Source organism: Scleropages formosus, chromosome 5 (assembly GCF_900964775.1).
Source record: "Scleropages formosus chromosome 5, fSclFor1.1, whole genome shotgun sequence".
Lineage (NCBI taxonomy): Eukaryota > Metazoa > Chordata > Actinopteri > Osteoglossiformes > Osteoglossidae > Scleropages > Scleropages formosus.
The window spans coordinates 34,466,339-34,754,696 of NC_041810.1; the positions used below are offsets into that span (position 1 = coordinate 34,466,339).

The window sequence follows — 288,358 nt, forward strand, 5'->3', positions numbered from 1 at the left end:
GAAGTTACTGAGGAAGTTGGAAAGCTCCACAGTGGCAAAGCACCAGTAGTGGATAAGATTTGCCTGGAACTGCTTAAGGCCCTGGATGTTGTGGGGCTGTCATGGCTGATCCGCCTCTGCAATGTTGCATGGACCTTGGGAACAGTGCCTTTGGACTGGCAAACTGGAGTGGTGGTCCCTATGTTTAAGAAAGGGGACTGGAGAGTGTGTGCCAACTATCGGGTATCACACTTCTCAGCCTCCATGGGAAAGTCTATGCCAGGGTGCTGGAAAGGAGGCTCCAGCTGATACTTGAACCTCAGATTGAAGAGGAACAGCACAGATTCCGTCCTGGCCTTGGAACAGTGGACCAGCTTTTTACCCTCTCACAGATAATTGAGGGGGCATGGGATTTCGCTAATCCAGTCTACATGTTTTTTGTGGACTTGGAGAAGGCCTACAGCCATGTTCCCCAAGAAATTCTGTGGGAGGCACTTTAGGACTATGGGGTACCGGGCCACTATTGTGAGCCATTTGGTCTCTGTACAGGTGAAGCACGAGCTGTGTCCACATACTCAGCATTAAGTCAAGACCGTTCAGTGTGGGTGTTGGGCTCCGCTAAGGTTGTGCCTTGTCCCCACTCCTGTCTCTGGTTTTCATGGACAGGATATCAAGGCGCAGCTGAGGTCAAGAGTGCTTTATATGTGGGGGCTGGAAGGTAATGTCTGTCACACCCGCAACCTCATGCTTCACCTCCACACCTGCAGACAATCAGGGGGGCCAAGAATAAAAGGACACAACCAAGCCACAGCAGATCACGGAACCTCCATGAGCGACATCAGAACTGTGCCTAGCACCCTATTCCTTCTCGAGATGTTTTCTCAACCCTTTCTCTTATTCCTAGTTCCTCCCTTTCAATGACTCCCTTGGCTCCCTGACCTTTTGTTTGTACTTTGACTCTGATATCTGTCTAATCTTTCTGATGATTGCAAATCGCTTGACCCTTGCCTGTCCCTGACTATTCTTCTTGGAATATCATTCAGCACAATCTCCAGCACTTCAGTCCACCTCGGCCGTGATCTGGCCATCAGCATGACAATGTTCCTGCTTTTTGCGGATGATGTTGTCCTTTTGGCACCATCACATGGATGCATCCAGCATGAACTAGAATGGTTTGCAGCTGAGTGTGAAGTTGTTGGTATGAGGATCAATACATCCAAATCTGAGTCCATGGTTCTCTCACAGAAAATGATAGCATGCCCCCTTCAGGTAGGGGAAGAGAATTTGCCCCAGGTGGAGGAGTTTAAGTATTCTGGGGTGTTATTCACAAGTGAAGGCAGAAGGGAGTGTGAGATCAACAGCAGACTGAGAGCAGTGGCAGCAGTAATACAGTTGCTGAACTGGACTGTAGTGGTGAAGGGGGAGCTGAGCCATGAGGGAAAGTTCTCTATTTACCAGTTGGTCTATGTCCCTACCCTCACCTATGATCATGAACTCTGTGTAATGACCGAAAGAATAAGATCGTGGATACAAGCAGCTGAAATGAGTTTTCTCTGAAGGGTGGTGGAACTCACTCTCCATGACAGAGTGAGGAGTATGGCCATCCAGAAGGAACTCAGAGTAGTGCCGCTCTGCTGTCCCTGCTGCTCTCCCTAATCTCACCTCTGGCTGTACTATTCTTGAGGAAGGTACTTATCCTAAATTTCTCCAGTTGAATTACCCTAACTGTATAAATGGGTAAATGGATTATCATTGTAAGTTGCTTAGGGGGGCATGGTGGCCCAGTAGATTGAATCAGGTCCTGCTTTCTGATGGGTCTGGGGTTGAGTCCTGCTTGGGATGCCTTGTGACAGACTGGTGTCTGGTCCTGGGTGTGTACCCTCTCCCTCCAGCCTTGCGCCCTGTGTTGCCGGGTTAGGCTCCTGCTTGCTGCGACCCCACTTGGAACAAGTGGTTTCAGCCATTGTGTGTGTGTATCTGTGTGTGTGTGTGTGTGTGTGTAAGTTGCTTTGGAGAAAAGCATCAGCCAAATGAATAAATGTGAATAATTCCTACTGCTAGAGAAGACTTCAATAAAAGGTGATGTGTATATTGTCCCTCCTGCTTTTGCACTGCCATGGGTACAATTGTATAAACAGGTTGAAAGCCCTTACACCAGTGTAAATAAAGCTTTAATATTGTGGTCAAATGAAGATCATCTAGTGTCAAACTTGTAACACCACACAGTGCCTCATTGTTGAGCATAAAGTTTATTTTGATTATTAATTTTAGGTAAGATGGCAATAATGTTAATTTGATCCCCTCAAAGCAGGAATTCAATTAACAGGATGATTTCACAGAAAAATTAATCCTGTTAGGCAAGGGATGGATGTACTTCGACTGAACCTATTTTTAATTACCAGGTAACATAGTAGTTATAGAATCACTGCCTAAACTTTGATGGTGCAATTCAAACACAAGAAATATCATGTAATGACCTTCAGCAAGATACATTGCTCCAGTGAAATAAATACATATATCAAAAGGGTAAAATTGTCTAAATTGCAAGGAATAAGTATTAGAAAAGAAACAAATGAATACACTGTATCCTTCAGTTACAGGAGCTGAAATCCAGCTTTGGAGAGATATTAACATTCCACGGTTTATATTTGTTTGGATTTTACTAATCAATAAACTTTCTAAAATGTCTGCTGAGGACTGAAAGCCACCTGCATTTTCACACCACTTATTTTCTGTGGAATGCATGCAAACAGGAGGGCAGTTCTACCTTAAATCAGTTCATTTTCAGGATTTACAGCTTGCGACTATAAAAATAAAGTGTTAAGTTTAAAATTTCAAGTGGTAAAATGTGTAGAATTCTCTTCAAAGACATTATTTTTGAAATGACTGTGCAATTTGATTAACTTTTCATTTATAGGATGTAATATGGGTATCTCAAGCCAAGAACAGTCACAACTGTTATGAGTGACAAAAATTGAATTATGAGAATTACCTTGTTCGGTAGTGTTCAAATAACATCAATAATAGCCTTTTTTTATAGAACACTTTAAAGCACTTTAAAGTTGCAGTAAAAACAACCATATATAGCTACAACTCTAAAGCAATTTAAAGCAAATATAAGCATTTAAAAATGACAATGAAAAAACAATGGAATAACCTTTGAAAAAATATCGCCAAACTCTTTATTTTCATGGAAGGTACTTTTAAAAACATTTATCTGGTGAGTGACACCAGTTGCACGGCGAGTTAAAAAAAATAAAAGATTTTTGCTAATTCACACTGTCTTTGTGGCTCCATCATACATAATATGCTGCAATGTGTCAAAGAGCATGAATTATTACTTTTAGTCAATTGTTAAGATACTGGCGAAGTGGGTTGGACCAGGTCCTGCTTTCCGGTGGGTCTGGGGTTTGAGTCCCGCTTGGGGTGCCTTGCGATGGACTGGTGTCCTGTCCTGGGTGTGTCCCCTCCCCCTCCGGCCTTACGCCTTGTGTTGCCGGGTAGGCTCCGGTTCCCTGTGGCCCTTTATGGGATAAGCGGTTCAGAAAATGTGTGTGTGTGTGTGTTAAGATACTAGGAATAAAGGTAAAGCAAAGACTCAAATTTATGACAAAAAAGATTACCAAAAAGGACTTTAAGTCCCTCGTGATATTTTTCAGTAAACAATCACTCAGTCATTATTGATAACTGCTTATCCTAAAGCAATTCACAATTGTCCTTTGGAAGCACAGGGCAGGGCACACCCTGGGTGGGACACCAGTCTATGCCAAGGAAGTCACACAGTCACTCACACATTCTCCCACTGGTCTTTTAGACCATTTAGAATCACCAATCCTCTTGAAATACATCTCTTTGGGAAGAAACCAGGTACCTGGAAAAAACCCATACTAACACAGGAAGAACAAACAAACTGCACATGAACCTAATGGTGCAGACCAGGCACTGTGAAACCACTATCATCCATAAAATTAAACATCAATATCAAAAATAACACAATTTAAAAATTACAGCAATAAAAGGACAGAATCCATGCATTATTCATAACATAAATCCAAATGCATGACAAAATCTGCACCTCATTTAAACGCCTTATAAAAGAAGATCACCGAGCCACAATGGATACGGAATCTCAAAGAGCAACCACACGCTCAGCATTGTTTTTTACTCCTTGTCAATTGTCCTTTGGATCACGACTCTTCCTCTTTGAACCATGACTACGACACTTCAGACAACAATCTCCATGCTTGCATTCTGACTGCCACCACTCTAGAATCATGGCAGATGTAAAGTAGTTGTTTGACCACTGTGGGAGCTGACAGGGATTATAAAAAGGCAAGTGTCTGTTGGGCAGTGTCAGAAGGCTAAAAAATTAGTGAAATGGGCTGTAAAGGCTGGCTTAAGGTAGAAGTTTTTGAGGAAAGGTGTCCTTGAACCAGGAACATTGTTTTTATTGGTGTACACCGATACCTTTCGCTGTGTGCCAGTGTTCCAATAAACATTTGTAATGAACACTGTGCATGTGTCCTTCTTCAGCCCATCCGAATCCAGCGTGCAGCAGCCTGCAATGTTATAATATTTATTTACATGCACAATGTACATTATCAGAACTGACCCTGGATCTAATTAATCCAGTATGGTCAGGTATAATGATGTTTGGGAGGACAGTCTCAAGGCTACATGCCAAAATTTTGCTTAAAATTTTGAAAATATGTACTCAGCATGAAAGAACAACATCGCAGTTTATTTTTTTCTATCTTTAAAATTAAACTAATAAAAGCTGAATTCCAGGAGTGGGGGATACGTCCCTCTTTGACCATGTTATTAATTACGTGACAGAATTTCTTGCAGAATTCAACAGGAAAACTGTTAGAACCTGGCACTTTACCAGAAGACTAGTGTCCCAGATCTCTTTCTTACTTAATGATATGTTCAGGAAAAAATGGTAATCGACAGAGACACTAGACAGTGACAAACTTTTTAATTATGGTTGTATTTCATGTGAATGTCACCTGAATACAGTGCAATCATATTTTTTGTAATTTAAAGAAAGTAGCATCTAATTTCTTCCTTAGACCTCTGAGAATAACAAGTACACACACACACACACAGGGTTGCAGGAACCAGAGCCTACCCACTAACACAGGGCGTAGGGCCGGAAGAGGAGGGGACACACCCAGGGCAGGACACCGGTCCATCACAAAGCACCCCCAGCAGGACTTGAACCCCAGACCCACCAGAGAGCAGGACTGTGGTCCAACCCACTGCACCACCACGCCCCCCGCAGAATAACAAGTATGAAAGACTAATCTGTAGCACTGAAACCCTAAACCAGAGACTTAGAATTTTGTTTGCAGATTATGAAAAACCTGCATGGACTGCAACTTTAGTACTACAAAATTGTGTTCATGACGCTGCTCTTTTTGTGTTGTGCACTGTGATCTTTCTCGGTGGATTTGATGAACCATACAGAAGACTACAAGTGTGCTGACTGGCACCTCAGGAGAGGAAACATAAGAAACTCTGAGCAATGACAAAGGGCAGAAAAATAAATCGCTAGGGTGCCAAGTGCCAGTGGATGCCCACCAATCTTAAGCATTCTAATGTACTTACAGAGGACCTGTGTAAACTTGTCTATAGCTAAAATACAATGCAACAAGTAACAGAGAGCTAGAATCCATAGAAACACATGAAAATTTTCTAAGGTTAATCCAGCTGGGGTAGACAGCGGTTGCTGCTTCCTGGCTTCAGGTGACATCTGGAAGGTGTTGCTATGCTAGCTGGACTTCAGGCTTCTCAGGTGGTTCAGATGTTTTAAAGGATGCTGTCACACTCAGAAGAGATAGGAAAAGAGAGAACAACCAGTGAACATAGTATCAATGGTTAACATTTTCATCTGGAGTAAAAAAAAAAAAGGGTTTTCTGCCTAGATTTGAAAACAGCAACAGAGAAAACATCTTTTGTAGCAGCAGACACTGCTTTCCATAGCTCTGGAGCTTTGAAGCTGAATACACTGTCACCTACAATTTTCAGAAAGATCTCTCAAACTATAACCAGATTGGGATTTACTGAATGAAGGTGACGGGGGTGTGGTGGCGCAGTGGGTTGGACTGGGTCTTGTTCTCCAGGGGGTCTGGGGTTCGAGTCCTGCTTGGGGTGCCTTGCGGCGGACTGGCGTCCTGTCCTGTGTGTGTCCCCTCCCCTTCCGGCCTTATGCCCTGTGTTGCCGGGTAGGCTCCGGTTCCCCACGACCCTGTATGGGACAAGTGGTTCAGAAAATGTGCATGTGTGTGTGTGAATGAAGGGAACAATATGGAATGTAACTGGTGAGGAGATTGACAAACTAAAATGGAGTTATATCCCTCAGAGCCTTGAAGGTGATGAAAGTAAGTTCAAGTTTCATTTGTATGAGACTGGAAAACAATTTAGACAGCAGAGAATTTGAGTAATATTGCAGCATTTCTTGGAGGTGGTGGCAATCCTGGCTGCTGTTTTGTACTAGTTGATGATACAAGAAGAGCTTCCAGAGAGCAGTGAATTGCAGTAATCAAGCCTGCTAGAGATGAAGGCTCAAACTTCACAATGTACAATCTGGAGAGAAGGTGCTTTAATCTGGAGATATTTCTTAGCAACAGGAAGCAAGTCCTCATTACCAAGTTGAACTGAGGTTCTCAAGCAATGCATATCTCAGAGAACAACACAAAGAGTGGATTACATCAACAGAAAAACAGACACGTGATTCTTGAGTACAATGAATTTGTCACATTCCAGCTTATAAGCAATTACAGCAATCTGTCACTTTCCAGCATGTGAAACAATTACAAGTACTTGCTGAGTAACTGCATGAAATTTTATCCATTATTCAGCAAATTATTAAACATAAACACATGTTTATCATGCACATACAAGATCAGGGGAGAAGTCAGTCTGAACAAAGTGAAAAAGACAAATTCAGCAGTTCTGAGTGACATCATTCCACCACAACTGAAAACCTTTACAACACACAATATGTACTACTGCTTGTCCTGAACAGGGTTGCGGCAGACCGGAGCCCAGCCCAACAACACAGGGTGCAGGGAGGGGGGACACATCCCAGATGGGGCACCAGTCTGCTGCAAGGCACCCCAAGCAGGGCTCAAACCCCAGACCCACCATACAGCAGGTCCTGGTCAAACCCACTGCACCCCCCTGAAACCTGTTTTTAGTTCAATTCAATTTATTTTTACAAAGTGCTCTTCTCACACAGCGATATGGAGCACTGAACAAAAGCACAAGACTGATAGTTGGCTATACCTTAAATTACTACAATAACCATTATTAAAGCTGTAAGTAAACCTACTGGCCAAGGAAGAAGAACCCACCCCTCTTGCAACTTCTACATTAAAAAATCCATTTAAGTAAGCTTACAACTATTCATAACATTGTAGCTCAGTGTTAATAACCTGATGCTCCTATTCACATAGGCACATCTTGTTCACCATGGCATACATACAGTCATCAGCTTCTATCAACATGGAGTGCTGGTATCATGGCCTCCTCTGGTCTCATCAATATGAAACAATCCTCAACAAGGAATAAAAGGTTAGTAACTGATAACATTATTAAAATAGGAGTTTAATACAGAATAAAAAACAGAAAACACCACAACATGGAGGAATTACATTAGTCATTGGGACCATCAAGTAGGCAGAGGTGAGGAATGTAGCAGTCTGGTTTGGGTGCAGCCAGTGATCGGGTGTTGTAGATATCGGGAGCTGAGCTGTTAGTCTATTTTATCTGAATTTAAATGTTAAATTTTTGATTTTCCAGTAATTTAAGCCCTAGCTGCAAGATCTCTATTTTATCTGATTTTAAAGCAAGAGTGTTCATCCAAGCCCTAATATCATCAAGGCAGTGCAGCAGCTGCATCATAGTGAGCATGTCTGATGGCTTCAGAGACAGGTTTAGTTGTGTATCAGCAGCAGAAGAGTGAAAATTAATATTATTTTTAGAAATAATAACTAATGGTAGTATAAGAAAACTGGAAGTCCCAGCAACAAATCCTAAAGTATTCTATACCTGACAGAGGACAGCAAAGACAAAGAGATATAAACATATTGTAATGACCTGCATTACTGAAGCATGCCCCATTAAAGCGGGAACAGATGTTTGCTGTGTAATGGTGATGAATAACGGGAATTGTGGGAAATGGAAAAAAGTTCTTCAGCCGCAGTGAAGGCTGCCAAGAATTATAAGGGAGTGAGTGCCTCTTGGAGAGTGTGTAAAATGTGGTACAGGTCTTTAGAGAAAAAGTGTCTTCAGACCAAGAGCATTATTTCTTTGCGTACTCACTGATACTTGTTGCTGTGTGCCAGTGTTCCAATACATTTTAATCATGCTTCCTTCTTTACCGAATTGGAGCCCAAAGCCACGTGCACTACAGTATACATACTAAAATGTATTTGTAATGTAGCATCCACACCACTTGAGGACAGTATTAGAAAGGCCCAAGCTTATGTTAAAATGTTATAGAATGATGGAATGATCTATGGGGGATGTGGTGGTGCAATGGGTTGGACTGGGTCCTGCTCTCTGATGGGTCTGGGGTTCAAATCCTGCTTGAGGTGCCTTGTGAGGGACTGGTGCCCTGTCCTGGGTGTGTCCCCTCCCCCTCCAGTCTTATGCCTTGTGTGAGACTCTGGCTCCCTGCAACCTTCTATGGGACAAGTGGTTCAGACTGTGTGTGTAATGATCTATGATATTGATTTCTGAGATCCAGGAGGGCCTTGAAGGATGAGTACTATTTGAAAGCCTGCATCAGATGATGGGAAGATATCATTGGTGATTCTAACCAGTACAAGTTCATTATCAGGGGGTGGTTGAAACCCAGACTGATATTTTTCCATCACATTACATCATTAGTACCTAGGTATGAGAATAACTTCTGTGAGACAACCCATTCCAGAATTTTAGAAACAAAAGGCAGAGTAAAACTTGGCCAGCAACTTCTCAGGGCAAAGGGATCCTAGATGGTTTTCATGGATAATGGTTTTAGAAGTGACCTTGACAATGCGTTTGTGTCCATTCCAGTTGATAGAGAGGTACTGATTTTATTAAATACAGAACTGATGACAGAGGTAAGTGAAGATTCCAAGGGACTCCCCAGGTAACTCCAAGGGGGCAGTTAGTGGATTTGGATGAGAGAATCAATGCAGCAAAATTCTGCTCACCAACATGCTCGAATGACAAAACGCAATGGTTGTGCTGAAATGCTTGCCAGAGATTGCATCCGGATAGAGATTCTTCTGTATGATTTGAAAGATATATTATCCATTTCTGCGTTTAAAAAAATGTCACTCTGTTGAACAAATGGGTAAGTGCAATAGTAAAATTATTGTCAGTTTGACTGGATATTGTTTGGAATAGAAAATTCCAGGTTACTATTGTTCCTGTCAATTAATTTGATACCAATTTGACACCAAAGGTCCAGAGCGTCTTTTGAGTACATAGGAAAGTGTCTACTGAAGCCCTGTACTGGAGACTCTATCATTGTGCCATCCAAATCACGTAACTGATGACAAATGATGCTTTGCTTTCTGTGGAACCACATGACCTAGTGACCACATGACTATCTTGTGTTTTGATTTGTGGATATAAGTCCTCAAAACATGAAACTACTTTGTACATTGTTGTAGATTGGTTGGTTTGCACATTCCGTTTCTGAATAAAAATCAATAAAAATTCGTGTGTTCTCTTTCCACACTCACTGCTAAGTTGCAGTAGCACTTCCAGTCCCCAATCACATAAGCACTTTGCCCACCTTGATCCCACAGAAATGTTGTCCATCAATATTTAAATAATCCATCCATCCATCCATCTTCCTCCGCTTTTATCTGGGGCCGGGTCGCGGGGCAGCAGTCCGAACAGAGTCCTCCAGACTTCCCTCTCCCCGCACACCTCCTCCAGTTCCTCTGGGGAAACCCCAAGGCGTTCCCAGGACAGCCGGGAGACATAGTCTCTCCAACGTGTCCTGGGTCTGCCCCGAGGCCTCCTCCCAGTGGGACAAACCCGAAACACCTTCCCAGGGAGGCGTCCAGGAGGCATCCGGAACAGATGCCCGAGCCACCTCGACTGGCTCCTCTCGATGCGGAGGAGCAGCGGCTCTACTCCGAGCTCCTCCCGGGTGACTGAGCTCCTCACCCTATCCCTAAGGGTGCGCCCAGCCACTCTGCGGAGGAAACTCATTTCTGCCGCTTGTATCCGCGATCTCATTCTTTCGGTCATGATTCAGAGTTCATGACCATAGGTGAGGGTAGGAACGTAGATCGACCGGTAAATTGAGAGCTTCGCCTTACGACTCAGCTCCCTCTTCACCACAACACACCGGTACAATGACCGCATTACTGCGGACGCCGCACCGATCCGTCTGTCAACCTGCCGCTCCATTTTTCCTTCACTCGTGAACAAGACCCCGAGATACTTAAACTCCTCCACTTGAGGGAGCAACTCCCCCCTAACCCGGAGGGGGCAATCCACCTTTTTCCGACTGAGAACCATGGCCTCGGATTTGGAGGTGCTGATTCTCATCCCCGCCGCTTCGCACTCGGCTGCAAACCTCCCCAGCGCACGCTGCAAGTCTTGACCTGATGAAGCCAACAGGACCACATCGTCCGCAAAAAGCAGAGACGAGATCTTGCGGCCACCAAAACAGACACCCTCCGTTCCCTGGCTGCGCCTAGAAATTCTGTCCATGAAGATAATGAACAGAATCGGTGACAAAGGGCAGCCCTGGCGGAGTCCAACATGCACCAGGAACAGGTCTGACTTACTGCCGGCAATGCGAACCAAGCTCCTGCTCCGGTCATACAGGGACCGAACAGCCCGTAGCAGCGAGCCCCGAACCCCATAATCCCGAAGTACCTCCCATAGGATGCCACGAGGAACACGGTCGAATGCCTTCTCCAGGTCCACAAAACACATATGGACTGGTTGGGCAAACTCCCACGAACCCTCCAGCACCCTAGTGAGGGTATAGAGCTGGTCCAGTGTTCCACGGCCAGGGCGAAAACCGCATTGCTCCTCCTGAATCCGAGGTTCGACCATCGGTCGGATTCTCCTTTCCAGTACCCCGGCATAGACTTTCCCAGGGAGGCTAAGGAGTGTGATCCCCCGGTAGTTGGAACACAATCTCCAGCCCCCCTTCTTAAAAAGAGGGACCACCACCCCGGTCTGCCAGTCCAGAGGCACCGTTCCCGAACTCCACGCAATGCTGCAGAGGCGTGTCAGCCAAGACAGCCCCACAACATCCAGAGACTTGAGAAACTCGGGGCGGATCTCATCCACCCCCGGAGCCTTGCCACCGAGGAGTTTTTTGCACACCTCAGCAACTTCAGCCAGGGTAATGGACGAGTCCCCCTCCAAGTCCCCAGCCTCAGCTTCCTCTACGGAAGGCGTGTCGGAGGGATTGAGGAGATCCTCAAAGTACTCCTTCCACCGCCCGAGGACATCCTCAGCTGAGGTCAGCAGTGCACCACTTCCACTGTAAACAGTGTTTGTGGAACACCGCTTCCCCCCTCTGAGTTGCCGGACGGTTTGCCAGAATCTCTTTGAGGCCGACCGAAGGTCTTCCTCCATGGCCTCACCGAACTCCTCCCAAGCCCGAGTTTTTGCCGCGGCAACTGCCAGAGCCGCACTCCGTTTGGCCCGTCGGTACCTGTCAGCTGCTTCAGGAGTCCCATGAGCCAGCCAGGCCCGATAGAACTCCTTCTTCAGCTTGACGGCATCCCTTACTTCCGGTGTCCACCACCGTGTTCGGGGATTGCTGCCGTGACAGGCGCCGGAGATTTTATGGCCGCAGCTCCGAACCGCCACCCCGACAATGGAGACGCGGAACATAGTCCATTCAGACTCGATGTCCCCAGTCTCCCTCGGGACCTGGTTGAAGCTCTGTCGGAGGTGGGAGTTGAAGACCTCTCTGACAGGGGCCTCCGCCAAACGTTCCCAACAGACCCTCACTATGCGTTTGGGCCTGCCAGGTCTGTCCAGCTTTTTCCCCCGCCATCGAATCCAACTCACCACCAGGTGGTGATCAGTTGACAGCTCAGCCCCTCTCTTCACCCGAGCGTCCAAGACATATGGCCGAAGGTCAGAAGAAACGACTACAAAGTCGATCATCGACCTCTGACCTAGGGTGTCCTGGTGCCAAGTGCACTGATGGACACCCTTATGCATGAACATGGTGTTCGTTATGGACAAACCGTGACTAGCACAGAAATCCAATAACAACTCACCGCTCAGGTTCAGATCAGGGAGGCCGTTCTTCCCAATCACGCCCCTCCAGGTGACACTGTCGCTGCCCACGTGGGCGTTAAAGTCCCCCAGTAGAACGACAGAGTCCCCAGTGGGAGCGCTTTCCAGCACCCCCTCCAGGGTCTCCAAGAAGGCCGGATACTCTACACTGCCACTAGGCGCATAAGCACAAACGACAGTGAGAGACCGTTCCCTGACCCGAAGGCGCAAGGAGATGACCCCCTCATTCACCGGGGTAGACTCCAACACATGGCGGCTAAACTGGGGGGCTATTAAGAAGCCCACACCCGCCCGCCGCCTCTCACCTTGGGCAACGCCAGAATAGTGGAGAGTCCACCGTTGATCGAGAAGAGTGGTTCCAGAACCCAAGCTGTGAGTGGAAGTGAGCCCGACTATATCTAGACGGTATCTCTCAACTTCCCGCACCAGCTCAGGCTCCTTCCCCGCCAGTGAGGTGACATTCCAAGTCCCAAATACCAGAGTTGGCGCCCGAGGTTTGGGTCGGCCGGGCACTCGGCCCCGACCACCGCCCAAATCACAATGCACCGGCCCCTTACGGTCTCTCCGGCAGGTGGTGAGCCCACCAAATATATTTAAATAATGAACAGTAAAAATTTTTTATTTATTTTATTTTTTACTGTTCATTATTTAAATAATGAACAGTAAAAAAAAATGTGAATAATTGTATCATTTACCAATTTCCAAACATGTTTAGTAATACATTAATGGATGTGACATCTATCAAGACAGATGCATAGATAGATATCTTAACACAGGGTATAATGTACATAGGGAATGATTAGAAAAGTAAAATTAGCCAAGTGACAATAAATACTACAGTTTGAGTATATTAAATTATGATATCACAAGAGTCCTTATTGGTTGCTCCAGTGGTACAATTTGCTTTTACCACAAGTTAGTTACGTTTGCGCTACGTCAGTGGCTCTTGATCGTTGGTTGATTTGACTGCTGTAAATTACTTTTACCAGTAGATGACACTAGTGTACCCAGTGTTGAATGAGGTTTTTTTGCTTAATGAACCTTTGGGTGAATCAATAGACCAGAAAGCCTCATTTCACCATCACTACAGTTTTCATTATCCTGTCAAGTTTCATCCATTGGTGAGCTTTTACTTGAGGACCACTCTTCTTCTTTGCCCATGCAGTTTGTCCAAGCTCATTATATGCTTTCATTGTTCTTGAAATTGTTCCCCTTGCCACATTAAATAACTTTGCAGTTCTTGTGACTGATGCACATGCAATTATATACTGACAATTTGGATTCTTTAGAACAAAGTTAGCTCATATTGCTTTGAAAATTTTTTCAAATGTTAATTGCTAGACATGTTTTACAGCTGACACATACTGGTAATTGGAAATTAACCGATTATGGTTCACCTTTGTACCTGCGTTTGAAACTGTGACTTCAAACTTAAACTTCTTTGTATGTAATAAGATTTTGCCTGGATACTGTGTATAACCAGTAGAGGGGAGTGAACGCTTAGAAATCTGTAATTGCACTTGGAAGATATTGCAGGAAATTGGGTTTAATTGATAACAACGGAGTAGTTCATGTTTATTTGTTCTGTAAAGACAGAAATAAAATTTAGTTTACCATTGTTATTATACATTTAGTATCCCGTCATTTAATTTATTCTACACAGTAAATACATATGACAAATGCATTTAAGTTGTGTTACATCAGTATAAATGCATTAAGCTAGTAAGAATATAACTAAGAGTTATTTCAGAAAACTCCACAACTGCAAGAAGAAAACATTAAATTAATTACACACACACACACACACACACACACATATTCAGTTCCCCATAGAGCTACTGGAGACAGATTCAGGAGACAAGGTTCCAGGAAAATGCTCTTTATTGACCATGTGCATGTCTTCTCAGTTGCAGTCTTGACAAAGACACCACAAACAGTACAAGGCAGTCCCTAAACACTGGTGAGTTCCCCCAGGTCACTCTAAGACTCTGTCATGCGGAACCGAGGGAACCGGGACGGCTGGACCCAAGTGCAGAGTCGTTCGTCTGGATTTGGGGGATCAGGCAAGTTCTTGGTGACAGGGACAGGCGAATGGTCGGTTGATCGACGGTCGGAGTTGAAACGAAGATCCGTGGACGTGGTCGGGAAACAAAGTGAAGGGACGAAAACCGGAGGACGAGAACTGAGAACAAGGGTTGTGTGTGGACTGGACGTCACGAAGGAGGGTGGTTGTCTCTGACGAGATTCTGCAAAGGTATGGGCGCTGAGGAGGGTCTTTTAAAGGGTGAGCAGTTAGTCAGGAACTGGAGTCAGGTGGTGTCAAATGGGTTGTGGGTGTGAACGTGACAGACTCCCTACTCCACACAATGGTTAAGGGGTTGCCCGTTGAACCCCCCAGAATTCCCCCGTGGCAGACTAAGCATAAGCAACATAACAGCCAATCAGACTATGTACAGGAATAAACACTAACATCAACTATTTACATCAATTCAATTCATTTTTATAGAGCACTCTTCTCACGCAGTGACACAGAGTGCTTTAACACAGGCATAAGGCAAGAAAAACAGATACAAACAAAGAAGACAGTCAACTACACACACACACACACACACACACACACACACACACTTTCTGAACCGCTTGTCCCACACAGGATCATGGGGAACTGGAGCGTACCCAGCAACTCAGGGCGTAAGGCCAGAGGGGGCGGGGACACACCCAGGACGGGACACCAGTCCTCCGCAAGGCACCCCAAGCAGTTTTTACGAAGGTGGTTTTAAAAATTACCAAAGCAAGTGCAATTACATTTCAAGGTGGAATGCCTGAGTGAACATGTAAGTCTTTAGTCAGGATTTGAAAACAGAAACAGATGGGGCATTTCTGACAGTAACTGGCAGACTATTCTACAGTTCAGGTGCTCTATAACTAAAGGCGTGACCTTCTACTAAGGTCTTATTGATCACAGGTACTTTAAGGTAACCTGCATCTAATGAACGGAGATATCGTCCTAGGATATAAGAATCAATAATCTCACAAAGGTAAGCCGGAGCAATGCCATGTATTGCCTTATAGGTCAAAAGTAGAATTTTATAATCAACTCTATAAGAGACCGGGAGCCAATGCAAGGATTTAAGTACCGGTGTTATATGGTCAGACTTACTACTTCTAATGACAATTCTCGCAGCAGCATTTCAGAATCAGAACGAGCTTTATTGCCAAGTATGTTCACACATACAAGGAATTTGTCTTGGTGACAGAAACTTCCACAGCACAGACAGAATGAGAGTGACAGGACGCAGATGAGAAGATTGAATATGTGAATAAAGGATAAAAAATATATAAAAAATATAAAGTACACAATATACAAAAATAGTCACTAGACATTATATGTATGTACAGGTATGTTCTATACAAATACAAGGGAATGTGAGTAAGAGATATGATGTGATAAATAGAAATAATTATAAATATAAATAGTGTTGTGTATTGCACTGGTTTACTCTCTAGGGGGTAATTTAGCTGTTCATGAGGTAGATGGCCTGAGGAAAGAAACTTTTCTTGTGCCTGGCTGTCCTGGTGTTCAGTGCTCTGTAGTGCCTGCCAGATGGCAAACGTTCAAAGAGGAAGTGGCCTGGATGTGAGGGGTCTAGAATGATTTTGCTAGCCCTTTTACTGACTCTGGACGAGTACAGTTCTTGGAGAGCTGGGGGGGGGGGGTGTGCCGATGATTCTTCCAGCACTCCAAACTATCTGCTGTAATCTTCTGATATCTGATTTTGTAGCTGAGCCGAACCAGACAGTTGTAGAGGTACAGAGGACAGACTCAATGACTGCAGAGTGGAATTGCATCAGTAGCTCCTGTGGTAGGTTGAACTTCCTCAGCTGGCATTACATTTGGCACCAACTATAGCCTGGATACAGTCTGGTATGGACAACCTGACAATAAAGCATTACAGTAAACCAGCCTGCTGGAAACAAAAGCATGAACCAGTTTCTCAGCATCCTGTCCACATAGGAATTGCTGAAATTTAGCTATCTTTCTTAACTGGAGGAAGCACGACTTAGGCAAAACATTTACATGAGATACAAATGACAGCTTTCCATCCAGCAGGACACCCAAATCCTTGACAAAATCTATACGCTTGAAGCTAATACCATTCGATGTAAAGATTGACGTGATTCTGTTGAGAGTTTTGGCATCACCACCCACCACCAGTACCTCTGTTTTACTAGCATTTAGAGACAAAAAATTTTTATTCATCCATAATTTTATACTGGTAAAACAATTAACTAACGACACCACATGTGATGTCAGCATGTCAGCATGTCAGCATGATCAGGCTTAAATGATACATATAGCTGTGTGTCATCGGCATACAAATGGAAATTCACATTGTGTTTGCGAATAATGTCACCCAATGGTAACATATAGAGTGAGAACAGTGATTGCCCCAACACAGAGCCCTGTGGCACACCATACTGAACCGTAGTTGAGATGCAGGGGGTGCAGTCATCAGATTTCAGATTTTCTTCATTATGGTAGCCATTGGTAGACTGTCTTGTTTGTACCAATTTTTCTTGCTGTATGCCTGTGTTAAAGTGCTCTGTGTCACTATGTGAGAAGAGCGCTCTGTAAAAAATAAAAATAAAATAATAATAATTTCAGTAGAAATTGTTCACGGTTAGCTAGATACGATTCCAACCACTTCAGAACAGTACCTCTTAGTCCAACCAGGTTTTCAAGTCTACTCAGTAGAACACTATGGTCTATAGTATCAAATGCAGCACTCAAGTCCAGTAACATAAGAATAGAGATCTGACCAGCATCAGAAGAGATGAGAATTTCATTAACAACACGTGTGAGCGCCGTTTTGGTGCTGTGACCAGTGCGGAAACCAGACTGAAATTTTTCAAATATATTATGATGATTAAGATATTTTACAGTTTGGGAAGCTACGATTTTTTCTAGAATTTTGGATAAAAATAGTAGATTGGAGATAGGTCTATAATTACATGGGTTATTACAATCCAGATCCAATTTCTTTAGTAGGGGCCTAATAACGGCGATTTTAAAAGCTTTTGGAACACACATCCATTAGTAACGACATATTAACAATATTAACAATAGGGTTTGCGAGCACAGAAACTGCAGCTTTCAGTAGTTTAGTGGGGATTGGGTCTAAAGGACAGGTTGTACCTTTCATAGAGCAAATTAGCACAATAATTTCCTACAGATATTATGTCGAAGCTACTGAGATAGTGCAGACAACTAATATTATCATCATCAGAAGCGCTTATGCTGGCTAAAACCCAACTAGAGGGCACTATGGATTTGCAGATATTCTCTAGTTTTTTATGAAAAAACGACATAAATTCATCATTAGTAATGGTAGCAGAAATACATTGTTTATCTTGTGTTGACCAGTTAAGTAAGCGATGGTATTAAACAGGAAGCAAGGGTTCTTCTGATTTTCATCAATTAACTTTGCGTAGTATTCGGATCTGTCATGAAAAACAAAAAGTGCTTTGTTATATTTTTTTAGACAGTCGGACCAGCCTACTAATAAACATTTAGTTCAGTTGAACACCATTTACGCTCTAATTTACGACATTCTAACTTTATTGATTCATTGAACCACGGCGAGTTTCTTATACAGTTCGATTCGAATAAGTTGAGTTTTTGGTGGAGCCACAGAGCCTAGGGCAAATTTTATCACCGAATTATAATCTAAAGCCATTTGATCAATATCTATGCTCGTTCCAAAATCTGCTTCTAAATAATCAACAATTTTAACAGTAGTATTTTCACCATGCTGCACGAATTTGGTCTTACTATTATCAGACGGGGGGGCGCGGGGGCGCGGTGGCGCAGTGGGTTGGACCGGGTCCTGCTCTCTGGTGGGTCTGGGGTTCAATTCCCGCTTGGGGTGCCTTGCGGAGGACTGGCGTCCCGTCCGGGGTGTGTCCCCTCCCCCTCCGGCCCTACGCCCTGTGTTGCCGGGTAGGCTCCGGTTCCCCGTGACCCCGTATGGGACGAGCGGTTCTGAAAGTGTGTGTGTGTGTGTGTGTGTGTGTGTCTGTTATCAGACGGCACCGGCAGGTATAGATCAAAGGTTAATAAGTAATGATCAGAAATAGGCTCGTTTAAACAAGGAATAATATTAACATGATGAACATCTACGTCGTAGGTTATGACGAGATCGAGTATGGTTACGGGAATGAGTAGGACCGGTAACAACTTGAGTAAAACTGACAGAGTTTAAGAGAGACGTAAAACTATTAGTGAGAGTATCCGAAAACACGTCTATGAATATTGAGATCACTCAGCAGGATTATTTTGTCATGATTAATGACTAAATCGGTTATAAAGTTACTAAATTCCTCGAGAAAAGAGGAGTCGGTCAAGGTGGATAATAGATTAAATAAGGAATATAATTATTGGGTTTTGACTTGAAATCTAGCTGTAGATCTTCAATGAGTTAAAATTATCACGATTACTCGGTGTTATTTGTAATCTATTATCGAAAAGAACGCCGACTCCACCTCCACGACGTACAGAACGAGATTTATGGAAATAATCATACGTCCGGAGTGCCTTAGCCAGGTTTCGGTAAGAAAGAATAGATCGGACTTAATATTAAGCATTTACTAGAACATCTTTACTTGTTAGTGAACGAATATTTAACAGACAGCATTTTATATTACACTTTGGCCTCGGTGGTAAGCTGAGAAAGTTTGTTTTAATGTATTTTAGGTGTCTGGTGCAAGTACTCCTACCACTCAGTCTCGTTAAATGCCGTGGCCTTATAATAGTTTGTATGTTTTGGCTGCACTTAACGCTTTTATTTAAAGTTTTGAGGCTCACACTGGACACAGTACAAGAAACCACATCATATGAGAAATGACCACTAGTTTCCAGACGAGTAACAGACCCATCCACACACACCATATGGGGTCACAGGGAGCCAGACCCTGGCAATACAGGGTGTAAAGCTGGAGGGGACACACCCAGGATGGGACACCAGTCTGTCACAAGGCACCCCAAGCAGGACTCAAACCCCAGACCCACCAGAGAGCAGGACCTGGTCCAATCCACTGCACCACTGTGCCCCCCTCCCTATCAATACACACACACACACACTTTCTGAACCGCTTGTCCCATACAGGGTCACAGGGAACCGGAGCCTACCCGGTAACATAGGGCGTAGGGCCAGAGGGGGAGGGGACACACCCAGGACGGGACACCAGTCCGTCACGAGGCACCCCAAGCAGGACTCGAACCCCAGACCCACTGGAGAGCAGGACTGTGGTCCAACCCACTGCACCACCACACCCCTCAGCTATCAATACACACAGCTGCTAAAGGAGATGACCCACGGATGAGTCAGCCCTGCAGCTTGCAGGCCAAGTTCTGGGACAGAACAAACAAACCCTCCAGCTGAGGTGTACACCATCACGCATGAAAAACCTTGGCCTTTCCCAGAAATCATCCCAGGTATTAACAAATGATATACGATTAGAATGGCACCATGTCTCCAACCACGTGTTAAAGGACACCAGTCTACTGTACACTATGTCCCCCATGAAGAGTCTAGGTAAAGGACCAGACAGTATTAGATTACAACATTAGCTTCTGGCCTTATCACACATAGAAATAAAGTGGCTCTTTAATACCTCAGACTGTTGAAAACGAATATCATTACCACCAACATGCACCATCATAGTCGACACAGCATTATCGGCCAGAGAACTGACACGAGCCTCCATGTCGGACACATGTGCGCATGGGAAACACTATACCTTGTTACAGTTTGATTCCCAGGCCCCCGAACCTTAACATTTCGGATAGCCGAATCCTCCAAAATGAGCACATCATCATTATTATTAGGTGAACTGCTTAGAGCCAAATATCTATTTTGGGTTTGAACTGGAGAACCCAAACCAGGAACCCGTGGCTTGGGCTTCGCTTTATTTGATTCCTTACTCTGAGCAGTAACCCAGTCTCCGTGAGAGCACTCCGGGGTACCCGGCTTCTTATTAGCTGTACTGGGGCCTGTAAGTGTCGACGCCAAGTTCGACATTACGGAGGCATCAGGACACACCGAGTCCAACCAACTCCCCATTTCTCGGATAGAAATCAAATTCTTAATACGCTCTTCTAAATCACGAACCTTCCGCACCAAGTCATTATTTGTCACGCATTTCAAGCTAATGAAATGTTCGACAATGTCAGCAGGTGCAACTAAGCAATACATGTTACATGATACACAACACACAGGTGTGCCGTCAGATTATATATTCAGGATGGAACTTATGTCGAACAGGGACTCCATTCTTTCCAAAGATACCGTCACAGCTACTGGTGTTTGACTCATCGCTCTGGACGCTCTGCCATATCATTAATCCACATCAACCTCTTTCAGCACCGTTACATTGCCCCTGTGATGAGCGAGCAGTTAAAACGCTCCACCAGATTGTCGCTCTGTTGGTGGAGAGGCATGGTATGCATCTTCTGCACCCCCAGCTGGTTGCACACCTCTCTCATGACTTGAGGCTCGATGTTCCTGTCTTGGTCACTGTGCAGCTCCTCCGGTGCCCTGAAGCAGCAGAACATTTCCACCAAACATTTTGCCATAGTAGCGGCGCTCTGGTCCGGTACCGCATTCACCTCGGGCCACTTGGTGAAGTAGTCCATTGCCATAAGCACATAGCAGTTTCTCCGATCAGTGCATGGAAAGGGTCTAAGGGCGTCCAAGCCCACATGCTCCTTCGGGGTGCCTGACTGAAGTCATTGCAAGGGGGCAAGCGACCGGTCGCTGGGGCCCATATGTGCTAGTGCACGAACACCTCCAAGTCCTGACAGCATCCCATCCAGTGGAACCGCTGATATAACCAGTACAATGTCTTCGCTGAACCACGGTGCCTGACACCGGCGGGTCCGTGTACATGCACCAGCCCTTCCTAATGTCAGTACAATAGCTCCCCTCACAGGGCGACACTATTCTGCTGCGAGCAGTACAACTTGGCGGTGGGCCCGTGCAGCTTAACGGCGGTCCAAGGTAGATGTTGCCCCAACTGCAGGAAGCCCTGCACCACTGCCAGCACCCACTCAGTCACCTGGGCCTGGCGGAACAGTCCTGCATTGTCAGTGGACAACCCATCGCTTGCCAAGTCTACTGCCAGCACAGTGCAGGACTCAACTGTGGTCCCTCAATGCTCCTCTAGCCAATCACAGTTTTTGCATGACCCTGTGCTGCAGGGTGCCAGGAGAGTGCATCAGCATTGGCATGCAAGAGTCCTGGCTGTGTCGAACCTCAAAGTTGTACCCCTTCAGGAGCTCCAGCCACCATGCTGTCAGCCCCTTAGGCTCCTTGAAGTTCAGGAGACACGTGAGCGAGGCGTGGTTGGTCCACAGAAGAAAACTGGTCCCGTAGTGGTAGGGGTGAAAATGCTTAATACCTGCCACCATGGCTAGGAGGTCACGGTAGGTGATGCAGCAATTTTTCTTTGGGTGGCTCAGCCGGCAACTGTAAAACATAACCACTTTCTTGCCCTCACCTCGTGCCTATGACAGCATGGCTCTGATATCCCAGTCGTTGGCATCCATGTCCACGATGATAGGCTTCCCCAGGACTGGCAAGGCCAGATGAAGGCAGATGCCAGTGCTTCTCTCAGGTGGTGAAATGCGGCAGCACACTCTGAGCTCCACTCAGACATGGTCCCCTTAGCAGTGAGGCAACATAGCAATGTCGGTGAAACCGTGCACTAAGCAGCAGTAACAGGATGCCAGCCCCAGGAAACTCTACAATTCTGACACGCCCCATTGAGTGGGCCAGCCTCGCAGCTGCTTCACTTTATCGAGGTCCATAGCCACTCCATTCGCGTCCACAATGTGGCTCAGGAAATTCTCTTGTTGCTGGAGGAGGCTGTACTTCGCTGGGTGCAGCCTCAGCCCAGCTGCACGGACTGCAGCGAAAACCTCCTCTAAGGTTACTAGGGTGGACTCGAAGGAGGAGGTGTGGACCAGCAGATCGTCCAGGTAAACGATGCACCTTCTCTTGGGCACATTTGACAGGACTCCCTCCATTAGTCACTCCAAGGTTGGAGCCACATTGTAGAGACCGAAGGGCATGACCAGAAAGTGCCAGAGCCCCCACCCCAGGATGAATGCCATCTTCTTGTGAGTCTCCAGTGCCAAAGAAACCTGCCAGTAGTCCGTCCACAGGTTCAGGAAGGTGAACCTCTGCGATCCTGGGATACAGTTCAGCACATCGACAATGTGTAGCACCAGATATGAGTCCAACTGGGTCACAGCTTTTAGGCAGCGATAGTCCATGCAAAACTGCCAGCTCCCATCCGTTTTTTGTACCAGGACTGCCAGTGCTGACTAGGGGCTGCTAGAGGGTTTGATAATTCCTGCCAGGCCATCTCCTTCACTTTTTCCTCTGCAATCTGCATTTTTTGCCAGAGCTAAGCAATGCGGTCATAAGCAGATTGGGGTTGCATCACCTGTCTTGATGTAGTACTGCACCAGTATGGATCTGGTGCAGTCTTCATCCCTGGCCACAAAGATATCTGCAAAGGCCTCCAGGAGCTCCCTCATCTGCTCTTGCTGGCCCTCCTCCAACCCTACCCCACTGTACTGCCACAACATCCACACTACTTTACAAGTCTTCACAGAGGGCTGAGGTCGTGTGCCATGCCTGCGACATCTCCACTGCACCATCTGGGTCCCGCCTTGCTGTGTGCCTGGGTTACTCCATCCACCACCCCATCACGCACAGCCCTGGGTTTATCTACCCACAAAATGGTGTGGGGGACCTGAGCCTTGTGAGTCTGCTGCCATCGCCACGAAGGGGGTGTCATAGTTTCCCCTTTGAGCTGGAGTGATCTTCTGCCCAGATCCAGGACCGCTCCCATCTTGGCTAGGAGGTCCATTTCGACAACGTACGGATCCTGGATCTCCACGAGCTAGAACTCATGCTCTAGCTGCAGGCTGCCCACAAACACAAGCAAGAGTTGCCAAAGTACCGTGGGCAGTCTTGTGGGAGACTACTCCCGTGACCATGTGCAGGTTTGCCGACTAATCGGTTCATCTCTTGTGGGGATAGCATGCAGTTCCGGGCAGTACCCCAGTGCAGAAGGTAGTAATTGTAGACCCCATCTCCAGGAGGGCTTTGAAAGGTACACCCTCTACAAGGCAGGGCAGGCAGACGGGACAGTGTGGCTTGAGAGGGGATATAGTGAAAGGGTGAAGTCCTCACGGCACCAACCCTCTGGCATTTCCCTGAGACGAGACGGGGTGGTGACCTGCAGTGACGCACCTGTTGCCCTCGCTTCTGGCAATGCCAGGAGATGGTGGACAACCAGCATCACAGGAGCGACACTTCAACTTGGTGGGAAACTTCTTCTTCCTCCATCTTTTCATCAGTGATGCCCACCGGCGTGCTGGCTCTACAGCGTCCCTCTGGATGGCTTCCAAGTGCTCCAGTTCATGCAGCGCATCCAGGTTAGATGGGGCAGCAAGCTTGATGTGCTGCTGCAGGGGCTCAGGGACAAGTGTCTGGAGGAAAACCTGCAGCACCAAGTCTTCCTGGATGGCTGAGGGGTATTCAGGGTACTCCCACTGCACCAGAAGCTGAATGTCAGTGGCTAGCACCCCTAAAGCTTCTCCTTTGCTGTGAAGTCTGGTTGTGAGCTGCCTGTGATAATGGTCCGTTGTTTCTTGGTGGCTAAAGTGGTGCCTCAGGGCAGCCATGAGCACTGACAGCTCGTGATGTTGGTCCACCCTTACGTTCAGCAGGACGGTCAGCACCTTGCCTTCCAGGGCTAGTCCCAGTCATGCCGCCGTAGTCGCCATGCTCGAGCTGTTGTGCTGAGCTGCTAGCTGAAGCTGCGCCTTGTAGGTCTCCCATGGCTCTGCCCCTGAATATCGCGGCAGATGGAGCACAGGTCACTGCAACGATTCCGCCAAGGCTGTTATCCTGGGGTCTGGCTGGGGAGCATTGGTGTCTTCTGAAGGCATCGCAGCAGGAGCCGCTTCCTGGTTCTTCGGCAGTTTCCCCACAGGGAGGCAAGCAGCTCCGTGGTATTCTGTTGCAGACCCCGCATCTCCGATGTCCAGATCTGGTCTGCATGCATGAACCCTGCTCCGTCCTACCTCTGACACCAGTGTAGTGTCCCCGAATGGAGCTACTGGAAACAGATTCAAGAGACAGGGTCCCAGGAAAATCCTCTTTATTGACTGCATACATGTCTTTTCAACTGCACTCTTGAAAAAAATGCCATAGACAGCACAAGGCATTATGTCACAGTCGTGGACAGGAGACGAGAGGTAGGTTTGGACCCAAGTGCGGGTGCTGTTGTTTCGGCACCAAAACGCGGGAGCAATCAGAGACTGAGATAGGGGACAAGCGAGGATCTTCCGAGGTGCGAAGATCATTGTAAGGGGCGAAGTAATACTCAAGGAACTGGTAAACAATCTGAGGTCAAAAAGCCAGGAGAAGCAGGAACTGTAAACAAGGAATAGGGTACTGGGGAAACAGGATGCTGAATGTACAAGCCAAAGGATGGGCGCTGTAGATTCCGCACCCATTGCCATGTTGGCACTGCTTTTATACCAAGCCCTGCTAATCGGCAACAGGTGTTATCAGTGAACCGGTGGGTGTGAGTGTGACACATTACCTCATCACTGGAGAGTTTCTCCAGGTCACTGTAAGCCTCCTTAATCCACACAATGGTTAAGAAGTCGTCCCTTGAACTCTCCAGAATTCCCCCAAGACAGACAGGAACACAATAATACTTATTAATATATATAAAATCACTTTAACATATATAATACACACACATTGTCTGAAACCTCTCATCCCACACAGGGTTGTGGTGAACTGGAGGCTAGCCTGGCAACACAGGGCACAGGGACACACTCCGTCACAAGACACCCCAAGCAGGACTTGAACCCCAGACCCAGCAAAGAGCAGGCTCCAGCCAAACCCATTGTGCCACCATGCCCTCATATATTATATATATATTATATACATAACACACACACACACACACACACACACACACACACACACACACACACACACACACACACACACACACACACACACACACACACACACACACACACACACACACACATTTTCAGAACCGCTTGTCCCATACAGGGTCGCAGGGAACCGGAGCCAACCCGGTAACACAGGGCGTAAGGCTGGAGGGGGAGGGGACACACCCAGGACAGGACGCCAGTCCGTTGCAAGGCACCCCAAGCAGGACTCGAACCCCAGACCCACCAGAGAGCAGGACTGCAGTCCAACCCACTGCACCACCACACTCCCTCTATATAATATATATATATAGAAAATATTTTCATATTTTATATATATAAAATACACCTGGTGGGACAGTGGTTACATTTGCTGCCTTTGAACATAAAAGTTGCAGGTTTGAATTTCATCTCTGGCTGTAGTACCCTTGAGCAAGGTCCTTAGGCTAAATTGCTCCTGTTTGGGAGGGGGGAGGGATGAAAATACTCATTTGTTTAATTGGGGAAGCAATCTATCTAGACTAAAGTCTATGTAAGTGATGTATATATATATATATAAAATAACATGTGACTTTTGATCACAGTCATTTCCGAATTTGTAAAATTATTGTCATTTGGGAAATGTGTGTGGGGGGCGCGGTGACGCAACGGGCTTAGCCGGTCCGAGTCCTGCTTGAGGTGCCTTGCGACGGACAGGCTTGGGACGTCTGGGGTGTGTCCCCGGCCCTGCGCCCTGTGTTTGACAGGTTAGGCTCCGGTTCGCCGCGACCCCCCTTGGGGCAAGTGGTTTCAGACAGTGTGAGTGTGTGTGAGCATGCTCCATTCCTACGGGCTCGCGTAACTCGTGGTATCTCTTGTCCACCAATCCGCAGAAGCCGTGACGACAGTAGGCAATCTTTCGAGCATCTACTGAAAGTCGGTGAATATTAGTACAGTACTGAAGCTGCTAAGTGTCATACACGAAAAGGGGGTGAGGGACGCCTCTCAAAATTTCACTACTCTGTTTGAAATAGGAGTCTGTTTGTAATTGCTCATCTGGAAACTAATGTGCAGTGCAGGAGACGGTTTTTAAACGACATCCTTGGGAATTACAATATGAATACTTGACTTTTGCAACTTGGAAAGGTTTTGGAAATTTAGCTGTTTTCTCAAAATGTAAAGACTGTCTATCGAAATGTCTCCCCGCAGCAAACCGGGCTGCTCATTTGATTTGGAACACTTGTATTAGCCTAGGCAACCTTTGCTTTTCAGTCGCGTATTTGATAATTTCTTGCCACCGCTGTGGATATAAGACTTCGATTAAGAAACAATGTCAGAAAATCGTCATTAACCATTTTCTCGTTTTTCTGAATTTCTGTAATCCGTGGATTTATCGGTGCAGTTGCAGCAAGCCAAGGTGATAGATTATTGCTGTCCAGCGCGAGATCATCGCTGAAAGCATGTGTGGCAATTTCTTCGTGAGGATCACTGCTGTCAGAGATGGCATATTGGTCCTCCACTTCATTTTTTACCTCTAAAGTGCCTCGCAAGATCTTGTTCATATCCGCTCTTTCCCTCGCCCTTACCTGCCTGTTTTATTGGTTGATGAGCTGTTACAAAACGCTCCAGTTCCCTTCTCAGGAAAGCGACGTGTACCAAGCGAGAGAGCTGAGCGATAGAACGGCGTTCGCTACACTGAGAGAGAAACTTTCCTTCGCCACCTCTGAAGACCATCATGGACCAGAGTCTGAGCAAAAGAACGCTCGCGATCCCACGGGCACAGAAAATAAGGTGTCTAGCATGAGCCTTGCGGTTGCGGAGATGGAAGAGAGGACAACAACGTGGGTTAACGTTATGACTGCTTCGCCTACATCCGTGACAGAGACTCAAGGGAGAATGCTGAAGAGAGAACACCAGGAACTTGGCAGCACCACCGACGACGATCTGAACAGACAGGTGGACTGCACCTTGGATTATGGCCAGAAAAAGCTCCCACAAGCCATCATTATAGGGGTTAAGAAAGGCGGTACCAGAGCGCTACTGGAAGCTTTACGGATCCATCCTGACGTCAGGGCAGTGGGGAACGAGCCCCATTTTTTTGACAGGAACTATGACAAAGGACTCGATTGGTACAGGTGCGCACTTTACATTCTTTCTTTGCGGATTTTCGTGCCTTAAAACACCGCAGTTTCTCCAATCGAGGCATGATTGAACACTTGTTTTTGGGTTCTTGGTGAGCAATGAGAATTGACTTAAATTTAAAATCTAAATACTGTAAGGATAGTTTGAGAAAAAGGGAGAGGATAACCTGGATGTCATCGATCAAGTTTTTAATTAAACTGATTTGGTGGAAAATTCGTTGTAAACAAAATGTTACCATTGCCCAGTATTGCTGTGTTTAAAAAGCGTGATCAGACAGGGAAACCATAATGACAGAGGAAAGTAACTAAAAAATTATATATATATATATATATATAGGTGCCCTGACTCTAGTTTATTATATTGAGCATTTCCAAGTTTGACTTGTATATATTCTGTAGTTATACAAAAAACATATAGTGGTGAGTATGCAACAAAATCATCATGTATCTGCGGTATTTCATGTTTGTCAGCTGTTTGGAGACAAACAATAATTTGCAGCAGTGCTCAACGGAACTGCGTACTACGCAGCGTAGACTTGCTAAAATATTAGTTTTGCTCGTTGCCAATTAATTGAACTGCATTTATGCTTTAGATGTAAGGCAGTAATCGTATATTAACCATGCAATAAGATCTTATTCGTTCTAGGTAAACTATTGGGTGGAATAATTAATAATTATTTAATTAATGTGTGCAAGAAGTGTCGGCATAATACAGTTGTTGCGAGACACGGCACACTCGCTGGTGCTCGTGATTCACCTGTGGAAGCGCTGGTGCTCTTTTCCCGCCTTCTTTCTCAGGTCCGTGGTACAGCGGGGCGCAACTGGTGCGAGAAACACACACACACACACACTTTATGAACCGCTTGTCCTATACGGGGTCGCGGGGAAGCAGAGCCTAACCTGGCAACTCAGGGCGTAAGACTGGAGAGGGAGGGGACACGCCCAGGACGGGACGCCAGTCCACCACAAGGCACCCCCAGTGGGACTCGAACCCCAGACCCACCGGAAAGTAGGACCCAGGCCAACCCACTGCGCCACCGCACCACGCCACCCACTGCCTAAGAAAAGCGCTGTGATACATTAGTACTAAAAACAACTTTAAGTGCTTTCACTACAGTAAATTAGTTAAACTTGATACCTCTTAGGGCCCTACCTAATTCCGTGAAAGGAATGACTGGAGTGATAATATGAGAAAATAATTTTAAACCGCAGAAAGACCACTGTATAGTCACAGTCACAGTATAGAAAGTTGCATGGAAACTTCTTTGGAACTTAAGCTCTGGAAGGCATGCGTTAAAGAATTGTCCTGTATGTACCATCCACTGTGATGTACCTTTATTGAAACCATTACATGACACATTCTTGGACAGTATGTGTGTATACTTGCAAGATTTTTCTCCACTCCACTCATATTTTAAAATCTTTTATTGGCTTTTGAACATGTATTTATTATCACTATTTTCTGTCTTCTGTGATATATTTTAAGATATGGAGGAGTGGAAAAACATCCGAACTCTGAGCAAAAAAGCGAGCATAAACAATGTAATTAAAATATTAAAAGGTTGTAACAAGAAAGGTTGTTATGGGGTGGAGTAGAATAACACCAGCAATGAGCATCTTGGACTTGTACCTTTGCTTGAAGTAGAAGATCACAGCAGGGGACTCTTCTCACACATTGTGTTCTCAGATTTCTACCACCACCCCCTTTTGTTTCACAACCCTCTTTTACATCAATGTTTGCAAGCTTGCCAAGTGTTTTCACTATAGACATTACATTTATTAAGCTACCTGATACTTCTCACCAAACTGACTTGCAATGTTAAGGTTACAATTATTTACCCATTTATACAGCTGGGTAATTTTACTGGAGCAATTCAGGGTAAGTACCATACTCAAGGGTACTACAGGTAGAGGTGAGGGTTAAACCTACAACCTTTGGGTCCAAAGACAGTGGCTTTAACCACTACACTACCAGCTGACTGATGTTCTGGGGATCTACTTTTCTGGCCATTTCTTAAAATTAAGATACCCCTTAAAAGGAGCCATGGTAAGACTTAGATAGTTTACCCTCAGATATTACTTATACATTCTGTATCAGTTAATACACAGAGGTGTGTTTCACTCCACATTTACCACATGTGGGTCATGTGCAACAGATGGGTGCTGTACCCATACAATTGTTCCATCATATATTGCATATTGGAAATGTTCCATAAGATCATTTGTTTGTCATGTGCCAGGTTTATGTACGGAGACAATACACTGTTCCCTCATATATTGCACTGTGGTGGGTGCTATCATATGTAGTATTAACTCATCATATGCATGGTTTGTGCATCGCAGGAAGCTTTTCAGAGAGTTTAATTGTGTATGAATACAAGGAGAAGATCACAATAACACCCTTAGTAATGACTGACCTGGGGGGAGAGAGGGGGCAATGAGACAAAAAACAAAACCTACCTCTGTGATAACTGTGATTTCAGTGGACACAGCACAGAGACCAAGGCAGAATATCTCACAGAACTTCAGTTATGTCCTATTGTCCTATGTGTTGGTAAGAAGACATAAATGACAAAATCTAGCAGGATCAATAAGCACAGACAATAATTTAAGAGGAACAATTGCAACATGTATTGTCCAGTGCTATCTATCTGCAAGATCTGTGCATAAAAGAGTAGTGAACCAAGAAATATCTCAAGGGTTGCAAGTCTTGATTTTTTTTGGGTATTTATTCATTTATTATTTTATTTTACATATGTCAATGTGAGCCCACAATCATAGTTAAACATATAATCATACTTTGTTTTTAGGTGGATACATGTTCTCACTATGCACAACAATTTTCTGGCCTGAAAAATTACATTTGATTGGGGGTAAGTTCTAACAGAGTTATAAAAATCAAGTCCTGAAGACTGCTCTCAGGCCCTTATCATTGCAGTAATGGAGTCACACAGCTTTAACTTCAGTGAAGACACAGGGGTTGAGGGATTGATGGGCATCTGTAAAGCTCTGCCAGGCAGGGATATGTGCTGTCCGCTGTTCATTTACTGGTTGTTATTGTGAGCTGCTCCATAATATTTTGGATTTGTGGTTCATTAGATAGGAAGATAAGTCCTACACTAAAAAGAAAAAAGCACATATTTGTGTTTTAGAGTACCCATATGTGACAAATCCCTTAAACTGGGATTTTGCTTCTGATAACACATTGAGTGACATTAAATCCAGCCATGCAAGCAATACAGACTTGATTTCAGTAGTTCAGTGCACATACAACTGAGAGAAGTTCTCAGTCCTGTAAGCCCATTTTTATCTGCTAAATGTAAAAGCATGATCATTTCTCATGAAGAAGGGGCCACCTGAAGTGAAGGCTTTCCTATGTACCCAAATCTGGTACCCTGTAGTACTTATCCGAAATCTATATACAAATTATTCTTGGTCTTATTCTTGGGCTTTTCTTTTTTATCCATAAACACTAAATGCAGTCATGTTGAACTGTGGAAGTTTTAGGACCAGCGATTTTTGTTATGGCAGTTAATGTTGGTTTTCACACTGTTAGAGCTCTTTGCTGTGATGCTACAGAATAGACAGAAGACCATGAAATTACTATGAGCCTTTCAGCAACCATGAGCCTGTAGAAGAATTAAGTTTCCTGGCCACAAATGATAGTGGATTACAGAGTTTAAAGTACAAAATATGCATAATTTCTTTGTTTATTATCAGTTAATGTTGCAGCAAGGCCATGCTTTAAGGGCTTGTCAGTGTGGGTCAGGTGTCTTATTAAGCTTCTTATTATTCTCAGGAAATTACAGAATTTTGCACATACTTTTGCTGTCAGATTTTTTAAAGAAATGCAGTTTTTACTCCTGTTGTCAGTGTCATGTCTGCCATGAGCAGTAATGAAAGTAATCACCATAAGTCTGGGTGCAAATCATGAGGCAGAATGCGGTACAGTTGTTCTCAATGATACAACTGGAGAAGTAGCTTTCAAAGTCAAATAAGAAACCTGCAGAGTTGTGAGTCCTCGATAAGCAATGTACTTCCTTCAGCTGTGATTCTCCAGCAATTCTTGTTCCCTGTTGGTTTCCAAAGTTCTTGTCACAGTGCATTTCTGTGCCAGTACTGAGTTTCTCTTGTGACTGTGCTTGCTCATGGTACACCGGTCCAGTCTCTCAGCCCCCTTTAAGCCCTGTTCTTGGTATACTTGTCGTGTTCTATTCAGACTCATTTTTTAAAATGTCTGCGATTTGCCTTGCACTGTTTCTCCATACTTTGGTCACTCATTTACACTGTGCACTCATATTTTCACTCTATACATGAGTTTCACACCCCTATGTCTATATAGGGATTTTACAAGAATAGATGTCTGTGTGACCTGAGATGGACATGACAGCCAGTGTCTGGTATCATTAATGAGTTTGCTTCAAAAATTAAAGTTTTACATTCTGCTATAAAATATAGAGGACATTTAAATAAGTGTCATGTTAAATGGACCTTTTTTCTATAACTATTCTTCTTTTTTTCTCTCTCTCTCTTTGTATCCTGCTGGAAAAGACACTATTTTACTTCCCTTAAGTAATTTAAGGGAATACATATGTTTAGGATATGTACTTATTGCAGAGATTTAACTTTTTTAATGTGAAACTGTCAATAAATGAAGTTTGTCAGTCATCTTTCTTGGAGGACTTTTGCTTTTGCAAAGCCACATTTCAGCAGTTTAAATGTTTTATAAAATTATAAACATATTTTCAGTGATGACTTACAAGAAATGTAGAAAAGTTATCAGAAACTTCTTTATCCAGTGCATTTTAAAAGTATAAGGACACCATTTTTTTTTTTTTTCCCCATATAAAGTCCTCTTGACTTAAATGTACTCCAATTTGGTACATTTATGCTAGAACATTCAGTGTCAGAAGTCATTTTGGATGGAAATGTACATAATTTTCTTTTTATACTTGCACTTTGTGTTATGAAGATTGGGTTTATGAAGGTTTTGAAGATAGTAACATTCCTAGGTTTAGCTATTAATTTTTAATTTCTTTTTCTTCAGTGGTGTGTTTAATAAAATGTAACTGTTGCAGAGCGAAAATTGCCTGCAGTTTTGCTTTCTACTATTAATGGCATAAAAATGTTTTGAAAATCAAACTGTGGGGGGAGGGGGCGGAAACAGAGGACTGTAAAAGGTGACAGAAAAGGAGTAAACTTATGCTCACATTTATAATCAACACAATGTTAATTGCAGAGAAAAAAACTCCTCAACACAACATCCCCTTGTTAGCTGTATTCCCCTTGTTCCATTGTGTTCCTTTCACAGGATGCAGTGATTTTTGTAACACCGCTCTTTCAAAGGGACATGTAGTTCCCATAAAATACCCATTATATGATGTCTTCCCAACAAAATAAAGCATATTAACCTTAACATTTAGAATTTCTTAGTTTACTCACAAGCATTCTATATCTTAACTGTTTAACTCAGGTATTAAGTTCATAGGTTTTCCATTTTCTCCCACCCTACCAAAAACACAGTTAATTCATTTTGTAACATCTTTATGTTACTTCCAGTGTTGTGAATGTGTGTTTCTTCACAGTTTTAACCTGTCCACTGCTTTAATCAGTCTGAAATACTGGGTGGATAGCAATTCTGTTCTGTCTCTGGGGGGTCTGACACTCAAAGAAGAAATGGGATGTGGGATGTGATTCCTTCCTGGACAGGCCGCTATATAACAGCATTAGGTTGTTGTTCACTGAAAGCCAAATATAGTGTGCCTATTGCTGGTGCATGTACTGTACATGCTGCAGGTTGCAACGGGATTTTTGGAGTGTTGTTCCCTGGAATGTTTAAATGACATAAGACATAATATATTCACTGGTAAGAGTGGCAGATGTTTCCCAACATTTCTGACGGTCCAACTTTCTGAGGACAACATCATTTCACTGCAGCAATGGTAGGAGTCTTGATGTACGTTGACAATGAAAGTAAAAAGCCTGTTTCTGCTCTAGCCTTGTACCCTTCCTTAAGGGCTGGAAGATTAACAAAAAACTTCTAACACTCAAGACAAACCCTAATGGCCAAGTCTGGAACATTTTAAGAATTGTTATGGGTGATAAAGATTGAATAAAGGTGGATCCTGCAGATGGTATGCAGGAAGTATCTGCAGGACAGGGTTATGGCTTTGATATGTTGAGAGAAGGAGACACTGGAGTCGATCATTACTCTTAGCTGATGCAGTTAGGGAGATGACCAAATTGTCCAGTGATGCATTTATTTTAGCTATATCCAAGATTTTCACAGAACATGCCCAATGAAGAAGTTAATGTATGTATCTGTTATTATACTTTTTGATTGTGTGGATAATATAGTGTGTGAGTGTCACAGAGAGAGTGTGTTTCACTGATGTGTGGATGAGTGACCCATTGTAAGTAGTGTATCTAGCAGTGTAAGTCACCTTGTGAATAAGGTGTTTGTGCTAGTAACACTACATAGTATTCATTGTAAGTCGCTTTGGAGGAAAGCATGTGCTAAGTGAATAAATGTAAATGTATTAAGGCAAACTGAAAGTGAGCAGATGCTGACAAACCTTTTACATTGCTTCTGTGATGAATTGGTCCATCCATGTTGCCAGCTTCGTTGTGTCCTCAGTCCAGAATGAGAGACACTATCAAGATTTATGATCAAACACCTTTCAGTGCAATCTCCCTCTGCTATTCTCAGTCACACTCCAAGTTACTCTTGTTTCTTTTCTCTGCTGTTTCATTGTCCTTTGCCACCTGAGCAGGAGTACAGTACTGAACTGCCTGTCAAAAACATAACAACACACTGTATAGGAGGTTGTGGATATAAATTATTTTAAAACTGAAACTCTATATTAGATAAACTGAAAATGGAAAAAGTCTAAAATATAATTTTTAATTCATTATAGCATCACCTGATGTATTTTTTTAGAGAACCAAACCTGTGAATAAATCAAACCACATCTGAATTATTAAACTTTGTCATGTACATGCCAGCATCACATTCGACAACACCTGACACCAATCAAACACAAAATACCAATCAGTACACGCACCCTTAAAAGACCTTCCTCAGCTCCCGTGCAATTGCAGAATCTCGCTGAGACAACCATCCCTCCTGCGCTATGTCTAGTTCTTCCTTGATCCTTCCTTCCTGTCTCTGTTTCCTGGCTTTTGATCCTTCGCTTTGTCCCCTGACCACGAACTTGGATCCTCGCTCTCACCCGGATCGCCGATCGACCAACTCTTTGCCCATCCCTAACAACGAGAACTTGCCTGATCCCTGATGACCGATCCTGCACTTGGGTCCAGCCGCCCCCGCGTTTTCAGTACCGTGTAACAAACGTTTATCGATTGTGGTTGTACTTGCTACCAATTCAGGTTACAGTGTTCCTGTCCCAGCTGTGTTTTTAAGTTAAGAACCCAGTATATATGTTTGTGTTTCTGTGGAGGTGATTTGTTGTGGATTCTAATACTCTTATAAACCACAAAGAAGCACAAAAAAGTTAAATCTTTATTCAGGAATTGCAGTCATTTGTGATTTGTCAGCATTCTGTGATTAGAATCCTGTCAGAAGAATCTAGATTTGATGAGTGTGGAATATTATATAGTACCGTGTATCTCTTTGTAAATCATTACTAAGATCATCCAAAAGACATCCCTCAAAAAAATTATTTAACTTCTGCACTAATTATTTTTAAAAGATAATCTTGCAGGTTATCTGTTATTTTTTTAATTGCATCACAAGTGCAATGGTGGAACTCTAGTTCTGCTTCCATTGTCGCTGAAAATGGTCTCTGTAGCAACAGTGCAACTGTGAAGAACCTGAACAGTTAAACTGAATGTTTTGCCATAATTTCTTCTTCACTCCTCCGACTTAACACTCAGGCACTTCTGACACATTATTTGCCCTTCTTGCTGTGTAGGATACTATAGTCAGTCATTGAAGACAGCAGAAAGCCAATTACAGAGAGTCATCCTCCGTTTCTTGAATGTGTGCAATTTCATCTATCAGAACCAAAGACTGTGAACAAAACTATTTGGCTATTTACTACCAGCTACTGCCTTCAGGATTATTTAGTGGAACTTTAATGTATCGTCTAGGAATAAGTTTTAGGGATCCAAGTTCATTTAGGTAAAAATTGTGATTTGCATAGATATATAGTCTTCATTTTACAATCGATTTACAGTCTCCATTGACTTTCTGACTGATATCTAACATCATAGTTTCTTGAATTTCTTGTCCCAGTTGCTTCAAAAAACAACTTTTCAAAACAGATTCAGCATACACCGAATTTGCAGACATTATGCTGATTATAGCCTTGGTCTTGTAACCTGAGGTCACACTGGAAAATTGTATGATTTTCTGTCATCACAAAACTGATAAAGCCAAAATGTGACAAACGGGCTAGTGTTTGGACAGAAAAAATGACCAGGTGTTAAGTGGCACAAGGAGGATTAATTACTGGTTTTATATTACTTCTATCCACATTTACAAACTCAAACAAAATGGTCAAATAATGATCAGAGAACAGCATAGCTACAGAGGGCTAACAGAGAGGACTGGAACATATTACTTACTTATGCCTACTACCCCTCTTGGGGCATAGGCTGTCAACAAGGGCTCTCCAGGCATCTCTGTCCTGGGCCATTTTTTCCAGTTTTCCCCAAGTGTGGCCCATCCTCTTGGCTTCTGTATCCAGGTGGCGTCGCCATGTGTTTTTTGGCCGGCCTCGCTTCCTCTTGCCTTGGGGGTTCCACGTGAGGGCTCTTCTTGTAGTGTTTGAAGCTGGCTTTCGCAGAGTATAGCCTATCTATCGCCAGCGTCTTTGCAGGATATCATCTTCTACTGGTTGTTGTCCTGATCTCTGCCATAGCTCTTGGTTGCTGATGATCACGGACCAGTGGATCCTGAGATTCTGTCGCAAACAGTTGTTGATGAATGTCTGTATCTTTTTTGTGGTCGTGACGGGGGTCCTCCAGGTCTCTGCTCCGTAAAGTAGGACTGACTTTACGTTGGAGTTGAAGATTCGGGTCTTGGTCTTGACTGTCAGAACTCTGAACCCCCACACATTCTTCAGTTGCAGGAAAGCTGCCCTTGCCTTGCCTATTCTGACTCTGACGTCGACATCTGTCCCACCCTGCTTGTCAACATGAGACATTACGGAATACCAGAGAAGTTTACCAACATCATCAGGAACTCCTATGACGGGATGACCTGCAGGGTGGTGCATGGTCAGCAGCTCACTAGCGCTTTCCAGGTGCGAACAGGAGTTAGACGACGTTGCCTAGGTAGGTGAAGCTGTCCACCTCTTCTAATGCTTCACCTTCAAGTGTGATTGGAGAGTCCTTGCCTGCATTGACCCTCAGTATCTTGCTCTTCCCTCTGTGGATGATGAGACCCACTCGTGCTGAGTTCTCTGCCGCAGTGCTGGTCTTCTCCTGCATTTGTTGGTGGGTGTGTGAGAGAAGGGCGAGGTCATCTGCAAAATCCAAGTCATCCAACTGTTCCCAAGGTGTCCATTGGATCCCAAGTCGCTTCTCGGCTGTGGAGGTCTTCATCACCCAGTCGATCACAAGCAGGAACAAAAATGGTGACAGGAGGCATCCTTGTCTAACTCCTGTTCGTACCTGGAAAGCACTAGTGAGCTGCTGACCATGCACCACCCTGCAGGTCATCCCGTCGTAGGAGTTCCTGATGATGTTGGTAAACTTCTCTGGTATTCCGTAATGTCTCATCAGCTTCCACAGGGTGTCTCTGTCTACACTGTCAAAGGCTTTCTCATAGTCAATGAAGTTTATGTAGAGTGGTGAGTTCCATTCTATTGACTGCTCCAATATAATACGCAGCGTGGCTATTTGATCTGTGCAGGATCGCTCTTTCCGGAATCCTGCCTGCTGGTCTCGGAGCTGTTGGTCAACTGTGTCCTTCATTCTGTTGAGGAGGATCCTGTTAAACACCTTGCCTGGAACCGACAAGAGTGTTATGCCTCTATAGTTGGAGCAGCTGCTGAGGTCGCCTTTCTTGGGTAGCTTGATGAGGTATCCCTCCTTCCATTCTGTCGGGACAAGTTCTTCCTCCCAGATTTTCTTGAAAAGGGGGTATAGCATCTCCACTGCGGTTTTGATGTCAGCTTTCTATGCCTCTGCTAGAATGTTGTCAGGTCCAGCTGCCTTGCCAATTTTCAGCAGTTTGATAGCTTTACGGATCTCCTCCTAGTAGGCTCTCTGCAATCGATAGGCCTGAGTGGCTGGTCTATTAAGCAGCTCTTCAAAGTGTTCTACCCATCTTTTCTTCTGTCCCTCATCTCCAGTGATGGTCCTTCCCTCCTTGTCCTTTATAGGCCTTTCTAGTTTGTTGAACTTTCCAGACAGCTTTTTTGTAGTGGTGTATAGATCTTTCATATTCCCTTGTCGAGCTGCTTCTTCAGCCTCAGTAGCCAGAGAGTCAAAGTATTTCTTTTTGTCAATCTTGATGCTCCTCTTTGTACTTTTGTTGGCCTCCCTGTATGCTTCCTGTGCTCTGGCTTTCTCGGCCCATGTACGGCTGTTGTTAAGAGCTATCCTCTTTTCCTTCCTTTCCTGTATCTTCTTCATGGTCTCTACTGAGATCCACTCCTTGTGGCTGTGTTTCCTGGGGCCTAGTACTTCCTGGCATGTTGTTATCATTGCCTCCTTCACTGCCTTCCATTTCACGTCAATAGTCTCCTCATTCAGAAGTTCCTACAGAGCCTGGAACTTGTTGATGAGGGTTAGTCTGTATTCCTCTAACTTTGTCGCCTCCTTGAGAAGGGCGGTGTTGTATCTCTGGCGCTGGTTTGTCTGTCCTGTCCATGCCTTCTTTAGCTTGAGCCTGAGGCGAGCCACAAGGAGGTGATAGTCTGAGGCAACATCTGCTCCTTGCTTGGCGCGTACGTCCTGCAGGGATCTCCGGAACCTCCTTGTGATACACACATGGTCTATCTGGTTCTCTGTAGATAGATCTGGTGAAACCCAGGTTGTCTTATGAATCCTTCGATGAGGGAAGATACTTCTGCCAATGACCAGGTTGCTTGTGGCACATAGGTTGACAAATCTTTCTCCATTGTCATTCATCTCACCTAGTCCTTGCTGCCCCATAATCTCCTCATAGCCCCTGTTGTCGCTGCCAATCTTGGCATTGAGGTCTCCCATGACAATGGTGATTTCTCTTCCTGGCAAACTCTGGATGACGGTCTGCAGTCTGTCGTAGAATTCCTCCTTCTGCTCTTTATCGCTGTCATTAGTTGGGGTGTAGCACTGCACCACATTCATGTTAATCCTTCTCATCTTAGTTCTAAAGGTTCCTGTGATGATGCGTGGTCCATGGGCCTCCCATCCGGTGAAAGCTCTCTGGGCTGTCTTATTTAACATCAGAGCCACACCTTGGCTGTGGGGGGCGTTGTCTTCCTCGTGTCCTGAAAACAGCAGCATTTCTCCTGATGATAGCCTCTTCTGGCCTGAGCCAGTCCACCGTGACTTGCTGATTCCCAAGATGACAAGTCTGTATGCCCTCATTTCTGCGGCCACCTGTGCCGCCTTTCCAGCTTCGTACATGGTCCTCACATTCCACGTCCTGATGTTAAGGGTGGCCTTGGTTGAAAGGATGGTGATCGGCTGAGCAGCTTCCAGATGCTTCTGGCTTTCACCACTCCGCATCATAAGACTTCCAGCTGGAAGTCCATCTTTGCCCAAGGCCGAGATGTCTGAGATGTCTTGAGTACTTGTTGACGTTTCTGTAGCGGTGTGGGTTTTTTATGGGATGGGGTCGCTAGCCCCATGCCCAACCCTCCTCCTTTATCCGGGCTTGGGTCTGGCAGGGGACCCCGAAGGAATCCCTCAGCGGAGTTTCAAGTCCGGCAACACAAGAATAAAGATCTGACCAGCATCAGAAGAGATGAGAATATCACTGACAACATGTGTGAGCACCATTTCAGTGCTGTGAGCAGTGTGGAAACCAGACTGAAATTTTTCAAATTTATCATGGTGATTAAGATGGTGATTTTACAATTTGGGAAGCTACGATCTTTTCTAGAATTTTGGATTAAAGCGGTAGATTGGAGATGGGTCTATAATTACATGGGTTATTACAGTCCAGATCGTTATTAAAATCCATTTCTTTAGTGGGGGTGTAATAACGGCCATTTTAAAAGGCCTCTAAAAATAAAATACAAACAATTTGAGAACTTGGGTCATGATAGTTTGTAATATAAATAAATAAAGCTAGCTTAGTTTTTCGCTACAACGGGTGTGATGGTGCAGTGGGTTTGGCCTGTGCCTGTTGTATGGGGGGGTCTGGGGTTCAAGTCCTGCTTGGGGTGCCTTGTGGCTTTTGTATGGCCTCCACGTGCTTGTATGCATGCCTGACAGCGTTGGGGCATGCTCCTAATAAGATGACGGATGGTGTCCTGGGGTATTCCCTCCCAGATCTGGACCAGGGCATCACTGAGCTCCTGGACAGTATGAGGCGCAACCTGGCGGTGTCGGATGGACCGAAACATAATGTCCCAGAGGTGTTCTATTAGATTTAGGTCAGGCGAGCGTGGGGGCCATTCAATGGTATCAATTCCTTCAGGAAATGCCTGCATACTCTCACCACATGGGGCCGGGCATTCTCGTGCACCAGGAGGAACCCAGGACCCACTGCACCAGCGTAGGGTCTGACAATGGGTCCAAGGATTTCATCCCGATACCTAATGGCAGTCAGGGTGCCATTGTCTAGCCTGTAGAGGTCTGTGCGTCCCTCCGTGGATATGCCTCCCCAGACCATCACTGACCCACCACCAAACCGGTCATGCTGAACGATGTTACAGGCAGCATAACGTTCTCTACGGCTTCTCCAGACCCTTTCACGTCTGTCACATGTCCTCAGGGTGAACCTGCTCTCATTTGTGAATAGCACAGGGCACCAGTGGCGGACCTGCCAATTCTGGTGTTCTATGGCAAATGCCAATCAAGCTCCACGGTACCGGGCAGTGAGCACAGGGCCCACTAGAGAATGTTGGACCCTCAGGCCACCCTTATGAAGTCTGTTTCTGATTGTTTGGTCAGAGACATTCACACCAGTGGCCTGCTGCAGGTCATTTTGTAGGGCTCTGGCAGTGCTCATCCTGTTGCTCCTTGCACAAAGGAGCAGATGCCGGTCCTGCTGATGGGTTAAGGACTTTCTACGGCCCTGTCCAGCTCCCCTAGAGTAACTGCCTGTCTCCTGGAATCTCATCCATGCTCTTGAGACTGTGCTGGGAGACACAGCAAACCTTCTGGTAATGGCACGTATTGATGTGCCATCCTGGAGGAGTTGGACTGCCTGTGCAACCTCTGTAGGGTCCAGGTATCGCCTCATGCTACCAGTAGTGACACTGACCCTAGCCAAATGCAAAACTAGTGAAAAACAGTCAGAAAAGATGAGGAGGGAAAAAAATGTCAGTGGCCTCCACCTGTAAAACCATTCCTGTTTTGGGGGGCATCTCATTGTTGCCCCTCTAGTGCACCTGTTGTTAATTTCATTAACACCAAAGCAGCTGAAACTGATTAACAACCCCCCCTGCTACTTAACTGACCAGATCAATATCCCAGGAGTTTAAACTGACTTGATGCATTACTCTGATTAAAAAGTGTTCCTTTAATTTTTTTGAGGAGTGTATATATACATATATATATATATATATATATATACTTTTGCACTCTAGATCATGCACATGCTATACAGGTAAAAGCGCAGTGTAGCCTTACTAACAAATATTTAGTTATTCTTTAAATGTTATACTACTAATAACACAATTCTTATTTTATATTAATGCACATACACACACACTTTCAGAACCGCTTGTCCCATATGGGGTCACGGGAAACTGGAGCTGGAGCCTACCCGGCAACACAGGGCGTAAGGCCAGAGGGGGAAGGGGACACACCCAGGACGGGACGCCAGTCCGCCGCAAGGCACCCCAAGCGGGACTCAAACCCCAGACTCACCGGAGAAGAGGATTGTGGTCCAACCCACTGTGCCACCGCACCCTCATTTTATATTAATGTTTTTTTATAATACAGTCATGTGAAAAAGTAAGTAGACCCCATAGAAAATTTTGCCTTTTTAAACAAATTTGGACATGTGGGCCTTTTGTCTGCATAATGGCACAACAAGTAACGCTGCTGTTTCACAGTGCCCGGGTGGTGTAAGAGGAGGTGGGTTTGATCCCCGCTCAGTCTGTGTGGTGTTGGCCTGTTCTCCCCATGTCTCCGTGGGTTTCCTCCAGGTGCTCCATTTTCTTCCCACAGTCGAAAGACATGCTCTTCAGGTTCACCCATCGTGTGTGAGTGACAGATAGTGTGTTCCACTGATGTATGGATGAGTAACCCATTATAAGTAGTGTCTCTAGCAGTGTAAATCACCTTGGTGAATAAGGTGTGTGGGCTAGTAACACTACATAGTATCTGTTGTAAGTTGCTTCGGAGAAAAGCATCTGCTAAGTAAATAAATGTAAATGTCAATCTTCATTTAATCACTGCCTATATATGAAGGTGATATACTTGAACAAATGACACCTCAAACTCTGATTATAAGACACTTTATTGTCACTGTATACAATACAATGACATTTGGCAACTCTCAGAAGAACAGCAGCACAAAGAACACTCAATACAAAAAAACCAAGAAGTAAATAAATAAATATAAATAAATATGAATTAGGACGGAATAAATAAGAATTGCTCTGAAAATCTTTGGAGTCTTCAATCCTTACCATCCTTGGGAGGCTTTGTGATCAGCCTCCTTGCCCAAAGGTGTGATGGAGACCACAGCTCTGGGAAAGAAGCAGATCCTCAGTCTGCTGGTGCGGGCTTTTATAGTGCTGAACCATTTGCCAGATGGCAGAGGGCGAAATAGGGAGTGACTGGGGTGTGTGATGTCTTTGATGATACTGCCAGCCTTCTTTCTCTGTTGGCTAGCATAGATTGTGTCCAAGTTGGGGAGCTCCATTCCAACAATGCGCTGGGACGCCTTCACCACACAATGCAGATCTTTCCGCTCGGTGGCTGTACAGCTGGCATACCACACAACAGCACAGTTGGTCAGGATCCTCTCAATGGCGATCCTGTAGAAATTTAGCAGGAGTTTTTGTGGGAGCTGGGCTTGTTTCAGCTTCACGAGGAAGGAGAGTCATTGTTGGGCCTTTTTGACCAGGTATGAGGTGTTTCAGGTTGAACTTTTTGACAAGGTATGAGATGTTGAACTTTAGGCTTTCCACGCTTTCCACTCCTTCTCCTTGTATGTAGAGGGGGGCTGGTCTATTGCCTTTGTTCTCCTGAAGTCCAGAATCATCTCCTTTATCTCAGAGAACAACAACCTTGTCCTTAACACCTCTAAGACAAAGGAGGCCACTGGGTGATAGTCATTCACACACTTCACAGTTGGTTTCTTTGGCACTGGGATGATGGTGGAGGATTTAAGGCATGTTGCTGAGATGTTCGTTGCTTTGGATAAAAGCATCTACTAAATGAATAAATGTAAATGTAATGTTGCAAATGCAGCTTGTTGTAATGAGAGGTTGAATATTTTAGTAAACACTTCTATAAGTTGGTTGGCACATACTTTCAGTACCCGGCCAGGCTCTCCATCTGGGCCTGCCGCCTTGCCTACATTAACTTTCTTCAGGGTAGTCCTTGCCCTGGTGGTGCTGTACAACCAGTGTTGACTCTCCTGCAGGTGGGTTGATGGGTTGAACAGACCCTCTGCACTGAGTATCGAAGCGTGAAAATACTGGTTTAGAGCATCAGGCAGTTTTGCATCATCTCTGGGCAGTAGATTGATGGTCTTGTTAGTTAGTGCCTTGATGGCGTTCCACATACTACAGGGGTGGTTGTTGTCGAATTCATCCTAAATGCGCTGTTTGTACTTGTTCTTTGCTTTCTCGATTCCTTTCTTGAGTTTCCCCTGTGCTTTACTGTAGGCTTGTCACCTGACCTGAAAGCTGCATCCTGCTCCCTGAATAATGTTCTTTGTGTTAACACATTTCCCGTGCAAAAGTTTATATATCCCAGTACTATTTCAGCATATAGGGGTGCGGTGGTGCAGTGGGTTGGACCACAGTCCTGCTCTCTGGTGGGTCTGGGGTTCAAGTCCCGCTTGGGGTGCCTTGCGACGGACTGGCGTCCCGTCCTGGGTGTGTCCCCTCCCCCTCCGGCCTTACGCCCTGTGTTGCCGGGTAGGCTCCGGTTCCCCGCGACCCTGTATGGGACAAGCGGTTCTGAAAATGTGTGTGTGTGTGTGTGTGTGTGTGTGTGTATTTCAGCATATTCCTCAAGGTCTGTTCCCTCTGCAAACAAATCCCAGTCTGTGTTACCAAAGCAGTCCTGCAGCATTGAGGTGGCTTCCTCAGACATTATGTAGTCCTTTTTCTAATTGAAATAAGCAAAAATACAGACTTGTTACATGTACACCTCTACACACCTTCAAATGCACAAAATGAGAATCAGGTGTACCAGATGAAGTGCCAGTGATTTGAACATTTTTAGGGAGTATTCTGGACGAACTTGTGTTCCTTAAACCTTAGACATCTAGGGTGTGGTTTGCACTTTGTTACTGAATTATGTGGTGTCATCATGACTTAATCAAAGAAGCTCTGAGACCTTCAGAAAGAAGATTGTGGGTGCCCAAAAGTCTGGCAAGGGATTTTAAAATATCTCTAAATTATCTGAAATCAATTATTCCACTGTGATGGGGACGCGGTGGCATGGCGGGCTTGGCTGGGTCCTGCTCTCTGGTGGGTCTGGGGTTCTAGTCCTGCTTGGGGTGCCTTGGGATGAACTGGTGCCCCATCCTGGTTGTGTTCCCTCCCCCTCCAGCCCTGTGCCCTGTTTTTCCGGGTTAGGCTCCGGTTCGCTGTGACCCAGCAAATTCATCTTACATTTACATTTATTCATTTAGCAGACACTTTTGTCCAAAGCGACATACATCTCAGCAAAAATACAATTTGTGCATTACATTAAGAGAAAAAGACATGGCTGCAGACATGTGACTCTTGAGTAAACTAGTTTGTTACCTTCCACTTGATGCATCAATAGTCTTTGTTTGAGTAAGTGTATAAAATGCTGGATAGATGAATCCTGATAACCTCTTATCAATTTTTTTTTTTTTAAATTACATACACAATCACATACAGTGCCGGAGTAGCAGCTGTAGAAAGGCATATCTGGGGATGCTCATGAAGTTACGGTGCATGAACATTTACACCATAAATGAGCTGGAGGGAGCTTGGGAGAAATGGGTCCGGAAAAGGTGAGTTTTCAAACCCTTCTTCAATGTAGACAGAGTTCTGAGTGAGAGGGGAAGGTCATTCCACCAAAACAGAGCCAGAACTGAGAACCTACGTGCTTTACCTTTTGTGCACGGGACCACCAAGCGAGCAGAAGTAGACAAGCAAAGGGGTCCGGCTGGGATGTAGCAGTTGATTGTAAAGTCCTGTAAATAGCTGGGAACAGTTCTATTGATGCATTTGTAGACAATAACCAGGGTCTTGAATTTGACTTGGGCAGCTATAGAAAGCCAGCGCAGAAAAGTGAGTCAAGGAGATACGTGGGAATGCTTTGGCAAATCAAACACAACTCGTGCATCAGCATTCTATAATAGCTGCAGAGGTTTGATGGCAGGAGCAGGAAGGCCACACAGGAGAGAGTTGCAGTAGTCCAGACTGGAAGTCACCATGGCCTGGACAAGTAGTTGGGCAGAGTCAATTGTGAGGTAGGGATGGATCCTACAAATATTATGCAGGATGCATCTGCAGGACCGAGTTGCGGCTTCGATGTGTTGAGAGAGAGACGGACAGGCCAGCTGGGAGGTGAAGAATATGTTTTGGAGAGGTTTAGTTGGAGGTGGTGATCAGACATCCATGAAGAGATGTCCGACAGGCAGGCAGCAATGCATGCGGAAATGTCTGATGCACCAGCTGGAAAGGAGAGGAAGAGCTGGGTATCATCAGCATAGAAGTGGTATTTGAATCCATGGGAGGCTATGACCGTACTGAGGGAGGAGGTGTAGATCGAGAAGAGAAGAGGACCCAATACCAAGTGCTGCGCGACACCGGTTGAGAGAGGCAGAGGAGAAGAAAGAGAGCTCTGCCAGACCACTTGATAGGATCTGTCAAATAACTAGGACTCAAACCATCTTAGTGCTGCTACTTTGATCCCAACCTGACTAAGAGAGGAGAGTAGAATCTGGTGGTTGACTGTGTCAAACACTGCAGACAAATTGAGGAAGATGAGGACCGAGGAGAGGGAGGCAGCTCTAGCGGCTTGGAAAGCATCAGACACCTCCAGAAGGGCCATCTCAGTGGAGTGACTAACTTTGAAACCAGACTGATAACTATTGAGGAGATGGTTCTGGGTGAGGAAATCAGACAGTTGATCACAGGCTGCCGGCTCTAGAGTTTTAGACAGGAAGGAAAGGAGGGAGACCGGTCTGTAGTTTTGGACCAGATTTGGATCCAGGGAGGGTTTCTTTAACAGAGGTGAAATGAGAGCGGTTTTGAAGGCAGCTGGGAAACAGCCAGAGGAGAGTGAGAAGTTGATAATCTTAGAGATGAAGGTGGAGAGTTGCGGGGAAATGTTCTGTAGGAGTGACGATAGGATCGGATCAAGCGAGTAGGTGGTGGCTCTGCGCGATATCAGAAGGTCAGAGATTTAACATTCAGAGAGCAACTTGAATTTGGAGAGGATCGCTTCGCAGGGAGGTCCAGCACAAACCGGGCAGGGTGATGCTGAGAACTTGTCAGTGATTGCTTTGACTTTGTCTGAAAAACAAAGCAAAGTCATCAGCAATGAGAGAAGAGGGAGGAGGAGGTGGCAGAGGACACAGAAGGGATGAGAAGGTGGCAAAGAGTCTGTGTGTTTTTTTTAGTTGCAGACTGTATTTTGTTTGGGTAGAAGGAGGTTTTAGCTGAAGAGACAGCAGAGTGAAAAGTAGTTAAGAGTGACTGGTAGGCATCCAGGTCCAAGCGAGTCTTGGATTTACGCCATCTTCGCTCTGCAGACCGGAGTTTGGTCCTGTTAGCTCGTAACGCATCAGACAGCTATGGGGTGGTAGTGGGGCGTGCTGGTCTAGAAGACAGTGGACAGAGAGAGTCAAGGATGGAAGATAGGGCAGAGAGGAAAATGTTAGTGGCATTGTCTGTTGATAGATCTGAGAATTATGCAGCAGATGGGACAGCGGGCAGCGTAGCAGAGGCAAAGCAGGAAGGTGAGAGAGATTTTATGTTGCGGGAGAAGGTGACAACAGGTGTAGAAAGAGGCAAGGAATTAGTGGTGAGGGAGGGTTGAAAGGAAATGAAGAAGTGGTCAGAGACAAGCAGCGGATTGACAGAGAGGACGGGACATCCACAGCTGCGGGAAAATACAAAGTCAAGACAATTCCCTCCTTTGTGAGTAGCAGGGGATTGGGACAGGGAGAGATCGAAGGACTGTAGAAGCAGCAGGAGGCCGCTTGCATGAATGTCGTCGACATGCAGGTTGATGTCACCCAGGAGGATCACCAGAGCATTGTCCCCTTGATGGATATCTCAACAAGATGTTAAGGTCATCCAAGAAGCCGCTGAGAGGGCCAGGAGAGTGATAAAGAACAACCACAAGAGTGATCGGGACATTAAGCTTAAGAGCTTACTGTAGGATGTTTAAAAAAGTCTCTAAGAACCCTCAGATTTCATCCCAGGATCTGCAGGTAATTCTTGCAACTGTTGGTGTCAACATGCATGCATCTACCATCAGAGAAAGACTGCTTTCATTTGCATGGGAGGTGTGCCGGGAGGAAGCCTTTCCCTGGAACCCTGGATCAGTCGGTCCATCAACTGTGCCGATCACAACACGCTCTCCATTTGTCCCTTCTCCTTGCTTTTCTCCTCCACAGATGGCCTTCCCATCTTATGAGATTGTCTTCCTATCTCCTTGGAGGTCGTCCGGGTGGTCGTTTTCAATGTTTTGGGTACCACTCAGCTAGGAGTGTGCTTCAGTAGTTGTCCACTGTCTGCGCTTTGTGTCCTCTCCGTCTCATCTTATTCCACCGGTATTCTACTACAATGTCCTTTACTCTGCTGCATTCTCTCAGCGCTTTGTTGGTTATGTGGTCTAGGCATGTCTTGGCGACAGTTCCGCTTTCCATCGCCCTTCCGGCAACTGACAACTTTTGCTTCTCTTCTTTTGCTAATGCCCATGTTTTGTTGCCATGCAGCATGGACTGAAATTAAAGCACCAGGCAAAAAGATAACCAAGAAAAACAGGGAGGTTTTTAGGCTTGCCTGCTGGAATGTACGGTCTATGCTAACTGGCCTGACTGATAATCTACAAAATGTGAGTGACGCACGGAAGACTGCCGTAATCAACAATGAACTGAAGAGGGTTCGTGTTGACGTTGCCGCACTGCAGGAGACAAGGCTAGCTGCGTCAGGACCCCTTATGGAGGCTGACTACACATTTCTCTGGCAAGGGAAATCAGACGGTGAACCAAGAGAACACGGGGTGGGTTTCGCTATCAGAAACGGTCTCTTGCAACTGGTGGAACTATGTCCGAGTGGATCAGAATGGATACTTTGCATCAAGCTACAAACCTGTGCCGGCTGTGCTCACCTAGTTAGCGCCTATGCACCAACCCTCGGTGCTTCGCCCGAAACCAAAGACCGGTTTTACGACGATCTCCATGCCGTCCTGGAACGCATACCTGCAAATGAGCAAGTATACCTTCTGGGTGATTTTAATGCAAGAGTAGGAGCTAATCGGGATTCTTGGCCCTCATGCTTAGGCTATTTCGGTGTGGGAAAAATGAATGAAAACGGACAGCACCTTCTGGAACTCTGCACATATCACAACCTGTGCATTACTAACACCTTCTTCAACGCAAAACCATAGCACAGGGTTTCCTGGAGACATCCACGCTCGAAGCACTGGCACCAGCTGGACTTGGTGATCACTAGGCGTGCAAACTTGAACAATGTCCTCTTTACACGCAGCTTCCAGAGCGCTGACTGCGACACGGATCACTCGCTTGTGTGTTCAAAAGTTAAGCTGATGCCCATGCAGTTACATCATTCGAAACCATATGGGAAGCCCCGCATCGATGGAAACAAAGCACTGCATGTAGAGACGGCAAAGATATTCCGTGACTGCCTTGAGAAAACGCTACCCACCAGATGCGTTACAGAAAGCGTCACCTCGAAGTGGGATCACCTAAGGGACACAATTCGCGACACGGCCTTGGCAGTTTTCGGGAGGAAGTCTAGAAAAGTGAATGATTGGTTTGAGGAGTACTCTGACGTGATGATTCCAGCTGTTGAGAAGAAACGTGCTGCCTTTCTGGAACACAAACGATCACCCTACGAGAACACCAAGCGAGCACTGAGAGCAGCCAGAGCAGAAGTTCAGCGAACAGCCAGATGGTGTGCGAACGATTACTGGCTCAACTTGTATAACAAGATTCAGATCCATGCCAGCTTCGGTCATCTCCGGGAGATGTATGATGGCATCAAGCAAGCTATCGGTCCCAGGCAGAATAAGACAGCTCCTCTGAAGTCCAAGTCAGGTGATATTATAACCGACAAAACCAAACAGATGGAGCGCTGGCTGGAATATTTCTCCGAACTGTATGACCTCGAGAGCACAGTGTCAGACACCGCTCTTGAAGCCATTGAACAGTTGCCACTCATGAGTGAGCTGGATGACCTGCCCACGGTGGAGGAACTCAAAAATGCCATCAACCACCTAGTTGCTGGTCAAGCTCCAGGACAGGATGGCATACCGCCAGAAGTCATCAAGTGTGCGAGAGACACTCTTCTGCAACCTCTCCATGAGTTACTGTGTCAGTGCTGGTACCACAGGATATGCGAGATGCCACGATTGTTCCCCTCCGCGAACTGCCACCTTACCGAGGTGGAGGGGTTTGAGTGCCTGAATGATCTCAGGAGCTATCTTGCCTGGGGCTATATGCCCCTGGTTGGGTCTCCCAAGGCAAACAGGTCCTGGGTGACAGACGAGACAAAGCACGGTTCAAAATCCCCTTATGACTATTAAATCAAGGATCTCGTTCACCCCGCCCGGTATGGGGTCACCGGGGCCCCACCCTGGAGCCAGGCCCAGGGGGGGCTCGCATGCAAGCGCCTGGTGGCCAGGTCTATGCCCACGGGGCCTGACCGGGCTTAGCCCGAAGCCAAGACGTGGAGCCGCTCTTCGGTGGGCTCACCACCTACCGGAGAGGACATAAGGGGCCGGTGCATTGTGATTTGGGCGGTGGTCGGGCCGAGTGCCCGGCCGACCCAAACCTCGGGCGCCAACTCTGGTATTTGGGACTTGGAATGTCACCTCACTGGCGGGGAAGGAGCCTGAGCTAGTGCAGGAGGTTGAGAGATACCGTCTAGATATAGTCGGGCTTACTTCCACTCACAGCTTGGGTTCTGGAACCACTCTTCTCGATCAAGGGTGGACTCTCCACTATTCTGGCGTTGCCCAAGGTGAGAGGCGGCGGGCGGGTGTGGGCTTATTAATAGCCCCCCAGTTCAGCCGCCATGTGTTGGAGTCTACCCCGGTGAATGAGGGGGTCGTGTCCCTACAGGGTCGGGTCTCTCACTGTCGTTTGTGCTTTTGCGCCTAGTGGCAGTGTAGAGTACCCGGCCTTTTTACAGTCCCTGGGGGGCGTGCTGGAAAGCGCTCCCACTGGGGACTCTGTCATTCTACTGGGGGACTTTAACGCCCACGTGGGCAGCGACAGTGATACCTGGAGGGGTGTGATTGGGAGGAACGGCCTCCCTGATCTGAACCCGAGCGGTGAGTTGTTATTGGATTTCTGTGCTAGTCACGGTTTGTCCATAACAAACACCATGTTCATGCATAAGGGTGTCCATCAGTGCACTTGGCACCAGGACACCCTAGGTCGGAGGTCGATGATCGACTTTGTAGTCGTTTCTTCTGACCTTCGGCCATATGTCTTGGACGCTCGGGTGAAGAGAGGGGCTGAGCTGTCAACTGATCACCACCTGGTGGTGAGTTGGATTCGATGGCGGGGGAAAAAGCTGGACAGACCTGGCAGGCCCAAACGCATAGTGAGGGTCTGTTGGGAACGTTTGGCGGAGGCTCCTGTCAGAGAGGTCTTCAACTCCCACCTCCGACAGAGCTTCAACCATTTCCCGAGGGAGACTGGGGACATTGAGTCAGAATGGACTATATTCCACACCTCCATTGTCGGGGCGGCAGTTCGGAGCTGCGGCCATAAAATCTCCGGCACCTGTCGCGGCGGCAATCCCCGAACACGGTGGTGGACACCGGATGTAAGGGATGTCGTCAAGCTGAAGAAGGAGTTCTATCGGGCCTGGCTGGCTCATGGGACTCCTGAAGCAGCTGACAGGTACCGGCGGGCCAGACGGAGCGCAGCTCTGGCAGTCGCCACGGCAAAAACTCGGGCCTGGGAGGAGTTCGGTGAGGCCATGGAGGAAGACTTTCGGTCGGCCTCAGAGAGATTCTGGCAAACCGTCCGGCGACTCAGAGGGGAGAAGCAGTGTTCCGCCAACACTGTTTACAGTGGAAGTGGTGCGCTGCTGACCTCAACTGAGGATGTCCTCGGGCGGTGGAAGGAGTACTTTGAGGATCTCCTCAATCCCTCCGACACGCCTTCCGTAGAGGAAGCTGAGGCTGGGGACTTGGAGGGGGACTCGTCCATTACCCTGGCTGAAGTTGCTGAGGTGTGCAAAAAACTCCTCGGTGGCAAGGCTCCAGGGGTGGATGAGATCCGCCCCGAGTTTCTCAAGTCTCTGGATGCTGTGGGGTTGTCTTGGCTGACACGCCTCTGCAGCATCGCGTGGAGTTTGGGGACGGTGCCTCTGGACTGGCAGACCGGGGTGGTGGTCCCTCTTTTTAAGAAGGGGCATGAGAGATTGTGTTCCAACTACCGGGGGATCACACTCCTTAGCCTCCCTGGGAAAGTCTATGCCGAGGTACTGGAGAGGAGAATCCGACCGATAGTCGAACCTCGGATTCAGGAGGAGCAATGCAGTTTTCGCCCTGGCCGTGGAACACTGGACCAGCTCTATACCCTCACTAGGGTGTTGGAGGGTTCATGGGAGTTTGCCCAACCAATCCATATGTGTTTTGTGAACCTGGAGAAGGCATTCGACCGTGTTCCTCGTGGCATCCTGTGGGGGTACTTCGGGATTATGGGGTTCAGGGCTCGTTGCTATGGACTGTTCGTTCCCTCTATGACCGGAGCAGGAGCTTGGTTCGCATTGCCGGCAGTAAGTCAGACCTGTTCCCGGTGCATGTTGGACTCCGCCAGGGCTGCCCTTTGTCACCGATTCTGTTCATTATCTTTATGGACAGAATTTCTAGGCACAGCCAGGGAACGGAGGGTGTCTGTTTTGGTGGCTGCAGGATCTCGTCTCTGCTTTTTGCGGACGATGTGGTGCTGTTGGCTTCATGGAATCAAGATTTACAGCGTGCACTGGAGGGGTTTGCAGCCGAGTGCGAAGCAGCGGGGATGAGAATAAGCACCTCCAAATCCGAGACCATGGTCCTCAGTCGGAAAAAGGTGGATTGCCCCCTCCAGGTTAGGGGGGGAGCTCCTCCCTCAAGTGGAGGAGTTTAAGTATCTCGGGGTCTTGTTCACGAGTGAGGGAAAAATTAAGCAGCAGGTTGACAGACGGATCGGTGCGGTGTCCGCAGTAATGCGGCCATTGTACCAGTCTGTTGTGGTGAAGAAGGAGCTGAGTTGTAAGGCGAAGCTCTCAATTTACCGGTCGATCTACGTTCCTACCCTCACCTATGGTCATGAACTCTGGATCATGACCGAAAGAATGAGATCGCGGATACAAGCGGCAGAAATTAGTTTTCTCCGCAGAGTGGCTGGGCGCACCCTTATGGATAGGGTCAGGAGCTCAGTCACCCGGGAGGAGCTCGGAGTAGAGCCGCTGCTCCTCCGCATCGAGAGGAGCCAGTCGAGGTGGCTCGGGCATCTGTTCTGGATGTCTCCTGGACGCCTCCCTGGGGAGGTGTTCTGGGGATGTCCCACTGGGGGGAGTCCTCGGGGCAGACCCAGGACACGTTGGAGAGACTATGTCTCCCGGCTGTCCTGGGAACGCCTTGGTGTTCCCCCAGAGGAGCTGGAGGAGGTGTGCGGGGAGAAGGAAGTCTGGGGGGCTCTGCTTAGACTACTGCCCCCGCGACCCGGTCCCGGATAAGCGGAGGAAGATGGATGGATGGATGGATGGATGGATATATTTGCACTTAGATGGTGTGCTTTTTTGGTTGTGTTGTAACAGTGGAGACAGGCCTCAGTGCTGTTGGTCTAAGACCATTTTGCAACCCCTACTCCTATACTTCATCCTTTTGCTAAAGAACCAATAAACCATGAAAAAGAATCTATAGGAAAAGGGAGATGGCTTCAGTACTGTAACTGATGTTATTTATTTATTTATTTATTTATTTATTTATTTATTTATTTTAAATTAATGCAGGTTTATTCTAAACTTGAGCTCTTTGGGTGATTTCGGATACACCTGGTAATGATTACCTTACTTTGTCTGGTACTCACTGGTTTGAAAAATGGTCATAAAAGGTGACCAGTCACTTAGAGTTCTAAACGGCATTTGTTTTCAGTATGCACTTGTGTTTCTATTCAAAACGTGTATGACTTGAAGGGCTGTAGAATGTATTTTGAAAGAATGAGTGTAGCAGGTTCAAATGCAGACTCCATTTGTAGTACCCTTGAACAAAGTACTTAACCTTGAATTGCTCATGTAAAAACCTACCTTGCTATATAAATAGTTAAATAATTGACAGTAGCTTGACATTGTACTTTGCAACTTGACATGTTGCTTTGGAGAAAAGCATTGTCTTAGCAAATAAATGTAAGTGTCCCAATAGTGATAAGGATATCTGTGATAATTGATAAAGTATATGTATGAATAACTCATTCTCCCTTTCTGTGCAGCGTTAAATCAGTTTGCTGCAACGCATTCACTTGCCTTATGGTGAAAAAAATTTATATATCAGTGATATAGTTTGGGGCTAAACCATTTAGCGATTTGTAAACAATAAGTAAGACTTTGAAGTCAATTCTGTAGGAGACAGGAAGCCAGTGCAGGAATCTAAGAGCTGTAGTAATGTGGTCTCTCTTCTTGGTATTTGTTAAGATTCTGGCAGCAGCGTTTTGAATGCGTTGGAGGTCTCTGATGGTCTTTTGGGGAAGACCAGTCAGGCGAGCATTACAATAGTCCGATCTATTGGAGATAAATACATGTATGAGTTTATCTATGTCCTGTTTAGGGACACAGCCTCTGATTTTGGCTATGTTAACTTGGGCTGTTTTCTTTGGCAGTAGTTGCTGAGGAGTGCTGCTGTGTTCCTGCCCCATATCAATACAGCTCTTATCATTAGATACGAACTCAGCCAAGATTGTGTCCTTGGCTGCTAAGCACCAATTAGCTGTGTCAGTGTGTTCCTATGGTGCTCTCTGCTGTGAGTCATCCTGTTGTGCCATTGCAGAATGACTGTTTTGTGGCTGGGATGCACCCATATGGTCATCCGTGGGGTACTCATCATCCAGGTGTTGCCCAGGATTCTACGCCCTGACAGAGTTGGACCAGTTGGCCCATTGAGAAGTGTTTGAATAAAGAAAGTTATCTGTCAGCATTTTTCCTTCAGTCTTGTTAGGACTACACAGGATCCCAGCACTACTGCTTCACCCTCACTATTTCAGAATAATACCCATGCTAGAAAGCAGGCAAGAACAAGAGTGCAGGCTCCTCAGAAATCATTCCAAAGCTTGTCTTTAGCACAATTGGAACAAATCGAGATCAACAGAAACTTTGGAGGGCCAAACCGAACACACGAAGGTACAGAGCAGAGAGAGCACTGGGTTACATTCTGAGAGTTGTTAGAGCTCCTGGAGGAAGACAGCAACTCAGAATGGCATGTGGAGCATGTCAACAAGATCTGGCTTAACAGTGTCAGGGTTGGACTGTGCAGCCAGGCTGGAAATAGTGGGACAACAATCCTGCCACTATGATGTCATGTTCTAGAATGAACTGTAGCGTAAAATTGTATTGTTAAAGCTTCTCAGACTAACAGTAGAGTGGGCAGTATTCACATACCCGATGTGGACAGAAATTCTGTGAGGTCCTAGTGGTCTGTCCACAGTCTGAATGCATGTCCATAGAGGAACCTGAGTGATCGCTTGCATGCCCAGACACAGGCCAGGACCTCATGCTCACTCACAGTTCTTTTGGTCTTTAGAAATGAGGTGGTGGGAGGCAAAAGTAATGGGCTATTCCACTCCAATGCAAAATAGGGACATTACAACACCTTGTGCTATGTTGGAAGGATCATATGTGATGAATGTGGGACTGAGTGATTAAATTGTACCAAGACAGGTGGTGAGGTGAGTTGGCACTTCAGGAGGTAGACACCTTCAGTAAAGCTGACTTCCAGACCCAAGGTTTTCATTCCGCAGGAGCTGACACAGTGGGGCCATAGTAGCTGAGTAGTGAGGCATGAACTTAAGCTAATAAGCTGTCATCCCAGTTAAAAGAAGCAACTTGAGCTGGTATAGTAGGGTCTTTGATGTTCAGGACAGCCTCAGTGTTGGACTGCAGTGGTGTGAGGCTGGCTGGTGTTAAGGGTTGTACAGCCTTTTGCTTTAACTGAAAAAGGACCCTCCCTCTTCTTAAACACACACACACACACACACACACACATTTTCAGAACCGCTTGTCCCTTACGGGGTCACGGAGCCTACCCGGCAACACAGGGCGTAAGGCCAGAGGGGGAAGGGGACACACCCAGGACGGGACGCCAGTCCACCGCAAGGCACCCCAAGCGGGACTTGAACCCCAGACCCACTGGAGAGCAGGACTGCGGTCCAACCCACTGCGCCACCGCACCCCTCTCTTCTTAAACAGAACCTCTTAATTCATCTAAAGTATAGGTCATCAGTCCATCCCTGTCTCTGCACATCTCTTAGGGAAAACAGCTGAAGAGGTTCATCAAGGCTAGCTGTAATCATCAAACTTTCACCAGAGTGCTTTCCTCAGTGTTCCCACGGCAGTCATCTTTCAACCCTCGATCTCGGCTGGGTCACTATCCTTGGGTCACTGTGACAGGAAGAAGAAGAGATTGTTTACAATAGCAGTGTGCCTCCTTGACAATCTCCTGCTTGCTCATGATGCATTTTAACTGTCCTGCAGTGAAGAGCCAGTTGCTGACAGCTGGGTGTTGTTAACATGGCTCTCGGTGCTGTTGGGGCTGGCGCCAGTGACCTGTCTGTGGGGCTGTTTTTTCCCGCTTGTTTTGCAGTGTCACAACTCTCAAACCTCAACTCACAAACCCAGTTGGTGTCAGAACTCCATAAAAAAATTTTTTTCTAAATCAAACCACTAATTCATAATAAATTAAAAACTTAATAATAATTCCTTAATTTATTAATCCCTTTATTAATCCCTTAAATTATTCATGGGTTAATTTCTGTAGCATGTGGAAAAGTTATATTGAATTAGATATTTGCTGTTAGAGTTTTGTTTCTTACTTTTTTATGAACCTCTTTTCCGATGAAGGGTCTCTGTGTCTTGGAGTCTGTAGGACAGGAAAAATAGGGCTAAGATTCATGCATGAGACACCAGTCCATCTCCAGACATTTATTGCTTTATCTCTTATTAACTACAACCAACACTGTCCGCTTTAAAATTACAAAAAAAAACCCCTCTTGCCACAACACTTGTCAGACAAGTTAACTTGACTGATTTTACTATACAAGTAACATTAGTATATGCAGATTCAACCTGCCCTCACACCCCCACGTCGCTAGCCATTTGTGGTGATTGAGCCTAGATAACACATTTCCTTATTTTCATTGGTTGGTGAAACAACAGGGGGTCTGTTCTCCTTGGTGCTGCCCACAGCAGTTAGCTGGAAACATTGAAGGTTGTTAGAATCAGGCTATCTTCCTATCTTTTCATGCTGCCAAGAGAAGGTTGAAGCCTGTAAAGCGAAAAGAAGTGGGTGGCTCACAACATGCACGCAGGAGGAGGTATGTACTTATATTTTCACCTTTCCCAAGCTTGTATAGGTATTATATTTTGCCGGAGATAAATAGAATTGGCTTGTAACAACACTAAAAGAAAAATGCTAAAATTCTTTAAAAACAGAGCAGCATTTGAATCTGGTTGATGCTAACCCAGGCTGCCACATTTTAACTGTCAGCATTTTAATCCTGAGTTGATTTAACAGATGACGATAGCACACGTTGTATTCTTTTGTTATTGCCTGGTTGATGTCATATGTGCTCAGCAGTGGCACACTGTAATGACTTCAAAGTGCCATTTTTTGACCACATTTGCTAATGCTTCAGTTACAGACTACTCACATAAGTACAGCACCTTGCAAAAGTATTCAAGCCCCTTGAAAATTAGTACCATTTTCTAGATTTCAAAAGACAGATACAAATGTTCTCCAAATCACTATTATTACTTAGGTCTATTTCATACTAACAGTTTATTTAAAACAACAAAATGATTTATTTGACCTCAGATTTTAAAAATGAACAGTAAAACTGAAATGTACTGCTTCAATCAGTATTCAAACCCCTGTGCTCCAAAAGCTTAAAGTGGCTAATTGTACCAAAACAAGATACATTTGCCTCTTATTTGGACACAATATGAAATAATTAGTTTCCGCCAGTAAGAAATTAAAAGTCAGATTTTCTGGAAATAAAAATCAATCTGTTTCAGGATCATTAGTAACCTCTGCAAAAATAAAGACTAAAGACAATATCACAGAAGTATGAGATAAAGTGAACCAAATGTATAACTCCATTAAAGGGTACAAAAAAATCAAAGTGTTTGGATTTCCGGCCAAGCACTATTGGATCCTTCATCAGGAAGCTGAAGGTATATCACACCAACCACTGTGTAACGAAGGCTGTCTTTCAAAATTTAGTGACAAAGCAAGACAGTCAGCTAAGTAAAACTGGTAAAGGAAACAGCAAAGAAGCCAGTCATAACTTTGAAGGAACTACAGAAGTCACACACATGCACGCACACACACACACACACACACATACATATTGGCTGAAGCCGCTTGTCCCAAGCAGGGTTGGAGCAAGCCAGAGCCTAACCCGGCAACACAGGGCGTAAGGCTGGAGGGGAAGGGGACACACCTGGGATAGGACACCAGTCCATCACAAGGCACCCCAAGCGGGACCCAAATCCCAGACCCACCAAAGCGCAGGACGTGGCCAAGCCCACTGCACCACTGTACTCCTGAAGTCAGTTGCTGAAACTGGTGTACATGTGCATGAATCCACAATATCAAGAGCTCTCCATAACACAGCCCTATTTAGAAAGGTGACAATAAAGAGCATCAAGAATATCCATAAAAAGCTATGCCTGGAGTTCATTCAAAGACATGAGAGGGACCCAGTTAAGATGTGGGAAAAGGTAGTGTGGTCATTTGAAACCAGAACACCCATCTCTACAGAAGAATGGTGGTGGCAGTATAATGCTGTGGGACGTTTTTTCATCTGAATGGACTGGTAATCTTGTTAATACTGATGGAAGAAGGAGTGGAACTAAATACTGGAAGAGAACCTGTTCCAGTCAGCTCAGAAACTGAGGCTTGACTGAAGGTTCACCATCCAGCAAGACAATGATCCCAAGTACAAGGCTAGGACAAAACTGGACTGGCTCAAAAGCAAAAAAAGTGAATGTCCTAGCTTAGTCAAAGACTTGATCTCAGCTCCATTGAAAATCTGTGGCACCACAGTGCCATCCAACCAACCTTAATGAGCTACAGAAAGTCTGCCAGAAAGAATGGGACAAAATCACGTCTGAGTAGTGTTCAAAGATGCTTATAATAATAATAATAATAATAATAATAATAATAATAATAATTTAGCTAAAAGCTAAAATTTAAAACAACCTTTTTCAGCCCTTTTCAGTAATCCTTCATGATGAAAAATAAAGGAAAAACAATAAATAATGGTCAGCTTCTGTCAGTGTCAAGGACAGGAGACAGAAGGTAAGGTTTGGGCCAAAGTGCAGGTGCTTTTATTTCTGTGCCAAAACACAGGAGCAATCAGGGGCTGGGGCATCGGGCAATCCGGGTGGTCCCTGTGGAAGGCTGAGGTCGGGGCGGGGTCCAGGATGTCTACCGCCAGCACCCAACAGCGCTCCTCCGGGCCATACCCTTCCCAATCCACCAGGTACAGCTGCGACGGCGTCGGGAGTCCAGGAGCTCCTGAACCGCATATGCTGGAGCCCCATCCACCTGCATCAGTGGGGGAGGCGCCGACTCACGAGGAATCAGGAAGGAAGACACTTTATATGGTTTGAGGAGGGGAGACATGGAAGGAAGGACAGACCTGAAGATTTGGCGGCACACGCAGCCGATAACTGACGGGGTTGATCCAACGGATGAGCCTGTAGGGGCCTATGCAACGTGAGCTGAGCTTTCGGGATGGGAGTCGTAATTTCAGGTCTCTGGTGGACAACCAGTCCTATTGGCCAGGATGGAAGGAAATGGGGCGACGGAGACGATCGGCCTGCTGCTTATCTAGCTAACTAGATAAATCATCCTTGTCTTCTATGTTAAATTTAAAGTCCTCTGCTACTCCCAGGAATATGAGCTCTAGTTTCGGTTTGGTCAGTATCTGGAAGGAATTGCACCCCAACATTAAGGATTACTCTTTTTTTTTCTAGCCTCATAAATCTTATTCCAGACTCTATTATATAAACAGTTTTCAGCCAACGATCCTGCATCAGTGTGGAAAGGCCTGAAAGACATCACAAATTACAAGACACCACCCCCCAGCACTGTGTCAACTCAACAACTAGCCGACGATTTGAACTAGTTTTACTGCAGGTTTGATAAACCCTGTCTCACACCCCACACCCTACCCCACACCACACCCATTCAGACCCTCTCTCCACGAATCAATTAACACCTCCAGTAACCCCCACCTTCCCCCCTCCTGCACCTTTGATCTGTGAAGAGGAGGTGCGTCGGGTCTTCGTCAAACAGAAGACAAGGAAAGCACCAAGCCCAGATGGTGTCTCACCGGCCTGCCTAAAAACCTGTGCTGACCAGCTGGCCCCTATCTTCACAAAGATCTTCAACAGATCACTGGAGATGTACGAAGTTCCTTCCTGGTTCAAACGCTCCACCATCATCCCCATCCCAAAGAAACCCAAAATCACAGGACTTAATGACTACAGACCTGTCGCCTTAACGTCTGTGGTCATGAAGTCACTTGAAAAACTGGTGTTGGACTACCTGAAAGACATCACTGGACACTTGCTGGACCCCCTGCAGTTTGCTTACCGAGCAAACAGGTCTGTGGATGATGCAGTCAACATGGGACTGCACTACATCCTGCAACATCTGGACAAACCAGGGACTTATGCAAGAATCCTGTTCGTGGACTTCAGCTCAGCCTTCAACACCATCATCCCACACCTCCTCCTGTCCAAATCTACCCAACTCTCTGTGCCCACCTCCATCTGTCGGTGGATCAGCAACTTTCTGACAGACAGGCAGCAGATAGTGATGCTGGGAAAATTCTCATCCAATACTCGCACAATCAGTACTGGCGCACCCCAGGGATGTGTGCTCTCCCCACTGCTCTTCTCCCTGTACACCAACGACTGCACCGCTAAAGACCCCTCTGTCAAACTCCTGAAGTTTGCAGATGACACCACACTCATTGGCCTCATCCGGGATGGTAATGAGTCTGCTTACAGACAGGAGGTCCAAGAGCTGGCTGTCTGGTGCAGTCATAACAACCTGGAGCTGAACACGCTCAAAATAGTGGAGATGATCATAGACTTCAGGAGAAACACCTCAGCATTATCCCCACTCACCATCATGAACAGCACTGTGGCAACAGTGGAGTCATTCAGGTTCCTAGGCACCACCATCTCACAGGACCTGAAGTGGGAGCCCCACATAGACTCCATTGTGAAGAAGGCCCAGCAGAGGTTGTACTTCCTTCGCCAGCTGAGGAAGTTCAACCTGCCACAGGAGCTACTGATGCAATTCTACTCCGCAGTCATTGAGTCTGTCTTCTGCACCTCTATAACTGTCTGCTTCGGCTCAGCTACGAAGTCAGACATCAGAAGACTACAGCAGATAGTTCGGACTGCAGGAAGAATCATCGGCACATCCCCCCAGCTCTCCAAGAACTGCACTCGTCCAGAGTCAGTAAAAGGCTAGCAAAATCATTCTAGACCCCTCACATCCAGGCCACTTCCTCTTCGAACCCTTGAGCACTGAGCACCAGGACAGCCAGGCATAAGAAAAGTTTCTTTCCTCAGGCCATCTACCTCATGAACACCTAAATCTCTCCCCTAGAGAGTAAACCAGTGCAATACATAATGCTATTTATATTTATAGTTATAACTTTTTATCACATCATATCTCTGACTCACACTCCCTTGCATTTGTAACTAGTGACTATTTTTGTATATAATATTGGGTACTGTATATTTTTATATATTTTTCATCCCTTATTTGCATACTAGGGGGTGCGGTGGCGCAGTGGGTTGGCCCACAGTCCTTCTCTCCGGTGGGTCTGGGGTTCGAGTCTCGCTTGGGGTGCCTTGTGACGGATTGGCATCCCGTCCTGGGTGTGTCTCCTTCCCCCTCCGGCCTTATGCCCTGTGTTGCCGGGTTAGGCTCCGTGACCCCGTATGGGACAAGCGGTTCTGAAAATGTGTGTGTGTGTGTGTATTCACATACTCTATCTTGTCACTGTCATTCTGTCTGTGCTGTGGAAGTTTCTGCCACCAAGACAAATTCCTTGTATGTGTGAACATACTTGGCAATAAAGCTTGTTCTGATTCTGATATATCTTCATCCCCAATAGCTTTATTTTTGCTTGAAATTGAAGTAACTTTATTTGTGCTTGTGTTTGAAATATTGTATGTTACAGTTTGTGACTTCCGATTGATTTTGATTTCCAACTGTGAGTCCCATAAAGAAGATGTCAGAAAAGCCACAGCAAAGAATCATAAAGATTCCCATCTGTGATTCTCTCCCATCTGCTAGCTGAAATCCTGCAGAGAAGAAATTCTTATTTCCTTTGATATTGCCAGAGCTTTTACAGAATACAAAATTTACCAAGGTTTCTCTTTCCCTTCCTGACTAGGGTGTCTATACAGGGGGAATGGTCTTACAGTTCAACTACCCAGCATCCACCACTGTGTTTCCAGAAAATAGGAAAGGCTGAGATTGATTCATACAAGGTCTTAGATAAAACTGAGTTTCTTTCTGTTTCTGTTCTAGTTGTCTGATGAGGAGTAGAGTGGGTGAACTGACTGAGCTTTTTGTTTTTCTTCATAGCTTGTTGTTGGGTTTGGGATTTTAATATCGCTTGCTCTCTTTCTCTTTTTCTTTCTCTTTCTCTTTCTCTTTCTATCTGTGTGATACCTCACTGGGTCACATGTTATATTCCTTCTTTTGTTAGTGTTACATACTGTATTACTCTAGTTACATTCTTGGTTTACCATTTTACATTAAAATTATTTGTGTTTCCTTGTAAAATCACTATTTTATCATTACATTACCATTTTTAACATAATTCAAAATGGGAGGAATTTAAAATGTTCAAATGCTCTTAAACTAAGTGTAAAATGATGCATTTGAAACTTTTTATAAGTTGTATTATTTTTATTTCCATTATCTTTATTAATTTGTGTGTTTTGTGTGTAATAGTGTGTTTTGTTGTTGGGATTTATACCTAAAAGTTTCCTCTTATATATAACAGTGGCAGGCCATGAATTTCACACCTAGGCCTTCAGTGGTGTCCTACCTGAATTAATCCACCTCTTAATACCATCATTATGACGCCATGGCTATAGAAACCATCAATATTATACAGAAACGTAGTATAATAGGGTGTTGCATCACAGACAGGTATCTCATGCAGCGAGAATGAATGCCATTACTAAAGCAAGAAACCCAATTAACACAATTTAACAAGTCTCCTTTTACTGCAGCCACAGCTGCGCCACATACATCATCTCTAGCAGAAGCATCAATATTAACCTAATAAAATGTCAAAAATACAGTCCACCCCAGGTTTTCCATGCATTTTTGTAGTACCTTTTGAGTTCTCTGACCACGGAAACCCTGGAGATTACGGTTTTCCTGGGGATTTGAAATTAAGGCAAATTGTGTGTTTTTCTGCAAATTCTACAGGAAAGAAAACGCAAAAGCATAAATGGTTCTTGAAAAAGCTTACCAACTGTTTATATTTTAGCTTGTACAGTTTGCTAGAGATGTGGTTTCCTAGCTGTGACTAGTATGCTCCCTGACCATCCAATCAAAGGACGTAAAAATGCCGATGTTATTGTACGCCTGCTCGATGGCCCCGGTGTCGCCAACTCGAAATCTGATTGGTTAAAGCAACAGTTTCATTACCATTTATATTAAGCTACAGGCGCCCACACTGTTGATTCTGAAGGCCTCAAGGCAGATTTCTTTGACCCTGGCAACACATGATGGCTGAAATATGATTGGATAAAAGCTCTGAAGCAGCGCAACCAAGAGAAAAGTTTTGAAATGAAGAGAATAGACTATTGGGAATAATTTAATACACATTCATGGAAAAAATATATTAAAACATAAGTCAGTGATTCTGATTTAGGCCAGCAGAGAAGGCCTTGCTGGCCCTGACGGCCCGCCACTGATATATATAACGTTATCGGAATGTGATATCTCATCCTGTGCCTGTTGAATGAATGACTCAAGAAATGAAGTTAGAAATATTAATATGTAGCCTGTAATTTCTGTGGATGCTGGATACGCCCTCAGATAGTGGCCTTGCTGACAATTGCCGTTGGTTACATTATGTAAATATTGCAATTTTATCCATGTTATGTATGCGGGTCAATCCATAATATGCTATTATGACCCAGTGTGTCATGATCTCTGAGAACTATACTCATAAACATAAATAAGGATAAACATAGTGAGCATCGCTCCAAATCTGCTCATCAGCATCAGCACACCTAAACTCAATGAACACCGGATCCCTAGCACTATAAATGGAGTGAAAGACAAACATATAGTTGCCAATCAACTTTACTGCATTTCCTGGTGATCTCATAGCAATTCTTGTTCTGTGTTTACTGACCTGTGTCCAAAGTCCCAAGTATGTTTGTGCTCCAGTCCAGAGCTCCAGTCCCGTCTGCAACAGTCCTCTGCGCTCTTGAACCAGTTCCATGTCCCAACCCTGTCTAAGTTATGTGTCTGTGCACTAGTTTACGAACATTCATGGTCCTTTGTGAGGGCAACTCTTTGTTCTGTGTTCCTTGTGTCACATCAGCACTTCATTCTTTACAATGTGCATTTACAGTATATATATATATATATATATATATACACAGTATATACAGTATAATATGTATGGGCTACTGGAACTAGAAGAAGGCATGCATGGACAAGAGATGAGAATAAGGAACTGTTGGAATGCTACTACACAAGTAACCCCAGTGAAAGGGGTTATATGAAGAGGATGTGGGACCTATGGATACTTCGAAACCCAACACCAAGACTAACGCCTAAACAACTAATAGCTCAATGTTACAACATCCGCAAGAAACAACTGCTATCACAACTAGAGATTGACGAGGTACAACACAAATGTTATGGCAAGGGGGAGCCAGGACAGGTCAGGGGGGAGATATCATCATCCCCACACTCTGAGATTGGGTACCAAGCCCTAATAACAATGAGCCCTTGTAAGCTGAATGCAAGAGCAGCTGACCTAAGAGATAAGATCATGGCTAACAAGGACGCCTGGAGCCCCCGTGGCCGATTACCAAGACCAAGTGAAATACCTACTGAAAGTCTACTAGAAGATGTGAATGCAAAACTACGAACAATCCCTACTGCAACCATCACTGAGACCAACCAGCTGATGTACAACACAGCAACAGTGATCCTTGAGATGCTTGGATACAAGATGAATACCAAGCATAAGAAGCAGTATCCTCCATGGAAAAGAAGGCTAGAGGCCAAGATCAAGGCAGCACGAAGGGAAGTTAGCCAGCTATCGGAACTGCAGAAAGGCGTGATGAAGACCCTGCCTAAGAAGTACAGCAAGCTGTCTATACCTGAGGCCTTAGAAACTGCCAAGCAAAGACTCACAGCCTTGGCTAACTGCCTGAAGAGGTACACAAGAGAGATAGAGGGCAGAAGAATAAACCAGATGTTCTCCACAGAACCATCCAAAGTGTACTCTCAGTGGCAGGGTAATAACATGAGAGCGGACCCACCAAGGTTGGAGACTGAGCAATACTGGAAAAACATATGGGAGAAGGAGGCATCACATAACAACAAAGCCCAGTGGCTAGTGGATCTAAGAGCAGACCACAGCAACCTCCTTGAACAGGATCCCGTAATCATCACAGTGGCAGACATCCAGGAAAAAGTCTCAAGTATGAAGAACTGGACAGCACCAGGCCCTGACATGATCCACGCCTTCTGGCTAAAGAAGCTAACTGCACTCCATGAGCGCCTGGCAACACAAATGAACCAGCTGCTGATGGATGGGATCCACCCTGAATGGTTAAAAGAAGGCCAGACAGTCCTGATCCTGAAGGACCCCCAGAAAGGAGCAGTCCCATCCAACTATCGCCCGATAACCTGCCTCTGCACAACATGGAAGCTGCTCTCAGGTATCATAGCGGCTAAGATGAACAGGCATATGGCTCAATACATGAGCGGGGCCCAAAAAGGAATTGGTAGAAACACCAGAGGAGCAAAACACCAGCTACTGGTAGACAGAATAGTCACTCGAGACTGCAAGACCAGACAGACCAACCTGTGCACCGCCTGGATTGACTACAAGAAAGCCTATGACTCGATGCATCACTCATGGATCCTGGAATGCTTAGAACTATACAAGATCAACAGGACACTAAGAGCCTTCATCAGGAACTCAATGGGGCAGTGGAAAACAACCCTAGAGGCTAACTCCAGGCAAATTGCGCAAGTCACCATCAAGTGCGGCATCTACCAAGGAGATGCATTGTCCCCACTGCTGTTCTGCATAGACCTGAGCCCCCTCAGCCAGATCATCACCAAGACTGGCTACGGATACCGACTACAGAATGGAGTAAACATCAGTCACCTCCTCTACATGGATGACATCAAGCTGTATGCCAAGAGTGAACGAGACATCGATTCCCTGATCCACACCACCAGGATCTACAGCAATGACATCGGAATGTCATTCGGATTGGATAAGTGTAGTCGGATGGTAACAAAGAGAGGGAAGGTAGTCAGAACTGAGGGGTTGTACTACCAGAAGGCAACATAGCAGATGTTGAGGACAGCTACAAGTACCTTGGAATCCCACAGGTGCATGGGAATCATGAAGAGGCCGCAAGGAAAGCAGCAACCACCAAATACCTGCAGAGAGTAAGGCAAGTCCTGAGAAGTCAGCTGAATGGGAAGAACAAGGTCCTGGCTATCAACACCTACGCCCTGCCGGTCATCAGATACCCCGCTGGCATAATAAGCTGGCCAAAAGAGGAGATAGAAGCCACTGACATCAAGACAAGGAAGCTCCTGACAATGCATGGAGGGTTTCACCCAAAATCCAGCACCCTGAGGCTGTACGCTAAGCGGAAAGAAGGAGGCCGAGGACTAGTGAGCGTCAGAGCCACTATCCAGGATGAAACAACAAAGATCCTTGACTACATCAGGAAGACGGCCCCGACTGATGAGATGCTTAGTGAATACCTCAGGCAGCAGAAACCCGAGAAGGAGGGCGAGGAAGAACAGGAACCGTCATGGAAGGACAAACCCCTAGACGGTATGTACCACTGGCAGATTGAAGTGGCTGATATCGAAAAATCATACCAGTGGCTGGACAAAGCTGGACTGAAAGACAGCACAGAGGCACTAATCATAGCAGCACAGGAACAAGCTCTAAGTACAAGATCAATAGAGACCGGGGTCTACCACACCAGGCAGGACCCCAGGTGCAGGCTGTGCAAAGATGCCTCTGAGACAGTCCAGTACATAACAGCAGGGTGTAAGATGCTAGCGGGCAAGGCATACATGGAACACCATAACCAAGTGGCTAGCACAGTGTACAGGAACATCCGTGCCGAGTATGGGCTGGAAGTCCCAGGATCAAAGTGGGATACACCCCCAAGGGTGGTCGAGAATGACCAAGCCAAGATCCTGTGCGACTTCCAGATCCAGACTGACAAACTGGTAACGGCTAACCAACTGGACATAGTAGTGGTGGACAAACAGAGGAAGAAAACCATAGTGATAGATGTCGCCATCCCAAGCGATGGCAACATCAGAAAGAAAGAACATGAGAAGCTTGAGAAATACCAAGGACTGAGAGAGGAGCTAGAAAAGATCTGGAAGGTGAAGGCAACAGTGGTCCCCGTGGTAATCGGAACACTTGGGGCTGTGACCCCTAAGCTGGGAGAGTGGCTTCAGCAGATCCCGGGAACAACATCCGAGATCTCTGTCCAGAAGAGCGCGGTCCTAGGAACAGCTAAGATACTGCGCAGAACCCTCAAGCTCCCAGGCCTCTGGTAGAGGACCCGAGCTTGAAGGAGTAAGACCGCCCTCAAAAGGGGGCGAGTGGGGAATTTTCTTTATTTTTTTTTTTAATATGTATGTACAGTATGCATATCTACTCTGCACTTGAGAATATCTTCCTTTTCGTCCGTATTTCGATGTATGGTAACACGTCCGTGTTTGTCTTACCATTTGACATAACACAGTATTCCTGTTCTTGCAAATAAATAAATTCATCCATACATAAATACATACATAGATTTTGTGTTCCAGCCATTCAATATGTGTTTTAAGTATTATTAAAACACTTGGCCTGACTAATCTGCATTAAGTTCTGCTGCTGTGTTTATACATTGTTTGGTTTAGGGGATCTAAACCAGTTGGGAGTGTTTGTAGTTTTTATTTGTTTGGATTTGTTTGTAACATTGTCAAGATAGGTTGCAGCATAACTGACATGGGCCTTAGAGACTTAGAGTCCATGAGCCACTAGAAGATGGCTGGAGTCCCATGTAACCCAAACAGGAATGTGACGAATTGGTGCAGTTTATCTACCTGGGGCCTGGGATACACATTTTGAATTTTGTGACCGCGTTTACTTTTTAGTAATCCACACAAAGTGAATGAGCCATCTGGTTTCAGTACCAACTTCACCGGGTTACTCCAGTCACTGTGGGATTCCTCGGTGATTCCTATTTGCAGTATTTTCTCAATATATTCTTGAACTGCACTGCACTTGTGAACAGGAAGGTTAACACACCACCTTGCTCATTACTCGCTGTTTGCGATGCATTTGGCCCAGAATAGTGGAAAATACATCAGCAACATTCTCCTGAATACAGTTCACATTCCATTGCTGTTCCTCTGAGAGACAGGAACACAGGAAAACTGGTGAGGGTGTGGCAGAGGTGGAAACCTCTGGCCCCAACTCAATCTGCATAGCAAGTGAGTAGCAAGGATGGCATGTTCCAGACCGTGCCCCTGTTTAAGGAGGCTGAGGTGAAAAATTTTCTGGGCATCACCTATGTCAAACTGAATGATCAACATCCCTCACCCACTGTGTGACCAGAAATGCTCTGTGCCACTTAGGGAACAATTCCAACAGCAAATCTGGGAGCAGCACCAGAACTAGTGACGGTGAACTGAAGCCTTCTAAAGTACAGCAGCTTTCCAGCCCAGTGATTCGCAAAAGGTTCCTTCATTCAACTCTGTGTACACTAATGTTATCTACTGGGAAAAGCAATTTACAGCAGTCAAATCAATCGGTGATCATAAGCCACTGACGTAGCATAAACATTACTAAACTGTGATAACAGCCAACTGTACCACTGCAGAAAGCAATAAGGACTCTTAAATGATATCATTCTAGCAGTTATTCTCAACAGGAATATTTTACTGTTGTAATTATTCCCTTAAGTATTATACATTAACCCTGTGTTAAGATATCTGTCTAGATAAATATTGATGTCATATGCATTAATGTATTATGAAACACACTTTGAAATTTGTAAATAATATATCTATTCACATTTTTTAAGATTTATGATTTAAATACATTCCCAAAAACCAGAGCTGGCACCCGAGGTTTGGGTCGGCCGGGCACTCGGCCCCGACCACCGCCCAAATCACAATGCACCGGCCCCTTACGGTCTCTCCGGCAGGTGGTGAGCCCACCGAAGAGGTGGGTTTTCAGAGGTGGGCCATGGTTCTCAGTCGGAAAAAGATGGATTGCCCCCTCCGGGTTAGGGGGAGTTGCTCCCTCAAGTGGAGGAGTTTAAGTATCTCGGGGTCTCGTTCACGAATGAGGGAAAAATGAAGCAGCAGGTTGACAGACGGATCGGTGCGGTGTCCGCAGTAATGCGGTCATTGTACCGGTCTGTTGTGGTGAAGAGGGAGCTGAGTCGTAAGGCGAAGCTCTCAATTTACCGGTCGATCTACGTTTCTACCCTCACCTATGGTCATGAACTCTGGATCATGACCGAAAGAATGAGATCGCGGATACAAGCGGCAGAAATGAGTTTCCTCCGCAGAGTGGCTGGGCGCACCCTTAGGGATAGGGTGAGGAGCTCAGTCACCCGGGAGGAGCTCGGAGTAGAGCCGCTGCTCCTCCGTATCGAGAGGAGCCAATTGAGGTGGCTCGGGCATCTGTTCCGGATGCCTCCTGGACGCCTCCCTGGGGCTTGTCCCACTGGGAGGAGGCCTCGGGGCAGACCCAGGACACGTTGGAGAGACTATGTCTCCCGGCTGTCCTGGGAACGCCTTGGGGTTTCCCCCAGAGGAACTGGAGGAGGTGTGCGGGGAGAGGGAAGTCTGGAGGACTCTGCTCGGACTGCTGCCCTCGCGACCCGGCCCCGGATAGCGGAGGAAGATGAAGATTTAAATACAGAAGGACAAAATTTGTGTGAGGTTAAGGTGGGCAAAATGCTTATGTGACTGGGGACTAGAAGTGCTACTGCAACTTAGCAGTGAGTGTGGGAAGAGAAGAGAGAAGAATTTTTATTGATTTTTCTTCAAAAACAGAAGTTTCTTCATTATGTTCAGGCTGAGATCTGCCTCTTCTTAGACACAACTTCCCTGGCCTTGGAGACCAGTGTCTCACATGTGACAAAGAATGCTGGTGAGCACAAAAACTCAAGAACCAACTGGTAGAGACGGGGCTACATGTTATTATTTACTCCAGTACGGAAGTGGATCCTCTGTTCTTGGAAGTTTGTTTCAGTCAAGTAACGTTCGATTTCAATTGTAGCATCAGCAGTGGCATTTGAGCTCCTTCTGCTCTGATCAGCTGTGCTGCCTAGCAGGAGAAATACATTACCTAAGAAATATTAAGAGAGTTGATCATACTTCACATGATATGTCCTGTTTGAATATATCAGTAGTTTTCTGGAGGTTTTGTTCTTCTGGTCAGTTGACTCTAACTGCGGAAGCCTACAGTTTTTGATATCAGTAGCTTTGTTAATATTTCACAAAAGCAGAAAAAATAGCTTTGTGTAGGTCCTACAGCTTCTGTGGAGGCTGACAGCTGAACTGGTGGTGTATTGGATGTTTGTTGGATTAGCATTATAAATATAATTGCACATTCTGCTTTAAGCTGCTTGACTGCCTCACTGGCCTTGGTTTGGCTTTAGAACCCAAGGGTTTTGAACCTTGGGTCTAGCATGGACGTCATTGCCATCACAGTCACTAGAGGACTGATACATTTTCCCTTAGATGTCTGGCCAGATTCTCACTTAGACTGATGAGTGTCACATGTCAGGTTTGCTGGTTGGCACATTATTGAGAGCTGTAGCATTTTCATCAAGGGTATGACTTTTCAAGCAGATACTCTTTTCTCCTCTTACAGTTCGACTGTGTCCTGATGGAACAGGGCCAGTACCTGTAGAGTGTCTTCTATTGCCTCATATTGTAGAACATTATGTGGGGTGAGTTCTGTCTTCAGAGAGGCCAGGGCTGTTCCAGCTAGCTCTCTTTGATGATAGAGACATTCAAGCATATGGAAGGTGCTGTTCTATCATCTTGAGAGTCAGTCTTCCCCTCCTCTCCTGTACCTGGGCCAGTCTCTCTATTGGAGTGGTACTGGATCAGAAATATGTCACAATTTTTCAGGTTTAGCTTTGTATTCCATTAAGGCCAGGGACGTGATCAAATGTCTTGCATACTATTAAATTAAGTAAGTGTGCTATTGCAGCTCTAACAAGTAATGCCTTGGCACAAGCAGTCATGTTTGCAGTAAAATCTGTGACAAGGCATTTCACCTTTCCCTTTATGCCCCAGTCCTGCATTAGTCTTGCCAGCACTAAAGTAATATTCTCTGCAGTGTGGCTGCTGAGAAACTTCTCTACTTCCAACAAAACAGTGCCGAGCTTGTCATTCTCATCAACAAAATGGCAAGTTACAGTGAAGTAAGCATCTTTAGTAATGGATGTCCGCATGTCAGATGTGAGGCTGACTGCCACAACCCTCTGAAGTTTTGCCTTGGCCTCGTATTTTGCCTCTACCATGGCCTTTAATACCTGAAGATAAGATGAGCACTTATAGAGATAAGCACTAAAATAAGACAGGAGATATTAAGCCTAATGAATCGAATCTTTGCTGACAAGCCTTTTCTCTAACTCAAGCTTGGAAACAAGAAAGGGTCAAAACTTAAAACTAAGTCTTCTGCTATGTTGCTAACTTCATTATTTTTATACTATCTAAAGAAAGAAAACAAACAACCAGCCAAACAGGTGTAGTATTATAGAAGTTATACAAACAAACAAAGAAGCAAAAACATCAAAGAACCAGAAAGAATAAACATTTCTGTTTTCATAGCGCAAGAGCACTATTAAAATCAGACTAAAACATTCTTTCCATGAGCAGGCTCTTCAAATAGCCTCCAGGAAGTTGCTTTTCAACATGTGGCAAGTCCCATCTTTCCAGTTCAGCAAATCACATCCATCACTCTTAGATTTGCAATATACATAGAGGACATGCACAAATAGATATAAGTACACATTGTAAAGTAAAGAATGAAGTGGTGATATTTACATTTAGCTGACACTTTTCTCTAAAGCCACTTACAATTATTTACCCATTTATACAATAGGGTAATTTTACTGGAGTAATTTAGGGTAAGTTCCTTGTTCAAGGGTACTACAATCAGATGTGGAAATTAAATCTAGAACCCTTTAAGGCAAAGGATGCAACACTATCCACTACACTACCAGCTGTCCCTGACATGATATAAGGAACACGGAACAAAGAGTGGCACTGTGATAAAGCAGGTAACACTCGTCTCTCAGCATGTGGTCTGTTCACGTGTAGGTTTAAATTCAGCTCAGTCTGTGGGGAGTTTGCATGTACTTTTTAGTTTGCATGTTTGCATGGGCAGCATGGTGACACAGTAAGTAGTGCTGCTGTCTCACAGTGCCTGGGTGGTGTGAGAGGACATGGGTTCAGTCCCAACTCAGTCTGTGTGCTGTTTACATGCTCTCCCTGTGTGGGTTTCTTCCAGATGCTCCTGTCTCTTCCCGCTGTTCAGATTCACCCATAGTGGGTGAGTGACAGAAAGATAGTGTTCTACTGAGAAACTTTTCTCTTGAGTTGATTTTCTAATGGAAAACAGAAAGTAATTTTTTTTTTTTACGTTTTTCCAATTTTGGAAAAATGTGTAATGTATATTTTATTTTCTGTGATGATTTACTGAGAAAAACTGTTACACTGTTGTTTCTGTCTGCCTAAGTGTCAATGCATGTGATTCTCACTCTGTCCAGGGGCAGACGGAGAACATGTTCACATTTTCATGTGCTCGAAATGCACTTTTATTTTGGCCTCCTAAAATGACTATCGCTACTGTATTATTATTATTTTATTTTTTAATAGAAGGCTCTTCTCACGCAGTGACACAGAGCGCTTTAACACAGACATAAGGCAAGAAAAACAGATACAAACAAAGAAGACGGTCAACTAATGGCTACCATAATGAAGAACTTATTATAGAGCTATAAGTATACCTACTGGCCATCGGGGAAAGGAACAAAAACTCCCAACTGAAAGTTGAGGAAGAAAAAAAAAAACCTCTGGGGGTGCATGGGCCAGTGGTAGCCCACCCCTCCTGGGCATTCTAGAAAATAACAATTTGTAAGCCAGTGTGTAACAAGTAATTATAATGTTGGTGAATGGCATCTTGGATCGCCGACTCGGCATGGAACATCTCGATCGTCACGGCAGATGGACATCATCCTGTGTCCGCATGGGATTCGACTGTCACCACTGGCCAGCCTCCTCAGGTCTTATGTAGCAAGGTAGTGCTCAACGAGAAAATAGGACAGAGTTAGTAATTTGTTACTTAAGTAAATTTAAAATGCATTTTTGTAAAGGTGATAAAATAAATAATCAGGGCAGGTTGAATTACATTACAAGGTGTAATGCCTGAGTGAACATGTAAGTCTTAAGTTGGGATTTGAAAACAGAAATAGACAGGGCATTTCTGACAGTAACTGGTAGACTATTCCACAGTTTAGGTGCTCTATAACTACTGAGGAGTTATTGATCACAGGTACTTTAAGGTAACCTGCATCTAATGAACGGAGGTATCGTCCTGGGATATAAAGATTAATGATCTTACAAAGGTAAGCCGGAGCAATGCCATGTATTGTCTTATAGGTCAAAAGTAGTCTGTAGTAGTACTGTACTGGTTGTTAATGAAGAATATTGGTTAACAAAGGTGTTAGGATAAAGTTTTGTACTTCAAGGGCTTTTGTCAGGTAGAATAAGACAGTTACACAGTTAATTTTGTAAATGTAAACATTCTTCAAAATGCTTTGACATAATTTCTCTTTTAATATAATGGGAAATATTAAAGACACATTGGGATTGATTTATTTAACAAGATGCTATTTACTGCCACTATTGTATGCAATTGTCTATTGTAATTATAATTTTAACCTTAGAGTGTTCCATTCAATTTATTGAAATATATTAAGGACTGTCTATTTTGTGACTGTATTATCATGAACTTCATGAGTAGAGAGTAATGTGGACACTTTAAAGAGTAAGTTGAACTCCTAAAACTGCACAAAAGATCTTTGGGTTACTGTGTTGGTAGTCGTGAATAGGAAAGAAGAGATGGCAGTTGCCCTGCAGATCAACTCGGCTTTTTTACTTTGTAATAAAGCCTACTTCAATTAACAAGCAACCCAAAGAGTCTGGTGTGTCTCCTCTGGAAACCACGACAAAAGCAGAGCAAAAACAGTTACACAAGCATAGTAACAGAAAATGCAGAAATCATGGTAATGTAAGGAAGCCATCCGTTGTCAACAACCAGTTGTCCTGAGCATGGTTGCGGTGAGTTGGAGCTTTACCCAGTAACAAAGGACACAAGGCTGAAGGAGGAGACAACTAGGACGGGATGCCAGTCTGTTGCAAGGCACCCCACATAGGGCTTAAACCCCAGACCCACCACATAACAAGCACCAGCTGAATCCACCACACCAATCACACCTCTAGCAAAGCCAATGAATATCAAAAGCAAATCAGAAAGATCAGCACAGCAGCCAGGTTGTAGGTCTATTCCTAACTGTGACATGTCTGGCATATCACCTGCCCCTGTTGAAATGGCATGTTCCCAACTCTTCCACTGTCTACTGATAATACCATCTGTTGACTCAATGCACTGGAATTTTCCCCACATTTTCTGCTTTGCATCCTGCAAAAGCTTGTCTGGAGTATTGAAACAACACAGAACAGCCTCCACAGGGCTGGTAGTACTGTACATTTATTCGGTAGCAGACTCTTCTCTCGAAAGTGATATATAACCCAGAGTAATCAGAAGTGCATTTCACCAACAGATGGATACAGACACACAGTTCATAACATACTGTCAATTAGTGAAATACCAGTATTTTTGCAAGAATGCATTAGTACCCACAACTGCCGCACACAGTGCAGAGAAAGCACTCTGAAGGAAAGACAAAAAATGGAATCAAACATTCCACTCCTGCTTGAATTCGTTGCAGTTATAATACATGAGATGAAATACATTACACAGAAAACCACAGCCGTGTGGGAAAAAAAAAACAGAACAGTAGCACAAAAAGCAACAAGAAAACAAAACACAATCATAACATTAAAGAGAAGTACAATTAAGAAAAGTAATGAATAGAACTCCAGAAAATACAAAAAACAACATGAAGAACTGTTTCTAAAACTGTGTCCAGCCTTTACAGTTATCAGTCTGGATTCAAGATCAGCCTCTGAGTAATGTCAAGAGCTGTCCAGTCAGATCCAGTTTTTCTTTCTTGGATAAAGGTACACCACTAAATGGTTTGAGTCTTGAGATCTTACAGGTACATCTTACCAGGTGGTTTGGTGTGGTTCCATGTCAAATCCTGCAGATACAGCCAACATAAAATCCATAGGAACTGCCCTTTTTTCACAGCACACAGTGTGCAAGTTGTAGACTAGGCCTTTTTAATATCTGGCCTGAACTTCTGCAACTTCATCTTTCATCCTCCACCAACAAGAATATTTATCTAATACAGAATGCTGCTGCATGAGCTGTGTTTGAGTACTTTCATCTATCTACCCTCCTCATCTCTCACCATTGACTTTAGCTTTCCGTTTAGAACTCTGCCTACAGACCAGCAGATCTGGTCCCTAATGCAGGACCAGATCACTTACAACACCCCAGTCACACTGCTGTGCTCTACCTCTGGCCACTAGGTGATTCTACAGACAAGAAGTAGAACATTGGTTGAATATTCTCAGCTGTGGCTCCATTATGGCTCAGGACTGCAGAATCCCTCTCAACATTCCATAAGTGTCTAAAACACATCTCTTTCAGACCCATTTCTTGCCCTACATTATTTGTATTCTGTATCATTTCTATATGCAGATATTTTTGTAATTTATGCTGGCAAAATAGCGATACTGGACAATGTCATATTTCCGACCACACCCCGGCCGAACACACCTAGCAGGAATCTGTAAGGCAGAGTATAAAAGCAACCAAACCACTGCTCTCAGGTTGCAGAATCTCCTAGAGATAACCGTCTCCTCTGCATTAGCTAATGATACCTCGACTCCTCAACCTGTCAACCTGTGTTCCTGCCTCATCGCTCCTGTCCTAATACCTTGCCCTATGTCCCAACTCCTTCAGCTTTGATCGCACACTATTTCAACAACGATCTTGGATTAGCCCACAGAACAACATTCGTTCCTTGATTCCTGGAAACAAGCCTGTCCCTAACCATGATTATCACCTTGTCTTTCAACAATAGAAGCTCCTGCACTTGGGTCCAACCTCCTGTGTCCTGACTTGTGACATTGACAGACAAATTGATTATACTTACAGAATCCTGGTCCTGCAGATGCATCCTGCGTAATATTTATAGGATCCGTCCCTACCTCACAACTGACTCTGCCCAACTACTTGTCCAGGCCATGGTGACATCCTGTCTGGACTACTGCAACTCTCTCCTGTGTGGCCTTCCTGCTACTGCCATCAAACCTCTGCAGCTGATACAGAATGCACAAGTTGTATTTGATTTGTCAAAGCGTTCCCACGTATCTCCTTGACTCATTTCTCTGCACTGGCTTCCTATAGCTGCCCAAATCAGATTCGAGACCCTAGTTATTGTCTACAGATACATCAATAGAACTGCTGTTATGGTGGAATGACCTTCCCCTCTCTCAGAACTGCAGAAACTGTCTACATTCAAGAAGGATCTGAAAACTCACCTTTTTCGGACTCACTTTGCTCAAGATCTCCCCAGCTGGTGTAATTGTTCATGCACCGTAACTTTATGATCATCCCCAGATAAGCCTTTACACAGCCATTACTCCGGCATTGTATGTGAATGTTTGTGTACCTTATTATTTAAAAAAAAAATGTAAGAAGGTTATCAGGATTCATCTGTCCTGTGTTTTAAGAACCTGCTTGAGTGATGAACATCGGTGTATCACATGGAAAGTAACAAACTAGGTTTACTTAAGAATCACATGTCTGCAGCCATGTCTCTCTTAATGTAATACACAAATTGTATTTTTTGCTGAGATGTACCTAGCTTTGGAGAAAAGCATCTGCTAAATGAATAAATGTAAAATCTCACATTTACATCTGTATCTTTGTTGGTAAAATGCACTTATGTTTACTTTAAGTTGTATGTCGCTATGGAGAAAACTGACAGATACATGAATAAATGTAAGTTATAAACTTATGATTGCAAGTGTAAATTTACCTTGTTTTGCTATTTGTACAACTTTTCAAAATGAGCATGAGCCCAATCTGCACTTTCCGTGAGGAAAGTAAAAAGGATAGAAAAAACATTTAGTTAATCCCTGCAGGCAAATCCACACACAGCAGTTCAACATGACACATAGTAGCAGTACAGTTCTACTGAGAAAGTCAGTAAATAATGAAAAAACCAATATTTGACTAAATCAAAAATTACAAGTTACAGATATACTACTACTAAACTAATAATTAAACCAGAGCAATGTTACTTATCCAACATCTTACCACATTGAAGGTACCCAAAGAAAGCTACAAAGAGATCATATGGAATATACCTCCAGGGAGAGTAAGTGACCCATAAACTTGAACCAAAGGTATTCAAAAGCAGGTTTTCTACAAAAATCAACAAGTGTGGCAAGGTGTTTAAGAACCTGCAAGGGTTGAAGATTCATCACACAACGATGAAATTTGCTAAAGCGCACAAGTAACACACTTGGTGAAATGAAAAAGGGTCTAGACCAAAAGACAACCCACAATTCTCAGAAACTCCGCATAATCCAAGTCCAAATCGCAGGCAGAGAAGTAAAAAGGTGTTGCATAAAGTGGGCTCAAGGTAACATGTGACCGATGTGATGCTGGTGCAATGAAGATGTAGAGAAGGTGTTGAAGGCAACCTTGGAAGGTGATGCTGGTAAGAGGCTTCAGACAGTGAGCATTGAAGTTCAGGGTTGCATGGTGGGGCAACACCTGGGTGGTGTGAGAGAATGTGGGTTCGGTCCCTGATCAGACTATGTGGAGTTTATATTGTCTCTCCAAGTTTGTGGGGGTTTTCTTCAGGAACTCAATTCAATTTATGCTTATAAATTAAACAAAGGCATACAAAAAATAGACAAGACAACTAGATAGTTAGAAATTGCTACAGTATCCATGCAGTTATTACAGCTTTAAGTAAGCCTACTGGCCACAGAGGAAAGGAACAAAAAGCTCCAGTTTTCTCCCACTGTTCAGGTGGACTGGAGACACTAAATTGTGTGTAAAGTGTGTGAATGGGTGAGAGAATGTGTATGGCTACCCATCCAGGGTGTACTCACTTTGCCTTGTATGCAGTGCTTCCAGGATAGGCTTTGATTCACCATGATCCTGCTCAGAAGAAGCAATTACTGAAACTGGATGGATGTTACCCATTAAAGATATTTGGATACATTCAAAACAACATATGGCTGTGCTGATGTTGATGCAGCAGTGCTTACAGCACATCTATTAGACCTTTTATCATGATACACCTTAAAATTTACTTAACAGTACATTGTCAAAACAAAATCTAGTCAAGTCCTTCTAGCTTGCATTCCCAGTCTGTGGAAATTAACCAAGTTGCATACATATTCTGTATTTAACTCTCTACAGTATGCAGTTGATGGTAATAAATAAAGGAAAAAAACACAAGCTAATAATTGTCACAGGGAACAGAGGACACAGAATGCTAGACCCAAGTGCAGGATCAATTATTAAGGACAGAGGGATCAGACATGTACTCATGGTAGAGGACAGGTGAATGGACGGTTGATCGGCAAGCAGGGTAGTAGCGAGGATAAAAAGTCATAATCAAGAGATGAAGCAGGGGTGGAAGGGAAGGGAAGGGAAGGGAAGGGAAGGGAAGGGAAGGGAAGGGAAGGGAAGGGAAGGGAAGGGAAGGGAAGGGAAGGGAAGGGAAGGGAAGGGAAGGGAAGGGAAGGGAAGGGAAGGGAAGGGAAGGGAAGGGAAGGGAAGGGAGTTACAGGCTGCAAAGAAGACATTTATCTCAGATGAGAGTCCATCTAGATTTCAACTGTGTAGTGGTGGAGTGCTGTATTTTATACCTGGTTGCTTTAATTATAGCCAGGTGGTCTAATTACAGCCATGTGCTCTAATTACACCCAGGTTCTCTAATTACAGGCAGGTGCTTCTGGTTAAGATGCAGGCATTGTCGTGACAATAATAAAGTAAAATAATTTTTAAAAAGTATGTACACTCCAACAACAGTCAACTGTTTCTGCATTTGTACAATGTAAATTTGAGAAGATTTGGAACCATAATCCTAAGACTGGGGTTGCAAAAAACAGTAGTACAAATCCAGTTTAAACAGTTTTGCCAGTTGCTTTATGTCACGCCCTCTCTTCCACACAAGAAGTGATCAAGGGACGGAAGCATAAAAGGCGACTCTGGACGCAATGGTTTCCAGAACCTGAGTTCAGCCTTGCATGACAACTGTGTTACAGCCTTGGTGGCCTGGTTTCCCTCTCAGTTGAATTCCAATCCCCCCCGCTCCCTGTTTCTTTGTCTGTTTGCCTCCTTGTCATTGTTGCCCCGGCTTCCCTAACTCACAGCTTGTTTCTTGGATTTTGTCTCTTGGATTCTCTTTGTAACTACGTTTGTGCCTTGGTGACCCTTTGCCTGTTTTTTGACTATGAAATTGAGCTGCCCTTTAAATAAACCACCTTGAGAACTGCAACTGGGTCTGACACGTCTCCTCTGCGTGGGAAACCATGACACTTTGAGGAAGTATGCATCTAGTAGGCACAATTTAAATGGAATGTCAAAGCTGAAATTGGAAATGTGGTAGATGCTGTGTTCATAGAAATGGGATGACATTCTTATACCAGAATGAACAGTTCAAGGCCTTAAAGTTTTGAAAGTGAAAAAGCAAATGTCTGTTGTGATTCTTCTCATGGGATCATGCATGCACTGGACTCAGTAAAAGACTTTCTTTACAAAAATATGGGGTGGGGGGGTGCAGTGTTCTGGTGTCCTGGCCAGGTGTGTCCCCTCCCCTTCAGCCATGCACCCTGTGTTGTCAGGTTAGGATTAGGCTCTGGTTTATCACAACCCTGCTTAGGAGAAGCGGTTGTAGACATTTGTGTGTGTCTGGTCCTGGTGAGGGACAAGCATTTGTAGACTGTGTGTGTGTGTGTGTGTGTGTGTGTGTGTGGTCCTGGTGAAAAGGTAAAATAGTTAAAATGTGCAGAAGAGACTTCAAATTCAGACTTATGGTCTCTGGTTACTCTGTTTCTCCCTGTGTCCATCAGAACCTTCTCACCTATATACCTATGAAGCAGGAGTTTAAGTGGAAAACTAGGGGTCTGTTGACTGTAGCTAGGAATGATATCCAGCATGACAACCAGGTCCAGGTTTTGGTTTTTGTTGCTGTGTGTGTATGTGAAGTATATAGAAAACAAAGTAATACAAACTCTTTGCTGCATGACAGAATTTATTTGAAAAATACATTTTATCCTTCACCATTATAGTAACTTCAGCTATTTTTGATTATATTGAGTAACTTTTGTCAGTGTGTAAATCATAGGTGCTCTGAGTGGTAGCCAGAATGTAAGCCTAATGTTTCTATCCAGTATTTCTGTGTAATTCCTTTAAGAACAATTTGTCATATTCCTGCATTTTTTCTGCATAAATATTATATCCCCGATACCTACTCGACAAGTTATGTGCTGGTGTAAACAGTTACTGAGCAAAAAGGCAGTATAAAAGAATGTATAAAGTTCAGCAAAAACTGCTTGCTGTTTCATATCTGCACACAGTATGATGTTATATTTCAAACCAAAGGCAACATAACAGATAGGGTTCTGGACTTTACTTGGATTATATTCCACATGGTTTATTTTGACATATTTCCCTAATTTTGCTTTCGGGATTATTCCAGTTAATCTGTTTATCTGAAATGCATTGCTCTACATACACATATCTGAGGACTGTTGTCCTCTAACATTGCGTAATGACTGACCCTATGACTGACAATTTATGTAGCAGTTTTGCAAAATATGTGGTCAGAGTTGCTGCTTCAGAAGACGTAGAACATTCTACCGGCATGTATTATGGTATACTATAGTCTGTGGATAGGCATGACAACTTTGCTGATCCTGTTTCAGATATCAAAGAAATTTGACTGCCACATTAATGGCTTCAATCTCAAGGATAAACAAATGAAAATTAAAATAGAAAGAGAAAAGCAAAGACTAAGAAAACAAACAAGGTTGGCATTCAGTAAATCCAGTCCAGCATTACAAATGACATTTAACAAAGAAACATGTACTTCAGCCCTGGGTGGACATCATATTTGTTTGGGTTTTTGCTGTTGTAACGAAACAGTTAATCTGTGGTACAGGGGTCCCTTTTGCGAAACTCCGTCTACCAAGAATGCATTTTTTCTTGTTTTCAGGTTGTGAAGGGAATGCATAATGGATGGATGGTACATCATTGCAGGGCTCATATACTGTAAGCACTAACTTGATTCTAATGGTCAGTGCACAGTGGCACAGCGGGCTTGGCTGAGTCCTGCTCTCTGGTGGGTCCTGGGGTTTGAATCCTGCTTGGGGTGCCTTGTGACGGACTGGCGTCCTGTCCCAGGTGTGTCCCCTCCCCCTCCAGCCTTGTGCCCTGTGTTGCTGGGTTAGGCGATGGTTCTCTGGGACCCTGGTCAGGACAAGCGGTTTCAGCCAATGCGTGTGTGTGTGTGTGGTCAGTGCACAAAAATTTTAGTTCAGTTCCAGTAGACTTTCCCCATTGTTATTCATTTAATGTCATGCCCTCCAACCCTGCCTCAATTACACACACCTGGCAGGAATCAATGGGACAGGGTTTACAAGCAGTCCAATCACTGCTCTTGGATTGTGGAATCTCCCAAAGACAACCATCCACTCTAGTCTTGCTTGTGTCCCACGACTCTTTGCCTGTTTCTCCTGCCTCCTCTCCCCTTCTCTGTTTCCTTGTCCCACGACTTGACTACTCGGGTTTTGATCATCTCTCCCCACCTCAACTACTACTTTGAATTATCTTGCTGAATGATGTTTGTATCTCAGTTCCTGAAACTTGGTCTGTCCCTGAGCACAAGTCTTATCTTACCCCGCAATCATAAATAAAACACCACCGCAACTGGGTCCAACCTCTTGCCTCCTGTCTCGTGGTTGTGACATTTAACAAATGAAATGTAACTATTCATTATCACTCTGTCATTGACACAAAACGGTATTGATAAAAAAGCATTGTACTTTTGATATGCATAACTCCAAATTTACTTTTACCACATTACAATTAATAAAAGCTGAATAATTCATATTGCCACCCACTTTTTAACCCTTTAGGTTCTGTTAAAACCTCAGACCATGCACACACACATACGCACACACACTGTCTGAAACCGCTTGTCCTGAGCAGGGACCCAGCCAAGCCCACCATGCCACTGTGCCCTCAGACCATGCAATAACTAAAAATAAAGCAATAAAAATATAAAAATAGTACAATGAAATAGCAGTTCAATAGTTCAGTGGTTCAATTAAATAATGCACTTTGGCTGACTTGTTCTGAGCATGATGTTGGGTTTCATTTATAGCATTCCATTAAGCCTTTGGGTAGAGGCAGCTGGTAGAGTAATGGTTAGAGTTGTTGCTTTCGGATCTAAAGGTTTAAATTCCACTTCCAACTGTAGTACCCATGAGTAAGACAAATACACTAAATTGCAGCAGTAAAATTACCCCGCTGTATAAAGGGTAAATAACTGTAGGTAATTTAACATTGTAAGCTGCAATAGAGAAATAGATACAATAAATGTAAATGTAGAGCCATTCTCAAAAAGCCACATACAGTATCTAATGCAAGGTTATGGTGGTTTGCTGTGTCCTGTAACCAGGATGCAAGACAGGCTATAGTCTTTTGGATATGATGGTACTACAGTTTAACACTTTTATTTTACTAAACAAAATTATAATTAAAATTTGTTTAAAATTATTTGATTAAAAATGTTTAATTACTCCCGTCCTGGGTGTGTCCCCTTCCCCCTCCGGCCTTACGCCCTGTGTTGCCGGGTAGGCTCCGGTTTCCCGTGACCCCGTGAGGGACAAGCGGTTCTGAAAATGTGTGTGTGTGTGTGTGTTTAATTACTTCTTATTCAATAACACTGTCCAGTTCATAACATTAAAGATGTCTAGTGTTTTCCAGCTTTCTAGAGCACCTGGGAGATACCCACACAGACATAAGGAGAACATACAAACTCCCCACAGAGTGAGCTAGATTCAAACCTATACCTGAACTGTGCAAGAAATATAAACATAAAAAGATGTCTCAGTTTATTAAAAGGTAAGGTTATACAAAAATCGTGGTATCTCTAATAAATAAACATCAAATTAAATGATTACATGTAAATGAATCCTAAGCATTTCAAGTTGTCATTGAAGGTTGTGCTGCTTCAAAATTTAGATTTTCCAAAACTTTGAGAATGACACCAGGCTGATTATCAAGAAATTTCATATATGAACTCAAAGGAGGAGATGTATTTATCCCAAAAATTCAAATTATAGATTTGAGTTAAGTACCAACATTTCCCTCTCAGAGTTAGGTTTGCCAAGTCCATTTATCATTTTCAGGGTCAAACACTAAAGATGGTTGACTTGAACCTGGAGTCATCACACTTTTTACATGGACAATTTTGTTAGACGCTCCTGTGATGGAATGTCATCTCCATAGCTCTGCTGCTGAAGGAAAAACTAAGAATATGTGCAAAGCAGCTTTCCAACACTAAAAACACTATGCACCAAATGCATAAAGTTTATGGATTATAGAGCTCACCGATATATAATTTGTCACTTTTTGCTTTTCAGTCTTTCCATTTTCTTACTTGGGCAATACCAGGTAACAGTTTCTTTATACTTCTGACATGATTCCTAATTTAAATAGGACACTGAAAAAGTTAATAAACACACTTACTAGGTAGCAATTTGTTCATTCTCAACACAAATTTGCATATTTGTACCATTTCAGTAGATTTATATCCCTTTGGCCAAATTGTACAGTATGTGCTGGCTAAAGCTCTGTTTAGATTAACAGACATGTATCCTCTGCTATTTCAGCTTAGCCTTTAATGGAATGGTTTATGTCCTACCATTAAATGATGAATGAGTTTGGAGTCCTTAGTAGACTATGTTTTTGCCAGATGTTCACAGAAAAACAAAATATGTTTTGCTTTAATTTAAACTAATGCATCAGCTGATGTTTTCTGAGAGCTAATGTGATTTTTCATAGTAAATTATAATTCTTTGGATTTATTTTTTAGAAAGAAAATTACAACTGTGAAGTTGTTAAATGGCATTACGCAGCTCCTAAAAGGCAGCTGCAAATACATAGTGGTTATTGTAACGAAAATCTGTAAAGCAGTTCTTCAGACAAATGACAACATTGCTGTTTTGTTGAATCCAAAATTACAAAGAGAACATAGTACTGACATAGATACTGATGAAGCAACAGTCACTAAAGCAGTCAGTTACAGTAACAGTCGCTTAGTCTCACTTATGCTCACATAATTACAAACAGACTTCTATAACATATTGCTTTGCTCTCTGTCGTGCTGCACACAAGATTCCAGCAAACAAACTCAAGTGTGAGTGCTGTTTTATCTGAAGCGGCAGGCAAGCAAATGGTCAGGGACAGGCAGAGGTCAGTCGATATACAGATGTCTTTCCGAGGGACAGGCAGAGAGAAACCAAGAGGACAGAAGCAGGAGGTCAAGTAGCCGGGCAGGAGAAACACAAGAGCGAGATAGGGGACACGGTGATCATGGAGTGCTGTGGGTTGCTCAGACGAGGTTCTGCACGCAGGAACATCCAGGCTGCCTCTTTATCCCTTGCCTCCTGATCAGCTGCAGGTGTGGTCAGTCGGGCTGGTGGTTGGGAGCGTGACAGCACCCCCCCACGGGCGACTCCGGCCATCTGACCCTGAGGAAGACAGCTGCTGCGACGAGGCACGAGTCGATCTGGGTGGTACCTGTGAAAGTCAGCAATGAGAGCAGGATCTAACACATCCCGTGCAGGTACACAACACTGCCATTGCCTCGAGTCCAGTAGAACCCATATAGTATAAGCTGGTCACCTGTCTACCTGCGCTGGGAGAGGTAGAGCGGAGCTGTCAGTGGCCTGGAGAACTAACATCCCATAGGGCTTGAGCAGAGAAATGTGAAATGTGGGGTTGATGCATAATAAAAAGAGCAGTGTGTAGGAGACAGGGGTTACTCTGCAGAGAACCTTGAAGGGCCAATATAGCACGGACCGAGTTTCCTGGATGGGAGGTATAGTTTAAGGTCCAAAACCCCCAGCTTACTCCAGAACACCTTCTACACATGGGACATGAACTGGGGACCCCGGTCTGACATGATGTCTTCGGGCAATCCAAACAATCAAAATACCTGTTGGAACAGTGCATCAGCTGTCTCCAGAGCCGTAGGTAACTTAGGCAGGGGGATCAAACAACAGGCTTTTGAAAATCGGTCAACAAGGGTGAGTATTGTGGTCTTACGTCAGATGGGGGCAGGTCCACTAAAAAGTCTACTGCCACATGAGACTTTGGGCAAGAAAGTACTAGGAGAGTTTTGAGCAGCCCAGCAGGTTCCTGGGTTCAGGTCTTGGCATGGGAACATGATGTACAGGCTTCCACGTATTCCCAGACATCCTCCCACAAGGGCCACCAGAATTGCCCTTGTATGAGGGAGAGTGTCCATCACACACCTGGATACCCAGCTGCGGGAGAATCATGGGCCCACTAAAGGAGGGGGGTTCTCATTCCCACTGGCACGTACTCCTTGTTCTTGGGTTTGTCTGAGGGTCTGGGCTCGTTGGTCTGTGTGGCCTGGAGATCTTGAAAAACTACCACTGGACTGGGGCCACCACGCAGTTCTTGGGCAGGATCAACTCAGGACACTCAGGTGATTGGTTGGGATTGTGCAGGCATGAGAGGGGGTCTGCCTTGGTGTTTTTGGACCCTGGTCTGGCGAGTGTTGAGCCAGCATGCGGATTGGAGGTACTCAAGGTTTTGGTGGGCGGTGAGTACTAGGTTGGGATGCACAGCACTGTCCAGCCAATGCTGTCATTCTTCAAGGGCTAGCTTGATGTCCAATAACTCCCAGTTCCCTACATCATAGTTTTGTTTAGCTTGAGACAGTTTACGAGAGAAGTAAGCAGAGATGGAGTTTTGGGGGGTCCCCCTCTCTCTGGGATAGCACTTCCCCTACTCTTACTACTGAGCCATCCATCTCCACCAGGAAAGGCAGAGTGGGATTGGGGTGAGCAAAGTATGGGCGCTGATGTGAATTGGGTCTTCAGCTCCTGAAATGCACATTGCGCATTGTCAGTCCAGGCCAAACGGGGAACCTTAGCTGTCGTGAGGGCTGTCACGAGGGTAACGATGGTGCTGAACCCTCTGATAAACCGTCTATAAAAGTTAGCAAAGCGCAAGAATCACTGAAGGGCCGTAATGGTTGTCGTCTAGGCCATTCCAGCACCGCTCTAGTCTTTCTGGGGTACATGGCTACTACTTCTGTTGACAATGAACTCTAGGAAGGATACTTGGGACTGATGGAACAGATACTTCTCCCCCTTCAGGTAGAGGTGGTTCTGGAGAAGCCGCTGCAAAACCTCCCATCCTTGCTGCCTGCGTTGGTCCCAGGTCCTAAAGAAGATCAGTATATCATCAAGATACACAATAACACAATTGTTGACCAGGTCCCCAAGAATGTGGTTCATGAAAGCCTGGAATGCGGTGGGAGTGTTTGATAACCTAAATGGCAGAACCAGGTATTCATAATGCCCCAGAGTGGTACTAAAGGTCAGCTTCCACTCATCCCCCTCACATATTCAAATCAGGTTATATGTGTTCCTGAGGTCGAGCTTCATGAACACCTTTGTGCCATGTACCCGTTCAAAGGTGGCTGTGATCAGGGACAGAAGGTGAGGGTACCTGACTGTGATGGCGTTCAGGCCTCGATACTCTATATAAGGATGTAGGCCCCCATCCTTCTTTCCAACAGAAAAGGACCCCACGGAGACCTGAGCAGTGGAAGGTCAGGTAATACCTGTGGCCAATGCTTAGGTGATGTAGTCTTTCATGGTCCTTTGTTCCAGGAGGGAGAGTGGATATATATCCGAAGCTGGGGTGGTGAGGTGCCAGGTAGGAGGTCTATGGTGCAATCCCATGGCCTATATGAGGGAAGGGCCACTGCTTGGGTGTTACTGAACACTTTGCTGAGGTCATAGTTCTCTGGAGGAATTGCCACCGGTTGTGTCCCCTCTGGACTTTCTACTGTAGTGGCGCAGCAGAGAAGGAGCATACATGTTCACTTGCATTGTTTTCCCCACTGGAACACCAGATCATGCCTGACAAGCCAGGGGAAGCCCGGGATCACCGGTGTGTCAGGAGCTTTAATAACGAAAAACGCAAGCTCTTCTTGATTAAACACGCCGACCGTTAAATGTAACACGTCCATACAACAATCCATCACCCCGGTTGCCAGTGGCTACCCGTCCAGCACACTGACCTGTAACGATACAGCACAGCCCCGCTCCAGAATGTTATGGGTCCTGGTGAACTTGGCATCCAGAAAATACCCTGCAGCTCCAGAATCTACCAAAGCGCATGTATGTATCTGACCCCCCTTCCAGGCAATCATGACTGGCACACTTAGTTGCGATTCGGTTTGGTGAGAGGCACTAACCTTGGGGTCTGGGCAGGCTTCTCACTGAGCTTGAACAGGAAGCGCAGAAGTGTCCAGGAGCACCACAACAGAGACAAGCCGGTCCTGAAAGTGGTGTCGAATCTTGTTGGAAGTGAGCTGACCATGTCCGATCTGCATCAGTTCCGGGGCGTCGTGAGGCCATCCATGATCGGGGGGTCTGCTCCCTGGCAAGGCTGTCGATGGTGATGGCTGTTTTTACAAAGCAGTCAAGGTCTCAGTCTTCCCCGAGATAAGCAAGCTCAGCCTGGATTCGGGGGTGTAGCTCATTATGGAAGCTCATCAGGAGAGAGGCGGGGTTCCAACCACTTTGTTCAACCAGTGTCCAGAACTCTATGAAATACTCTGCCACCGAGCAATTTCCCTGCCAGATCCTTATGAGGCGATTAACGAGCAGAGACCGACTGATCAAACACTACTATGAAGCGTTTCTTGAATTCCGCATAGGTGCTCCGAGTGCGGAACCAGTGAGAAGAGAAATCAGGTATGCGATTTTTGTATCATCAGCATGATTAGTCTGCAGCAAGCTGGAGAAAACAAGCTCGCATTACATTAGGAATCCCTGGCAATTATTCGGCGAGCCATCATACTGTTCTGGTGTGGCCAGGCGGGGATCTCTGGGTGGTAAGTTTGGCGCAGGAGCTGCCGCAGCAGTCTGCGTGCTGTTTGGTTCTGCTGCAGTACAATTTTGGGTCATTTGAACAACTGGCATCCTGTCCTGGGTGTATCCCCTGGGTGTATCCTCCAGCCTTGTGCCCTGTGTTGTCAGGTTAGGCTCTGGTTCGTCTTGGGACAAGCGGTTTCAACCAGTGTGTGTGTCTCCAGGACTTAAAATACCCAAAGAAAAAGTGTTCTTTTTCCACAATAACACATATTTTGCATATTTTACAGTATATCTGTATCAAGATTCTTAGGAGGCAATGGACCCAAGTGCAGTTGCACCATTTTATTTTGCGCTAGGCGGAGAAAATCATCAATAACAGGCAGGGGTCACCACTGAGCGAATGTCGAAGCAAAGGGAGAATCCGAAGTCACAGTCCAGGTAATGAAGCGAAAGGTCAGAACACTGGGAAATCATCGGGATAGGGATGCAGAGTCAGGAACACAGGCGATAGCACAGGAGAGCACAGGCATGAGTGAGTAGATGGTTCAAAGAGGTTCCGCAACTGGACAGTCCGGTGCCATCCTTTTTATGTTCCTTCTCCCTGATTAGCCACAGGTGCGTCGGTTCGTTGGGCATGACAGTACTCCCCCTGTACGAGTGGCACCAGCCACTCTATGGACCCTGGGGCGGCAATCAATGGGCCTGAGTGCTGGCCGGTCCGGGTGGTCCCTGTGAAAATGAGAAACCAAACAGGAGCCAACACATTTATTTATTTGTTTTTATTTTTACAGAGCACTCTTCTCACACAGTGAAACAGAGCGTTTTAACAAAGGCATACAGCAAAAAAAATTGATACAAACAAAGAAGACGGTCAACTAATGGCTACCATAATGAAAAAAATTATAGAGCTATAAGTATACCTACTGGCCACCAGGGAAAGGAACAAAAACTCCCAACTGAAGGTTGAGGGAGAAAAAACCTCTGGGGGTCCACAGGCCAGTAGTTGCCCACCCCTCCTGCGCATTCTAGAAAGTAACAATTTGTAAGCCAGTGTGTAAAAAGTAATTATAATGTTGGTAAATGGCATCTTGGATCCCCAGCTCGGCATGGAACGTCTCGATCATCATGGCAGATGGACATCATCCTCTGTCAGCATGGGATTCGTCTGTCACCACTGGCCAGCCTCCTCAGGTCTTATGTAGCGAGGTAGTGCTCAACAAGAGGAAAGAACAGAGTAAGTAATTTCTTACTTAAGTAAATTTAAATGCAGTTTAAAATAAATAACCAAGGCAGGTCGAATTACATTACGAGGTGGAATGCCTGAGTGAACATGTAAGTCTTTAGTCGGGATTTGAAAACAGAAACAGACGGGGCATTTCTGACAGTAACTGGTAGACTAGTCCACAGTCTAGGTGCTCTATAACTAAAGGCATTACCTCCTACTGAGGTCTTATTGATCACAGGTACTTTAAGGTAACCTGCATTTAATGAACGGAGTATCATCCTGGGATATAAAAATTAATGATCTCACAAAGGTAAGCCAGAGCAATACCATGTATTGCCTTATAGGTCAAAAGTAGGATTTTATAATCAACTCTATAAGAGACCGGGAGCCAATGCAAGGATTTAAGTACCGGTGTTATATGGTCAGACTTCCTAGTTCTAGTAATAATTCTTGCAGCAGCATTTTGTACCAACTGTAGCCTGGATACAGTCTGGTACGGACAACCCGACAATAAAGCATTACAGTAATCCAGCCTGCTGGAAACAAAAGCATGAACCAGTTTCTCAGAATCCCGTCTACAAAGGAATCGCCGCATTTTAGCTATGCTTCTTAGTTAAAGGAAGCACGACTTAGTCAAAGCATTTACACGCGATACAAATGACAGCTTTCTATCCAGCAGGACACCCAAATCCTTGACACAATCCGGACATTTGAAGGTAATACCATTTGTTGTAAAGATTGGTGTGATTATGTCGAGAGTTTTAGCATCACCACCCACAACAAGTACCCCTGTTTTACTGACATAAGGAGATGAAAAATTATTTCTCATCCATAATTTTATACTGGTAAAACAATTAGCTAATGACACCACATGTGATGGATCATCAGGCCTGAACGATACATAAAGCTGTATGTTATCACCATACGAATGGAAATTAACATTGTGCTTGCGAATAATATCACCCAGTGGTAGCATATAAAGTGAGAACAGTAGTGGATCCAACACAGAGCCCTGTGGCACACAATACTGAACCATAGTAGAGATGGAGGGGGTGCAGCAGTCAGATTTCAATACAAATTGTTCACGGTTAGCTAAATGCGATTCAAACTACTTCAGAATAGTACCTCTTAGTCCAACCAGGTTTCCAAGTCTACTCAGTAGGATACTATGGTCTACAGTATCAAACGCAGCACTCAAGTCTAGTAACATAAGAATAGAGATCTGACCAGCATCAGAAGAAATGAGAATATTATTAACAACACAAGTAAGTGCCGTTTCAGCGCTGTGACCAGTGCGGAAACCAGACTGAAATTTTTCAAATATATTATGGTGATGAAGGTATTTTGCAATTTGGGACGCTACGATTTTTTCTTGAATTTTGGATAAAAACGGTAGATTGAAGATCGGTCTATAATTACATGGGTTATTACAGTCCAGATCCGATTTCTTTAGTAGGGGTCTAATAACGGTGATTTTAAGAGCTTTTGGAACACAGTCATTTAGTAATGACGTATTAACAATATTAACAATAGGTTCTGCAAGCATGGAAACTGCGGCTTTCAGCAATTTAGTGGGGATTGGGTCTAAAGGACAGGTAGTACTATAGTACTTTTCATAGAGCGAATGAGCACAGTAATTTCCTCTACAGTTATTATGTCAAAGTTACTGAGTTGGTGCGGACAACTAATATCATTGTCAGAAGCGCTTATGTTTGCTAAAACCGGACTAGAGGGCACTATGGATTTGCGGATATTCACTAATTTATTATTGAAAAATTACATAAATTCATCATTAGTAATGGTAACAGAAATACATTGTTTAGCTTTGTGTTTACCAGTTAAGTAAGCGATGCGATGGTATTAAACAGGAAACGAGGGTTGTACTGTTCTCCCTGCGTGTTATGCACATCCAGTACGTTAACGCAGTTTAACAGCAAGCCAAACTCGATTCTCACGAGCCAGGATATGAGCGTCTTGCTCCGTTATTGTCTCCAAATGACAAGTGAAAATGCGAGTGAAACTATAATACACACACACATTTCCAGAACCGCTTGTCCCATACAGGGTTGTGGGGAACCAGAGCCTACCCAGTAACACAGGGCATAAGGCTGGAGGGAGAGGGGACACACCCAGGACAGGACACCAGTCCATCGCAAGCAGGACTCGAACCCCAGACCCACCGGAGAGCAGGACTGTGGTCCAACCCACTGCGCCACCACGCCCCCAACTACTATAATAAACGGAAACAGTAAAAGAAACTTAGTCTAATTACAACAATCATTATAATAACCAGTTAACTCATTTGCCGATAGCACACTTAGCATGACACAGTGCGAACTCACACATGCGTTTCACAAGGACAGTAAATTACTGTGGAGTTACAGCTGAATAAACAGAATTTACACTACAGAGATTAAATTTAAAAGCAAGTAAACATTTTAACCAATGTCTGCAAGAACTTCACAACTTACAGTTATTGCTTCCACGGGCGCAGGAAAAACACACAGAACTCAAGATGCTTCCGCTATGCCTATCCCGACAGTAGCGCATCATGGAAATAGCACATGTGCACAAATTGCGTATTAATTTATGGAAATAAAGGTTCCGCTCAACAAAGCAATTAATCACATGAACTAAACAAATCTGTGGGCAGAACACTCCCCGTCTGGCATGACTAATGCCACTAAATTTAAACTGTTTTCTTTCTGTCCCTTTCAATCCCTTTCTTCCCAGTCATTTTCAAGCAGAAGGACGACGTCGGAGATGGGCCACAGGTAAGTCTTCGAGGTGCCCTGAGATGATGTCCGCACTTCAACCGTGCGGACTTTTCCATCACTGCTTGGAGAGGTTGACATGACCAGAGCCATTGGCCACTCATTCCTAGGCGCTTGACTTTGGTGTAACAGCACAATGTCCCCAGGTTTCAGGTTGCGATGCGTTCTGTGCCACTTGTGTCTTGAATGGAGAGTGCTTAGGTATTCATTTCTCCAACGGCCCCAGAATTCATTCACAAGCGCTTGCACTTGTCTCCACTGGCCTTTCAGAAGATCTTTTCCAGTGAAGATTCCTGGTGGAGCATGTAGGCCTGGCTTTTGAGTTAGGAGCATGGCAGGGGATAGCAGAATTGGTGAGGAGGGATCTGATGAGATGGGGACCAGTGGCCTTGCGTTGATTATTGCTGAGGTCTCTGCCATAAGAGTACACAGAACCTCATGTGTCAGGTGAGTGTGTTTGTTTTGTAAAAGCATAGAGTCTAATATTCTGCGTGTCACCCCAATCACACACTCCCACACTCCTCCCATGTGGGAGGCGTGTGGGGGATTAAACTTCCATGTGCAGCCATTGCTGTGGAGATACTTCAGGATACTGGTCTGCCTCTCATCAAGACACCCCATGCCTAGTTCTGCACTGGCAGTGACGAAGTTAGTCCCCCTGTCTGACCTAAGCTGCTTTGCGGGGCCTCTAACTGCAAAGAATCTCCGCAATGCATTGATACAGCTGGTGGCATCCATAGACTCTATAACTTCGATGTGTACTCCCCTGGTACTCATACATGTGAACAGAATGGCCCACCTTTTGCTTTGTGCTGCACCTCCACAAGTGTGTTGAGTGACCACCGACCATGGTCCAAATATGTCCAGCCCCACGTACGTGAAGGGTGGAGATGTGTTGAGCCGCTCCGGAAGGAGGTCAGCCATATTTTGCACTTCTACCTTCCCCCTGAGCTTTCGGCATATTACACAGCGATGAAGGATAGAACTCACCAGCCTCTTGCCAGCAACAATCCACAATCCAGTCGCTCTGATGGCCCCTTCTGTGAACTGACGCCCCTGGTGTTTCACTTCCATGTGATGGTGTTTCACAAGCAGCTTGGTAACATGGCTATTCTTTGAAAGGATGAATGGGTTTTTTACCTCTGATTCAAGGGAAGCATGTCTGAGACGCCCTCCGACCCTCAGGAGGCCATCACTGATGTAGGGGTCAAGGGTCAGGATTGGACTTGAATTAGGGACTTCTGTGTTTGCTTGAAGAGCAGCATATTCGTTCGGATATGTGTCTCTTTGAACAGACTCTAGTATGAGCCTCCTGGCTGCTTCGAGTTCTCCAGGAGTGCAAGGCCTGGCTACATTGATGCCATCCTTTACACATGTGCTGCGATGTGTCGGTAGAGCCTGACTTGTGGGAACATGCCTGATGTATCAAGAGGGAAACAGCTCTCAACAAGGAGTTCCATGTGGAAAAACGCTGGAATCTTTCAGAGCCAAGTCGCTTAGTGTCAATGTGAGTAGCGAGAGCCGTTACTTGCGATCTGACGTCCACGTCCATTTCAGGTTCTATCAGTTCAAAGTGCTCGTGCTTTTCTGGCTTTGGAGGCTTATAGAGGAAGTCAGGTCCCTTGAACTACATTGTGTTCATGAGCTGTGATGCAGCCACAGATCTGGTGGCTAAGTCGGCTGGGTTCTCTTCTGAAGGGACGTAATGCCACTGCTCAGGGGACGTTGTCTGGCGTATGCGATGCACACGATTGTGTACATAGACAAAGAATCGCTTTGAGTCATTACAGATGTATCCGAGGACCACCCTGCTGTCGCAGTAGAATTGTACAGCGTCCGGCTTGTGGTCCAGTTCGTCTAAGATCAGCTCTGCTATCTCAACTGCTAGGACAGCTCCACAAAGCTCAAGGCGTGGGATTGTGGGCTCCGGCTGCAGTGATAGTTTTTCGTTTCCCAGGACAAATCCAACTTAACAACGGCCATCTTCAGTGACAGCTCTTAGATAAGCTACTGCCCCTATGGCCCAGTTTGAGGCATCAGAAAAAAGGCACAGTTCTGTGTACATAGGTTTTGAGAGTGACTTGGGTATATAGCAGCGAGGCACGTGGAGGCTGCTTAGCTCCTCGAGTGACAATTTCCACACTTCCTATTTGCTCATCTTTTCATCTGGCAGAGGAGCATCCCAATCCTGAACTCCACTGGACAGCTCCCGCAACAGCAATCTGCCTCTGATCGTCACTGGTGCTGCCAGACCCAAGGGGTCAAAGATGCTGTTGACGACTGATAGCACCCCATGACGGGTGTAAGGCTTGTCAGTGACAGCTACTTTAAAGGTGAACATATCTGTGCTGATGTCCCAGCATAAGCCTAGACTCCTTTGGGCTGGCAGAGTCTCATCATCTAGACCCAGGTCTTGGATGCCTGAGGCCAGTTCTTCTGGTTTGAAGGCTTTCATCACAGTGATGCTGTTTGATGCGATTTTGTGCAGCTTCAGGTTAGACTCTGCAAGTGATGCACAAGTACGCTTCAGTAGGTCTATAGCTGTAGACTCCGTAGGAAGGGATATGAGCCCATCGTCCACGCAGAAGTGTCTCTCAACAAAGTGCCTTGTGTCAGCTCCATACTTTGGTTCTCCTTTCTGAGCAGCTCGCCGCAGACCGTAGATAGCAACTGCCGGGGATAGGCCATTGCCAAAGACATGCATTCACATGTGATATTCTTCTATCTCTTTGGATAGGTCATTGTCTTTATGCCACAGGAATCTCAGGTAGTCTCTGTAGTCGTGCTTCACCAAGAATCCATACAACATCTGTTGGATATCAGCAGTGACTGCGATGAGATCCTTCCTAAACCGTAACAGCACACCCAGGAGAGTATTGTTCAGATCGGGGCCTGTAAGCAGCACTGAGTTGAGGGAGACACCGTGCTGTTGGGTGCTTGAGTCAAACACGACTCGTATCTGCCCTGGCTTCTGGGGATGGTACACCCCGAAAATGGGCAGGTACCAGCATTCTTGTTTCTCATGGATGGGCAGTGCCTTCTCTGCATGTTTGTTCTCGAAGAGCTTTTCCATGAAGGAGGAAAACTGCTGCTTCATCTCCATATTTTTGCTCAGAGTGCGTCTTAAAGACCTGAGGCAGGACAGTGCTTGCTCTCTGTTGTTCGGGAGTGGGGGACGAGGTGACTTGAACGGTAAGGGAGCTACCCAATTCTTCTTTATATCCTGATGGACTTCTTTCTCCATAATCTTTAGAAAGATCTCATCCTCGAAGGACATGGCACACTTGTTGTCATTATCTGTACGCTGAAAGACCATAAGCCTGAGCTTGTCTTCAGGTTGCATAGGTTTTGACTTGGACGTACAGAGACCATACCTGCACTCCCCGCCGTAGCACGGCTTTTCCTTTACCTTGATGCTGTTATGGCAAGGAGTGAGGAGAGACGGGCATCTGTTCTGTAGGATGTGGCTCCTGAAGACACTCAGAGTTGGTTTATGAGCATTGACAATACACACATCACCTACAATTACCCAGCCTAAGTCTAGACGCTGAGCAAAGGGTGCATTATGAGGTGCATTGAGTTGCTCTCGCACCTTGTGCACATGTATCATGTCTCTCCCTAGCAGGATCATCATCTGCACATCAGGATGTAGCTTGGGAATGTGGGGAGCAATGTGCCTTAGGTGAGCATGCGCGAGAGCGACCTCTGGAGTTGGAATTTCAGATCTATTGGTCATTATCTCATTGCACTCAATGAGTGGTGGAAGGTCCATGCACACACCTCCATTCACTGCTTCAATTTGAAAGCCTACTGCCTTTCTTCCAGTCATCTCCGTGGTGCCTGCGCACGTCTTCATCAGGTATGGTGACAGGTTGCTCTCAACCTGGAACAGGTGGAAAAATTCAGAGCGGGTCAGTGAGTGGTTACTCTGATCGTCAATGATGACATACATTTTGATGGAGTGCTCCGGTTGAGCCTGGGGGAAGACACGCACCAGGCACACCTTTGAGCAGGACCGCGTGAGGCTGCCCTTTCCACAGACCTTGGTGCATCGTGATGTCACCTCAAGTGGAGGACTGCCTCGTGCTTCTGCATCTGGTTCTAGAGTGGTCAGTGAAGCAGGAGGTTGGGAGGTGAGAGGGTGCATTGCAGAGCAGTGTCTTTTGCTCTCACACTCATCGCATTTCAACGTTGCTTGACAATCCTTGGCCTGGTGCTTTGGAGAGCAGCACTTAAAACAGCGTTTGTGCTCCTTTAGGATGCTTTTTCATTCCTTCAATGTTTTCATTCTGAATAACCTACATTTTTCCAAAGAATGAGTTTTCTGCACAGGGCAGTATCGGGCTAGATTACTGTCTCTTCTCTCAGCCTCTGTAGCGCTTGTGGAGTCTGCATCAACTCTGGCAGACACGTCTGTCTTTTGCACAGATATAGCAGTCTTGAATCCGCTGTGCTTTGATTGAGTTCTCTCACCTTTGTTGTAAGACTGACTGCTGCCAGACAAGATGAAACTTGGGTCATTTCTGGCCTTAGCCTGGTCATAGACAAAGTCAACAAAAAATGAAAAAGGAGGAAAAGTTACTCTATGCTGTTCCTTGTATAGTGAGCTGGTGAGGAGCCATTTGTCCTGCAGGGCTGGAGGCAACTTTTCCACTATGGGCTTTATCCCACAAGGAGTATCGAGGTAGGCCAGGCCAGGAAGATAGCCATCATTTTTAGCTGCGAGCAGCTCCATGAGAAGATCACTGAGCTCTCTCAGTTTTGTGTTGTCCTTAGCCGACAGACGGGGGAAGCTATCCAATCTTTTAAATAGGGCATTTTCCACTATTTCTGGTGTAGCATAGTATTCCTGAAGTCTTTCCCAGGACAGATGGAGGGCAGCTCTGGGGTCAGTAACATAAACAGCACGGATCCTTTTCACATGCTCAGATGACTCTTTACCCAGCCATTTCACGAGGAGGTCCAACTCTTCACTATATGTGAGCCACAAGCCCTGTGTCGCATTGAGGAATGAGGACTGCCATGCTCTGAAGTTCTCTGGCGTGTCATCGAATTTGGAGAGACCAGTGGTCACTAATTCTCTGCGTGCTAGGAACTTGGCAAAGTCTAACATGGTTGGAGTGTTAGCATGAGGAGGATGCTGACCATATCCTCTGCATGGGTAATCCGATGGTCTTGAAGTAAGTATGCGTTCAGTTGCACATGTGTGCTGATTTGCTGAGGGTCTGAAGAGATTGAGTGGAGGCTTCTCCTCTGCAGCTACAGGTGTTGTTTGCTGAGTATCATTGTTCGCAGCGTGCCAGATTTCATCAGGATGCGATAAAGCAGGAGTCTGAGTACTGACCTGTGACCGGCGCCGCACATATTCTTTTGTGCGCTGCTGAATCACTTGTGGCGGGACAGCGCTTCTCACACTTTGCATGTCATCATTTTCCATAGCTGCAGCTGCTTCTAAGATTTCAGCATTTACTCGCGCAGCTTCTGCTTCCTTTTCAATCTCCAATGCTTCTAATTCTAGATCTAGCCTAGCTCTCTGCTTTTTTATTTCTAGCTGTCTTTTAGCATAAGCCACCTTGGTAAGTGCTGCTTCAGCTGAGGCTCTAGCCTTGGCAGCAGCCTCCATGACAGATGCCTTAGAAGAAGATGAACGCTTAGAGCTCACTCTTGATGCTGCATGGACTGAAGAGTTGGGTGAAGATGGATGCTGCATGCTTGCGTTCTTGTATTTTTTCCTTGCACCCACCGCTGGTATAACTTTTCACTGTACTGTTCTCCCTGTGTGTTATGCACATCCAGTACGATAACGCAGTTTAACAGCAAGCCAAACTCGATTCTCACGAGCCAGGATATGAGCGTCTTGCTCCTTTATTGTCTCCAAATGACAAGTGAAAATGCGAGTGAAACTATAATAAACAGAAACAGTAAAAGAAACTTAGTCAAAGTACAACAATCGTTATAATAACCAGTTAACTCATTTGCCGATAGTACACTTAGCATGACACAGTGCAAACTCACACACGCGTTTCACAAGGACAGTAAATTACTGTGGAGTTACAGCTGAATAAACAGAATTTACACTACAGAGATTAAATTTAAAAGCAAGTAAACATTTTAACCAATGTCTGCAAGAACTTCACAACTTACAGTTATTGCTTCCACGGGCGCAGGAAAAACACACAGAACTCAAGATGCTTCCGCTATGCCTATCCCGACAGTAGCGCATCATGGAAATAGCACACGTGCACAAATTGCATATTAACTTATGGAAATAAAGGTTCCGCTCAACAAAGCAATTAATCAAATGAACTAAACAAATCTGCGGGCACAAGGGTTCTCGTGATTTTCATCAATTAACTTTGCGTAGTATTCGGATCTGGCATGATAAAGTGCTTTTTTATATTTTTTTAGACAGTCGGACCAGGCTACATAATAAACATTTAGTTTAGTTGAACGCCATTTTATGCTCTAATCTACGAAATTCTAACTTTATTGCAAGAGTTGATTCGTTGAACCATGGCGAGTTTCTCACAGTTCGAATAAGTTTAGTTTTTGGTGGAGCTGCAGAGTTTAGGGCAAACTTTACCACCGAATTATAATCTAAAGCCATCTGATCAATGTCCACTTGTCCAAAAATCAAGCTTCTAATATGATTAATAATTTTAACAGTAGTACTGTCATCAATATGCCGCACGATTTTGGTCTTACTATTGTCCGACGGCACGGGCAGGTATAGATCAAAGGTTACTAAATGATGATCAGAAATAGCCTCATTTAAAAGAATAATAATATCAACATGATGAACATCTACGCCATAGGTTATGATGAGATCGAGCGTATGGTTACAGGTACGAGTAGGACTGGTAACAACTTGGGTAAAACCAACGGAGTTTAAGAGAGACAGAAAACTATTAGCGAGAGTATCTGAAGACATGTCTACATGAATACTGAAATCACCCAGCAGGATAATTTTGTCATGATTAATGACTAAATTGGTTATGAAGTTGCTAAATTCCTTGAGAAAAGAGGAGTATGATCCAGGTGGACGGTAGATAAGGAATATAATTATATTGGGGTTTCAGCTGAAATTTAATTATAGAGCTTCAAACGAGGTGATATTATCACGATTTCTCTGTGTTATTTGTAATCTCTTATTGAAAAGAACGCCGACTCCACCTCCACGACGCACAGAACGAGATTTATGGAAATAATTATATCCATCCGGAGCAGCTTCTATTAGAGGAATTGTATCGGACTCACCGAGCCAGGTTTCAGTAAGAAAGAATAGATCGGACTTGTAACTTAATATTAAGAAGTTTACTAGGACAACTTTACTTGTTAGTGAACGAATATCTAACAGACAGCATTTTACATTACAGTTTGGCCTCGGTGGTAAGTTGAGAATGTTTGTTTTAATGTATTTTAGGTTTCTGGTGCAAATGCTCCTATCACTAAGTCTAGTTAAACGCCATGGCCTTATGATAGTTAGTATGTTTTGGCTGCACTTAACGCTTTTACTTAAAGTTTTTAGGCCCACACTGGACAAGGCACAAGAAACCAAATCACATGAGAAATGACTACTGATATCAGAACAAGCAACAGACCCATCAATACACAAAGCTGCTACAGGAGATGATCCATGGACCATGAGTCAGTCCTGCAACTTGCAGGCCAAGTTCTGGGATAAAACAAACGAACCCCTCCAGTTGAGGTGTACACCATTACGCGTGAAAAACCTGGGCCTTTCCCAGAAATCATCCCAGTTATTAACAAATGATATATGATTAGAGTCTCTAACCACCTGTTAAAAGATACCAATCTACTGTACACTATGTCCCCCATGAAGAGTCTAGGTAAAGGACCAGACACTATTAGATTACAACATTAGCTTCTGGCCTTATCACACATAGAAATAAAGTGGCTCTTTAATACCTCAGACTGTTGAAAACGAATATCATTACCACCAACATGCACCATCATAGTCGACACAGCATTATCAGCCAGAGAACTGACACGAGCTGCCATGTCAGACACACATGCGCATAGGAAACACTTTACCTTTACATTTACATTTCGATTCGCGGGTCCCCGAACCTTAACATTTCGGACAGCGAAACCCCCAAAATGAGCACATTATTATTATTAATATTATTATTATTATTAGGTGAACTGCTTAGAGCCGAAAATCTATTTTGGGTTTGGACAGGAGAACCCGAACCAGGAACCCGTGGCTTAGGCTTCGCTTTATTCCACTTCTTACTCCGAACAGTAACCCAGTCGCCGTGAGAGTGGTCTGGTGTACCCGCCGGCTTCTCGTTAGCTGTACTGGGGCCTGTAAGTGTCGATGCCAAGTTCGACACTACGAAGGCATCGGCACACACCGAGTCCAACCAACTCTCTGCTTCTCATATAGAAATCAAATTCTTAATGCGCTCTTCTAAATCACGAACCTTCCGCACCAAGTCATTATTTGTTACGCATTTCGAGCAAATGAAGTGTTCTATAATGTCAGCAGGTGCAACCAAACAAAACATGTTACATGATACACAACACACAAGTATGCCGTCAGAAGATGCATTCAGGATAGAACTTACGTCGAACGGGGATTCCATTCTTTCCAAAGAAGCCGTCTCAGCAACCGGTGTGTGACTCCACGCTCTGCCTCGCTCTGGATGCTCTGCCTCGCTCTGGATGCTCTGCCTCGCTCTGCCTCGCTCTGGACATCCTGCGTTGGCACCCAGCATTTCTCCTCTGGGCCATACACCTCTCAGTCTAAGAGGTATTGCAATTCCCGCCCGCCTGCGGCGGGAGTCAAGGAGTTCCCAGACAACATAAGCTGGCACCCTGTCAACTTGAACAGAAGGGGGCAGAGCCACGGGCGATTGGTGAAGGGACACTGCATGAGGTTTCAAGAGGGACATGTGGAATGTCGGGTTCACTTGCAACTGTTGTTCAAACTGAAGCCTGTAGGAAACTGGGGTAACATGGCGGAGAACCTTGAATGGGCTGATATACCGGGGGGCTGAGTTTCTGGGCCAGCAGCTTCAGCCGGAGATCCTTGGTGGACAGCCATACTCTCTGAACTGGCACAAAATAGAGCAGACGCCAGTGTCGGTCTGCTTGTTGCTTGTACCTACGGGTGCAGCGTTGGAGATAGTCTCGGACTACTCGCAAGGTCTCCACACTTTCCTTATACCAGGCATCCACTGCCAGCACATCACTCAAGCTGTTGACCGTGGTTGTGTGGGTCAATGTGTTGTGGGCATATTTGGCCCAGGGTAATTACCAAACTTACTGATGTTGTTTGTAGCCACAACAGCACCACAAGAAACAACCAATGTCTTGTTGTAGTCTCTCTATTTGCCCATTGGCCTGAGGGTGATAGCCCAAAGTCAGACTCACGAGATACCCACCTTTCACCAGAAAGTCTTTCGTACCTGGGAAGTGAACTGGGGTCCTCGGTTCGATGTGATGTCCTCTGGAAGGCTGTAGAGATGAAACACATGATCGCACAGCAGTTCTACTGTCTCCAAGGCTGTGGGGAGTCGATGGCAACATGGGACCAGGGACAGGCTGGGATTGGCAGGAGTTCGAGGAGTTCTGCTGGTTTTTGGGTCAGGGTCTTTGCTTGTGCACATGTGACACATGCACTAACATAATCCCAAACGTCTTCTCAAGTGGAGGGCCACCAGAACTGTTTTTTAACTGTTTTTGGAGGAAGGAGGGCATTTGACTGAGATCGGGGTGTCCTGCTGCTGGGAGTCGTGTGCCCACTTCAGGAGCATTGGCCGCATACTTGTGGGTATGTATGGTTTCCCCGTTGGTCTCTCAGAGGGTCCAGGTTCTGTCTCTTGAGTCTACTGCAGGTCCTGGAGGAATTGCCATTGCACAGGGGCGATCACACAGTGCTGGGGTAGGATGAGTTCTGGGTTGTCCAGGGGCGGAGAGCCCTCGTATATCCATGAGAGAGCCTAGGCCTTGGTGTTTTTGCTGCCTGGCCTGCCTGGTCTGTATGACAACATAAAGTGGAACCTTGTAAAGAAAAGGGCCCAATGGGCTTGTCTAGACGTTAGGCGTCTGGGCTTCTGTAGGTATTCTAGGTTCTTGTGGTTGGTGAGAACCAAGAAGGGGTGCACAGCCTCCTCCAACCAATGCCTCCACTCTTCAAGGGCCAGTTTTATGGCCAAGAGCTCCCGGTTCCCTATGTTGTATTTTTGCTCTGCTCATACACCTGCTGAGTGCCACAGTGATCAGGGGTAAAGGATGTGGAAAATTGACAATAATATTATTGAGACACCGATACATTTACATTCACATTTATTCATTTAGCAGATGTTTTCTCCAAAGTGAGGTACATCTCAGCAAAAATACAAATTTGTGCATATTAGGAGACATGGCTGCAGACATGTGACTCTTAAGTAAACTTAGTTTGTTACCTTCCACTTCATGCACTAATGTTCATCGCTCGAGTAGGTGCATAAAACGTAGGATAGATGAATCCTGATAACCTCCTACCAATTTTTTCTTTAATTATCCATCCATCCATCTTCCTCCGCTTTTATCCGGGGCCGGGTCGCGGGGGCAGCAGTCCGAGCAGAGTCCTCCAGACTTCCCTCTCCCCGCACACCTCCTCCAGTTCCTCTGGGGGAACCCCAAGGCGTTCCCAGGCCAGCCGGGAGACATAGTCTCTCCAACGTGTCCTGGGTCTGCCCCGAAGCCTCCTCCCAGTGGGACAAGCCCGGAACACCTCCCCAGGGAGGCGTCCAGGAGGCATCCGGAACAGATGCCCGAGCCACCCCAACTGGCTCCTCTCGATGCGGAGGAGCAGCGGCTCTACTCCGAGCTCCTCCCGGGTGACTGAGCTCCTCACCCTATCCCTAAGGGTGCGGCCAGCCACTCTGCGGAGGAAACTCATTTCTGCCGCTTGTATCCGCGATCTCATTCTTTCGGTCATGATCCAGAGTTCATGACCATAGGTGAGGGTAGGAACGTAGATCGACCGGTAAATTGAGAGCTTCGTCTTACGACTCAGCTCCCTCTTCACCACAACAGACCGGTACAATGACCGCATTACTGCGGACACCGCACCGATCCGTCTGTCAACCTGCCGCTCCATTTTTCCCTCACTCGTGAACAAGACCCCGAGATACTTAAACTCCTCCACTTGAGGGAGCAACTCCCCCCTAACCCGGAGGGGGCAATCCACCTTTTTCCGACTGAGAACCATGGCCTCGGATTTGGAGGTGCTGATTCTCATCCCCGCCGCTTCGCACTCGGCTGCAAACCTCCCCAGTGCACGCTGCAAGTCTTGACTTGATGAAGCCAACAGGACCACATCATCCGCAAAAAGCAGAGACGAGATCTCGCGGCCACCAAAACAGACACCCTCCGTTCGCTGACTGCGCCTAGAAATTCTGTCCATAAAGATAATGAACAGAATCGGTGACAAAGGGCAGCCCTGGCTGAGTCCAACATGCACCGGGAACAGGTCTGACTTACTGCCTGCAATGCGAACCAAGCTCCTGCTCCGGTCATACAGGGAACGAACAGCCCGTAGCAACGAGCCCCGAACCCCATAATCCCAAAGTACCACCCACAGGATGCCACGAGGGACACGGTCGAATGCCTTCTCCAGGTCCACAAAACACATGTGGACTGGTTGGGCAAACTCCCACGAACCCTCCAGAACCCTAGTAAGGGTATAGAGCTGGTCCAGTGTTCCACGGCCAGGGTGAAAACCGCATTGCTCCTCCTGAATCCGAGGTTCGACTATCGGTCGGATTCTCCTTTCCAGTACCCTGGCATAGACTTTCCCAGGGAGGCTAAGGAGTGTGATCCCCCTGTAGTTGGAACACAATCTCTGGTCCCCCTTCTTAAAAAGAGGGACCACCACCCCGGTCTGCCAGTCCAGAGGCACCGTTCCCAAACTCCACGCGATGCTGCAGAGGCGTGTCAGCCAAGACAGCCCCACAACATCCAGAGACTTGAGAAACTCGGGGCGGATCTCATCCACCCCCGGAGCCTTGCCGCCGAGGAGTTTTTTGACTACCTCAGCAACTTCAGCCAGGGTAATGGACGAGTCCCCCTCCAAGTCCCCAGCCTCAGCTTCCTCTACGGAAGGCGTGTCGGAGGGATTGAGGAGATCCTCAAAGTACTCCTTCCACCGCCCGAGAACATCCTCAGCTGAGGTCAGCAGTGCACCACTTCCACTGTAAACAGTGTACGTGGAACACCGCTTCCCCCTTCTGAGTCGCCGGACGGTTTGCCAGAATCTCTTTGAGGCCGACCGAAAGTCTTCCTCCATGGCCTCACCGAACTCCTCCCAAGCCCGAGATTTTGCCGCGGCGACTGCCAGAGCCGCGCTCCGTCTGGCCCGCCGGTACCCGTCAGCTGCTTCAGGAGTCCCATGAGCCAGCCAGGCCCGATAGAACTCCTTCTTCAGCTTGACGGCATCCCTTACTTCCAGTGTCCACCACCGTGTTCGGGGATTGCCGCCGCGACAGGCGCCGGAGATTTTATGGCCGCAGCTCCAAACCGCCGCCCCGACAATGGAGGCGCGGAACATAGTCCATTCAGACTCAATGTCCCCCACCTCCCTCGGGACCTGGTTGAAGCTCTGTCAGAGGTGGGAGTTGAAGACCTCTCTGACAGGGGCCTCCGCCAAACGTTCCCAACAGACCCTCACTATGCGTTTGGGCCTGCCAGGTCTGTCCAGCTTTTTCCCCTGCCATCGAATCCAACTCACCACCAGGTGGTGATCAGTTGACAGCTCAGCCCCTCTCTTCACCCGAGTGTCCAAGACATATGGCCGAAGGTCAGAAGAAACGACTACAAAGTCGATCATCGACCTCCGACCTAGGGTGTCCTGGTGCCAAGTGCACTGATGGACATCCTTATGCATGAACATGGTGTTCGTTATGGATAAACCGCAACTAGCACAGAAATCCAATAACAACTCACCGCTCGGGTTCAGATCAGAGAGGCCGTTCCTCCCAATCACGCCCCTCCAGGTATCACTGTCACTGCCCACGTGGGCGTTAAAGTCCCCCAGTAGAACGACAGAGTCCCCAGTGGGAGCGCTTTCCAGCACGCCCCCCAGGGACTCTAAAAAGGCCGGGTACTCTACACTGCCGCTAGGCGCATAAGCACAAACGACAGTGAGAGACCGTTCCCTAACCCGAAGGCGTAGGGAGACGACCCTCTCATTCACCGGGGTAGACTCCAACACATGGCGGCTGAACTGGGGGGCTATTAATAAGCCCACACCAGCCCGCTGCCTCTCACCCTGGGCAACGCCAGAATAGTGGAGAGTCCACCCTTGGTCGAGAAGAGTGGTTCCAGAACCCAAGCTGTGAGTGGAAGTGAGCCCGACTATATCTAGACAGTATCTCTCAACTTCCCGCAACAGCTCAGGCTCCTTCCCCGCCAGTGAGGTGATATTCCAAGTCCCAGAAACCAGAGTTGGCGCCCGAGGTTTGGGTCGGCCGGGCACTCGGCCCCGACCACCGCCCAAATCACAATGCACCGGCCCCTTACGGTTTCTCCGGCAGGTGGTGAGCCCACCGAAGAGCGGCTCCAAGTCATGGCTTCAGACTGAGCCCGGCCAGGCCCCGTGGGCATAGACCTGGCCACCAGGCGCTCGCATGCGAGCCCCCCCCCAGGCCTGCCTCCAGGGTGGGGCCCCGGTGACCCCATACCGGGCGGGGTAAACGAAAGCCTTGATTTTTCCTTCATAAGGGGTTTTTGAACCGCGCTTTGTCTCGTCTGTCATCCAGGACCTGTCTGCCATGGGAGACCCTACCAGGGGCATATAGCCCCAGACAACATAGCTCCTGGACTCATTCAGGCACTCAAACCCCTCCACCACAGTAAGGTGGCGGTTCACGGAGGAGTTCTTTAATTATTTTTATAATAATATACACAAAGAAACACATACAATGCTACAGTAGCAGCTGTATTAAGGCTTATCTGGGCTTGTAACACTACATAGTATCCGTTGTAAGTTGCTTTGGACAAAAGCATCTGCTAAGTGAATAAATGTAAATGTAAAATATAAATCTGGGGGTGCTGATGAAGTTACGGTGCATGAACATTTATAGCATACATGAGCTTGAGAGATATTGGGCGAAATGGGTCCGGAAGAGATGAGTTTTCAAACCCTTCTTGAATATAGACAAAGTTTCCGCGTTCTCGGTGAGAGGGGAAGGTCATTCCACCACAACGGAGTCAGAACCGAGAACCTCCGTGCTTTACCTTTTGTATGTGGGACCACCAAGCAAGCAGAAGTAGACAAGCAAAGGGGTCTGGCTGGGGTGTAGCAGTTGATCAAGTCCTGTAAATAGCTGGGAGCAGGGAGTGAGAAGGGAAGGTCATTCCACCACAACAGCAGTTCTGTTGATGTATTAGTAGACAATAACCAGAGCAGCTATAGAAAGCCAGTGCAGAGAAATGAGTCAAGGAGATACGTGGGAACACTTTGGCAAATCAAACACAACTCATGCAGCAGCATTCTGTAACAGCTGCAGAGGTTTGATGGCAGTAGTAGGAAGGCCACACAGGAGAGAGTTGCAGTAGTCCAGACAGAAAGTCACCATGGCCTGGACAAGTAGTTGTGCAGAGTCAATTGTGAGGTAGGGATGGATCCTACGAATATTATGCAGGATGCATCTGCAGGACTAGGTTGTGGCTTTGATGTGCTGAGAGAAAGACAGACTCATGTCAATTGTTTTTCCCAGACTCTTAGACAAGGAAGTAGGTGAAATGAGTTAGTTGTCCTGCCACGATAGATCGTGACAGGAGGACAGGCCAGGTGGGAGGTGAAGAATCTCTGTTTTGGAGAGGTTGAGTTGGAGGTGGTGATCAGACATCTATGAAGAGATGTCCGACAGGCAGGCAGCAATGCATGCAAAAATTTCTGATGCACCAGGTGGAAAGGAGAGGAAGAGCTGGGTATCATCAGCATAGCAGTGGTATTTGAATCCATCGGAGGCTGTGACCGGACTGAGGGAGGAGGTGTAGATCAAGAAGAGAAGAGGAACCAAAACCGAGCCCTGCGGGACACCAGTTGAGAGAAGCAGAGGAGAAGAACAGGAGCTCCGCCAGACCACTTGATAGGGTCTGTCAGATAGGTAGGAATCAAACCATCTTAGTGCCGTTCCTTCGATCCCAAGTTGACTAAGAGAGGAGAGTAGAATCCGGTGGTTAACTGTGTCGAATGCTGCAGACAGATTGAGGAGGATGAGGACCAAAGAGAAGGGCGTGGCTCTAGCCAACTGGAGAGCATCAGACACTGCAAGAAGCGCCATCTCAGTGGATTGACCAACTTTTGGTTTTCAGATAGTTGATCACAGGCTGCCTGCTCTAGAGTTTTAGGCAGGAAGGAGAGGAGATAGACTGGTCTGTACTTTTGAAACAAGTTGGGATCCAGGGAGAGTTTCTTTAACAGAAGTGAAATGAGAGTAGTTTTGAGAGCAGCTGGGAAACAGCTAGAGAAGAGCGAGGAGTTGATGATCTTAGAGATGAAGGTGGAGAGTTGCGGGGAGATGTTCTGTAGGAGTGACAATGGGATCGGATCAAGCAAGCAGGTAGTGACTCTGTGTGATATCAGGAGATCGGAGGGTTCAGATTCGGAGAGCAGTTTGAATTTAGAGAGCACAACTTCATGTGGAGGTCCTGCGTGAACTGGGCAGGGTGATGCTGAGAACTTGTCCGTGATTGCATTGGCTTTGTCTCTGAAAAACAAAGCAAAGTCATCAGCAGTGAGAGAAGAAGGAGGAGGGGGCAGCGGAGAGCACAGAAGGGATGAGAAGGTGGCAGAGAGTCTGTGTGGTTATTTTAGTTGCAGACTGTATTTTGTTGCAGTAGAAGGTACTTCTAGCTGAAGACACAGCAGAGTGAAAAGCAGCTAAGACTAGTTTGTAGGCACCCAGGTCCAAGCAAGTCTTGGATTTTTGCCATCTTCCCTCTGCAGCCAGGAGTTTGATCCTGTTAGCATGTACCGTATAAGTCAGCCATTGGGTGGCACTGGGGCATGCTGGTCTGGAATATGGAGGAAGAAAGGGCAAAGAGGAAAATGTTAGTGGCATCGTCTGTTGATAGATCCGAGAATTGTGCAGCAGAAGGGAGAGTGGACAGCGTGGCAGAGGCAAAGCAGGAAGGAGAGAGATTTGAAGGTGCGGCGGAAGGTGACAATGGGTGCAGAAAAAGGCGAGGGATCAGTGGTGAGGCAGGGTTGCAAGGAAATGAAGAAGTGATCAGAGACATGCAGAGGAGTAACAGAGAGGACGGGACAGCCACGGTTACGGGAAAATGATTGCTTTGTGAGTAGCAGGGGATCGGGACAAGGAGAGATCAAAAGACCGTAGGAGCCACAGAAGGCCGCTTGCATGAATGTTGCTGACATGCAAGTTGAAGTCATTCAGGAGAATCAACAGAGCGTCGTCCCCTGAGAGAGAGCTCAACAAGATGTCAAGGTCATCTAAGAAGTAGCCAAGAGGGCCAGGAGAGTGATAAAGAATAACCACAATAAGAGTGATTGGGATAGTGATAGAGACAGCATGCCATTCAAAGGAGGATAGATCGTGCAGGTGGAGAGGGTGAACAAAATATTCCCACCAAGGAGAGATGAGCAGGCCTATGCCTCCACTTCTGCCGGAGGGACGAGGGGTGTGAGAGAAGGAGTGATTAGTGGAGAGAGCTTCAGGTGTGGCTGTGTTGTCTGGGATGATCCAGGTTTCAGTTAAGGCTGGGAGGTCCAGTGAGAGATGGGATGCATAGACTGGTAGGAAGTCAGTCTTTCTCACTGCAGACTGGCAGCTGCAGAGTCCCGTGGAGAAATTAAAGCAGGATGGAGGGTTTGACAGACGAGGATAAACCAGGTTACTGTAGCAGTGGGAGTGTCCAGGACTTCTCAGTGATGTTTTAAATATAAAGACACTCTAGGTGAATTGATAATTATAGATACGTGATGAGATACAAGTTTACTTTTAAAAGATCATTAACAAAAAAGATTTTTCCACTTCAATATTAACATGTACTATATATGTTAAACCACAACCTAAATACTCACACACACACACATTTTCAGAACCGCTTGTCCCATACGGGGTCACAGGGGAACCGGAGCCTACCCGGCAACACAGGGCATAAGGCCAGAGGGTCAGGGGGCACACCCAGGACGGGACGCCAGTCCGTCACAAGGCACCCCAAGCGGGACTCAAACCCCAGACCCACCAGAGAGCAGGACTGTGATCCAACCCACTGCGCCACCGCACCCCCTTCTAAAGCATAGAATACACACACACATTTTCAGAACCGCTTGTCCCATACGGGGTCACGGGGAACCGGAGCCTACCCGGTAACACAGGGCGTAAGGCCAGAGGGAGAGGGGACACACCCAGGACGGGACGCCAGTCCGTCGCAAGGCACCCCAAGCGGGACTCAAACCCCAGACCCCCCGGAGAGCAGGACTGTGGTCCAACCCACTGCGCCACCGCACCCCCCCAACCTAAATACTCTTTCTGATGATTTTCAGGACGAGACTGCCATAAAAGCTTTCTCTTTCCTCATTTTGATTTATAGTTATGACTGAAACCATCAGGGATTACACAAATACAGAGCTGGAATTCAAGCCAAGTGCAGAGTTTATTGGAGCAAACCAGGAACTGAAGCAGGATGGGCATGAGGAGGTAGCAGCATGGGAGGGTTTTGGGTAGAGACCAGGTTTTCACTGCAGGAGGTGAAGTTGGGTTGGAGCTCCAGATCTGGGCTGAGTCAATAAAAAAGATAAGTCGATGCTCAGTGCTGGGCCAAGAGTCTACATCAAATTTTGGTTCAGGTCACAAGGCTATGTTAGGAGAACAGTTGCTTTCCAAGTTCAGGTACAGATCAAAATCGAGGTTGAGGGTCCAAATTGAGTTCAAGTACATGACTGAAGCTGAAGAGAAGAAGAAGCTCAAAGGGAGGTGTATGTTTTCAAAGAGATTTAATAATCTTATTGAGGTGACTGGGCTTCCTTTATTCCTCCTTCTGGGATTGTATCCAGGTGCAGTGGACAGATCTTTAACGTCAAATTGTCAGCGGCATGACAGCATCTGTGAGGGCAGGAGAAGAAGACAGTCATAATTCCTACTCTGAAAATTGTCTTGTACTTGAAAATTCTAAAAGCATCAGGGCTGGTAGTTCTAAAGGTAATTAACTACTTGAGCAAACTTTTAGGCTTTACAATTCATAATTTCTATTCTCTAGCAATGCAACTGAATACTCCTCCTAATTTTAATCAATGTTATCCCTTTCAACTGGCAAACAACAGCTCAACAGCTAGAAGTCAATTCAGTGTTAATTATGAAGTTTAAAGCTAGAGCAGCCTGGGTCTCTTTACCTATTTCATCCCTCAGGAACATCAGTGTTGATAAGGTTGAATATTTTATTGTATGTGCTTTACCTATATCAAAATAAGCCTTGATATTTGTGTGCTGAATTAAAAAATAAAAAAGACACCTACATTTTGAGATTTTTTTTTTTTAAATGCACAAACTCAAATCTTTCCAAAAAGAGAAAAATGAGACTTCTTTATTGCATAAAAGATTTGTGAAAGAAATTATATTTCCTCTTCTGGAACTCATCAGCTGCAGGAGATCCGTGCAAAACACTCAGACACGTAGAGACTTTTCACCACTGTCATGGTTGGGTCTGGAAGGAAGCGGCGGACCCAAGTGCAGAGCGGTATACGTGGTGTCTTCGGGGAAATCCAAGAGAGGAGGTCAGAGAACGGACAAATGGTCTTCGAGGTGCGAACGTCGTAACAGGGAGAATCCAAAATGCGAGGTCGGTAAACAGGCAAGAGGTCGATAATCAGAAAGAGGCAGTGGATCGGGGGAACAAGGGACGGGATCGGAGAAGGCATTCGGGAACAGGAAATGGCTAGAAGGTTGCTAACGAGGAGGCTGAACAAGGTTCCACATCAGCTGCTGGTCTGATGCAGCCTTTTATGCTGTAGTCTGCGTTGCGTCCCAGGTGTTCCGTGTCGGCTCGGAGGTGTGGGCGTGGCAGCACCCCCCCGAGGAGCGGCCCCGTACACCCGATGGCGACCAGGGGGACGGCCTCGAGGCCAGGGTGCGGGCCAATCCGGATGACTCCTGTGGAAGTCGGCGATGAGGCTCGGATCTAGGATGTCTCGTGCCGCCACCCAGCAACGTTCCTCAGACACTTATCCTTCCAAATCTACCAGATGCTGAAGGACTCCTCCACAGCGCCGGGAATCCAGGAGTGCCCGTACAGCATAAGTGGGTGCGCCACTGTCGGGCAGGAGTATTGGAGCTGGAAGCGCGGCTGCTGGCTGGTGTAGTGAGGTGGCCAAGGGCTTGAGGAAGGACACGTGGAACATTGGATGTGTTCGTAGATGTTGGGGCAGTTGCAGGCGATACGAGACCGGGGTTACTCTGCGGGTAATCTTAAAGGGTCCTATGTACCTTGGGCTGAGTTTCTTCGACATGTAGGTTCCTTGGAGACCCTGGGTTGATAGCCATACCCTCTGTCCTGGTGTGAAGGAGAGGTGCCGCCGATGTCGATGTGCTTGATGCTTGATACGGTTTTGCGATTCAAGGAGGTGTCATCTGACAGCTGCCCATACCTCGCTCCTGGTCCGGTACCAAGAGTCCACAGCTGACACATCGCTGGATCCCGGTTGCCATGGGAACAGTGGCGGCTGGTACCCTAGGATGCACTGGAACGGGGAGACACCTGGAGAAGTATGGGTGAGCGTATTGTGGGCATATTCTGCCCACGGAAGATATCGAACCCACTGAGTTGGGTGTTCAAGACAGTAGCTTCTGAGGTACCGACCGATATCTTGCTGTAGCCGTTCTACCTGCCCATTGGCTTGAGGGTGGTATCCCGATGTCATACTCACCGTGACTCCGAGTTTTTTCCAAAAAGCCCTCCAGACTCGCGATGTGAACTGAGGACCCCGGTCGGACACTATGTCTTCGGGTATACCGTAGAGCCGGAATACATGATGAAACAGCAACTCTGCGGTCTCCAAGGCAGAGGGGAGCTTGGGCAGAGGAATCAAGCGACAGCCCTTGGAAAATCGATCGATTACCGTCAATATGGAGGTCTTACCCTCGGACAGAGGGAGGTCCACCAAGAAGTCTAATGCTAGGTGCGTCCAGGGACAGTTGGGTACTGGCAGGGGTTCCAGGAGCCCCGCCGGACTCTGATTTGAAGCCTTGGACTGAGTACAGACTGGACACGCCCGGATGTAGTCCTGTACGTCCTCCCGGAGGGACGGCCACCAGTAGAGCTGCTGTATTCTTGCCTGGGTCTTCCCAAACCCTGGGTACCCTGCGGCTGGATGGTCATGGGCCCATTGTAGGAGTGTGGTTCTCAGACCTGGGGGAACGTATTGTTTTCCGGAAGGTTTACCTGGTGGTTCGGGGTCTGCTTGTTGTGCTTGGGCCAGCTCCTGGGTGAAGTCCCACTGAAAAGGTGCCATAAAACAGGATCTGGGCAGAATGTAGTCTGGTTCCGGTTTCTCCTGCATTTCGTCATGAAGCCGGGAAAGGGCGTCCGCTTTGATGTTTTTTGGACCTGGTCTGTAAGTGACAGTAAAGTTGAATCGAGAAAAGAACAGCGCCCACCTGGCCTGACGTGTGTTGAGACGCCGTGCTGTCTGCAGATATTGTAAATTCTTATGATCAGTAAGTACCAAAAAGGGTGTTGTGCCCCTTCCAGCCAATGTCTCCACTCTTCTAGGGCTAACTTGATTGCTAGCAGCTCTCTATTCCCTATGTCGTAGTTTCGTTCGGCATCAGACAGTTTCCTGGAAAAAAATGCACAAGGATATAATTTCACGGGCTTACCTTGCCTCTGTGAAAGAACAGCGCCTACCCCTGACTCTGAGGCGTCCACCTCAACCACGAATGGCAACTCTGGGTCGGGTTGATGCAGGATGGGGGCTGTAGAAAACTTGTGTTTGAGGGTCTCGAAGGCTCGTTGGGCTTCTTGGTTCCACAGGAGACGAGGGGTTTTACTCGCTGTAAGCACTGTCAGTGGTGCGACGATCATGCTGAAGTTCCTGATGAACCGGCGGTAAAAATTGGAGAACCCCAAAAATCGCTGGAGAGCCTTAGTGGTGGTCGGGCGAGGCCATTGCTGGATGGTCTGGACCTTACCAGCATCCATAGCAATGCCATCTCAGGTGAGTATGAACCCCAAGAAGGAGACTTGCTGCTTGTGGAATTCACACTTCTCCAACTTCACATATAATCTGTTTTGCAACAGTCTCTGGAGCACCTGTCAGACAGTCAGTACATGCCTGGCCAACGTATCAGAATAAATCAGGATATCGTCAAAATATACCAGGACGCCATTATTGATCATGTCCCCAAGCACATGATTTACAAACGCCTGAAAGACACTGGGTGCGTTCGCAAGACCAACAGGCATAACCAGGTATTCGTAATGACCCAGGGTGGTACTGAAAGCAGTCTTCCGTTCGTCACCCTCCCAGATACGGACTAAATTGTATGCACTTCTCAGGTCTAGCTTCGTGAACCATTGCGCCTGCTGGATGTTCTCAAGGGCGGCTGTGATCAAAGGCAGAGGGTGTGGGTATTTCACGCAAATGCTATTCAGCCCCCGATAGTCAATACAGGGGCGTAGCCCCCATCTTTCTTTTCGATGAAAAAACCCGGCAGACGCGGGGGACGTGGATGGCCGTATGATTCTTGTTTCTAAGGCTTCGGTGATATAGGTCTGGAGGGCTAATTGCTCGGGTCTGGACAAGGGATAAATGCGACTACGCGGAGGCGTGGTACCTGGCAGGAGATCAATTGCACAGTCCCACGGGCGATGCGGTGGTAGCTCGGATGTGTGTCTTTTGCTAAAAACCTCAGCAAGATCCTGATACTCGGGAGGAACTGGCACCTGTAGGGCAGATTCTGAGCCTTCTATGGACGTAGCTTGGCAGGGTAGCTTTAAGCATGTCCTCTCACATTGGGGTCCCCAAGCCACCAACTCCCCAGTACTCCACTGAAAAACCAGGTCATGCTGGGAGAGCCAAGGGAACCCTAGAATCAGGGGAAACTCCGGAGAAGTAATCAAATAGAAACTCAACTTCTCTTGGTGACATACACCCACACTCACAGTTACAGGGGCTGTCTGGTGGTCCACAAAGCCTTTCCCTAGGGGCTGGCCATCTAGAGCTTTCACTTTGAGACACCTCCCAATGGGTTTGGACAGGATACAATGAGTCCGAGCAAAACCAATGTCCATGAAGCACCCTGCTGCTCCCGAATCTACCATAGCTTGCGTCTTGACCTGTCCTGCGCCCCAGGATAACATAACGGGTACAACGAGGCGGTTACAACATAGGGTGCCACTCACCTTGGCCTCAGGGCGGACAGGGCACTGGAGACGGAAGTGACCGGGTTCACCGCAGTAAAGACATAGGTGCTTTTGCAGTCTCCGCTGCCGTTCTGTGGGGGACAGGCGCCCAAGCCCCAACCGTATTGGCTCTGCTTTCTCGTGAGTGGGACAGCATATTTCTGGGACAGGTTCTGAGGCTGGTTCCTGGGTTCGGATCTGGTGATCTAAGGCAACAGCGGTTTCTATGAACCGATCTAGGGTCCATCTTTCTCCTCAGAACGCCATTTCTCTGCGGATGTGTGGGTTTAGACCACGGCGAAAGCCAGCCAACAAAGCTTTCTCTCCCCAACCGCTGCGCTCAGCAAGGGTACGGAATTCTATGGCGTAATCTGCCACGGGTCGGTTACCTTGTCGTAGATTCATGAGTTTTTCATTCAGCTGTTCTTCTGGCTGAACCAGTCCGAAAATGGCGAGGAACCGGCTCTTGAACTGCGCATATGTGCTGGGTGAGTCATTAGTCCAGAGTGCTGTCGCCCAATCAAGCGCTCTGCCTGTGAGCAGAGAGAGTATGTAGGTGATCCGGCTCTGTTCGGTGCTGTAAACAAGGGGCATACTGGAAAAAACTAGTTCACATTGAAACAAGAAATCTGCACATTGCGCTGGAGTCCCGTCAAAGCGGGTCGGGGGAGACAAGTGGAAACCGCGTAATAAAGACAGTGTTGCGTTCGACGAGTCAGGCGCTGCAGGACCGGCTGCGCGTTTCTCACTGGGCGGTGTGAGCGCCTGCGACGTCTTCAGCACGCTTACCACTTGGTTGTAGGAGGTGATGAGGTTGTTGAGCGTCTGTTCTATACCAGTCAAGCGTGTTTCGCCAGAGCCCAACTCCGCCTGTAGACGGTTCAGCTCTGCTGGATCCCTATACCAGGCGGAACCTTCTGTCATGGTTAGGTCTGGAAGGAAGCGGCGGACCCAAGTGCAGAGCGGTATACGTGGTGTCTTCGGGGAAATCCAAGAGATGAGGTCAGAGAACGGACAAATGGTCTTCGAGGTGCGAACGTCGTAACAGGGAGAATCCAAAAGGCGAGGTCGGTACACAGGCAAGAGGTCAATGATCAGAAAGAGGCAGTGGATTGGGGGAACAAGGGACGGGATCGGGGAAGGCGTTCGGGAACAGGAAATGGCTAGAAGGTCACTAACGAGGAGGCTGAACAAGGTTCCGCATCAGCTGCTGGTCTGACGCAGCCTTTTATGCCCCAGTCTGCGTTGCGTCCCAGGTGTTCCGTGTTGGCTCGGATGTGTGGGCGTGGCAACCACAACATCGGCTGATAGGAAAACCCCGGACAGCTGGGTGTCTCTCCGATCGGTTTGCATTGCCTCCTTTTATTTGCAAGCTTATATATATGTCATTATAAGGCATGGCAACACTTTCGAAACTTCCCTTGCATCCCACACAAAAGCAATCTTTACTCCAAATAATTTGTTCCAGTTTAAGAAGGGTGGCGGGACACTTCCTAAAGGTTAAACTTTCTTTGCATTTTGTTTTCTCTATCAACATTTCTCCATTTCATTAAGTAGAAAACATACATTTTCTGAATGTCTTAACTCTTACATCACATTAGAACATAGTAATCACTTGACTACTTGAACATATTTTCACACCACACTTGAACAAATAATTTTTCACACCACAGATTCTATTATTGGGTTGTATCCTCAGACCTGTTCCAGAGTCATCATTGAGGAGCCATCCCCATCAATGTTTTCCTCATTTAATCCCAGAATATCTTCTGGTGGTGGGGCACTGGCATGGACATCTCCCTGCAGCTGACCTCACCATCCTTCCATACCAGGTCTTATTCTTTCTGCTACTGGCATCCCTCCATGGTGTACTCAAAACCGAAGAATTCTTCCTTCACCAAGTCCTGAGTGCCTCTCTGCACATGGGTCTCACATAAACTCATCAAGGAGAATTTTAAAAATGGAATCAAAAAAAGTCTTCATTAAATCTTGCTGTGTGTTCACCCAATCAATTTCAAACCGCTTCTCCTTTTCAGGGTCATGACACTCCAGAATCTATCCTGGAATCACTGGGTGCTACCAGTAGTACACCCTGGACAGGACACCAGTCCATCACAGATTAGCTACATATAAACACATTCATACACTATAGTTTAATATTATATTTAATATTCCTTTTAAAGATAGTCCCTGACTTACGATTTTTCAACTTTACAATGGTGAACTGGTGATAGACATTCAGTGGAAGCCGTACTTCGAATTTTGAATTTTAATTTTTTCCCAGGCAAGCGATGTGCAATGTAATACTCTCTCGCGATGCTGGGCAGCAGCAGCAATCTGCACCTCCCAGTCTCAGAAGTATCACGCCCACAGCCACCAATTAGAAAGGATGGGTGTAAAGGAACTTGTGCCAGTACACCTGCTCGTGGAACCTTTGTCTTGAGCAACCACATCTCCAGCACAGCTCTGCGACCAGTGTTTTCCTTCGTCCCTCTTCCTTGTTCCTGCCTTCTTCTTACAGACCTTTGCTTGCTTCTTGATCCCATCTACGAACTGCCCGACCCAAGCCTGTCCCTGACAGCAGTGTTTGCCTGCCCCTTTTGTTCTGTCTTCAATAAAACTCACCCTCATTTGGGATCAACAACAACAACGTCTTGCCTTCGCCTCATTCACAATGACAAGAGGTTTGTGTTAAGTGTATTAAATGCAGTTTCGACTTACAATATTTTCCACTTACGATGGGTTTTGTGGAATGTGTCTTGGTTTCCAGAGACAACACACTAGACTCTTCAGTTAGTTTGTAAATTCTAGTAGACTTTAATTACATAGTAACAAAGCCCAGTTGGTCTGCAGAGCAACTGCCAGACAGCTCAAAAACAGTACCTTTTGTACAATTTTAGATTAACCAGACACTCCCTTCTTAACATGGTCCAGATTCCTCTTTGATCTGACCATTAATTTTACAGCTATTTTGGTTAATGGTCCTTCAGTCACAGTGGCACCTACTATAGTCTGCCTGATTCTCATCTTGACACAGATTGTAACTTTGGGGTTCTACTTCCTCACATACTGTTCTCACTACTTCACTATTATGTTTTACAGGCACAGCTGTCTTCAAGGGATCCCCTTGATTGATTGTTACTGGTTTAAACATACCCTCATCCCAGGGCATATACCTCAGCTGTGTTTAAACTTGCCTGGGTTAGTTTCAGGTCACATACACAAATCACACTTAAGCTTTACCATCAACCTAACCCCATTATAAGTTGTGGACCACCTGTATTTGTCTTTAGTTTGTGAGTCACCACCTGTCACTTTGCACACATGCACATACACACTGTCTGAAACCGCTTGTCCCAAGCAGAGTCACAGCAAACTGGAGCCTAACCCTGCAACACAGGGCATAAGGCTGGGGGGTAGTGGACACACCCAGGACAGGACGCCAGTCCACCGCAAGGCACACCAAGCGGGACTCAAACCCCAGACCCCCCAAAGAGCAGGAACCAGCCAAACCCACTGCGTCACTTCCTGTCATTATAAATGAATGTAAATAAAACTGACACTTGCATCCACCATTAAATGTCCTCATTTTCATTTGACAGTGATTTGGGAATGATGTATAGACTGTAGTTTCAACAAAGGTGACCAATTTGTAGTGTTCCAAGGAGGGCTACCAGAGGTCATTTCTAAAAGCAGCCATCAGGCTTTACAATAAGTTTTCACACCTCCAGGGGGGGTGGTCTCAATAACATCTTAATTCACATACCACCACCGTATCTCTGCCTTCACTTGTGCAAATACACTTATTTATTTTTTCTAAAGAAGTTATGGACATAATGTCACGTCCCACGGGGTCACTGCCCCTCCTGGTCAGAGGCGGCGCCACTCAGTGCCGCTAGTTAACGCTCACGTATCACCTCACATTCTCATAGGACACGGAGGTATAAAAGGAGCCAGCGGAGCAGAACTACTTGTGGATTCTTAATCAGCGGTTCTATTGTGCTTTCTTAGCAATTCGTAGTCTCTTGTTCCCTCCCTCAGTCTGTTTCCTAGGTGTTCATGTTCCAGTCCCGAGTGCCCGTCCTGTCAGTTCCTCCCTCTTGTTCTTCAGTCCTGGTCCAGTGTTCCAGTCCGGTATTTCGTCACGTCTCGGGGTTGCGGTCATACTCACAGAGTAGCGTTTCACTGTTCACTGTAGTTCAAACATCATGTGTGTTTCCTGGTCTCGTGTTTCCTGTTTCACTTCCACCGAGTGTCTTACAATACGCACAGTGCACTTTTAACATAACACTGCACGTGAGGTCATTTTATATTTCGTATGTGTTTGGACGTAATAGCAATGCGTGTCCGTGTCAGACTCCCGTCCGGACGCTACACATAACTTATTTATCTACTTATTGTGTCTTCAATGCTCGTCTGTATATGTGTCGCATCTGGACACAAGACCAACACTGATGCAAAATGCTGTGACTTCTGGACACAAACGTAAAGTTTAATGATCACCCATGCAGAGTATATTTATAAGAGTGCATACTGGAAAATACAGTGTAGATGTAATTCAATGAACATGGTACAAGGGCATGAACGTGATATCCGTGCAAGTTATTAAATGAAACAGGAATATGTCATTAGAAGTCATTATTACGTTTTACTTGTCTGGGAAGTGACAGTATGTATGCATATATGTTATATTTTGTATGCTGCTACCAAACAGAACTTTTCCTCTAGGATTAATTCAAATCAGCTCAGCTTAACTTAGTTTTAAAACAGTCTGAATAACTCACACACCAGCTGTCTCAAAATCATTGAACTGAATTGAATTGAAATGAATTGAATTGGGGGGGGGTGCGGTGGTGCAGTGAGTTTAGCCTGTGCCTGCTCTCTGGTGGGTCTGGTGTTCAATTCCCCGCTTGGGGTGCCCTGTGACAGACCAATGTCCCATCTTGCATGTGTCCCTCCCCATCCAGTCTTGCGCTCTGTGTTGCTGGGTTATGCTCCAGCTTGTCTCGACCCCACTTGGGACAAGTGGTTATAGTCAACATGTTTGTGAATTGAATTGAAGACTTTATTGTTGTTTTACTGCTGTGCAATGAAATGAAATTATAGCGGTACTGTCATGCAGTGTGCAGGGATCAGAAGAGCAGACTCAAGTGCTGATGCTAACTTGCTTTATTTGTATCACACGGGGTTTGCTCCCAGAGAACAGAGCAGAACAATCAGTCTTAGAAGAGATAAGTAAGGAGAATGTCTCTCAGTTGAGGTTCCGTGGCCAGGTGTGCCGGAGCTTTTATACTGTGTCTCTGGGATCGTCGCCAGGGGAGTCGAGGTGGTGGTCAAGCACACGGTTGTTAGATGCGCAGTTGTCGGGCGAGTCGTTAAGCACACCATGAGTGACAGTGCCCCCTCCCCACATTTACATTTATTCATTTAGCATACGCTTTTGTCCAAAGCGACGTACATCTCAGCAAAAGTACAATTTATGCATTACATTAAGCGAAAGAGACATGGCTGCAGACATGTGACTCTACAGTAAACCTAGTTTGTTACTTTCTGCTTGCTGCACCAATGTTCATCGTTCAAGTAGGTGCACAAAACACAGGACAGACAAATCCTGAGACCCTACTACCAATTTTTTTTAAATTTTTTTTTTTATTATATGATACACAAACAATCACATACAGTGCTGGGGTAGCAGCTGAATAAAGGCTTATCTGGGGATGCTCATGAAGTTCGGTGCATGAACATTTAGACTGTTTATGAGCGGGGAAGATCTTGGGTGAAATGGTTCCGGAAAAGGTGAGTTGTCAGACCCTTCTTGAATGTAGACAGAGTTTCCGCAGTTCTTGGTGAGAGGGGAAGGTCATTCCACCACAATAGAGCCAGAATCGAGTACCTCCGTGCTTTACCTTTCGTGTGCGGGACCACCAAGAGAGCAGAAGTAGACGAGCGAAGGGGTCTGGCTGGGGTGTACTAGTTGATCAAGTCCTGTAAATAGCTGGGAGCAGTTCTATTGATACATCTGTAGACAACAAACAAGGTCCTGAATTTGATTCGGGCAGCTATAGGAAGCCAGTGCAAAGAAATGAGTCAAGAAGATATGTGGGAATGCTTTGGCAAATCAAACACAACTCATGCAGCAGCATTCTATAATAGCTGCAGAGGTTTCATGGCAGGAGCAGGAAGGCTGCACAGGAAGAGTTGCAGTAGTCCAGGCCATGGTGACTTTCTCTCTGGACAAGTAGTTGTGCAGAGTCAATTGTGAGGTAGGGATGGATCCTACGAATATTATGCAGGATGTATTTGTGGGACCGGGTTGTGGCTTCGATGTGCTGAGAGAAAAACAGTCGAGTCAATCGTTACTCCCAGACTCTTAGCCAAGGAGGCTGGCAAAATGAGTGAGTTGTCCAGTTCAATTCAATTTTTTTTTTATAGAGCGCTCTTCTCACACAGTGACACAGAGCGCTTTAACACAGGCATAAGGCAAAAAAAAAAAACATACGAAGAAGACAGTCAGCTAATGGCTACCATAATGAAGTACTTTCTATAGAGCTATAAATAAGCCTACTGGCCACTGGGGAAGGGAACAAAGACTCCCAACTGAAGTTTGAGGGAGAAAACCTCTGGGGGTCCAAGGGCAGTGGTTGCCCACCCCTCCTGGGCATTCTAGATACATAACGATTGTAAACCAGTGTGTAACAAGTAATCATGATATTGTTGCTAAATGTTATCTTGGATCTCCAGCTCAGCATGGAATGTCTTGATTCATCATGGCAGTTAGTCATCATCCTCAGTTAGCAAGGGATTCGTCTGTCACCACTGGCCAGCTTCCTCAGGTCTTATGTAGCGAGGTAGTGCTCAACAAGAAGAAAGAACAGAGTAATGTGTTACGTGAGTTAATTTATTATTCATTTTTATGAAGGTGGTAAACAACTCAGGCAAATGCAATTACATTTCAAGGTGGAATGCCTGAGCGAACATGTAAGTCTTTAGTCGGGATTTGAAAACAGAAACAGACGGGGCATTTCTGACAGTAACTGCTAGACTATTCCACAGTCTAGGTGCTCTATAACTAAATGCGCGACCTCCTACCGAGATCTTATTGATCACAGGTACTTTAAGGTAACCTGCACCTAATGAACGGAGATATCGTCCTGGGATATAAGAATTAATGATCTCGCAAAGGTAAGCCGGAGCAATACCATGTATTGCCTTATAGGTCAAAAGTAGGATTTTATAATCAACTCTATAAGCAACCGGGAGCCAGTGTAATGATTTAAGTACCGGTGTTATGTGGTCAAACTTCCTAGTTCTAGTGACAATTCTTACAGCAGCATTTTGTACCAACTGTAGCCTGGATACAGTCTGGTACGGACAACCTGACAATAAAACATTACAGTAATCTAGCCTGCTGGAAACAAAAGCATGAACCAGTTTTTCAGAATCCCATCTACATAGGAATCGCCACAATTTAGCTATGTTTCTTAACTGAAGGAAGCACAACTTAGTCAAAGCATTTACACGCGATACAAATGACAGCTTTCTATCCAGCAGGACACCCAAATCCTTGACACAATCACTATGCTTGAAGGTAATATCATTTGTTGTAAAGATTGGCGTGATTATGTCAAGAGTTTTGGCATCACCACTCACCACAAGTACCTCTGTTTTACTGACATAAGGAGATGAAAAATTTTTACTCATCCATAATTTTATACTGGTAAAACAATTAGCAATGACACCACATGTGATGGATCATCAGGCTTAAATGATACATAAAGCTGTGTGTCATCAGCATACGAATGGAAATTCACACTGTTTGCGAATAATGTCACCCAGTGGTAACATATAGAGTGAGAACAGTAGTGGACCCAACACAGAGCCCTGTGGCACACCATACTGAACCATAGTTGAAATGGAGGGGGTGCAGTCATCAGATTTGAATACAAATTGTTCATGGTTAGCTAAATGCGATTCAAACTACTTCAGAATAGTACCTCTTAGTCCAACCAGATTTCCAAGTCTACTCAGGGGGATACTATGGTCTACAGTATCAAATGCAGCACTCAAGTCCAGTAACATAAGAATAGCAATCTGACCAGCATCAGAAGAAATGAGAATATCATTAACAACACGTGTGAGCACCGTTTCAGTGCTGTGACCAGTACGGAAACCGGGTGAAATTTTTCAAATATATTATGATGATTACGATATTTTACTATTTGGGAAGCTACAATTTTTTTCTAGAATTTTGTATAAAAGCAGTAGATTGGAGATAGGTCTATAATTACATGAGTTATTGCAATCCAGATCTGATTTCTTTAGTAGGGGTCTAATAACAGTGATTTTAAAAGCTTTTGGAGCACAGCCATTTAGTAACAATGTATTAACAATATTAACAATAGGTTCTGCAAGCACGGAAACTGCGGCTTACAGTAATTTAGTGGGGATTGGGTCTAAAGGACAGGTTGTACCTTTCATACAGCGAAGTAGCATGGTTATTTCCTCTATAGTTATTACATCGAAGCTACTGAGATGGTGCGGACAACTAATATTATCGTCAGAAGTGCTTATGCTGGATAAAACCAAACCAGAGGGCACTATGGATTTGCGGATATTCTCCAATTTATTATTGAAAAACGACATAAATTCATCGTTAGTAATAGTAGCAGAAATAAATTGGTTATTTTGTGTTGACCAGTTAAGTAAGCGATGGTATTAAACAGGAAGCAAGGGTTCTTGTGATTTTTATCAATTAGCTTTACATAGTATTCGGATCTGGCATAAAAAAGTGCTTTTTTTTTTTATATTTTCTTAGACAATCGGACCAGGCTACATAATAAATGTTTAGCTTAGTTGAATGCCATTTATGCTCTAATCTACGACATTCTAACTTTATTGCACAAGTTGATTCATTGAACCACGGCGAGTTTCTTACAGTTTGAATGTTTAGTTTTTGATGGAGCCGCAGAGTTTAAGGCGAATTTTACCACCAAATTATAACCTCAAGCCATTTGATCAATATTTACGCTTGTTCCAAAATCCGAGCTTCTAATGTGATCAACAATTTTAGCAGTAGTATTTTCCTCAATATGCTGCACGATGTTGTCAGACAGCACTGGAAGGTATAGATCAAAGGTTAACAAATGATGATCAGAAATGGCTTCATCTGAAGGGATAATATTAACATGATGGACATCTACGCCGTAGGTTATGATAAGATCGAGCGTATGGTGACGGGAGCGAGTAGGACCAGTAAAAACGTGAGTAAAACTAACGGAGTTTGAGAGACGTAAAACTATTAGTGAGAGTATCCGATAACATGTCTATATGTGTTTTGAAATCACCCAGCAGGATAATTTTGTCATGATTTATGACTAAATCGGATTATGAAGTTGCTAAATTCCTTGAGAAAAGAGGAGTACGGTCCAGGTGGATGGTAGATAAGGAATATAATTATATTTGGTTTTCAGTTGAAATCTAGTTATAGAACTTCAAATGAGGTGGTATTATCACAATTTCTTGGTGTTATTTGTAATCTCTTATTGAAAAGAACACCCCCTCCACCTCCACGATGTACAGAAAGAGATTTGTGGAAATAATCATATCCGTCTGGAGCCGCTTCTATTAGCGGAATTGTATCGTACTCAGCGAGCCAGGTTTCAGTAAGAAAGAATAGATCAATCTTGTAACTTAATATTACGAACCCCATCACATGAGAAATGACCACGGATATCAGAACGAGTAACAGACCCATCAATACACACAGCTACCAAAGGAGATGACCCATGACTGAGTCAGTCCTGCAACTTGCAGGCCAAGTTCTGGGACAGAACAAACAAACCCCTCCAGCTGAGGTGTACACCATCACGTGTGGAAAAACCTGGGCCTTTCCCAGAAAGCATCCCAGTTATTAACAAATGATATACGATCAGAATGGCACCACGTCTCCAACCATGTGTTAAAGGACACCAGTCTACTGTACAATATGTCCCCCATGAAGAGTCTAGCTAAAGGACCAGACACTATTAGATTACAACATTTCCTTCTGGCCTCATTACACATAGAAATAAAGCAGCTCTTTAATACCTCAGACTGTTGAAAATGAATATCATTACCACCAACATGCACCATCATAGTAGACATGGCATTAACGGCGAACTGACACGAGCCTCCATGTTGGACACACATGCGTGTGGGAAACACTTTACCTTTACATTTCAATTCCCAGGCCCCCAACCTTAACATTTTGGATAGCCGAATCCCCCAATATGATCACATTATTATTATTATTATTATTATTCTTATTCTTATTAGGTGAACTGCTTAGAGCCGAAAATCTATTTTGGGTTTGGACGGGAGAACCCGAACCAGAAACCCGTGGCTTAGACTTTGCTTTTGACTTCCTACTCCGAACAGTAACCCAGTCACCGTGAGAGTGCTCCGGGGTACCCAGCTTCTCATTAGCTGTACTGGGGCCTGTAAGTGTTGATGCCGAGTTCGACACAATGGAGGCATCAGGACACACCGAGTTCAACCAGCGTTTCTCGTATAGAAATCAAATTCTTAATGCGCTCTTCTAAATTACAGACCTTCCGCACCAAGTCCTTATTTGTCACGCATTTCGAGCAAATGAAATGTTCTACAATGTCAGCAGGTGGAACTAAGCAATACATGTTACATGATACACAACACACCGGTGTGCTATCAGACAATACATTCAGGAGAGAACTTACATCAAACAGGGACTCCATTCTTTCCAAAGATGCCGTCTCAGCTACCAGTGTTTGACTCCACGCTCTGCCTCGCTCTGGATGCTCTGCCTATCATCAGTTTGATCGATAGATTGTGACAGGAGGACAGGCCAGCTGGGAGGGGAAGAATCTCTGTTTTGAAGAGGTTGAGTTGTGGTGATCAGACATCCATGAAGAGATGTCTGACAGGCAGGAAATGTCTGATGCACCAGGTGGAAAGGAAAGGAAGAGCTGGGTATCATCAGCACAGGAGTGGTATTTGAATCCATGGGAGACTATGACCGGACCGAGGGAGGAGTTGTAGGTAGAGAAAAGAAGAGGACCCAATACCGAGCCCTGCAGGACACCAGTTGAGAGAGGCAGAGAAGAATGAGAGCTATGCCACAGGCGGCACGTGTCGCCCTACAACGTGAAAGCGAACAGCCTTTGCAGCAGGGCCCGAGCCGGTCCAGATGGGATCTGTGGAAATTGGCAACAAGGAAAGGGTTGAGAACATCACGCACAGGCAGAAGAACAGAGAGAGGACCTGTAGGGTTTGAGCAAGGAAACGTGGACGGTGACATGGACTCGTAAGTCCAGGGGGCAACTGGAGCTTATAGGAGATGGGTGTGACCTGGCAAAGGACCTCAAAGGGGCCAGTGAAATGAGGGCTGAGCTTCCTGGAGGGGAGGAGTAACCTCAGGTCCCGGGTGGACAGCCACACTTTCTGCCCTGGCTGGAAGGTGAGGGGACGCCGGTGGCAGTCCACCTGCTGCTTGTAGCGGAGGGAGCTATGCTGGAAATGAGCCTTGGTGGCCCTTCCATATCTCCCCCCCTCTGGCCTGGTGCCAGGCGTTGACTACAGATATGTTGCTTGGGCCGGGGCACCAGGATAACAGAGCAGGTTGGTACCTTAAACCACACTGGAACAGTGACATACCTGTGGAGGAGTGGGTCAAGGCATTGTGAGCATACTTGGCCCAGGGCAGGTACTGGGTCCACTGGTGTTGCTGATAGGTACAGTAGCAATGGAGGAAGTGACTGACATCCTGCTGCAGGTGTTCCACCTGCCCATTGGACTGGGGGTGGTAACCAGAAGTGAGGCTGACCAAGACCTCCAGTTTCACCCAGAATGCTTTCCATACTTGAGAGGTGAATTGGGGCCCATGGTCAGACACAATGTCCTCAGGCAGACCGTATAGGCAGAAGACCTGTCGGAATAGCGCCTCCATTGTCTCCAGAGCCGTAGGAAACCGCGGTAAAGGGATTAGGTGGCAGGATTTGGAAAATCAGTCAGTCAAGGTTAGTATCGCAGTATTACTGTCCGAAGGTGGGAGGTCTACCAGGAAGTCCACTGCTACATGAGACAAAGGCCGTGAGGGTACTGGCAGCGGTTCCAGCAAGCCAGCAGGTCTCTGTGTTGGAGTTCTAGCTTGGGAGCAGATTGTGCAGGCCTCTACGTACTCCTGGAAGTCCTACAGCATGGAGGGCCACTAGAATCTCCCTTGGAGGAAGGACAGTATTTAGGCCACACCGGGGTGACCAGCCGTGGGAGAGTCGTGCGCCCACTGCAGGAGTGTTGGTCGCATTTTCAAAAGTACATACTCCTTACCTTCCGGTGTCACGGGTGGACTGGGTTTGGCTGCTTGTGCGTGTTGGAGCTCCTGAAAGAAGTGCCAATGTACTGGAGCCACAACACAGTGCTCGGGTAGGATCGGCTCTGGGCGTTCAGTTGGAGCGTCAGTGGCAAACAGCTGTGAGAGGGCGTCAGCCTTTGTGTTCTTAGAGCCCAGCCGATACGATACAGTGAAATCGAATCTGGTAAAGAACAAGGCCCATCGGGCCTGACATGGGTTCAGACGGCATGTTGTCTGTCTGAAGATACTCTAGGTTACGGTAGTCAGTTAATACCAGGAAGGGGTGTGAGGCCTCTTCTAACCAGTGCTTCCATTCCTCCAGGGCTAATTTAATGGCTAAGAGCTCTCAATTTCCAATGTCATAGTTCCGCTCGGCTGGTGACAGCTTTCGTGAGAAGTATGCACGGGGTACAGTTTTGGTGGGTTGCCCTGTCTTTGGGACAGCATGGCCCCGACTCCGACCTTTGAGGCATCCACCTCCACAGCAGTGTTGGGTCTGGGTGTCGTAATATCGGTGCTGTCGTGAAATGAGTCTTCAACTCTACAAACGCTAGGAACGCTCACTGTGCTTGCTCGCCACAAGGCAAGCGGGTCTCCTTGCCTGCCATAAGGTCCGTGAGGGGGCAGCGATGGAGCTGAATCTTCTGATGAATCTCCCATAGAAATTAGCAAAACCCAGGAACTGTTGTAGGGCTTTCACAGTTCACTGTCGTGGCCAGTCAATCACCGCCTGGACCTTCTCCAGGTCCATAGCCACAGCCGCATCGCTTAGGATGTAGCCCAGGAATGGCCGCTCAGGATGTAGCCTAGGAACAGCACTCTGGACTGGAAGAGATGTTTTTCCTCCTTGACATAGAGGCGATTTTGGAGGAGCCATTCTAACACTGTTCTTGCCTGGCGGGCATGCTCTTCCTGGGTCTTGGAGAAAATCAAGATGTTGTCCAAGTACACCAGGATGCAGTCAGCCACGAGATCTCCTAGTATGTGATTGACAAATGCCTGGAACACTGAGGGGACATTAGACAAACCAAAAGGCATGACCAAATACTCATAATGACCCAGGGTGCTGCTAAAAGCAGTCTTCCACTCATACCCCTCCCTGATGCGGACAAGGTTGTATGCACTCCAAAGGTCCAATTTCGTAAAAAGCATTGCACCATGCATTCATTATAAGGCTGCAGTGATCAAAGGCAGAAAGGATGGGGGTATCGCACCATGAGAGCGTTCAACCCCCGATAGTCAATGCAGGGGCGTATTCCCCCGTCCTTTTTTCCCACAAAAAAGAACCCTGCGGAGGCTGGCGACGTGGAAGGTCGTATATAGCCTGCCTTAAGTGCTTCGGTAATATACTCTTGCATGGCTTTTTATTCAGGGAGAGACAGGGAGTACACCCGCCCACAGGGAGGCGTTGTTCTGGGCAGGAGCTCAATGGCACAGTCCTATGGTCTGTGTGGAGGGAGGGCCACTGCCTGTAGCTTACTGAACACCTCACTCAGATCCTGATATTCAGGAGGAATCGCCACTGGTGGCGCATCTGTGACAGTCTCAACAGAGGTGATCCGGCAGGGAAGTGACAAACAAGATTGTTGACATTGCGGAACCCAGGAAACCAGGTCCCCGCTGCTCCAATGGAACACTGGATCATGCAGGGATAACCTAGTGAAACCCAAAATGATTGGGATGTCCGACGATCTGACAAGGTAAAACACAAGCTTTTCACGGTGGCACGCCCCCACGACATGTGTAACAGTTATGTATGCAAGTCCAGTCACTATCGGCTGCGCATCAAGGCTAACAACCCGCAATTTTGCATCACAAGCCCACCTGGGTATGCCGTGTGAAGTAGCAAAGCCGATGTCTATAAAACAGCTCGCAGCACTAGAATCCACCAGCGTGCATCTCTACCCGATTCCCTGCTCATTCCAGAGTCACAGACATGGTTACTTGTGGTTTACTAACCTGGGGGTCCAGGTTAGCTTTAGATGGTGGCAAGCGAACCGGGCAGGTTGCGCAGAAATGGCCAGGGATTCCGCAGTAGAGGCACAGGCGGTCCGGAGGCGGCGCTGTCTCTCCTCGGGGTCCAGTCAGCCTTGCCTGATCTGCATTGGTTCAGGAGCCTGCTTGGCAGGGCAGTGACCCGACGGAGTCAACCGTGGGCGGGGCATTCGCTCTCAGGCAAGATTGTCGATGGTTATCGCTGTCTCCACGAAGTGGTCGAAAGACCATTCCTTTTCCCAGTAGGCGAGCTCCACCTGAATCTGGGGGGTGGAACCCATTCCGGAAGCTGACTAAGAGAGGGGCGGAGTTCCACCCGCTCTGCTCGGCCAGGGTCCGGAATTCTAGGGAGTATTCGGTCACCGAGCAGCCACCCTGCCAGATCTTCATCAGGCGGTCACTGGCGGCATGAGCAGGGAGTGGATGATCGAACGCTGCCTCGAAGTGTGTCTTGAAAGCTTCGTAGGTGGAGGGGACATAAGATTTCCATCCGGCCGTGGCCCAGTGCCTTGCGGGCCCCATGAGGAGAGAGATCAGGTAGGCAATCTTGGTTTCATCTTCTTGATAGATTCGTGGAGAGTTTGCAAACACGAGCTCGCATTGCATTAGGAACCCCTGACAGTTGTCCAGCACTCCGTCATACTTATCCAGGCTGGCAAGGTGGGGGGTCTTGGCGGATTGCTTGATGGATGGCCCGGATCGCTTGCACTATCTCTTGGAGGGCGCAGGGACTGGTCATGCAAGCCCAGCAGGGCGCCATGCAAGGAGACGGCATGGTGTAGCTGATCCAGCATTGCTGAGTCCGCATAAGTGGCAGAACCTTCTGTCACGCAGTGTGCAGGGATCAGGAGCGCAGACTCAAGTGCTGATGCTAACTGGCTTTATTTGTATCACACGGGGTTGCACCCAGAAAACAGAGCAGAAATCAGCCTCGGAAGGGATAGGTGAGGAGAACGTCTCTCAGTTGGAGATTCTGCTGCCATGTGCGTCGGAGCGGGTGCTTTTATATTGCGTCTCCGGGGTCGTCTGTGGGGGTTGAGGTGGTCATCAAGCACGTGGTTGTTAGAGGCACAGTCGTCAGGCGCGTTGTCGGGAGTGCCAGGAATGAGAGGAGTGACAGATACTCCCTGAGTTCTTTAGACAACAATATAAAGCATAGACACTTGAGTATAAAAATAGAAAATGAAACAATTTAAATAGATAATACAGTAAATAAATAGGTAAATAGATAATACAGCATAATACAGTAAAAATCAGGTAGTGTTCAGTTGTTTCACAGCTCTGGAGAAGAAGCTGTTTTTCATTCTTGTGGTGCGTGAGTGAATTGTCCTATATCGCCTTGCAGAGGGGAACAGTTTAAAGAAGTGGTGTGCAGGGTGAGTGGAGTCCCTGATAATTTTGGAGGCTCTGCTCTGACATCTGGACAGATAAATGTCCACGACTGCGTGTAGCTGTGTGCCGATGATGTTTTGAGCTGTTCTGTTAACCCATTACAGAGCCTTCTGTTCCTCACATGTTCAGCTTTGTCAAAGCAGGCAAAGTGCGAGTTAAGTTCCTCCGCTATGGATAAATTACTATCTATAGGCAAATGATCACTCCTTTTGTAGTCTGTGAGAGCTTCTATGCTTTGCCACATACATCGGGGGGGGTATTGATATTAAAACTGTCCTCAGTCCTGAGTTTAAAGTTGACTTTTGCTGTATTAATGCCTTGCTTTAGATTAGCCCTGGCTAAACTATAAATTGCTGTGTTACCTGCCCTGTAAGCAGCATCTCTTTGTTTTCGTAAACTCCTGGTTTCTTTGGTCATCCAGGGTTTCTGGTTAGGGAACACGCAGGTTTTCTTAAGTGTGGTAACATTCTCTTTACATTAATTAACGTAGGACAGAACAGATGAGGTGTATTACTCTAGAGTTTTGTTTTTGGCAAATACACTCCACTCTGTGCGCTCAAAACAGTCCTGTAGGTGTAACATTGCACCCTCAGGCCATACTCTAACCATTTTGCTAATTGGTTTAATCCTGTTAATGAGTGGCTTGTAAACAGGCAACATTAACAAGGAAAGATGGTCAGATTGTCCTAGATGGGGACAGGGTAGGGCCTAATATGCATTATTAACATTTGTGTAAACATGGTCCAGTGTGTTCTTACCCCTGGTTGAGCATTTGACATTCTAGTGGAATTTTGGAAAAACTGACCTGAGGTTTGTTTGACTAAAATCCCCCGCTAAAATAAAGACTCCTTCTGGATGTGAGTTCTGTTGATAGCTAATAGCTGAGTTTAGTAACCCAAGTGCTAGCTTAACATTAGCATGCAGTGGGATGCAGAGGAGAACAGGGTAAGTTGAGCCAGTGGGTAAAATGAGCCAGTAGAGAGAGAGTAGATTTTTACTTGGAGGCCACACTGTTTTAATTATTCATGTAAATGGGAATGCATTTTTGACTTTCAAAAAGGCAAAGTTGCATGTTTCCAAATGGCATATACATAAAGCGTTAGAAATATTGTAACAACGCTAAGGGACATAAATGATGTAAATTAATGTAAATAGTTTGTGTTATTGTCTATTCTTGTACATAGTCCTGTCTTCCATTGGTTGTAATGTTACTGATGTTCTGTTTGCCACTAAGGGATTCTGGGGAGTTCAACAGGTGACACCCTAATCATTGTGGGAAGTGGAGAGGCTCATAGGGACCTGGGGGAACTCTCGCATGTTTGGATCTCGTATTGCTTATTGTACCTTTGTCAAGGTTGCCATTGAAAGCCATGTACATGTTCTATAAAGAGCACTTTTCCAAAATCTTGTCTTCTGAACCTGTCTCCAGTAGCTCTACAAGGGATGCTACAATATGATAATTTTATGATGAATTCAGTATACTACTGCCAGCACAGGTACCTACCAGTATACTCGGAGATCTTGGTCCCAGAAATGGGACAAACACATATTGTGAGTGACACATATTGTAATATTGTAGCATTGTAATTGTTGTAAGTGACAATAATACTTTCTAATATGAAGAATAATGTGTCATGGAGATAAGGAATGTTAGGTTGGCACCTCGTTCAAATGTCATGGTCGGGTCTTGAAGGAAGTGGCGGACCCAAGTGCAGAGCCGTAATCGTGGTGTCTTCGGGGAAATCCAAGAGAGGAGGTCAGAGAACGGGCAAAGGGTCTTCGAGGTGCGAACGTCGTAACAGGGAGGATCCAAAAGGCGAGGTCAGTACACAGGCAAGAGGTCGATGATCAGAAAGAGGCAGTAGATCGGGGGGAACAAGGGACGGGTTCGGGGAAGGCGTTCAGGAACAGGAAATGGCTAGAAGGTCGCTAACGAGGAGGCAGATCAAGGTTCCGCATCAGCTGGTGGTCTGACGCAGCCTTTTATGCTGTAGTCTGCGTTGCGTCCCAGGTGTTCCGTGTCGGCCCGGAGGTGTGGGCGTGGCAAAATGGTTTACATGGAGTTACATGGAATACTATAATCAAAGAACCATTCATGTTTTTTAAAGCTGGGGTGAGGAATGTGCTCATTGGTAATCAAAAATTTGCTTGTATATGAGGGTGAGTCAAAAAGAATCCACATTCTTTTAAAAAAAAAAAAAAATGTTAAAATATTATTGAATATACTTTTTGGCTTAGCCATGTAGAATAATATCTGTACTCAACAAGTTTAAAGTTATTCTTTTGTACTGTCTGTTTTGTGTTTACAGAATCTATATCAATTTCTGTCTCTCAGGGACCTAATGCCCTCCACACTGGACAGCCAGATCACCATGGAGAAAACACCCAGCTACTTTGTTACAAGCAGCGCTCCAAAACGTATCTACTCCATGGCAAGAGACATAAAGCTAATCATCGTTGTGCGCAACCCAGTGACAAGGGCCATCTCAGACTATACCCAGACCTTGTCAAAGAGGCCGGAAATCCCTACCTTCGAGGTGCTGGCTTTCAAGAACCGGACACTGGGGCTCATTGATGCTTCATGGAGTGCCCTACGAATTGGGATCTATGCACTACACTTGGAAGGCTGGCTGCAATACTTCCCACTCTCACAGATGCACTTCGTGAGTGGCGAGAGACTCATTGTCGACCCAGCAGGTGAGATGGAAAAGGTCCAAGACTTTCTGGGACTGAAGCGTATCATCACCGACAAACACTTTTACTTCAACAAAACTAAGGGCTTTCCTTGCCTGAAAAAGCCAGAGGACAGCAGCACCCCACGCTGCCTGGGCAAGTCCAAGGGTAGAACTCATCCTAACATTGACCCAGATGTGATCCATCGGCTGCAAAAGTTTTACAAGCCCTTTAACATGATGTTTTACCAAATGACCGGTCAGAACTTTCAGTGGGAACAGTTGGAGATGCAGTGATTTTGTGCCAGCCTGCAGGAGAGGATACATAAGCTGTATCACAGTTGAAACTTTCCAGACCACTATGTCCATTCCAACCAATCAATTACAACTCTTATTCTACTGTATCTCTGATACATTTTATTAATTTAATATACCCAGCCAGGGCTGTTTTTGTTTATGCGATCAAACTGTTAAATATACATAAAATATTTATTTTTCCTGTGTAAACATGTTTTAGTTACATGATATTTTTAAAGACAGAGGAGAGAGTAAATACAATTGCTTAAGTTTCATTAAAAGTGATTTGTTCCTAGAACAATGTTAACAATGTCCAGTTGTGTGCTACTTTTTAAGCAAGAAGGAAAGAAACGAGTGGAAAACTACAGTAAAAATAGAAATAACATTCTATCTCCCTAATACATCAAGGTTCACATTAAAATGAATATTATTAAAATGACTGGTATATGTTTCAATGGACAAGAGAAATACTTTTATTTTCACCATACATTAATCCTATGTTTAATTGTTTTCTGCACTGGAAAACATACTTAATACTACTGCTACTATTATTATTATTATTATTATTATTATTATTATATGCATAGTACGTGAACACTGCTTGCTGTGACAAATTTCACAGAAAGCAGTGAAAATAGAACATTCTTTTCTTGCAAATGGAACACTTTTCGTGTTGAGAGTGGATGATCAGGAGAGCAGATTCAAACGCTGGTGCTTAAGTTGCTTTATTTGTATCACACAAGGGTTGCACCCACAAAACAGAGCAGAACAGAACAGAATAGCAAACCTCAGAAGATAGGTGAGGAGAACGTCTCTCAGTTGAAAGTTCCACGGCCAGGTACGTCGGAGCGGGTGCTTTGGTTTTCAAGTACCGGGGGGGTCGTGGTGGCGTCAAGCACGCGGTTGCTAGGCACGCAGCCATCAGGCCTGCCAGGGGCGCCAGTGAAGGTGACAACACTAAATGGTGATTCTATTTTTTGGGCTCCATATCTCTGTATCAGGTGTCACCTTATTTATTTGGCAGTTTTATTCAAAGCAACCTATAAAATCTAAAGTTTCTATGCTAAACAACTGAGAATTATATAAACATTTATACTGCTAGGTAACTTCTACAAGAGCAATTAGAGTAGGTATCTTGCTCAGGGATACTACAGCAGGAGCACATCCTTTGAGTGTAAGATGAGGGTTCTAACCACTGTGTTACCTGCTACCCACACAAGACACTGACTCTGCCTACTGTTTCAAGGCAATCAAATCTACATCTGATAACTTATTCGGTCTCACTAGGTGAGGCTTCTTGTGGGGAAAAAAAAAGGGTAACTTCTGAATATGCAAAAATACACCGAATCTCCTTTCAATGTCAAATTGTAATATGTCATTTTACCATTTTTTATTAAAATATTTGTGTTTTTTCCATGTCTGTGTTTTAGAATAGCAATTCATAAGCCTCTGGAATCATAGAAGGGGCAATGAGTACTGTAAAATGTATATTTAACATTTAATATATCTCAAAACCAAAATTTAACTAATATTTTTCAGTAGCATGTTAAGCAGGAGTTCTTTCAGGTAATGACTTTGTTAAATGTTTACTTAATTTTGGGGAGAAACTGCAGAGGTCTGTGATGGACTGGCATCCCATCCAGGGGGTACACCTCTTTGTGAAGCATCCAGTTTTTCTGGGATATGTTCTGACCCTGAGAATTTGTGAGACCAATTCAGCAATTTGTATATGAAAATATATGTTCCATTTGTTCAGTCATAATTTCCTAAAGTGAGACACTGGTTTTTGTAAAGCTGAATGCATATATTTTCAATAGTCTCTATTGTTGCACCAAGAGTATCCACATTTCACACTAGAGAAATTGCCAGGATCCATCATCTGGGTAATTAAGGGGTAACTAAACATTCAGAGTCAAGTCTCCTATATCCTGACGAAATTTTTCCCAGTACTGTAAAATTATATGAAATCATTTTTTAATTTTTCTATTTTTTCTCTTAAAAGTTAATTTCAGTAATACATATACACATAATTAATACAAATAACGTCTAATATGTACTTCTAGTTAATAAGTGAGTTTAAAATTAATTGATACCTTTTAACTGCTTATCCACTAATTGTTGTGCCTGTATGCTTTATCTTTTCACAAAAATTGTTTTGCACGTAGCAGGAAGGCACTGATACTGTGTATTCAAGGGCAATACTACTTGGTCAGCACTCTGGAAATGAAAATGGAACCTTAGGAAATAGTAACTACAAAGAAAAAAAATTAATAGAACACACACACACACACACACACACACACACACACACACACACACACACACACATTCTCAGAACCGCTTGTCCCATACAGGGTCACGGGGAACTGGAGCCTACCCGGCAACACAGGGCGCAAGGCCGGAGGGGGAGGGGACACACCCAGGATGGGACGCCAGTCCATCGCAAGGCACCCCAAGCAGGACTCAAACCCCAGACCTACCAGAGAGGAGGACCTGGTCCAACCCACTGTGCCACCGCACCACCCATGAATAGAACAGCTTTTGTGAAAAAAAGAAACTATTCATATACCTTTCTGTCTGCAGAAATAAAATAAGGATCAAAAATATATATCAGTGGTGTGATCTGAAAACTTAACAGAATCTACATTCAAGTTTTGACATGCTTATTTCAGTTTTGTTACTGGTTCCTTTTATTAGTCTTAATGTCAACATGGTACCATGTGATCAGGTTGTGAAGCATTATTATGTGAATTTTCCATCTTCATTTTTTTATTTTCTTTGCAGGGCTTTATACTTCAATCAAAATAAGTTTCTCCATTCTTAAAAAAAGTCAATCAATTCAATTCCAAAAGAAGAAAGAATTTTAAGAGCTGTATTCTCAAGACAATCACTAATTGGAAAACAAGGACTTTTATGGTGCTTCTGTAAAAGAAAATATATTGTCGTAACTGTAAAGTACCAAATGTTTTATACAATTCTAAATAGCACAGGAGCTCAGATGTACAAATGAACAATATTTTAATGATGACAACACATATTTTGACATGGACTTGGACTTAAATTTTGTACAATGCACAGTGAAAAAATTACATTTATAGAAAGTATTTTTTTTTCAAAAGCTTTCAATATCTTGGTGAGCCATTTCTTAAGACTCCAAGAAGAGAAGGCAACTGGACCACTCAGAATTAGAACAATAGTGCTTAAGGCATGTGCAAATCAGCCATGTGGAGTTCTGTAGTATATGCGCAACGTGAGGCTAAGCCCAGTAAAAGCCTTCCAGGTGTGGAAATCCTCTTGCTTGGCACTTATCTCCAGGAAAGGGTGACCAACACATCTAAATTAATATCAGCCAGTAGCTCTGGCTTTACATATCACGAAGCCCTTTATTTGTTGGTCCTAGCATTGCTTAAACACCTTGTCAGGACTACACTGGACCCTTTCCAGTTTGCATTCCAGGACAACATTGTAGTGGAAGATGCCATCGTCTATCTGCAGAACAGAGCACACTCCCACCTGGACAAAGCAGCCTGCACAGTTAGGATCCATGTCTTTGATCTCTCTTTTTTTCAGTGCATTCAACACCATATAGCCTGGACCGTTGGGAGAGAAGCTTCAGTCTATGTAGGTGGATCCATCCATGATGTCCTGGATTCTGTAGTAAGTGATTAGTCACAACTTCTTAGAATTCCTAGCTGTGGGTCAGACACAGCCGTGTGTAGCATGGGAGGCCCACAAGGGACAATCCTGGTTTACTTCTTGTTCACCTATACACATCTGACTTCAAGCACAACGATTTTGGTGTCTTCTGAGAATTTCTGCAGATGACACAGCAATTGTTGGAAGCATCAGGGACGGGCAAGAGTACAGGAATTTGGTAAAGGACTTTTCTTGAGTGGTGCAAACTGAACAAGTTCAACATGCAAGGTTCCAGTGTTGGGTGTATCCAGTGGGAACTGATAGAGTGGAAGTGGAGTTAGTGGGGACATATAAGAATTTGGGGTGCACCTAGACAACACTGAACCAGACATGTAACACTTACTAGAGATGACAGAATCACTTTTACTTTCTGAGCATATTGAGGTCCGTTAGATTACACAAGTCACTATTGCAGATGTTCTATCAATCTCTTGTAGCTGGTGCAATCTTGTTTGCAGTGGAATACTGGTGTAGTAGCTGTACAACAGGTGATTCCAACAAACTCAACAAGTTAGTCGGAAAGGCTCAACTCCTTGGTGGGGGTCATACAGAAATAGACACCAAACAAACTCTGGTCCTTCGTGGACATCCATTTATATTCTCTGCATGCCACCTTAGTTAAAGAAAAAGGTACATTCAGCAGCAGCCTGGTACAGTTGAATTGTTCCAAGATGTGCTACCAGGGGTAATTTCTACCAAGGGCCATCAGGCCATGTAATGAGTCCTCAGTCTGCCAGGACTGTAACCTCTTAATGGTACTGAAAGCTTGCTTTGTGCTATATTATTACACCTTGCACCATCTCACTTCATTCTGCTCTTGCTTGTATCTAAATATTATTCTTTATTTATTTATTATTTATATATTCACTTAGCTCTGTATGGTCACTATATGTATGTATGTAAATATGTGGTATATATTTGTTGTATATTCTATGCAGCTCCAGCAGAGTGGAAATTCCCTCTGGGACTAATAAACTTTCAGTCATTCAATCTTGCATTAGTTTCGATTAGTTCTTTGGACAATATCTTCATTTTTTCTTTGACTGAAACCTGCCTCCTCGTTATTCCTACCTACTAGATGTTAATGGGATGCTCAGGACTTTGATATTGATGTTCTTTTGGATTTTGAGGCTGCTGGGAATTTTATATACAGCTCTTCAGCAGTCAGGCAGTGTGGATTCACATTACAGACGCTTGTCTTGGACAGTCAGCCCCTCGGTGCAGAAGCTATAGAATGTATGACTCACACAATTAGTGTGTAGGTGGGCCTCTGCAATAAGAAGTTTCTCTTTCTTTTTTCCCCCTCATCAAATTTCCAGACAGCCAAGTGACAGTAGATATCCATATTTTGCAGCAAATGACCTGAAGCCTTCCAAGAGTACAGGTGAATTGGTAGTCTGGGGTGACTGTTGTAAGCCTTTTGTTTGTATGTCCCTTATTACATTATTTCTATTGAAAGCCCTGATGTGTTGGATCCAATACCTATTTCTCCTACAGTATCAGGACTTTGGTGAGGTTTTTAGATATGCAAAAGCAGCAACATGACCCTCACATTTTGAGTAGGACAGTTGCATTGCTGTTTTATCAGGAGCTAGTCCCACACACACACACACACACACACACACACACACACACACACGCACACACACACACACACACACACATGCACACACACACACACACACACACACACGCACACACACACACACACACACAATGTCTGCTTGTCCCAAGGGGGCTCACGGCAAGCCAGGGGCTAACCCGGCAACGCAAGGCACACGGCTGGGGGAGGGGTTGATGAAACCCTAGGCATGACGTCAGTCCCACACGAGCCACCCCAAGCAGGAATCCAGCCCTAGACCAACCACAGAACAGGTCCCGACCTGCGCCACCACGCCCCCCGCACCCCTCTCCCTCAGGAATTACACCTCATTTGGAATCCACCTGTGGTAAATGCAGTTGACTGGAGATGATTTGCAAAGGCACACATCTGTCTGCATGAATACTCACTGTTAACGTGTACCAGAAAAAAGCCATGCCATGAGATCAAAGAATTGTCTGCAGAGGTTAAAGACAGGATTGTGATTTGGATCTGGGATAGGCAAAAAAATTGCAGCATTGAAGGTTCTAAAGAGCATAGTGACTCCATAACGCTTAAATGGAAGAAGTCTGGAACAACCACAGCTCTTCCTAGCGCTGGCTTCAGTGTAAGGCTGAAACATTTTAAAAAATTAAGGGTCTGAGTGCACTGCATGCTATGATTCAGAGGCAGCCATCGTTATGCACAGCTCAGTTTTTTAGAGATGAATGCAAATGAGAACTAGAACTAAAAAGAATGGAAAGAGGGATGTTACAAAGTTTCACTGTTTCTTCCAGTTCACTCTTTGTATTTGACCTCCAGAAGTCAAAGGGGAGAAAGCAAAGTCTCAAACTCCCCTTTGGAGTGTCTGTCACACCACAGGTCTATCAGCGCAAGTAACACAAACTACTTGCCAGCCTCTGTGATGCTGAACCTATATCTGAAACAGACGATAATTTTGAGTGTGACTATGACTGTCAACTCCTTTCCCTGCTGGACCACTGTAGACAGATAAAACAAAGGCTCAGTATGAAAATCTGCAGTTTAAACTGAAGGAACCTTGTTTTCACGGACAGATTGACATCTCATGGCCTAAAGATAAACCAGGAAAAATCCAGGGCCATCCAAGAAATGCTGACACCGACAGATGTTGAAGACCTACAGCTATTCATTAGGCTTGCGACCTACCTAGTAAAGTTCTTTTCTCCCCTTTCCTAAGTTTGTGAGCCCATGAGAAGGCTGCTGGGCAAGAAGGCAGTCAGGTATTGGCTCCCCAAGCATGATCAGGCAATTCAGGAAATAAAATAAGTGGTTACTGTTACCACTGTGCTAAAATACCACAATGTGAATAAGCCCATAACAGTGCAGAGTGATGCAAGCAAAATAGGGTACTCCGGGGCCACTGCAGTAGAGACAAAGGCCCTCCCTAAGCCGCTGTTGCCTCTCAGCAGTGGTCAGACATCCTCAGCTGATCTGCATCAGTTCCGGGGGTTTGAACAGAGGTCCAGAATCCATTGGGGCCCAGCAGGGGCATCACCGGCATTATTGGGCCACATCATCCAGGGTTATAGCTGGTAGCATCTAAGAGGCAACCTCTACAAGACTAAAGAGAGAAACGCCAGAGGGCACGGACCAGGCCCAAAGTGCAGTGAAAGCTGCAATGCCACATAGAGTCTGGGCCATATCATGCAGTCCTGTAATAGAGTACATGATAAACATGTGCTCAGATCTAATAATATCAACAAGGCTTTTATAGATTTAATAACATCAAGAGGTTACCAACCCATCCTACAACACCGTATGAAAACAAATGTGGGTATCAGAATTGCAAACCTAATATGTTATAATAAAAAGCAATTACATATAATTGATACTACTATCACTGCCGATGCCAACCTAGGCAATACACTTAGTAAGGCCTATAAAGAGAAGGAAGAGAAATATGATAGACCAAATGTTACAACAAAAGCAAGGAGATAGTCGGTGACCAAAACGCTGAGCTGGAAGTCAGTGTTGGAGCCTTAGTGTTTAATTGGAGAGGTGCACTCAGCAAGGACAGTCTGAACTTCTTTCATGGGACGGTTGGGTTGACTAAGGAAAGCATTTATTCCCTTGTAAAGCCCTTGGAGGGGAGCGTAGTAATGGTGGACACTTTTAAAAGACGTACCACAAAACCTCATATATTAAAATGAGAGGGTGCTGGCTTTAAGAGGGAGATTTATAATGAAGGTGACCTAAACTCTTTGGGAAGTCATCACCACAGTAGGGAGAGTACTTAGTTTGCTCTTTTTGCATGCCGACCGTACATTCTTAACACAACTGAAATATTGTCCAATCAGGCTGGGGTTTTAGTCAGTAAGAGTCCAAAAGTACCTGTGTATAACTTTTTGGCGGGTCTCCATGAGGATTTCCCCAGCCTTGACGAAAAAAAAGAAATTGCAGGTTCGATTTCCCCCCTCCAGCTGAAGTACCTTTAAACAAGGTACGTACCCTAATTGCTCCAGTAAAAATTACTCAGCTGTATAAATGGGTAAATAATTGTAAGCTTGTGATAATTTTAACATTGTAAGTCATTTTGGAGAAAAGCGTCAGCTAAATGAATATATTTAAATGCATTTTCTATTAATTGGTCCAAGGTCCAGTGGTCCCACCAGTAGGCTAGCTCGGCCTGGATTCTGGGATTTAGTCCTTGCTGAAAGCAAGCCAGCAGCAACACCCTGAGTACGGACGTTATGGTTGAAGGCGTACACTCCAGTATGGACAGATGGGCAACCATAAAGCAGTGTACTTTTTGCAATAGAGGCAAAGATTTTCTGAATTCACCAAGACCCTACTAGGACAAGCGGGACAGAAAATGGATGGATGGGTGGGTGGATGGACTTTCTGAATTATCTTTGTTTCTCTTCTGAGGTCAGATTTCTTCACCCAGTTTGCATGGTTTTAAATTCTTGTTGTAACAAGGAAGCTCAGACTGGATTCCTTCATTTAATATTCTACACAATAAGGACTAGAAAGGAACACCTATTAGGGTCTGAAATTCAAGGACATAATACACCAAGTGCCTTGAGGCCCTTGAGTGATGTTCAAGAGCCACCTTGCTTTGTGCCAAATGATTAAATATCCTTCCAAAGTCCTGCTGTGAAAAGAAAAAAGAAAATAGTGGGGTCTTGATGGTTTCAGGTTACTATAGTCCATTTCAGGGCTTTGCTGAACAAAAAGATCATGAATGCTACAAGGATGAACTGGAGCTGAAGTCTTTAGATTTCTCGGAGAAGAAAAGTGAACACTGGAACATAAAACCCTTCAATTTATCAGGTGAGCCACTGTAATTTTCAGGATAGGTTTATCTGGTCCTGCAAGCAGTCATGTAATGGTTGAACTTGAGCAATTGCAGGCCCCTTGGTGTCCTCTTGCAAATCTCACAACACCTTCTCCATTGACAAGAGAGTTACATAGTTGCCATTTTTGATTCTTGAGAAACACTCCCTTGTCTAGACCAAACCCAATGCTGATGGATCTACTGTACACACACACACACACACACACACACACACACACACACACACACACACACACACACACACACCGTCTGAACTGCCCGTCCCATACGGGGTCGCAGGGAGCCGGAGCCCAGCAGAGGGCGTAGGGGACACACCCACGACAGGACACCAGTCCACCATAAGGCACCCCAAGCAGGACTCAAACCCCAGACCCACCGGAGAGCAGGATGAGGTCCAACCCACTGCACCCCCGCACCCCGCCTCACCTCATGTATACAGTACTGTACCGTCCATCGTACACCTCTATAAGAGGAAGGGCAATCATCAGGTATGCGACAGTCACCATGGGATCTCACTGCTCTGCATGGCAGGGAAAGTCCTTGCAAGAGTCCTGTTGAACTGTCTGGTTACTCACCTGGAGCAGGGCTTACTGCCAGAAATGCAGTGTGGCTTCCTCAAGGAACATGGAACCATTGACATGATCTTGATATCAATGGACAAACAGCACTAACTAACACTCCCTTGCCATGACTCCCCTGTTCAAGGCCCTGTATGAGAGTGAAACAGGACTTGCTCTTTGGTAACAGACAGAGAAGGACAAAGATTGTACTCATCAGCTTCTTCCAGACACTTTGCCCACCCTAAGAGCTCCAGAATAAAGATCATTCAATCCAGAAATCTGAAGTAAGCGCCGTCTTGTTTCATTGAATAGTATATGTGTCACACTCAGTAACTACTTGGATGTCTTAAGCAACAATTACTGACTACCAACAATTACTACAAATAACTGTAGTGTGGTCTTTTTCAGGTTTCTATTCTATTTTCCTGAGTAAAAAAGTTATATAACACTGGAACTTTAAATAATATCATTTTGATAGTTGCTAACCTTAACACTAACGGTCCGTCAATCCTGAGAGATAGCCTAATATAATGTTTAGAACATAAATTATAGCTGCGTATAATTTCAGTCAGAACTTCTAAATGAAATCTGTAAGCCTTATGTGTTATCATTATTGTAATTGGTCTTGTGTTTAAAGGGGTGTGCGGTGGTGCAGTAGGTTTGACCGGGTCCTGCTCTCTAGTGGGTCTGAGGTTTAAGTCCTGCTTGGGGTGCCTTCCGACAGACTGGCGTCTCATCCTGTGTCCACTCCCCCTCCAGCCTTATGCCCTGAGTTGCCGGGTTAGGCTCCTGCGACTCTGTATGGGACAAGCGGTTCGGAAAGTGTGTGTGTGTGTGTCTCTTGTGCTCATAGTATTCTATGGATATAAGAAAATAAAACATTTTTTTAGAAACAACAGCTGTCTATTTCTATGGCCACAGTGTGATTTGTATACCAGTGACTTGTAATAATGTATTAAGGAAGGCCACTTGCAAGCCTCTGTGTACATATGTAGATTGCAAAATGAATTGTAACGCGAACACTCCACTAACCACACATGCAGTATTCTAGAGTGAGTCTAGAATGAAAAATAACACAGGAAAATAAAAAGCTAACAAAATGTACTAGTATTTTAGTACTTATAAAACGAATTTCACATTTTTGCTTGGAAGCAAAAAACACAGTATAAAGGGATGTGCAAATAATTTATGAGCACAATACTTTCATACAGTCTGTCTATGCTGTAATTTTGTATGTAAAAATTACGCAAACAACTTATGAACACGATGCTCTGTGTGTGCTGTTTGTTCTCATGAAACGCACACGCACACACACACACACACACACACACACACACACACACACACACATTTTCCAAACCACTTATCCCATACGGGGTCGCGGGGAACTGGAGCCTAACCTGGCAGCTCAGGGCGTAGGGCTGGAGGGGGAGGGGACACACCCAGGACAGGACGCCAGTCCGTCGCAAGGCACCCCAGGTGGGACTCGAGCCCCAGACCTACCGGAGAGCAGGACCCAGTCCAACCCACTGCGCCACCGCATCCCCCTTTTTATGAAACAATTCAGCCATTATATATTTTAATAGACTGAATCTGCAAAAATCTTCTGTGTATTAGTAACTGACTAGTTGCAAAATATGTTTTATTTCTGCAGCATGCCTGTGATCTGAATTAATAAAGGGTTTCTTCCTCTTAAAACAGGGATATAGTTTACAGATTTGATTCCTTCTGCTTTGGTTTATTTCACAATACAACATCACATATGAGGTCATAGATGCAACTGTAAGACTTATGCAGTGGTGAATGGTAGGGTAGTGCACAATATGTAAGGCATGTAGAACTATGTCATAACAAGTGAAACAGTGTATCTGTTTAATCTATAAAAGAAAATAACAGTGTACTGAAGCTGTCTGTTTTTCAGAATGAAAATCAAACTTTATTTTTAAATCTCAGTCATCTAGTGGTGTCATCAAGTGGAACTGTTTTTCCACAGAACTTGACTCTTCATCACCATGCTGGCCTTCACTGATTTTAATGAAATTGTGTTTGAGTGATAACATTTTACCTAGCTACCCAACTGAAGGTTTAAATACTGGTACAAGGGTATCTTAAGATAGTAAATGCAAAATATGTGTTGTTTTTTTCTTTTTTTTGTTGTAGTCTCAGGTGAAAGTAAGTTACATCAAAGCCCAACCATATGACGAAAGTGCTGCTGGAAAAAAAAAAAATCAATTACTCAGGTGAAAGTTGTCACATCCCTGGCATTCCCTCTGAATGAACTAGGTTGTCAATAAACATTAGACCCTGGTCAACAGCTGCAGGAAGCATTTAGTTGCAATCATTGCAGCTAAAAGTGCCACAGCCAGTTACTGACTGTGAAAAGGAAATTACTTTTCATACCCATGAGTAACTGCACATTTCACCAACTTCCCCTGCAAAGAAATTATATAAAAAAACAATACTGTTGTAGATTTCTTTCTCTGAGGCTCCACTGAGTTCCAGAAACAATAAAAATATCTGATCAAGTGTAAAGTCAAAAAGCAAGTCAATACTTTTTCACAGCACTTTTACTGTTAATTTTTCAGTGAACATAGACTGAATTTGAGACTGTGGTTTTTGCTATGAACCAAACAACTCTTCCTCCTTAAGAACTTCTCCACTACTCTCAATCTAGGGAAAACTACTAGCAGTAAGGCAGTAAGTGTCACTAATGGTTCCCAATAAAAGTGGCAGAATATGCACATGTAAAAATAAGTTCTGCAGCCACAAAGGGAAGCGTGAGGGGCTGAAAGAGGTTAAGCACCTGTTGTGTAACTTGAAAGACTAATTGAATTGGCTGGTCCTTCATGACAGGGATTTGCAGCATTGCTCTGTTAGATGAGCTGGCCCACCATTGTGTAGCAAACGGTTAATAATAGCAGGGGACTTTAACATTTTTCTTGAGGGCAAAGACAACGGTAGTATTAAAAATTTTTCAAGCTTTATTTGTAGTTTTAGCCTTAATGAAAGGTTTAGGAAATGCAATACCTGGTGCTACAGCCTTGGTGCCTGTAGCCATTCTAATTACATTTTAGCTTTATCCTCCGTTACTTTTAAAAACGTTCTCTTGACAGCCCAGTGGTGTAGAGATCACATGATGCTTGAGGCAACGAACTCCATCATGGCCCCAAACCATAGCCGAAGCTACTCGAAGTTCAACATGGATTTTTACCCCTCGGTGGCTGGTTGGTGGGACGGGGGTCAAGATGAAAGCTAAGACCTTGACCCTCAACTATTGTAGCCAACATCGCTTTGTGGTGTAAGGACATCAATGGAGGAGGAATTCCAGAGTATTATTCTTGCTGGGCTTTGATTACGATAGGGTCGATGAGATAAAGGCTTCTTTGAGGTGACTACATGAGCAGGACGCCAAAGCCTTTCCCTTTGATGAGAAAGTCAAAGAGAGGTAGAGAATCAATAACGAAAAAGTGTACTTCCTACTTTTTCCAAGAAGGACTCAAACAAAAAAAAAATGTTTTACCTGTGAAACCATCAAGTTTTCTACTACCCACTACCCAGATGTTGGAGGTTGCATCTTGTTTTCAAAAAATTTTATAAAGTTGTCAATCAATGTCAAACCAAAAAACTTGTGTATAACTTCAAACTTGTCTGTGCGTCTTTCTTTGACCCATCGAAACCATGCTCGCTACGGTACATTAATTCCTTTGAATTGGACTTGTGTAAAACTAAAAAAAATATCACTGCTAAAAAATCGGAAAAGTACAATCCCTCCAAAAATGCTTTCAATTAAATGCAGTTCGGTCACCGCGTGTTCATGCTTTTATTTTGAAATTTGCTCTCCAATCGTCTATCGGAACCGGATGTAATGTGACGTGTCGTGTCCTGTTTGCGGTAGTGTGCTTAACGTCCGGGCTGCCCTATTGTGGGAAGGCGACAAAAGCCAGAGTAAGTGTACGTTTTACTGTCCACGTGCAGAAAAATACACAGCATTCCGCATTCGTATTGAGCAGCTTTTGTGTTTCGTATTTTCTAACATTTAATCACTTATGTAATTTTAGAAGAATACAACACTCCGTAACATGAAGCATAACAAACTGATGATGTTTGACGTCATGATTATGCTAGTAACATAGCTATTAATTACGTGGGTGGCATGACTTTCCGGCTGCAAATTTGGGCATAAAGTTGAAATATGGCACTTTTGTTACTTTCTAAAGACGAAGTGGTCAGACTTAAAAGATCTTTTAAATTTACCCGCTACTAGTCGTCGAGAAATAATTTTGGTTATTATTTAAAATTATAATATCAATATCTAATAAATTAATTGCATATAATCACATGTGACGCGAGTTGTGTAAGCTTTGCTCTATTTAGTGACGAATCTGGTTTGTAATTTTTATCTACTGGAAATTGTAACAATCATTGTTGTGTAATTCAGTTAGGAATTGCACATTCTAGGGACCTGCTGGCAATTTTATGGTCCCACATGTGGAAAACATGGCAGTTCCCATAGTCCTGGCAAAGGTCAGTTACATGGAACATTGCAGTTCCCTGGAAGAGTGATCATAAGGCAGCTGCAGTCTAAGCACCACTTTTTTCATACAGCTGAAGTGTTGTGCCTTAGGTCATTAATCTTGGACAGCAGCCTTATTTGGACAAAGAATTTCCTGCTCACAAGTAGGATTCAGTCTAGGGTGGGGGATAGACATCATTGCTCTTGTGCAGTGGATTTCTGAAAACAGCATGATGAAAAATACTGGTTTCCAATTGTTGAAGTTGTCAAACAATGCTACAACCCCAATTCCAAAAAAGTTGGGATGCTGTGTAAATTGCAAATCTCATAAACCCATATTTTATTCACAATAGTCTAGAACATAGAAAACGTCAAATTTTTAAACTGGGGAAATATACCATTTTAAGGAAAATATAAGGTCATTTTGAATTTTATGGCAGCAACACGTCTCAAAAATTTGGGACGGGGCCATGTTTGCCACTGTGTAGCATCCCCTCTTCTTTTAACAACAGTCCGTATACATCTGGGAACTGAGGAGACCAGTTGCTGGAGTTTTGGGAGAGGATTGTTGTCCCATTCATGTCTGATACAGGATTCTAGCTGCTGAACAGTCCTTGGTCTTCTTTATCATTTTTTTTGTTTCATGATCCGCCAAATGTTTTCAATTAGTGAAAGGTCTAGACTGCAGGCAGGCCAGTTCAGACTCTTCTACTACAAAGCCATGCTGTTGTAATAGATACAGTATATGGTTTAGCATTGTCTTGCTGAAATATGCAAGGCCTTCCCTGAAGAAGTCATCATCTGGAAGGAAGTATATGTTGCTCTAAAACCTGTATATACCTTTCAGCGTTGATGGTGCTTTTCCAGGTGTGAAAGCTGCCCATTCTATAGGCACTAATGCACCCCCATACCATCAGAGATGCAGGCTTTTGAATTGAGCGCTGATAATAAGCCGGATGGTCCCTCTCCTCTTTAGTCCAGAGGATGCGGCATCCATGGTTTCCAGAAAGAATTTCAAATTTTGATTAGTCTGACCACAGAACAGTTTTCCACTTTGCCTCAGTTCATTTTAAATGAGCTTTGGCCCAGAGAAGACGGCGGCATTTCTGGATCATGTTTACGCATGACTTCTTCATATGATAGAGCTTTAACCTGCATTTGTGAATGGCGTGGCAAACTGTGTTCACAGACAATGATTTCTGGAGGCATGTCTGAGCCCATGCAGTGATTTCCATTATGGAATCATGCCTGTTTTTAATGGAGTGCCGCCTGAAGGCCTAACGATCACGGGCATCCGATGTTGATTTTCGCCCTTGTCACTTGCACACAGACAGTTCTCCAGATTCTCAGAATCTTTTGATGATATTATGTACTATAGATGATGAGATATTCAAAGTCTTCACAATTTTACATGGAGGACCATTATCCTGAAATTGTTCCACAATTTGTAGATGCAAGTTGGTGAACCTCTGCCCATCTTTATTTCTGAGAGACTCTGCCTCTCTAAAATACACTTTTTGTACCCAATCATGTTACTGACCTGTTGCCAATTAACCTAATTAGTTGCAAAATGTTCTTCCAGCTGTTTCTTTTTAGTAACACTTACTTTTCCAGCCTTTTGTTGCCCCCGTCCCAACTTTTTTGAAACGTGTTGCTCCCATCAAATTCAAATTTACCTTATTTTTTTTCTTAAAATGGTACATTTCCTCAGTTTAAACATTTGATATGTTTTCTATGTTTTATTGTGAATAACAAATGGGTTTATGAGATTTGCAAATCATTGCATTCTGTTTTCATTTACATTTTACACAGCATCCCAACTTTTTTGTAATTGGGGTTGTACATCCTTTATCTTTTTCACCTGGCTTCTCGTTATACATATATCCCTGTTGTCTGGTTCTATTTAATTTTTGAAAACAGATCTAATATTGAAAAACCAGATAAGGAAATTAGTAATTCAGTTTACATTTACTCTTTTAGCTGATGCTTTTCTCCAAAGAAATTTACAATGTTAAGGTTATAATTATTTATCCATTTATACAGCTTGGTAAATTTACTGGCACAATTACAAGGGTACTACAGGTGGAGATTGAACCTGCAACCACTGGAGTCAAGTGCTAACCACTACACTACTAACTGTCCCAGTTGTTTCTTACTGGGAAAAATTTCAGTTTTTTCCAAACCCATCACAAATTCACCTCAGAATCACCCTAAATGATTACTAAAACCATAAGAAAAAGTTGGGTAACACATTAAAATAGAATGATGGCATCATTATCTTTACCATGACATTAATTAAAACATTATTTCATCAAATAAACTTACTGTGATAGTGTGTGAACTGGCTTCAGGAAGATAAAGGCTACATGTCACATACTGTATATGGTGGTGCAAAACAGAACTGTGAGTACGCAAGCGAGGGCATACAGTGCCAGAACACAACCAAGTGTGCAGCTAAACAGTTCCCACAGTATGTTGTGTCTGAGTCACACAGCCACTTTGGTGCAGTTTTTAAACGATGGAGTCTCAGTGCAATTTAACAATTTCCATAATTTTCATTGTTAATATAGCAGTTTTATACTAATAATACTGTAGTACATTCGTCTGTTGGTTTATCGGGCTTTTGCTTACATATCCACACACCTGTCTTCCAGCAGATGGCTCAAGTGTGGACTGAGATAAAAGAAGTGTTTCCTCGTACCGAGGCTGAGTTTCCTCTTCAGTTCAGTGCGACAATAGATCCCAGCCTGGTGGCAGTGTTAGAGCGGGCCCGGCGACAACTATACAGTGAAACAGAAGCCTTCATTTTGGAGGAAAGTGCACAGATTGTGCTTGATTTCTCCTGGGAGAGGCTTAATGCTGGGACATGGCGTGACGTAAACAAAGAGTGGCGCCAGGCCTACTCGTATGGCTGTCTATTTAAGGTGGCATCCCTGTGCCGTGAACAGCCGTGTGAAGCCCGGGCATGCGACGCCATAAGAACATGTGACATGGCACTGTTGATGGGGGCTGCTATCATGAACAACATTTTGCAGACTCTGGTGGAAATTCTGCAACAAAAGATAAGGAAGAGACATTCAGATGAGTCAAGTCATGCAGAAGAGTGCATTGTAAAGGTCAGTCGAAATACTATCACACTGTTTCTCAAAGTAGACCATGATTTTTCAGTTTGCTTAGAAACTGTTTTGTATAGTTGAACTGTCAAGATTGAAGAAATCGAGTGCTTGCATAAATATTCAGTCATTCTTGTTGCAGAAACAAAGGGAAGACTGTGTTCCTGTACCTGAAGTCAGTCGAGAAAATGCAGTCCCCAGGACAAGTTGTCCATCGTTGGAGGGCTTTAGATCAGGGTTCCTTACTCTCCAAAAACCAGTAATTTTACAGGGCATTATTGACCACTGGCCTGCCTTTAAACACCATAAATGGAGGTAATGTCAGCTTTATTTGTGTTTATTTTTTAACTGTGATCCCAATGTGACATCTATTTCATTCTGTTGAAGAAAATTCTTCAAAATTATTAAAATATACTGAAACATGAATAGCATATCAAAAGAAGGCAAAATTAAATCTTGACCCAGCTCTCTTTCACCACAGTTGCTGAAGGGATGCATAAGTCAGCATGTAGCTTTATTCATCTTTGTGTCGGTGACACATTTATTCAAGGAGACTTACCATGTTTGTACCTTTAAAATGATATGCCCATTTATTAAATATTGGTGTCGTGGAACAATGAGGGACCCTCCAATTTAACAGCAAAAGCCCTAACCTGTTCAAAAAGAAAAATTGCTTTTTTTATTCTGATTATATTGGCTCATACTAATGTTTTTGTTCCTTCAGATATGTCCACAAATCCCTTTTCTGTAACAGTAAAGCCCTGCCTTGTTGACCATTTCACTGTTGTTGCCCCATCTCGTGAAGCACAGAATATCTGCGGGCAGTTGCAGGCTGTAGGACTGTCCCCATTGAAGTAGGTTCCCGATACACAGATGAAGAATGGTCGCAGAAACTCCTCACTGTTAACCAGTTTATAGACCACTATATCCTTAGAAAGGTAAACTTAATATAAAGTTAAATTGTGTAATTTTCTGTATAATGGTAGAAGTACTTGTTCACTGTGGTCTTTCTCTGTAAAATACAGGTGGATGGCAGCAGTGTTGGGTACCTGGCCCAACATCAGCTTTTTGACCAGGTCAGGTATTATATTCAGAAAAAATTATTTTTTCTTCTTGTACAGAAGGTTTTTCACATCAGAACTGTTGTCAGTAATTAGTATATTACATATGCCTCAGACAAACAGGAGAATTACATGGCCTGTTTTCATTTGTTTTCTTTTTGTTATCAGCTCATAGAACACCTTCAGTACACCACACTTGTAAACATAAGAATATCCCATTATGACTAATATCTGTATTAAATACTGTTGATGGGCTCAGTTTGGGGCCATTTGCTGAAAGCTCACTGATTGGACCTTTTTCTTCTTATATTAAAAGAAATAATAAGTACACACACATACGCACATTTTCATTTGGAAAACACTTAGTTGCTAAGGAATTCTGCATTGAAGCTGGTCCCAACATCTTACCCCAGGAATGCAATACACTATTTCCAAAGCAGCATAAGTTGTTCAGGTATGAATAATAAAAAAAATCTCAGTAGTCATCCACTTACTTGTCTTTTCTTGCAGAGTGAGGATGTGATTACAAAAGCCTTAAAGTCAAATTCAATGCTTAATTCAAGAAATAGAGTTGTCCCAGTTGCTGGAAGTCTGTACTACCTCCTCAACAAATGTAAATTCTTAAACAGTAGCAGACATGAAATGTATCAGTTACAAAAACTAACATACAAGTCCTGTCTAGTACAAAATGTTGTCTTTTAATGGTATTTATTCATTTAGCTGATGTTGACCAAAGTGATTTATAGTGTTAAGCATCTTACAAGGGTACTACTGTAGGACCAGGGATCCAAACCTAGTTCCCAGTAGTGTAAAGCAGCTGCTATAAGCACTGGAATACCTGCTACTCATAATAAAGGGAGCGATTTTAGATCATTTAACAGTCTGGAATTTGTTGTCAAGGTTCCTGAGCTGAAGGATGACATATGTATTCCGGACTACTGTTGCCTTGGTGATGGAGAGGAAGATGATATTACCATCAATGCTTGGTTTGGTCCAGCAGGGACAGTTTCCCCCCTGCACCAGGATCCCCAGCACAACTTTCTGGCTCAGGTCAGTAAGGAAAACATGTTCCAGGACAAAGACAGGTGAAGCTGAACTATCTCCTACATTCCTAAACCATAACACTGACAGTCTTATTGAAAACAGGTGGTTGGAAGGAAGTACCTCCGGCTGTATTCTCCTGAGGACACTGAAAAGCTCTACCCCCATCAGTCCCAGCTGCTACACAACACCAGCCAGGTACCGGAGGTAGCAGTATTACTATGATAAAGTTAGTGCTTCAGTGGTGTTAATGTCTACATTGTTTCTATAGCATAACATGCTAATAAACACTGTGTTTACACGGCTGGTTGTTTTATATTAGAATTTTGGGAAAGTAGCTTTCCCAAGGGGACAGTAGGACTTTGTACTAACATCCTCTGCATCATTTTAGACTCATAAGCTCTACCCACTTGTTCTCAATACATAATTTTTGAAAGTCTGAGACCTTAAGCCATGCATTTGCGTGAAAATGTGTCGTTCCCTCTACAATTGTTTTTGTGGCATTGGGTCATGTTCTTGTTTCTGTAGCCCATCCATGAGAGTAGCTCAAGCATTTGGATTCACACATACTGGGAAAGACTGGGGTAGGTTAAGTGCCATCAAATCACAGTCGACTCTTGGCCACCACTTATTGTGGTTTTCAAAGTAAGGGAGAGTATGAAATCTGGTTTGCCCTTGCCATCTTCCACAAGTCTTTGGACTGTGGGAGGAACACCATACAAATAAGGGAAAAACATGCAAACTCTGCAGTGTCACATTTTAAGCCACAGCCCAGGAAGAGTGAGGTATCAACATTACATTTTGTGGTACTGTGTTAGGTAAAAGTTTTGAAAAAGTATCCAATTGAATTTACAGCTATAGCTATACTTCAGGTTTAATATTGCAAGGAGTCTTTTTTGCACATATGCATCTGATAAGTCTGGTTTTACTGAACCAAGGTGGACGTGGAGAGCCCCGATGTGGCCCGCTTCCCAGAGTTTGTTAAAGCCCGCTACCAGGAGTGCGTGCTGCATCCTGGAGATGTCCTCTTCATCCCTGCACAGCACTGGCACTATGTACGTGCCCTTGACCTCAGCTTCTCTGTCAGCTTCTGGTGGTCCTGAGGCATTCTCATGGTCATCCCATCTTTGACGTTTACCAAAGTGTGGATTATGTGTTGCACACAAGACAGAACACTCAATATTCACATAACCTTAAGCTACGTATTATGAAGTGTTGCAAGAACTACTGTATATGCTAAAGGAACAGTAAAAATTTTCTGTTTTGTGCTTGTTTACAAACAAATATGATTGCATGTTAAATGTATTAATAAAAATATATAGGTAACCATACTGTAGTTGGTCAGGAAGTAAAACAAAAGGAAACAATTTTACAAAATTAAAAAAGTAAAAATTTCTTGTATTTGATGATTAAGAATAAGGTTTGCACACTGCAAGGAAATGCAAAATTTGGCAGTTTAAAATGTATGAGGTGTATGTATGATGTGTAATGTATGCTGTGTATGTAGGTTTACATATGTAACGTATATGTGATGTATATGTAATGTATGGGGTGTATGTTGTATGTAAGTAATGTGTAAGGTCCACTTTCAAAGATCAGTGATTGTTTTTAATTTGCATATTTCCATCCTAGATGGCTGCACCCCTTCTCAAGGCATAACAGAATAAATACTATTTTCCCATCTTTGTAATTAGAGGACATGTCCTATCGTTAGATTATCATGTACATCCTTTTTAAAGATGCTTATTCATATGGTCAGTTCTTGTCTGACAAGACATGTATTTATCAAAATATTTGAATATGAAATTTGTTTAACAGTTATAAATTGGACCATTTAAAAGCAGCTAGCTCTATCCCTGAATAGTCAAATGAGACCAGCTCATCACTAAGTAGCTTACAAACCAGTCGTACAAAATCGCCCATGAGAAAATACTGCGAAAATTACAATTGTATCACCATCTAATATGCCAGCATTATAAAACAATTTATAGACATACTGTAAAAGGTTTATTGTTGTTGCTGTTTGACATTTACCTGAAAAGTGATTTACATGTATTCCTTTAACAGATGCTTTCCTCTAAATTGATGTACAGTACATACAAGTCAGAATATACATGCTGTTGTCTCAGCAACTAGACAAAGTGAGAGGACGTAGGTTCAATTCCTGCTCTTTGTGATGGCTGAATGCATTTGATACATAGTGTGCATTGTAAGTTGCTTTAGAGAAACGTGTCTGCTAAATGAATAAATGTAAAGGAATGAGATTTGAATAGCAACACAAGATACATGAGTAATTCAAAACATTTAAGTCTGGTTTGGTTCCTTAAGTCTGGACATATGTCTACCAAGTAAATACTTTCTAAGATTTCAATGTTTATTAACTTTGAGCTACATAAAAATTTAAAATTCTTGAAAGTTGCCTATACAAATTCCAGTTCAGTGTAATGTTTCGCATGTTACTGATCCTCATAATTCACAAACAACACTAAACAGTGGAAGAAAGAGCTATGTGCTACCCTCAACTGACCTGTAGAAACATAGGCCATTTTTACTTGTCAGACAGGTTTTTAGGAAACTAATAAAATGCAATTTAAAGAATACACACTCATAGTGTCACACCTTTGAAAACTTGTAACTTGATAGTTCATGAGCTGATAGCATAGCTCATAGTTCATAGCAAATGGTGTTGAACAAGTTTACGTAACAAGACTAGGACTGAAATGCATCCAAATAAAAGTTGAACCCCCTTTGGGTAGGAGCAGTAAGCAGAGGAGCACTAGCCAGGGTTTGATCTAGATACAGGCAGAGGGACAGGCAACTGATTTCTCCTGCATGGTATGGAACTTGGCAAGTTGATCATTTTATGACATTTTTAGGTGTTTTATGTTTAGCATCCTTTTTACATTGTGAGTGCTGTCTGCCTTATGATAGAGAGATTTAGTGTCTTTTTTGGCTTATTTAGCTGTAAGGTTTTTCCTGATGTGTAATTTGTCAGTAATAAGGTATTTTGTTCAGACAGTACAAATTGTGAAGTCGAAGTTAAACAACCAATGCAAATTTCATTTAAATCAGCTGTATGAGCATAGTTGATAATCATTATCTCATCCAGTGCAGGACTGAAAACAATGACAAGAAACTGCATTCCTAAGTAAAACTTCACTGTCATGTCCCAGTTTGGAAAACCCCTAAATTTCTACATAACTAGTTTTCTCAAAGAAGTCTGTCCCTGGGAGGCTCTCTGTGCTGGGACATAGCCAAATAGATCCACATGTTTTTCTGAGTACACACACTTGATATATTTTGTGAAAATTAGCATCTCCTTGAGGTGTAAAAAAAAATTTCTTTTTAGATAGAAAGTATACAGGACTAGGGGGGCGCGGTGGCACAGTGGGTTGGACCAGGTCCTGCTCTCCAGTGGGTCTAGGGTTCGAGTCCCGCTTGGTGTGCCTTGCGACGGACTGGCGTCCCATCCTGGGTGTGTCCCCTCCCCCTCCGGCCTTACGCCCTGTGTTGCCGGGTTAGGCTCTGGTTCCCCGTGACCCCGTATGGGACAAGCAGTTCTGAGAATGTGTGTGTGTATACAGAACTTAAAGAGCAAGCTTTAGGTGATCAAATGCAATGACTGATCAAAACCTGGAACCAATTATTTCATTATTCAGTTTAAAGAAAAGGGACAAAACCAAATTTGACATTCCACATTTTACTAATAATGCTTACATATATTTTGGTAAAGAATATTTATTGACATGGTCAAACTCCAATGGGCAGGAGTGTATTCAAACGGAACCTTTAAAAAAAAAAAAAAAAAAAAAAAAAAAAAAGACAAAGCACTTTAAATGTGAGAAAAATTTTGTCATATTGAACAAGAAATTTGGGTGTAGTTTCTATCCTGCTGATATCCAACTGCTGACATCAGTTACATTCTTCAGTTGTGTTGTAATTTTTACAAGTAAAATTTGCATACATACTTTTTCAAAGAATCTGGAAAATGCAAGGGATTACTGGTGAGTGCAAATTAACTGAAGAAGGAAAATCATAAGAAAATCATTATCTCATCCTCCGGGACTGAGAGGTTGAAATAGCAGAGGCCACAGGAGGGCTAAGGGTGGAGACTTGAGATGACGTTCGGATGGCTGAAAAGACAACAGGGTTTTTTTTTTTTTTTTTATTCATTCCTGATGTATAATGAAAGATTACAAATCAGCAGGCGAGTTTGCACAAACGGGAAAAATTTTACATGATACTTATATGAATGCTACTACACTGTCTCTTCAACTTATAATTACAACTAGAAGTCTGCTCATAATTCAGTCTGTAACTGCAAAGCATAAGGTATGAGGCAGAGTAAACCCCAGACAAGACACCAGTCAATTATCCTGTGAAATTCATTTAACTTAAAAAGAAAGCTAAGTTTAAATGACTGAAAAAAATTCTGTCATTTAAAGTCAGACTGAAAGATTCTTCACATAATCATATCCACTAATTGTCAGCTTCTGGCCACTTTCAACTTTATTATCTACATAATAAAGGCTTATGACAAGGACAACCAGTTAAAAGTTGTGAGGGAATGATCTTACACAAATTACTAGAGAAATCTCATCTTTCACTTAAGTAAAATTATTAAAAGAAAATCTGAGAATTTTTTTCTCAAGACACACACATATATTCCCATATACAGACAGCCCCCGGATTATGAATATATTCCGTTCTTGAGTCTAAGTCAGATCTGTACACAAGTCGTAACAGTTAGGTATGGTGGGTATCTAACATCAGTTTGTCAAATTTATGCACCTTTCTTTGCATAAAAAACATTAAAGAAACACATTGATACACTAAAACATCTTTAATAAAACAATATAGTAATAAATGTAACTACAGTATTTATAATAAAGGAGACAAGTGAATGTGTGCGTGTATTAAAAAAACTATTAAAGAAACTAATGTTCGCTTCTCCAATGTTCGTTGGCATTTCACCCTTTTCCCCCATCACGTATTTACACTTTAATTTCAGTTGTGATTGTGTGTGTGTGTGTTGCTGTATTTGGCTTTAATTTTTCCACAAAAAAATTAAAGCCAAATACAGCAACACACACAAGGCACTTAACAGCAACATGATGTGTGTCATACTGAGCGGGCAGGACACCGAGGTAGGTGTGTATGGCCCCAGTTGCGGGATCTTTGTCGGCACACAGGGGAGCAGAGCAGGCAAGATTCATAAGATTCCGCAACCAGGATGTGCAGGGGCAGATTCTTTGTACCCCGCTGCTCTGATTTCGGGCAGATACGGACATTCGGGGCAAGATCGTGGGCGTGACACTATAAAGAACGAAGTCTGTTCTACCTCGGGCTCACGTCCATTAGCCGATGAACCACTGTAAACGCGCAATGTTTTTTTGCGAGTTGAAAAGTAGCGCCTGTTTGTTATTACTGACCATTGTATGTAATTAGAATTTTTAATATAATAGGCTTAATTACAACGCTTGATTGTTACTTAATGTGACAAAAAAATTAACTTCCAGTTAGTAATGGGATGGTTCGTAACTACAGGTTGTACATAAGTCGGACGTCCATAACCTGGGGACTGCCTGTATACACATATATTCATATTAAACCTTTTAAAAGCATGAGTCACTGGGAATTCAAATGATGATCCACGACTTCCTGTTTCACTGGAGTACAAATATGAGGTAACACAGGCTAAACCCCTTTAGTCATCCATCAACATGGAAAAGACCAGAGAATACACCACTGAAATAAAGTTGTTGACCTTCATAAGTCATGCTATGGCTACAAAACTGCCTGAAAATCCCCATTTCAACTATTACAGAAAGAAGCAAGAAGTGTAAAAAAAAAAAAAAAACTGGAGCTGTGATTAACCTGCCTAGAAGAGGACACAAGCCTATTTTGCTTCAATTGTTGGTTTGACAGGCAAAACTTTCTCCAAGGATCATAGTTGGAGAATTGCAGCAGTTGATTGCATCCTGGGGTACAAGGCTCCAAAACTACAATTTATATTTATTCATTTAGTGGATGCTTTATTCCAAAGTAACAGTATCAGCCCATACCCTATTTACCAAGGTAATTTACAGTGCTATATGCACTACTTCCAATGAGTCACTCATCCACATACCAGTGGAACACTGTCTCACACACACAATGAGTGATAAGTCACCAATGCAGCTGAACAGCATGTTGTTGGACTGTGGAAGGAATCCAGAGCACCTGGAAGAGGCCCATGCAGAAACAGAGAAAACATGCAAACTCCACCCATGTTCTCTCCCATCACCCAGGTGCTAAGAAAGCAGCTGAGAGACAGCAGTGTACCACCATGTAATTAAAACTATTTGGCAAGCTTGCAAAAAAAAAGGGCTCTGCAGATGTCAAACTACAAACATGAGCACCTGGAGTTATAAGAAATACTCATTGCTGTTATAGCAAAAGGAGGGTGGACAAAGTGCTAAATGCAAGGGTGCCAATAACCGTATTTTGATAATGTGTTCTGAGAAAAATACTTTGGTTTTTGTCAGGACTTTTTTTTGAATAAGTTTACCTCAAAGGTTAGATTTCTCTTGTAATTTGAATAAGATCAAGTTAACAATGAAAAAATTATAGCCTTTTTGCTTATCTTTATCAAGGGTGCCCATAATTTAGCAATTAATCTGAACAATAGAAGACTAGTACCTGGAATTTCATGTGGCCAGAATTTGCTACAAGCCGGGCAGCGTGGATCAACACGACCTTTGTAGTATCGGGCAGCACAAGGGATGTGAATTTTGATGCCACAGCTTGGATTACAGCACATCTGGCTCTGAAGAAAAAGATGTAGTGACAACGTGGACTTTTTTTTTAAACATTCCCTTTCACTGTCATACACATGTTCAGTTTAAAGGTCACAGCACAATTCAATATGTTGTAGAGTAAAAAGCTCTATGTTAAGATGGTGACTCAAAAGAATGGAGAAAGTTCAGTAAGCTGATTTGTGAAACCACATTTCAAATAATGTTTACATTTATTCATTTGTAAGACAGTCCCTGGTAAACCATAAATGGCAACCTTCTAATTAAAAGCCTAGGTCCTTATGCACTGTGCTACTGGCTGCCGTGTCATCAGAATTTTTATATATTAAATACTTTGTAACATGAGGCGGACATGAGACAGGGCTTTTTAAATTCTGATGCTGTTATTGCCCATTGATTAGAACACGCCAGCTTTTCTAGACTGCTGCTACATATCTTACATTTACTTTACTGACACTTTTCTCCAAAGTGATTTAGAACATTAATGTTACAGTTATTACAGTTACAAGCTTACAATTATTTACCCATTTATGCAGCTGGGTAATTTCACTGGAGCAATTTAGGGTAAGTACCTTGTTCAAGGGTACTACAGCCAGAGGTGGTGATCAAGCCTGCAACCATTGCATCCAAAGACAGTTAACTCTAACCACTATGCTACCAACTGGCTTGTTTTCATCAGTTCAAAATATGGGTTTTACTCCCTTACAGTGGAATGACATTTAGCTTTAAGTAGAAATACTGGATAAACATAGAATGCTCTTCTCCTTCAAGCAGTTATTCATGTTTCAATTTGCCACTCCAGATGAATGATTAGATCACATTATTGGCAATGCACTGAGTTCACAGGGGCTGTATCTGCTTCATGTGAGGCACTCAGTCTGTTACCTTAACATTCAGTGATACAACTAATTCATTAACTAGAGAATTATCTTCCAATCAGAAAAGAATAAAGTACCGGTAATTTTAGTTAGGTCTACTAGGTTAAGTTTCTTCACTGGTCCTTTTGCACAAGGTAACACACAGTGTAAGCTAAGTAGATTAAGGGTACAAATCTTTTTAACCAATTATACAGAAAAGTATTTTTGCTAGAGCAAGTCAGGATAAAGCTTAAAGTGGCATCAAAAAGAACAGGATTCCAGCTGGAATATTAATAATTAATAAATAATGAAAATCGGGTAAAATTAATTCAATACAGAGGACAGCATCTAACTTCTTCACAGTTAAGTCCTTTGTATGAATTCTGATTCAGCAAAACCATACCAACTGCTAACAAGTTCAATTTCTTGTCTGATTGGAATAACCTATTTAGATGAAAGCAACATCCCCCAGAATTACAAACTGAACTGCAGAAGTGTGAATACTTCACCTGAAATGCAATGTTGTGACATATGGCACACGATTTAACAAGGTCTTGGTAAATATTTCTGATGTATTGCTCCATCTCCATAATGCAGCGGGTGCTCAGTGTGTATTCACCATGTTTCTAAAAAGCAGAAGAGACAGCATTCTTCAACATGTAAAATGTAGCTTTTTCCCCCATCTTAAAATATGAAATGCATTCTGTAAGACCAAGGTCTTTTTACATTAAAAACTACAAAAAGATACACGAGAAATCTTACATACATACATAACAGCACATTTCCATATGTAGTCCTTAGGTACAGTGGGAGCCAAACAGATTTTAAAATGCAGTGTCAAAATTTTGTAAGTGTACTTTATATTGGATCCATCTATAAAGGTCTTCAAAATGTAGACACCAGTGCCATCAAAATGTGCATTGCACTAAACTTTCTGGGTAACGATCATAAAACAGTGTTTTCTGACAATCAGCTACAGTATAAAAGAACCACAAATATGTCAGTGGGGTGAGGGGAACACAGTGTTTTAAATTAGCAAAAAGAGCTTTGTATTGGTTCCAGCATGACATGGAAAACTGGTGTAGCTTATAATGGCAATAATGATATTTAACTGATGGGAGATAATGACTTTATTTAAAGATAGCTGTAGCCCTTTGGAGTTCAACAACAGATACTAGCTGACTAGGGTAAAAGATGTGATATTTTAAGTGACAGGAACATGCATCTTCTTCCTGTATAATGCCTTGACATTGGCAAGGAAGTTAGTATGCATTACATGACATCTGCATGCATCAATAAAACTTTCATCCTTGCCATCCGGAGATGAATCAGCGCTACCCAAGTGAAAGGTTTAAGTTGAAATGGCAGAGTAACCCTACTGACCCTGGAGGAATAATACTACCTATATGGAGCAGTGGCAATATAGAATACTGGTGGCAGAGGGTTATCAAAAATACAACAAGCAGCAACCAGATGGATGGACTCACAGCAGCAATGGGTGTATTCCTTTCAAGCCTAAAGATACAAGTGCAGGACAGAACACTCTGGAGGAAATCTATGTGTGGTCACCAAGAGTTGACACTGACTCAATGGCATTTACCAATAAATGAGTGTTAGCAACATAATAATGAAAGTTGAGATGCTGGCTGTAAACTGTATGATCAATATAGGGATACAAAAATCATTATATTGGTATTCATGAGTCAGTGTTGTCTCAGAATTGTGTACTGAATTAAAGAAAATGAAAGAATTCACAGCTATTGTTACAGGCCACTTTTGAGTGGTAACTCAAAAGGAAGGAATTTGAAAACAATTTTAAATGCTTTAATTAAAAGCAAAAAAAAAAAGCCAGAGGTGGTGATCAAGCCTGCAACCATTGCATCCAAAGACAGTTAACTCTAACCACTATGCTACCAACTGGCTTGTTTTCATCAGTTCAAAATATGGGTTTTACTCCCTTACAGTGGAATGACATTTAGCTTTAAGTAGAAATACTGGATAAACATAGAATGCTTATCATGCTTAATGCTTAATAGAACAGCTATTGTTACAGGCCATTTTTGAGTGGTAACTCAAAAGGAAGGAATTTGAAAACAATTTTAAATGCTTTAATTAAAAGCAAAAAAAAAAAAAAAAAGTGTTCCTCTACATTACTACCTACCTCATTGAGCCACTTATCCTGAACCAGTCTACTGAGGACCTGTTCTGTCTCTTTCTTCTTCATCTTCTTTGTCTGAAGACTATCAGCACAATTCAAAACATCTGTGGAGGAGGCTGTCCCATTCTCAGAGTCAACAATCAAGTCCATCTATAATCATTGGAGGAATTACAGAGGAGAGGTAATTAGTACTTGTTTTAAAGAGGTCACTTTTTTTAGCCACTTTTCACATTAACTGTTGCATTCCAACACAGTAAAAGTCATTGCACAAGCACATTAGTTAAAGAATAAGCAGTGATCAAGTATCAAGTTATAATATTGTGCTACAGTTTATTTGTTTAGGGAATTTAAGTAAACACCTTTAGTATGTGCCAAAACAAGCTTCATGCCAGAGGCAAACTGATTAAACAATTGTGAAAGAGCATGTCCAAAAAGAAGGAACTGCTAAAATTAAATGCATTTCCACATCTGAAGACTTTAGAAACCCAAATTTGGTCTGGAGCCAAGTAAGATAGATGAAGCCATTTGCATACTGGAGATTAAATGTAAAACCTCACCAGATATTTTTAAATAATAAAAAAGGTCAAAGTACAGCTAGCATTAAAAATACACAAATACTTCAGCAATACTGCATTGGTAATGAAAACAAACAGAAAAAACTGCACTCACTGTTTTTCTAAACAGTTCCAGCTCATTGTCAGCATAATCAGAGGACATTCGGGTGATGTCGGTCTCTGCCATATTCACCTGTTTAAGGGGTCCCACACACATTTAGATAATTATGTACATCACATTTACCTGAACTGCACTTTTATGTATATACATCAAAATCAAATTTAATTTTATGCCTTTAACTATGACATTTACATAATGTGACTTTTCCCTTCATACTCACACGCTATAGCATCTAATCAACAAACTTTCATCATCCAATCATTTACATAAAAAAAAATTACACCTCATACTCAGGGCCTAAACTTGAATTAGTTTAGAACTGCAGATAGCATTTTCATAGCCCCTATTTGTGCTTAAATGGCACGACACAGAAAAACATCTAAATGCAGGTACTTTAACAGTAGTGTGGGTCAGAGTGTTATAATGAACACTTTAGTGAATTTAAGATTTGGTTACAAGTCACATTAAGTATAATGAATTATAGCAAAAACAAAGCTCACCATTACTTTTAGCATCCAAAGTCACCTGATCATGCACTCTATCCACAATACACAGAGGGGTTTTGTACTAACCAAGGTGTAGTATTGAAGGCCATCATCCTCAGACATCCCTTTTCTGATCTGCATGAACAGTGGCTGCAGGTAGGAGTTGATGAGGTCAATAAATTCATCCAATGAATCATCAGTATAGGGTGCTGAAGTGGTACAAAGAACAGACAAAAAAGCAACACAATGCAAAAAAATTTTTAAAGAATTTTAGAGCGAGAGTGCAGCTGCCACCTTGCACTCATAGCACCTAAGTTCAAATCCAACCTCCTGCTGCAGTAAGCAACTTACCATGAACTGCTGCAGGAAAAATTAACACATGCTGCATAGGTACAACATTAGAAGTAGCTTAAAATTGTAAGTCACTTAAGAGAAAAACACCAGGGAACTGAATTATAAATGGTTATGACAGACCATACCAACTCAAATATCCATAGTATTTTTAGTATTACTTTAGACATAAACTAACAGAATTAAAATGTGAAAAGAACACAAAAACAGTGCAACACTTTACAAGATAAAACAAATCACCTATATTTCCCCACTTAAAATAAAAACATTTCAAATGATAAATGCCTTGTATTTTTGCAGTTTCCCTTTTCTTTATGTCAACTGCGCTAAATCTAAAGAAAAATTACTGTCTGCATTTGTTATGAATGCCATGCAAACAGCAGAGAGAGAGCTGGCTATCTTACTGTGGTACACCTCACAGCAATGACGGTGCACAGCCTTGGCTTTGGAGCCTTCCATGATTCCATTGCACATTATGGTCTGTAGGAACCTGCGATGGCTGTCAAACAGGGTGACAGCCATGTCTGAAGAAACAGCAAGCCCAGGAAGCTAAGTCTTTCCAATATCTGCAAACATAAAGGAACAGTGACATGAGGCAAACACCGGGGTGAAAGATATTTGGTATGTGACAGGCAACTACCAGTTACGTACAAATAATACACAGACACATAGATAATATATATAAAATAATATAAAATCTTTATATAAATATATATATATATACACACATATATTAAAAAAAAAACAAAATGATAGAATTACCACACTAACAAAACAACATGGCATGTAAAATTAGCCATCTAAAGATGTGAATTATTTTTAAATCTTCAGACAAGTGAGGGTGACTGCAGACCCAGCACTGAATTAATACCCCCCTGCAACGACTGACTAGTACACTAAGTTTGGTACAGAAATGTTCAGTCAAACCTAATTTGGCACCCCGGTTCGCGATGGTTATACTAACATTTTCTCTTTCCAGTGAAACACGAAATACATTCCTCAAAAACGGCATCAAACATAACTTTCGCTGTTCTTTTAACATGTAACGCGACAGGAAACCAACTTCCGGCTCTATGTTCTTCGTTTAAAGGCGTTGACATGCGACTCGCCCTTTTTCTGTTGATTACTGCCCCCTGCAGTTCAGGAGTACGAAGGACATCGTTTTTAAGTGGCGATCTACGTGCGAACTACGAGCGAACACCCAATTATATAAAGTTTCATAAAGTCATATCCAAATAAATATGAATTTAATTGTTAAATTAACGTAGCTGCGTGGTCATTAGTGGATATGTTTCAAATATTATGAAATGGCAAAATTGTAGTCGAAATCTTTTTTCTATATCAGATGTTAGACTACATAATTTCTTACATGCCGAACAATCAATTAATTAGACACAATTTCCATAGGAATGGCATATCATTTTTGTTATGCTTTTGTGAGTTGGCTTCACTCTTTTTCGCATTGGTTCTGCTTGTATGTTGAGTGACGTTAGTTTTGCACGTCAGTTTTCCAGTAATCGTCCTGGATCCTCCCTAAAGCAGGGAGTGCGGAACTGTACCGACTCAACGCTGCACACGGGGCACAAGGAGATTTTTCTGTGGACAAAGTGGCGTGTTGCTATTTTTCAGCAAGTTTACAAACGTGAAAGAATATCCCTGTAAGACTGACGCTGTGTGTGTAAGGAAAGTCGTTTTTTAAAAAGTTTTATTCATTTTGCTGCTTATTTCGTTGACGGTCATATCATATGTATCATGATCATGTCTGCATGTATGTATGTAAGGACACATGTGATGCGTAAACTGTTAAATGTGAATTAGGCTCGATTTATTATTTACTTCACACGAGAAACGCCTACGCTACGGCCGCCTTACGCAAGAACATTTCCAGAGAAATGACGCTCCGCCAGCTGCGGTAACGCGAGACGCTTCCCTGCGTAGAGCTTCCGCGCTCCAAAGGAACGAAACCACATGATAGACTAGTCAGTCAATGGGAAAATTCGCTGCCTCCTGTGAAGCCTTCGGAAATTAAACTTGGCGCGTTTGTCTTTTTTTCATAGGTTGAAGACTAAAAATTGAACACGGAGGAGTAATATTTCCGCAATGTATTTTCTGGTATTGTTGAGTGTAGGACTTCAACTTGTTGTTGTTTCCAGCGCTCGACTCGGTAAGGCTGGCCTCATCATCATGATGATCATGATGTGTCATTGACGGTTTTTAGTTTCTATTTATTTATTTTTTTTACACCAGTTTATTTAAAGCAAATAATGTATTTTTGACAGTAAAAAAAACGATGTGTTTGTGAGAACATGCTGTTTTCCTACGTATTTCTGATCGGATATCTTCTAAGATTTATATAATCATGCTGTTGAATCCTGTTTTTCAGTCTTTTCTGTGCCTTCTGAATCAAGGGTGATTTTAACTGGATGCTTTTTTTCCGCTTTGTTTTCATGACAGAGCCTTCCTGCAGCAATGACTTTCTTAAAACCATGGTTTGTACTTTACCTTGGAGCAGAAACCTCAGCTGTGCTAAGTATTCCTTACGCTTTTTGCCAACATCAGAAGAGTAAATATTTTTCTCAAGCTTTTTAAATATTTTTGCATTAGGACATACAAAGAGAAAAGCATAAAGCACCGTAGGTGCCTGTAGGTGACCTAGTATAGTTATAGACATAAGTGTTCCTTTTGTTTAAATGGGGTTCTTGCGTTAAATATCAAGTTGTACAATGAAGTATGTGTGTCTTTGGAAAAAGGTATCTGCTAATTGGATAAATGTAAAATGTGTTAAGTTGCTTTCTGAAAAAGTCATTAGGTAACAAAAGTTGTAAAAACATAGTTATGTATTACAGCACAATGCTGCTTATGGCATGACAGTAATAAAATAGCGTATAATTCTTTATGATTGTGCTATATGATTTGCTGTCAGACATGCAGAATTTGCTAGCTGCACCATGTTTGATCATTTGACTGTTCTCATGTTAAAATATTCAGTATGAGTGTAAAACGGGAAATAATTGGTATTTTGTTTTTTTTAGTCGTAGCGACAATTACGAGTGCATCTTTAAAGCAAACACAAATGATTCATGTGAGTGCACAGTTGAAATGATCCAGTTTGTCACGCTAGAAGAATATACAGCAAAACTATTGAAGGGAGGGAATGAAATACATTCATATGTCATCTGTCCTTCAGACCACAGTAAGTATTACTCAAGGTTTCATCCCAGTAGTTGCCTTAGGGTTGTCATTTAAAATAATATTAAAGACAGTAAAATCAATTTTGAAAATGTTAGTAATCATTTACATCTAACCTAACCCTTAGGTTAGGTGAGCTGGGACGGGGGGATAGTTTAGCTAGATTAATATGGGGTATCTGGTAGCGTAGGGATTAGAACTGCTGCTTTTGGACCCAAAGGTTGCAGGTTTGAGTCTGACCTCCAGTTGTTGTTGAGTAAGGTCCTTACCTTAAAATTGCTCCAGTTAAAATTACCTAGCTCTACAAATGGGCAAATACCTGTAGGTAGTTTTAACACTGTAAGTTGCTTTGGAGAGAAGTTTTAGCTAAATGAAGTAATGTATATTATTCAGTAGTAATTTTATCATTGTATATGATTTATTATTAGAATATTAATGTCAAATTTCAAGAACTAAGGTTTTAATTCTTTGTTTTAATATTAATGGAAGGAAAAGAAATGTGTACTGTCTGTTTTGAGTGTTATCAGTATATATTAATGTAAATTTGCTGATCTCATAAAATGTATTAAAATGGATATAAATGTATGTTATTGGTTCAAATATTTACCTTTTCTGCAGCTGACATAACTATGTTGTTATGTTTTCTCTTTGTAGTTAAGCCTATATCTCCCTCAATTGAGTATGTGATTCGGACTGAAAATGGGAACTACATTGTTAAATGGACCAAAAATTACGGAGAGGACGCATATCTGTTTATGTCTTTGCAATTTCAGTACAGTTACAAGAAGAAAGATGAGCCAGATCAGGTATGGCTAGTGACACCCTCTACCTGTACAGAAAGTCCACCACCCGGAGAAAAAAAAAAAAAAAACTTTCTTAGCTACTTAGCAATTAGTTTTTTCATAGATGAGTAAGCTTGTTTTGCCATCTCTGCAGAACAAATACAGACAGAATCCATTCTTTGGGTGGCACGGTGGCACAGCAAGTAGCGCTGCTGTCTCCTAGCACCTAGGTGGTGTGAGAGAATCTGGGTTTGATCCCTGCTCAGTCTGTATGGCGTTTGCATATTCTCCCTGTGTCTGCATGGGTTTCCTCTGGGTGCTCAGGTTTCCTCCCACAGTCCAAAGACATGCTGTTCAGGTTCCCCATAGTGTGTGAGTGACACAGAGTGTGTGTGTTTCACTGATGTATGGATGAGTGACCCATTGTAAGTAGTGTAACTAGCAGTGTAAGTCACCTTGGTGAGGAAGGTGTGTGAGCTGGTTACACTACATAGTATCCATTGTAAATTGTTTTGGAGAAAAGTGCCTGCTAAGTGAATAAATGTAAATGTACTAGGCAATACCATGATAAAAGGGAGGGGCTCTTTTAGCTGTAACCTGACTTGCTCCAGTAAAACAAATACTTGTATTACCCGTGAACAGTATTTGACATTTTAGATTAAAAAATAGGTTAAGCAACATAATAATAAAAATATTAACACTGATATAATCTTTTGGATTACACTGTTTGAGTGGCAGTCTTGTGGTTTTCTCTGGCTGTTTCTGATCTTGTGAGGCTTATCATTAACAGGCATTTCCCGATCTGCATAATGCAGTCTAGGGCTTTCAAACTGGAAGACTATTCACTCCCTGTTTTTTGATTAACAATAATGACCATGTACACACAGCTGAACACAGCTTAAGTGATGCTGTAGTGATCAGGCGTGACTTTTGGTACCACTGTTATCTATAATGCTTGTCACATTAAACATGCAAAACTCAAAATAGTTTCATTATTTTTTCTTCTTTCTTTCTATTTTTTGTTATACTTTCTTTTGTATTTGCTGCCCTTTAAACTCTTTAAAATAAACATATCTGAAATTAAAGAATTTAGTTTAAATGTGTAAAAATATATATTTGAAAAGGTTATGTCTGACTTTTTTTTATATTTTCTTCTGAGTCATTTTGTAGTGAAAATGTACAATGTACTTTTCCATGGAAATTGATTTTTGTTGTGACCTTGCTTTTTCTGTACAGTGTGCAAGAACTGCAAACAGCTCACAGCTCTATGCTGAGATACTAGGCAGTGAGTTAGAGGAAAACACAGTTTATGTAGTCAAGGTGAGATCACGTTCAGAAGACTACAACACCCAGTGGAGTGACTGGAGCCAAGAAGTGGAATGGACAAGTCGTAAGTCACACGAAATGTGCAATGAAAATGTGTTTTCAGACTGAACGAGAAGCTAGTATGTTAATGCAAATGAAGGCCTGCTTATCTGTTTCACTGCTGGCCTGCTCTTCATTACATACAATGGAGTCTTGTTTTCAGTGCATTGTTACAGTGTCACCAGTAAGATATATTTGCCATAATATGAGAACTGAGCTGTCTCCAGTTATTGATGATGATTTTTCTTTAGCTGCATCCCCTGTAAGCATGTTGATGGTCATCCCGTTCCTATGTATCCTTCTGATTCTCATACTCTGTGCTGGTTACTGGGGTATTACCAGGTGAGTCTGGAGCTCAGTGTTATATACGTTGTGTTGTGTGTCATCATCTGAAAAGAACATGTTTTTTTGTGACCAAGCTTGTTTTCCCTTTTCCAATCCACAGAGCGAAAGCCAAGTGGTGGGATAATATCCCGAACCCTTCCAAGGCACATTTAAATTTCCCTTATGGGAAAAGAAAGGTAGTGACACTTGATGCTTTCCAATGAAGACTTGTGTGATCAGCATGCTTTTGTATGTATGAAGAATATCAGTGTCTGTGTTTTAGTAGCATTTTGGTTGAGATATTAAAGATGCCTATATCCTTACAAACAATCAGCAGTCCTTCAGTAGGCTAGCATTCTGTCCAAGAAGTTTAGCATTGTAAGAAACCTTCCACCTTTGCCAATTACCACTATAGCATGTTTTAGCATTTAATGTTACTCGCATTCAGCCCTTATTACATTGTGTTGGAAAGGTTGAAGTTCTCTCTTCTTTAACTGGTATCTTCTCTCCACTGTACTGCTTCTAGGGGAATTTGTTTCCGCAGAGTAATATAGCTCCTATCCTGAACGTTAATGTAGAGAATGGCATTCTAAGGTGAGAGACATAAAAATTTCAGTACTTTGAGCAAAATTCTGTTCCCTAAACCCTCTGCTTCCCTCTGCCCCACTGATGTGTGAAAATAATGTAATTTGCATTCAATCCTCTGGAGCTCTAATGGCACCTTTTAATATTTCACACACAGCAGTAAAAGTCATCATTTGATGGGCACTGTGGATGGTGACCTGCCACCTATCAAGATGGACCTGGACTATGGAGATTCGCTGTTATCTGATTACGCTCGTACTTACTCTGTATCCCAGACGGAGGACATTTCAAGTAGCAAAATACAAAATATTATGCAGCATAGTCTTGAAAAGGCCTTAATGCCATTTTTCAACTTCAGTGCCCCCAACAACATCAACTCACCCACAGTGCAGGAGTTCTACAAAAATGTTAACGGCATAGCACTGACAAAGGACAGTGGGGTCAGCCTGTCTGAGGGCACTCATCCTCGTTGTCTGAGCAGCTCAGAGAGTAGCTACAAAAATGTCTCTTACTCTTGGGTTTCTCCATTGCAGGGGAGTGGCCAGCAAGAGCTGATTCTGAATGAAAAGGTTCCATTTATTGCTCCCTGCAGTGCTAATGATAAGTATCATTCATGCGGTAATGAGGTGTTAGTGCCTCCAAGTCAGCCACCACCTATGGGCATGAATTTACCTGGTTTTCCCAGCACCACTGTTGCCTTGTCTCCCTTCATGCACACAGAGTTAGAGTACCGCACATGTGAGAATAGCATGACAGCTGTGTCTACAGCAGAAGGCTTTTCATCATCCCATACTGCACAGATATGCAGTGACTTGGGCACACTGGCTGTCCCTTCCAACACAACTGCAACAGATGATGGATATCAGAGTTTCAGCAATGCTATAGGCAAGGCCTCCCTTAATGTGGACCAACTCACCAGAGAAAGGCTTATCTGCAGCATTAACCCAGCTTATGCTGGCTTCCCCTCTCACAGCGGTCACCTGGACCAGTCAGAAGAGGGTTACCAGGCTCTCCAAAGTTTAGGTTGTGCCAGAGGAACTCAGCAGCGAGGGATTGGCAGTACAGAGAAGAGAGTGAATGGACGTGAAGGTGGGATGTCTTGGTGTTCCAAAAATCCCACACCTACTGTCACAGCAGTTACTTTTCACAGCACAGATATGCTGTCCCCAGATGCCCCAACTAAGTCTGTTTCAGATAGTCAATCTGTTATGCAAATTGTCACCAACCACTTTTATCAGAAAGTATGACAACTTATACTAGGGTATACCCTGCCTTACACCTAAATACTTAACCAGGATACCAGGAAAGACTTATCAAACCTGTTATGATATGCAGCTACTCAGAATTACCAAATGCTTTTTAAGAAGTTGCTTACTGTTTTTATGAGTTTTTGATGTTTAAATCTCAAGATCATTGATCTTCAAGACTAAGAAAATCATTGTACATATATGAGTAGTAACGTTTGTTCCGTAGGTGGTACAGTTAGGAACAATAAAGAAGCTGTCACAATAAGCAAACATTTTACAGGGAAATAACCAGTACGAAAGTTATCTTAAAGACATGTTGAAACTTAAATGATGTTGCATTTAACTAAAAACCAGTTGGTGCAATAGATAACTGATTTTGTATTTTGATAAATATGTAGCACTGATGAAATAGAATGGATACTGTTTCACATCTCAAACTTAAATATTCAGTTTCTGCATTTTAAGTTATAATGCATTTATGACAACTATATGCTTTGTAAGTTGTGATACCACTAAATACTTTAATATTTAGGGAGTAAATGCCATTTCAAATACTAAAATAGATTTGTAGCACTTTGCTGCTGTGGTTTTTACCGAAATTGTATAAACCCATTCCTCACACAACAGGGTTAATTTATTCCAAGAAATCACCCCATTTTGTGACTTTTTGTTGTGAGGGTTGAATTACTATTATTTCTTATAGAAAAAAATAATTTAAATTAATAATAGGCTACATAATATTATTACAAATCTGAAATGAAGAGTATTTTTATGCATGAGGGCACCGAAACATTTTATAGTATTTGTAACAAAATTATTTTTAACCTGCCTTATAATGTTGTATTTTCATTCATCCCTTGTCAATAACCAATAATCAGTTATAAATAATAACTTGTCTGATGTTTAATGCAGGGACTCAGAGGCCCAAAAACTATACAGGAAGCATAGGACACAAGGTTGGGCATACCCTGGATGGAGAATTTTTTTCATACCTTTTCATACCTTTCTTTTATACCTATTTATGATGTAAAGAAAGTTTAAGATCACTGTCTGCATCTTTCACTTTGCAAAGCATGAAGCCACTGCTTGTGTTGTTTCACACTAGATAATCTTCATATGATTGTGACATTAAGGTTTTGCTGTGTAAGGGTTTTTGTACTATACAAGGTGTTAGTATGAGTTATATACATGAATTAATTATGTTTGTAGTTTATTTCTGTAAGTGCTCAGAGTACCCAGGTTCACATCCCGCTTTGTGCTATAATTCCATTGAGCAAGATGCTCACTCTGAATTGCCCGCGTAAAAGTTGCTGTGTCACATACATGGGTAAACGACTGTAGTTTAACACTGTAAGTCACTTTGGAGAAAACACATCAGCTAATTGAAGTAATAAAAACAGTACTGAACCTATTGTTTTGGTTCTGATTTATATTTGCTTCAATCAACAGGTCAGCTTTGCTGACGTTAATCTGATAAATGTTAAATATACCGCTGTTTTTATTATTGAAGTGTACTATAATTATTAACTACTTTAAGGAACATGCCTCTATCCAATGCCTATATTACAAGAGACAGAGTCCAACCTTTACAATTAGAAGCATGGGTGCTAGCAGTCATTGTTACCAAAGTAATGTTGAGATTAATGTTCTAGATTTAGCCAAAAAAAAAAAAAAAATCAGCACACTGACACCACTGAGGGACAAAAACCATTTGGGTTTGAGACAGAGTATGTACTGCTGTCACAAAATGTCTGATGCATCCATTTGATACAAGCTGTTGTACAAAATAAAGTTCCCATTTAGAAAATAAACTGTGTAATGGAAAAAAGGTGTTATTCTCAGTAATGAGCCTGTTGTATGAAAAAAAGTACATATTTTCTTAAGCCATTGTACTGGACCCATTTATAGAAGGGCTGAGTGCATGTTATTTGGATGTACAAAATGAGCATAGCAAACAGTTTTCTCTGTTTCACAGAATTGTAAAGTTTAATTACTGTGATGTATATTTGAAGGACATGTCTTGGTTTGTCATTTGTCCTTAAACCATTGATGCTATTGCTTAACATCCTTGTTACTGTAGTTACAATGCTTCCCCATTATGTATCTTCTGTAATCTTTATGTACAATATCTGGGGGATTGCCTGTTTGCAGAGTGTAAAAGCAGAAGATGGACAAAACATGTCCCAATGGTGCAATACCAAAATGTTGAAACATAAGGCCCCACCACCACACATGTGACGACAGTAAGTCATCTAAACTGTAAGACAGGCAGTCTTGTGTTTTGCATTCCAAAGCAGTAGTGCTGAAGGTTTCCAGGTCATGTCCTGGGAAAGGGAATTTCTATAGGTCTCCTTATCAAAATGCTGAGTGTGTATTACTCAAGTGAAATATACAGCTTTCGAGGAGATTAATGTTGGATAAAACGTTAGGCTCATGCTAGCACTTAGGTTTCTTCAAAAATACTATACTGTGTGCAATTCTGACTGAGTTAAAACTGCTTCTCTACCAGGAAATAAATTAATAATTTAATTGAATAACTAAGAGCTCTCTGACTGACTTTATGTTTCTAAGATGTTTTTTTTTTTTTAAACTACACACATATATCCTCAAAGCCATAATCATCCATATTTTTAAATTCTTATCTTTTGAATAGTTTTTCCCAAAATGTTGAGCAACAGAGGCAGATAACCAGTTAATGTGTCCATAAAATGTAGCTAGCATGGTGGATGAGCTCAAAATGTAACATGTACTGTACTGTGTACATAACTAAGGTTTCACATCACTCAAAATCTGAAGATAACTTCAAAATAACCTGTGCACATTTTTCACTATGAAAATTTTAAAAACAAGTTACGTGGAACTAATGTATTACTGAAGAAACAGGATATACAAATGAATTCCAGATTAGTTACAAGATTTATTCATTTAGCAGACGCTTTTCTGCAAAGCGACGTACATCTCAGAGAAAATACAATGTGTTAATTTATAGCAGGAAGAAAGACTTAAGATGCAGACGCGTGATTCTATGCAGTTTGTTTCTTCCAATGTTCATAATATGAGTAGTAGCGGCATAAAACTCTGTTCGAATATCGGCGATTCCTGATCACCTTCCTAATAATAATAATAATAATAATAATAATAATAATATATATAAATATTTACATATTTTTTTAAAATACATAAATATTTACATTAGGAGTAGTTTAGATAGCTAATACAAACATTGTGTGCGCTTCAGTACTTCCTTAATTCAACAACCACGACTAGTGAGTGGGTGGAGTAAAGCACCTAATGGAATTACATGGAAAATGGTGAAAAGGAAGAGGAAATAGTCCGTGTCAACAACTGACCACAGAAAATACATTATGGACATGTTAAAATGTGAAATTTTCATTTTTTAAAAAAAGTTTTCTGTCTTACTGGAACACAAACAATTTAGCACGGCACAGAACAAAGACTGGGGAGAAAGGATTTCCAGAAGCCAAGCTAAGCTTTTTTTTTCGTTACGATACCTCAACATGGTTGAACACGTATTAGCAGGAATGCACCATGGAAGAGCCAGTTTTTCTACCTTATCTTTTATAAGGAAGCACAATGTTATCAGTGCTTTACATGATTCCTCACCACCGACAACCAGAACAGAAACAACCTTGATTCTTTGTTTTTATGCTTCTGTACTTAAAAAAAAAAACAAAAACAAACACACACACACACACACACAACACGAAACACGTCTTTTGGAAGAAAATCAAAAAACAGAAGGGGAAAGTACCGGAACCGCACCCGCGAGCCGAGCACCGCCTGTCCAGACAGGAACCATGGCATCCTAAGCTAATATAATTAAGTTCCTGAACATTTCGTCAGACGCCGCACTTAATTGTTGTATATCATGTAATATTGTTTAGCTGCACCTCCTGTTAATTTTATATGTTCGAAATGCGTACCAAATGACGACTTAGTCGACTTCAAAGGACGCATAAAGGATTTTTTTCTAGAAAGACGGAGAGCTGGTTAGATTCAGTTTGTTCCGATGCCTTTGGTGTCAAACTCGGGGTTGACACTTACAAGGACCCCAGTGCAGTTAATGAGAAGCTAGAAGTACCAAAAAAAATATATATATAGATACGTACACGGATCGCATGGGTATTATAATTACAGGGCAGAGTCTCTCGCGTACCCTTACTACTGGTTTTAAAGAGAACACCTCCATCTACTGGTGGGTCGTGGTATTAGCAACATAATCCTGATAATTTAGGTGTGGTGGGTAACGTGGTTGTGCGTTCAGGTTTACTTTGTGGAGTTCACGTTCTCCCTGTGCTCGTGTAGATTTTGTCCAGATCCTCCAGTTGTTTTTTTTTCCTACCCCCCCCCCCGCAGTCTAAGAACATGTGGTTCAGGTTAACTGCTGACTCACAGTTCTGTAGTGTGTGATTGAGTTTGTATAACTTGACTAAGGGTTTTGCTTCTAAGATTGCATTAGGAATACATAAAGTTTTAAAAAAATAATAATTTAGGCAGGCAGAGTACCAGACAAACACATCCTCGCTGTACCTGAGTGGTTGCACAGGAGCAACATTTCTGCAAATACGTGAAACAGTGCGATTAGATGCAATTCTTGGCATTAGAGAGCTGAAGTCGCCACCTTCGCTTTGCTGCAAACAACATGACCGCGACTCACCTGGGACCACTCAGAAGACGCAAGCCCGGAAACAGGGCCGGGGCACAGGTGAAAATGAAATGCCGCAGGCTATGACCTCCAATGCCCAGCATTTTCCTGTCCAACGTTCAGTCTCTGGACAACAAACCAGCCCTTGGTCCATATATAAGATGAAAGGTGGACCAAGTGTTATTCCTGGTAGGCCCTGGGGGGGGGGGGGGGGGGCTGCTGGAGTATTATCACCTGGAATATTACTAAAAATCTCTTTAGATTTGTTTGTAATATAATTTAGTAACTTTATATTTAAGGGCAGGTCTTGAGAGAGACTGTGCATAGAACTACTGACATCACTATAATATTTACATTAGCTTTCTGCTCCTTTTAGAAAATTATGTCACAAACTCATCCATGTCCAGGTCGTGGGTTATTGCTTTTTCAGGAGCTAAAAGTACAAGGTTTTTTTTTTTCCCCCCTCTCATGAAAATTGTTCGACGGAATAGTGTCAAAATTCTTGCCAGAGTGGAGAATGAGCTGTCGCGTGAAGCAGACAACAAAACTCTGTCCATGCAATCGAAGCTTGTAAATGAGCCTGGCGATAAGCATGTTTTTGAAGACTGTAGTCACCCTCTAATGCTGCTTTTCAGTTTTTAAAAAAAGTGTCTTTTTTGGAGAAAGCAGCACCAAACACTCAACACGGAAAACAAAAGCATGCATCGCGCTCAACAGAATATTCAAGCCAGGGTCGTGACTGATACCACGCGGCTGTCATGGTTGCGCGTAGCAAGGACGGCCACTCAAGTGCAGGGTTGTCGCACACCGAAGTTTAATGAAGCCGAATCAGAATCCAAAAAGCAGAGTCGAGGGACAGGCGTGGATCAGGCGATCAGCAAACGTAGTGCAAAGAACGTGGTCGGAAATACGCAGGCAAAAGGTCGCCGTCGGAGTAGGTTCGCTGAAGCACGGCTCGAAGGGAAAGAAGGAGGCGAAACAAGGTTCTACGTCTGGGCTTCCTCGGCTTCCCTCTTTATTGCCGTTCCCATTAGGAAACGGCAGGTGTCGCCGATGTGCCGGCTGCGGGGGACGTGACAGCGGCTGAAAAGCATCTCTCCCTTCCTCCAAAAAGAGTTTGGGGATATGATCTCAGAACCGGCTGATGAGTATTTGCCCTGTTAAAATCATTTGGGACAGAATTGCTGCATTTTTGAATGGATGCAATTGTGTTTTTGACACCATCGGAAGCTACTGATGAACTTGACTCCTCTATTTCTCCGACCTCATTCATTGCCGCCAATGGATTAGGTGGTAGCCGTGTCCTGGTGAGCTAAAGTGGTTTTCTTTTGTCCTTTCAGAACAAGAAATCTGTACATGTTGTGTTGTCTTAGGCTACTAAAGTGTATAGTAGTAATAAAATAATTCACTAATAATTCTAATACAGTTCACTGGCTGTTTCTATCATTACTTTGTAATTCAGCACGTCCGTTAACCTCAAAGGTAGCAAAGTGAATAAGGTGAAGGCTATTTGTCTTGACAGCCAAAAAAAGATCTGGAGCTGAACCGAATATCACACCAATTTTGTGATTGGTTGTGGGTGTGGGGCCAGGGTGGGCCAAGCTTCTGATTGGGTGAACCAGGCCTACTATGCCCCCCATAGAGCTGGGCCTGCAACAAACTGGATGATCTCAGAGGATGACTTAAATTCTGAAAAGATCTATGGAACTGCTGTGTTTTCTGCTTTACGGAGATGTGGCTCACCGCCAGCACACTGGACCACGTGGTCCAGCCCGAGGGCTTCTCATTCTACCACGCAGATTGGACTGATTCATCAGGGAAAAAGGAGGAGGAGGAGGCGTATGCTTTCTTATTAATAACGCATGGTGTACGAATGTAGAAGTGATTTCACAGAACTGCACTCCAGACCTTGAATAGCTTTTGATCAAATGCCGACTGTTCTACCTGCCCAAGGAGTTCTCGGCTGTACTCGTGACTGCAGTTTACACTCCGCCCCAAGGGAACACACACAACACTTTGAACTCACTGTACCACGTCGTCACTAAGTATGAGAACAAGCACCCTGATGGCCTGTTCATTATCTCTGGGGACTTTAACCAAGCCGACTTCAGGAATGTATACCTAAAGTACCATCAACACATCTCCTGCCCCACCAGAGGCTTAAACACCCTCAACCACTGCTACACTTTACACAAAGGAGTGTACTGTTCCCTACTGTGTCTGCACCTTGGGCAGTCAGATCACGCCTCAATTCTGCTGCTCCCGGTCTACAAGCAGAAACTCAAGCAAGAGGAGCCTGTGATGCATATGGTGCAGTGCTGAACACCAAAAGCGAAGAAAAGGCTCTAAGACTGTCTTGATTCTGTGGACTGGGACATGTTCAGAAACTCATTCTCCAATCTGGACGAGTATGCCACAGTGGTCACGGACTTCATCCAGTACTGTGTAAGTGTCCGCATACCCCATAAAACAGTCCGCTCATTCTCTAACCAAAAACCGTGGATTACCACCAAAATAAGATCCGTGTGCGTACCTGTGCATTTGAGTCCAGAGACTTCTGGAAAGCCATCACCAGCACAAAACGAGAATACAGCAGGAAAGCAGAATCAGAGTTTAACTGCACTCAAGATGCACGTAGGTTGTGGCAGGGAATCCAAACTTTAGATTATAAACCACAGACGTGGACACTGACGGGTGCCGGAGTGTCTCTCCCCAATGAACTGAATGCATTTTACGGCCGTTACGAGCTCGCAAATGAAGACCCCCCAGTATGAGTTCCCGCAGTGCTGCATCATTCCAGTTTCACTGTCTCTGTGGCACAAGTGAGAAAAACTTAGCTGAGTCAACATCCGCAAAGCTGCTGGTCCGGCCGGAATCTCAGGACGGGTTTTAAAATCATGCAGTGAGCAGCTGGCTACTGTCTTCCCGGACACCGCCTTAAAAAGCTCAGCTGTACCCACCTGTTTCAAAAACACCACCATTATCCCCGTTCCTAAGAAAAACAAAGTGCGCTGCCTTAATGACTATCGCCCAGTGGCACTGACTGCCACTGCAATGAAATGCTTTGAGAGGCTGGTGCTGGGACACATTAAGGACATCATCCCAGACGCTTTGGACCCACTGCAGTTTGCTTACCACCACTGAAGATGCAATATCACACATACTTCATACCACCCTGGCTCACCTGGACAACAAAAACTGCTATGCAAGGCTATTATTTGTGGACTATAGCTTGGCATTTAATACTGTCATCCCGACCAAGCTGATCCACAAACTACTTGGTCTGGGACTGAGTGCCACACTGTGCAATTGGATCCTGGATTTCCTCACCAACAGACCCCAGCATGTGCAGATTGGCAAAAATACCTCCTCCCCACTGATCCTCAACACTGGCACTCCACAGGGAAGCGTCCTGAGCCCGGTGCTGTATTCCTTGTTCACACATGACTGTGTGGCTAGTCACAGCAAAAACATCATCATAAAGTTTGCTGACGATAGCACCATTGTGAGACAGCCTACAGGGAGGAGGTGAGGCTCCTGGCAGAGTGGTGCCAGGACAACAACCTGTCTCTCAGTGTCAGTTAAACTAAGGAGCTGGTGATTGACTTCAGGAAACAGGATATGGTTCATGCACCCATCTACATAGGAGGGGACATTGTAGAGAGGGTTAACAGCTTCAGATTCCTAGGGGTCACCCTCACTGCTAAACTCACATGGACTGAGCACACAGCATCAGTCAAAAAGGCCCATGAACATCTCTACTACCGCAGGTGTCTGAAGAAAGCCAGGATGTCCGCTACAGTCCTCACCACTTTCTACAGGTGTGCTGTGGAGTCCGTCCTCACAGGATGTGTTACATCCTGGTGTGGCAGCTGCTCCATACAGGAAAAGAAAGCCCTACAGAGAGTGGTCAAAACAGTTCAAGAAATCATCGGCACACAGCTACCAGCAGTTCAGGACACCTACACCACACGCTTTGTCAGAAAGACGATGCGCATCATGAAAGATCATAGTCACCCCGCATGGGCACTTTTCTCTTTTCTACCATCTGGAAAGCGGCTTAGGTCTATTCCAACCCGCACTGCTAGGTATAGGAATAGCTTTTACCCCAGTGCTGTAAGAGCATACAACACCCACAAACGTGCCACCTTCTGTAACTAGAGTTGGACTGTTCCCTCCAAGCACATTAGCACATTACACTGTCATTTTAAGCATTCTTAGTTTTAAGTAATCTGGCTGTTTATTGTTACTGTTATTTATTGTTATTAGCATTACTTATTGTTTTTGTTTTGTTTTGTGCATTATTATGTATTGTTTTTGTTCATGGTTTGTGGAGAAGCACTCATGAAGAATTTCATGGTACTTGTACCTGTGACAATAAAACTTGAAAACATTTAACTCTTAGAGTAACAGTCTAGGAACAGCTGATAGTGTAGAAGTTAGAGAGTAAAATCTGCAAGCTGAGGGCCTCAAGATTGCAGGTTTGATTCCCACCTCTGGCTACAGTATACATCAACAAACTACTTATCCTGAATTCCTCCAGTCTAAAAAAAGCTGTGAATAAATACACACACACACACATTTTCAGAACCGCTTGTCCCATACGGGGTCACGGGGAACCGGAGCCTACCCAGCAACACAGGGCGTAAGGCCGGAGGGGGAGGGGACGCACCCAGGACGGGACGCCAGTCCGTCGCAGGGCACCCCAAGCAGGACTCGAACCCCAGACCCACTGGAGAGCAGGACCCGGTCCAACCCACTGCGCCACCACGCCCCCTGTGAATAAATAATTGGGGTAAATAATTTAATGGGTAAATCATGATCAAGCCCAGATAAGCCTTGACACAGCCACTACTCCTGTACTGTACGTAAATGGTTGTGTCCCTTTAAAAAAAAAAAAAAAAAACTGTAGGAAGGTGATCAGGAATCATCTATTTGAGTTTTTTTTGCACCTACTCGTGTGATGAACATCAGTGCATAAAGTGGAAAGAAACAAACTAAGTTTGCTTAAGAATTATGTCTGCATCTGTGTCTCTTTCTCCTAATGTAGTGCACAAATTGTATTTCTCTGAGATGTACGTCACTTTGGAGAAGAGTGTCTGCTAAGTGAATACATGCAAATGTATGTAAATGATTGCAAGTCGCTTTGGAAAAAGCATCAGATAAATGTAACTGTTTTCGAAACGAGTCCTGAATGACACACTTGAGAGTTTGCATCTGGTTTAGATTTTTGTGTATCTTTTTCCCTCTTTAAACCTGATGCTGAAAGGTATCAGCATCAGCCATCTGAGCATCCATTCCGCAAGACAGTGCATTGCAACATAACCCAGAAGAACAAGTTTGTTTCCGCATATGCTAAGTGGAATCGCGGCAAACTGTAGCCTAACCCGGCAACACAGGGGGTAAGGCCGGAGAGGACACACCCAGGACGGGTCGCTGGTCCATTGCAAGGCACCCCAAACTGGACTCGAACCCCAGACCTGCCAGGGAGCGGGACCCGGCCAAGCCCGCTGCGTTGCTGCACCACCCCACCCCCCTCTGCTTATGCAAAGTCACACGGTATTCCCACGCGAGATGCTGTGCTGTTATGTTACGGGTTAGTGCGCTCAATGGGAAACTGCTGGGGAAAGGTGTGGTGGAATCCCGAACAGAGGAGATTAGTCTTCAGACAGGGGCATAGTCATCTTACCAGAGAAGAACTGCTGAACATTCGGCAGTACACACCACCCAACTTTTTACTGGTTTTCGACTACTCTGACATTTTGCTGGACATCGTAGTCTCTCCTGGGGGGTGCGGTGGCGCAGTGGGTTGGACCGCAGTCCTGCTGTCCAGGGGGTCTGGGGTTCGAGTCCTGCTTGGGGTGCCTTGCGATGGACTGGCGTCCCGTCCTGGGTGTGTCCCCTCCGGCCTTACACCCTATGTTGCCGGGTTGGGCTCTGGTTCGCCGCGATTCCGCTTGGCATATGCAGTTTCAGACAGTGTGTGGGTGGTATGTAAGTACATACAAATGGTATTAGATTGAGTGGAATTCAACATTAACTTCTTTGTTCTGTCATAAACTAAGGTAAGAATGAATGTTGGTGAGTCAAATAACTCAAAGCAACCACTAGAGTACCTTCCACCTTAAATTCCATGTCACCATGTCATTTGTTTTTAGTTTGCCTGCAACTGATATCAGGTGATAGTCTGTCTTTAGCAGTATAGTACTGATTGAAAGTGTTGTTTTAAGAGCACTGCCTGACTTAAATTGCTACCTAGGTTTTACGCTTTCCATGAAGCTGCCAGCAGCTCCAGAGTCTATAAATGCATGTGTAATCAATTGACAAGCACCCCCCTCCCATGTTAGGACTATGGGAACTGTGAGCTGCGAGACTGACTGGAAGGGGTCACTCACCTTTGACTGTCATGCACGGGGGCCTCCTGTGACAGGCCGCTCAGGGCAGGTTGCTAAGTAGTGGTCAGCACCACCGCAGTAGAGGCAAAGGCCCTCTCAGAAGCGTTTCTGTCTTTCTGTGGAGGTCAGATGTCCTTGATCGACCTGCAAGGGCGTTGGGGCCTCCCTTGTGGCCGGCTGGGGATGTAGTGAATGTTCATGGGCCAGGTTGTCCAGGATGATCGCCTGCTGTATGAGTTGGTGCAGAAACCGGTCTTTCCTTCATGAGGTGAGCTGAGGATTCGTTGGTGGAGCAAGGGAGATCTGGTGGTGATCCAGAATATGGAAGTGAAGGTCACATCATCTAAGATCTTGGTTCTGTTTCCGGATGCAACGAACATCGGAGTGTCTTTAGAGTGTTTTTTAGGCATTTGATCACTGCTGGGTTCATGTTTCAGGCGGAATCTTCTGTCACGTGGAACTGAGGACGCAGGGATGGCTGGACCCAAGTGCAGGATCGTTTGTCAGGAACCAAGGGGATGTTCGAGCGAGTTCTCGTTGTCGGGGATGGGCAAAGAGGACGTAGTCAGGAGACAAGGCGAATGGTCAGAAGCTGGAGAATGAAGAATAGGAGCTAAGGACGAAGAAGACAAGGAGGAGATGGTTGTCTCAGTGAGATTCCACAAGTACAGAAGGGCTGAGGAGGGTCTTTTAAAGATGAGTGCTCTGATCACCGTTAGGTACTTGATTGTTGTCAGGTGCTGTCGATTGTGGTACAGGCGTGGATGTGACTGTTACATGTTTACTAATAGCAACCCTATGCATGCTGCTCCCCCTGGATTTACCAGCATCAACATCTTCAATTATTTCTACTCTAAAATTAAGAACATACAATGTCAGATATGGAAAATGACACGAATCAGTGAGAGTAATCAAGTCTTACTAATCCTCCCTTCTTCATCCTAACTTCTGCATAAAAAGTATTGATTTAGCTGTGCTGTACAGACAATTGATAATGCTTTTATAACACAAGTTTTTAAAGTTTTTGATTAGTCTCTCCCACTGTGGGTGTAGTTTTTGTTATCTGGTGGAAGAAAAAATTTTTTAAAAAATACTTCATTGAATCATTCTATGAAATTGTATGACTTAAGCATTAAATAATTTAATCATTTTAGAGGCTTTATTAAATCACAAAAGCTCAAAAAAAGTGATTGATAAGAATCCCTGAACTGTATTTCAGGGATAAATTTTTGTTTTCTCAGGAAAACATTTACAACTGAATGCACCTTGGCAAAAGTATATTCCAATACCTTCTATTTATTTGTGTAAGCTAAGCTTACACTAAGCTTAAACTAAGTCAGTAAAAATAACAGTTAAATCAGAATAGATAATCTTCATTTTATTGACTGAAAGCAGTTTATTATTCAGATCAAATAAGCACTTCCACAAGTCATTCATGCCTTGGGTGGGTGGGGCGGGGGGCACTGGTCTCGGAGGTATTATTAGTAACATACACAAGCACAGCAAGCCAAGACCATCTGTGGACAAACAGGCAGCAGGTCTTTTGCACTATTGCAGTCACACTGGGAATAAATTCTTTTAGGAATAAAAAAGTTTATATAAATAAAAGGCACCAATAAAACAAATGACTATCTGCTGCAAACTCTAATTTTGTTTCTTACATTCACTCATTTCATACGGGTTTCATAAAAGAAGTTTGTAAAGAAGTCACCAGTTCTTACAAAGACACACCCTTTCCCAATTCCACTGCTTTTCATCAATCACACATGAAGTCTGTTTCAGGAAAACCCTCAATTTCTCCAAATTCGCTGGTCTTGTTTTCACCATGGGTGAATGTCAGCTTGTATCTTAGACGCACCTTAGCCTGAAAGTACAGAACAAGGACTTCACATTGTCATTTTCTCCCTTCACACATATTTCAAGTGTTTACTGAAAAATGAACTTTGAAATTCAGTATTTCAAGAATAAAGCAGTAGATTTTTAAATTTGACCAAATTAATGTATAGTATCAATAATAAAAAAAAACAATAATGATAATAATCTGCAACATACAACATAATAGTTTCATGATAATAGTATATATAAACAGCAGTAAAGGAGACCTAAAAAGGAGTAGATGTATTTTGCACATGGGGGTGTGGTGGTGCAGTGGGTTGGACTGAGTCCTGCTCTCCAGTGGGTCTGGGGTTCGAGTCCTGCTTGGGGTGCCTTGCAGCGGACTGGCGTCCCGTCCTGGGTGTGTCCCCTCCCCCTCCGGCCTTACGCCCTGTGTTGCCGGGTAGGCTCCGGTTCCCCGTGACCCCGTATGGGACAAGTGGTTCAGAAAGTGTGTGTGTGTGTGTGTGTGTGTGTGTGTGTATTTTGCACAAGTGATCTTGGACATGTGGGACTTAATACTGGCTTTAAAGGTTATAAATTTTAAAGATTATAGATTTTCTCTGTGTTTACAAGGTAAGACAGGAATTTGGAAGGGTATGTAAGCAGAGGGGGGTGTGGTGGCGGCGCAGCGGGCTTGACTGGGTCCTGCTCTCTGACTGATCTGGGGTTCAAGTCCACCTTGAGGTGCCTTGCAATGGACTGGCATCCTGTCCTGGGTGTGTCCCCTCTGCCTCTACACTGTGTTGCTGGGTTGGGCTCTGGTTTGCCGCACATGCAGTTTCAGACTGTGTGTGTGTGTGTGTGTGTGTGTATGTAAGCACATACAAATGGTATTAGAGAGAGTGGAATTCAACATTAACTTGTTTGTTCTGTCATAGGGTAAGATAAGGATGAATGTGGGTGTGTCAGATAACTCAAAGGAACCACTTGCTCTAGCCATTACCGTACCATCCACTGCTTACTTTCACCTTAAATTCTATGTCATTTGTTTTTAGGTTGCCTGCAACTGATATCAGGTGGTGGCCTGTCTTTAGTAGTATAGTACTGACTGAAATAGTGCAGTTTTAAGAGCACTGCCTGACTTAAACTGCTGCCTAGGTTTTACACCTTCCATGATTTCATAGGAATGGGAGGCACGGGGGGTGCAGTGGCGCAGTGGTTTGAGTTCCACTTGGGGTGCCTTTGGATAGACTGGTGTCCCATCCTGGGTGTGTCCCTTCCCCCTCCAGCCTTACACCCTGTGTTGCCAGGTTAGGCTCTGGCTTGCCGCAACCTCGTATGAGGCAAGCGGCTTGTGTGTGTGTGATTTCATAGGAAGCATGTTGAGAGCCACATTTACTCACTTTGAATGGGTTGGAGAGAAGCAGAACTTGAGAGATGGCAACTGGAGGTAGGAGAGGATTGTAGGCTGGAAGCTCTGACCTTGTGGCTGACTGTAGCTTCACAGTCATGTTCTAGGGGATAGGGTTTTGAGAAATGAAAAACTCCTTTGTTTCAATCTGACACATTTATTCATTTAGCAGACACTCTTCTCCAAAAGGACTTACTATGTTAAAGTAACAATTATTCACCCATTTATATAGCAGGGGAATTTTACACAAACAATTTTAGGGTAAGTACCTTCCTTAACGTTACTGCAGCCAGCAGTGGGGATCAAACCCACAACTTCTGGATCCAAAGGTAGCAGCACTAATTACTATGCTACCAGCTGCCCCACAGATGCCTCTTACAATACAAATAAACAAGCTGTTGTATAAAAGGACTAATTATAAGACATTGTGATTATTTACCCCAGTAATGTAAGGATTTGTGTTGATGTATGGATGAGTGGCCTATTGTAAGTAGTGTATCTAGCAGTGCAAGTCACCTTGGTGAATAAGGTGTGTGGGCTGATAACACTACATAGAGTTTGTTGGAAGTCGCTTTGGAAAAAAGTGTCTGCTAAATAAATAAATGTAAATAACCAGTAATGATAAATGTAGTAATAAATTTAGAATTACTAAACATAACTGCTTTTCTCCAAAAGTCAAAATATGCACTGGTTCTTCATGTAACGAACACTGGAGTTACAAATTTTTGAAAATATGAATTGCCCAGTTGATTATTTTTAGCTGTATTGTAACTGTTTTGATTTATTTATTTAATATACTTTTTTTTTATTCTTCCAACTGTATATATAATTATACATATTTTTATTTTTATCTTGTATTTTTCCACTTGTTTTATATGTTTTTATATATATATATATATATATATATATATATATATATATATATATATATATATTTATTTTTATATTGCAAGTATTTTCAGACTTGTGTTCTGCTGCTGTAACATAATAATTTTTCCCTTGTGGGATCGATAAAGTCTTATCTATCTATCTATCTATCTATCTATTCATCTATCTATTCTTCACCATTCTATTTATCAAAATTTCTGTTTGCTGGGGAACAAAATGACCTACCTTTTGCCCCCTGACTTGAGGGGAGTGCATAAAAATAGCAAATTAAAAAATAATGGCTAAGGTGGAAAAAAAAAGGGCAAGAGTCATTACACAAATAAGGTACTTAATCTTAGAGAAATTCATAAATTCCAAGGATAGTTTGAACTGTTACCTTTGGAACAGCAGCCTGGAAAACAATGTTTTTGATAGCAATGGGAGAGGTGCTTAATATTGAGATCACCATAACAACCACATCTGGACATCCAGCAGGAGGGTCTTTTGCTTGGTGGAGCATAACACGGACCCCATCCTTGTCATAAACTTTGATAGGCGCAATGCTACCTGGTACACACAAACAGCAAAAGTCTTCACTGGGTATATGCGCTTCTAAAGCATCACCTGCTCCAAAGTTTTATTAGGTAAAGAGCCCTACATAAGATATTTATGCCACCATAAGCAACACAAACACATTCAAACCCATATCTCAGCACCCCTATCTTCCTGAATACTGTCAACAATGCAACATGCTTCAAATAGCTGCTAATAAATGCTTACAAATCTAACGCAACTTATGACAGAAATGTTTTATGCAAATCTCATCACAGATGGAGTTGAAATGGAATAGCATATTTAGAGCACTGAGATTTTCCTACTTTTGCCAGTAGGAATACAATACATCAAAGTCACAGCACCTGAAAAAAATACCAGGATTCAAGATGTCATTTCTTTTTCAACCATGTACATGTGGAGAGACTTACTAGGCTGTATAGACTCTAAAGGAACAAAGACACTGGATAAGGACGTATCATGACTTGGTGATTCTGACAGAATGGCTGGTTGATTCTGTATGTCAGTCAAAGGCAGCATAGGTTGAAGAACAGGCCTAATTAAAGAAAAAAGGCAACAAACAGCAAAATACAAAACAAAAAAAGAAAATACGTGAAACATAGAAGACTTCCTAATGCAATATTGGTTGCGATGTAAAATCATAGGTATTCACTACAGATACACAAACAAGTACTAGCTGTCAGTTGTTACCATTCCTTACCAGTTGTGCTGGGATGTTGGTGAGGAAGGATCTGGTGAAGATTTTTTCTTTGAGCCACTGCTACCATTCCCAGTGGATCCCTGAGTTCTGAGCACATTTTTCTCTGCCCTGTCCCACACCGTTTTCCCCATTGAGCAATCATCAGTGTTTCTCCAAGACTGAAGAGGATTTTAAGGAATAAACACTTCATTTCGGTGTACAAAAACCATAAATGCAGGAACTTTTAGAAAAAAAAGAAAGCCAAACAAACTAACCAAAGTCATTTTGTCATGGAGTGATTCAGAACTGTGACTCGTCATTTCCAGATCTTGATCATTTAATCCTACAAACGGGGAACAGATGAGTGAAATGCTTTACCAATATTACTACCAGCTGGCATACACCCATACTGAGAAATAGTATGTAGATTTATAAAGATTCTAAACCCAGTTAGAGAACCCACTCCCAGGATAAGCGGAAGCCACTTGTCTTGCTGGAAACCAGCGAAGATACCTTTGTTTAGACTTGTGTTATATACGTATATGTGTTCCCACTGTGTTTGCAGCACACTGACAACATTTGTGTAGCCTTTAACAGCTAAATGCACGTGACTCTATTTTTTAACGTTTTCTTCCATAGTGGAAGGGAAGAAAACAATTGAAAAATAAACATGTTTAGAAATTTTTAAGTTAAGAAGTCTGGACTCTGAGTTGGCCATTCCAGAACATGAATTTTCTTGTATATAAAGTATTCTGTTTTTGATTTAATCCAGTGTATTGGGTAATTTTCTTGTACATCACCCAACTTCCATTAAGCTGTGGGTGACAGATCACTATCCTGACATTCGCCTATAAATTTCTTGATACAATTTTGAATTCATTGGTCCTTCTATTGGGGGGTGCAATGGTGCAGCGGCGCAGCAGGCTTGGCCAGGTCCTGCTCCCTGGTAGGTCTGGGATTCAAGTCCTGCTTGGGGTGCCGTGTGACAGACTGGCGTTCTGCCCTGGGTATGTGTCGTTCCCCAGCCCTGAACCCTGTGTTGCTGGCCTATGCGCCAGCTTGCTGTGACCTCCCCACCCTGGGACAAGCAGCTTCAGACTGTGTGTGTTCCCTCTATAATAGCAAGCTGTCCAAGCTGTCAGCGCGAAATGGGAATACAGCAGGAAGGTGGAATCAGAGTTTAACTGCACTCAGGACGCACATAGGCTGTGGCAGGGAATCCAAACTTTAACAGATTATAAACCACAGACCCAAACATTGACAGGTGCCGCTGCGTCTCTCCCCGACGAACTGAACGCGTTTTATGGCCATTTCGAGCTTTCGAACAAAGACCCCCCAGTGCGAATCCCTATAGCACTGAATGACCCCAGTCTCAGCGTCTCTGTGGCACAAGTGAGAAAAACTTTCAGCCGAGGCAACATCTGCAAAGCTGCTGGTCCGGAAGGAATTTCAGGGAGAGTTTTAAAAACATGCAGTGAGCAAGTGGCTGCTGTCTTCACGGACATATTTAACACCGCCTTAAAAAGCTCAACTGTACCCACTTGCTTCAAAAACACCACCATCATCTCCGTTCCTAAGAAAAACAAAGTGAGCTGCCTTAATCACCATCGCCCAGTGGCACTGACCCCCATTGCAATGAAATGCTTTGAGAGGCTGGTGCTGGGACACATTAAGGACACCATCCCAGACACTCTGGACCCACTGCAGTTTGTCTACCGCCACAACAGATCCACTGAAGACGTAATATCACACACCCTTCACACTACTCTGGATCACCTGGACAATAAAAACTGCTATCCAAGGCTATTATTTGTGGACTACAGCTCGACATTTAACACTGTCATCCCAACCAAGCTGATCCACAAACTGCTAGGACTGGGACTGAGTGCCACATTGTGCCACATTGTGCAATTGGATCCTGGATTTCCTCACCAACAGACCCCAGCGTGTGCGGATTGGCAGTAATACCTCCTCCCCACTGACCCTCAACACTGGCACTCCACAGGGAAGCGTCCTGAGCCCGGTGCTTGTTCACACATGACTGTGCGGCCAGGCACAGGTCCAACACCATCATAAAGTTTGCTGATGATACCACCATTGTGGGTCTGATCAACAACGATGAGACAGCCTACAGAGAGGAAGTGAGGCTCCTGGCAGAGTGGTGCCAGGACAACAACCTGTCTCTCATTGTCAGTAAAACTAAGGAGCTGGTGATTGACTTCAGGAAACAGGATACGGTTCATGCACCCATCTACATAGGAGGGGACATTGCAGAGAGGGTCAACAGCTTCAGATTCCTAGGGGGTCACTGTGAGGGTATGGACGACAGATGGAGGTAGCAGTGGAGAAATTGAAGTAGTTGGACCAAAAAAAAAGAGATTTGTTTTTCTTTACTAAAAGGTGTTCTTCAAAACACATTAACCCCAGCCAAATACAAAACAAACATTAAGTTTCAAAGAACATGAGGCCTATTAGCCATGGGCTTAACCCCTTGCATCAACAGCAATGCATAGCTCTCCTATTTACTACATGAGAGTCTGTCTGCATAAGTCTGCATCAATTGGCAACCTCCACTAGTGACCTAATACAAACTTATATAGCAGTAACTCCGCCCTTCTGGCTACACCATAGCAGCATCAATTATTCCAAAGTACATTTCCCCAAAAATTACATCCAACATAAATACTAAAACATACAAACAATAAAAACATTTTCTACTATAAATATCCGTATGTTACAACTTATAAAAACATTTATCTCACACACACATTTTCAGAACCGCTTGTCCCATACGGGGTCGCGGGGGAACCGGAGCCTACCCGGCAACACAGGGCATAAGGCCAGAGGGGGAGGGGACATACCCAGGACGGGATGCCAGTCCATCACAAGGCACCCCAAGCGGGACTCAAACCCCAGACCCACCGGAGAGCAGGACTGTGGTCCAACCCACTGCGCCACCGCGCCACCGCACCCCTCAACATTTATCACATTACACAGTAAAACACCCTTTTCTAGTTGGTTGTGCCCAAGGACTCCCACCTAGAAATACCCCAAATGGCTCACTCCATCTGGTTTACAATACAAGGTCCCAAACACCACAGAATGCCAGATAGCTGAATGATAAGCAAAAAGTTTACAGAAATGATTTTTTTTAAACAATAAAATGCATTTATTTTTCACAACCAATTAGAAGTACTTGTCATACTTTGATGAAAGAAATGTTATTAGTTAATGAAAAACAGACAGATACCGGTAGGCCTTTCCCGGCACCCAATCTAGTTCAAACAGAAAGTGTTAAATGGAATACTGGACCAAAACAAGCAATGTAGCAGTACAAAGTGAAATGCATGTGAACAGGCAACAACAGCAACAAGGTTCAGCACTTCATTGATGGTATTTTGCCGGCATCTTACTGATTCCTTGCTACCAACTTGCCTGTCACAGCTCAGTCTGTGACAGTCACCCTCACTGCCAAACTCACATGGTCTGAGCACACAGCATCAACAATCAAAAAGGCCCATCAGTGTCTCCACTTCTTCAGGTGTCTGAAAAAAGCCAGGATGCCCACTACAGTCCTCACCACTTTGTACAGGTGTGCTGTGGAGTCCGTCCTCACAGGGTGTTACATCCTGGTGTGGCAGTTGCTCCATACAGGACAAAAAAGCTCTACAGAGGGTGGTCAAAACAGCTCAGGGAATCATCGGCACACAGCTACCAGCAGTCCAGGACACCTACACCACATGCTGCCTCAGAAAGATGATGCGCATCATGAAAGATCATAGTCACCCTGCACGGGCACTTTTCTCTTCTCTGCCATCTGCAAAGCAGCTCAGGTCTATTCGAACCCGCACTGCTAGGTACAGGAACAGCTTTTACCCCAGTGCTGTAAGAGTATACAACAATCACCAATGTGTCACCTTTACTAACTAGAGTTGGACTGCTCCTTCCAAGCACATTGGTAAATTACACTGTCACTTGAAGCATTCACATTCCTGCTCTCAGGTTCTGAGTTCTCTGGCTGTCTACTGGTATTACTGTTATTACTATTACTGTTATTTATTGTGGGGTGCGGTGGCGCAGTGGGTTGGACCACAGTCCTGCTCTCCGGTGGGTCTGGGGTTCAAGTCCCGCTTGGGGTGCCTTGCGACGGACTGGCGTCCCGTCCTGGGTGTGTCCCCTCCCCCTCCGGCCTTACGCCCTGTGTTACCGGGTAGGCTCCGGTTCCCCGTGACCCCGTATGGGACAAGCGGTTCTGAAAATGTGTGTGTGTGTGTGTTATTTATTGTCATTGCTATTAGCATTACTCACTGTCATTGTCATTGTTTTGTTTGTACAGTATTTGTATCGTCTCTGTCTTGTCCATAGTCTGTGGAGAAGCATTCAAGAAGAATTTCTTGATACTTGTACACGGTACTTGTACCTATGAAAATAAACTTGAAGCCCTGAGGCAGCAAATCAGCCCAAAACCATGATACTCCCCCTACCATGCTTCACAGTTTGGATGAGGTGTTGGTATGCAGTATTTTTTCCTACAAACATAGTGCTGTGGGTTTCTGCCAGAAAGTTTAACTTTTGTCTCATTACACCACAGAACATTCTCCCAGAAATGTTGTGAAACATCCAAGTGGTCTTTTGCAAACTTGAGATATCCAGGAATTTTTTTTGTGGGGAACAGTTGTTTCCTTCTATGAACACCATTTTTGCGTACTCGTTTTCTCACAGTAAACATAAACAGAGAGATTTCTCCAGGTCCTTTGTGGTTACCATAAGATTCTTGTTGGACATTGATCATTTTTCCATTTACAGTGTCACTAACTACACACACACACACACACACACACACACACACACACACACACATTGGCTGAAGCTGCTTGTCTTGAGTGGGGTTGCGGCAAGCTGGAGCCTAGCCCGGCAACACAGGGCGCAGGGCTGGAGGGGGAGGGGACACACCCAAGACGGGACGCCAGTCCATCGCAAGGCACCCCAACCGTGACTCAAGCTCCAGACCCACCAGAGAGCAGGCACAGGCCAAACCTGCTGCGCCACCGTGCCCCCCTTTTATCACTAACTAGGTAGCTCCAATTTCTAAGGTTTTTTAAAAGGTGGACATTTATCGTTCTCTCTGCATCTTCAAATGCCATATAAGTTATTACCTTTGTGTAGGGTTACTCCTTTACCACAGAGATCAACAAATGATAAAGAACCGTTCTGAGTAAAACATTGAACAAGTAGTAATGCAGATTACTGAAATTACGAACCTAAGGACATGAGCTGTTCATCCAATAAAGACAGGAGGCTGCTGTCAAGCACAGACCTAGATGGGGGGCTTACATCTGCCTGTCCAATATCCAGTGCTGAAAGGTCAATTAGATGGTATGTTTTTATATCCTTTTGGCTCGCAGGAGCTAGACAAAGTTAAAAAAAAAAAAGAAAAGGTTTTTTTAATAACAAGAATTACATTATTTTTGTCTCTACACTGTTATTCCAATATACAGTAGACTACGATTTGTGATTCATACTACTTTATTTTTATGTCATTTCACAGTAATTTTTATTTTTAAAACTGTTTCACTGAACCCTTAAAAATGTTTTCACTTTTCTAGATACTTTGTTACAGTGCTTAAAGAGAGTTTTCAAATATCAATTTACTGTAAAGTCTGCACCTCTACAGTTGTACAGTCTGAGTTAACTGCTGCAGAATACAACAGAACTATTTTTTTCATCAGTAAAGGAATTATTCAAAGAGTATTCAATGCTCGTTACCACAATATACTCAAACTTGCCTATGACAGAGAATGACTAACAAACTTCAGTACCTTTGCTACTGAAGAGTTCTTGTGAATCTGTCTCATTTGCTACTTTTCTTTGAGACTGTTCCTGATATAAATTAATAGCAGAAATCAACTTATCATTGGCTTGAAGGACTTCAGCTGAAAAAAAAAGAGGAAGAAGGTTAGAAAACAACCTAGTATTCTGAAAACTGCTGTTACTTTGCATTTTAAAGTTGGTTATGAAAGTGGAAGACTTAAAGTTAGAGATGTTAACTTCGTACCTAGAGCTGCATCGTCGTCAATTGTGTCACTTGCCAGGCGGAATAAAATGGGCCTCATCTTTTCACATCGCTCATACAAGCTCTACATTAATGCAAGAAAACAGAAATTTTACACATATACATAAGTAAGATTTAGCATACTTTTTTCTGAGTTTTGTTTCACTTTGTGTTGTGCCTCTGATGATTTAGTTGAAATATACCAAAGATAAAGTAGCCCCTGTCAGTTTTTTTTTACTTTTGAAAACCTCTGCTGGAAAGCTCTTGAGCATTACAGCAAATTAAGCTTTCAGATTTTCTAGATATGCAGTTCCAAATTCTTTTTACATAAACGCAAATTATAGCACCGAGTGATTTTACATTGTATGGAATCCTGTTATGTCAGGGGTGAGTGTACTTTTATGGAGTTGAGTGGTACAGGTTCCTTAACTTCAAAGAAGTAGTTGTCCATATCCCAAGTGTCTGTATACCAGGAGATGGGTGTAAACAAAGAAAACCATCTTCAAGAAACATCATCCTATAACCTACATCTAGGAGGTGATTCATTTGGATTTATGCATTTTGCAGATCCTTTTCTCCAAAACAACATACGGTTCCTAGCAAACAAAACTGCATTTTACCATCAGACAGAAAGCTTAGATATATAAATGTTTATTGAAGCATTGCTTATTTGTTCGAAACTGATTCTCTACCTTAGTCAAAAAGGTGTGAGGTGAGATTTAAGGTGTGAAATCAAAAACAGGAAAATTAAAACAGTCTTCATCCTTGCTCAGGTGACCAACCTTAATTTCCTCCTTGACTTCAGGAGATGTCACAGCCTTCCTGCACTTTTTCAGTAATTCTTTCAGTCGCTCTGTGGCATTTTCTACGTCTTCCACTGCAGATGTGCGCCTGTTTATTTTCTCCATCCTGTCCTGCTCCTGTTCCCGGAGGAAGATGATAAGTGACAGCCAGTCCTGCGCGAGTGTATGTATTTGTGTGTGTTTCTATTTCCTACACTATGAGTGCTATGATTCACCTTGCAAACTAAGTGTTCCTTTGTCTGTTGCCACAGCATAGTTTTTTTGGTAAACGTAGCTCATAATGAACACACAGCTACTGAAAAGCCAGATGCCCTCCCACTCACCTCCTTGATGGTGCTCTTGATCAGTAAGTTGGCAGCCTGTAAATCATCTGGGTTTTGGCTTTTCAGGAGTTGGTCCAACAACTACAAAGCAAAACATCTCCATTACTCAGTGACTGGGTCTCACTGAAATTAATAAAGAGTAATAAGGATGAATGTAATGTGGTACTTTAAAAAAATTAAATGAAATCTGCAATTGTAATGACAAGTGTAATACAAATTTAAATCAAATTAAATCATCACTGGCCTTGCATCAGGATAACTACCACTAAGGTTATATATGGATCTCTCAGTCATGACACTACAGCACTGTATGTATTTCTGCTATTTCTAAATCAGAGGTCACAGTCAACCACACTTCTGCATAATGACAAAAAACAAGGAACAAAGCATTGCTTTGATCTGAACAGAATCCACAGGGCCTTTTTTGTTCCTGGAGTTATGAATCCATGACCCCAGCACGCATTCATAACAGGCGTCCCCTAAAATGCACTCATGGGGTACAGATAATGTACATTTGTGAGGTCAGAAATTACCTCAAATATTTATGTTAGTTTATTTGTTTCCTTTTTTTGCTTTCTTTTTTTTTTTTTTTTTTTTTACAAAACCCACCCCTTAGAATGCAGTCTTTTTTGAATAACTGGAGTCTTTTTGACTCTAATGTCAAAGTGAGGTCAAAATGACAGACTTGATATTCCAACTAGAATACTCCTTTAACACTGTTGTTTACTGGCTCACAGTAAAACTGTAAAATTTCATGTTTAGCAACACTGAAATATAGAAATGTTGTTTATAAAAAATGCACAACATAGGCTCAAACATGAATCAAAATTGACTATACGTATTCTCACACACACACACACACATTTTCAGAACCGCTTGTCCCTTACGGGGTCACGGGGAACCGGAGCCTACCCGGCAACACAGGGCGTAAGGCCGGAGGGGGAAGGGGACACACCCAGGACGGGACGCCAGTCCGCCGCAAGGCACCCCAAGCGGGACTTGAACCCCAGACCCACCGGAGAGCAGGACTGCGGTCCAACCCACTGCGCCACCGCACCCCCTCCTATACGTATTCACAAATTGGCCAATTCTAGAAAAAAAAAATGTGTCAGAACTGCCATAATATAAAAGTGTATGTTTTAATATGCTAATTAGAAACTATCAACGCCAAGTACAACCAGAGAAATAGACAGTTATTCTTTAGGAGGGCATTCTATAATTTTGTTTTTGTCTATTGAAACATGAATGAATGAATAAAACACAACTTTCAAATTGTAGAATTGAATATAAAACCTTTTTTTGTGAAATATTAAGCATTCTTAACTTTTCATCCTATTCTTGAGTAAAAATCACCTTCAGAGTAATATTATGAGCTACAGTAACAGTATAGGTATTTTGGGGTACATTAGTACGGAGTTTAAAAAGATAATTGTTATAGCACAACATCATTCAGGTTGGTTTTTGATGTTTCAGGCTATTAAAAATACATAGTTTAATACAATTTTGGGAACAGAAAACAATGTTAAGCACACATTATAAACTTCAGTATTTAATTATACTTTATGTATTTCATTAAGAAACATCTGAAACTGCAAAAACAAACTTTACACTTGCTACTGAAGTACTGTTCATGAATTTTTACGCACAACTGTAGCACTGTATATTAACGAGGAAACATACATGATGATGTTAGTGATGATAGAACATCATAAGAATATCATAAGCTTAAATCTTTCATTATAGTTTAATTTCACTAAGAAACATTGCAAATAGCAAATTCTAATTTTACTCTGTTTTTTTTTGGGGGGGGGGGGGAGAAACATGCTGAGGTCAGAAAAGAACCCAAAAATGCATATTATTCATCTTGCTTGGTGTATTGCTATCACACATAGACTACTGCAACTCTTCTACAAAAAAGTCATTGCTCCCACCTAAATACCTATGGCTGGTATAGGTGACAATGGTCCACACTATCTGCTAATAGGTCTGCAAGTTGAATCTCACCTTTGTCTTGTCTTCATCATCAAAGATGGAGCCTGTAGCTCGTGGAGAAGGGGGCGGAATCGCAATTTCTCTGGGAAGCTTTGGGTCTTGCTTCACTATGCCTGCAAGATGTAACAGGCCAATGCAATGAGAGAGACTATGATATGATCTCCAAACAAAAGTCAACATGTAATGTTTTCATTTCTCAAGAACACTGATTTTTTTATTTAAAATAATTAAAATTTTATACATCCAAATGCAGGTCTTTGTGTTCAACATTTAAAAATAGCAAAAATAGAAAATATTGATGCTACCTTTGGGATATGTGTTTGATGTAGGTTAAAACCTGGGTTAGTCAGTGTGAAGTCTCTTCCTCTGCTAGCACAGTTTCCTCATGCTGTTCAAAAATGTGCGGCAGGTTATTTGACTTTAGCATTTGATTCAATGTGTGATGGACTGGCATCCCCTCCAGGGTGTATCCTGCTTTATACGATATGCTCCTGAAATCATTTAGACCACCATGACCCTGTACAGGATAAGCAGTAAATGATGGCTGGATGGATGGATGGAAAAAGGTACATTTTTATTTATCTGATAAGAATATTGTCAGATATTTCCCAATGAAATTTGAGAAAACTGATTGTAGTACAATCCTACCTTTTCAACATACAAAATAAACTCTTAGTTCAAAATTATCCAGATATTTTGGAATTTCTCAAAAGTGGCTTTTATCTAACCTCTCACTCAAAAGAGCCAAATCTGTACAGTTCTCTTAACTATTATGTGGTATTCCTGTATCAGCACTGAACTCTAAAACTGTAGAAATGGTACATGTGGTTGGTTAATAACAATAATGATAGTCAGCAGCTGCCAAATATCCGAAATGAGGAAGGACTTAAAAGCAGTGGGCCTGAGTACTCTGACAGGACTGCTTGGGGACTGTCAGAGTACTCAGGCCCACTGCTTTTGTTTTGTTTGTGATTCTGGTTTTTCTGGAAGTGGCCATGTCTTCATCTTTGTGTCGTGTGCCTTAAATCTTACTTAAGCAGCTACTTCTCAATTCGATTCATCGCAGCCAGCTTATCTGCTGCCCAAGTTTGGTAGAATAACCTGATGTCTGCATAGTGCTGTGTTTTTCCCACTTTGTTACAATCAGCTTAAATGTGCTCATAGGATGTTTTAAGGCTTGTCCAATCTTTTCAGCACATTCTCAAACTTTCTAACTCTTAAAAACTTCATTTTGAAGTTCCTTAGGCAATTTCTTTACTTTCTGACATCTTGTCTGATCTGATTTGCTGATACTCCCAAAGCACTAATACTTACTCCCCATTCATGTAACAGCATATACAATATACTGTATGTGGATTCTAAATGAACACAGGTAAACCATGTTCAGGATTTGGTGCAAAGAAAATGGAATACGCTTGGCCAAATTAAAATTTTTAACACAACGGCACGAATATACATTTTCATTATTTTTTTTAAGTTTTCAAGAAACTAAATGCACCCATTTCTCACAGAGTTAATTTGCTGTTTCTGATCTCCTGGCTACCGACCTTCACTTCGTCTCACCGTTTACGTCCTTTGTCTGTCCCAAGAAACCTGAATCACCTGACCCAAGCCTGTCTCCGACTACGGATCTCTGTCTTGCTCCTTGCCTTTTGTTGTTAATAAACGGAACCCATGATTGGCTCCTATGCACCCCCACCCCAGCTTCCATTATTCTGGCATGACAACAGGTTGCTCAAGGGGTGTGACTGGGAGTGAAAAAGGTTGTACAGAGTGTCTTCTCACTTTTTTCTGTTTACCAGTTGTCCTGTGTGTCTGCATGGTCCATCGATCCATTGTGCTTAGCTTACACTGTCAATGTAATAGAAAGTGATTCTCTCATGTGGTCTTTTACTAAGTATGACTAAGTTTCTGTACATAGTTGAACAAATCATTGTTTTCTTCAGTTTCCTTAAAGTGTTTATTTCATGTTTACTTTGTTGCTGCTGTGTTGAATAATTAAATTAATAACCAGGGAAAAGAGTTGTGTTGTTGGGACTCACCTATGCAGGGCTGAGTGCATGCATGTGTGATTGTACTGCCTGTTGTGTCTTTGTAAGGGTTGCATAACTAGAATGACCACTGGATGGACAAACATGTCAATGGACTGAAATAATAACACTTGTATAAGAAATGGGCACAGTAATATTGTCCTTGACGCAGCCCCTTTCATCACTGTTTCATCATAGTATAGAATTCAAAAATATTCATTTAGTCATCCAGTGTCTTTTGTGCAGAATACATATAAACCGTCAGCTGCTATGTATGGTTTTTGGTGAATAGTGTACTTTTCAGCACTCTTTGCCCGTCATGTTTGGAACAAAAACCTGTAAGTAACATTAGTGCATCCAAGATGCAAACAAAGGCTTGAATGTGAAACTGCAAGTGTTATAGCAGTTAGAAGCTGGTGAATGTCAAGCTGATCTGCATGCTTCTTTAGACCTGGCAATGTGCACATTAACAACAATTATAAAAATGCAGACAAAATATGTGCATCTGCAACTACTATTGCAAAATTTTCAGCAAATTAAAACTTAATTATTCCTCTGTTTGTATATGTATTATCATCTATGTAATAAAATATGTTATAATGGTCCTGTTCAACGTTGTTTTGGTTAGCACTCATTCTAGCTCTATCCTAATGTATCCTGAGTGCTAAACAGGGTATTATTTTGTATTTTCTTAAGCCATTGTAGCACTTTTTTGTTGTACAGGACCCCACTATATGAGATATTATTGTACTTTGTTTCATTTTGATATTAAGATGTTACTTATATATGACCATAAAAACAATCCAATTTATATTTAATGGTTAAAAATAATTACAAAAATAAGAAAAAAAAATCAACAAGGAGAAATATTGTCTGAAGGCACTATATTTTAAAGATCATCTCACATGAGACTAAAATGTAATGAAATGTCTAATGTTTTGAGGGGGTGCGGTGGCGCAGTGGGTTGGACCGCAGTTCTGCTCTCCGGTGGGTCTGGGGTTCAAGTCCCGCTTGGGGTGCCTTGCGGCGGACTGGCGTCCCGTCCTGGGTGTGTCCCCTTCCCCCTCTGGCCTTACGCCCTGTGTTGCCGGGTAGGCTCCGGTTCCCCGTGACCCCATATGGGACAAGCGGTTCTGAAAATGTGTGTGTGTGTGTGTGTCTAATGTTTGAAAATATATTTATGAAAGCAGGCAAGAAAAAAATAGAGAGAACAGTTTGTGTGGGCTACAGACCTTTTTTCTTCAGCATATGATAGGCTTCCTGGATCTTAACTTCATCCTTCAGCCACTGGGTCCAACTATAAAAACACTCTGTGACCTTTAACTTCACCTTCTCTGTACTCCACATGCCTAAATACTGCCACAAAAGAGAACATCCATAAAGCTGTCCCAATTTTCAGATGTTTTCGTATAACATCATTCAGTTATGCCTATACAGCAAAATATATGTGCAGCAGAAAAACTACATACTGTTTGGATTTTAAATATCATATTTCACAGTACACTTGTAACTCAACGTACATACACAAGTGGGACCAGAAGTTTGTTTCTAACATGAATTGTTTGTAACTCCAATGTCATAATGTCTCAAAGCTAAGTCAGAGATCAATCCCTTGATTTATTAATGGGTTAGGTTGTGTTACAAACATCATAAATGTATAACAAATGAAAAATTCAATTTGAGACTTATTTACATCTATTTTCATAAACAGCTAATACAATGCTGGCTCTCATGGGGAGAACATATTAAAAAGTGTGTCTAATTTGCATATGAGGACAGCAAAACTGGCTACAAAGATGGGACCAATTCACGTAAACGTGAAATGTTTGTCAGCATCTAGTCTTATTACCCAAATGGTGTGATTGATACACCTTTTGTTGGGTAGTTCTGTAAAAGTCTCAGATATAGATATGCTGTAATTAGTGACAAAATACACTGAATAATATTGGTCTGGAAAACTTGGGTGATGTTATGCCCGAACCCCCTGCCCCCCCACACACATAATTTGAGTGCCTTCCAAGCCATTTTTGCTCTGTAACAAAAATTTAATAAAACAGAATGGTGAAAAAATATAATTAAACATAAACAAACTAGATACTGCTTGTATCATCAAAAATTTGAAACTTAGGTGTTTATAAGAGGAGGCACAAGTGTACCAGTTTCACTATAAAATGAGCTATCAAAAATATATTTAAAAAGATTATGCAAAGCAGATGTATTGCAAAACATTCAGTTGTACGGAGGCTGCAACTATTTCTCATATTTTTTATATTCTTTAGTATATGCACATATAATGTAAAAAAATATACTAGCCATCATATTCAAATACGCATTTCCAAAATACTACATTCATAAGGATCATCTCCCTTTACAAATACCAAATAAAACTGATTAATCAGCTTATTCCTACCTTTGGTGACAAAACTTTGATCAATTCATTTAGAAAACGGAACTTCCCCACTTCCTTGTGAAATGGTGTCCCACAGTTATTCATGCAGGCTTCTAGTACCTTTAACATAGAAACAATGATATTATTCTGTTATCCTACATACTGAGTACACTTTTAAATCTAAAAAAATCACACAGAATAAGTGATTAAACTGCCATTTTTTAAGATTTCAGTTTAAAAGCCAGCTCAACCACATAGTGAAACTGAGTTGATTAACCTACTATCCTTACTTTTCTGCAATGGTCTTTATAACGGAACTGCAGTAGTAGTGAAATACACCTTGCATTACTGGATGCCAAATATTGAAAATGAAACACTTTGAGTACTAAATCCTACCTGCTTTTTGTATCCAGTGTAAAGAACCTCCAGTCCCATTAACTAGAGATGGTTTCAGTTACGAGAAAAAAGAGATAACCAATGGATTTTCCCAAACAAGCAAAAACTTTTAAAATAAAAAGGGATCATCAAAAGCTATTCATCAAGTTGTGTAATCTTGTGCAACACACCAAGTTTCTCTTATTCTCATCAAATTAAAACTGTCATTGACATCCCTTAGAGACTGCAGCAGCAGAAAGGTGATCATCTGTGTAATCCAAGGCATTTGAAGGCACTGTCTTTACTTTTTAAATTTATATTAAGTAAAATAATTCTGAAGATGAAAGCACACAGTGAAAAAGTTTTTCTATTAACGCTAACAAAAATTACTTATTTTTAGTCAGATTAAAAGCATCTGGGTTCCATAAAAATTGTAAGATTCATTAAAAGGACTCTGAAGTAACAAAACAACAATTACAAAGTCAGCTAGGTGAGTCACATTCTTTTGAAAACTGAATACCAGTGTGCCAGTTACACAGCTACAAACACTGTATCATAGGATTTGTGATAAACACACCCATGGACTAAATTGTTGTAGAGAAGCCTAACTTCTCTAACTGCACCAACAAATTGATAAAATCAACATAATACAACCTGTTTCTCATTGCTAACTTGCGGAAAACTTTCAGCACAGTCATTGCTTAGTTAAAAAGAAGGATAACAGATAAGAATTGCAGAAGTGAGACTGAGCAATCAACGGCCATGACATGCAACCCCATGATGAAAAACACAGATTACAGAAGGCACTGGAAATCATAAGTCTTACTGTTAGGGCCTGTAATGCTTCCTTCTCCTGGGGTGATTGAATCTTATGTGCAAGAAGTCGTGTTGCAATTTGCGGCCTGTAAAAAGAGATGATCATGACTAGTAAAACAGTAAGCTTGTTTTAAGTTCAAAACAGGTTATGATATGAGTAGGTAGTGCAGCCCAGGTGATAACTTGTCAGCAATGCACTCACTGCAATTTAAACTGCAGCCTACAGCCTAACTTTACATGTATTAAATGTCATTCTGGACTAAGTCAGTCCTATTGCATTTTCATTTAAAATTCTTTATTGTAATTACTAAATTAAACCACTGACTATCTGCAAGGATATAAGTAAAGGTAACATAATGCAACATATAGTTAAATCACTGAAACATTTATTATAATGAAATTTATCAGGGAAATAACACCAGCCTTAGAATGGAATCCAATAGTTGCTGCTAAAAACAAGACAGCTGACAAAAAACCTTAGAAAACACCATGAAAAGTTCAGCAGAGCTACCCCAAGAGGTAAGGACTCCTCTTTATTAAAAAGGTTCTCAGCTGCTTAGTGATACACCGGTTACTGGCATCCCATAGGGCTCAGTACTGGACTCCCTACTCTTCTCAATGTACACCTCTTCCCTCAGCCCTGTCATCACCTCTCACAAATTCTCCTACCATTGCTATGTCAACAATACCCAGTTCTTCCTTTTCTTACCCCCTCGAGCTACACACGTTTCTTGTGCATTACCGCCTGCCTCTCAGATATCTCTGCTTGGATGTCTGATCACCACCTACAACTCAAATCTCCAAAACAGGGATTCTTCACCTCCCAGCTGGTCCATCCTTCCATTGAGAACTGTATAAAACTGGATGACTCACTTATTTTGCCCACCTCGTTGGCTAAGAGCCTGGGAGTAATGACTGACTCTAGTCTGTCTTTCTCTCAACATATTGAAGCCACAAACCGGTCCACCAGATACAACCTGCATAACATCCACAGGATCTACCCTTATCTCACAACAAACTCTACACAACTCCTGATCCAGCCCATGGTGATATCCCACCTGGACTAATGCAACTCTTTTGTGTGGCTTTCCAACCTCTACCATCAAACCTCTCCAGCTGATACAGAATGCTACTGACCAGCCAAAATTCTCCTATGTATCCCCCCTCCTTTTCTCTCTGTATCGGCTTTCTACAGCTGCCCAGATCAAATTCAAGACTATGGTTACAGCCAACAAAACCATGAATGAATCTACTCTCTGATATGTAGAAGACCTGTTATTTGTGATCCAAGATGGCGGCGTATGATTAGCACACCAGAGGCCCTCCGAACTCAAAAGGTGTGATTTTTTTATGTAGCACCATGGTCCTGGAGGAATGTTGTTTAGTTTCACTGTATACTGTACCAGCTGTATATGACTGAAATGACAATAAAGCCACTTTGACTTTGAATTTTGACTTTGACCTGATCACTCGTTATACCCCAGCACCTCTGCCCAATTGGTGGTCCCACATACAAGAAGTCTGAAATAAAATGGCAATGGTTTGTAGTTTTGGCTCCAATGTGGTGGAATGACCTCCCCTTCTGATTCAGAATCCCTCTCGGCATTTAAGAAGGGTCTCAAAACTCACATCTTCAAGACTCACTTCACCTCTGATCTCCGATATGCATGCAAACAGGGTAATTTTTAATTCTTTGTTTCATAACGGAAAAGCCTTTATGCAACTGCTCATGTAATGTCTACTGGTTCATATGGTGGAATGTGACAAATTGATTGTACTCAAGAATCATGTCTGCATCCAAATCACTTCTTCTATTGATTTAATGCACTCTTTGTATTGTTCTCTGAGATGTATGTCACTTTGGAGAAAAGTGTCAGCTAAATGAATAAATATAAATGTAGTGGTCATGCAATTCTCAAAACTCGAATGGAGGAATTAGGACATAGACAATGGCAACTCTTTCTGGTTGCATTGAAGCATTAAATACCAGCTTTTAAAACCTGTGTTTGAGCTCTGAAGGCTTATTATGAAAAACAGGAAGTGAGATGCATGAAGCGTGAAGCTCAACTTCAAAAGCAAGTAATTTCCACAGTTCTGCATAAAGCTTTGGGTGCTGAAAATGCTATGGGGAGATGTGGGACTTTTCTCAGCAGGCCAGTTTTATTTCACTGAGTGGACTGAGAAATTACTACAACCAGACAACCTGAGTAACATACTTGTCAGTTTTCACGCTTGGCCTCTTTATGCAATACACTCATGCACTTGCACATGCACGCACACACACATAAAAACTTAATTGCAGATACAGGAAATGAAGATACACATAGATTCATAATGCAGTGTTCAACACACAAGGCTGTGACAAGAAGGTACAGCAAGGGAGAACAAATGAAACACTGCTCTTTTGTGAGGAGCTAATATTGAAGCTAAACTGCCCTGCAGCTTCAAGGGACACACTCTAGAACGATCACACAAGGTCTCCTCAAGAGTTGCATGCCTATGTACACTAACTAACCAGCCATTGCAAATTAACAACTATTTACATTGTAGTTCTATACCCTCATCCTTAAAGTCACTCTTGAATAGAATGTAGTACACTCTTTTTAAAAAAAAAATTAGGGGTGTGTTTAAAAGTTGACAGCTAAATTAAACATTCGATGTGGGTATCAGTTATGTAGGTTAGAGTCTGAAACATGTACTGTTTCTCTTTCAAACTTTACATTTGTATTACACTGTTTGTTTGTTTTAAAAATTTAAAAAAACATTACATCTTTAAAAAAAGATAAAAAGATTCACGAAGGGAGCAGAAAGATAACACCCAAAAGTCAGGATTAAAAAGAAAAAAGGACTGCATGGAGACACATTTTTATTACTTATTCTCTCAACGCACCATTATTAAATTCACATGGAACAGCCTATCTGGCTGGTATACAGTAGCATGACAGCTACAGTAGTTAGAGGGTTTCATTGTTCAGTAGCCAATAGTGCTAACACACACACACACACACACACACACACACACCCACCCTGAACTGCTTGCCCCATACAGGGTCACAGGGAGCCAGAACCTAACCCGACAACAGAGGGCATAAGGCTGGAGGGGGAGGGGACACACCCAGGATGGGATGCCAGTCCATCACAAGGCATCCCAAGCAGGACTCAAACCCCAGACCCCCTGGAGAGCAGGACCTGGGCCAACCCACTGCATCACCACACTCCTTCTAACAGTTAATAGCTAAAAGCAAACAGTTGCTGCTGCCCAAGTTGTGTTTGACTTGCCAAAGCATTCCCATGTACCTCCTCTACTCGTTTCACTGCACTGGCTTCCTATAGCTGCCCGGATCAAACTTAAGACCCTGGTTATTGCCTACAAATGCATCAATAGAACTACTCCCAGCTATCTACAAGACTTGATCATTCGCTACACCCAAACCAGACCGCTACGCTCTTCCACATCTGCCCACTTGGTGGTCCCACGCACAAAAGGTAAAGTAGGGAGGTTCTCGGATCTGGCTTCATTGTGGTGGAATGACCTCTCCCTTTCACTCAGAACTGCTGAAACTCTGTCCACGTTTAAAAGGGGTCTGAAAACTTACTTCTTCCAGACTCACTTCACCCATGATCTTTTAAGTTCATGTAAGGCACCATAACTTTAAGATTATACCCAGATAAGCCGTAACACAGCCGTAATGTTTGTGTATCTCAAAAAAAAATTAGTAAGAACGTGATCAGGAATTGTCGATATTCTGAGTTTTATGCAGCTACTCGTGTGATGAACATTGGTGCATATGGTGGATATAAACTGTTCTTAAGAATCACATGTCTGCAACTGTGTCTCTTTTTCTCCTAATGTAATGCAGAAATTGTATTTTCTATGAGATGTATGTCGATTTGGGGTAAAGCATCTGCTAAATGAATAACTGTAAATGTAGTTGTAGCTCCTAGGCTAAAACTGAATGCCACTTCAGCTCTAGCTATAACCAAACCTGACTACGCCGGAAATTAAACAAATGCTACTCATTGAGGGTGGACTGAGCAGCAATGATATTATCTCACCAGCTACTACTAACCCTTGTAAAGACCAAGAAGGTGAGGATCAAGATGGACACCGAAAAGGGAGATGCTGTGGTGTATGGATACAGATGGCTATGTTTATAATCCCCCCAAACTTGGATTGGACTGTGTACACTCCCACCAAACACACAGGAAAAATTGGAGATTCAAAAGCATGTATAACTTGTATCTGTTAGTTGGCATCCGGGTGCTGACAGTCATGATCCAAAGGCTTGAAGTATAACAGCTCCGTGCTAAGGTCTGTGTGGCCCTTGGTAAACCTGGACAAGGGTTCTGAGGTATATGGAACACTATTTAAGCATGTTTGTCAGATCATGATTGGAGAAAAGAGCCTGCATGTCAACACTGAAGAACAGAAGACATTCCTGAAGATAAAGATTCAATGCCATGTGCCTGGAATATTCTGGGATAGACACAGACCCTGATGAAGTGGACAGCACCTATGGCCTTCTCAAAACCATGTTTATGCAGGGTCTGAAACCTGAACTTACAAAAATGGTAAAGAAGGAAGCCTTCACAATGTCTGAATAGGGTGAATGATATACCGCATTCATGCACTTGATTGGCTATGTCAACAGACTGGATCTCAACATGAGTGTCACGCCCTCCACCTCGGCGCAACGAGGAGCACTTGCGGCCGATTGGGGACGGGCGCATAAAAAGAAGGTTCGGAGAGCAGTCAGACACGGAACCTTGTTCAGCCTCGTTACTCACGTGGCTCCTGTGCATCTACCTGCTTACCCTTCCTGTCCTGCCCTTCCTAGTCCTCCCTAGCTCCTTATCCTGAATCGCTACGTCTCCATTCTTGGTACTCCTCGACCTCTCGCTTGTATCTTCGGATTACGGCTTTCTGATTGTCCCTTCAACAACGAATGTTGATCGGTGACCCTTTGCTTGTCTTGTGACATGTCTTTCGGATTTCCCCTCATGAAACCTTCCTGTGCGCTGCACTTGGGTCCAGCGCTTCCGCTCCGGGTGGACACCATGACAATGAGGGTTAAATGAGAGCTCTGGCACTATCAGTCCAAAACCCAATGTCCAGAAAGAAAAGAGAACTGAAATCTGAGAAAATGCTGAAAATTCAAAAACAAAGACCATCTAGTTTTTGAAGCGCATTGGAGTTTCACTGTGCTTGTGTGTAAATCTATTTCTGTTACTGCTATAACCTAGCACATATTTGCTCCATGTAGTTCTGCATTTTGATCTACTTAATCTGTTTTATGTGTTGCATAGTACTTTATTTTTTTCTGTTTAATTAGTTATTTCTTTATTTACAGTTTTTCCAGTCTGCTCTGTAACCCGACAGTATTGGGTGCTGTATACTATGGCTGAGTTTCTGCTTTAGAATAATCGTACCAGCCTTTTGTTTATATGCTGTTCATGTGAGTTTCTGTTGCCTCAGCATATGAAAATTAGTAAGCTTCATACTGCAGTAACATGTACCAGCATCTTCTTGGTTTAAAGACTTGGGGTGCAAAAACAAGGAAGCTACCTGTGGGAGTTCACAGAGGGAGGCCACTGCTACAAAGTGAAGACTGCTGTCCATGTTGTGATCTGCGAGATATCAGGCACCGAAAATGTCTAACATTGAAGCTGAAGTTGTCTGTGAGACCTCAACCAAATGGTATCACTGTCATCACAGGCACAGGTGCTCCCAGTCAGGGTGACGGGATGGAGGAAGATGACGAACTCAAGAGCAGATTTCCTTTTATTTGGAAAACCGGAAGTAGGAAAGAGAATGGTCGAGGGACAGGTGAAGGTCAGACGATCGGCAAACGTTGTTGAGAGGACGAGACAGGAATCATAGTCGAGACAAGAACAGACAGGTCAGTAATCCGGAGTGAGTTGCAGTAAACACGGCTTGGCAAGGAAGCAGCAGTTACTCAAAATTGAGGTTCCTCATTGAGGACCCATCGGCGTTGCCTTTTATCTGCTACCCCATCAGGGAGCAGCAGGTGTCGCCGATGTGCCGGCAGATGGGGTCGTGACACTCCCGTTGCAATAGTACCCTGGTGTATCTCCCTCTCTCAAATCCTCCATCCTGCTTAAACCTCTCCATGGGCCTCTGGAACTACCAGAAGAAGGTTGACTTCATCCCAGGCTATGCATCCCACCTCTCACTCAGTCAACCTCCTGGTCCAGACTGAAATGGGGATTACACAAGAAAATACAGTCACACCAGCAGCACTCTTCTCCAACTACTGCACCTCCCACACAGATCTGCTGATCTTTCCCCAGTGGGAAAATTCTGCTCTCCCTCTCCACCTGCCTGACCTGTCCTCCTTGAATTCCATGTTTTTTCTGTCACTGACTCAACCACACTCTTAGTGGCCATCCTCTATTGTCCTCCTAGCTTCTTCCTGCATGACCTTGATACCTTTTCGTATTCCTCCCTGTGGAAAACATTCCACCAATCCTGCCGGGTGACTTTAACTTCCATTACTGTCCTCTCCAGGGTTATCAGATGTACTTCAAGATAACAGAACCAAATATATGTTACTGAACAGCAATGACAAAAATCAAAAAGCCCTACAAACTTTACTTTTTATAAGAAGCTCATAAATCCTTTTATGCTGCTGTTTCCTCAGCAAAAACTGCCTTCTTCCAAAACAAACTATAGTCTAGAGCCTACAAATGATACAAACTTCACCACTTTTTCCTCCCTGCTTTGCCCTCCTTATCAAGAACAATGCTCACTTGAAGAAAGATTACTATGAAGAGAACAGGACTAAGCTACACACAGACAGTGTCTGGACACATATTAACACTAGAAAACCAATGGCACTGCCTACTTTCTTGGCTTACTTAGCCCAACAGATCCATTCACGGGGACACCACTGGGTAAAAATTATGACATTGTAAACACACGAGTCATTTGATCTATAAGTGCATCAAATCTGGGGTGAAATGTCTCCAATTATGCAAACCAAAGCCTCCTTATTGTTAAGTAGCTGCAGTGGATGAACACACAAACAGGTATGTGTACTGGCTGAAGATGCTGAGAACAGGTATTACCTCTGTTTCTCTGTATGTGAACTGCTAAATAATGGTCTTATGGGAACATCATCATTTTTGTTTTTGTCATGGGCTCAAAGAAAGCAAAAAAGCTTGAGAAAGTGTTTGAGATTTGAAAATCTATAAAAACTGCTCATTACCAGTGGATTGGTTAAGAATGTACCTGCAATCTGAAAGTTCCTAGTCCAAATTCTATTTTCTCCCTGATATCCCGACCCACAGCTTTGCTTCTGAACCACGTCTTTGGATTCTCCTCAGAACGAGGTCAGCTCCTTGGTGACCTACTGCTTGTCCATTGACTACGTTATTTCGCCAGTCCCTTGTCTGCCCACTCTTCCTAATAAACGGTGCACCTGCAATTAAGTCTGTCAAATCTCTGCAACAATGACACAGACTATCAAAACCCGTAGGCTTCCGTGGCTGGTGTCAAATGACTGGGGATTTAACTCTTCTGGATTAGACCACGTCGTGTAGAACACTGGTTCCAACGAGCCCGACCCCGATCCCGCCCATAAATACACCCACCCTTGTCGAACACTCCAGTTCACATCTAGCCTTCATGAGATGTGGCAGCTCCCTGAAGATGCTTCCAACAGGGGAAGCGAAACATTGGAACCAGTGTCCTACACGACGCGGTCTAATCCAGAAGAGTTAAATCCCCAGTCAATGACGTAGACTGTTAGAAACTAGTCAGTTTTTTGCTAGTATTTATCTGGCATCTTTATCCAAGGTGACTAACAGTTATAGATATACTGCACTAAATTCCTTGCAGTTATTCTTCCATTTATACAGCTGAGCAATGTAACACACCTACACGGACAAAGTACACATAATTTCAGGTCAACAATCCACCTGAAACACACATAATTTGGACTGTGGGAGGAATCCAGTGGGAACATGGGAGATAATGCAAATTCCATAGAGACTGAGTGGGGATCAGAACCACATCCAGAAGTACAGCCCAAGTATTGTAACATGCCAGTTCCCTCCTGCATCACTGTGCCACTCATTTACACACAAAAACCAAGGAAACTTACACTGGCAGAACACGTGAGTCAGACCCATTTTATTCACATCAAACTTACAACAGTTACTGCCTTACGAAGACTGATAAGTGAAGCTAGTCGTATAAGGACATTACAAATTTTTCAATAATAACATGAATGGTTGAGTATCATCATAAACAGATGGTCTGTTCTCTAAGTTTCAAAAATTTGTACCTGAAATATTCAATTTTCTATTGTTTTTGGCCTGTAAAACTAGGGTGAAACATGTCAGACTATGCAAATGAAATAATCAAATATTCAGCTAATTCTAAACTTCCAGCTACTACATGTGGCATAAATTGTTTGGGTATCCTATAGCACAGATGAATTAATTACTTCCACTTACCCATCTTGCTCTTTATTAAGATGTTCATAGAATCCTTTAATACAGTCCCATCTATCACTTAAATTGCATGGGTCTGTGGCTTTATCTAGAAAGAAAAAACACATTAACACCAGATTATTTTAATGAAGTGGGTATAAACTTATGAAACATTTCATACAAGTTTCTAAGAGGGAACTTTTCACAATGAAAATCCAAGACACAAAAATGGGTGAAAAAGACTTTGAATTTTTAAGTGCTTGTTAAAACTAAAATGGATTTTCTCTGGGTGCTCCAGTTTCCTCCCAGAGACCTAAAATGTGTGTTTCCAGTGGATTGGTGACTCTAAATTGAGTGCTATGTGTGAGCAAGTGTGTTACACATGAATGAAGCATGAAGTTTTGCACACTTGGAAAGAAAGGATCATGAAGTTCTTATTTAAAACCATCGATCCTTGCATCATCAGAACAGGGTTGCAGTGATCCGCAGTCAATCCTTGGAATCAGAGGGCACACAAGGAAATCCTTGGATGGTATGCCAGGCCATCACTGGACACTCAGACTAACACTAAAGATAAATACTGAGATGAAAGACATGCCTTTGGACTGGTGTAGGAAACCCAAGTGAGCACAGAGACAAGATGCATACTCTACACAGACAGAACGGCATTTGATCACTGGCACTTGAGTTGTATCTGCTGTACCACTGTCCAGACTGAGCCAGATAAAAGAAACCTAAGTGACAGGGCCAGACATCTGACAAACTGCTCTTCTGTGATACTTGTTCAAACTTACATTTACATTTACATTTATTCATTTAGCAGACGCTTTTGTCCAAAGCGACGTACATCTCAGCGAAAGTACAATTTATGCATTACATTGAGAGAAGGAGACATAGCTGCAGACATGAAAGTCTCAAGCAAACCTAGCTTGTTCCCTACCACTTGCTACACCAAAGTTCATCGTACAAGTAGGTGCATAAGACACAGACAAATCCTGATACCAACACTAATTTTTTTCTTTATTAAATATTATAAGATACACAAATGAGCAGTACAATACCAGAGTAATGGCTGAATAAAGGTTGTATCTGGGGCTGCTTCGGGAGTTACGATACGTGAACAGTTACACCATAGATGATCTGAAGAGATCTTGGGCAAAGTGGATCTGGAAAAGGTGGGTTTTCAGACCCTTCTTGAAAACAGAAAGAGTTTCCGCAGTTCTGAGTGACAGGGGAAGGTCATTCCACCACAACGGACCCAGAACCGAGAACCTCCGAGCTTTGCCTTTCATGCGCGGGACCACCAAGCGAGCAGAAGTAGATGAGCGAAGGGGCCTGGCTGGGGTGTACCAGTTGATCAAGTCCTGTAAATAGCCGGGAGCAGTTCTATTGATGCAGTTGTACACAGTAACCAGGGTTTTGAATTTGATACGGGCAGCTATAGGAAGCCAGTGCAGAGAGATGAGTAGAGGAGATACATGGGAGTGCTTTGGCAAATCAAACACAACTCGTGCAGCAGCATTCTGTAGAAGCTGCAGAGGTTTGATGGCATTAGCAGGAAGGCCACACAGAAGAGAGTTGGAGTAGTCCAGACAGGAAGTCACCATGGCCTGGACAAGTAGTTGGGCGGAGTCAGTAGTGAGGTAGAGACGGATCCTATGAATATTATGCAGGATGCATCTGCAGGACCGGGTTGTGGCTTTAATATGTTGAGAGAATGACAGACTCGCATCAGTCGTAACTCCCAGACTCTTAGCAAAGGAGCTGGGCGAAATGAGTGAGTTGTCCAGTTTGATCGAGAGGTTGTGACAGGAGGGCAGGCCAGCAGGGAGGTAAAGAATCTCTGTTTTGGAGAGGTTGAGTTGGAGGTGGTGATCATATATCCATGAAGAGATGTCCGACAGGCAGGCAGCAATGCGTACGGAGATGTCTGATGCACCAGGTGGAAAGGAGAGGAAGAGCTGGGTATCATCAGCATAGCAGTGGTATTTGAATCCATGGGAGGCTATGACCGGACCGAAGGAGGGAGTGTAGATGGAGAAAAGAAGAGGACCCAATACCGAGCCCTGAGGAACACCGGTTGAGAGAGGCAGAGGAGAAGAACAAGAGCTCTGCCAGACCACTTGATAGGATCTGTCAGAGAGATGGGACTCAAACCATCTGAGTGCCACACCTTTGATCCCAAGCTGGTTAAGTGAGGAGAGTAGAATCCAGTGATTTACAGTGTCAAATGCTGCAGACAGATTGAGGAGGATGAGTACCAAGGAGAGGGAGGCAGCTCTAGTTTCTCCACATTTGTTTTGGAACACCCATACATTCTGGAAAGATGTATGTAGATTCTCTCTCACACACACACACACACACACACACACACACACACACACTTTTAGAACCACTTGTCCCATACAGGGTCACAGGGAACCGGAGCCAACCTAGTAACACAGGGCGTAAGGCCAGAGGGGACACACCCAGGATGGGACACCAGTCCATCACAAGGCACCCCACACAGGACTCGAACCCCAGACCCACCGGAGAGCAGGACTGTGGTCCAACCCACTGCACCACCGCACCCCCTTCTGTATGTAGATTCATTAATGATAATCTGTGTAATGAATACTACTTATTTAATGAAGTACTGTGTAGTTTCTTTGATACTGATAACAAGAGAGAGGAAGAACGGGATTAATATTCTTGCTTCATGAGTGAAATTTCATATTCATGAAAATAAATTTAATCATAAAAACCTCTTGTTGTTTTTCATGGTGATGCCAAGTAGTATGCCAATATTATCTTGACCTCCAGTCAGTTATAAAGCCTTTTGAACTGTATACACATTTCAGACTTTTTGTGTAATGTGTCTTCTTCTTCCCATGGCATTTGTTGTTTTGTTCTATTGGTGTTGTTTGTTTAACATTTTTATTGCTACAACCACAACATACACAGGCAACAACACAGAAATATGACACCAGTCTAACAGGTTACAATGTTTCTCAGAAGTGATCAGCTTCTACTGTCAAAGTCCATTGTCTGACTGCAGAGTACCTATAAGTTGTCACAGATCAAATAATAGCTTTTACAACATATGAGAAAAGTTCACAAATTCACAAACTTCCACATACCATAAAATATAACCAATATTGGTCACAACTGCACAGAGTTCTAAAGATATTAAAACTAAAATAAATAAAACTAGCCCAGGTTTTTTAAAATTTTCAATTTGGAACAGACTGCTTTTTCATACTGTACGAATGAATGAATTGTAAGGACCAGGGTTATTTAGGGGTTTCATGTTTGAGCAGGAAAAGATGTTTATTGTAAATAATGTAGTTGAGAATTGTGGGTAAAATGTAAAATAGCTGCCCAACCGCTGTGGCCCAGCCGCAGAAATTATGAGGGGGTGAGTGCCTGTTGGACAAAGGAAGGAGAAGGAAAACTTGAGAAAGGTTAAGCAGGCTAGAAAAGCTGTCTTGAGGCAAGGTGCTTGACAAAAGTGGTCCTAAAAGAGCATTATTTTATAATGAATAGTGTCTGTATGTCCTTCTTTGCCCTACCCCAACCCAATGAAAATAATTCAAGTAGGAAATTCTGTTTGGATGTAGTAATACATTCAGAACACAATGCAACCCCACACATGAGGTCAGTCATATTGTCGTGAAACCAAAACATATGACCCAGAAAGGTCGAGAGCAGAACAGTAACATTTCTTTTGCACTTGTTACAAATTTCATTTTTTGAAAAACAATGAATTACAGAGCCATGTCGAGTTAAAATTGAGAAAACGGGTCAGAGCCGCACAAGGTTCAAAGTAGGAAGTTGCTGCTCGTGTTTCGGAAAAAACACAGCGCGGCAGTGTGTGAGACAGAGGGGCGAATACCGAAGCTGCTTCAAGCTCCACTGACCACTCTGAACGATGTTAGTCGCATCGAATCTGTTCCTAAACTCAATCATATTTAACGCCGGATTTGCAAGTGAAGTGTCCCGGTATGGTTAGAGATCGGCAGAAACGTATCTATGCTACACAACAATGTCTGAAATTATTTCATCTAATATAATCCACCCACTGGCAGACCAGAATAATTCAACCGTAAACTGAACACACTGTACATGACCTAAAATTATCCAAATGAAATTTACCCAGCTGTAAAAGTGGGTAAAACTAAGTCACTTTGGCGTCAGCTAATAAAAAAAGGAATGCGTCTCGCTCACAAAAATAACATTAACTTCGCTCCATCCATGTCATCTAGCCGCGACATGAATTATTATCAATTAAAGTTTAATTTACTAACTCCTGGTGATAAGTGACTGTGCCTGTGAGAATATGCAGCGTAAGTTTTCGTCCCTGAAAACGTCAAATTGTCTTTCACGATGAACAGTTTTTGAGATCCAGAATTCGTTTTGCACTCAAAACAATAGGAATGGATGCATGCCATTTAGCAGCGAACTCCAATACATAACATAGTGCGACACGTAATGCCAGTGGCAGCTAAGTTACTCGCTGCTTCGAAACGCAGCAGAAAAGAAACTGAAAGTGGCTCTGCGTATCAAAAGTCGAAATGTTTTTTACAATTAAAACTTACTTAACCAGCTTTCTAACGTTTCTTGCTCGTGCTCTGCCGCCATGTCCATCTCTCGTTTCAGCAACGACGAGTGTTGCAACTGCTGCTGCGCTTTTGACAGGTCGGTTCACTTCACTTCTTCCTTCTCAAGCCGCCAGAAGGCACTTGACAGAGCATGTGATTCTTATTTCACAAGCTCCATAATGCAACAGTGCAGTACTGACGAAAAAAAAAACCGAAGTGTAGTTAATTGTCGCGCGACAACTCTCCTTTGCTATTTGTTAATAATCTATATTCTTTCATACATTTAATACAACGCAAGGTTCAGTACAAATAGGTCTCATATCTTAGTCTAGTAATTTTGCTAAACAAAAAATAAGAATACAACATCGAGCTTGAATTCTGTAGTAGCGTCATGAAAAAATGTGCACACCTTGTAATTTAACTTCCCAGTTTATTTCACAAGAAGTCCAGAAATATACTGAAAGGTTTCCATCATGTGGAAGAGTTTAATGTAAGTTTCTTTAGCATCGCAGCGAAAACTGTTGTAGCTGCATCCACACAAACACATCATGTACTTGCGTCTCGTTGCCATGTGATAATCAGAAACACTGTATTGCCGTTTGTCGTGACACACAGTGCAATAGACATTATCTATGACCTCATAAAATCATCCATGCCTAACGGGGAGAGTCGTCTGAGCTGAGAGGACTTAAGTTGCTCAGTTACTGGTTTTCAAAGACAAGAAACACACAGGAGTCAATAGCTCGCAGTCAAAGTTCCTCGCACAGCCAGCTATTGATATGAAGAGGAAAACGACCCTCGCCCCCGGAATTGGCACGGTCTAAAATTTACTTTAATTCTCCGATTCAAATGACCACGTCGTGCTGACTGCATGCCATCCGACTGTAATATTTGCTGGTGTGTACATAATATACGGGGGGTGCGGTGGTGCGGACCACAGTCCTACTCTCCAGTAGGTCTGGGGTTCGAATCCCGCTTGGGGTGCCTTGCGGCGGACTTGCGTCCCGTCCTGGGTGTGTCCCCTTCCCCCTCCGGCCTTACGCCCTGTGTTACCGGGTAGGCTCTGGTTCCCCGTGACCCCGTATGGGACAAGCGGTTCTGAAAATGTGTGTGTGTATGTATATATATATAATGTAAGGGCATAATAAACGTTTATGTGCTTATGTTTAATAATCTTTTAATAACACTTTAATAATGTAAACCTTTATGCAGCTACTTTTGTAAATGTGTACTGGTTCATGTGCAGTAGAATCACGTGTCTTCATCCAAATCTGCCCGTATGTTGATGTCATGCACTCTTTGTATTGTTCTCTGATGTAACCTAGCTGTGGAGAAAAGCATCTGCTAAAGGAATACATGTCATGTAAAGCCCTACAAATGAAACAACGACTTTGACAGAGCGAAGAAATAAATTAAAATTATGATTTTTGACTTTTCTTGGTTAAACTCCATTGTACATATATTCAAGTGCAATACAATAACTTACATATATTTCATATATAAAGAACAGGAAGATCTACAGCAAATATATTCCGTTTGAATAATTTACAAATACATTTGAAGGATACACTGAATAGTCCCCCCCGCCATTTCTAGTTCATTCTTTGGGGCTATGAGCTTAAAGCTACATGTGTCTTGATGTTCAATAATAAGCTTACCTTGAAACTTGTTTCACCATTTGATTATCCTGTTGAAGGCCCAGGGTGGTATGTCTAGGTAGTGTATAGACACACACAAACAGTATATATTAGGTATTGTTTTGTTTGGCTGCGGGGTGTGGTGATGCAGTAGGTTGGACCAGGTCCTGCTCTCCAGTGGTTCTGGGGTTCAAGTCCCAGTTGGGGTGTCTTGTGATGGACTGGCATCCTGTCCTGGGTGCCCCCCCCCTGCCCTTTGCCCTCTGTTGCTGGGTTAGGCTGTGGCTCCCTGCAACCCTGTATGAGACAAGCAGTTTCAGGTGTGTGTGTGCTTTGTAACTGAAAGACAACATTAATATTTGGTCTCTTGCTAAAGCCAGTGACACATAGATCAGGCTCAAAAACTTCAAATAAATCAGGGGAAGAAGATTTATTACAATTATTCAAGGTTTATGAATTAGAAACAAATGACATCTATTATTTATTAAAACACAAGGAACAGAAAAAAGCAAGCAGATTAAAAAAGTGCTTTATGTAACAAAATTGTTATAAATATTATGATCGATAAAACATTAACATGAGTTATTCACATAGTAATGTCAGTATAACAACATTTGCATTTATTTGCCCACAAAAATGTACACATTCTTAGAAGTTATATTGTTTAATGTAAAAGAGAACATCCAGTGATGCTTATGCTTGTATTAATTGTTACAAAGGGTTTTTGCAAAATACAAAAAATGAAATACATACACCACTAAAAAAAAAATTATCAATGCATTCTCTTGTTTATGCAAATGATCACCTTCATCTTTGGTGACAAATTTATCAATCCTTTACTGCAGAAATGCCAGTGAGTAATACTCATGCTAGCAATAATGATAGATTACAATCAAGATGCTCTATACAGAGCAGTCTGTGTTTTTGTAATTCTGTACTGCTTCTCTAAAATGTTCATTCCCATAATACTAAAAACTATTACATGAAATGCATTGTAATGAACCAGTAACCATTTGTTTGTTTGTCAATTAATTAATTAATTAATTCCTTCATTCATTCATCATAGTCACTTGTCCAATGCAGTGGCATGGTGGTCCACAGCATATGCTAAAAAGTACTAGGCCAGATGGGGTACACTCCAGAAAGGATGCCAATCTATTGCAGGGTAACCACACACATTCACACACTACAGGCAGTTTAGAGTCACCAGTCCATCTGAAATGCATGTCTTTGGTCTCTGGAAGGAAACTGGGGTACATGACAGAATCCCACATGAACACAGGGAGAACATACTTCTGATAACACAGCCCAGGCACTGTGAGGCACCCATAGTGCCCACTGCACCACCATGCTGCTCTTGATCAATTATCACTTGAACAAAAACCCTGAGAGAATCTTTGAAAGAACAACTGAAATGAAAGGATTTAAAATAAACTCTTCAATTTATCAGCTCACTGCACATACATCATCTAGTTTAAAAAATAAATTATCAGTGTCAGTTTTAGTATATTGCACTAAATTAATTCAAGCAAAGTTGATGTATGACATGCATGTCAGGCTTTCTTTCACTGTCACAAAAATGATGAACCCTGAAGTGGTGTAGTCAAAGGGATTGCGGTGGTTCTACAGACACATTCTGTATCCTCTCCACCAGAAAGAAGCACAGGGTCCCAGCAAACCCCAGGACCACCATCACCAGAAGCTGCCAGGACAACAAGAGGTGGCCACTGTAGAAGAATGCCATAGCTGCACATATGGACTGGCAAAGGAATAAAAAAAACACAGTATCAGTGTTACTTGTGATGTCAGCAAAACACAACAGATCTACATATGCACTGGTAGTTAAGACTGATGAAGGCTGCCAACTTTGCCATATTTGTACTATAATTTTCTACCAAAAAGTTTATGAGGAAAACAACCCTTCAGATACACACATCTACTGTACACTTTGTCCCCCACAGACCAATTTTGTAAATACACTGGGTCCTCTTGCTGTAAACATTCCAAGTTATGAAATTACTTGTATTTTCTTATCTACTTTCAAAAATGTGTTTGTTGTGCAGCAAATGTTTACATTTATTCACTTAGCAGATGCTTTTCTCCAAAGCGACTTACAATGGATACTATGTAGTGTTACTAGCCCACACACCATCTTCACCAAGGTGACTTACACTGCTAGATACACTACTTACAATGGGTCACTCATCCATACATCAGTGAAACACACTCTCTGTGTCACTCACACCCTATGGGGGATCCTGAACAGCATGGCTTTGGACTACGGGAGGAAACTGGAGCACCCGGAGGAAATCCACGCAGACATGGGGAGAACATGCAAACTCCACACAGACTGAGCGGGGATTGAACCCACGTTCTCTCACACCACCCAGGTGCTGTGAGACAGCAGCACTACTCACTGTGCTGCCCCACCACTCTATGTTGACTTTGTTTCCACAAAAAGACGCTGGTTGGCAGCAAAACACCCACATGGAAAAATAATGCAAAGTCTGATTGATGTCATCTTGTCATAACTGGGCTATGGTGGTCTGCTGTAAAAAGCCTGCTGCATCAAACAGTGCACATGTTTACTGTCAATAACAGACACTGAACAGGAGTTTGTGGAGGTGATTTTTTTTCAGTCATTTTAAATTTGTCTGTATTTTAATGTAGATTGATGTTAATAAAATGTTTCTATAAAGTCTTACGGCACATTTTTCACATGCAATATCCAAAACTGTTACAAAATATTCTAAGCAATTAAATCTAAGTATGTTTTTTACTTCACATTAAGTGTATTGATGATAAAGTAAACTAAAAGTGGCCAGATGCTGAAAAACGTTGGGCATACTTGTGTGATGAATTAGTTCCATCTTTATCACCAGTTACACTGTGTCCTCAGTGAGAAATGCCAGTATTTAATGGCAAACTTCCTAATATTGTAATATTGCCTTTATAAGGGGAGGAGACAGTAGGTAGCATAGCAGTTAAACCTTGGACCTGAAGAACCTAACACTGATTCACACCTCCCAGAGCAAAGTATCAACCCAAAATTGCTCTAGCAAAAATTATGTTGTTATACACTCACTCACTCATTTTCATTAACTGTTTATCCTTGGCAGGGCTGCAGCAGCCCAGAACATATCCCAGAATCATTTAGTGCTAGGGAAGGAAGAATACACCCTGGACAGAATCCCAGCCCATGGCAGGATGGCCAAAAATGCGTGTGCACACATACACACAAACACAGACTACAGGTCATTTAGCATTGCCAATTCATCTGAACTGCATGTCTTTCGATTATGAGAGGAAACAAAGCCACCAGGGGAAAACATAAGCAGACACAGGGAGAATATGTAAACTAAACACAGATCGAGCTGGATTCAAAGCTACACTCAAACAACCCAGGCACTGTGAGGTGGCAGTGCAGTTTAGGTCAGGTGAATTAGCAATGCTAAACTGCACCACCGTTCTGCCTACCCTGCTATATCAATCTGTTAATCATTCTAAATAAGCTGTTTTGAGGAAAAGCATCAGCTAAATGATAATTGTAAATGTAACATATTTTGCCAAGGTTGTCGTTCACTACACTCCAACTTATTCTCCCATCTCAACTCCACTTTTTCACCTTCCTATGCCACCTGCTACACAGGAGGAACACCATACTGTCTTGCATGTTTAAAGTAGAACACAATACACTGAACAGGACATTGTGGAAATGGCATTTTCTATATTCAGGAATTTCAAAGTCGACAATTTTCACATTGCTAAAAATTCATTAATTTTTTGCATTTAAAAAAATCTATCTTTTTTAATTTATAAAAGATAAGGTGTGTCACAGGACTTATGCTGACGGCAGATTTGGAACACAGCAACCTTGAATTAATAAGCAATTAATGAAAATGGAATAAATACAAACAAATTTTTAAATTCATTACAGCTTTATCTGAGATATTTCCCCAGAACCTCACCCTTGAAATAAATCAAGGGATGTCTGTATTATTAAGCTTTCATTAGTTGTGACATAATAGTTGGATTTATGAACAGTTACAATCAGATTTCCTATGCGAATTATGTTGAGGACTCTGTGTAACCTCAGAGGGTAAAATCAGTTCAGAAAACATTTTGTCATGCCTTAAAAGAAAAAAAATACACTTTGTACTTAATATCATGGTCTAAACAATTGCAAGTTGTTTTCCTGTACCGTATAATGTTAAGCGTGTTATAGATTTTTTTTTTTTTACTCTGCAGTTTAAAACAAGTGAGAAGTGCACCATAAGCTTTGCTGAAAACACTTAGGTGTCACATACATTACCTGAATAAACTTAAAGAGAGTGAAGGCAGGGGCACTCCGCTCTGCATACACACAGCCCAGGATACTGTACAGCTGTGTGTTGAAGCAGCTGTCTCCTAGTCCAAGCAGAAAGCTGCATAGCAGGGCGATGGAAACACTGGAGCAGGAGGGACCACAGGTGTCAGTAGATTGCATTCACTGAAATCAATTCCAAAAGAAAAGCACAGTCGATTGCAAAAAAAAAAAAAAAAACACAATGAATGTAGTAAGAAAAAAACTTAACTGAAAACTGTCAGTGTCAAAGTCATTAACTTACAATGCTCACATATCCTTAATTAAATGAGCTCCTGGATAAATTAAGACAGTTCAATGTAATATCAAGTTTTATTTTAAGACCTCAAAACAATCAGTGTCAAGAATTTGCAATACTAGAAGAAACCATGTAGGAGGCAAATACTTCTTCATTGCACTGCATGTATTAAAAGACACTCATCATAAACAGGATACAGACTCTCTTGTTAATCCGAGAATAAATACCTGTTGTTGGTATTAAAGACATTAGAGGAAAAAACAGGAAGTTACCTTGGGACCAAATAAGGCTCCAGCTGAGTATCTGTTCCAAAAGCCACAGGGGCATCATTAGGAAAGTTGAGAAAGATCAAATAAAAGGTAATGAAATGCACCACCATGCCCAGGAAGACGACTGAAGTGCGCCTAAAGCGGTTATTCTTGCACATGAGCCCGAACAATCCTCCACCTGTGGAGAACAGTTGTTGTTTAGACCAGAGGGTAGTGTAGCAGTATTAAAAACTGATTCCAGGAATACAGACATACAGTGTAGATAGGTGAAAAGTAAATTTCCTCACAAGTGTCTTCCAAATATTATTATAACAATAATAATATGCAATAAATACGCAATATTGTAGTTGCTTAATTGATAGATATATCTATATGAAAAGTTTACCAAAAAAAACCAGAGTGAAAAACCAAATTCACACATATCCCCCCCAAGACCAGGATTAGGGGATCTGAAACTACACAAACAAGAGTTTGTATAATTTCACAGTTCACAGTTTTATTCATTTATACAGCTGGATTTTGACTATTGAATTTAATATTCTTGCCTGAAGGTACAGAATAAAGGCTACTTCCTGGTACTTGAGGCATCATTTGATTGCAGGTTCTCAACTTTACATCCATATGATTTCAATGAGCATCCAAACTGGAAGAGGTACAAGACTAGCAGACCTACCAATTATCTCTCCAATCCCAACTACAATTCCTGAGAGGCCAATAAGGCCTTGGGCAGAATTTCCAAAATGCCTGGTTGCCCCAATGCAAGTTCCATACACACCACTGTAGAAGGACAGCTCTAAGCCTAGAAAACAGCAAGTTAGCACAATTAGACACCACTTCTGCCACCAATGTACACATACATTTCAGCATTTCGCTAGTGTTTTGTAGAACTCATACAGTGCTTACCGCTATATGCCATGCAGCAACTTAAAAGAAGTATAGGTTTGGATTGAAACAACTGCAACACTGTTCCTGAAAAGAGGAGCATTAACTTTATGTTTTCCATGGAATAACAGGTATAATGTCAACAGTGTTTGCAAGTGTATATATAGATCACAAACAAAAAGGCCTTACTGAATTCTGATTTGGCCTCCCTAGCCGCTGAAACCGCTTTCTGTTTATATCTGGAAATAAAAAGAGCACGATATATCCATCAACCACACAGCAGGATTCTACCTAGTAACAGACATTTTGCCCTACAGAAAATACCTAATTTCAGAGGATTTATCTACAGAATGTAACTTTAAATGTAGAGAAACAACAAGTTTTACAAAATGTGGGCTGAGAGTAGAGACCGTCCCTCCTCTTCAGACAGAATTTCCTCCTGCAGTCCAGCCTTCCTCAGCACAATGAAAGTCAGAGTTCCCAGCACAGAGACCACTAACAGAACAACAAACACGGTCTTTCTGGTGCCATCTATGAAGCGAGAACAATATTCAGGTTAAAGGACTTTTTAAAGGCAACTTTCTAAAGAAGAAATACACACACACACACACACACACACACACACACACACACACACACACAATAATGATGTATAAATATAAAGTTCACAGCACAGACTCTTCTGAAAAATTTCCAATGTGAATTTGTGAAATGTGAGGAATTGGCTTAATGTTTTATATTGTGCCTTAAAATGAACAAGTTTTTATGCACTGTGAAATACTTTACATGCTTTTTATTTAATAAGAACTAGAACAAAGGAACTGAGAAGACTATGGCATAGAAATTTTTTTCAGAATAGCAACGAAGACACAAAATGAAATACAGGTGGTCCTCAATTTACGGTGGAGTTACGTTCCGTGAAACCCATGGAAAGTTGAAAATATCGTTTAGATGAAAATGCAGTTAATACACCTAATACCTCTGTGTGACAACTGGAAGATGCGGATCGCTGCTGCTGCCCAGCATTGCAAGAGTATCGCACTGCATATCGCTTGCCCGTGGGGAAGGAAGAAAAAAAAAAAAAAACAAAATTCAAAATTCGAAGTATGGTTTCTACTGAATGTCTATGGCCAGCACACAATCGTAAATAAAAAAAATCGTAAGTCGAACCATCGTAAATCAGGGACCACCTGTAATGTATATTGCTGAATAGACATGGTACCTGTGATTTCAGTTTTTCCTCTCCAATCAAAGTAAATGTACAGATTGCCAAACAGCATACTATCGAGAGACAAAAACAAGTCAGAAAATCTATAAATATGGTCATTTAGGAAGTAAAAATTAGAAGATGACACAATCAGTTACAGTAAAGTGTGAAAATCAGGGACTGTCATTTCTCATCCAGTACTCTTTTAGATCTCACTGAAATTCTACCACCCCTCTGCGAACTACCACCTTAACATGGTGGAGGGGTTTGAGTGCCTGAATGATCTCAGGAGCTATACTGCCTGGGGCTATATGCCCCTGGTAGGGTCTCCCAAGGCAAACAAGTCCTGGGTGACAGATGAGACAAAGCGCGGTTCAAAATCCCCTTATGACTACTAAATCAAGGTTCTCGTGTACCCCGCCTGGTATGGGGTCACCGGGGCCCCACCCTGGAGCCAGGCCTGGGGGAGGGGCTCGCATGCGAGCGCCTGGTGGCCAGGTCAATGCCCACGGGGCCTGCTCTTCGGGGGGCTCACCACCTGCCGGAGAGGACGTAAGGGGCCGGTGCGTTGTGATTTGGGCAGTGGTCGGGGCCGAGTGCCCGGCTGACCCAAACCTCGGGCGCCAACTCTGGCTTTTGGGACTTGGAATGTCACCTCACTGGCGGGGAAGGAGCCTGAGCTAGTGCAGGAGGTTGAGAGATACCGTCTAGATATAGTCGGGCACACTTCCACTCACAGCTTGGGATCTGGAACCACTCTTCTCGATCAAGGGTGTACTCTCCACTATTCTGGCGTTGCCCAGGGTGAGAGGCGGCGGGCGGGTGTGGGCTTATTAATAGCCCCCCAGTTTAGCCGCCATGTGTTGGAGTCTACCCCGGTGAATGAGGGGGTCATCTCCTTGCGCCTTCGGGTCAGGGAATGGTCTCTCACTGTCGTTTGTGCTTATGCGCCTAGTGGCAGTGTAGAGTACCCGGCCTTCTTGGAGTCCCTGGAGGGCGTGCTGGAAAGCGCTCCCACTGGGGACTCTGTCGTTCTACTGGGGGACTTTAACGCCCACGTGGGCAGCGACAGTGTCACCTGGTGGGGCGTGATTGGGAGGAACAGCCTCCCTGATCTGAACCCGAGCGGTGAGTTGTTATTGGATTTCTGTGCTAGTCACGGTTTGTCCATAACGAACACCATGTTCATGCATAAGGGTGTCCATCAGTGCACTTGGCACCAGGACACCCTAGGTCAGAGGTCGATGATCGACTTTGTAGTCGTTTCTTCTGATCTTTGGCCATATGTCTTTGACACTCGGGTGAAGAGAGGGGCTGAGCTGTCAACTGATCACCACCTGGTGGTGAGTTAGATTCGATGGCAGGGGAAAAAGCTGGACAGACCTGGCAGGCCCAAACGCATAGTGAGGGTCTGTTGGGAACGTTTGGCGGAGGCCCCTGTCAGAGAGGTCTTCAACTCCCACCTCTGACAGAGCTTCAACCAGGTCCCGAGGGAGACTAGGGACATTGAGTCCGAATGGACTATGTTCCACACCTCCATTGTCGGGGTGGCGGTTCAGAGCTGCGGTCATAAAGTCTCCGGCGCCTGTCGCGGGGTGGCAATCCCCGAACACGGTGGTGGACACCGGAGGTAAGGGATGCCGTCAAGCTGAAGAAGGAGTTCTATCAGGCCTGGCTGGCTCATGGGACTCCTGAAGCAGCTGACGGGTACCGGTGGGCCAGATGGAATGTGGCTCTGGCAGTCGCCGCGGCAAAAACTCTGGCCTGGGAGGAGTTCGGTGAGGCCATGGAGGAAGATTTTCGGTCGGCCTCAAAGAGATTCTGGCAAACCGTCCGGCGACTCAGAAGGGGGAAGCAGTGTTCCGCCAACACTGTTTACAGTGGAAGTGGTGCGCTGCTGACCTCAACTGAGAATGTTCTCGGGCGGTGGAAGGAGTACTTTGAGGATCTCCTCAATCCCTCCGACATGCCTTCCATACAGGAAGCTGAGGCTGGGGACTCGGAGGGGGACTCGTCCATTACCCTGGCTGAAGTTGCTGAGGTAGTCAAAAAACTCCTCGGTGGCAAGGCTCTGGGGGTGGATGAGATCCGCCCCGAGTTTCTCAAGTCTCTGGATGTTGTGGGGCTGTCTTGGCTGACACGCCTCTGCAGCATTGCGTGGAGTTCGGGGACGGTGCCTCTGGACTGGCAGACCGGGGTGGTGGTCCCTCTTTTTAAGAAGGGGGACAAGAGATTGTGTTCCAACTATAGGGGGTTCACACTCCTTAGCCTCCCTGGGAAAGTCTATGCCAGGGTACTGAAGAGGAGAATCCGACCGATGGTCGAACCTCGGATACAGGAGGAGCAATGCAGTTTTCGCCCTGGCCGTGGAACACTGGACCAGCTCTATACCCTCACTAGGGTGTTGGAGGGTTCATGGGAGTTTGCCCAACCAGTCCATATGTGTTTTGTGGACCTGGAGAAGGCATTCGACCGTGTCCCTCGTGGCATCCTGTAGGGGGTACTTCGGGATTATGGGGTTCAGGGCTTGCTGCTACGGGCTGTTCGTTCCCTGTATGACCGGAGTAGGAGCTTGGTTCGCATTGCCGGCAGTAAGTCAGACCTGTTCCCGGTGCACGTTGGACTCCGCCAGGGCTGCCCCTTGTCACCGATTCTGTTCATTATCTTCATGGACAGAATTTCTAGGCGCAGCCAGGGAACGGAGGGTGTCTGTTTTGGTGGCCGCAGGATCTCGTCTCTGCTTTTTGCGGACGATGTGGCTTCATCGAATCAAGGCTTATAGCGTGCACTGGAGAGGTTTGCAGCCGAGTGCGAAGCGGCGGGGATGAGAATCAGCACCTCCAAATCCGAGGCCATGGTCCTCAGTCGGACAAAGGTGGATTGCCCCCTCCGGGTTAGGGGGAGTTGCTCCCTCAAGTGGAGGAGTTTAAGTATCTCGGGGTCTTGTTCACGAGTGAGGGAAAAATGGAGCGGCAGGTTGACGGACGGATCGGTGCGGCGTCCGCAGTAATGCGGTCATTGTACCGGTCTGTTGTGGTGAAGAGGGAGCTGAGTTGTAAGGCGAAGCTCTCAGTTTACCGGTCGATCTACGTTCCTACCCTCACCTATGGTCATGAACTCTGGATCATGACCAAAAGAATGAGATCGCGGATACAAGCGGCAGAAATGAGTTTCCTCCGCAGAGTGGCTGGGCGCACCCTTAGGGATAGGGTGAGGAGCTCAGTCACCCGGAAGGAGCTTGGAGTAGAGCTGCTGCTCCTCCGCATCGAGAGGAGCCAGTTGGGGTGGCTCGGGCATCTGTTCCGGATGCCTCCTGGACGCCTCCCTGGGGAGGTGTTGCCGGGCATGTCCCACTGGGAGGAGGCCTCGGGGCAGACCCAGGACACGTTGGAGAGACTACGTCTCCCAGCTGGCCTGGGAATGCCTTGGGGTTCCCCCAGAGGAGCTGGAGGAGGTGCCCGGGGAGAGGGAAGTCTGGGGGGCTCTGCTTGAACTACTGCCCCCGTGACCCAGTCCCGGATAAGTGGAGGAAGATGGATGGATGAATGGATGGATGGATGGATTCTACCTGCATTGTAAAAGCCCCCAAAAGATGCCTGTGTTCCTGTTGATCGTGGAAGCATCCGAGTTCTGCACAAGATAATTTCCTTGAGCTGTCCAAAGCACTAGAAAGAATTATAAAAAGTGGAAAAAAAAAAAAAAATCTAATCTTATTTTGCTAGTTTCAGTGTGAGCAAAGATATTAGAGTGTTTGTTAGAAATGATCAGGTATTTGCAGTTAAACTCTGGATTTTAAAGAAATTATGAACAAAGCCCCAAAGTAGTATTTCAAACTCCTTTGCAGGGGAAAATGTACTAACTTTACCGCCGGTGCCATTTTTGTATCTTATGTATACTGTAAATATATTTATATACTTCAAGCAAAACATTCAGCAATTAATGTTATTAAAACCCACCCACTCACTTTTTCTGGCCATTCGTCTTAGTCAGAATTGTGACAGTATTAAATATAATTTTACTAACTGTTAATTTTTAATAAATTCTGTACACTGACTCCTCAGGATAGGATCATTCAAGTCGCACATTTTTAAACATACAATTATGTTTGAGTACATTTTTAATTGTAGTTTTTCCACTGTGCAAATTTTTGTTTTGCAGAACAAAAGCCATTTGTATTTCAATGTCCACTTGTTAACTAGCAGTAAAATCTACTTAAAATAAAAATGGGTTAGGAGTTTGGGACCATTATCATTTGACTTACTACCACATTGTTCAAAGTTAATAAAAACAAAAGGTATTTTTATTTACTATAGCAATACACAGAATTTTTACATAACCTTGACCATAAAAAAGTAAAAAGTAGCCTAAAGCTAACAAATGTCCCACAAGTTTCTGTTATGAATCTGTCAACCATCAAGATGAGGTTGTAGAATGAGATCTTTTATCTTTAGTATTTTTATTTTAATTCTTATTTTCACTTTTAACGTAGCTTGAAATTAATTTTTAAAAAAATAAAAACATTTATACTGCAGTGTAGTAGTACTATCTGCAGTGTATACCCTCACTCACTATGTTTCCAGGATATGGCCTGAACACTGCAACCTTGAAATGGACAAGGGCTGTTGATAACTGATGGATGGAAGGGTATTTTTTATCTGTTATAGTTTTTCCTGAGGTTTTTATAAAGCCTAAAATGTTACTAAGCAGAGGGCCATACCTATTATACAGCTTTGATTGATTGCAACACAGCAGTAAAAGTGACAAATTATAAACCAATGAAGTTATGGACAGACTTCCTGTCCCAATTGAGTTTGTAAGCAGAAGACCCACTGTAAAATTACTATCATGCATGAACTTAATAACAAATGTTCCAAATACACTGAGATTCCAGAACTTCAGCATTTATACAAATTTATAGTCACAGATGGGAACCTGTAATTTAAAAACAAGAGAAAGATTTATGTGTGGACAACATAATGATAATCAAATCAAAGATTGAGCCATACTATAAAAATAGAAAATCACAGTTCTTCCCATTTAACTGATCTGCAATTGGGATTTTTGTTTATATAAATCATAATATAATATGCAGTAATAAGTATTTTTTTCTTTAACATAACAATAAAGACATCCACTTGTTTCACTTGTGATCAACATATGAAGTACTAAATTAACTATAACCTTTGTTCTGTATTATAATCTTTCTGTAGCAGAAGTTACTGTATTGCATTTTAAATGCATTCACTCATTTGTTTAAGGTAGTTAAAAGGTTTTACAGTATAAACATTGAGCTATTTTGTATATGTTGATTTAAGCTAAAACTGATCAAAAATTCATAACATTTACATAATTTCAGATATTCAACTTTGTCATCGCTAGAAGACGTATTACTTCTCAGCAATGAATGAAATGATTTCTTGTTTACATACTGCTATTTGTTATGTATGGTAAAATACAAGTATGAAAAAGTGACTTTAAAAATGGATGGTGGTGAACAGTAACTGAACCCAAATTTCCTTGGGCCATGAACTTACTGGCTGCTCCTACTCCAGTTAGAACTGAGGTCAGGTAAAAGGACCACGTTGTGGGAAAAATGAACACTGCGATGTAACTACTGCAGAAGGACAGAAACATGGTCAAAGAGGCAATATAGGGAAAAAAAAAAAATCCTATAAAACAATATTAATGCCAAGAAATCATCAAGAAATACAACACTCAAGGCTTTTTGAAGTTGAGAAAACAAAAATATTACTAAAACTAATGAATAATTATCAGGAGGAAAGACTTTTTGTACAATTTCCCAGAAAGACACCGAAACTACATTTTTATGATTGAATAATAAATATTCTTAGTTACCTATAAAGGATTCCACTGAGGAACATGGTTAAACGGGGGCCTAGTATTGTGACAATAGCAGAAGCACACAAATTGGACACTGAGAATACTCCATATATGATACCAAGGCTGCAATTAAAAAAAAAAAAAAGTTAAACAGTTAAAAGCTTCCAACATCAACACAAGCAACAAAATGCATAGGTAATAATAATAATGATCTACCATTTCAGTCACACCGGGCCTTATTTTTAACATATTTAATGCTTGCAGTATCAAAAGTATATTGTTTCTCTACTAACTATAGCAATTACATTACAAGCATACTGTATATACATATAGGTTGAGTTAAATTTCAAAGCTACCCATAAAAAGTTTTAAAAAAAAAAAAAACTCAGATCTTCTAGTTAAAATTCTTGTTTGCACTACATTTATTGATTGGTCTTTTCTCAAGTGGCACATAATGATGATTAACTAATACTGTATTTAGCTGATACCTTTGTCCAAGGCCATTTACAATGTTAGATAAACTGAACTTGCGGCAATCATTCACCCATTTATACAGTAGAGAAATCTAACCCACACACAATAAGGGCAATTTAGAATCACCAATCCACCTGAAACACCTCTGTAGACTGTGGGAAGAAACCGATGCAAACATGGAAGAGAGCAAGGTTCAAACCCACATTCAATTCCATAGCCCAGCGCTTTCAATTGTGCTACTGTACAGCTCCTTCAGTGAAAACTATGCTGGAAACGAGACTCAGATAGCCTACTTAGCCATGATTAATTTCAGGTTTCCTAGAGATCTGTAGAAAGAATATAAGGAGAACACACACACACACACACACACACACACACACACACACACACACACACACACACACACACACATTTTCTGAACCGCTTGTCCCATACAGGGTCACAGGGAACCAGAGCCTACCCGGCAACACAGGGCGTAAGGCCAGAGGGGGAGGGGACACACCCAGGACAGGATGCCAGTCCGTCACAAGGCACCCCAAGCGGGACTCGAACTCTAGACCCACTGGAGAGCAGGACCCGGTCCAACCCACTGCGCCACCGCACCCCATAAGTAGAGCATACTGACTTAAATTAAGTGACTACACATAGCCACATGACTACAAAATCAGTTATTGTTACCCAAATTACAATACACCATTAATGTATCAGCCTAAAAATTGTAATTAGACATTTTTTCCAGCAGTTTAATTTTTAACAAAGTTCTGATTTTCTACATAACCAGGATTATATTGTTCACTTACAAATTGGCTATATCGGGACCATGCAAATGCAAATGCAAAAAAAAAAAAAAAAAACATTTACATCACACAGACTGAACTTTTCTTTCCACAATTTGCACACACAAAACTGTTTTAAAACCACACATAATCTCTTACCAGCCTAACAACATTTATTTGGGATTATTTTGGCAATATTTTTTTCAGACTAACAACAATACATGCACACTTAATATATGCAGAATCTCACCTGTGGTACCCACTTCCTGTGAAGGTGGTATTACTCAGGCTTTTAATCACAGTTTGCTTGGTAAAAAAAAAAATGAAGAAATTGTTAGAGGAAAAAACAAAACAATACAAATGCTGTTTAAAATAAAATAGCATAATCTGGTTCTAAAATGTGACATATTGACAAGTCTTATAGGAATTCAAGTTTTCTGCATTAGGCTAATAAGGTGATACTTAAAACACTGTAACTAACCTATAAATGTAACAGGAGGAACCCCATACTACCTTTGCGAAACATCCTAAACCCAATTGCTCCAGCACAACTAAATTCAATTTATTTTTATAGAGCACTCTTCTCACACTGTGACAGAGTGCTGAACAAAGACAAAGGGGCAAAGAAACAAATAGATCTAGCAAAGAAAGAAAGAAAACTGTTGATTACAGACTGACGTTAATACAACATCAATGGATTTATTACGGTTATAAGTATGCCTACTGGCAATGGAGGAAAGGAACAAAAACTCCTATAGTTGAACATCAAGCGAGGGGGGAAAAAAACCTCTGAAGATCCAAGTGCGAGTGACCGTCCACCCAATACAATACACAACTGAGTCAAATATTAAATTTTAAATAATTTTGTATTATTTTAAAAAAAATCTTAAAATGTCAACTAAACAGCAAAGAATTCTTTGAATGAATGTTTCACTTAGAACTTCCAGGACAAAAAATATTCAATTTTCATAGTATGAATTATACTTACTAATAATGTTTAACTACTAATATGCAATTATTTAATAATTAGTAACAAAAACTGTAGTATTAGTACTAAAAGGACCTATAAACATTATATGAGGGGAACCATGAGCTTGCTTGAATTCCAGGGAAGAGCTTCCCTCTCCTTATACTCCAAGGAAAATTTCCATTTACCATTTTCAGCGGACTTTTTTATTTCCACTGAACTAATGCAAAAGTTATTTCAAATTGCATTAACGGCCGGTCATAAACTATAAAGCAAATAGAGCACAGACAATAAACGCTCCAAACCCTAGGGCAGGATGTCTCTGTCATGAGACAATGATGAAGTGAGCGCTCACTGCATACAAAGAGCGGGTTTGTTCTCCCTTTGCCTGACCTACATTGTAGAAACTGGCTGCAAAGTAACGGGCTTGAAAACGTCGACCGTAACTTACGTAAGCCTTAAAATTAAATATCATGCAACATTCTGCCCCCCCCCCCATTTAAGAATGCGCTGAGGTTCTTTACCGTCCTTCTCTAAATTGATTCGAGTCATCTGAGGCTCATCACAATTTCGTCCGCTGACGCCAATTTAAAATACGAGACGCGCCTGACCCGCTTCAATCGCGTTCTGTCTTCATGAGGATTACAACATACAGAACATGCTCACAAGCTGCATATGGCTTCTACACATGTCATAAGGACAAGATGAATATACATTAACACACAGAGTTTGGAGTATACTAATAATTTTGATGAGGAAATATTATGATTATGTTAAAGCGAACTAAATGTTATCCAGTTGGTCTCCTACGTTTGCGTCGCAAAAAATACCCTGTAAATTAATAGATATACATACATACATACATACATACTACATACATTTTCGGATATTATGCAGAAAACCACGTTACATAAGTACTTAGCGAATTATCAGACTTCAAGTCATTTTAAAAACGTGTACGGCTTATATTGCTTAAAAATATTAAAATTCTAAAACTTATGGGGACCGTCCTGATCATTTCTTTCCTATGAAATACTTTTCTACATCTTCTGTAACCCCAGCGGAAACGTATCCTACATTTCACCTTGCATATAAAATTAGTGCCGAATATATATTAAAAAAGTACAACAACTAATCAGACATGTTTCTCTCAGCTGCTATATGTAAACAGTGTGGCACGAGTGTACTGCTAGCCACCTACTACTAGCTAGTAGGAAAATGCAGCTGATACATTTTCGGTTAACTACCAGCCTACGATCATCATGTTCTGCTTTTCGATATTTTAGAAGGCAAAGTAACTGTTTGAAATTTCTGACGCTGTCGTTAAACAAATTAGTCGCGGCATTTCATTTCTACTTACTTCAATGTTTCCACATGTTGTAAAAGCGGTAAAGATAAACAAAAATCCCAGTCCCAGGATGCAAACATTAAAAGTTCTCATGTCCGCCATTATTAAACGTGTGACTTGTGCCACGTTTCATAAACTGAAAAAATGAAGAGAAGCGGGGTAAAAAGTTTGGCTTTCACGGAGACATTCCCAGCGACGGCCGACTGCCGCTCTACTTGTTCGCAACTCGAGTTGTGCCTTTTTTTTTTTTTTTTTTTTTCCCACAAGACGCCTGCGCTGACTGATTTCAACTGTCGCTGCATTTCTGTCTCCCAAATTTCGTATACAATTCGCGGTCTTAAATTGAACCCAGTTGCTCGAGAAAAGTAGCCTGGCCACAGCTTTAGCTGTTGTGAAAGCGACAAATGTTTTCGAAATTTATTAACACAGGCGACATGTAGAACGATTTGAAATAACCTGGGTTTCTCGATTTTCGGGCGTTTCACGCATTGTATCGCGCATATTTCCTCAGCCTGAACATAAGTCACAGTACTTCAAAGTTATACTTTTCTCGTGTAGTGTTTCCAATATTTTGTCCACCTCCGTGTATAGTCACTGAAAGAGTTGCTTTTGTTGCAGTCCAAAATAGCAGGAAACTCACAGAATTTTCATATGCGGTCTGTGAAGTGATACCTTTGCAGCACCTTCGTAATTAGACTTAAAATGCGCTTTAAAGATATGAAATCCATGATGTTAATCGCAACAAATGGTAACTTCTTCCTGAGGAGATACAGTACACAACAACACAGGGCCCGCAGCTGCGACTTTAGTGATTTGTCTGCAAAGAGCTTAGTGGTCAGTTTGTCCCAGTCTGTAAAATAAACCTATTCATAGATGATGAAGCAAATTTAAAGCTGTATCTGCAGTAAGACGCTGCAAATAATTCAGTCGCCGGCGCTTTCTTTTTATTATTGCTTCGGGTACAACAGATACAGATAGTGTGATACCGTGTTATTCGAATCGAACGACGAATGGCGATTTGCACTACAGCGAAAACACTAAAGGCAGACAAGTTCGAAATAAGTTATTTATTACGTGAAAGACTTGAAATTCCCATATCCATTTCAGTAGTAGTTAACATAACCATGATAATATTGATTAGGATTTTCTATAAAATTGAGCAAAACAAAACCTCTGGAGCAGAACTTAGACACGACTACACCATGTTGTGACATCACAACAGGGGATTTAAGAATTTCCATAAATGTCGATCTGTAGCAGGAAATCATTTTACTTCCGTTTTGCCTGCATTTAATGGGCTTTCAACTTTTTTCAAATCTAGATTCCTTAGAGTCTCATGTCTTATCACGGACTGTTCCTTAGGAGCTCACGCCACAGAAAAAGCCGTTCGCCAGGTTTTCCTAGTGAGTCCCATACGGAAGCCCGCTCGCGCCCAATCACAGACACACAGTACGAAAGCCGGCTCGCCCAATTACAGACACACAGTACGGAAACCCGCTCGCCCAGTCACAAACACACAGTACGGAATCCCGCTCGCCCAGTCACAAACACACAGTACGGAAGCCCGCTCGCCCAGTCAAAGACACACAGTACGGAAGCCCGCTCGCCCAGTCACAAACACACAGTACGGAAGCCCGTTAGGCCTTTTCCAGAAACGCGTAAGTTTACCAGCAAACCGCATTATTGTACACAATCATCATGGCGACTCAGGATGGTAGGTACTGGGAGAACACGCTGTTTGTGCCGTTTCAGCTCTCAGTTTCAGTATTTTTCGCAAGCGCTTTGTCCAACAACATTAAAACTCTAAGTCGATGACTGTGCTGTAATTTGCCAGTAAAGTCATGTAGGTTTTTATTTAGACAGTAAGCTACGTTATTCGTTACTGATACTGTGTGTTTTGTTGGAGAGCCAAATACGGTTATGTAAGTTCTAGGTATAAACAAGAAAAAATCGTAATGGTGTATCATCTGCCCAGACCAATATGTATCCAGTTTGCGTATACTGTGTCATATATTCCCGCTAATTTTGTTTAATATCTACCAGTCCCCTAACCGTCCAGTTTTCAGCTCAGGCACTGTCACTTGGGAAAAATACATGAAACAACTACTGCTGCTTAACTCAGAGAGGCAGCTGGTGAGTTTGCTGACGTTGTCAGTGGTGAGTATGCGACATGGTAATTGGAGGCACATTGTGTTCCAGTGCCAGTTCGCAGGTCACTTACTGCGCTTTGCTGCGCTTACTGTGAGCGCAGACAGAATGCTGCTTTTGCCAACTTGAATATTGCATCGTCATCGTTGTAACTGGTGTCTAGTTTCACCCTTAGAGCTGCAATGTGTCACACAGCTGCTACTTTAAATCGTTATCATTCCTATGTAACAAAGTATAATTTTAAGTGAACACGTATGTCTGTGTTCTTGCAGGAAGCGGAGAAGTCATAATGGAAAGTGAAGGGAGTCAAAGTGAAGAGCCCGTGTTGTGTGAGAATGCTGGCCAGGGGGGAGCTCTAGCAGATGAGAAGAACCCCCCAGTTCAGGTCTCTGCTGTCAGTAATGGGGGAGACTCTGATGTGGGCAAGGAGATGGTAGATTTGAAAATTATTTGGAATAAGAACAAATACGATCTAAAAACTCCACTTGATGCCACAGGAGCCAATTTAAAGGAGCGAATCCATTCACTTACAGGTATGTATCTTTTTATAGGTGGTACAAAAGTGAGCAAGTGTAAAGCTTTTGAGACAGCACAAGAGTCAAATGATTGCTTGTATAATCTCAAACTTATTTTAAGGTCTTCCACCTGCTATGCAAAAAGTGATGTACAAAGGACTGCTACCAGAAGATAAGACACTACGAGAAATTAAAGTAACAAATGGAGCAAAAATAATGGTAGTGGGATCTACAATAAATGATGTTCTAGCAGTAAATACACCGAAAGAAGTCATTCAGCAAGAAGTAAAAGCTGAAGAAAATAAAAAGGAGCCTTTATGTCGACAAAAGGTAATATTCCTGTACCATGCATGTGTCCCACACACTGTCTGAAACTGCTTGTCCCAAGCAGGGCTGCGGCAAACCGGAGCATAACCCAGTGACACAGGGCACAAGGCTGGAGGGGGAGGTGACACACCTAGGATGGGACACTAGTCTGCCACAAGGCACCCCAAGACCTACCAGAGAGCAGGATGTGGCCAAACCCACTCCACCACCGCACCCCTGCATGTGTCCCAGTGTTTTGTTTTTGTTGTAGGCTTCTTGAAGTAGTTATTTTTTTATGTAAGGAGAGAAATTTATTTAAATCGCTGCCAAATATTATGTTTCATTCCACAGCTATGAAGTGCAGCAACAGTTTACATTCATGTATTGTCTTTCAGCAACACAGAAAAGTTCTTGATAAAGGAAAACCAGAAGATGTAATGCCTTCCTTAAAGGGGGCAAAGGTAAGTCTGAGCAACTTTCTGCATTTATTTTATCTCAGATTTGTATGGATTCTTTTTTGTTCAAATTATAAATTGACAGGTCATTGTAGACGAAAACTTGTTTTTGCTAGAAATCAATAAAGTGATTCACTTCCTTCACTGTTTCTTCACTCCATTCACGATAATTTGGACCAGCTCAAAGATGCATAGATTTACCAGTTTGTCATCTCAAAGATACATACATGTTTTAAAAATTTTATTTTACTTTAAAAGGAAGTGTGAAAAACATTATAATTGTTAACAGATTCACTACTATGTAGAGTTTAGTCTTTTAGGTCATCAGTTTGAAAGTTGGGTAATTGGAGAAAATAGAATTTTCTGAAATGTGGCAACACGGTGACACAGCGAGTAGAGCTGCTTTCCCACAGCGCCTTGGTGGTGTGAGAGGACGTGGGTTCAGTCCCCGCTTAGTGTGGAGTTTGCATATTCTCCCTGTGTCTGTGTGGGTTTCTTCCGGGTGCTCCGGTTTCCTCCCACAGTCCAAACACATGCTATTTTGAATCCAGCAATAGATGTGTTGAATGAAGCACGAAATTTGCCACATGTGATGTTTAACATCCAAAATAACTTGGTTAAATAGGAAGAAAATGAAATTTGTTTGAGAGGCCATTCATGCACTGTTCTCACTGTCGGGTATAATACCAAAGAAAAAAGCAAGAAAATCTACCAGAACATTAAACACTGCAAATTTTCTGCTTAACCTACATCTCAAGTTTTAACACAATATTTTAGCACTACCTCTAAATTCATGTCTAATCTTTATGATTTTTGTGGAAGAAATCTTGGAAGAGTGAGGCTGAGCCTAACATGAAATGAATTATTTTGCAACATCCAGTTTTAAAGTAGTATTAATCTCAGTAACTGATCAATCTATAAAATGAACTGAGTATAGCATGAAACAGCTGTTTTCATTCAGTACCATCGCCTGTTGTAAAAAATTCTTTTCATTGCAATATGGCATAGCAATAAGATGTAATCTGTGTTCCCTGGAAGTGTTTTCAACCAGTGCAATGCTCTAGTGGATAAGTGGTTCCTGAAAGTGAATGGATGGATGGAATTTTTGTCAGTTTGTCAGTTTTGATACTTATCATGTTTGCTGTTTACTCCTGAAATAATAATAATATGCAGGTTTATAGTGTTAAACATTGATATACTGGCTATTAAAAGTGCATAACATTATATTATTATCACATACAGTATATATATGTATAATTTATTATAAATATATTATTTGTGAAGTCTTATCTTTTCATGTGCTTGTGTCCAAAGCAGGCAGGTTTCTTTTCCGTTTGACTGGTGGAATGTTTTACCTGTTATGCCAGGTAAGGAGTGACTAGAGATTTGTCATTTTCTCAACAGGAGCGCTTACCTACTGTGCCTTTATCTGGAATGTACAATAAATCAGGTGGGAAAGTGCGACTCACTTTCAAACTGGAACAGGATCAGCTGTGGATTGGAACAAAGGGTGAGTTTAAGACTTGTCTGAATATGTGTACACAGTCATTCCCGAGATACACCAGTTCGAGTTACAAAAATTCAACTTTATGAGAAAGTTAATTTAGTACCCCTGCTTTGATTTACGACCTGCTTTGTGTTTATGAAGACCAAACTTGGATTTTGCAAACCTCATCAGAGCAGGACATTTACATTTATTTATTTAGCTGACACTTTTATCCAAGGTGACTTAACACTGCACGAAACATCTTACTTTTCATGTTATACTCTAGAGCAGTGTAACACACACAGATGCACACAATTTAGAGTGACTGATCCACCCAAAAACACAGTCTTTGGAGTTTGGGAGGAAACTTACTCTTTAACTGTGCTGTATGTCATCTGTATATCAACTGTATTATAACTGTATATGGTTGGCCGGTAGCCTAGTGATTAGCGCCACTGTCTTTGGATCCAAAAGTTGTAGGTTCCATCTCCACCTCCGGCTGTAGTACCCTTGAGCAAGGTACTTACCCTAAATTGCTCCAGTAAAATTACCCAACTGTATACACAGGTAAATAATTGTAACCTTAATGTTGTAGGTTGCTTTGGAGAAAGGTGTCAGCTAAATGTAAATTTATTAATTGTTAGTTGACTGTGTGTGTGGAATTGTATATATAACTTCCAGTAATGAGCATAATGAGTTACAAACAGCTTTCCAGCTGAAATTGTGCTCGTAAGTTGAGGACCCGGTGTACAGGTGGTCAGTTACGGCAACCCAGATTTGCAACTTTGTTTGGTTGCAAGGCATAATATTTCTTATTATTTGGATCTCAGTCAGTGTTCGAGTGTCTAACAGTATTTTCTATCTTTACAAAACTTTGTAATTCCCTTTATGTTACTTTTTATTTAAAATGAGCAAGTGAAATAAGTGTGTCCTGATTAACTCGAGTTACAATGAGGTCTTCAGAGCAGAAACTTTATTATATTTGTGACTCTATCTTTCTTAAAGGTAGAATTGTTATAACTAATAATGTTAATTATTTGAACATGGTGCACCTGTTGTTAAGAATTGTTCTTTTTTCTTAAAAATGTCTTTCCTCTATAAACTACCACTGACTTCCTTTTTAGAAAGGACAGAAAAGATTCCAATGGGTTCTATCAAGAATGTGGTGACTGAACCAATTGAAGGTCATGAGGACTATCACATGATGGTAGGTGTCACTGTGGAGAACACCACACCTTAAGTTTTTGGTTAATGAAAGTACAAAATGTATATTTCAAAAACATATTTTGAAGGAAGATTTTACTTGATAAAAGTAAGATGTGTGTCCTTTCCCTCATTATATGGACATTCACTTATCCAGACTAGAGTTTTGCTGTACCATTCACCTAGGTTTAAGTACTGTACCAGCTTATGTAAACTTCTTAATCCATAAGTGCAATAACTCCGTAATGAAACATTTTAGACTATCAGAATCAAATAAGACATCCATATTTTTAGTGCTGAAGCAAGTTGAGTGTTAAAGTTATGCAAATGTCAATAATTTGTTTAAAGTGCTTTAAAACCCTTTTTCCTACTTATTTTCTTATGTTGTATCATAGCCAAAGACTTCACTCCGACTATTGATAAATTATGCCCATGGTTTGCTCTGTTGCATTCCTATATTTTGCTTTGCCACTTAGTTTAAATTGTCTCTTGCACTGTAAGTGGCTTTGCAGAAAGGTGTCTGCTAAACAAATTTAAATGTACAAACGTACCTGTACATTCCCAACAAACTTAAAATTAGTAATTACTCTGTTTCCATGTAGCTGTGGAAACTGTCATGAAACTTGGACTCTGCTAGAGGAATATCCAAAAAAACCCACTTAAGCCTCATAAAATTAGAGTCGCCAACAGCCTTCCCTTATGAAACTTGATAATATGTACAATTAACTTTGAAGGGAGAACCTCTTTTGTAATTTCATAATAATATAACAATAATCGTGTCAGAATAATGTTATTGAAGTGTTATTTAAGTAATTTTTGAGTGAAATTGTCAGTCCACAAACATTATTCGCAGGTAAAATAATGGGAATAGCTTCCCGCCTTGCAAGTGGATTGTCAGGAAAGAATTGGGTTCAGGTACCATGAGAGTGATTTGTCAGTTTATCAGCTAATCTTTCTTAAAGTAATCCTTAAGTAAACTACTGTTTTTGGTCATTGCTACTGTTCTGCGATACTGAACCAAACATTCACCAGTTCTTAAAATTTAAATAGCATATTGTCAATTATAGTGTGTGTTTTTGGAAAATCTTAGTCGATTAAGCTCTTTTTTCTTTGTAGAACACTTGTCTGCATATTACTGCTAGAGTAACATTTCATCTTTGAATGGCTAAATAGTGGTTTTAAATGGCTTTATGGTTAAACAATATATTTCTATCATACATCAGAAGTGGACATTGTCTCTTGTTCTGTTCCCTTTTCCAGGCATTTCAGTTGGGTCCTACAGAAGCCTCTCAGTATTGGGTGTATTGGGTGCCTGCACAGTTTGTTGATGCAATCAAAGACACGGTACTTGGAAAATGGCAGTATTTTTAAATGTGCCTCCTCTCTTGACCATGAAGAACTGGGATACAGAACTCACATGATCAAAAGAAAAGTTCCTTCCTCCTCTCTAAAGGACAATGAGTCATTGAAGAACATTGATTTTGAAGGCAGTTGGGGAAAAATAAGAGAACTAAAGGATGCTGTCAGACTTGACAGGTTGTTTTGGGATTAATTATGAGATCTGTTACATAGCAGTATCCCATTTTCTTGTCCTATTTCATAAATTTTTTTAAAAGTGAAATCTGACAGAAGTAAAAAAATTGTATATAGGTTATGAATCATTTTTTTTTTTCCCCAGTCCTTCTCAAAAAATAAAATTTATTTAAGAATAAAAAGCATTGCCCTAGGAAACTTGTTTGTTTGTTTGAATATATTGGTCTGTTCATGCTTGCCAAAATCAAATACAGACATGGTTTTAATGTAGTTTAGGCTTTGTTCAATATACAATCAAAGATTGAGTAAATAAGACAACGTAATCTATCCTGAACATGTATCTGTTGGTCCTATTATAAGAAGTCCACCACTTCTATATAAATATGTGTGCACAGTTTATCTAAGGCACAAGCAACTTACTGTATGAGTCTCCTTGTTTACAGATGGATCATAAAGGATTTTGTTTCAGCATCTGGCCTTTTCATCTCTGGTCCCCTTTGTTAAATTCTAAATGCATTGAAATGCTGTTGCTGCAGGTATGTGGTCAGTCACCACTGGATTTTGATACAGTCACAAATATATGAACGCCAAAGTCCTAATTTTAGCAGATGGCACTATAACTGCTGTACTTTCAAATATGTTATTTTCTGTGCCGGGGAAAATAGCTAATGATATGCTATTTATTACACAGTAGTTGTATGCCATTTTCTGCTTCAAGTAAACATTTGTGAAAATTTACAGATTCTGTACAGTTAATTTAAGACCTGTTCAGTCACAAAAGAAAAATCATGAAAAAGTAATATCTTCAAGTATATTTATTACAAAATTTAATTGTATTGAGAATTATAACATGTTCATATTGTTTTCTCTTATTAAGTGTGTCTGATTTTTCCCTTAATAGAGAAAGTTGATAAATCTGTATGTGCATCTTGTTGACTTTGTATCATCTCATTCTGCAGATGCATCTTGTTTACAGAGCCACAGTATGGAAGGTGTAAGCACAATTTAGTGATCAGACAACTTTTGTTAGAAACTATATCTGTTCTGTACAGACTTGCTGGATACTTGGTTAAGCAGAACATGTTGCACATGCACACATATGAAAGAAACATGATCTGACAGCCTTCGCTATGGAGGAATAAAGTAGTTTAATACAGTGCCTTTTCTGGAAATAATTTTTAATGTGTATGTGTGTAGGCACTGTAAAACACAAGGTAGATATAAAGGGTTTCTTAAATACAACTTCAATTCCAAAAAAGTTAGGACACTAAAATGTAAATAAAAATAGAATGCAACGATTTGCAAATCTCATAGACCCATATTTTATTCACAGTAGAACATAGCAAGCATCACATATTTAAACTGAGGAAATATACCATTTTAAGGAAAAAATAAGGTAATTTTGAATTTGATGGCAGCAACGTGTCTCAAAAAAGTTGGGACAGGGCCATGTTTACCGCTGTGTAGCATCCCCTCTTTTAACAACAGTCCATATACATCTGGGAACTGACGAGACCAGTTGCTGGAGTTTTGGAAGAGGAATGTTGTCTCATTCGTGTCTGATACAGGGTTCTAGCTGCTCAACAGTCCTGCGTCTTTGTCATATTTTTTGTTTCATGATGTGCTAAATGTTTTCAACTGGTGAAAGGTCTGGACTGCAGGCAGGCCAGTTCAGCATCCGACTTGAAACCATGCTGTTGTAATAGATGCAGTGTGCGGTTTAGCATGGTCTTGCTGAAATATGCAGGGCCTTCCCTGAAGATGATGTCATCTGGATGGAAGCATATGTTGCTCTAAAACCTGTATATACCTTTTAGCATTGATGGTGCCTCTCCAGATGTGCAAGCTGCCCATTCCCTAGGCACTAAGGCACCCCCATACCATCAGAGATGCAGGCTTTTGAACTGAGCGCTGATAACAAGCCAGATGGTCCCTCTCCTCTTTAGTCGGAGGACACGGCGTCCATGGTTTCCAAAAAGAATTTCAAATTTCGATTTGTCTGACCACAGAATAGTTTTCTACTTTGCCTCAGTCCATTTTAAATGAACTTTGGCCCAGAGAAGACGGCAGCATTTCTGGATCATGTTCACTTATGGCTTCTTCTTCATATGATAGAGCTTTAACCTGCATTTGTGGATGGCACGGCGAACTGTGTTCACAGACAATGATTTCTGGAGGTGTTTCTGAGCCCATGCAGTGATTTCCATTACAGAATCATGCCTGTCTTTAATGCAGTGCCACCTGAGGGCCCGAAGATCACGGGCATCCAATATTGATTTTTGCCTTTGTCCCTTGCGCACAGACATTTCTCCAGATTCTCAGAAACTTTTAATGACATTATGTACTATAGATGATGAGATATTCAAAGTCTTCGCAGTTTTATATCGAGGAACATTATTCTGAAATTGTTCCACAATTTGTAGCCGTAGTTTTTTCTAGATTGGTGAACCTCTGAATATCTTCACTTCTGAGAGACTCTGCCTCTCTAAAATACTCTTTTTATACCCAGTCATGTTACTGACCTGATACCAATTAACCTAGTTAGTTGCAAAATGTTCCTCCAGCTGTTTCTTTTTAGTAACACTTTTTTTTCCAAGCTTTTGTTGCCCTGTCCCAACTTTTTTGAGACGTGTTGCAGCCATCAAATTTACCTTTTTTTTTTTCTTAAAATGGTACATTTCCTTAGTTTAAACAATTGATATGTTTTCTATGTTCTATTGTGAATAAGATATGGGTTTATGAGATTTGCAAATCATTGCATTTTGTTTTTACTTACATTTTACAGTGTCCCAACTTTTTTGGAATTGGAGTTGTATAAACACTGCCTGTTGTCAGTCTTATTCTGAAGTATGTTTCTTGAAAATGCAGAACTTGTAGTTCATCAAATCATCTCCAAATCAAAACATAAGCAGACAATATTATACAGTACAACGTTAACATGTTACATTGTATCATGTGTCATTATTAACCACAGGTGTGTTTTCACTCTGTTTGCCAGATAACTGTTGTAATTATTGATGAAATCCAGAATTTTCCATTATTAATACAGTAATCTTTTTTACAGTAATCTTAAAGTTGGCTATAATGGTTTTCCCATGTGATGACATATATAAAATATATGAAAAAACTTTACACTTGCTCTGTTACTGGTTGGGATACTGCAGATGACAGTTGACAGGAAAAACAATGGAAAAGTTGGCATCAGATCTGTATATATTTTGTATTATATTTTTGGTTGGGTGCAGTGGGTTTGACCAGGTCCTGCTCTCTAGTGGGTCTGGGGTTCAAGTCCCGCTTGGGGTGCCTTGTGACAGACTGGTGTCCCGGCCTGGGTGTCCCCCCTCCCCTTCCAACCTTCCACCCTGTGTTGGTGGGTTAGGCTCTGGCTCCCTGTGACCCATATGGGACAAGCGGTTTCAGATGGATGTGTATGTGTGTTTTGTAGTAGTGCTATACATGTTGGAGCCCTAAGTTCCACCACAGTATTCTACAGGTAATATCAAAAGTGCTCAGATTTGACATTATTTCCTTTGTCGGCCAAATAGAACCACCATAATTTTCTACACCTGGTGAACAGTAATAAGGGAATGTTGCATGGTCATCCAGTGAATTTTAGTTTTGTTAATGCAAGATTATCAGTACTTTATTTTACACTTAAATTTCATTCTTTATTTGCAAATTATAGCTTTAAGTATACTTCTACCCAATTTCATGTTAAGCTTTATTGGACCGAGTAACATAGCTTGTAAATAACAAAGGAACTATTCCTTTACTTACATATTGCCTGTATTCAAAGAATTATTCCCTGGTAAATATGATTTCAGATAATCCATTATATGTGCACTACTAAAAAGTTTAGAAGAAATTAATTTTGTTATGTTATGATTTGTTGATCTAAAGGTTCAGAATAGGAGTGGGATCCAGTAGCAGACCTGTTATTTAATTCTTATGCCCAGCATACGTGGGATCCTTTTGAATCAAAGGAGAGCACAGAAAAATGTAACATAATGTGAATATTGTAATGCATTACAGAATATAGCAAACTGGAACCATGGAATTAGGTATTTGCACGTGATATATTACGATTTGTTTTCAAGTGTTTGTTGCAACTAGGAAGTTCAGTTAAATGTATTCCATTGCATTTTTTTAATGGGCCAGTGGCTGAATGTGCTCTAGGACACCTAAGCACATTGGATTATAGAAACAATTCATTAAACTGTGCATATGGATATAGATACTCTTAAATCAGGAGAGGTATGCCACTGGCTAATGTTTGGTGAAAGGAAGAGACCAGATTGATCAAATAGATGGCGATGAGAAAGCATTTGCAGTTTGTGCATTTTCAGCTGTGTGGTATGAAGACAAAAACTTGAAAAAAAATAATGAGCCTCATGTCGCAATATATTCACAATGCTTAATATGCTTTAAAAAAAGAAATAAAGCTTTAATAATTTGGAAGATCTTTATTTTCTACATTATCTGGCAGGATGTAATGTATAGACAGTGTATGAATTTCAATTAATGGAATCTGTATCCTTTGTTTTCCATACTTAGCCACTCGCTGAGCATTTTTTTTCTGTCATCATTCTTTTATGTTGTTTCTCAGTGTAGTTGAGGAAAAGACAAGGGTTAAGACTAGTTGGTTGCAAATCCCACAAAGAGCATTCCTGAAGTTTAGTTAGTAGCTGTAATGAGGAAAAAAAAGACTGTCACAATAGCTATTATTGGTTGAATGGTATTTTAATTCATTAGTGGGGAAAATTTTTGAAAATATGACTATACAAGTCATTTAGTTGCAAATTCATGTTTCTGTAAGCTTCAGTTTTTGTGTGTGTGTTTTATATATGTTCATTTTACAACACATGTTTAAAATATTTTCAGTGAATTAATGAAGAAATTTAATGTATTTCCACCATTATCCTTAATAAGATAAAAAGGTAGTTGTGTGTCCTTTGCTATACATGCTAAACCACTGATGGCCTTAAAGCAGTTTAAAATGAAAGTGCTTTTCAGGATAGTACTAAAATACTAAACCCGGCAGCAAAATAAAGAAGTGGGACAAAGAAGTATAAATGTTTATGGGAATTTTTAAAATGCCATTTATTTTATAAGTAAAGTGGTATTACAGATGCTATTGTTATTAAACCTTTAAGAGATTTGTTTTTTATATTAAAGTATTTTAAAACATTTTATAAATATGAGTTGTGCATACACATTGAACTGTGGAAATATCAGCGGGGTGTTTATCGAGCGGACAAAACATAATTTGTTAAGCACTGTTTTAGGGCAAATTACAATTTATCAATATTTTAGCAGCATAACCATTAAAAAGTTCACATTATTTGTTATGACAACAGGTTGTTTTATGTGGTCTTAACCCTTGGGTCATGCTTCAATCAAATGTGTTCCATTTACATTTATCTTAAATGTTTTCCCCCCATCAGATTGCCAAAGACTACTCCACTCTAGGCATGTAAAATTATCACCAGTTTTACAGAATTTTACATTTTATTCACGTATTATACTGTGTCCAGAAAGATCTAGACAGTCATACTAAAAGAATGACTGAGTCTGTAATAAAGACTTCTATATGAACCACACTTTCCATATGGACCACAACAACAAAATATTACTGCTTAATTATTAAAGTTAAAGGATCAAATGCTAGATTGAAGAGCTTTGTCTCTCATACATACAGGAGTAGGATCATTTCAGGTAAAGGATACCATAATTTCTAAAAAGAAATGCAGACTTTGTGTGAGAATGAATGAATGAAACTTTATTAATCCCAAGGAAATTCGGTGTGGTTGCAGGCACGCACGCACACACACAACACGCACGCACACACACAACACACACACACACACCATATAATTATACAATGTACTTGCACCATACTGTATGGCATACATACAGTGAGTAGTCATACATTCAACGTCATATAAATAAGTGCATAAGGTGTGTAAATTAATTAGTTAGGCGGACAGATCAAGCAAGTGCATTTACACAAGAGGGCATAGTGCAGTGTGGTGATGCAAGATCACTGTGACTAGGTGAATAGGAAGTTAAAAAGTGAGGAGAAAAAAAAAACCACAGCACTGGCTGACTGATTTTTTTTTCTAGCGGTTTGATACTGTACTATAATCGGGGCTTTTATTTTGAAATTCGTTCATCCCTGTGCCAACGGTAGTGATTAAAGCACTTCCGCGCTGTCCTCGCGCGCGCTTGGAAGAGCTCACCAAGTTTGTTCTGGAGATGAATCTCAAGGAGAAAAGACGAAGTCCTCCAATTAAAGTGCTTTCGAGTCAGCTGAGAGAAGGTAAAGAACATATCGGGCCAAATGGAAAGATGGTGTGTACCATGAATAGACTAGGAGTGGAACCAGGGAGGAGTGCTCCGCTGGAAGTGTCCGTTGCGTGGATGCAGGGCACCGTATTGGACGTGAACTCTGAGAACGGGGCGCTGGTGCTGGACGAAACGGGCACTTTCTCCGTCCTAGGAGTGGACAGTGTCCCCAGAGGAAAGACTAGTCTCTCTCCAGGTGAGTTCGCAATGAAAGCCGCTGATGTTGGCACTCTAACACACTGAACTTTGAGTAGCGAAGACATCTCTCATTATTTCATCCATTTCCTCTAACCACTTGTTGTTCCGGTCGCGGAGGAGGTCTAGGTAGCCCACACACACACACACACACTACTATGATTTCGACAGTTTAGCGTAAACCAGTTCACCAAATTGCATGCTTGGACTGTGTGGGAAGAAACCAGAGCACCCAGGGGGAGCCCACACAAAACAGAGAGAACATGCAAACACTTAAAGACAGAGCTGGATTGAAACCTACACACAGTCTATGCGGTTTTTCTTTTTTTATTGATTAGCAAAAGCAAAAGCAACAGCGATGGATCAGCGTGAACACTGAAACAGAGAGATTATGAACACATGATGTATTTCAAAACTGTGACGAATACAGTACTTGTCCGAGACGACATTACCATAAAACTTTGTGTTTATTATACAATGTAACAAATATTTAATGTTATTTTTTCCTAGCAGAAGAAAATTCATCCTTTGGGTCATCTATATACTGTTTTTTCAGACCACACTTCCCATATGGACCACAACAGCAAAATACACACACACACACACACACACACACACACACACACATATTTTCAGAACCGCTTGTCCCATACGGGGTCGTGGGGAACCGGAGCCTACCCAGCAACTCAGGGCGTAAGGCCGGGGGGGAGGGAACACACCCAGGACGGGACGCCAGTCCATCGCAAGACACCCCAAGTGGGACTCAAACCCTAGACCCACCAGAGAGCAGGACCCGGTCCAACCCACTGCCCCACTGCACCCCCGCACCCCCCTGTAGGAAGATATATTGAAGGTAAATACAAAGATGGACAAACAATAGAAACATCATTAGTCCAGTATTACTGCTTAATTATTGAAGTTAAAACAATTAAATACACAGACGTCTTAATATTGATTTCAAAAGGTATGAAGTGATCTGTTTGGAGACCATCAGCATAATCACAGCCCTTGCAGTTCCTTGTCATCAATAGACCATTAAAACATACATTTCTGTGTGAAATCTACTGGCATTCCACAAGGTGTTCCTGGTTGTTGCAAAAATTAGATATTAGCTTTATATGTATATAATCAGGGTGGTACAGTAGTGCAGTACCTGGTATGTTTGAGTCTGGGTTTGGGTCTTACTCAGTTTGGGATTCCTCCCACACTTCAAAGACATGGTTCAAGTTAATTTCTGATTCTAAATAGCTCTTAATGTGTGTTTGTGTGTGGTAGGCTAGCGTGTGGTGTGGATTGGCATGCTGTTCAGGGGTACCTTGAATAGTCTAGCACTCTGTGCTTCTGGGATAGGCTCTGGACCACCATGGCCCTGACTTGGACAAGCAGTTATTAGCAGCAAGTGAGTTTGTGCATAATACTTCAGTCATCAAACTGTTGTCCAAAAAAACTATTTCCTTTTAAACAGGCTACAACATTTTTGGCTTTAACTGAAACATGGCTGGGGAGCCTTAAATAGAATTTGTAATTTGTCTGAATTTGCCCATTCCCGTGCAGGCAGATATGTGATGGTGATGGGCATACTTAAGGCCTGTAATCCTGAGCCAGTTCTTCGTGCTGTGAAGATAGCAGACCTCTCTGAGAACATCACCCACAGGAAAATGTGGAAGTTTGAAGTAGAAGACCTTCAGCAAACACTGGGATAATCTTTCTGTGACATAAGAGATATAGCCAATAAAATGTTAGTGTTACTTTATATCTAAGATGTTGTTTTCATTTGGCCTTCAAACTGGGTACAGTGTCCAGTGTAACCTGCAAATATAAACTAGTTGTAAAATATTAACTAAACATGTGTATAATATAAGCTAAATATGTTTTTCTGTTCTAGCACTGTGTTTGAATTTAACTTATTAATTATAACAGCTGAAGTTTGTGTTGTGAATGAATGATTTTTTTTTGGAAATGAATAAATTCATATTTTTTAAAATTTTGTAATAGGTGTTTTATGTTAAGGTCAAAGTTTGCTGATCATTTTATACCTGCAAGCTCCATTTCTCCCTGAACACTTCAGTAAGGAGCATTACACCTCATGCAGTGCTATATTCACCACATAGCCTAAACATGGATAGTTTAGTTTATAATATTTCTAGCAACTTAACTAAGCCTAGATAGGTTAATAAAATTATCTATGTAGTTCTCATCCTAGGGAAAGTCTGCACAGGAAAAGTATATGTAACGTAATAATTGGGATTATTTGTGCTGTGTATACATATACTTGATAAGCAATTTCACATGTAATAGAAATATGACTTCTGTAAACATGCTGTTGGCTAGAAATTTTGAGCACAGACATTTAATTGGAAGGATATTTATATCCTGGGTAACTTTTACAATTTGTTGGTAGTGGGTCTCATGTACCTCACATAACTCTAGCAGAAGAAGACCAACTCAGCTTTAATAGTATAAGATAAAATAAAGTCTCTTCAAATGTTTTGGTGCTGCACTATAATGCATGATTATCTGCAGTTAAGAAGGTACTGCCTGTTCTTAACATACTCTTTGAAGCACTGGAATAATCCAAAAAAGGCAAGGAAATAATTCACATTTAAAAATGCACAAGAACCAGTGTTGGCCAGCAATGCCTCATGGCATAAGTGCATCCTACAAAATGAAGAAAATTCTTTTAAAGAGCTTAAAGAAGTATGTAAAATTCAAATCGGATACATTTGTGTAGTCAAATTATTGTTCTTTTGCTGTTTAACACTTCTGGAAGTTTAAGCATAAAAGCTATTTAATTTCACACTACATTCTTTTTAATTAATACAGAACATTTCATAGTTCACTTGTATTATCAGGTAAAAAAAAAGTGCATTACACAAATGTACAGGGTGCTTCCTGTTGTGGATACATTACATTAATAAAAAAGTTTGAAAAAATAGCATATTAGCATATGTAACACATAACAGTAACAAGTAACACATAAAAGGTTAAGGTGCCTCCAGTAAAACTATGCTTTCCTTCAGTTTCCTCCATGTACAGAACTTGGTACAGACAAAGCCTAGTATCTCATACAAGGAGCAGTATAAATCAGTCCTCTCCCACAGGACCCGCATCTGGTGTAGTATAGCACAGCTTAAAAGATAGGTGATTACAAACACTGTATGCTTTTTTTACTTTAAAAATGTTTACTAGAGCATAGAGTCTAGCTATAGTTATAGGAAAACACTTTCCAAGCAGAAAAGCTATTTCTATGGCGATTATAACACCCAGTACTTTGAGTGGTACTTTTTGTTTGATCAGTTGCGGGAAATATGCATAGATCTCATTAGCCAAGTAATAGGTAAGAATCCCAATACCCCTGTAACTGCAACTCATTGCAACAAATTCTTGTGGAACCTGAGTAGTCTAGGATCCTTGAGGAGGGGTATTACAGTTGCAATGCAGTTACTTCTAAGGTACAAGGATGTCTTACAAAACACAGACACAGATATACATTTTACAAATATTCACACACAAGTCTGTATAGTTCATATACATATATTTGAAATGGTTTTCTTTCACCATAAGACAATACATTCCTGAGCCACAAAATTGATATCCATTTATACTAAAATATCACCAAATCCCATTAAAATACTCACAATTACTACAAAAGTTCACTTCGAGTTCAGGAATGCATAACAAATGTTACCATTGAAGCTAATTGTAATGTCTTTGACTTAATTCACCTTACCTTCAAAAGTTCAAAAAGTCACTTCTTATAATAAATAACTTCAAAAAAGTTGGGACAGTTGAGTGCTCACCACTGCATAACATCACTATGTCTTATGTCTTTTAATAGCACTTTTTAAGCATTTGGGCACTGTGACACCAATTGGTTCAGTTTAGCAAACAGAATTTTCCCCTCATTCATCCATTATGCAGGTTTTCAGCTGGGCAATTGTACGGGGCCTACATTGCAGTATTTTCTGCTTCACAATCTGTCACACATTCTCAATCAGGGACAGGTCAGGACTGCAGGCAGACTAGCCTAGTACCTGCACACTCTGCTTACGCAGCCATGCACTTGTAATCCGGGCAGAATGCGGTTTGGTGTCATTCTGCTTGAAAATACAGACACGTCCCTGGAAAAGATGACATCCAGATGGCAGCATATGTTGCTCCAAAACTCGTACATATCTTTCTACATTAAAGGTGCCCTCACAGATGTGCAAGTTACCCATGCCATGGGCACTGACACACCCCCATACCATGACAGACACTGACTTTTGGACCTGATGCTGATGACAGCTTCGACGGTCCTTTTCCTCTTTGGCCCGGAGAACACGATGGCTTTTTTCCCAAAAAACTATTTAAAATATTAAGTCGTTGGACCACAAAACGCGATTCCACTGTGCTACTGTCCAGCTCAGATGAGACCAAGCCCAGAGAAGTAGTGCTTCTGGATAGTGCTGATGTATGGCTTCTGCTTTGCATAGTAAAGTTAATATTGTTAATACGTTGTTACTAAATGGCTGTGTTCCAAAAGCTCTTAAAATCACCGTTATTAGACCCCTACTAAAGAAATCGTATCTGGACTGTAATAACCCATGTAATTATAGACCGATCTCCAATCTACCATTTTTATCCAAAATTCTAGAAAAAATCGTAGCGTCCCAAATTGCAAAATACCTTCATCACCATAATATATTTGAAAAATTTCAGTCTGGTTTCCGCACTGGTCACAGTGCTGAAATGGCACTTACATGTGTTGTTAATGATATTCTCATTTCTTCTGATGCTGGTTAGAGCTCTATTCTTATGTTACTAGACTTGAGTGCTGCGTTTGATACTGCAGACCATAGTTTCCTACTGAGTAGACTTGGAAACTTGGTTGGACTAAGAGGTACTGTTCTGAAGTGGTTTGAATTGTATTTAGCTAACCGTGAACAATTTGTATTGAAATCTGACGACAGCACCCCGTCCATCTCTACTACGGTTCAGTATGGTGTGCCACAGGACTCTGTGTTGGGTCCATTACTGTTCTCACTTTATATGTTACCACTGGGTGATATTATTCGCAGGCACAATGTTAATTTCCATTTGTATGCCGATGACACACAGCTTTATGTATCGTTCAAGCCTGATGATCCATCACATGTGGTGTCGTTAGCTAATTGTTTTACCAGTATAAAATTATGGATGAGTAATAATTTTTTTATCTCTAAATGCCAGTAAAACAGAGGTACTTGTTGTGGGTGGTGATGCTAAAACTCTCGACATAATCACACCAATCTTTACAACAAATGGTATTACCTTCAAGCATCCGGATTGTGTCAAGGATTTGGGTGTCCTGCTGGATGGAAAGCTGTCATTTGTATCGCATGTAAATGCTTTTACTAAGTCGTGCTTCCTTTAACTAAGAAGCATAGCTAAAATGCGGCGATTCCTTTGTAGACAGGATTCTGAGAAACTGGTTCATGCTTTTGTTTCCAGCAGGCTAGATTACTGTAATGCTTTATTGTTGGGTTGTCCGTACCAGACTGTATCCAGGCTACGGTTGGTACAAAATGCTGCTGCAAGAATTGTTACTAGAACTAGGAAGTATGACCATATAACACCGGTACTTAAATCCTTGCATTGGCTCCCGGTCTCTTATACAGTTGATTATAAAATCCTACTTTTGGCCTATAAGACAATACATGGCATTGCTCCGGCTTACCTTTGTGAGATCATTAATTTTTATATCCCAGGACGATATCTCCGTTCATTAGATGCAGGTTACCTTAAAGTACCTGTGATCAATAAGACCTCAGGTCGCGCCTTTAGTTATAGAGCACCTAGTCTACCAGTTACTGTCAGAAATGCCCCGTCTGTTTCTGTTTTCAAATCCCGACTAAAGATTTACATGTTCACTCAGGCATTCCACCTCGTAATGTAATTTGACCTGCCTTGGTTGTTTATTTTATCACCTTTACAAAAATGCATTTTAAATTTACTTAAGTAACAAATTACTAACTCTGTCCTATCTTCTCGTTGAGCACTACCTCGCTACATAAGACCTGAGGAGGCCAGCCAGTGGTGACAGACAAATCCCGTGCTGACAGAGGACGATGTCCATCTGTCATGACGATCGAGACGTTCCATGCCGAGCTGGGGATCCAAGATGCCATTTACCAACATTATAATTACTTGTTAAACACTGGCTTACAAATTGTTACTTTCTAGAATGCCCAGGAGGGGTGGGCAACCACTGGCCCGTGGACTCCCAGAGGTTTTTTCTCCTTCAACCTTCAGTTGGGAGTTTTTGTTCCTTTCCCCGGTGGCCAGTAGGTATACTTACAGCACTTATGGTAGCCATTATAGTTGACTTGTCTTCTTTGTTTGTATCAATTTTTCTTGCTGTATGCCTGTGTTAAAGTGCTCTGTGTCACTGCGTGAGAAGAGCGCTCTATAAAAAATAAAAATAATAATAATAAAGCCTTAACCTGCATCTGTAGATGCAGCGGCAAATGGTGGTGACTGACACAGGTTTACTGCAGTATTCCCAAGCCCATGTCATGATATCCATTTCAGGTGTATGACAATTTTTATGATGGTGGTGTCTGAGGAATTGAAGATCACGTGCATTTCAGAAGTTTTCAGCCTTGCCCTTTACGCACCAAGATTTGATTGGATTCCTTTAATGTTTTCATTATACTGTGCTCTGTAGAGGGTGAAATGCTCAAAATCCTACCAATTTATCTTTGGGGAACGTTGTTCTCAAAGTGCTGGATTATTTGCTGATACATGTGTTGGCAAACAGGCAGACCTCAACCCATCCTTGCTATCAAGAACTAGGCCTTTTTTGGAGGCTCCTTATATACTGTAACACAATTGCCTCATCTGTTTAACATCAGACCGGGGAGCACGGTGGCGCAGCGTACTGGGCTGGGTCTTGCTCTCTGGTGGGTCTGTGGTTTGAATCCTGCTAGGAGTGCGTTGTGACAGACTGACATCCCATTAGGGATGCATTCTCTCCCCCTCCAGCCTTGTGCCCTGTGTTGCCGGGTTAGGCTCCAGTTCACTGCAACCCCGCTTGGGACAAGCAATTTCAGATAGTGTGTGTTTCACATCACCTTGTTATTTCAAGTTGTCATATCACTAGTCTTAAACTACCCTGTGTGAATTTTTTTTGGAATGTTTTACAGGTGTAAATTTCAGAATAAACATACATCTTCAAAAAACAATGCAGTTGATTCGGTAAAACATGAAATACCTTGTCTTTATACTGTTTTTGTTTGAATACAAGTCAAAGTAAATATACAAATCACTCCTTTTTATCTTCATTAGCATGTTATATAATGTCCCAACTTTTTTGTAATTGGGATTGTATAAAATGATGTAGGATTAGTGACAGTGTTTCCTACATCATATTATAGGGCACTTTATCTAGGACTTGTCATTTAGTAATGTGCCTCTGTTCAAAGAATGAAACATTTGTATTAGGTACTTTAAGAAATGTATATTAACAATTCTTTACATTTTAACTATACACAGTACCATTCAAAAGTTAGGTACACCTAGGAAGACGTGCTCATATAAAAACAAAGTACTGTTAATTTAAGAAAAGCTACTTGAACAAAATAACTTAGCTTGATTCAAATTAGGCTTGTTAATGTTTGTAATCACTAACCAAAAACCACTTCACTATACAGTTTTAACTCATGGAAAAACATGTATCTTTTCAGTAAATTGTCTGCTATGTTAATGAAATTAGATCATTAAAAGTACATTTATAGAGGAAAACAATGTACAAGAATATGCCAAAAACTAACCTGAAAAAAAAAAAACTATTTCTTCCAAAATTTACTTGCAACTCATAACTCCCAACTTCTGCATCTGAAATAGAGTGAAGACTGTACGTAAAGCAACCTGCAACTGTCAAACTCTGGGATCAGATCAAAAATAGCTTTAAAGATAAGTGATTAAGTTTGATTAAGTTTTTAAGCAGACCACTTTTGAAAGACTTAGTTTCTAGTAAATGTGCACAAACTTTTAATTGGGACTGTACACTAATGTATAAATAGTACAACAAATGAGAAGTATGACAAACTGAAGAACCTATCCTTTGAAGTGGCAAATGTGCCCAACTTCCTGTAACTTAACCACGCCCTATATATTATCTGCAGACAGAGAACTGTGGTATCACAGGCGCTTGTACACTCCCAGGACGCTGTTGCAGTTAGGACACTGGTGAGTCACATCTTGCAAGTCATTGACACAGAATGGAATCAGACAGCAGCCATATGCGCAACTGGAATTAAGAAAAAAAAAAATAAAAATACATATATATATATATATATATATATATATATACATATCAGAATGTGTCAAACACGCAGAAGGGTTAAAAAAAACAGCCAGATGTATTCCGCTTTAGAAAAAAAAGTTATAAGAATAACTAAAAAATTATTTGTGGACTTGTATGCAGTTCATATTAAGAATTCAATGTGTGAACCCCATGCAGTAGAAATGGGGCTCGGTGCTAACCTACCCAAAGATGAAGAGACCTGCACATGCTAGCCAAGTCATAGTGCCTGCACTGTACTTCATTTGGGTCACCACCGTCTGCGAGCAGACTGGGCAGACGAGCTGTACTGGTCTGTCCCTGTACATGACACCCTGCTGCACACAGACTGTCTGCACAGACACTGGAGAAGAAGAAGGGCACATACATGCTATTAATGTGACACTGCATATTTTCATTGAAACATGCCAAGTAAACAAACTAAACATGCTTAGTTTCTCTCACTAACACACCTAAACATCAAAGTGTGGCTGTGACAAATCAGAGTGTGTCTGGTCCAGACATAAAGCAGTAGTGAGAGGACATAACAGAGCTGAAAGACAAAACTTGACAAGCAGAACAACTTCAAATGAACATCCCACACTTAAAATCTAGACAAGCACTCTACACAACCAGCACTCAGACACCTCTTCAGCCAGTGTCTTCTCAAAGAGTCTGTTAACTGACAGCATGGCCAAACACGGTGCTCGCTACCCATAACAAGTCAGCTCTAGGAGCAGATGTCAGTCTCAGGAGTAGGGTGTGGCTTGAGTCCAGCCTGCCTAAATCTAAAGTGTCTATGAACCACAAAATAAAGTAAATGTTTCCCTGGATTTGCATTTATTCTTTCTTGAGTACATACCCACTGGATTTGAAGGGGGCGAAGTGTAGGTTTGCATTGGATAGAGTGGTTGTTCCGGTTTTGCAAAAATAGTGGGAGAGGGCACAGGACCCTGTGGGTACTGTGGGTAAGGATTACTCATTGCTTCTTCATAGCAAGGTGGCTGAGGAAACCCCATCAGTCCCGCAGTCTCCAATGGAGGTGCACTTGCCATTCTGCCATAAAACATAGCATAAACATTAAGAATTTTTTTAATGTAGCTGAAAGAATACAATACATGCAATGATTTTACAGATATTTGGTCATACTGTATATTGAATGCACTGAGGCTACCAGAAACCCAGTATGACTCTCATGAATTCAACAGCTAGACAACTAAGATAGAAATCAGATAAAGGGAATTTAGATTTTTTTAATGGGTTCAGAATGTTTTAACTACCTTTTTATCAAAATTATAATTTACATTTCATACACACACATTTTCGGAACCGCTTGTCCCATACGGGGTCACGGGGAACCGGAGCCTAACCCGGCAACTCAGGGCGGAAGGCTGGAGGGGGAGGGGACACACCCAGGACGGGACGCCAGTCCGCCACAAGGCACCCCAAGCAGGACTCGAACCGCAGACCCACCGGAGAGCAGGACTGTGGTCCAACCCACTGCGCCACTGCGCCACTGCACCCCCTATAATTTACATATTTCCCTCCATTCTGTTCACTTTAATTTTACAGTTCAGTTTTGCATTCTCATTCTCCTTTTTGCATCAATTAATTATTGAATTTCTGCATTGCTTCTGGTTATAAGGAGCATCCTGTCCAAATATTAGACTGATTTTTTTAAGGCTCATTGTCATAAGATTAAGGTAACTGACCATTTAACTGTCTAATCAGTAGTCAATCTGTTTTGGCAAGCATAGCTCCAAGCTTTATCGGAATTATGCACTGCTCCTTATATGCAATGGGTTTCATCACATTGAAAATAATGTTAACTATAAAGACATTTCATGTGCAGCTCATACATACATAATTGTGACATCTGTAATGTATTGAGTCTTGGGCATGTAGCAACCGCAGAACTGCAGCTTCACTAATACAGAAATGAACCAATGATTTTACAAAACACTGAGGTATTTCTGTCATATTAAACTGCAGAAACCTAATCATGTGTCACTTTTGACTGATAATGAGCACAACTGTGCTCCAATAAATGTAACTGTAATAAAGTTTGTTAAAATGCATCTACTGTTGTGAGCTAATTGCATTAAACCACAGGCAGAACTTACCACTTCTAATTACCACCATTCTTTTATGAATGTGTGCTATTAGTATTTTACATTCTACTTTCCAAGCACTAACAAGTGACAACACTGGGATGCAATTGTGCTGAAAGGGCCAGCTGAACCCAGGGTCGACCCATTTATTATTATAAATGGGTCAAATTAGCCTTGGGTACGGGTCTGGGTATTATTTATATAGGTGTTAAATGGTTTTATAACATGGGTATTATTTACATTTACATTACATTTCCACTTCATGCACCGATGTTCATCACATGAGTAGGTGCATAAAACTCAGGATGGACGAATCCTGATCATCTTGCTACATTTTTTTTTTAAAAAGGTGCACAAACATTTACATACCATACAGGAGTAGTGGTTGTGAAAAGGCTTATCTGGGCATGATCATAAAGTTATGGTGCATGAACATTTATACCATACATGAATTATTTAGCCTTGGATGTCTAAATAATACAGTAATACACAGGGTAAGATGTTAAAACCCTTGTAATTTTAGCGCAAGGGTTTTAACATCTTACCCTGTATATTATTGCATTATTTAGACATCCAAGGAGGCTCTGTCACAATGGTAGACTTATTACACTAAAGTACTTACAACAAGTATTTACCCAACCAAACTACATTACAATCTGACACATTTACTCAGACATACACACACAGCAAGCAGTTCAGAGTTGTCGGCTTATTTGAAACGCTTGTTTGGAATGTGGGAGGAAACGGGAGCATCCGGGGGAAACCCGTGCAAAGAGAGAGACAACATCCGAACTCCACTGGGTAGGCTTTAATGCACATGTGAAGGCACAGCCCAAGCGCGTGAAATCCCCTGCTTTTTGAGTTGCTACTTTTCTAGCCCAGTCTCGACATCGGGAATCTCTTGGAAATCACCTTCCATCCGAGAGAGCTTGGAAAAAAATAACTTAATATATAATACCGTAGCGCCGTGGGTTTGGATGGGGCGGAAGAAGGACGCAGAGGCAGCGTTTATTTCTAACGTTTTATTCGAACACCGGCACACAGCGAAATAACGCTCTTGGTTCGAGGACCCCGTTTCCTCCAGGACCTGCCGTCTAGCCAGCCTTCCCAGCCTGCTTAGCGCCCCCAGGCTATCTCCTCTTTCTCTCTCGGCAGACGCGAACACCCCGTTATATCCCCCGTACGTCACCGAACGCTAACCAATTACAATAAAACACATTTCTCGCTCAGAACAGTAACGCGGGTCGTTACAGTACATAGCTTAATATAAATTAACTGCGCTACATTAACATTCTTCTACAAAAATGTCAAATTTACAAGAGGAGTTTACATCTTCGGTGCGTTTCCCGCAACGTTTTCAATTGTTTTTAGAAAACAGCAAAAAGTGTTTTCACAGAATTACACAACATATTTTTACTAATAAATAATGTATACAGACGCTTTAGTCCAAAGCGACGTACATCTCAACAAAAGTACAATTTATACATCGCATTAAGAAAAAGAGACAGCTGCAGAGATATGACTCAAGCGTGGCGTGGTGGCGCAGCGGGTTAGCCCCACTCCTACTCTTCCCTGAGTCTGGGGTTCGAGTCCCGCTGGGGATGCCCTTACGATGGACTGGCGTTCCGTCCTGGGTGTGTCCCCTTCCTTTCCACTCTTGCGTCCTGTGTTGTTAGGCTCCGTGACCCCATATGGGACAAGCGATTCCGATGGTGTATGTGACTCAAGTAAACCTAGTTTGTTACCTACCACTTCCTACACCGAGGTTCATCATTGAAGGAGGTGCATAACACAAGCTAACCAAATCCTGATACCCTCCTACCATTCTTTTTTTTTTTTTTTAAAGAATATTATAAGATACACAAGCAACCAAAAACAATGCCGGAGTAGTGGCTGAATAAAGGCTTATCTGGTGATGCTCATGAACATGAAGTACGGTGCATGAACATATACACCGTACATGAGCTGGAGAGATATTGGAAAAGGGTCCGGAAAAGGTGTGTTTTCAAACCCTTCTTGAATGTAGACAGAATTTCCTCAGTTCTAAGTGAAATGGGAAGGTCGTTCCACCACAACGGAGCCAGAACCGAGAACCTTCGTGCTTTTACTTTTCGTGCGCGGGACCATCAAGCGAGCAGAAGTAGACGAGCAAAGGGGTCTAACTGTGGTGTAGCGGTTGATCAAGACCTGTCAATAGCTGGGAGCAGTTCTATTGATGCATTACAATAACCAGGGTCTTGATTTTAACTGATAATAATTTACTTAACTTGACCCGTGTTGATCGATAAGTTGGCAACTTAACGACATAACTTATTTCAGTCGTTATTATAAAAAATTACAATAATATTATAATAAATTAATACGACCGTGTAGGTAGATAAATCAGCCTGGTAAATAAATAGGTGTAGCCAGGCAGTAAGCAACAATAAATGTACTTGTTCAACAAGTACTGTATATATTACTAGCTAAAGTAATAGGTAACAAATTGTTGTTTCGGTATCACACACACACACACACACACACACACACACACACACACACACACACACACACACACACACACACACAAGGTAAATTCCATGGAACGATGAAATACTTATAAGTCTTACCGCTGCGCACCACAACTGGTGTGTGCAACTTAAACTTGCGCTTGCTTTAGTAAAGAAGTTTGCGAAGTAATTTAGCGTTTTAAAAACAGAAAAGCAGCTCGTCACATACCCTCGTCTTCTCGTCCAGGAAGTCTAGTTTACATAGAAATACAGGAACTGTCAAAAAAGCGTAGAGCGGGTCGTTGTTGGCTGATTTATTTATTTATTTATTTTAATTAATGAAGCCGTTGTTTACCCTTTGCCCTTAACTTACAGCGTAACGGTGTCACGTGATCCTGTTTACTTTGTGCTGCGCTTACTTTTGGAAAATTTCTGTCTCATTTTCATATGAATTTTTGATAAAATTAACTTGTAAAGTATTATGTGGCAGCTTCTGTAAACATCTAATTGATGGGTTCTGAAACTTTGTAATATGGGCGCACATACAGTCCTGCAAGCGACTGCCTGCAGAGTGCCATCCTCACATTTTGTTTAGCAAGTCTTCTGTTATATAAGCAAGGTACATTTCTGAAAAATGTATAATTTTTTTGTGTCTAGGAGAGGAGAAATTCAGGGTATGCGCAGCTGTGTGTACTATCATAGTCATCAATCCCTTACTGATGGGAGGGGGGCACCTTGAGCAAGGTACACACGTCCCTTCAGACACTCCACATCCCTTACTTCGACCTGTTCCTGTGCAAAGCTTTCCTTGATCTATTTTGAAAACTTTCAGTAAGAAGTCAGGAATTTCTGTAACGCCGATGTCAGGATATCGTATATAGCTAATGGGCAAGATGAATATGGAACATTGATTGTAGCCTCATCGCTTCTGCGGCCATTGTTCAGTCTTCTGCCAAGTTTCCCAGCCATAGGGCAGCTGGTAGGAGTGGTTACAACTCCTGCCTTTACAGCAAAGGTTTTTGGTTTGAATATCACCTCCAGCTAAAGTACCCTTACGCAAGGTACTTATCCGACTATTCTGCCCTGGCAGTGGTGTTCTGAACCAAAGCGTTGACAGATAGTTAACAGAACTAAAGCTCCATCACACGTTCTTCTTTGCACTTGTCTGATGATGCACACTATTTGACTTTTTTTTCTTTGCGCTTGTGTGATGCACACTTTATTTGACTTTTTTTTTTTGTAAAACTAAAAGAGAAAATACAAAGATACAAATTATAAGTAACTCACAAAATATCACAAATAACATACATCTTTCACCTTATAAACATCCGTTACCGCATTCAAACAGCTAAATAAACAATCGAAGCGCATTAATGACGTGCAGGCATATTATGAAAATAACTGCACAGCTCCGTTAGCATGCCATCAGATCGACAGAACATCAATCTTTAAACATTTTTAACATGTCAATATCGGGCCGGCCATCTTTCATCAAACTAACACAAAAGAAGTATTACAGATGTTTTCAGAATAAAATTAGTGACTTACGGTCGTATCTACCCCGAGGATTGAAAACAAACAACAACGCGACTCTGGATGCCGATCAGAGTCTCTTCTTCTGTGTGGTGTCCGAAAAGGAAGGTACACCGTTCTTTGGAGGTTTCCCTGAAACAAAGCACTGGAACACTTGAAGTGTGCAAACAAAGAGTTTATTAAGAACAGTAGCTCGCGTCACAAACTCACTTCACACCGCGGAACCTCATCTGCCTCCGCGCGAAAAAAACCCCCGTTATATAGTGCCCCCAATAACGGTTCCCGCTTCTTTTAGGAGCTAACCAATAACAATTATCTTTTGTCAACTTACACCCTACAGGCCGGCAGGAACCTTTCTTTTACAAAACTCTCAAGGATTCGTTCTTGGTGTAAAACACCACAGTCTGTAACTTTTTAAACTTCCAGTTACGTTCTAGAGAGTAGTGCGATAACATTTTTCCACCACTAGATGTCACAAACGTACTTCTTAAACAAATCAAAAATCAGCTTATAATGAGAAATAAACACTGCACGGTACACCGACATTTATTAATACCATCACTTACTTAACTGGTAAGCACAGATAAACAATATATTTCTGCTACCATTACTAATTATGAATTTATGTCGTTTTTCAATAATAAATTAGAGAATATTCGCGAATCCATAGTGCCCTCTAATTCGGTTTTAGCCAGCATAGGCGATTCTGACGATGATAATTAGTTGTCTGCACCATCTGAGATGAGTAGCTTCGATGTAATAACTGTAGAAGAAATTATTGTGCTAATTCGCTCTATTAAAGGTACAACCTGTCCTTTAGACCCAATCCCCACTAAATTACTGAAAGCCGCAGTTTCCGTGCTTGCAGAGCCTATTATTAATATTGTTAATACTTACGTCATTACTAAATTGCTGTGTTGCCAAAAGCTTTTAAAATCACCGTTATTAGACCCCTACTAAAGAAATCAGATCTGGATTGTAATAACTCATGTAATTATAGACCCATCTCCAATCTGAACCACTTGTCCCATACAGGGTTGCTGGAGCTTAACCCAACAACACAGGGCATAAGGGGACACACCCAGGACAGGACAGGACACCAATCTGTCACAAAGCACCCCAAGCAGGACTCAAACTCCAGGCCAACCAGAGAGCAGGACCCAGTCCAACCCACTGCGCTACTGCGCCACCATGCCCCCCCCCTCCCAATCTCCCCTTTTTATCCAAAATTCTAGAAAAGATCATAGTTTCCCCAATTGTACACACACATCATCTGAACCCACTTGTCCCATATGGGGTCGCAGGGAGCCAGAGCCTAACCCAGCAACTCAGGGTGTAAGGCTGGAGGAGGAGAGGACACAATCAGGACGGGACACCAGTCCATCGCAAGGCACCCCAAGCAGGACTTGAACCCCAAACCCACTGGAAAGCAAGACCTGGTCCGCGCCTGCGCCCCCTCCCCCCCCTTCCCAAATTGTAAAATATCTTAATCACCATAATATATTTGAAAAATTTCAGTCTGATTTCCGCACTGGTCACTGCACTGAAACGGCTCTCACACGTGTTGTTAACGATATTCTCACCTCTTCTGATGCTGGTCAGATCTCTATTCTTATGTTACTCAACTTGAGTGCTGCATTCGATACTGCAGACTATAGTGTACTGCTGACCAGACTTGAAAACCTGGTTGGACTAAGAGGTGCCGTTCTGAAGTGGTTTGACTCGTGTTTATCTAACCGTGAACAATTTGTATTGAAATCTGACTACTGCAACCCCGTCCATCTCTACTACGGTTCAGTATGGTGTGCCACAGGACTCTGTGTTGGGTCCATTACTGTTCTCACTTTATATGTTACCACTGGGTGATATTATTCGCAGGCACAATGTTAATTTCCATTTGTATGCCGATGACACACAGCTTTATGTATCGTTCAAGCCTGATGATCCATCACATGTGGTGTCGTTAGCTAATTGTTTTACCAGTATAAAATTATGGATGAGTAATAATTTTTTTATCTCTAAATGCCAGTAAAACAGAGGTACTTGTTGTGGGTGGTGATGCTAAAACTCTCGACATAATCACGCCAATCTTTACAAAAAATGGTATTAGCTTTAAGCGTTCAGATTGTGTCAAGGATTTGGGTGTCTTGTTGGATGGGAAGCTGTCATTTGTATCTCATGTAAATGCTTTGACTAAGTCGTGCTTCCTTCAGTTAAGAAACAGCTAAATTACTGTGACTCCTATGTAGACGGGATGCTGAGAAACTGGTTCGTGCTTTTGTTTCCAGCAGGCTGGATTATTGTAATGCTTTATTGTCGGGTTGTCCATACCAGGCTCTATCCAGGCTACGGTTGGTACAGAATGCTGCTGCGAGAATTGTCACTAGAACTAGGAAGTACGACCATATAACACCAGTACTTAAATCCTTGCATTGGCTCCTCGTTGCATTTAGAGTTGACTATAAAATCCTTCCTTTGACCTCTAAGGCAGTTCATGACATTCTTCCAGTTTACCTTTGTGAGATTATTGATTCTTATATCCCAGGACGATATCTTTGTTCATTGGATGCAGGTTACCTTCAAGTACCTGTGATCAATACAACATCTGTAGGAGGTCACACCTTTAGTTACACAGCACCTAAACTATGGAATACTTTTCCACTTACTGTCAGAAATGCCCTGTCTATTTCTGTTTCCCAATCCAGACTGGAGACTCATATGTTCACTCAGGCATTCTATTTGTAAACACACACATTGTCTGAAACTACTTCTCCTGAGCAGAGTCACAGTGAGCCAGAGCCTAACCGAGCAACACAGGGCATAAGGCTGGAGGGGGAGGGGGAGGGGACACACCCAGGATGGGACACCAGTCCATCACAAGGCACCCCAAGCAGTATTTGAACCCCAGACATACCAGAGAACAAGACACAGTTAAACCCACTGCACCACCACACCCCTGTAATTCCATTTTCCTGTGTCTGTTTTTACCACCTTTATACAAATGCATATTAAATTGATTTAAGTTACAAATTACTAACTCTCTTCTTTCTTCTTGTTGAGCACTGCCTCACTACATAAGACTTGAGGAGGCCGGCCGGTGGTGACAGACGATTCCCATGCTGACTCAAGATGATGACCAACTACCATGATGAACGAGACGATCCATGCTGAGCTGGGGATCCAAGATACCCTATAGCAACAAGATCATTATTACTTGTTAACTGGCTTATAATTGTTACTTAATCTAGAATGCCCAGGAGGGGTGGGAAACCACTGGCCCTTGGACCCCCAGAGGTTTTATTTCCCTCAACTTTCAGTTGGGAGTTTTTGTTCCTTTCCCCTTGTGGCCAGTATGCATACTTATAGCTCTGTAAAAGTAATATATTATGGTAGTCATCATTAGTCAACTGTCTTCTTTGTTTGATGTATTTGTTTATGTTGCCTTATGTCTATGTTAAAGCACTGTGTCACTGCGTGAGAAGAGCGCTCTATAAAAATAAATTTAATTGAATGAATTGAATGGATGTGTTTTATTTAAATGTGCAATTTCACCCCCTACAAATCATTAATGATTCACTTCAGGTTTCTGTTTAATTTATGGCTTCTGGTTTTTTGCTGTGTCTGTTACTGGTTTGGAGAAGTCCTCTTTACATTTCATCTATGATGGGCCATTGAAGAGAGGTCCAGCTGGGAATCTTCAGGGTTTTTTGTACAGTTGGGGAGATTATAGAATGTTCTGAGATGCAGTTACATTTACATTTATTCACTTAGCAGACGCTTTTCTTCAAAGTGACTTACAATGGATACTATGTAGTGTTACTAGCCCATATACCTTATTCACCAAGGTGACTTACACTGCTAGATACACTACTTACAATGGGTCACTCATCCATACATCAGTGAAACACACACTCTCAGTTACAGTCAGAAGTTGATCTCGCCTAGTTTGGCTGAAACTGACTTGGATTTCTCTGGTGATCTAGCAGAAGAGCAGTGCTCAGATCCCAGTTTAGCTACCTAAAGCAGAGTTGTCTTCTCTATAGGCAGAGTGAGGACAGGCTTCAATTGGTTGTGCCAAAGAAATTTAGGAAAGTAGTATTGGAGCTTGGGCATACTATACCCTGGGTTGAACACTTAGCCTACTCGAAAACACTGGAAAGAATAGGTAAACTTTTTTTTTTTTTTTGGCTGGGATTGCATGAGGAAGCAAGGGAATTTTATAGATCTTGTTCACAGTGCCAGTTGTCAGGAGGGAAGGCTATGGCATGTGCCTCTTTGATTCCACTGTCAGTAGCAGATACTCCTTTTGAAAGAATTGGTGTTGATGTAGTCGGCCCTGTGGAGAGAAGCAAATCTGGAAACAGGTTTATCTTGGTCATTTGTTATTATGCAAGTAGATATCCAGAAGTTTTTCCCTTGAGGGAGGTGACTGCCAAACAGGTTGCCATAGCACTGCTCCAGTTTTTTTTTTTTTGCAAGTGGGTATCTCTCAAGAGGTTCTAACAGACTAAGGCCCTAATTTTATGAGTAAAACCCTCAGACATGCCTATGAACTTCTAGGAATTGGGCGTATCAGAACCGCTCCTTACTACCTGCAGACTGATGGATTAGATGACCGGTTTAATCAGACTCTGATAAACATGTTGAAGAAGTTTGGACACTGGAAAGAACTGGGATCAGTGGTTATCCGTCTTATTGTTTGCGTACCATGAAATCCCACAGGCTTCAACAGGATTTTCCTCCTTTGAGTTGACAGCATTTAGGACTCCTTCCATTCTAAAGTCTTGCTGTTTGGGATTCATGGGGCACCTGCAACATTCCAATGTCTAATGAACCACATACTTAAAGCCACAGAGGGCTTTGCAGCAGCATACTTGGATGACATTGTCATCTATAGTTGTAGCTGGGAGGAGCATCTACACCATCTGCAACATGTCTTGTCCCTGATAAAGCAGGCAGGTTTGTTCATCCACCAACAGAAGTGTGTTTTAGCTAAGGAGGTAGTTGCCTACCTTGGCTATGTGTTGGGCCGAAGGGTGATCCATCATCAGGTGGGGAAGGTGGAAGCCATAATGTCAGCACAGAGGCCAACCACCAAAAAGCAGGTTTGTTCTTTCCTGGGACTTGTGGGGTGGAATAGATGCTTAATTCCTAATTTCTCAGAGAAAGCGGCACCATTGACATAACTGACACGAAAGTGCCATCCTAACAAAATTCAATGGAATGTGCTTTCACTCCTGGGTCTTGCAGCCTGTCCGAGTGAAAGAGTTTCTCGCCATTTTCCTTCGTGGTTTGCTTCAGATTTAACTGAAGTTTACACAGCAGAAGGTGCTTGTCGCTGTTAGTGTCTCCATCTTAACATCGATTATAGACTTCCTCAACCTCTGGTTGATAGTAATGTGGTCCATTTGGTTTCTGGTCCTCCCATCTGATGATATCCACGCCAGTTTGTGTATTGTTTCATGCTGAAAGATTGTTCTGCCTATCACTAGCCCGTTTCCAAGAAACAGGTCTACAAAACATTGTCCATTGTCATTTCTCTCTTCAACTCCTTGTCAGCCCATGCTAGCTTCAAACCCCTTGTTGCTAGGACCAATCTTTACATTAAAATCCTCCATCACAATCAAAATTTTGTGTTATGGGGTCTTGTCTATCTGTTCTTGTAAACTGCCGGACAATTAGTATTTCTCCTCTTCAGTGGCTTGTTCTGTGGGCGCATAGCACTGAATGATGGTGGTCTTCACATATCTGGAGAAAAATCTTGCTCTGATGATCCTAGAGTTGACTTGCTCCCAGCTTCTTTGTCTGCTTGTCCATGATGATACCTACTCCTTCCTGATGTTGTCAATCTGTGCAGCCTTTTTCTCTCCTGAGTAGAATGCGAGTACTTGAATCTGTCAACCTCATTTTGCTGATTCCAAGAATGTTAATGCCATATGTTGTAATTTCTTGCACTATCTGTGCTACTTTTCCTGTCTTGTACATAGTTTAAACATTCCATTCTGCAACTCTTACTTGCTGTCTCGGTTTAGACAGAGGCGGCATCAGAAACGCAATTTCTTTCCATGTTGCATCCCTGCTGGTCATGTTCAATTTCAATTTATTTTTATAGAGGGCTCTTCTCACGCGGTGACACAGAGTGCTATAAGACACAGGCATAAAGCAAGAAAAACAGATACAATCAAAGAAGACAGTCAGCTAATGGCTACCATAATATAATACTTTTACAGAGCTATAAGTATGCCTACTGGCCACAAGGGGAAAGGAACAAAAACTCCCAACTGAAGGTTGAAAGAGAAAAAACCTCTGGGGATCCACGGGCCAGTGGTTGCCCACCCTTCCTGGGCATTCTAGATTAAGTAACAATTATAAGCCAGATAACAAGTAATAATGATATAATTGTGATAGGGTATCTTGGATCCCCAAATCAGCATGGAACATCTCGTCAATCATGGTAGTTGGTCATCACCTTGAGTCAGCATGGGAATAGACTGTCACCACAGGCCGGCCACCTCAAGTCTTATGTAGTGAAGCAGTGCTCAACAAGAAGAAAGAAGAGAGTTGGTCATTTGTAACTTAGGTCAATTTAATATGCATTAGTATAAAGGTGGTAAAAAACAACCAAGGTAGGTGGAATATGATATCACAAAATTTGATATGCTCTTGAAGAAGGAGGCAGGTGAGGATGTGGGCAGGAAAAGGTAAAGGGTGGAGATGTTGATGCGGATCCCTGATGTGTGACTGAGGAGAGTCACTAATTAGCTGACACGCTAAAGAGCTTGCGAGAAACAGGAAATGAGAGGCCGCCCATGGACACACCTTTTACACCGAGATCCTGAAGGGGGCAAGCGAGAAAAAAGCGCTTAGTTCTGTCAACAGGTGAGTAGTGCTTTCAAAGAACCGGCAAAGACGAGAAGCGTGCGTCGAGTTGAGGCAAGAGCCCTTGTTCTTTGGACTGACCTGCGGGAAATTCGGACCGTTGGGTCGGAGCAGAGTGGACTTGCTGACGGAGCATGAGTCCCAGTGTTTTCCACCAACGCGTACATTTTCCAGCACGCCTTCGTGAATGTGTTGAAACGAGCGGTTCCCTTTGAAAAGGAGAGGAAGAGGGAAAGGCAGCCGTCGACACGAACCCCCCACCACGGCGCGTCAGAGCGTGCCGAAACCCGGGGTTGAACGAGGGACCTTTAGATCTTCAGTCTAACGCCCTCCCAGCTGAGCTACTTCGGGAGACACACCCTCTCAATGCCCGAAATGTCGGCATCCGAAACGGTCGCTTTGCAACGCGACAGCAGCGTTTAGTGAGGAAGACGGTGACTTGAAATGACAACTTGGCAAAGCAGGAACTCAGAGCATCGATCTGAAACGGCCGGCTCGTTACTTTTTACACTGGTTTGTTTTGTGCCTTTCTCCACAGTGGAGGCGCTGGCATATGTTCAGCAACACGTGGACTCCCCCTTCAAAGGCAAGGGGAGACGTAGCAGGGTCAACAGGGAATTCCAGCACGGAAGCAGGCTGCATCTGGCTAGCTTAGCCCACAAAATTTGATATGTGCTTGAAGAAGGAGGCAGGTGAGGATGTGGGCAGCGTCTGCTTACCGGGAAAAGAAGGGCGCGTGAGCGGGCGACGTACGCACACGCATGGAATGAATGCAAAAAAGGAAAGGGTGGAGATGTTGACGCGGATCCCTGATGTGTGACTGAGGAGAGTCACTAATTAGCTGACACGCTAAAGAGCTTGCAAGAAACAGGAAATGAGAGGCCGCCCATGGACACACCTTTTACACCGAGATCCTGAAGGGGGCAGGTGAGAAAAAAGTGCTTAGTTCTGTCAACAGGTGAGTAGTGCTTTCAAGGAACCGGCAAAGACGAGAAGCGTGCGTCGAGTTGAGGCAAGAGCCCTTGTTACAGGGAGGACGGCTTGCTCTTTGGACTGACCTGCGGGAAATTCGGACTGTTGGGTCGGAGCAGAGCGGACTTGCTGATGGAGCACGTGTCCCAGCGTTTTCCACCAACGCGTGCATTTTCCAGCACGCCTTCGTGAGCGTGTTGAAATGAGCAGTTCCCTTTGAAAAGGAGAGGAAGAGGGAAAGGCAGCTGTCAACACGAACCCCGCGCCACGGCCGCCGCCACGGCGCGTCAGAGCGTGCCGAAACCCGGGGTTGAACGAGGGACCTTTAGATCTTCAGTCTAACGCTCTCCCAGCTGAACTATTTTGGCAGCCGTGCCCCGCGTCCTCTCCGCACCCGAAATGTCGGCATCCGAAACGGTCGCTTTGCAACGCGACAGCAGCGTCTAGTGAGGAAGACGGTGACTTGAAATGACAACTTGGCAAAGCAGGAACTCAGAGCATCGATCTGAAACGGCCGGCTCGTTACTTTTTACGCTGGTTTGTTTTGTGCCTTTCTCCACAGTGGAGGCGCTGACATTTGTTCAGCGACACGTGCACTCCCCCTTCAAAGGCAAGGGGAGACGTAGCAGGGTCAACAGGGAATTCCAGCACGGAAGCAGGCTGCATCTGGCTAGCTTAGCCCACAAAATTTGATATGTGCTTGAAGAAGGAGGCAGGTGAGGATGTGGGCAGCATCTGCTTGCCGGGGAAAGAAGGGCGCATGAGCGGGCGACGTACGCACACGCATGGAATGAATGCACAAAAGGGAAAGGGTGGAGATGCCCTTGCCAATTTTTTTTTTTTTCCCTTTTAATTTTTCTCTATTTATTCAGTTAATTATTTATTTTTTTTTAATTAAATATTATAAGATGTACAAACGAGCAGTACAATACCAGAGTAATAGCTGAATGAAGGTTGTATCTGGGGACGCTTCTGGAGTTACGATGCGTGAACGGTTACGCCATGGATGGTCTGAAGAGATCCTGGGCAAAGTGGATCTGGAAGAGGTGGGTTTTCAGAGTATTCTTGAAAACAGACGGAGTTTCTGCAGTCCTGGGTGACAGGGGAGGGTCATGCCACCACAACGGACCCAGAACCGAGAACCTCCGAGCGTTGCCTTTCGTGCGTGGAACCACCAAGCGAGCAGAAGTAGATGAGCGACGGGGCCTGGCTGGGGTGTGCCGGTTGATCAAGTCCTGTAAATAGCCGGGAGCAGTTCTACTGATGATGAATTTGCACACAGTAACCAGGATTTTGAATCTGATACGGGCAGCTATAGGAGGCCAGCGCGGAGAGGCGAGTAGAGGAGATAGATGGGAGATCGCCTGGGAATACCAGGTGCTGTAAGCTTTAATTTTTTTTCCTCTTCCCTTTTAAATAATACTTTCACTATTCATCTACTTACGTATTCACTTATTTATTTGTTTTCATTTTATTTTCCCCACTGCTTTGTTTCGCACGCGAGCGACCGCTCTCCGCCTCCCCTCACCTTTTCAGGCTCCAAGTCGGGCTCCCCACCTGGAAGCGCGCTCATCATTCATTGCCTGGAGACAGTCCCTCTTCGCTGCTTCGTACGTGTAGCAGGATTTCACGGCATTTTAACTCTCCCCCGCGTTAAAACACTCTTGTTACGCCAGGAGTTTATTCGCAACCGTTTATTGTTCTCTTGACTTTCTTTTCCTCCAGTTCGGTGCGCGATGTTAATGTGGTGTCCGAAAAGGAAGGTACACCGTTCTTTGGAGGTTTCCCTGAAACAAAGCACTGGAACACTTGAAGTGTGCAAACAAAGAGTTTATTAAGAACAGTAGCTCGCGTCACAAACTCACTTCACACCGCGGAACCTCATCTGCCTCCGCGCGAAAAAAAACCCCCGTTATATATAGTGCCCCCAATAACGGTTCCAGCTTCATTTAGGAACTAACCAATAACAATTATCCTTTGTCAACTGAAATCCTACAGGCCGGCAGGAACCTTTCTTTTACAAAACTCTCGAGGATTCGTTCTTGGTGTAAAACACCACAGCTCCTCCCCTGTAGCTTCCAATCTCTTACTACCCTTAAGAGAACAAAATATTTACAATCTTTATCAACCACCAACAGAACAACCAACACACAATTTTGTTTTTTTTTTTTTTTCCTTCCTGTTGGTTACAGGTTGAAATTTCCATTATAACCGTAGTTACATTATTACTCTTTACAAATTCAACCTTTGGGGAGCACGCCTGCTACGAACAGGACGAGCTTTCACAAAAACACTTTCAGTGGGGAAGGACGGTGATGAGGATGATGCTGATGAGAGCGGCACTGCTTCAGGTGTTGACTGTGTCTCTGAATCAGTCGCAGCGCTTTCTGATATGACAATTTCACTGCCCCCCTTAACATCTATGTCAATCTCATTATAAAGCCAGTTCCTTCCCTTGTCAGGAACATGACCATGTTCAACATTACCCCTGTCACACCTAGATTTACTACTCAGCATCTGATTCACATGTCTCTTTACACAGTTTCCATTCACATCAACCATGTAAGTGACTGGACCCAGCACTTTTGAAATGACACCATGCAACCATTTCTCCCCTCCCCTGTAATTTCTTACCAAAACGTGTTGCCCAACAGTAAAGGTCCTGACTCTACAGGGTTCCTCAGTTTTAGCGGGGCTCGCACAATTCAGAGCCTGTGAAAAGTGTGGCCTGATCAGAGACAATCGCGTACGAAGTGATCTCTTGAGGAATAACTCTGCTGGTGTCTTGTGAGTAGCACTATGAGGCGTGTTGCAGTAATTATACAAAAAAATTAGCAACACAGTGTTGAAGTGTTTTACCCCCAACCGCTCTATTCTTTGCAAGTGCTCTTTTTAAATTCTGCACCAACCGTTCAGCCAACCCATTTGAGGCAGGATGATACGCAGGAGATTTAGTATGTTTGACCCCATTCAGCAGTAAGAATTGTTCAAATTCTCGGGACGTAAACTGGGGTCCATTATCAGTGACTACTTCCTGAGGAAGACCGTAAGCTGCAAATAAATGTCTCAGCACTTCGATCGTCTTTGCTGAAGTAGTTGATTGCATAGGAACAATCTCAGGCCATCTAGCATAAGCATCCATTACTACCAAAAACAACTGCTGGTGATCTTCAGCAAAATCTAAGTGAATTCGCTCCCAGGGTCCCGATGACCATTTCCATGTATGTACAGGAACAGGAGCAGGCATGCTACGCTGTTGCTGACACACGTCACACTGACTAACTACATGTTCAATGTCCATATCAAGGGCAGGCCACCAAAAGAAACTTCTAGCCAACGATTTCATCTTTACCATACCCCAATGACTGTCATGAAGTTCTGCCAGTAGTCTGTCATGCAATTTTTCAGGTATTACTACACGATACCCCCAAAGAAGACAACCATTTTCCACGGAAAGTTCAAATTTCTTGGAAAAGTATGGCTTTAGTACTTCTTCAGATATATGCTTTGGCCACCCACACATTACATGTTCCTTAACCCTTTTGAGCACAGGGTCAGCCTCCGTTTCTTGTGCTATTTCGTTCGCAGTGACAGGTATCTCTTCGAGATAAGACACCCTATACACTGGATTAGACCTAATGGTATTATCATCGTTCATGGGTAACCTCGACAAGGCATCAGCATTTCCATGCTGTTCTGATCTCTTGTACTGGATTTCATACTTGTATGCAGACAAGATCAAAGACCATCTTTGTATTCTAGCTGCAGCGAGAGTAGGTATCCCTGTTTTAGGACCTAGAATTTTCAGCAGGGGCTTATGATCTGTTACTAAGGTAAACTGTCTTCCAAACAGATAATCATGGAATTTCATTACTCCAAATACCAATCCTAAAGCCTCTTTTTCGATTTGCGAGTAGTTGCGCTCAGTTTTTGTCAGCATCCTTGAAGCAAATGCAATAGGTCTCTCACCACCATCACGCATTCTTTGGGAGAGTACTGCACCCACTCCTACAGGAGATGCATCACACGCTAAGACTAAAGGTAACTCAGCGTTGATATGAATCAGAACTTGATGGGACATTAAATGTCTTTTTGCATTCTCAAAAGCTGCCTGACATTTCTTTGACCATTCCCAGTTCACATCTTTACGCAACAACTCTGTCATGGGCTGTATGATGGTGGAAAGATTAGGAATGAACTTGCCATAATAATTTAACAACGCTAAGAAAGACCTGAGTTCTGTCACATTTGTGGGAACAGCAGCCCTTTCTATGGCATCAGTCTTTTCTTTCATGGGGTGAATACCCTCCATATCAATGACATGCCCTAAGTAGGATACGCTGCTTTGGAAAAAAGAGCATTTTTCTCGTCTGACTCTGAGATTATATGCTTGCAATCTCTTTAAAACTCCTTCTAAAGCTGTCATGTGCTTTTCCGTATCACTTCCTGTGATCAAGATATCATCAAGATAACATATTACACCATCCATGCCCTGTAGTACTTGATCCATAATTTTCTGAAAAATGGCTGGAGCACTAGCAACCCCATAAGGTAGCCTATTATAGGTATACAACCCTTTTGGTGTATTTATGGTAAGGTATCTTTTGGAACTTTCCTCTAGTGGTACTTGTTGATAAGCTTGAGACAAATCTAATTTAGTGAATCTCTGACCTCCTGACAACTTAGCAAACAAATCCTGTGTTCGAGGTAAAGGATACTGCTCCACTTCCAACCAAGGGTTAATAGTAACCTTGTAGTCTCCACATATCCTTACACTATTGTCCTTTTTGGGAATACACACAATGGGTGCTGCCCATTCACTGTAACTGACAGGAGAGATGACACCTTCTGCTTCTAGCTTACATAACTCCTGTTCAACGCTATCCCGCAAAGCATAGGGCACAGTGCGTGGCTTGCAAAATTTTGGCACCGCCTCTTTCACTACATGGAGTTTAGCACTGATTCCCTTAAGCATCCCTAAATTTGGTTGAAACACAGACGAATATCTGTCACACAACTGCTCCACGGTCTCACTAGTCACTTTGTTTATGCGTGACCAATCTAGATTCAGGTGACTAATCCAGTCTCTACCCATTAGAGAAGGCCCATTACCTTTTACAACCATCAAGTCTAGCATGTGTGTTTGTTCCTTACTTTTCACTCTCACTGTGATTTTACCCTTAAGCTCTAAGGACTCTTTACTGTATGTTTTCAAAACACAGTTAGCTGGAGATAGTTTTACCTTGTAAAATCTACGGTGGTACAAATTCTCTGAAATGACAGAAACAGCTGCCCCCGTATCTACCTCCATTTTCACTCGCACATTATTAATTCGGACATAAACACAGTAAGGCTTGTTTACTTTGTGCACATTCGTGTCAATAGCAAACAATTCTGTCCCTTGTATGTCACTTTCCTTGGGACCATCACGGACTCGTGACTCCGTAGTAGTGCGGGCAAGTCCGGCTTCCTGTAGCTGGAGTGCGTGGTAATCTCCTCCTCCGTGTCCGCGCTCGTGTGCGATGCAATCCGATGTACAGAGTTCGTTGCTCCTCGCGGTTAGCGGCGATCTCGGATACGGCGAAACGTGGTCCTGCAACGTGGCGGCATCCAGGTGCTTCGTCCACTTCCACTTGGCTTGCTTTGCCGCGTCATCTTGCCCTTCCGAACGTGTTCGGCAGGCTTGCGCAACATGTCCCCTTTTTCCACACACGTGGCAATTAACATCTTTGAACCTGCAAGCATCGGGCTTGTGCCCCTTACCGTTACATCGGTAGCACAGTTTTACCATGGCATCTTGTGCCTTCGTGGAACCCTTCTTTTCCACTAGTCCGTGTGTTTTAAAAGTCTTTTGGGAAAACTGTTGCGAACTCTTTACAGTCACTTCAAACGCCAGCCCCATTTCTATTGCAAGTGCAAGGGGTACGTCTTTAGAATGTGCTGCATTTAACAGACGGTCTCTGAGCTCAGCACTTTTCACGCCACACATGAATCTATCGCGTAAAGCCTCATCTAAAAACTGTCCAAACTTGCACGTCGCTGACAATTTTCTCAAATTCGCAACGTACTCACTTATCGATTCACCATCCAGTTGATTCCTGGAGTGAAACTTACATCTCTCCGCGATGAAATTTGTCCGGGGGACATAGTGGTTTTTCAACAGCGCAATCAGCTCCGTTAAAGTCTTTTGCGCTGGTTTTAAGGGTGTGCATAAGTCCATTAGCAGACTATGAGTCCTTTTCCCCACAATCGTCAGAAATACCGCTTTTGTCTTTTCTTCGGTGTCTCCCAATCCATTTGCCGCAAAATACTGCTCGAGCCTTTCCAAATAAGCATCGAATTGTTCCTCACTTTCGTCGAAGTGGAAATCCTCGGGCTTCCCAAAAGCCATTTTCGACCAGCTCTGTCCGTCGTCACTCTTCCACACTACTACTATCTCTGTCCCAGGCTTCACCGGAGTTACTCATAACTCTGTTTCTTTACGGTAAAACATCCCATCCTCGTCGCCAAAACTGTGGTGTCCGAAAAGGAAGGTACACCGTTCTTTGGAGGTTTCCCTGAAACAAAGCACTGGAACACTTGAAGTGTGCAAACAAAGAGTTTATTAAGAACAGTAGCTCGCGTCACAAACTCACTTCACACCGCGGAACCTCATCTGCCTCCGCGCGAAAAAAAACCCCCGTTATATATAGTGCCCCCAATAACGGTTCCCGCTTCATTTAGGAACTAACCAATAACAATTATCCTTTGTCAACTGAAACCCTACAGGCCGGCAGGAACCTTTCTTTTACAAAACTCTCGAGGATTCGTTCTTGGTGTAAAACACCACAGTTAATGTGTCACACCGATCGATCGCACATACTGAAAGTCACGACCGCTTTTCCTTGCACTCTCGTGAGCGTTTCACAAGAGAGGGGCAACAGCGCAAAGCCCGAGCCGCACGCTCCAGTGCTCTTTGCGTGAGCCTATTGTGGGCAGCAGCTTCAAGTAAGGCGCCCAGCACTCTGGTGCTCGTTTATGGCCATACCACCCTGAACACGCCCGATCTCGGAAGCTAAGCAGGGTCGGGCCTGGTTAGTACTTGGATGGGAGACCGCCTGGGAATACCAGGTGCTGTAAGCTTTAATTTCTTTTTATTAAAAATTTTGTCCTCTCTTCCCCTTTTAAGTAATCCTTTCACTATTCATCTACTTACGGATTCACTTATTTATTTGTTTTCATTTTATTTTCCCCACTGCTTTGTTTCGCACGCGAGCGACCGCTCTCCGCCTCCCCTCACCTTTTCAGGCTCCAAGTCGGGCTCCCCACCTGGAAGCGCGCTCATCATTCATTGCCTGGAAACAGTCCCTCTTCGCTGCTTCGTACGTGTAGCAGGATTTCACGGCATTTTAACTCTCCCCCGCGTTAAAACACTCTTGTTACGCCAGGAGTTTATTCGCAACCGTTTATTGTTCTCTTGACTTTCTTTTCCTCCAGTTCGGTGCGCGACGTTAATGTGTCACACCGACCGATCGATCGCACATACTGAAAGTCACGACCGCTTTTCGTTGCACTCTCGTGAGCGTTTCACAAGAGAGGGGCAACAGCGCAAAGCCCGAGCCGCACGCTCCAGCGCTCTTTGCGTGAGCCTTTCGCGGGCAGCAGCTTCAAATAAGGCGCACGCCCCTCTGGCATTCGCTTACGGCCATACCACCCTGAACACGCCCGATCTCGGAAGCCAAGCAGGGTCGGGCCTGGTTAGTACTTGGATGGGAGACCGCCTGGGAATACCAGGTGCTGTAAGCTTTAATTTCTTTTTATTAAAAATTTTGTCCTCTCTTCCCCTTTTAAATAATCCTTTCACTATTCATCTGCTTACGTATTCACTTATTTATTTGTTTTCATTTTATTTTCCCCACTGCTTTGTTTCGCACGCGAGCGACCGCTCTCCGCCTGAATATGCCCGATTTCGTCTGATCTCGGAAGCCAAGCAGGGTCAGGCCTGGTTAGTACTTGGTTCATGACAAAATTATCTTGATGGGTGATTTCAATGTTCATATAGGCGCGTCATCGGATACTCTCGCTAACAGTTTTAAGCCTCTCTTAAACTCTGTCGGCTTTACTCAAGTTGTTAACGGTCCCACTCGTTCCCGTAACCATACGCTCGATCTCGTCATAACCTACGGCATACATGTTCATCGTGTTAATGTTATTCCTTGAAACGAGACTATTTCTGATCATTTCCTATTAACCTTTGAGCTATATGTGCCGGTGCCGTCCGATCACAGTAAGACCGAAATCGTGCGGCATACTGACGAAAATACTACTGCTAAAATTGTTGATTACATTAGAAGCTCTCATTTTGGAATGAGCATAGATATTGATTAAAAGGCTTTTGATTATAATTCAGTGGTAAAATTCGCCCAAGGCTCTGCGGCTCCACCAAAAGCTAAACTTATTCGAACTGTAATAAACTCATCGCGGTTCAACGAATCAACTCGTGCAATAAAGTTAGAATGTTGTAAATTAGAGCGTAAATGGCATTCAACTAAACTAAAAGTTTATTACGTAGCCTGGTCCGATTGTCTAAAAACAGTAGACATATGAAAAGGATTCGACATCTCAAAATGCCAGTAAAACAGAGGTACTTGTGGCTTGGTGGGTGGCGATGGCAAAACTCTCGACATAATCACGCCAGTCTTTACATGGCACTGGCACGAGGCGACGTGTGTATTGCTTCTCCTCGCAGACTTGTTAGTTTAGTGTGTATTCTTCTGTTTGTGTCGCTGTTCTTCCAGCCAGTTTATTCTCTTATTACTTATGACCACCAAACGCTTCAGCAAATACGTGAAACGATGCGATTAGATGCAATTCTTAGTGTTAGAGAGCCGAACTCGCTACCTTTGCTCTGCCGCGAACAACATCATGACCGCGTCCCACCTGAGACGACACAGAAGGCGCGATCTCGGAAACGGGGTCGCAGGGCCGGCGTACAGGTGTGAGCGAAACACTGTGGGCTACGACCTCCGATGCCCAGCATTTTCCTGTCCAACGTTCAGTCTCTGGACAACAAATTGGACGATCTCAGAGGGTGACTTAAATTCTGAAGAGACTTACGGAACTGTTGTGTTTTCTGCTTTATGGAGACGTGGCTCACCGCCAGCACACTGGACCACGCGGTCCAGCCCGAGGGCTTCTCAACTTACCACGCAGAATCCAAACATTAACGGATTATGAATCACAAAGGCGGTCATTGACAGGTGCCGCTGCGTCTCTCCCGGACGAACGGAATGCGCTTTATGGCCACTTCGAGTTCGAGAACACAGACCCCCCACTGCGCATCCCCACAGTACATGATAACGCCAGTCTCACCGTCTCTGTGGCACAGGTGAGAAGAACTTTTAGCCGAGTCAACATCCGCAAAGCTGCTGGACCGGACGGAATTTCAGGGCGAGTTTTAAAAACGTGCAGTGAGCAACTGGCTACTGTCTTCACGGACATATTTAACACCTCCTTAAAAAGCTCAACTGTACCCACTTGTTTCAAAAACACCACCATCATCCCCGTTCCTAAGAAGAACAAAGTGAGCTGCCTTAATGACTATTGCCCAGTGTCACTGACCCCCATTGCAATGAAATGCTTTGAGAGGCTGGTGCTGTGACACATTAAGGACACCGTCCCAGACACTTTGGACCCACTGCAGTTTGTCTACCGCCACAACAGATCCACTGAAGACACGATATCACACACACTTCACACCATTCTATCTCACCTGGAAAATAAAAACTGCTATGCAAGGCTATTGTTTGTAGATTATAGCTCAGCATTTAACACTGTCATCCCAACCAAGCTGATCCAGAAACTACTAGGGCTGGGATTGAGTGCTGCATTGTGCAATTGGATCCTGGATTTCCTCACCAACAGACCCCAGCGTGTGCGGATTGGCAGTAATACCTCCTCCCCACTGATCCTCAACACTGGCACTCCACAGAGAAGTGTCCTGAGCCCAGTGCTATACTCCCTGTTCACACATGACTGTGTGGCCATTCACAGCTCCAACACCATCATAAAGTTTGCTGACGATGTCCACCATAGTCCTCACCACTTTCAACAGGTGTGCTGTGGAGTCCATCCTCACAGGGTGTATTACATCCTGGGGTGGCAGCTGCTCCATACAGGACAAGAAAGCCAGGGTGCTGGAAAGGAGGCTCTGACCGACAGCTGAACCTCACACTGAAGATGTGCTGAAGGAAAGATTTGGAAGAAAGGACCTTGTGGTGAGCGCACACATGTCCAAATTATTGAAATTGACTCCAGTAAAGAAATCTTCCGACGTTGCAGCATTAAGACAACTGTATGACGAATGTGAGGTACAGATCAGAAGTTAAGAATCCTTAGGTGTTGTATCAGACACTTATGGAGGATTATTGTGCCCCATACTGCTTCAAATGATACCAGATGATCTTGCGCTTGAGTATACCCGCAAAATGAGTCCAGGTCATGAATGGAAGGTTCTTGAGCTTGTTACTTTTCTGCAACGGGAGGTTGAAAGTAGAGAGCGTGCGATGCACTTGACTAACGCAGGAACCATAACCAAGGATGCACAGGCTTCTCACAAGCAACACTGTAAAGTAGATGTACGGAGCGAGACAAGGGTCAGAGGGGCAAATGTGCCTACAGCCGCAGCTCTCCACACAGGCAGTTCGACCGCACCTCTTACTTGTATATTCTGTGATAGCACAAGCCACAAATCAGAAGCGTGCACGGATGACACAGTGAACACCCGAAAAGAGAAATTAAAGAAAATGGGGAGGTGTTTTATTTGCCTACGACCACGACACATCGCAAAGGTTTGCAAAAGAAAGGGTGTGTCATGCACTGCTTGTGGCAGAAGACACCACGCTACATTGTGTGACAAGGCCAAACAAGCAGAAGCCCCCAGTGACACTGAAGGTTCTAGAGATGCACTAATTTCATCCGTTATGCCCCGTACTGCAAACACACACACGAAGGACCAGAACACTGTGCTGTTGCAAACAGTGAGAGCATGGACTGAAGGACCCAGCGGACGGAAGGCGGTGCGCTGTTTAATGGATGGTGGGAGCCAACGAAGTTTCATCCACGAGAAGCAGGTAAAGATTTTGGGTCTGCCAGTTCAAAGGAGGGAGACTCTCAAGTTGCATACCTTTGGCTCTGAGATCCCGGTAACGGCTGTGAGGAATGTTGTAAAATTAGTGCTGGAGAATGTCTGGAATAAGGAACAGAAAATAGAGATTGAAGCCATTGAGACACCGCAAGTGTGCACTGCAATTATGAAGGTGCCTGGCGAACACATTCGACACCAGCTAGAGAAGAGGGGCCTACCACTAGCAGATGTCTCAGTCGATAGCAGGGAGGAGCCAGAAATATCCGTACTGATTGGCGCCGATTTCTACTGGAGGATATTGTCAGGAAGAGTAGAGCGAATATCAGAAGCCCTAGTAGCTGTAGAAACAATATTTGGCTGGGCAGTACAGGGACCAGTCTCTGCTTCAAATATGGGCGAGGTTGCTTGTATGAACATTGGAATAAGTGAATGCAATGAAGTCTCAAAGCAGCTGCGCATGTTCTGGGAATTGGATTCCCTTGGCATAACACAGGGAGATGGGGACTACGCAGATGACCGCGAAGCTAGACAGAGCTTTGAGGAGTCAGTCAAATATATTAGAGGGCGATATGAGGTAGGGTTACCGTGGAAGCAAAATACCCCACACCTCCCAGACAATTTCAGAATTGCCCAGAAAAGACTCAATGGACTGCAAAGGAAACTGAAAACAGGTGTAGCATTGTTCAAGAGATACAATGATGTCATTGAGGATTATCTACAGCAGGGGGTGTGTGAAGATGTCCCAGAAGACAACTGTTCACAGGTGACGGAGGACAATGTGATGTATTACTTGCCCCATCATGCTGTTATCAGAGAAGACAAAATGACAACTAAACTGAGAGTGGTCTTTGATGCCTGCTCTCATGAGCGTGGCAGTCCATCTCTTAACGATTGTTTACTGACCGGTCCAAACCTTAATCCAGACCTTTTAAGCATTTTAGTGAAATTTAGACTGCATCCAGTTGCATTCACAGCAGACATTACAAGGGCTTTCCTACAGATATCCATTGCAACGAAAGACAGAGATGCCTTAAGATTTTTATGGATAACAGGACCACCTGACTGACACTGAGAACACAAGGCCACGCAAGATGAGGATGACTCGTGTCGTGTTTGGGGTTTCTTCAAGCCCATTCCTGCTGGCAGCCACGATCCGGCATCATCTACAAGGTTACAGAAACAGCCATCCACATGCTGTTAACATTCTAGAAACCTGCCTTTATGTAGATGATCTGATTGCCAGCGCAGAGGATATCGACGAGGCTTATATGTTGACATCAGGAGGAAAGGAGATCTTGTCCACAGCCAGCATGAACTTGTGTAAGTGGACGATGAATTCCGCAGAACTGAAGGCTAAGTGGCTGAATGGTGCACTTGAATGTATGCCAGAATCTGAAGCACATGGTTGCGTGCTAAAGGTGCTTGGGTTGGTGTGGAGGCCGGATAGTGATGATTTTGTCTTTGACCTTAGACAACTGATGAGCATCTTAAAGGAGCAGGGTAACACGAAAAGAAGCGTCCTAAAATCATCAGCTAGAATATTCGATCCCGTTGGTTTCCTGGCACCATTCACTATACGAGTTAAGTGCCTTTTCCAAGACATGTGGCAAAGGGGCTTAGGATGGGACGAGGAGCTGCCAGAAGACCTCAGTCATAAGTGGCAACAGTGGTGCATGGAGCTCCCACAGCTGCATCAGATTGCCATTCCGAGGTGGTACGGAGTAAGCGACTGGCAGAATGAGCAATCCCCACTTCTTCATGTCTTCAGTGATGCCAGTGAAAGGGCGTATGGAGCAGTTGCATACCTCCAAGGACGAACTAAGGATGGAAGAACTGTCACCAGTTTTGTTGCATCCAAATCGAGAGTGGCTCCCATAAAGAAACTAACTCTACCACGTTTGGAGTTGATGGGAGCTTTAGTTGGAGCTAGAGTAGGGAGCAACTTGTTAAAGATTCTGAACATGATGCCATCCCAGCTTTGTTTGTGGTCAGATTCCATGATAGTTATTCAGTGGATTCGTGGCTCAGCACAAAAGTGGAAGCAGTTCGTTGCGAACAGAGTCACAGAAATACAGTCACTGACAGCACCAGAATCATGGTCACATTGTTGTGGTAAGCTCAACCCAGCAGACCTTATCACAAGAGGACAGACAGCATCCAAGCTGAAAGGAGATGGGTTGTGGTGGTCAGGTCCGCCTTTGCTAACGTCACCAACACAACCAGAATCGACAGTGGAAGGGTGTTCTGAGGAAGAATTGAAGTCTGAGATGAAGCCATGTCAAGTGACAGTCCAGCTTAGCAACACCGAAGTGACTCAGTCTGAACCACTACTACAACTAGAAGCATTCAGTAAGCTTACCACTGTTTTAAGAGTCACTGCTTGGATCAGACGATTTGTCCATAATTGTCGTGCTCAAGACAAGAAACGAGGAGACCTCACAGCAGAGGAGCTGTCAGAAACTGAAAGATTGTGGATTCAGGAGGCACAAGGCAAGGTGTTTGCCAGAGAAATAAATGAATTGAAGACAGGGCAGAATACTCACAGGGACTCAAAAATCAGAGACCTTAACCCTTTCCTTGATGAGTATGGAGTAATATGTGTGGGAGGAAGGTTGCAAAAGTCAAGACTGAGTGAGAGAGAGCAGCATCCATGGCTGCTACCTACCAACCACTGACTGTCTGACATGCTGGTTATGTGTTGCCACAACAAGGTAATGCATTCAGGAGTCAGGGACACATTGGTCCAGCTGAGAGAAAGATACTGGATCCCAGGTGCCAGACGGAAGGTAAAGAAGATCATATCTGCCTGCATGATCTGCAAAAGGTTCACAGCAACCCCAGCTCAGCAGGTGACTGCACCCCTACCAAGGGACAGGATTGTTGAAGCGCCTCCATTTGAAATTACAGGCATTGAATTTGCTGGCCCTCTTTATGTGAAAACTCGGACCACCGTAGAAAAGGCATACATTGCATTGTTCACTTGTGCTGTGACACGAGCGGTACACTTAGAGTTGGTGTCAGACTTGTCCACAGAAAAATTCCTCCTGGCTCTAAAAAAGGTTCGTGTCCAGGCGTGGCCTCTGCAGAGTCATCTACTCAGACAATGCTCAAACCTTCAAAAGGGCTGATCATGATCTCAGAGAACTCTGGGCGGCAATTAAAGAGCCTGAGCGTCTGGAATATTTTTCCTCAAACGGCATCAGGTGGAAGTTCATTGCAGAAAGAGCACCTTGGTGGGGTGGATTCTGGGAACAGTTAATCCGATCAGTGAAAACAAGCCTGAAAAGAGTGATGGGGAGAGCTTCACTGAGTTTTGAAGAATTGTCTTCGTTGTTGACAGAGGTGGAGGCTATAGTCAATTCAAGGCCGCTCACATTTGTGTACAGTGTGTTGGAAGAGCCTCAACCGTTGACACCAGCACATTTTCTTGTTGGGAAAAGACTTACTTCTTTACCACCAAAGTCTTTCCACATTGAGAGTCGAGCCACCAACATTGGCAAAGAGGAACTCACAGGAAGATGGAAATATCGTCAGAGGCTTCTGAATGAGTACTGGAAGCGATGGAGAACGGAGTATCTGTTAGACTTGAAGTCTGCACATGCCAATAAGATACCCCCTCCTACTCCGCTAAAGGAAGGAGATCTGGTCTTGGTTGGAGATGACCGAATGCCACGACAGATCTGGAAAACTGGGATAATAAAGGAGCTGATCCCAGGCAGAGATGGACGTGTGAGGTCGTGCACTGTGCATCTTCCAGCTGGGACTGTGTTAAGAAGACCTGTCAGCGTTTATATCCTTTAGAAATTTGATGGTGTTATGGTCTTCATGGGGGGGAGGATGTTGTATTTTCATTGTTGGAGTTGGTGTTGTTGATTTTGTGTGGAAAGGCGTTGTTTGTATTTGGTTGTCAATCATTGATGAATGATTGGCATTGAGTTTAATTGTACAATTTGAAATGCGATTTATAGAACTGCCACTAGATGTCCATACGTTAATTACGTTCCTTGGTCTTTTTGCGTAAATGAAAAAAGAAGTAGAGAAGAAGAGTTTGCCTCAGAATGTACTGCCTCAGAGTGTACAAGTGGAGCGACGGATATTTGTTGGTTTTTTTTAATTAAATGTAACATTTTATTAGAAAGCCAGGAGTCAGTCTCGTCATTTGCGAACTTGGGAAGCTGCAACGTGGTTCGTGACAACAACAACCACCTCCCATTCTACCTCACTGGCTAAGTCAGAAGTGGGCTTTTGTGTGTGTATTATGCCTTCATAATGGGCCTGGAGTATATACACGTTACTTTTCATCCAGGCCTCCTTGTTTTTTTTTTTTTTTTTGTACTGTCTGTCACGTAATGTTGTTAGGGGATGAAGGTATAATAAATTGGGTTATTTGGAGCTAGGCATAGGGTTGCAGCAAGGGTTATAGTTGGATCTTAGGTTTGGATTGGAGCTAGGGTTAGGGCTGGAGTGTGAATTAAGGTTGGAGCTACGGTTAGGGTTGGAGCTAGGCTTAGGGTTGCAGCAAGGGTTATGGATGGAGCTATGGTTATGGTTGGAGCTAGGGTAAGAGCTGGATCTATGGATAGGGCAGGAGCTACGGTTACGGTTAAGGTTGGGGCTAAGGTTTTGGCTGGAGCTGCGGTTAGAGCTTAGGTCAGGGTCTGAGCTAGGGTTAGGGCTGGAGCTTAGGGTAGGCTTGGAGCTAGGGTTAGCGTTTGAGCTATGATTCGGGTTGGAGCAAGTCTTTGGCTTGGAGCTTAGGGTAGGGTTGGAGCTAGGGTTAGGGTAGGAGGAAGGCGAAGGGTTGGAGCTAGTTTTAGGGTTGGAACTATGGATAGAGCAGGAGCTATGGTTAAGGTTGGAGCTAGGGTTGGAGCTTTGGCTAGGGTTGGAGCTAGGGTTAGGGCTGGAGGTACACATAGAGCTTGGGTTACAGTGTGAGCCAGGGCGAAGGGTCAGAGCAAGTCTTTGGGTGTGAGCTTGGGCTAGGGTTGGAGCTAGGGTTAGGGTTGGGCTGAGGAGAGTTATGGACTTCGTTTACACAGTTGTATCTCGGTTACTCTGGCAACACGTGTTCTCTTCCAGGCTGTAACATGTCAGTTTTGTTTTCGGTGTGTTTGTGCATGGTGGAGTGATGCTGGTGAATGAAGCGTTGCTGGGAGGTGTGTAAAGGCGTTATGTATGTGTGTGTGTGTGTGTGTGTGTGTGTGTGTGTGTGTGTGTGTGTTTATGGAGTGTCCAGTTGCGGGAGTCGCATGTGTTGTCAGAGAATTTTTCTCGTTTTTTGTTGCGGAGTAATGTCTCCCCCTTTGTGACTCTCGTGTGGAATTGCAGGTAGGTTGAAATTTCTGTGGTGGGTGTGCTGTGATGTGGTTGGGGTTTATGTATCCAGAGCAGGTTTGTATTCTTGGATAGGGGTAGGCTGTAGATGGGAGATTTTTTAAGAAAAAAAAAAAAATTGAGCACGTATGAGTCGTGTGTGGGCTGGGGCTAGGGTTAGAGCTTGGGTTAGGGTTGGAGCATGGGTTAGAGCTGGAAATATGGTAAAGGTTGGAGTTAGGTTTCGGGCTGGTGCTATGGTTAGGTGTGGAGCTAGAGCGCTCTTTGTGTGAGCCTTTCGCGGGCAGCAGCTACAAGTAGGGCGCACGGGGCACTGGCACTTGCTTACGGCCATACCACCCTAATACGCCCAATGTCGGAAAGTAAGCAAGGTCGGGCCTGGTTAGTACTTGGAGGGGAGACCGCCCGGGAATACCGGGTGCTGTAAGCGTGAGTATTGTCTGGAAACAGTCACTCTTCAATGTTTCATTTCTGTAGCAGGATTTCACTGGATATTAATTCTCCCCCGTGATCCAAATAGGTGATTGCACCACAAATGCCCGCCTCGGTGTTGAGCTCCACAGCTGTTTTACTGTTTTTGTTAGTTTGTCCTGTCTTTAGTCATATTCCTACAATCAGTTTTACCAGGGAAGAACTGCTGAACATTCGGCAGTACACACCACCCAATATTTTACCAGTTTTTGATTTTTGATTATTCTGACATTTTGCTGGACATTGTAGTTGGAGGTGGGGGGTGCGGTGGCACAGTGGCGCAGTGGGTTGGACTGGGTCCTGCTCTCCAGTGGGTCTGGGGTTTGAGTCCCGCTTGGGGTGCACTGCGATGGACTGGCGTCCTGTCCTGGGTGTGTCCCCTCCCCCTCTGGCCTTACGCCCTGTGCTACCGGGTAGGCTCCGGTTCCCCGTGACCCCGTATGGGACAAGCAAAGATAATAAACAGTGCAATTCTGCAACCATTACTAATGATGAATTTATGTTGTTTTTCAATAAGAAATTAGAGAATATCCACGAATCCATAGTGCCCTCTAGTTCACTCTTAGCCAGCATAAGCTCGTCTGGGTTTGATAACATTAGTTGTCTGCATCGTCTCGGTAGCTTCGACGTAATAACCGTTGAGGAAACTACCGTGCCAGTTTGCTCTGTGAAAGGTACTACCTGTCCTTTAGACCCAGTCCCCACTAGAATGTGAGGACCATGTACGAAGCTGGAAAGGCGGCACAGGTGGCCGCAGAAATGAGGGCCTACAGACTTGCCATCTTGGGAATCAGCGAGTCACGGTGGACTGGCTCAGGCCAGAAGAGGCTATCATCGGGAGAAATGCTGCTGTTTTCAGGACACGAGGAAGACAACGCCCCCCACACCCAAGGTGTGGCTCTGATGTTAAATAAGACAGCCCAGAGAGCTCTCACCGGATGGGAGGCCCATGGACCACGCATCATCATAGCAACCTTTCGAGGCCGGCCAAAAAACACATGGCGACGCCACCTGGATGCAGAAGCCAAGAGGATGGGCCACACCTGGGGAAAACTGGAAAAACTGGCCCAGGACAGAGATGCCTGGAGAGCCCTTGTTGACGGCCTATGCCCCAAGAGGGGTAGTAGGCATAAGTAAGAAAGTAAGTGCCGGACTCCAGTGCCGCAGACCATGGCATCCTACTGAGTAGACTTGAAAACCCGGTTGGCCTAAGAGGCACCCTTCTGAAACGGTTTGACTCGTATTTAGCCAACCGTGAGCAATTTTGTACTAAAATCTGTTGACTGCACCCCCTTCATCTCAACTATGGTTCAAGTATGGTGTGCCGCGGGGCTCTGTGTTGGGGCCATTACTGTTCTCACTCTATATGTTACCACTGGGTGACATTATTCGCAAGCACAATGTGAATTTCCGTTCGTATGCCGCTGGCACACAGCTATATGTATCGTTTGAACCTGATGATCCATCACGTGTGGTGTCTTCAGCTAATTGTTTTACCAGTATAAAATTACGGATGTGTTAAAAAAAAAAAAAAAAAAAAAAAATCTACATCTCTAAATGCCAGTAAAACAGAGGTACTTGCGGTGGGAGGCGATGGCAAAACTCTCGACATAATCACGCCAGTCTTTTACGACAAATGCTGTTAGCTTCAAGCGTACGGATTGTGTCGAGGATTTGGGAAGCTGTCATTTGAATCTCATGTAAGTGCTTTGACTAAGTCGTGCTTCCTTCAGTTAAGAAACATAGCTAAGTTACGGCGATTCCAACGCAGCTGGAATGCTGAGAAACTGGTTCGTGCTTCTGTTTCAAGCAGGCTGGACTACTGTAATGCTTTATTATCGAGCTGTCCATACGATACTGTATCCAGGCTACAGTCGGTACAGAATGCTGCTGCAAGAGCTGTCGCTAGAACTAGGCAGTACGACCGTATGACACCGCTACTTAAATCGTTACGTTGGCCCCGGTCGCATTTAGACTTAATTATAAAATCCTACTTCTGACCTGTATGGCAATACATGGCATT

The 288,358-nt window shown here is 43.2% G+C and overlaps 9 protein-coding genes, 2 non-coding genes and 2 pseudogenes across 25 annotated transcripts; 7 read left to right on the forward strand and 6 right to left on the reverse strand.

Annotated features, from left to right (window-relative positions):
• Positions 1-26,794: 26,794 nt before the first annotated feature.
• LOC108932955 (heparan sulfate glucosamine 3-O-sulfotransferase 4-like) lies at positions 26,795-133,763 on the forward strand. 2 transcript variants are annotated; one of them, XM_018749681.2, is made up of 3 exons: positions 26,795-27,429; positions 132,348-132,977; positions 133,754-133,763. In XM_018749681.2, the coding sequence occupies exons 1-3, from the start codon at positions 26,795-26,797 to the stop codon at positions 133,761-133,763; spliced, it is 1,275 nt and encodes a 424-aa protein (XP_018605197.1). The 2 variants fall into 2 exon arrangements, with proteins under 2 accessions (XP_018605197.1, XP_029108137.1); XM_029252304.1 differs by lacking the exon at positions 133,754-133,763 and having other exon boundaries at positions 132,348-132,981.
• A 12,290-nt stretch (positions 133,764-146,053) lies between these two features.
• Positions 146,054-153,403, forward strand: kdm8 (lysine (K)-specific demethylase 8). Of its 3 annotated transcripts, none has more exons than XM_018749693.2 (8): positions 146,054-146,101; positions 149,324-149,785; positions 149,925-150,097; positions 150,588-150,720; positions 150,808-150,858; positions 151,744-151,893; positions 151,990-152,091; positions 152,823-153,403. In XM_018749693.2, exons 2-8 carry the CDS (start codon positions 149,327-149,329, stop codon positions 152,985-152,987), a joined length of 1,233 nt encoding a protein of 410 aa, XP_018605209.1. In that variant the 5' UTR covers positions 146,054-146,101; positions 149,324-149,326; the 3' UTR covers positions 152,988-153,403. The 3 variants fall into 3 exon arrangements, with proteins under 3 accessions (XP_018605209.1, XP_018605211.1, XP_018605212.1); XM_018749695.2 differs by having other exon boundaries at positions 146,061-146,101; positions 149,327-149,785; XM_018749696.2 differs by lacking the exon at positions 146,054-146,101 and having other exon boundaries at positions 148,759-149,785; positions 151,990-152,082.
• Positions 153,404-155,708: 2,305 nt separating this feature from the next.
• nsmce1 (NSE1 homolog, SMC5-SMC6 complex component) lies at positions 155,709-164,438 on the reverse strand. The gene is made up of 8 exons (XM_018749697.2): positions 164,172-164,438; positions 163,612-163,773; positions 162,944-163,065; positions 162,366-162,443; positions 161,700-161,846; positions 160,048-160,164; positions 158,566-158,692; positions 155,709-156,017 (listed from the first exon to the last, which is right to left on the reverse strand). Exons 2-8 carry the CDS (start codon positions 163,727-163,729, stop codon positions 155,932-155,934), a joined length of 795 nt encoding a protein of 264 aa, XP_018605213.1. The 5' UTR covers positions 163,730-163,773; positions 164,172-164,438; the 3' UTR covers positions 155,709-155,931.
• Positions 164,439-164,733: 295 nt separating this feature from the next.
• On the forward strand, positions 164,734-172,375 carry il4r.1 (interleukin 4 receptor, tandem duplicate 1). 3 transcript variants are annotated; one of them, XM_018749691.2, is made up of 10 exons: positions 164,734-164,890; positions 165,265-165,371; positions 165,662-165,770; positions 166,240-166,400; positions 167,051-167,202; positions 168,415-168,568; positions 168,795-168,885; positions 168,989-169,064; positions 169,394-169,461; positions 169,610-172,375. In XM_018749691.2, the coding sequence occupies exons 2-10, from the start codon at positions 165,308-165,310 to the stop codon at positions 170,697-170,699; spliced, it is 1,965 nt and encodes a 654-aa protein (XP_018605207.1). In that variant the 5' UTR covers positions 164,734-164,890; positions 165,265-165,307; the 3' UTR covers positions 170,700-172,375. The 3 variants fall into 3 exon arrangements, with proteins under 3 accessions (XP_018605207.1, XP_018605206.1, XP_018605208.1); XM_018749690.2 differs by having other exon boundaries at positions 164,734-164,885; XM_018749692.2 differs by having other exon boundaries at positions 164,734-164,865.
• A 10,792-nt stretch (positions 172,376-183,167) lies between these two features.
• Positions 183,168-215,483, reverse strand: LOC108932980 (ADP-ribosylation factor-binding protein GGA3-like). Of its 2 annotated transcripts, XM_018749746.2 has the most exons (19): positions 215,335-215,483; positions 214,923-215,120; positions 210,370-210,454; positions 201,899-201,974; positions 201,094-201,135; positions 200,719-200,817; positions 199,541-199,664; positions 196,291-196,391; positions 194,287-194,367; positions 193,943-194,080; positions 193,164-193,245; positions 192,928-193,041; positions 192,370-192,516; positions 187,384-187,451; positions 187,130-187,287; positions 186,840-186,964; positions 186,254-186,423; positions 184,982-185,092; positions 183,168-183,624 (listed from the first exon to the last, which is right to left on the reverse strand). In XM_018749746.2, exons 2-19 carry the CDS (start codon positions 214,969-214,971, stop codon positions 183,517-183,519), a joined length of 1,878 nt encoding a protein of 625 aa, XP_018605262.1. In that variant the 5' UTR covers positions 214,972-215,120; positions 215,335-215,483; the 3' UTR covers positions 183,168-183,516. The 2 variants fall into 2 exon arrangements, with proteins under 2 accessions (XP_018605262.1, XP_018605263.1); XM_018749747.2 differs by lacking the exon at positions 201,094-201,135.
• Positions 215,484-216,959: 1,476 nt separating this feature from the next.
• Positions 216,960-234,361, reverse strand: LOC108932974 (UNC93-like protein MFSD11). 2 transcript variants are annotated; one of them, XM_018749723.2, is made up of 13 exons: positions 232,940-234,350; positions 230,863-230,918; positions 229,378-229,485; positions 229,056-229,135; positions 227,090-227,186; positions 223,537-223,595; positions 222,701-222,845; positions 222,504-222,553; positions 222,336-222,401; positions 222,106-222,231; positions 221,436-221,610; positions 220,875-221,010; positions 216,960-218,321 (listed from the first exon to the last, which is right to left on the reverse strand). In XM_018749723.2, the coding sequence occupies exons 1-13, from the start codon at positions 233,027-233,029 to the stop codon at positions 218,166-218,168; spliced, it is 1,344 nt and encodes a 447-aa protein (XP_018605239.1). In that variant the 5' UTR covers positions 233,030-234,350; the 3' UTR covers positions 216,960-218,165. The 2 variants fall into 2 exon arrangements, with proteins under 2 accessions (XP_018605239.1, XP_018605241.1); XM_018749725.2 differs by lacking the exon at positions 216,960-218,321 and having other exon boundaries at positions 220,889-221,051; positions 232,940-234,361.
• A 127-nt stretch (positions 234,362-234,488) lies between these two features.
• Positions 234,489-240,666, forward strand: ubfd1 (ubiquitin family domain containing 1). 5 transcript variants are annotated; one of them, XM_018749729.1, is made up of 8 exons: positions 234,604-234,641; positions 234,971-235,084; positions 235,348-235,608; positions 235,712-235,920; positions 236,292-236,357; positions 237,756-237,861; positions 238,962-239,044; positions 240,301-240,666. In XM_018749729.1, exons 3-8 carry the CDS (start codon positions 235,365-235,367, stop codon positions 240,409-240,411), a joined length of 819 nt encoding a protein of 272 aa, XP_018605245.1. In that variant the 5' UTR covers positions 234,604-234,641; positions 234,971-235,084; positions 235,348-235,364; the 3' UTR covers positions 240,412-240,666. The 5 variants fall into 5 exon arrangements, with proteins under 5 accessions (XP_018605246.1, XP_018605242.1, XP_018605245.1 ...); XM_018749730.2 differs by lacking the exons at positions 234,604-234,641; positions 234,971-235,084 and adding an exon at positions 234,489-234,585; XM_018749726.1 differs by lacking the exon at positions 234,971-235,084 and having other exon boundaries at positions 234,602-234,641.
• A 6,104-nt stretch (positions 240,667-246,770) lies between these two features.
• rmi2 (RecQ mediated genome instability 2) lies at positions 246,771-249,274 on the forward strand. The gene is made up of 2 exons (XM_018749686.1): positions 246,771-247,114; positions 248,668-249,274. The coding sequence occupies exons 1-2, from the start codon at positions 246,829-246,831 to the stop codon at positions 248,814-248,816; spliced, it is 435 nt and encodes a 144-aa protein (XP_018605202.1). The 5' UTR covers positions 246,771-246,828; the 3' UTR covers positions 248,817-249,274.
• A 5,559-nt stretch (positions 249,275-254,833) lies between these two features.
• On the reverse strand, positions 254,834-261,687 carry litaf (lipopolysaccharide-induced TNF factor). 4 transcript variants are annotated; one of them, XM_029252312.1, is made up of 4 exons: positions 261,567-261,687; positions 256,281-256,474; positions 255,626-255,782; positions 254,834-255,385 (listed from the first exon to the last, which is right to left on the reverse strand). In XM_029252312.1, exons 2-4 carry the CDS (start codon positions 256,471-256,473, stop codon positions 255,277-255,279), a joined length of 459 nt encoding a protein of 152 aa, XP_029108145.1. In that variant the 5' UTR covers position 256,474; positions 261,567-261,687; the 3' UTR covers positions 254,834-255,276. The 4 variants fall into 4 exon arrangements, with proteins under 4 accessions (XP_029108145.1, XP_029108144.1, XP_029108146.1 ...); XM_029252311.1 differs by lacking the exon at positions 261,567-261,687 and adding an exon at positions 260,248-261,142; XM_029252313.1 differs by lacking the exon at positions 261,567-261,687 and adding an exon at positions 260,139-260,236.
• A 7,021-nt stretch (positions 261,688-268,708) lies between these two features.
• trnaf-gaa (transfer RNA phenylalanine (anticodon GAA)) lies at positions 268,709-268,781 on the reverse strand. Its single transcript has one exon. It is a non-coding gene; the product is annotated as a tRNA-Phe (tRNA).
• A 916-nt stretch (positions 268,782-269,697) lies between these two features.
• On the reverse strand, positions 269,698-269,770 carry trnaf-gaa (transfer RNA phenylalanine (anticodon GAA)). Its single transcript has one exon. It is a non-coding gene; the product is annotated as a tRNA-Phe (tRNA).
• Positions 269,771-276,415: 6,645 nt separating this feature from the next.
• LOC114910629 (uncharacterized) lies at positions 276,416-276,524 on the forward strand (annotated as a pseudogene).
• Positions 276,525-277,078: 554 nt separating this feature from the next.
• LOC114910623 (uncharacterized) lies at positions 277,079-277,187 on the forward strand (annotated as a pseudogene).
• The last annotated feature ends 11,171 nt before the right edge of the window (positions 277,188-288,358 follow it).

Excerpts from the sequence above, each read along its gene's own strand:
- LOC108932974 (XM_018749723.2), bottom strand. The coding sequence starts at position 233,029 with ATGGCGGACATGAGAACTTTTAATGTTTGCATCCTGGGACTGGGATTT. Across the intron at positions 230,919-232,939 it reads CAACATGTGGAAACATTGAA|CAAACTGTGATTAAAAGCCT; the intron begins GTAAGTAGAAAT and ends TTTTTTACCAAG. Across the intron at positions 221,611-222,105 it reads TGGGATTGGAGAGATAATTG|GTGGAGGATTGTTCGGGCTC; the intron begins GTAGGTCTGCTA and ends TGTTCTCCACAG.
- LOC108932980 (XM_018749746.2), bottom strand. The coding sequence starts at position 214,971 with ATGGACATGGCGGCAGAGCACGAGCAAGAAACGTTAGAAAGCTGGTTA. Across the intron at positions 192,517-192,927 it reads AGAACTCTTCAGTAGCAAAG|CTCCTGCGAGCCAAAAGGAT; the intron begins GTACTGAAGTTT and ends AACTTTGTCTAG. Across the intron at positions 187,288-187,383 it reads TCCATGACAAAATGACTTTG|TCTTGGAGAAACACTGATGA; the intron begins GTTAGTTTGTTT and ends AATCCTCTTCAG.
- kdm8 (XM_018749693.2), top strand. The coding sequence starts at position 149,327 with ATGGCTCAAGTGTGGACTGAGATAAAAGAAGTGTTTCCTCGTACCGAG. Across the intron at positions 150,721-150,807 it reads ACCACTATATCCTTAGAAAG|GTGGATGGCAGCAGTGTTGG; the intron begins GTAAACTTAATA and ends TGTAAAATACAG. Across the intron at positions 151,894-151,989 it reads AGCACAACTTTCTGGCTCAG|GTGGTTGGAAGGAAGTACCT; the intron begins GTCAGTAAGGAA and ends TATTGAAAACAG.
- il4r.1 (XM_018749691.2), top strand. The coding sequence starts at position 165,308 with ATGTATTTTCTGGTATTGTTGAGTGTAGGACTTCAACTTGTTGTTGTT. Across the intron at positions 166,401-167,050 it reads CATCTGTCCTTCAGACCACA|TTAAGCCTATATCTCCCTCA; the intron begins GTAAGTATTACT and ends TTCTCTTTGTAG. Across the intron at positions 168,569-168,794 it reads AGAAGTGGAATGGACAAGTC|CTGCATCCCCTGTAAGCATG; the intron begins GTAAGTCACACG and ends ATTTTTCTTTAG.
- LOC108932955 (XM_018749681.2), top strand. The coding sequence starts at position 26,795 with ATGGCATATTGGTCCTCCACTTCATTTTTTACCTCTAAAGTGCCTCGC. Across the intron at positions 27,430-132,347 it reads AAAGGACTCGATTGGTACAG|GGACCTAATGCCCTCCACAC; the intron begins GTGCGCACTTTA and ends TCTGTCTCTCAG.
- ubfd1 (XM_018749726.1), top strand. Across the intron at positions 235,609-235,711 it reads GCGAATCCATTCACTTACAG|GTCTTCCACCTGCTATGCAA; the intron begins GTATGTATCTTT and ends ACTTATTTTAAG. Across the intron at positions 235,921-236,291 it reads AGCCTTTATGTCGACAAAAG|CAACACAGAAAAGTTCTTGA; the intron begins GTAATATTCCTG and ends ATTGTCTTTCAG.
- rmi2 (XM_018749686.1), top strand. The coding sequence starts at position 246,829 with ATGAATCTCAAGGAGAAAAGACGAAGTCCTCCAATTAAAGTGCTTTCG. Across the intron at positions 247,115-248,667 it reads AAAGACTAGTCTCTCTCCAG|GCAGATATGTGATGGTGATG; the intron begins GTGAGTTCGCAA and ends ATTCCCGTGCAG.
- nsmce1 (XM_018749697.2), bottom strand. The coding sequence starts at position 163,729 with ATGGCTGTCACCCTGTTTGACAGCCATCGCAGGTTCCTACAGACCATA. Across the intron at positions 162,444-162,943 it reads GCCTTCAATACTACACCTTG|GTGAATATGGCAGAGACCGA; the intron begins GTTAGTACAAAA and ends CCCCTTAAACAG. Across the intron at positions 156,018-158,565 it reads CTGGCCACATGAAATTCCAG|CCATCCGAACGTCATCTCAA; the intron begins GTACTAGTCTTC and ends TTGTCTTTTCAG.
- litaf (XM_029252312.1), bottom strand. The coding sequence starts at position 256,473 with ATGGCAAGTGCACCTCCATTGGAGACTGCGGGACTGATGGGGTTTCCT. Across the intron at positions 255,783-256,280 it reads GCCCCCTTCAAATCCAGTGG|TGTCTGTGCAGACAGTCTGT; the intron begins GTATGTACTCAA and ends CTTCTTCTCCAG. Across the intron at positions 255,386-255,625 it reads GCAGGTCTCTTCATCTTTGG|TTGCGCATATGGCTGCTGTC; the intron begins GTAGGTTAGCAC and ends TCTTAATTCCAG.